Below are 288,358 nucleotides of genomic sequence, written 5' to 3'. Positions count from 1 at the left end.
TGACTTTCTTTTTAAAAAGCTAATTCAATTTAGGCAATGTTTCCACTATAAAGTTAACTTTTATAGAACGAAGTTACATTAATTTTCTTTGAAATCTTTAAGAGTTTGCTTAACTTCTTACAAGTGTACCCTGTATAAAGGGTAGCTATACTTATATTTATATTTATTATTTATATTATGAGAATTGACCCCCTTTGTCATTTATTTATCTTTGAGAATCGACCTCCTTTGGTCAAGCCTGGGAATTACCCCCTTTAAGATCTTGGAAAGGGCCACCAAGTTAGGTTATAAATCAAATTTGTTCATCTAGCCACTAGAGTTGTAAATTATGATTACTGGAGAAAGGCGATGCATCTCTATAAGTTGGACATTTATATCATACCAGCAAAATTCTCAGTGAAAAAATATTAATAAACTTTTTATACATTTAGACACATGTAATTTTAAAAAAAAATCAATATATAAAAAAACTGGCAAAAAGTGACTGACTTACGTATAAACTGACCATAAACAAGATTATTTTTTAATTTTCAAAATATTCATTGGTATTGTTTTTCATTTTGACAAAATATTTTCGGGTTAGTGAATCTAATCTATTAGAATTTTTACTTGAAAATCTATTAGAACACTTGTATGAAAATTAATTTTATCTTTTAGTTTCTTGACTTTGGGTGGCATTGAAAAAACAAGGATGACAACAACCATAAAAGCGGTGACCAACAAATCAAACAAACGAACGTTAGCAAAAATTAAAATAGATAATTTTCAAAATTAAGAAAAGTTGAATAAAATTCTTACTATTGGGCGCAATTTTAATTATCAGGTGATGATTATAGATTAATTTGACTTTTAGGAATATTTCTTATTGTTATGGGAATTATCATGCAAGATTTTAAGTCAATAAGATGATTCTAATTTGCATAGATTTACAATTACGGAAGGACATACGGACCTCTAAACAAACCCCAGAAATAGAAAAGTTTTGCTAAAAAAATGAAAATTTAAGGGGAATGAGCCGACATTGTAAATCATTACCTTTCTTATCTTTTAAATTAATTAATTGTTCAGGATTAAAATTAAAGAAAATTAGCCACTAATAAACTTTAATTCGCGTTTATTCCCATTTTGCCGCTTCTTCATTTCTATATCAGAGACTAGCTGCCGCACATTTGTAAATGCGGCCTGGCACTGGCTGCGGATTGTGCGGATTTGTTATCAGTTAAGAATCGTATGGCTTTTCTGCAGATAAATAATTTATTTGCGGCTGCAGTTGATGCTTTACCTATATTTAACGAAAGATAATTATGCAGTTGCCAAGCCCTGGTTCAAATTAAGGATTAGAAAAAAGTGTGGAAAATTTTTGACAATATCAAAATATTTGTTAATGAATGAAATGTACTTTGGTTACCGATAATCTAAAATTTAGAAAAATTAAGATCATGGAAAGAAAACGAAGTTGCGGGTTTCGTCGTATTTTCACAGTAGCTTTTCTCCTATTTCTAGCCCCTGCGGGGCAATCATTAACATTTACTTAACCTAACCTAAAATAACCTTTCAAAAGCTACTGTGAAAATACGATGAAACCCGCAACTTCGTTTTCTTTCCATGACTCAAAATTTATTCTAAAACTCCAACGACGCACTACAAAGCTTCTCTGAAAAAATGTAATATATTACTTCATTAAATTACATTGTTCATTTAAACATTAAACTTTAATCCAATACATGTTGAACTACTAGAAGATGATTAAAGTTCCTCAGCAGATTATGACGTCATACGATAGAATAGCCAATGAAAGGCCAGTATGCACTGTAATTGACCATTGGTAAAATTTATGCTGGCCTCTCATTGGTTATTTTATCGTATGACGTCATAATCTGTTGAGGGACTTTAATCATTTTCAAACTACTATTACTAATTTAAAAGAATGTATGTAAGCCTTTTTGTTCATTAAGATATATATTACCATCGTCCAATTTTACAAAAGGACTATTTTTTTGTATTTATATAGGGGTAGAATATGTCAAATTCCCAAATTGTATCTGAAAAAATCCTTCTTTCGGTCCAAAATTCGTTTTAATTTTTTCCATAAAAATGGATTGGATATAAAAATCTGGTGCAACATCCAAGTAATAGCATATCGATTTTAATAAAACTAAAATATAATGTGATATGTTATCGGTCCTCAATTCCCTGTTTTAGAGTCCTGGGGGCTAGGGGCACAGCCGCTAGTACAAAGTAAGACAGTGTAACATTGTATACAAATATATTAATATTATCAAAGATTTTAGGACAGATAAGAATAAGGTGTCAATGACATAAAGGCTTACACACACACATACACACACACACACATCCACACACCCACACACACTTACACTAATACACACACACGCACCTACACTAATGCACACACACACACATACACACACACACACACACACACACACACACAGGAACTAATAATATTACATTTTATTTATTTACATAACAAGAACGACAGCAGAGCTACAAAAGCGAAGCTCTACAAATCAGACCGCGCTTTTGCAATTAAAGAACCACAGTCTTCTAAAGATGCAATTGTTATAGAAATAACTGGTAGTGTCAAGGGGCTGCGGTTTGGAAGGAAATTAGCTCAGTTAATTAATGCCTAAATTAATATACCTATTCTATATATATATATACTAGCGGCTACGCCCCTAGAAGCCTTTAGTGGCACTTTAAATGTTTGGTTTTTTGTTGCGTTCAAGTTTCTACGATATGTTGCGTAATAGTCTCTTTATACGATACCTCGCAATGTTACGTAGGAGTCTCTTAAATAAAAATTTCGATTTATTATTATTTCTCTTGGGACGGTGGTGGTACCCTCCTACAACATAGTCATAAATCTTCCCGGGACCTATGAGAAGCTACCCTGTTAAGGAGAACCCGATCGGTGCAGCGGTTAGCGAGATCCTTCGGTACAAACAAACACACAAACATCCTGTTACTTTAGTATAGGGATATATATTGCATACGTAGATCATTTACTTATAAATTGATACTCTGTTCTAATATATCTATTCTATAAACATAAATATATTTATTATATGTGTAGTTTGTGGTGTGCATTATTTTCTGCTCATGTATCTTTTACCATATCATAAGAGCCGCATATTATTACAACAGCACTAATTCCTTCTCTTATGATTTACTTTAATCATTAGATACCCCCATTTATTTATGTACTAATAGCGGCTGCACCACCCAGAGGCCTATAGGAGCACATTAGGTAGAGGGTTAATTTAACCTATAGCCTTAAAATGATTATTAACCTTCGGTACAGACAGTTACACAGACAGATAAACTCATGGACATCCATTTACTTTTATATAAGGATTGTAATTTTTTTGCGAATATGCAATAGTATAGATATGCGAATATGTTGCAGTGAACGCCCACTATGGATTGTTTATAAAGGGTGTAAATACCTTTATCACTTATGAATTTTGTCGCTATCTTTATTATTGCTTCATGAATGATATTATTACTTGCAAAGCGTCTCTACAAGTCAATTCTGTAAAAACGTTTGCTTGTCCGTAACGCAACAATTTCCCATTTTCAACCATTTAAAAAAGTACACGATTTTAAGATATATTTCGACCTTAGCAATCATTTTCAATTTATTTTGTCTCTTGTAGAAGTGAATCAAGCAATATTAGCTTGGTCGTTTTCGTAAAAAGTAAACAATTGAACTTGTTTAGTTTATCTTTGCCGGATTTTCAAACTGTTTATTTAAATTAATTGAAAATAAGGAGGGTTTTTTTTCAATGACCATCCACTGGCCCTGTTTGGCCATACCAAATGTGCCAAAATCCATCGGGAATTCCAGTTTCCAATATGACCTAACTTAACCTAACCTAAAGTGATAAACACAACAATAAAAACTACACCTTCCTTTATTTTCAATTCATAAAAAGATTAAGAACTGGGGGCTAATTTGTGCTTTACAGGCATTTGAAGGGAAAGCAATTCTTATCGCAAAATAAAGTATGACTATAGTCTTATGTTGGAGTTGCACATGTGCTCCCAAGAAAGGCACATCTTATTTTGAAGTGTGTAATTAGATCTATGTCAAAGTATATAATGATCTAATAGCTCCTAACATAGTATATTTTCAATATTGCATAACCCTCATCTAACTAAGTGATACAAATAAAAATAGTGCAACCAAGCATTTGACCATCAATGCATAGATAAAAGACAATTTTCTATATTTTTTCATCATATTCTATAATATTATTAAAAATTATCCTCAGCAAGAATGTTTAATAAGATCACAAGAAATATTCTTGAAAAAAATAATATGTCTAATGATGTTGACATAGAGTCACTAACTACAGAGTCTAAAGATACCAAAACTGCCCCTAAAAATGACTCTATTAAATCAGTAAGAGCAAGTCTCCAAGAAGCTCTGAAGGTAATATCTTTACTCCAAGACAGAATTACTGCCCTAGAAAAGGTCAACAACAACACATCTACAGATAAGTGTTCTACTTGTCACTCAGACATAAAAAGAATAAAAGATATCCTAGGTATCAACGACGCCCCCAAACCCAACTGCACACTCAACTCTCACAATTCTGAACCAGAACTTGCTAAGATCCACAAAGCCAGACACATTGTGAACATAGGTGACCTCATTCATGTCGACAAAATCACGTGGAAATATGGAGGAAGCCACAGTGAACAGATTATGGCATTGTTTGGTAATAGCCAGGCTATAGTGAAAATATATCAATTAAAGCCTAAAGTTGTGAATGGGAAATCCCTTTATCCAGTGAATATATACTTCAGTTCTGAAGTTGCAAGTGATAAAGCTATCTCAATACTGAAATCTGTTTGTGACAAGGCTGGTAAGAGAATGCCAACTGTTCAATACGCCCTAACAGGCTTCCCAACACTACAGAAACGTGTCAGAGATGTTTCTTCTATTCTCAGCTTGGCAAAACAGAACAAAGAAATTACTGCCTATTCTATTATGAATTTCTCTATGGCTAAAGACAAATCCATAATCCCACTATATTCTGTTAAAGTTACTGAGAATGGACCATGGAGCAAGTATATAGAGAGTCGAACTATCAACCCAGACAGCGCAAGCAACGGACATATATTTCAGGAAAGCACTAACACAGAGGAAGCGCAGATCCACATTCAAACATTGACTGGAAAGATTATGGAACACATTCAGTCATTAGACCGCACAAACACTTCTATCAACCCTAAAAGGAACATCCAACAGAAAACTAACAAACACAACACTCCCTCAGATTCTGTGGACGGCATCAACAATTATCAAAACTCTAACCCTTTTATCAACAGTACTCATCAAAGTAAACGCGGACGCTCTTCCTCTTCTAGCCCATTTCTCCATGCCACAAAAAAACAGTTTTACAATATTCCCTCCAACGATCATCACAATACCTCCCCCTTTCTATACTCTCCACCACAGCAAACACACATCTCCACATCCCCCCCTCCCCTCCAACAATTATATCCTATCACAAGCGTTCCTACAGTAACACAGCACCCCAGTCTAGCACCAGTCCACCTACACACTGGCATAGCCCCGCAGGGATACAACCACAGCAACTTCCAGACACACCAACAAACCTACAACCAACAGCAAAATCCAGGCCTAACTTATAATAGCTACAATGTGTAATATGATGATTTAAAATGTAGAATATGTTTTTACATAAGTTGCATTTTTAGGAGAATCTTTCATTGATTTGCCTTTAAATTTTTGGCTGTTGTCCAAAGCCAATTCTCATATTTAAATTTGGACTAAGAATTTCAAAAGTTTGGCTTTTGATTCCCTTTTTTATAGGAACACTCATTGTTTGTTTCTTCCCCCCCCCCCCCCTTCTTCTTATTATTATATAGTTATATTATTAGTTTTAAGTTAAGATTAGAATGCAATTTGACTCCTCTTTTAACATAAGATTTGTTAACTGTCGTGGTCTAGGGCTCCTCTCAAGTAACAGCAAAAGGCATAGACTAAATAGGATTTCACACAAAATCAAAGAACTGGAATACTCCAATAATGGCATACCTTCCTTATATGCTCTCTTAGAAACAAAATTAAAACCTAGCAAAAATACCCCAAATCTCCCAAATAATTGTAGTTACATCGGGGAAACGTCAGGAGGAAAAGGAGGGATACTATTATATTCTCATAATAGCTTGGAAACTGAAAATTTTAAAGTAATTTCATCAAAACATGCATGTTACATTAGACTGAAGATAAAAGAAAAATATATTGAGAACATTATAGTGTATCTCCCATGCGACATATTGGAGTGTTTTACTGTTCTTTCTGAAATCGAAAAATTCATTGTAAACAATAATATAAGCAATTTTTGCATATATGGTGATTTCAATATATCATTTGATTCACCTCACCATTCTTGTAAAGCTAAGCGGTTACAAAAATTTCTAAGCAAATTTAACTTGTTTGATCTAGCAGACAAATTAGGCAGTAATCATGCATATACTTGGTCCACTATTCGAAATAAAAAATTACATACTAGCAATATAGATCATTTTTTTGTCAATTTCGATGGTTTTACTTCCATAAGATTTGAGCACAATAGCTTTAGTGACCACATGCATGCGACAGTTAGCTTTAAAAAACCATACGTATATACATCTCCTAAATGGAAAAATTATTTATTTCGAAATAAGGACTTTACCTCTATGCTAGAAAAAAAAGCTACTGAATTTTTGTTCGATTACGCAGATCCCGGCATTTTATTAAAGTCTAAAGAATTTTATGTTGAAAACCCAACTTGCTTAGATAATGAAATGTCATTTAATAGCCTCGAGTATAAAGATACAACTGCTTTTTTTAAACTTCTGAAGCATCTTAAAAATGAACATGATCGTTTTTTCTCTAAATATAAACTGAAAAATTTTCATAAAACACAAGAATTTAACAAGCAAGTTAACATGTTGTATGAAAATTTAAGTAGATTTAATTCCAGAGATACATTAAATCAAATCCAAAATCTAGTAAAAACCCAACAAGATTATTTCAAAGGTCTAGTTTTTACACAAGCGGAATTTAAATATATGCAAAGATTAAAAGTTGATGGGGCAAACAATAGCTATACATTTAAACATATTCCAAATCTTAAGAAGCAGAATTACAAATTAAAAATTGATGGTAATACAGTAACATGTCCCCATAAACTAGCAAATATATTTGCAGAAAATCATGCCAAAATTGTGTCCCCTGAAAACATCCCCCCCTCTGAATTAAAGGGTTTACTAGAGGACTATGATTTGACATTAGATGAAATATTTCCGCAAATTAAAAGTCTTACTTCTCCTTATTCTACATCTATTGAGTTTAAGAATATAATTAAGTCTATGAAAAACTGTTCTGCCCCAGGAATTACTTCAGAAACAAAAATTCTATTTGAGTTCTTAATTAATATTTTTCCAAATTTTATAACAAGAGCTTTGAATAACTTATACAATATCGACATTGATCAAAGCCCCTTTAAATTCATAAAAGATAGAAATATAATTTTCATTGCCAAGAAAAATAGTGACCTTTTGTCACCTGACGACTATCGTGGCATAGCGTTATTGGAAACTGTGTATAAAATTCTGTCTAAGGCACTGAATAAAAAACTTAATGTCCATCTTCATAAAATTATTCATAGTCAACAATTTGGCTTTGTTCCTAACAGAACAATGTCCAATGCATCAATTAACATTACAGCCGCCATAAACCACATTGTTAAAAAGAAGGACAATGCTCAAATCATTGCACTTGATTGGTCACGTGCCTTTGACACAATTTTACCCTCAGTTATTGACTCAATCTTATTGCATATATTTCCCAATGGTAGTTTTGCAAAAACGTTTAATCAACTTACAAATAACGGTAGATTTAGAGTAGCTATAAAAGGAACATTCTCCAAATTCTACAAGTTAAAAAGGGGGTCAGCTCAAGGTGACCCACCCAGTGGAAGTAAATTTATAATTACAAACCATATATTTATAAGATGCTTAATCAGCGAAAAATTAAAGCATATTTTCTATAAGATTGGAAAGAAACATACCAAACCTAAAAGTTTTGCTGATGATTCTATTTTAATTTCTCAATTGAAGACAAATAAGGATGTTAATGATTTAAAACAGTTATTGCACAAACTTGAGAAAGGTATCGGGCTTCATATAAACTTTAGTAAGACAAAAATTTTAACCCATGGCACCTTCCCCCCCGATCTTGCTTCTATAGGGAAAATTGTCGACAAACTTAAACATCTTGGAATTTACCTCTCCTTTAATCAAAATTTAGCAAGAATTCATACTTATGATGAATTATGTAGTAAACTTGAAAAAAAAGCAAAGTCAATTCCTCTAAAAAGCAGTTATAATTTGATTAAAAGACGCAATCTTTGTAGCCATTTATTATCAGCCTGTGCTTACCATGTATACAGAATTTATCCCCCTGACGAGAAATATTGTAAATCAATTTGGAAAATTATTTCAAAGTTTTTATGGTCTAGTAGAAATCCTGATGGAAAAATATCATACAGATATAAAATTTCACAAAATCGTATAGAACAAGATTTCACTCAGGGTGGTTTGAACTTTCTAAAACCTGACACCCAAGCATTTTCAATATGGTTAAATAGTTTTATGAATTGTCTAAGATTTTCTTCCCAACATAATGATACTACCATTAGCTTAATTTTAGAACATAAACATCTAAACATTCAAGCAATGTTACCTACATTTAGTTATAAAACAATAATTGAGCATCAAAATTTCTTTAAGAGTCTTTATCCATGTGCAGGTGGTAATTATTTTCATAAGCTAAGTGAGTTTTTTTATGATTTAGAACATGAACCATCCACGTTTTTCCAATCCCCCATTATTTCATCCAATTTTGCTAATATTTCAACACCTTTTAATAAACACGATGAAAATATATTACTTAAAACTAAGAAGCTAACCATCGCTTCCATATTTGAAACAAGAAAAATTGATGAAAAAGTATTGTTTTTGCCATGCATAAAATCTGATCTATCGAATATAATTAGAGATGTTTCTTTAATAAATAAATTGAGTAAACTAGTAGAGTCAACAAAAACAGCTTTTCCTAGAGATTGTGTGTTTAGCATGAAGAGAGCAAAGCAACTTTTGATTCCAATTGGAACAGTTTTTTTAAAGAACAAATCTGTATTTTCTCTCCATTTTAAACTAATTCATAGAAATAAAAACTCATGTGAGCTACCTGCACTAAAAACTAGAGTGAGTGATAAGTTATATATTCCAGACAAAGAAATGCTTTCTATGTCGTTAAAAAAAATATTTAGCATGCCAATTATTTTATATTATAAAAATTTTATCCTTGAACAAATGAACAGAACATTAAATAGTAAAAATAAACTATATAAATTTAAATTAACTGATTCAAATTTATGTTCAAAATGTAATATAATAAGTTCAACAGAACATGCCCTCTATTTCTGTGTGTTTCCTACCTATTTTATACATAAACTTGCATTATTTCTAGATTATGTTCTAAATGATAGTAAGCCAGAATTCATCTTTTTAAAAGAAAACTTTTACTTATACAATATGTTTTATGAAGGCTTTTCAAACGATTTCTATCTACAATTATCCCATTTAATTTTAGTTGCAAAAGATAGATCTTTAAAAATAAGCATAGAGGACGATTTCATTAAGTGGGATGACAACAATTTCTATGCACACTCTATTCTTTTATCTCAATTTACTTGTAAACTCCTTCATAATGCTGGCTTGAATAACAATATAATATATGATTTTATTAATTTCATATCAAACTAAGCCTAACATACACATTGTTTCTTTTATTCGTTCTATGTGGATCGATTTATGTCTTAATTTTATCTTTTTATTATTATTATGTTTTAACTATGTTTGTATATTATTTCGTATTGGAATAAATATTTAAATTCGAAAAAATAGTCTTATGTTGATATAATTGCAGCACATAATTGTTATCGTCCCTGTTGATTTGGGTGGGCCCTTATTACATACAATAGCTGGCTTCTTTTGTTAATTCGACACCTTCTTCCTATCTGCTTCATATCAACACGTGCTCTTTGATTGTTAACAACATAGGTGCAGGTTACAGGGAGAAGAAAATGGAAGATAAACTAATTTCAACCTCCAATTTAGCTTGGATTTGCAGACAAAATTTTATGATTGCTGTGCAGTACATTTGGGGAAAGAAGGCATTTGACTGAAAAACAAGTTGTTACACAAAGTTCTATGAAGACGTTCTCTAACTCGATTGCTTAAAAACTGTTGGTACTTTTTAAAATCTTGATCGTTTGGTATGAAACTTATAATTCTTTTTAAACAGAGCTGGATCTTTAAATCATTTCAATAGTGCGCCAAATCGGGGTGCGCCGAATTTTAGCCAATCACAGCGCGGCATTTCGTAAAATGATGTGCTCTCATTGGTAAAAAGATGGCTCACCCCGATTTGGCGCACCATTGAAATGATTTAAAGATCCAGCTTAGAAGGAATTATTTTGTCTATCATGATTCGTAATTATATCAATTTATTGTTCTTTGTCTTATCCCTTAGGATCACTGAGTTGGTTGTTATTACTTTGCTTATTATCGACGATATGAGTATTGTTTATTATTTCTTACAAATGATTTTTATATAAATAATCAAAAAACAAGGATGACAACATCCATAAAAGCGAAGCACTGAAACGGTAGAACAAACAAACACTTGTATAGTGTGTGAACTGAAAAATCAGAATATAAAAGTATAAGAGTCGAAGCAAAATTGTAAGTAAATTTGTTGAAAAACTGCTGAATATAGGATAATGTTTATGGACATAAAAACATTTTTAGGACTGGATTATAGAGTTGCTTCGCTTATAATATTGTTCTTTGTTGTCCCAGGAATCAATATACCAAAAATCAGATCAAACGGATAATTATATCACATAAAAATTTGTTGTGAAAAAAGTAGAAAAATCAACATGTTTAAAATGGACGTACGGACATTCTGGTAATGATTATAAGTTGCTACGCTTACTAAATCGTACCCAACTACTACAGGAATCATCATGCAAAGTTTGAAATCGATAGGACAATTTTAACATGCCAAAATTAACGAAACGAGCTATCTCTCTGTGACGGACGGACGGACATACGGACGGACGGACCGACCCTAATTATAGAAAAGCTTCGCTTTTAAAAATATATGGAAAGCTCTTTATAGTGACTATAAAAAGGGGTTAAAGTAAAAACTTTTTTTCTGTAGTATTCCGAATAACGTCAATTTAAAGAGTCCATTATTCTAATGTGACGTCATTAGGGATTTTTCGGCCAAAAGTTTTTTCTCCCCCTTTTAATATGCACTATAAGAATAAAGAGATTCGAGATATGCCCCATGAAAAAAAAACGGATTTCATACTTTATTCTTTGACTGCACCGTTCTTCCAAAAATGTTTGACAACCCTAAAAATCAAAAAGTGGGTGCGAGCATTAAGCACGCACCTAGATAACTTTTTAAAATATGTCCAAGATCTTTTTTGCATACCCCCAAAATATGTGTACCCAACCATTCCCACACTTGTGAGAACATGTCTAATCCTTTTGAACGTCTGTCCGTCAGTAAGTCCGTCCTATTGTCTCAAATTTTCTCAGACTTTTCAACAAATACATTCAACCATTCTGTACCAACAAGGATAATTATGTTCATAGGTATTATCAAGATAAGAACATTATTTTTAAAAAAAGAATAAAATCTAACAATAGTTCCTACTGCTGCTATGTCAGGTGCGCGACATGAATAGTTAGAGTAGTGGGAATGTCTTGGTCCATAAACAGGCGCAACTCATTACCATGCGTGTTTCGGAACTCTCAGAAAAGGTTGTGAAATCAAAGAGTTGGTTGTCTGTTTGACGTTACTTAACTTAATATCCTTGGGTAAGTATCGCATCCCATTACAAGCGGATGATCCTCTGAATTCTCTTGATAATCACTAAAAAATCAAAGAAGAATCCATCACTTACGAGGTAAGTATCTATGATTTATTTTGTCAATAAATCACTTATGATAATATTTTAGTTAAAAAGCCTTTTTTATTTCATCGATTAAAATTCTTCATATTCATAGATAGCAGTTATCATCATTTCTTAAGGTTAGTTCAGACAGATAAACGTACGGACATGCCCTAGTCACAGAATAGCTTGCTACGCTGCGCAACCAAAAATAATCCTCTAAACGTGTCATATATTCAAAACCTTTTCTTTACCTAAGTAAAAAATTGAATGGGTCAAAGGCGCCGCGCCAAAACATCTAAATCAAGTTTAGAAACAAAGGTGGGTTGACAGGACGAGAGGACAAATATCTTTTACGCAGCGCATCTACTATACATTTAGGATGTATCTGTTCGGCTGTTAAAGAAATTTGTTTATTAAATTATCATATCCAGTACAAACCTTCATTATAGTTACTATAACGATAAGGCATGATCTTCACAAGAAAATCAAGTCATTCATAACTAAGCTAATACTAAAACTGATGATGATAACAGGGATAATTAGACATAAGCTTGGAATTTCTGTAATCATATTACCCCATAGATATTATCCTTATACTAAAGTAACAGGATGTTTGTTTGTCTGTGTGTGTATCTGCGTAGAAGCTTGAATTTAAGAGCTGATAACATAGACAAATTTTTTCTCAAATTAGATATTTAAAATAAATTAAAAACATTTAAATGCCACTAGAGGCCTCTAGGGGCGTAGCCCCTAGTACAATATAAAGTAGTAAGGTTTTTTTTCTGAAGCTAAAGATCTCAAAAATTGCAGATCCGAAGAGGTTGTAATTTTCAGGAAGCTTTATATATGTACAGGGGTGGTTTTAGGCTATTTTCTGATCTCCACCACATTCCCAAAGAGGCTATAGTCAAAGCAAGCAGTAAGTATATATTTTACTAACTAACTTATTGAGCTTCGATTTTATGGATGTTGTCATCCTTGTTTTTGTGTATGACCTTAGCCAATGTCGATCATATGTTTGTGTTTAAGTTTGAGGAAAAAATTTGGAGCAAGGATCTAAAAGTCTCCTAATTTTGCCCATTTTTCTAAATTCGACAGTTGACTTTTTTTAATAGTCAATATAACCAAAGGATCTATTCCTTTTTATAATGTGATCAGATCATGATCTTTTTTTATGGCAACATTAAACAAAATTATTTTTTTACTTTTAGGTGATTAAATTTACTCAAATGCCTTCTACTGTATCATTCTTTTTAACAAAAAAATAACTTTTTATGCACCTAGAAAATTCGTATTTTGCAAAGGTTTAAAGAAAGAGTCCACAGAAACGTAGATAAAAAGTCAAATGTGTTGACATAGGATTCCTTAAATTTTTGCACCAATCGGACCATTTAGGAGATCTAATGGTCAGACACATACAAACATAGTAAAGAAAATCAAAATTAGGAAACTTTTGAAAAAGGCCAAAAATGTAAAACTACTAATTTAAAAGTGCGCAAAGCTCGTGGAAGTCAAACAAGAACGATAACGTCCAATAGTAGCGAAGCTGTTTGAAATTTTTACAAAATTTACGGCCAAACATAGAGAAAGTAAAAAGAAAAAAAGACATATTAAAAGAAAAAAAGACATATTGACAGAAAAAAGACTGAATTATAGAAAGACTGAAGAATAGACAGACTTAAGGATAGACAGACTGAAAGATAGATAGACATACGAATTGACAGACAGAAGGATAAACAGACAGATTGACAGAAGAAAGATTTATAGACGGAAGGACACTCAGACAGATAAAAGAACAGCAGATAGACAGATGTTCATACGGATAGACAGAAGGACAGACAGTTAGACAAAAGAGCAGACATACAGACAGAATAAAAGACAGATAAACAAAGGGACAAATAGACAGACAGAAGAAAAAACAGACAGACAGAAGGACAAACAGACAGAAGGACAGACAGACAGAAGGGCAGACAGACAGAAGGACAGATAGACAGAAGGACAGACAGACAGAAGGACAGATAGACAGAAGGACAGACAGACAGAAGGACAGACAGACAGAAGGACAAACAGACAAATGGGTAGACAGACTGAATTATAGACAAACTAAAGGTTAGACAGACTGAAAGATAGACAGACATACGAATTGACAGACAGAAGGATAAACAGACAAACGAATTGACAGACAGAAGAATAAACAGACAGATTGACAGAAGAAAGATTTATAGACGGAAGGACACTCAGATAGACAGAAGGACAGAAAAGAATACTTATATAATAGCTTCGCTACTAAAAATGGCGGGTACTTAAAAAGACAAATATTTTAGAATTATCTTTTTCAGGAATCCTTTTTCGGCCTTTTTACTTGTATATTTTTTTAAAAAGCGCATCTATTCTGTACCTAGCATATGAATTACGTCCGTACGTCACTTCTTCGAGATTTTTTTGGAAATTCGCTCCATCTTCCTTGTTTATTGATTAGTTTAGATAAATTTAAAAAAAATTCTGTGTTTGTATTTTAAGATCTCGCTAACCGCTAGACCGACATGGCTCTCCTTTTCAGTGAAGCTTTGTTTAGTTCCAGGAGAGGTATGTAAGTATTTTAGATGAAGGTTTATCCACACCCTCCTAAGAGAAATCACTATTGAAAAATCACCCCTTTAAATCTTGTTTTTACTTTTTTTTAAACTAAAATGTATTGTGGAATGTCCACTAAGAGATATAAGTTTTCCGGAATTTTAATGTAGGGAGTAGATTTGAAATCTGCATCAAATTTTAAGGATTTTTTATAAAATTCGTTTTTTGTATAATTCTTTATCTAAAAGCGGAAATACAAATTAAGTTAAATAATTTTGGCATCTGTGATTGGTGGATTTAAAAAATCTGCGCTCTGATTGGATGTCGTACATCATTCAACCAATTAGAGCGCAGGTAGTTTAAAATCCACCTATCCTATTGGTCAAAATTAATTAACTTAAAATGTATTTTCGCTTTTAGATAAAGAATTTTACAAAAAACGAATTTTATAAAAAAATCCTTAAAATTTGATGCAGATTTTAAATCTACTCCCTACATTAAAATTCCGGAAAACTTATATCTCTTAATGTCCACTCCCTCCTCTTCTCTTAAGTGCCCTAAGAGGCCTCTAGGGGCGTAGCTGCTAGTATGTCTACATAACGTACTTGTTGTTTTTGCTGCGCTATTGCTGGACATAATTGTCCTTGTTTGTTTATGTATGTATTTTTAATGTGTGTATTGAAAGGTTTTTAAGCAGAGACAAAATATTCAAAAACCCCGCGAAAAAGAGAATAAAAAATATGAAAGTCTAATTATTATATTATATTTGTTTTCTTTTTTTAGTAAACTTCTTTCAGTAATAATAGCCAATTCAAAATTTGAAAACCTACTTCCCACTTTAAACAGAAACTGAGACATCCTTGCCCTTCCATCTCAAATTCTTTTTATCAACAAAATACCAATTGAACTTATTTTGTGTTTATTATATCCAAAATAGTAACTATTTTTTGTCTGAAGCTTAGGTATGGGATGCATTTTTAACGGAAGCTTTACAAATGACATGAGATGGTTTTAGGATATTTTTCTGAACTCCCATGACCTCCTCTAGAGGCTAGAAGCGAGGAAACTAGTTTAGCAAAAGGAGGGTATGGGCACAACTACCAAACCCCCTTAAAATTATTTTAAATATTTTTAAAAGTTAAAAAATTTCCAATCTATAAAACTATTTGTACTAATTGTAAGTTATGTATATTTAAACATTTGTGTTACTCTTGTTGTTAATGTCTCTTTTTGTCGCACTCCGCAATTTTAAAAACATTTCTCAATTTTTCAACAACTAGGCGGGTGGTTGGGAGTTCAGGGACACAGTGGCATTTTTATGTAAACTTAAGTTTCTCATTTTTTCAATGTATCAAACAAAATTAAATTTAAGCAAAATAAAGGCATATATTTAATTAAAAAAGGATAAAAATTATCTAAAATCAAATGTAATTGATTCATAGATGATGTTTTTTTTTACGATACCTGACAAACATGTATGACTCTAAAACGTCTTTTTATGGTTATATTTGGCTAAAACCATTCCTTTTTTCCAGTAGTTTTAATTATTAAATACACTGGAAATTTTGACTTTTTAGAAGTATCATAATCTATGAATATCTGTGTATTTGATGGAATGGCTAATAAATTTTAAAACTTGTTATAATACTGATGTTTTTTTTTAGCTTAACAAGCATAGCAACTCAGTATTCATTCTACCATATCACTTGATAAAGAGATGTATCAAGATTTTTGAACATTTAATAACTCCCTTTTTCCTACTGTGGAGTCAGAACATTTTGGGAGATAAAAAAGTAAGAGGTAAATTTTTGTTGAAAAATGGTGGCTTTTTTTTACACCACGTGTTAACTGGCCATATTTGTCAACCTTTTGGCTCTCAACATTCCAGGGCAGGGAAAGAACCTTTGAAAATAAATTTTAAAAGGAACATATCACGAAATATACGCATACCATTATAATATTGAAAACAGTATTTGAAAATAGCAAAAAAAGAAACATATTTGCAGGGTTTTTCTATAATGAATTTGTAAATTAATTTCTGTTAAATATTTGTTCTAAAGGCTTTGATATAGCTTTAATTATTTTCGTCTAAACATAACATTAGCTAAATTTTGAAAATTTTATTACAGTGCGGAATGGAGTATATGCTTTTAAGGGAAAGAAAACTTTAAAAAGTCTTTCTTTCAGATTGTACTCAATAGATACTACTTACTCCACATAGAGTTACAGACGTACGGATATTATGAATTATTATGTAGTTTCGCTACTTAAAGAAAACTGTATAATATGGCTAGGATCTAAAGGAATAAGGCAATGGCTAATAAATCAATGTATATCCCCAATTATGATAAAAAAAATTGCCACTTCTATAGATCACAATTAGTGGTTAAAACTAGAGTTGGGCCGGATATCTGGCCAACGTTCTATATCCGGCAAATTACCGGATATCCGGCCGGATATCCTGTAACCGAATAATTTTAATATCCAGTATTTAGTCGGATATTGAAAATGGCCGGATATCCGGCCCAACCCTAGTTAAAACGTTTGGACACTCAACTTAAAGAACCAATCAATCAAAATTGAATAGAGTCCCCAAAGTTGTAAAGCCATACAACTTTAGGGACTATTGTAATGAACACCCCAATGTCCTCTGCCTCCGTGATAATATATTGAAGCTAGTTATATTTTGATTTGGGTGTATCTGTCTCAAGGGACCAATTGTATTCCCATTCACAACTATATTTATTCTGTGCAGTCATAAGAAAGGGAATAGTAATCTTGCAGCAGAAGAATTTCAGGTTCGAGTCTTGACCATATCCTTACAATGAAGTAACAGGATGTCTGTTTGTTTGTTTGTCTGTCTATTTTGGGGGAGGGTACCACCACCGTCCCAAGAGAAATCGCTCCTAGAAAAAATTACTCCCCCCCAAAAAAAAAAATCTATTTAAAAAAATAGGGTTTGGAATTCAACTCCCCTTTCAAGTGCCCCCTAGAGATTTAGGGGCGTAGCCGCAAGTAATCCATATATAGAAGTAACAGGATGTCAATCTGCGAATCAGTGTGTAGCGAAGGATCTCGCTATCATCTAAACCGATATGGTTCTCCTTTACAATCAAGCTTGTCATAAGTCTAGGTAAATATTATCACTATTTTGGGGTTGGTTATCACCACCCTCACAAGAGAAATCGCCCCTAGATAGATATTAACCCCCAAAGTTGAAAATGAGCAGGAGTCGACTCGACATAAGTGCCCCTAGAGGCGTCAAGCGGAGTAACTACTTGCCAAGTTACTACCTTCAAAATTCATAAAATTATCATTTTTGAAATTAGAATGATAACAATTTCCTTTTTCCCTGATAATCACTACATATTTATATTCTTTGCATTGCATTGGGAGAACAAAATATACACAGGGTGAGAAGTGACATTAAATTACACTGGTACCCAAAGTTTTATAACCATGTCAGATAGTAAACTTTGGGTACTTTATTGAATTTTGATTTGGTGGTTCAAAAAAAGATGTGTCTAAACTTTTAAGATTAAATCTTAATCTCCAGATAGGGTAATTTTGTTTATAATCATTTTGGAAGTTTATAAACTTATTTTCTTATCCCTTAAAATCCCTGACAAATACATGTTGACAAGGACAATCAATATTCAGAAAACAAGGATGACAACATCCATAAAAACAAAGCTCAAAACTAGAAAACTCAAAGAATAACGTTAGGGATATAATCTTATAGCAGAGTAGATTTTAGATATTGTGACAAAAAATGGAAAATAATAGTTATTTCTCGCATCGTATTATAAACAGCTTTCCGCGGATAAAGAATGTACAATCATAAGATTAAAACCATTTTTAGCCCCGAGGTGCCGAAGGCACCGGCTAAAAAAACTGGTTTTAATCTTATGATTGTACATTTTTATATTCGTAGAAAGCTGTATATAATACGATGCTATACATAGTTTTTTCGTATGGATGAGAACCGCTTTCTATCCACCGGATTCGAATTAATACGAGAAATATATTTTTGAATGCCCTGAGAGGCCGAAGACTTTTACTTTTTTCCATAGAACCATATTGGAACCAGTTTTTATCCAGCTGAAATTAGATTTAGAGCCGCAATTTAAAATATTTTTTACTCCAACTTAAAAAGTATCAATGTGGTTAAATACAAGAATTTTTTTTTCTAACGTTGGAAATATAAAATCAAAACTATATAAAAGAAAATTTAAGATATGATTATCTTTGTTGCTAAAAATCGTAAAGTTACCCAAGTTAGCTTGGGTAGAGTTTTACATCAATGACCACTAACTAATGTCCTTGATCTCAAAGCAAAGGACATTAGAGGTGCCAGAACTTTTCACTTCACTTCATTACAATTTTTATAAATTTCAGAATTGGTTTGAACAAGCATTTTAAAATATTCTTGCTGTTGTTGTATAAGCCGATTGATTTCCTTACTAGCCTGGCCACAATTTATATTTGAATCAATCATATCATAAAGCACATTAATTTGTTTGTCAAATTCTTTAGTCTTGTTATAAGATTTGAACTTTAATTTAGAAAAAAATCTATCATGCGCTTTTTTGAGATGATTTATTAAATCAAATTAAATTGTGCTATTTTGATGTTCTGAGCTTACATATGTAAAATTGAGAGCCCTCTTACTAGATGGTTTACCAAACAACTTTACTTATAAAAATTTTAGAAACTCAAAAAAACAATGTTCAAACTTGCTGGTTGATAATGAATTGATTGATTGTCCAAAGAAAATAGCCAACATTTTTGGTGATTTGCATGCACAACTAGTGTGCCCAAATGTTATGCCAAATTCGAATTTAGATGAATTACTTAATTTTTTTGATTTAAAGCTTTATAATATGTATCCTAAAATTAAGCATTTAACGAATCCATATTCAACAACAGGTGAATTTAGAAAAGTAATCAAGAGCATGAAGTCAAATAGCATGCCTGGTCCAACTTCACAACCAACACAATTATTTGCTTTCTTGCTTGATAATTTACCTAAATTCACCACTAAAGCTTTTAACAACATGTATGATATTGATTTGGATAATTCTAGTTTATCATTTGTTAAGGAAAGAAATATTACATATATTCCCAAACCAGGACTTGATCCAACAATACCTGGAAACCGCCGCCCTATTGCACAAATGGAAAATGTTTTGAAAATTCTTGATAAAGCAATTAATAAAAAAGTTACTCCTTTACTTTCTAAAATTTGTCATTCTGACCAATATGGATTTATACCTAAGCGTCATATGGCCAATGCCACTATTTCTATTGTAAGCATAATAAATCATATAAAAGCGCACAACTACAATAGCCAACTTATATTTTTTGATCTACAACGTGCATATGATAAGGCATTACATTGTGTATCAAATACTATAATTAACATATTTTTCCAGAAGGCAATTTTGCCAAATCTTGGATCTCTCTTACAAATGGCGGAAGCTTTAAAATTGTTGTAAAAGGAAACTCATTTAAGAAATATAAAAATAAAATTGGTTTCTCTCAAGGGGCACCTTCAAGTGGAAGTTTATTTGATATTTACAACCACATATTTTATTGTTGTTTAACAAGTCCTAAAATTAAAAACCTAACTTTGAAGTTGGATGGAAAACCATTTGATCCAATTTTTTTTGCTGACGATGGCTTTAATGCCTTTCAATTAAAATCAAATGAAGACATTGGTTTCCAACTCACTTCAAAAATTAGAGTCAACAGTAAACATCAAAATCAACTTTCAAAAAACTAAAATTCTTACAAATGGGGAGTGTCCTCTTAACATATCAATTCTAGAGACTAAATGTGATATAGTAAAACATTTAGGGGTATATTTATCTTTTAATTTGACTCAAGCAGCAGATTAAACATATGAACAGTTATTTGAAAAACTTAACACAAAATCTAAAAAATTTGCATTTTTTTGCAGTGATAATGTTTTTAAACGTAGAAATATTACTTTCTCCTTAATGAACACCATGGCTTTTCATATTTTTAGAATTTATGCTCCTAATCAAAAGCAAATAAAAAAAGTTTGGAAAATAACAGCAAAATTTCTTTGGTCTTCAAAAAGCAATGAAGGCAACAATTCTTATAGATACAAGGTTGCAAAAAATAGAATAGAGATGGATTTTTCTCACGGTGGGCTAAATATGTTGCTGCCATCTCAACAATCATTTATTATTTGGTTTAATGCTTTTTTAAATTTAATCAAGCACGCCCATCTTTTTCCAAACTCAAATATTGCAAGACTTTTGTCTCACAAACATGTACCAATAAGTAGTATTTTTGATAACCTTGGATCTGAAATCTTTCATAATTATATTAAAAATTTTAGAACCTTTTATCCATTAGAAAGTGGACTAATGTTTAGAAAAGCCAAAGGATATTTAGTACTTTTAGAAAAGCATAGAGAAACCTTTCTTCATTCAAATATTACTTCATCTGTTTGGGCAAACAATGTCAAATTTAACAATGTTGATATAATGGAACTAAACGAGCATGGACTAAACACCATTGCATCAATTCTTGATTTCATCAAAATACAGCACAAAGTTTTATATCGGCCATTGTTAAATTCTGCCATTAAAGAAAATCTTACTGAGAAACCAGTTTTATTAAAACTACAAAAAGTGGTGGAAAATATGTGTAGTGGTTTTGAATTTAATAACTTAATCTGTTTAACTGAATCAAAACAAAAGTTTGTTTTGAAGCCTATCATAAAGCTTTTTGAAAACTCTCCCAGAATATATACCTTTTATTTTAAAAAAACAAACAAAGAATTATTGCAAGATCAATTTGTCCCCCCTTCATTTAAAACTAGAAAAATGGATAAAAAATACAATCCAGAATTTGAGGTTTTCAAAAATAGCTTTAATAAAATTCTGTCGCTTCCTATTGTTTTATACTATAAAAGTTTTCTGTTTGAACAATTTAACCGTACTCTTATAAGTAGAAGCAAATTGTATGAAATGAAATTATTGGATAATAATCTTTGCTTGAAATGTAACGTAAAAGCAGACACTGATCATTCAATTATGGAATGCTACTTCCCTAGTTATTTTACGCATTGTCTCGCATTATTTCTTGATAATTACTACAATGATGGTAAACCAGATTTTATTTTTTTGAAAGAAAACTTTTATCTGTTCAATATACATTTTCCTGTATATCAAAATGATGAATATATTCAAATTAGTATTTTAACACTTATAGCAAAAGACAGATCATTAAAAATAAGCAAGGATGAACAAATATTGAAATTCAGCGATTTTAATTGTTTTGCTCAGACAATGTTTATTGCTCAATTTGCTTCTAAAATTCTCAATAACACTGGAATTAATAGTAACTTAATTGATAAATTTATTGATTATTTGATGCTCAGTAAAAATAATGTCCACTTATTTCGCATTAGTTAGATATTATAATTTACAATATTGTATTAACATGATAATAACATGATAATTATACCAAATATTAAATGTGTTTAATTTGTTTCATTGAAATAAATTTTAAAACAACAACAACAACAATTTCTATAAATGTATTTGGTAAAAAAATTTGGCCAAATAGAATGATTCTGAACAATATTTCATAAAAAATATCGGATCATGGAAAAAATACGAAGTAGCGGGTTTAGTCGTGTTTTCACTGTAGCTTTTCTCCTATTCCTAGCCCCATACGGGAAGCTCTAACCCTGCGGGGCCATCATTAACATTACCTAACCTAAACTAAAATGACCTATTAAAAGCTACTGTGAAAATATGAGGGAACCCGCTACTTCGTTTTCTTTCTATGATCTAAATTATATATTTTGGTCTCCAACAAAAGAGAATTTGATAATAGCCGAAAACCTTAAAAGACCAATTTAAAGCTTCCGTAAAAATAATAACCTTACAGTGTAGTCATCTTGAGTATTTTAATAAACACCAACACAAATATAAAAAAAAATACAGGTATTCAACCATCTCAAATATTTTTTAATACACATAAATTACGGATGGAAAATGTGTGTGTGACACCCTAGCTGTAAAGATTCCTTACCTCTCCTGCTATGTAATAAAAGTAGAAACATTAATGTGATGACTTTATTGGGATACGAATTAAACTGTGACAAACATACAGAGATAGGCAGGAATCGAAAGGGATAATAATATGACCTATAAATTGATGTCGATTAGCCATATCTTCATATTCGTTTTGGTTTATTTGACATTGTTCTTATTTCACTTGCTTCGCTTATTTCTGAATGTTATAATCCTTGTTAATTTTTATAAACAAGTCAAATGTTATCTTAATTAGTTATAATCCAGTTAAACCATCATACTATAGAACCCAGAGAGGGAGGTGACATTGGGCTGTTTATTACACTAGTCCCCAAAGTTTCATATTAAAGTTTTCGGGAATAGTCCATTTCGTGGCAACCCCCCATAAGGGGCGATTTTTCGTATTTTAAAATGGCTTTTTATAGGTTATTTTAGGTTATTGGGTTAGGTGATTGCCCCACAACAGGGTTAGAGCCCCCCGCAGAGGCTAGAAATAGGAGAAAAAGATACTGTGAAAAATACGAAGAATCGCCACTCTAAGGTGCGTTGCCACGAAATTTTGGGACTTTTATTGAATTTTGATTGAATGGTTTATTAAGTTAATTGTCCAAACGTTTCAAACACTAATTGTAATCTACAATAGGGTTAACTTTGTGTATCATCATTTGGGATGTACATGAATTAACGGTCATTGTCTTATACCTTTTGATCCTTGTTTAAAACAAGTGATATGATATTTTTACCAACTTGGACATGGATGATGATAAAACCTTAAAGTTAGAAATTCTGCCTTAAGAAGTCTAAAAACGTAGACTGCATAAGAAAGAGGAACACCCATTTGACAATCAAACCTTTGATATTAAGCCCTAACTTTGAATATTTATGAGTTATGATTGCTTATGATCCACTAATACATTCCCCTAACCAAGACATCTGACATGAAAGCGGTAGATATAATTGAAGTATCTCCAGTTTGTCAAGGATCAAACTCATATCCTTCCTGACTTACAACTCATGGACGTTTTTTAAAAAAGATTTCTATCCACTTTCCTTGAAAAAAAACACTAATTGATGTAAATGATAAAAACACCTTATCCTAAATTATCTGTGGGAAAACAAAATATCTATTTATAGTATAGATTTTTTGTATAGCTATATCCTTTAGGATTTAGTTAGATTCTATGATATAACTAATTATGAACTACCTGTTACATTGCAACAAAGTTAGGAATAAGGTATAGCCAATAAGCGAAATAAATCTATAAAATATCGTCTTTACTACGATGTTTGCCCCTAGAAAATAGAAAAAATCAATGATACAATAACCTTCTTAAATTGATGATTTGTAAATTAATGTTAAGAATATATGAAGACTTTTGTATTACATAGATTTGAATTTTGAATTTTAAATATGAATAATTTTAAAGGCTGCCTACGACTAGTATATATTACAATTCTGTAGATTGTAAATTATATATTTAATTTTATGTGGAATTGAAACGGCTTGGTGCCAAAACTTTAACGTTTTAAGGCTTTTTTTTCTAAAAGATTTTATATTAGAAGAAATCAAAATGTTCAATGAGTTTGACTGCGGCCTTGAAAAAATTTAACAGGCAGCTACGGAAATATAATAGGTTTCGTAAGTAATGTAATAGTAAAAAATTATTGTTTATGCAAGGCAAAATAAAAACAACATTTATTTCATACTAAATGAAATGTTTCTAAAAAGGAAAAAAACAATTCGAAAACTCGTTTTAAAATAAGTGAAAACTGTGAAATCTAATAGAATACTTATAACATTGTACCTTGTTGTAATAGGAATCAATTCAGTATTCCATAAATCAAATGAATAGGACAATTATATTTCATAAAAAATAGTTGTTTTAAATGGGCATACGGACTTTCTGGTAACGATTATAGAAATGTTATGCTTCCTAAATCGTACCTGATTGTTATAGTAATTAGCATTCAAAATTAAAATCAATAGGACTATTCTAACATGTTAAAATTAACAAAAAGAGCTAACCGTTACGGACGGACGGACCTAAAGACGGACGACCCGACCCTAATTTTGGAAAAGCTTCATATTAATAAATGTTTTGCCAAACATTAATATATACCATATAGGGAAATATAATAGAATGAAAGAGTGTCCCTTGAGCTGATGCCATCTATGTAACAAATCTGTACACAGATAGATTTCAAATCAAAATCACTTTTATGGCCTTGTTTTTTAATCTTCTCAAATTTTTTCTCTTGCAGCAGGGTTTAAGTTGGAAGAAACTGGAGGTTTGGGGGGATAGAAAAGTGAAAGTTTCCACAAAAATGCACAGAACAAAAAATAGCAAAAACAGGATGAAATATACAGAGATCTAAAGGGATAAGACAATGACCGATACATTTATGTACAATGATTATACATAAAATTACCTCTTATTACAATTAGCGGGTGAATCGTTTGTACTCTCGACTTAATGAACCAATTAAAATTCAAGACAAGTCATTAAACTGACACCGAATAAGAAAACGTTTTTATAAAACGTTGGGGACTATTGTAATAAACAGCCCAATGTCCACTCCCTCCCTATTAGATATACCTTACTGAATAAAGACTCTTTTGCAATAGCATGTTTTGTCTGCAGATTATTTTAACCAATTTTGTATGTGAAAAGTGCATTAGGAATAATCTGTACAAACAGATAATTTAACATAATACCATAATAATGTAGAAAATCTTCGCTGCAAGTATATTTTATGCTACATATTGTGTAGAAAGAGACCAGTCCCTCGAAAAGAATTATCATAAAATAGCTACGACATTGAGCAGTTTTTTATCTTTATTGTAAAAACTCTATCAAAGTTGGTTGAATTTTTGTTAAAAGAATAAGTTGGGGGGGGGGGGGAGCATTAAGATAAAGATTTAAAAAAGATAAATGGTAGAGGAGCTTTGTAATCCTACTTGTAAACTTATTAGCACTTTAAAGTCACAATTTAGCCAAGCACAGGGAAAAAGGTATTTATTTTTAAAATTTTGAAAACCTGTCAAATTTTAGTATGCTTGGAGCAAAAATGTCCAAAAAAATTTTCAGACCTTTAAAAACCCTCATTACACCGTAATTATAGCCGTCAATCTTGCAGCTAAGAAAGAATTGTTAATAGTTATTTCTCGCATCGTGTTATAAACGGCTTTCCGCGGATATAGAATGTACAATTATATTCGTAGAAAGCTGGATATAATACGATACTAGACATAGTTTTTTCATATGGATGAGAACCGGTTCCTATCCACCGGATTCGAATGAATACGAGAAAGTTATTTACAGCAGTTAATGCTATGTTGCATATTTTCTGAGGATTTTGGGCTAAATGTTCATTAAAGCTTAGCTTTTTTTACATCTTTAAACTAAAATATTATTAACTATTCAGTATCAATTGCATCTCTTGTAGAAGTGAATCAAGCAAAGCAATATTAACTTGGTCGTTATATAATTTGCATTGTAAAGATTTATTTTCAAAATTTCTGTTCCTGTCAATGCTGTGAACAAGTTTCAAGTCATTTGCACTTTTCACAAATCCAAAGATTAAGCAAAAACAATAAAACAGTTTTTTGGTCTAGGTTATAGACAAGGATGCCAACTTACATAAAAACAAAGTTACGTTTTACTTTGCTTTATAAATGGTTAATTTTTGAATTTTACATTTTCTTAAATAGCGATTGGTTTATAATAATCAAATTTACATTCTCCTACTTTAAATATCTTTTTCCTATCATTAGGGCCAGTCCTCTGTCCGTCCGTCACGTTAGCTTTTTCTGTTAGAACTGTCCTATCGATTTCAAACTTAGCATGATGATTCCTGTATTGGGCATTTTGGTGCCATTTTACGCGGAACTTTAATGTATTTTTAAATATTGATTTGTTTAAATTTGTTTTTATGGATGTTGTCATCCTTGTTCCACACAAAAAAATAAATTGAGATGTTTTGAAACTGAGATCACATATTAGATGCAAATTTTGTTTAGTCTTGTTAATTTTATGATAGTCTTAATTTTACAGCTTAAATATTTACAAAAACAACAAGTAAACAAATCAGAAAGTTTACAAAAGCGAAGCTTTTCTAGAATTTGGGTCTGTTCGTCAATTAGTCATGCAATTACATGGCTCGTCAATCGTTACACGCGGATGATGCTCTAGATTCTCTATTTAAACTCATAAAATCAAAGGAGAATCCTGCACTCAATCTTTGTCTATAACGATATGCCATAATTGATAATTTATTGACAAAAAATATATTTTGTTAAACTTCTTAGTTTATCTTTTGGTCTATTTTTTTTGTTTTACGGCATGATAATATGCTAGTTGTTTTTCTTTGCTGTGCTACTTAAGAACATAATTATCCTTTACACTATATTGAAGCCTTATTTTATTTTAAAAAGGTTAATCAATGAATTTTAAGATATTTTATGACCGAAACAACTTTTTATCCTAAGCCTGTGTAAGTAAAAGCCAAGATGTTACAGGGACATGGGATAATCAATAAATAATTTCTTTCTCTATCTATCTATTTATCTATCTATCTATCTATCTATCTATCTATCTATCTATCTATCTATCTATCTATCTATCTATCTATCTATCTATCTATCTATCTATCTATCTATCTATCTATCTATCTATCTATCTATCTATCTATCTATCTATCTATCTATCTATCTATCTATCTATCTATCTATCTATCTATCTATCTATCTATCTATCTATCTATCTATCTATCTCTCTATCTATCAGGTGAACCAACAGAGGCTTTTCTTGTCCATTGTCTTTTCATCTTCTGCTTCCAAAAGCAGAAGTTTACACATTTGAATCAAAGAGATGGATTAAATCATCTTTCATTGTAATGTTTTTTAACTCTGGTAGAATGTCCAAGTGGGAGGGGGGGGGGATACAAATTTTACTCCCAAAAAAAACTTTAACTCCTGTGCCAGCCCCCCCCCCCCCCCATAAAATATAATGAAGGCTTGGACGTCCTTTTAACGCTTTATAAATCAGCATTTTAGACAAGCAACGTTGACACAAAATAGTTTTACTTGAGGTGACATATCCCTTATATCCATGAGATGGATGGATTTGTGTGAAAAACAGTTATTTAGCTAGATTCCAAAAGTTGGTGCAAAAAGTACCTGGATTAAATTGCGCACATTTTAGCGACATTGCTGCTATTCATGTTGGCATTTACTTTATGTATTAAAATCTAGTTACTCCACCCCTAACCTCTCGGAGATGGTGGGGAAGATCAGGAAAAAAGCCAAAAACAATCCTAAAAAATTATAGATCTTCCCTAAAAAGTAGATATCAGTCGTATAAGAAATTTACAATATCTTTAGCTATAGACAACAAACCTTACTACTTTATATTGTACTATTCTGCGCCCCTAGCATCTGGGGACTCTGTAATTTGAAGGGAAAAACAGAAAAAAAATATCCTAAAACCATCACAAGAATTAGATTTTAAAAATAAAACAGTCTATAACCATCACGAGACCTATATGAAGCTTTCCTTTAATGGAGGACTCAATCGGTTCAGTAGTTATCAAAATCTTAAGCTACAGACAAAAATACCTTATTACTTTATTTATTAGGATTAAATTAGGTCTATAAACACAACTTATTTTTTTCTTCAAAAATAACATCATGATTCATGTTACTCTCTCGGTCAGTCCTTCCAATCTAAAGGCACTTCCAAGCTGGACTCATTGTAATGAACTACACTTTTAGTTTTTCAACAATTTCTTAAATTACTATTTCTGCGTAGCCTATAATAGAGCTGTAACCCCGCAGGGCTCCATTAAATCCTAAATAACCTGACCATACCTAACAACCAAACTACTTTCTCCAATTACTTTGTATGTTTGTGAGAATGTATCACCTAGCCTATATTTTATACATAGCTTATACCCAGGAATAATATTGATATGCCATTTTTGAAAAATTTTACGTCGACTATATGTCTTTAAAAAGTGGTTATAGCTGAAATGCTGTAGACATATCAATAATCTAATGAAATCATAATTGCATACATATGTTGGCATAATAATGACACAAATAATATAAGTTAATGTAAAGAATAAATTATCAAATTTTTATTAAGAATTGTCAATAAATCCCCGAATAAGACAGCATGCCTTTATCCCTGTGTTCTAAAGAGCTTTCCAGAGAAAAAAGATGGCGCCCTTTGCCAAATCTTTGATTTCAACCATTTAAAGCGTAAGAGGTTATATACCTTTAAATTTCGTTGCTCCCATGTTTAATTTTTCTCTCTCCCTCTCTTTCTCTCTCTTCTTTTCCCTATCTTTCTCTCTCTCTCTCTCTCTCTCTCTCTCTATCCCACTCTTTCGTTCTTTCTCTTTATCGGTTTGAAATCGAAGCATTTATATTAATGGGATATGTCCGTTCGTCCGATAAGAAACATTTTTCTATCTCAGCTCTCTCTTTTTCTGTATTTCTTTCTTTCTCCCCCCTTCTCTTTCTCTCTCTCTCTCTCTCTCTCCCGCTTTTTTTCTTTCTTTCTCTCTCTCTCTCTCTCACTCACTCTCACCATCTCTCTCTTTCTCTCTCTCTCTCACTCACTCACTCACTCACCATCTCTCTCTTTCTCTCTCTTTTTATTATGAAAAAAATGGTTATTTTTATCTTGTTACTAGCGCCTGTGCTCCTAGCAAATTGGGGTTTTATATTGGGATATGGAAGGACAGAAAAATAGCCTAAACCCGTACCAAGAATTATTTTAAAAATAAAGTAGCCTAAAATCATCTGAGAACCTATAAGAAGCTTCACTGTAAAGAAGAACCATATCGGTTCAGCGATTAGCGAGATCCTTTGCTACACACATAAAAGCTAACTACTTTGTATAATAGGATTGCTCCACTACTTATGGACATAATTGTCCTTGTTTTATCTTTTTAGCTTCATCTTATCACCTTTCCTCTGCCCTAATAAAACCGTCACTAGGTTCAGGTGCGGTTATTCTGAAACCAAGTTTGTAGAGCAGCTACTCTATAAATAAATGGTCTGTATGTTTGTATATAATCCATTTCATCCACTTATTTTCCTTCTTAATTGATGGATTCAAAGAAAAAATTATTATTACCTATAGAATTTTTTTTTAATTATTCAGATTTAGGCTTAAAAAACATCTTATACTTTATTTTTACATTTTCTATAAAATGTATTAAGAACTGTTTAATGCTAATTTCATCCCATAATTGGGGGGAAATAATTTAAAGTCCAATGTACTATACCTGTATATCCATGTAAGTCTTTGCTCTCATTCTGATTTCACACATCTTGTTGAATGACTTTACAACCATGAGGCTTTACAATTTAACAAGAATAACATCATCCATAGAAGAAAAGCAGTCAGCTGAACCAATCAACATTAACACTGAGAATGGTGACAGTGTCACTTTAAATATTAAAGAAACTGAGCATTGTTAGAACCAATAATTAATTTCAATATTTTGTAAAATTGCTTTAAGATTAGGTTCTTGCATGAGGTTAAAGTTACATTTTCAAAGGTAATTGGAAGGATGCTACATTAACGCTTCCTTTTCTTCTTAGAATTCTCCTTTTTAAAATGCGAGCCAATCATGTCGTAAAAAAATCGGATGTAAATGAAATAAAAAATTAACATATATGAAATTAAAATAAGAACTTTCGAGCAAAAATTAAAGATTTGCTACGCTAAATTGATTTGATATATAATCATGCATGGTTTAAATTGATAGGACATGCTAATGAATAGAGCTGTCCTTAACGAATAAACGTACCAATCCAAATTTTATAAAAGATTCGCTTTTAAAAATTGAGGCCAAATTTTGGGAAAGATCATCCCATGAAGTTTTCTTTAGCAAGATTGGTGGACAATTTCCTACCCATTTGAAATGGAATTTTTTAGTTTTGAGATTCCTATAATATTAGGTATAATACAGGAAGTGCAATAGCAGAGAGTCTCTTTTCAAATTATTTTGAATGTATTTGGGATGAAAGAATCATCTTATTAGAGTCAAACAGGAAAGTTGTTATATGCATATATCAGGCATAAAGTTTCATATAAAATATATACAGCTATTTTGACCACACTTCAAGATATTCAACACTTCAATAGCGTAGGTGGTGGGGATTCAATGGGTATACAACAATTATGTTGGAAAATGTTTAAAATTTATTATGGAACATATCTTCTTCGTTTTGAATTCCTTTTCCACGAAATTTTTAATTTCATGCTTTCTTAGAGTATTCTAGTTTTTGACACTTTTTAATTACTAAATTAGGTCAGTTCGAAGAATATTTATGAAAAGAAAAGCCTTTTCATTCATTATTTCTATTCTTTACTTTCTAATTTTAACTAGCTACTGAGTCCTTAGCATCTAGAGGCTCTGCATTTAAAGGCGTAAGAAATTATGCAGAAAATTAGCCTAAAACCGTCCCGGGATTTATGTAAAGCTTCCATAAAAAGGAAAATTTATTCATTTTAGTAGTTATCTAAATATTCAGCTTTAGACAAAAAAAAAAACCTTTACTATTTTATGTAATAACTTTCGGTAGAGTTGTTATTCTTTTAAAGAATTGACGTCCCTCTGACTGAGTCACTTACGCTTGTTCTTGCAAATTATAACCAACAAATTTCGCATTAATATCTCAGTTTACTGCTAAATTTTCACAAGAGGCATCTATAGAAACTTGAAAGAGGGGAGAATGGTATATCGACCCTCCACTTTCCACTCAAGACATAAGATTTAAAGAAATAATACAGGATTGGTATTTTTACCAGGATCGATTTCTCTTGGTAGATGGAGGTATCCTCCCCAAAAATATAAACCATCCTTATAAAAGGAAATCAGTTAGCGAGATCTTAAGCTACAGACAAACAAAGAGACATCCTATTACTTTTTTTCAAATATAAGTTTTAAAAAAATGTCGATTTAGCCGACTAAGTGTTGGAGAACCGATTACAGAAAAATGATTTTCTTTTTTTTATATTTTAAAGATATTCTTAGCTAGAAAAGTAAACATAATTGTCCATGTTACTTTATTTGTTTTGTATGACACGTCATAACAATTAATATTATAATATCATACACGGAAAATAATATGTTCAACTAGCTTTGATAACAATTATTTGAGGAGCGTAGCAACTTTTTAACTTTATGTAAATGTCATGAGGAGTTGAATAAAAAATTTATTATCTAAAAATATAATTGCTTAAGAAAATCAGGAATTATTTTGTCAATGAAAAGTTTTACAGAAAATAACTAGGAAAATTTGCTTTTATTACACAAAATTTTATTGGCTGATATTCAAAAACCCAATTGAAAGTCAGCACAGGATCGGAGCTACTTGTGGACATAATTTTTCTTGTTGAGTATTCACTTACTCGTTTCTTCCAGGGACAAGGGACCAGGATTCTGATAAAAACTTCCTTCTTTTCCCTCCTTCTTACCCACTTCCCTTAAAGTTAAAGAACAATAAAGATTGGATCATGGAAAGAATAACGAAGTTGCGGGTTTCACAGTAGCTATTCTCCTATATCTAGACTCTGCGGGAGGCTCTAGCTCCTTCGGGGCCAATTTCCTATCCCTGCGGGGCAATCACATCAATCACATTTACCTAACCTTAATTAACCTATAAAAAACTACTGTGAAAATACGATTAAATCCGCTACGTGCATAATTATTTTTTGAATGATATGTCCTTAATCTTTTTATCAATATTCAATTTTATTGTTTGTATATGAATATTTGATACCTGTATTATAATACGTTATTATTTCCATTTGTTATGTGTGTCATAAAATAAAAATCCCCTAGAAAAAAAATAATTTAAAAAGCTTTGACGTCCTTGCCAATGTCCTATCCCTGTATCCCTGAGTGTTTGTGCTCTGATTAACACCTATCACAAACACTCCCACACAAATACACACACACACACACACACACATACACACACACACATACACAAACACACACACACATCGACCCACAAAACAAAACATATAAAATTAGGAAAAATATTATGTCCAGGGATCTTAAGGGATAAGATTAGTAGATAAAAAGTAAACCACCAGATACTAATAAATATTATTTCTCCTCCTGCAGAATAAAACCATTGGTAGAAAAGTTTGTACTCTGTTAGTTAGTAAAACCTACTCAAGATATAACAAAATCCCTGAAAGTTTTTAATCCAACGAATGAGAGAAGATGTTAAAGAAAATTTAATGAACCAATATCTCTCTCTGATTAAGTAGCTCAGTAATATGAAATACTTCAGGAAAGAATAGAACAGCAAAGTATAATACAATATATGAATAGTAATTCTACAAAATATTGTTAATAAATCACTAAATATGTATTATTTGACTATTTTAATATAACCAACCTATCTTTCTTTATAAGATTGATAATATAAAGAAAAGCTTTTCGTAATGTTTTAGCGGCTAAAAATGAATAATATAATAAATAGACCTTGATTAATTCAATATGTGAAAAATAAACAAAATATTCAAGGTTTTATTTGTAAATTACTGTTTTTTACTATTCATTTTTTAATTCAAGATAAGAATTATTTATTTTTTGTTTAAACTTTTAATTTTATATAATGAAAGTTTCTAAGATAAATAAGACACTTATTTTGACATGTATTGATTCTTTATTTTTATCATTGATTTTCGATGTTAGCTTCTATGGATGTTGTCATAATTGTTTGTTTGAATACTGGAACTAATTTTTAATTTTAAGTTTAGCAGCTAATATATCTAAATTAATTTAGTTATGAAATTATTTCTATTGGTGCTTGCACCCAAACCTAATCTTTGACCACACATTATGTTTACTAGGTATTGCCCATGCGGGCTATTTTAATCTTTACTGAACCTAACCCAACAAGCAATAAGTAACAAAAATTCTTTTCTCTCTAAAAAGGTGGGGTATAGTCCCTTTCGTGGCAACGTCTCTTAAGAGGCGTTTCGTCGTATTTTCACATTAGCTTTCGATTATTATTTTAGGTAAGGTTAGATTAAGTTACGTTAGGTGATTGTCCCGCAGGGAAATGCAATTGGCCCCGCAGGTTAGAGCCTCGCGCAAGAGCTAGAAATAGGAGAAAAGCTACTGTGAAAATACGACGAAACGCCCCTTGAGAGGCGTGGTCACGAAAGAAACTATACCTAAAAGTTGTAGTCCAAAAGTGACACGATTGAAATCGCCGTTTTACCTATCTTGCTTAAAGAGAAAATATCGAATCATGGAAAGAAAACTAAGTAGCGGGTTTCTCCGTTTTTTTTATGTTATTTTATATTAGGTTAGGCAAATGTTAATGATTCTTGCAGGGTTAGGAAATAGTAGAAAGGCTTGTGTGAAAATACGACGAAACCCGCTACTTCGTTTCCTTGCCATGATCCAAAATATCTATAATTTGCTGCCGCGCTAATTTGCAAAATTTCTTGTTCCTGATACGTATTTTAATCCCAAGCTTGAGATGGCCAAACATTCAACATGTTTCAATGATTAAAGCCTGAAATTGTTAATTAAAGCGTACACTGTCCCAACCTTTTAACCTTTCTGAGCATCTATTAAAATTGTCAAAGCTATTTTTCACGAAAAAATGGATTAGGAATTTTATTTTAAGAAAGGAAATTCTTATATTCCACAAAGGGGGGTTTGTGGTGGGATAGAAATACTATTTTCTTTTATTATTAAGGGTTAAACTGTTTTTTTTTGGTTATATTACTCAAAAATTGATAAAGCTATTTGAGGACTTTAATAAATGAGCCTCAATGTATAGACATTTTAGTACTCACAGACAGAAAGACAGACAGACAAATATACATCCACTTACTTTTATATAGGGATAATTATTTATCAAATTCAATGAAAATATACCTACCACTTTCTCCCTTGATATCTTGGTTTTTTTTGGGGAGAAGAGAGAAGTGATAAATATAGAAATGGATGTAGAATACGTGGATATTGTGTGAGATTCACCCAAACCAGTTAATAAAATTTTTCTCCCAGCTGGCCAATATAACGATCCCCCTATCCCCCCCTTGTCACTTTATCCCATCACTTCCGCTTACCATGGAGGAACGTATTGACCTACAATTTAGGACTTTATAGCAACCTAAATTGAAGACAAAGATTTCCCTGTCACAATATCCACATATTATATAATCAATGATATACAGAAAGATGGGGAGAAAAAAGTGTTCCATCACACACACACACACAAAGTTTTAAAAATAAAGTCAGGGATCTGAATGGATAAGACAATCGACGACAAATATATATACATCCCCATTGATTTGAGACAAATCTACCCCTTCTGTAGATCAAATCATTGAAAGAAAAGTTTTTAAAATTGCTGGTTTGAGCTAATCGATCAAGAATTAAAAGAAGCATCAAAAAAATTTAAGCCAACGAGTGAGAGGAAGTGTTTAAAAAACTTTGGGTACCAGTATAATTTACAGTTAAGTTCAAAAAGAGGATTTTTTAGCTTTAGAGAGAAAAATGCAATTAATATACCCAATAATTTACCATTTTTACGGATATAATAGAACACCATGATTATAGAGGGGGGATTGAGAGGGTGCATAGTATGAAATTTAATTGCTCCGTGGGGCTGTAAAAATTGTCTATCAGCTGAAAATTTCAACTTTTCACACATTGATGCCGTAGGGCGATAACAGCGCATTTTTGGCATACACATATTTAAACCTCATACGCCTATTTGGTTTTTATAAGCAAAAAGCCTTGATTTTAGGTAGCGTTGCTGCTCTACAAGTAATACAGTGTACCTGTCTGTCTGTCCCTTTTTTTCTTATAATGATGTTAATCCCAGCTTTACCAAAAATTTTATTAATGCGGGAGAGTGGGAGGAGAGTTATTTGTTTATTCTTGTTTAACTTAAGGCTAGGTTAGGTTAGGTTGGGGTATATCGGGTACAGGATAGTCCCGCAGGGTTAGGGCACCACAGGTGTAGGCACCATAGGGGACAGTTTAAAGAAAAAAACACCACCCTTATTTCCAATTTATTTCAAAAATAAGGAGGGATATATCAATGTGGGAAGCACAAACCTGTGTGTCTATTAATAATGAATACATATGAATCTACACAGTCTCATTGCAGTTTCTCTTGGATCAATCAGGCCATAATATCATTAATTTACAAAAGGTGCAATTTTTTGTTACTTGACTACATTTACTGAATATATCATAATATTAAGATAGTTTCTGTATCAGAAATAAATAATCTTTCATAATATGTCTCTGGGGTACTATCTAATTTAATAATATTATCATCTTGATTTACTGTGCCACTTATATATATTTTTACATCCAATATTGTTGACAGTTAGGGACCTAAGGCCAGGGCCAACAAAACGCGGATTAATTTTATGATTTTAATTTGATATTCATGGAAAATTGATGCTATACATGATTTTACAGTATGGCTCAGAACCGATTTTAATCTAGCACGTTTTAAGCCATACAGGAAACAATATTTCCCATTCTCTAAAATGACATTCAATTTTAGAAAATTATCGTCTTTTTATTGCTACGCTACTTATAGTCATTATATTACTTGTAATAAAACATTGTGGGTTTATTTATATACTAGCTGCTACGCTCCTAGTTACCTTTAGGGGCACTTAGGGTGGTGGAGGTTTTGAATTTGCCCCCCATTTTTTATTTCAGTTTCAAAAAGAAAAAGTAAAATCATCTTTCTCTATTTTTTTGGATTACTCTCCCCCCCCCCCCACCCTCAGATAGTTATAAGAAGCTACATTGTAAAAGAGAACCATATCGGTTCAGCGGTTAGCTAGATCCTTTGGTACATTCAGATACAAAGACAGACAAAAATCATGTTACTTTCAAATGTAGATAATCTTTCCCAAAGAATATTATGAGTTGCGCTGCTTTTGAAAATAAATTTCCTTGTTTTCCTCCAACACAATGACAAAAAAACTGTGAATACATGAGAAGAATCTTTGTCCATTCCCTAGGGTGTCGTCCAATTTAACCTCAATTTAGCCAGCACAACTGCAGAATAGCATTGTTTTCCAAAAAAATATCTCAACATTCTAGTTATTTTTATGTATTAGTAGAAGCGGAGCTACTCTATTCTATCTTGGAAAGACGTCAGATTTTTGTGTGTAGAATTCATAATAATCCTATCATATAAAGCAGTAAGGTTTTTTTGTCTGAAGCTTAAGATCTCAATTATTACTGGACTGGTTGAGCTCCTTTTAAGAGTAGCGTTACTTTAGATTTGATTCTTGGGATGGTTTTAGGCTATTGTTCTGCCCATGTTATACCCCTTATCCCCCAGATAATAGGGGCGAATCCGCTAGTTTGGTCATAAAACAACAGGGTCGGTCAGCCTTCTAAATAAATTCTTAATATAACATTATTCATAAGTAGCGAAGCTCAAAAACTATTTAATTCCTGAAAATTTCAGCCGTCTATCTTAAATTGGAGTCGTGAAAATCACGAAAACTTGAAATTCTAGGAATCGATCTAGCACCCCAATTAATTATTAAATCTTAATAAAACTTGGTGGAAATATGTATTATGTGAACTTAATTAATCCATGTCTATCTTTCATAGGAGCTGAGAAAATGAAGTATCCCCCATAGCGTTACGGACTGACTGATGAACGGTCATACAGTCAAAGTAAATCATAGAGTAGTTTCGCTTCTAAAAATTTAATCCATTAGTAGGACAAGCTTAAGCAACAGTCTATACAAAAACAGAACAGTAAAGTTATTATTATTATTACGTATTTTATTGGTTTTTAATCAGTTTATAAACATAAAATCACAAAAATATTACTAAAAATATAAAATTGAAATTATTTACAATTACTATATAAAAATAAATTTGGTTTCTTTCATGTGTTCCGTCTTCTTTGAAGATGTGTTGAGTGCTGGTAATTTCTCGTCTAGTCAAAGTGAGGGCAATGGCATCTTTTTCATTAACACAAGGATTTTTGGTTATCCTGATTATCTGTTTACCCTGAGCCGTCAGCTTAAGAAACTGAAAAAAAAAGAATGAAAGTTTAAGTTAGAAAAAATTCATAGTTGAAAGAAATATTGACAGATATTAAGAAAGAGATACAAAAACTAACAAACAGATTTTCTTAATGGCCCTGTAATAACACTAACCCTTTTATCCTCTTATCCACTTATTATACGCATTCTGATATTTAGGAAAACGCATAAATATTGCTCTAAAATTCTTTAAAAACTCTTTTAACATTGACAATACAGGTTTAATTTTCTTATTTCTACATTCAAAAAGAAACCAAGCTGAAATAATAATTTCTGTATTGATTATTATAGCTTTATAGAATGGTATATTAGACGGTGCTCCCAAGAGAACATAATTGGCAACCCATGTTATATTAGATTGGTAAAGAAAAGTGTTAAAATATTCTAAAAGTAATTCTGTATTTGATGAACAATAAAGATAAAAATGACAAGAAGTTTCTCTAGGGGTGGGAAGATTTAAAGCTATTGTACATTGTGTACATGCTGGACTAGTGTCACTAAATTTTGATAAATTTGCATTAAATTGAAGAAGATTGTTACATAATTTAAAAGCAAAGTCTCTTATGTTCATGGGAAGATAGGATAATCGCCACATGCACATAAACCTTGATTCTCTATTTATATCTATTTCATTACTGAGCCACGTATTTCTAGTTTTAACGGGTTGACAATTAGTTAACATAGATTTGGATATATCTAAGAAGTATCTAAAATCTTTTGCTCTCAAATTGGGCTTTGAAATAAAGACCAATATTGAAACAGATTTTTGAGAAAATTTTGTTTTACACCTATTTAAAAATACTCTTAGATTATGTTTCATTCTTATAAATTCATTTGGGGTTACATAACAGGAAGATTTCCTGCAAAATTCATCATAATTTAAAACATTGCCAAAGTTTGAGATAAAATTACTTAAGGTAAGATTTTTTAGTTCATTACCATACCTTAACCATGAGTTTATTGTGAAGAAGTTGTTATTGATCATATTTCCTTGATTATCCGTGAATAAATGATTATTAACAACTTGGGCAGCGAGAATGTTTCCACTAAATTTCCAATAATAATCACAAAAACGTAAAAAAGCTTTAACTAGATTGTACAAAATTGGGTTAGATTCTGGAATAATTTTATCAATTTGTATAGATAAAGGGTTTTCGGGATCTGCAAGATATTGTCTCAATTCTTTACCCCATGAATCATTTGCCTTAAAACCTTTTAAAAAAATGCTAACTTTAAGACTAGAGGGAAATTCTTTTGGGTTAGGCAGGCCAAGCCCACCCTTGCTACAGTCAAGAAAAATTCTATCCTTTGCAATCCTTCCCCCTTGTTTTAGAAAGCCTACAACACACTTTTCAAAGTCTGCTAAAAATTGGTCTGTTGGTTCGAAAATTGAACCTAGATATGATAATTGTGAATAAAAATATGTTTTTATAATAGAAACCCTTCCAGGAATACTAAGATTGAATAAATTCCAAAAATTGCGCAATTTTACAACTTTTGCCAATATTTTGTCCCAAATTAAATTAGTGTCATTTAAAGATTTGTGCAAGCTTAGACCTAAAATTGTGAAATTATCTGAAATTTCAAAATTCAGTTCCTCAACTTTTCTTATAAAATCTAAAGAAGGTAACCCACCAGTTATAATAATTTGAGTCTTAGAGTTGTTAACTTTAAGGTTTGATAATTTTCCAAAGCTGGTCAAAATATCATAACATTTTTGGAGAGATTCTGACTTTACTTCCATGAAGTTTTGCATATCGTCTGCAAAACCACTTGCTACATTTACTTTATTTTCATCTCTGTTAAAATTGTAAGGAATTGAATTTGGAATTTTAAGAGTATTTGTTAGACATAATTTTATAACGAGTGGGTTTATTGCAATTTTAAATAAATTTGGAGATGGAAGGTCTCCTTGAATAATACCTATTTTATTTTCAAAATTTTGTGTTAAACCGCAATCAGTCAAGATACAAGATTTTCGGTTTTTAAAAGTAGAAGATACCATTAAAATAAATTTTGGACCAAAATTAGAGAACTGCAGTACAGATTGTAAGTAGGTATTTCCTATTGTATCAAATGCCCTCGAAAAATCAATTATTAGACTTGCTAAAGGAGAATTTGTGGAGTTTGATTTTGAAAGCAGTTCATATACATTTATTAAACATTCTTGTATAAAATACTGATCGGAATAAGCTTTCTGAGCATTGTGTATTATGGAATCTACAACAGTTTTTAATCTTAAATTTATAACTCCACTATATAGTTTATAAGGAGATGTAAGTATACCAATGCTACGCCAATTTTTAATATGAGAAAGATCTTTATCTCCACCCTTTGGAATCAAATTGCTTCTACTTATATTCATCATACCTCTTAACTCCCCTTTATTAGCCATATAGTTAAAACCATGTAACATTGTATCTTTAATTAAATCCCAAAAATGTTTAATTGACGCCATAGGTATGCCATCTAAACCAACAGCAGCATTTAAATTAGCATTTTTAAGCACGGTTTCCAGTTCAGACATTTGAATAGGTGACTCAAGATTTAATTTATCTTCTTGCGATAATTTAAAAGGGTAAAAAATTGGATCATTTTCATTTCTTTCAAAAAATTCTTCAAAAGAAATTTCTGGCTCAACAGACGTGCTAAAAAGTTGTTTAAAGTGATTAACAATAAAATTTTGTCTCTCATCATCATTTTGAATAATATTCCCTGAGTAGTCTTTAATCAAAGATACAGATTCATGAGAGTTCTTATTTTTCAAAAGTTCAGAAAAGCTTCTAGTGCTTTTCTCATGGTTTAATAAGTTAAAATAATTTGTGTTTTCCAAAAGTCTTAGATTTTCCCTGTGTTCAATTTCCAAAAGTTTTGCCTCAGTTTCTTTAATATTAACAGAATTAAAATCACCAATACTTCTTAAATATGATAATTGATCAGACAAATTATTTTTTTCCTCCTTTGTTGTTTTAACATAAAATGACTGAAATGATATACATGTATTTTTTATTTCATTTAATAAACATTCTAACATTAAGTCCGGTTCCAACTTAGTGTTATAAGATAAAAAAGTTTCAATACTAGGAAAAAGTGAACAGTTTTCTTCAATTTCATTACTATAAACTTTAATTAAATGCTTACAAAATTTGTCATTGGGTAGCTTTAAGATCGTTTTTTCAAGCCCCTGAATATACAAAGATAAAATGTTAATCCTATTAATTAGTAGAGTTAATTCATTTTTATTTGGAGGTTCTGTATTATCAACCATAAAGCTGTACACAGAAAATTTTACTGTAGAATATAAATGTTCAATATTAAGTAGGGAGCTATCAATAACTTTTGGTCTAGTAATATTCTTACTTTTTCCAAAGAAAGTGACAGGTTTATGGTCAAAATATTTTGATAGCCTATTTGGATATTCAACTTTTTTGATTAATGGACTAAATTGTGGGCTTGCCAAACAATGGTCAATCCTTGACCTATTTATAGCTTGTTCACTAAAAGGAATATAACTATAAGTTTTTAAATTTGGATACAAAAGTCTAAATTTGTCTACAATAAATCCATCCCTTATCCATGAAACTAAAGTTTTTGTGTGAATTAAGTTAGGTATTGCGCTCATGTTAAGAATTTCATAATTATTCAAAACTACGTTAGAATTTATAGGCAAATCACAAGTTAAACAGTTCAGATCTCCCAAAATAACAAACTTAGAAATTCCAATACTTTCAATTTTTTGTTTTAAGAGTGAATAAAAATCTTTATTTTGAGATTGAGTTGGACCATAACAATTAATGATAAGCATTCGTTCATTATTTATATGCAAATCAACGATAATGATATTTTCACACCTAGATTTAAATATTCTATAAACTTTATGACAAAAATTTCTCCTTATCATTGTGATTACACCACGATCCCCTTTTGTGCTATGTATAAAAAGTTAATTTTTTTCTATTTCTTTATATTTTCAAATTTTAAGCTGAATGTTGATATAAATATTTCTGATCCACTAACAAATATAGAATAATATGTTTGCCCTATTCGGACGAAGCGACGTACACACGTATAGTACGACCATATTTATTGAATATCTACGTTATTTAGAATAACTGTGACGTCTTTGCAAGAAATCTTTATTTCAGAAAATCCACGAAAAAATAAGGAAAGTGAACTTTGTTTATACTTTTTTTTTATCATGATACCTATTAATCATTGTTTTTGCCAGGGTATCATATTTATTTCTGTACTCCTTAGTCGTTATATGATGAGGAACATTTTCAAACAATGATGGCAACATTCATAAAAAGTAATGCACAGAAATTGATTATTTTTTGTGTGACTATTTTGTATCTTTTTTTCCGTCCATATACAGTGTGTTTTAAAACAAAGGATGACAACATCCATAAAAGCGAAGCACTGAAACGGTAGGACAAACGGACATTAACACTTGTATAATGTCAGAACTGAATAATCAGAATATAAATGTATAAGAGTCGAAGTAAAATTGTAAGTAAATTTGTTGAATAACTGCTTGATGCAGGATAATGTTTATGGACATACTTACATTTTTAGGACTTAATTACAAAGTTGCTTCGATTATAAAATTATACTTTGTTGTCCCAGGAATCAATATACCAATCAGATGAATAGATCACATAAAAATTGTTGTTAAAAAAGTAAAAAAAATCAACATGTTTCAAATGGACATACGGACATTTTTATAATGATCATAGAGTTGCTTCGCCTTCTTAATCGTACCTAACTACTACAGGAAATACCATGCAAAGTTTGAAATCAATATGACATCTCTAACATGCCTAATTTAACGAAGCTATCTCTCTGTGACGGACGGACGGACGTACGGACAGACGGGCGGACGGACCGACATTAATTACAGAAAAGCGTCGCTTTTAAAAATATGGCTAATTAAACTCACTTATCCCGGTCAGAAATTATTCATCAATATCTTATTTTCTTCATTAACGTGGGTATTTTATATAAGAAAAACAATATTTTATCGTTTTCAACAAATTATGCCCTAAAATCCGGTATTTCCAAAACTTTCGAGGAAATTTATTTTAACAAAATATATTAAATTTTCCTAAATTAAATCTTTTTTGTGTGTAGCGATTTCTCTTGCCTGTAAACATCTTCTAAATAACTCTCATTTGGGTTATAGTCCCTTTCGTGACAACGCCTCCTAAGGGGTATTTCGTCGTTTTTCAGAGTAGCTTTTGATAAGTTAGGTTAAGTCAGGTTAGGTGATTGCCCCGCAGTGTAAGGCAACTGGCCCCGCAGAGTTAGAGCCCCTCGTAAGGGCTAGAAATAGGAGAAAAGCTATTATGAAAATACAACAAAACACGCCCCTTAAGAGGCGTTGCTACGAAAGGGACTATACCCAACATTTGTGCTCCGCTACTTCTATGATTTCAACCTTGTTTGTCTATGTAAATAAACTCACAACAAATCTAGTGACAAGTAACTAATTATTAATTAAATAAAAGGAAGTACATGTAAATAAAAAAGGGACACTACTACACATACAATTGTATAACTATTTTTAAATGGAAGTCAACAATTATTGAATCAGAACTATGGCTTCAGGGCGCTCCCTGAAAAAGCAATAAGGAGTAAAATCAGAAAAAAAACTATAAAATTTGGCCAATTCTAAAAGACCTAAAAATAGTGGTTATTGAATTATTTCTAAGGCTTGGAACAAGATATTTTAAAGTTCCTGATTCTACCCAGCAAGGCCTTTTCTGCTAGGACCATGTAGCTATAGTTCTGATTCAATGAATGTTTTTACTCCCATTCAAAAATAGCTATTCAATTGTATGTTTGGTAGCCAATGGTTTTGAGACTTTAGATAAATTTTAAATCATCCAGAGGTGTATATGCTTATAAAAATTATGTGGAAGTTCCCGCTTTGGTCTCAGATAAAATGTCCAAAATCGACCCACCCTAGTAAGGAGTGTCTCAATAATGTGTGAGATGTGCTAATACAAGATGGAGTATTATCTATAGTAAGGAGTGTCTCTGTGTTGGATAAGATAATACAAGGTGGATTAATAAATCTATAGTAAAGAGTGTCTCTTTTCTGTGTAAGATAAGATAATACATGGTGGATTAATAAATCTTTAGTAAGGAGTGTCTCTTTACTGTGTAAGATAAGATAATACATGGTGGATCATAAATCTATAGTAAGAAGTGTCTATTTCCTGTGTAAGATAAGATAATACAAAGTGGATTTATAAGTCTGTAGTAAGAAGTGTCTCTTTACTATGTAAGATAAGATTATACAAGGTGGATTAATAAATCTATAGTAAGGAGTGTCTTTTTACTGTGTAAGATAAGATAATACAAAGTGGATTTATAAATCTATAGTAATAAGTGTCTCTTTACTGTGTAAGATAAGATTATACAAGGTGGATTAATAAATCTATAGTAAGGAGTGTTTCTTACTGTGTAAGATAAGATAATACAAGGTGGATTAATAAATCTATAGTAAGGAGTGTATCTTTACTGTGTAAGATAAGATGATACAAGGTGGATTAATAAATCTATGGTAAGGAGTGTCTCTTTACTGTGTTAGATAAGATTATACAAGGTGGATTAATAAATCTATGGTAAGGAGTGTCTCTTTACTGTGTTAGATAAGATGATACAAGGTGGATTAATAAATCTATATTAAGGAGTGTCTCTTTACTATGTAAGATAAGACAATACAAGGTGGATTAATAAATATGTAGTAAAGAGTGTCTCTTTATTGTGTAAGATAAGATAATACAATTTGGATTAATAAATCTATAGTAAGGAGTTTCTCTTTACTGTTTAAGATAAGATTATACAAGGTGGAATAATAAATCTATAGTAAGGAGTGTCTCTTTACTGTGTAAGATAAGATAATACAAGGTGGATTAATAAATCTATAGTAAGGAGTGTCTCTTTACTGTGTAAGATAAGACAATACAAGGTGGATTAATAAATCTATAGTAAGGAGTGTCTCTTTTCTGTGTAAGATAAGATAATACAAGGTGGATCAATAAATCAACTTTCTGAAAACTTAATTTGATAACTAGTACTGAATAAATACAAAATAAACATTATGCTACAAACATTTGAATTTTATTAGATATTTATATTAAATTTTTTTTTTCATTAAAGTAACAGGATTTCTTGAGTTTTAGAACGTATGTTCATCTATGTCCAGAGAAAGTCTAAAACTGTTTTTGGGAGGGTACCTCCAACCCTCTAGAAGAAAGAAAATAAAGAAAGAAGGAGCGTTGCTACTCTATGATTGGTAATTTATGTATGTTTAATTTGTTGATTTTCACGTTTATGGATGTTGAATGTTGGCAATGGATTTATTATTACTTGAATCAAAAACCAGAATAACATGAATTTTGATAAAGTGAAACACTGGCTAAAATTAAGTCTCTCCATCCACCCCCCCTCACCTTGTCTCCTACTGGATGAACGAAATGACCATTAAGTGATGTTCTTCACCTGTCTTAATATCGACGTATATTTTATATCCATTATGATGACGTATTATAAACCTTTGTCCACTACTTTAAAAATAAACACATTAAATTTATAAAATATTTTTTTATGAATAACTACTGTAATAAATTCAGCATTTAATACATCATGAATTTAATAAATTAAAATTGGACAATAAATATATTTGTAAATAACAATTTACGAGGTAAATTTTCCGTATCAAATATGTATAGTATATGTTCTAGTGACTACTAAAAGCCTGGATGGAAAACTTCATATGTGGCAACTTTCTGATGCTAGTGGCGAAGGGGCTAGTTAAGGATATAATCAAATTTTTAGAACTTGATTATAGAGATACTTCGCTTATTACATTGTGCCTTGTTGTTATAGGGATCAGTATTAAAATAGTCAGATGAATAGGATAATTATATCATATAAAAATTTATTGTTAAAAAAGTAAAAAATCAACATGTTTAAAATGGACATACGGACATTCTGGTAACGATTATAGGATGGCTACGCTTTCTAAATTGTACCTAACTACTACATAAAAGCGGATCTCTGAAACTGGAAGACAAAAGAACATTAACACTTGTAGAGTGTCAGAATTGAATAACCAGTTCAAAAATGTATAAATATAAAAGTCGAAATAAAATTGTGAGTAATTTTTTTTTAGAAAACTGATTAAATACAGGATACTGTTCAAGGACATACTTACATTTTTATTGCTTAATTATAGAGATGCTTCGTATATATTACTTTGTAGTCCTAGGAATCAATTTTCTAAAAGTCAGATTTATAGGATGATTATATCACTTAAAAATTTGTTGTCAAAAAAGTTAAAAAATCAGGGTGTTTTAAAGGATGTACTTACTTTCTGTTAACGATTATAGAGATGCTTCGCTTTCTAAAGTGTAGCTAACTGTTATATAAATCATCATGCAAAGTTTGAAATCGATACCGTTCGGGACGGACGGACCGACCCTAATTATAGAAAAGCTTCGCTTTTTAAAATAAATAAATTGCTCTTGATCCTACTACAGACAAATGATAAATTAATTTTAAAATTAACAACAATTAAAAAGGGAATTGTACATTTAGTTTAATGTACTTTTCAAGCGCAGTTCAACAGGGAGTAAGGGAGGGGACAATGGGCAATTAATTCAATATAAGAGTTATCAAAGAAAGGGCATGAAATCCAGTTTAATCCAATAAATTTGTAGGAAATTAGAAAGGGATTGTTAATTGAATAATAGATTTCCATAGCATCATGTAAAGTGAAATCACAACTTGTTTTTGATGAAATATATTGAGGTTTTATGGTGTGATTACAAGATTATTGGACCCGGCCAGCTGCTAGCAAGAATATGACTGCTTCTTTTTATTCTGTTTATTTACCTTGCCCCTTGCCCCCACCTCCCTTCTCCCTTCTCCCCATCTGCTACATTCCAAACTAACACAATGAGTAGTTATTTCCCTTGCCCCCACTTCCCTTATCCCTTCTCCCCGTCTGCAATATTCAAAACATACACAACGAGTAGCGGCATTTCATGCGCAAGTACCCAAACTCAGTCAGAAACTGCTAAATTCTTGCACATTCCCTTTAAGCCAGTACCCAAAGTCTGAGACTCCTAAAAATTGAATATTCGATCCATTGTCCCCTCCCTTACTCCCTGGCTGTTCAATCTTTGTTACTTTCTTTTGTGTGTCCGGCGGTCTAATCGAGAAATTTAGTAAAAATGTTCAGTGTTTGATTGGTTTAATTTTATCAAAATGTTTTGAGCTTTAATGATTGTTGCTAAGTTATGGACAAGTTTTTTTTAGGTGAGTTGTATATGTTTTTTTAAGATCTCTCAGTATACGATATATGTATATCAAATCATTGAGTACATTTACCAAAAAATACAAAAATTTAACAATGCTATTATCTACCTAACTTTTATGATACCGTCTTAACTAATTTTTCCTGTTTGTCAAATCTGCTTATACATCAAAACAGGGATTATTAAACTTTTAAAAAATTTTCCCTATAAAATGGCAGCTGATTTTTTAATAATTATAAAAAAATAGAGTGTAAATAAGAACTATTAGACATATTAGGAATAGAGTATCTATTATCCCTGTACAAATTTGCATTGTTTCAATTGACCACCCGTAACCCCATCTGCGTTCAAAGTTTTCATTTAAAAGTTGTCTATTTTGTTGTATGAAAAACTCAAACTCAGCTAAAAAATTTGAGATCAGTTGCAATTAGGTTTTTTCAGCGTAACATTTTCTTGCCTAGACTTTATTTAGACTTTTGCGGTTTCATTCGAAGTGCCTAGTCGAGCACAGGAACCGCCTCTCCATTAATTTAAAATAAATTGAAATAAAATGCCAGGGTTAGTTTTTTGTAATTTTTAGTTTTATTTTAGATCAGATTCTGTTAGATTATATTAGCGCAGGGTTAGGGCACCGCAAGTTTAAGTCCCGCATGGGTTAGGCATAACCCTCACCTCATTTTCAAATATTTATTAAAAAAAATTTTGGCTTTGTGCTTTGAGAATAAGCCCCGACTTTGTTTTAGCAACCTTTGTCCACATGTATTGTTGAGAATACATTCACAAGTGATAAAATCATTTAATCCCTTTGATAAGATAACAACAAAGTGGAAATCAACACAGCAAATTTCAAAATTGGTGCCCTCACAATAATACAAATTTCTCTAGATAACTAAATAGCTATTTTCGTGTTTTATTAGTACAGCTACTCTATAACTGAGCTAAATTTAAACTCTATTTATACAATCAAAATTGTTTAATAGTTATTTCTCGCATCGTATTATAAACAGCTTTCCGCGGATATAGAATGTACAATTATAAGATTAAAACCAGTTTTTTTAGCCCCGAGATGCTAAAGGCACCGGCTAGAAAAACTGGTTTTAATCTTATGATTGTACATTTCTATATTCGTAGAAAACTGGATGTAATACGATGCTAGACAAAGTTTTTTCGTATGGATGAGAACATGATCCTATCTATCGGATTCGAATGAATACGAGAAAAAGAATTAAGTTTTTGTAGAAAATTTTTTTGTTTTCAAATTTAACATAACAAATTTATTTTCTAGATCTTTTTCTCTTTCTCTTTTCAATGAGGTTAAAAAAAACATGGTTTATATAGGATTTGGCTTTGCAAAGTATGAACCTCAAGGAGAGAATTATTTTTTGGTACTTAAAAACTTTTAAAATCTTTTTATATAATATATTTTATACTTTTTGTATGAGCACTAATTGAAATAGAGAGGGGGATAAGTGAGCAGGGGGGTATAACCCCCCTTTTCAAAGTAGGTAGATGCCAGGGATTTCGGGACAGGACATTGACTTTTTCACTAATTCTTGTTTGCTAAATTCTGTTTTATGAAGGTTGCAAATTTTGGGATTAGAAAGGAATACATAATTTTTTGACCATCATTGACCTATCCTATCCTGGTAGATGGATAGATAGGACTATGAAGGGGTTGATGGGGGGGGGGGGGGTAGAGTACAGCTGACCTAATCCCCCCGGCTTAGATTGTTTGATTGTTACAAGAATATTATTGCCTTCATTTGGTAGCTAACAATTTTATCGGGTTTTGTACAGCATTATCATTAAAGTTTTTTTTTCTTATAGAAATATCAGTTCTTCACTATACCTTTTTTTTTTGGGGGGGGGTGGGGGGAGGGTTAGTATTTTTTTAGAATGCCGATTGCTCTTAATAGGGTGGCGGTACCATCACTCAAAATCGAATTAAACCTTCCTGGACCTAAAAAGGAAGAATCAGTACAGCAGTTAGCTACATCTATTGCTACAGACACAGACAGACATCTGGTTACTTTAAATTCATGATTATACATAGATGTACAAGGTATAAATTTTATTTTATTGTAAGTACACCTATTTTAATAAAAGTACACCTTGAACAGTTGACAAGTTTTGTAAATAAATGTTGTTAATCCTTGCTTAACAATTCCATATGTCACAACATAACAAGAATGGTTACCATACAAAGTTGGATAACAGTGGTTCAATACAAAGAGAGAGAGAGAGGGAACAATGGGCTGTTTATTGCACAAGTACCAAAAGTTTTATAATAACGCTTTCTCATTTGTTGACTTAACAATTTTGGGGACTTTAGTGATTTTTGATTGGTTAGTTCATTATGTAGAGTGTTCAAATGTTTCAACCACTATTTTAATCTTCAGATCCTTGGGTAAAATCATAAAAATTAAAGTAATTTCAGTATTAGAAATATCCTCATAAGAATCTGATTAGCTCAAATTGTGTTTTTCTTGTTATACAATACTTCAAAACACAAATCCACTTGCGGCAGAGAATGATTTTATATATAGCAATGGATATTATTACTTGGATCTTATTATTACACCAGATATTTAATTATCTATAATACAAAGTAGAATGATGTCTGTCCGTCTGTCTGTCTGTCCGTCTTTCCGTCCCTTAAGATCTCAGTAACCACTGAACCGATCAGATTCTACTCTTCAGGGAATATACTTACTGGTCCTGTGGTGGTTTTAGGCTATTTTCTTGGGGGGTGGGACATCCCCAACCCCCTAAAAACAAAAAATCCCCCCCATTTTTTTTTGCTGAAGATTTCCTTGGTTCTCTCTTTTTTTTCAAATTTTTGCTGAAGATTTCCTTGGTCCTTTTATGAATTTTGCCAAAATTTTTTTTTGATCACCTCTTGGGGCAAAGCCCCTAGAGGCTAGGGTCGAAGCCGCTAGTCTCTAATAAAGTGAAACTTACAGCAGGCTGAAATATCAATTCACCCCATTCGACCCCACATACTCAATAATAATTAAGAAAATAGCCCCTTCTGTATGATGATACTAATTTTGAACCAACCAATCTAAATTTAACAAAAATACCCATAGTTATTGAACCAACGAATAAGAATATAAAAAATTTTGGGTACCAACCAATGCAATTTACAGTCCAATGTCCCTTTCCCTTTCTCTGTTTTTCCCTCTTTTTGCAAAAAACACCACCATACCATAGTCTTCTCTGTTCCAATAAACTAAATTTATCATTCTATATTATTTTGTAATAATAATTTTTCATCCAGAAACTGTTTATATTGTTGTGCTACTTATGAAAATAATACTCCTTGTTAGGGTACAGTTGCACAGAAGGCAGGCAGCAATGGGTCAACAATTGACGAAAACAAAATGTGACAAATTGTCGTCGCTGAGAGGAAAGGGGGTGAGGTCAAACAATAAAAGGGGGCTTTAGATCTTTAAGTCTCTCAGGCGTAAAAGGAAATGTAAATGTAAAAAATTGAAACATTAATTGACTTCATTTCAAAAGGTAAATAATGTTTAAAAGTAGCGCAGAAATAAGAAGCCAACTTCAGACATATCTTTATTGAAGTAAAGGATGACTGTGTGTCTGTCTGTCTGATGGTTCTCCATTTACACTGGAGCTTCTTATAGGTCCATATAAGGTTTATGAGTATAAATACTCCCCCCCCCTTTCCCAATTGTTTTACTTCTTCTATAAAAATCTAAAAGTAAAAGTGGAGGGACGACTTACCCCCTCCTTCCCTTAAACAAATGCCACTAGAGGCCTCTAAGGGCGTTGTCGCTCGTTAACTAAATAGTCAAGTATTATCAAATTTAAGTGTTTTTCTACACCAAGCGTGTTTATATATAAAAATTCATCAAATGTAATAATAGTTATTTCTCGCATCGTATTATAAACAGCTTTCCGCAGATATAGAATGTACAATTATAAAATCAAAAGTTAAAACTAGTTTTGTTTAGCCCCCGAGGTGCTTTCGAACATTTTTATATTCGAAGAAAGCTGGATATAATACGATGCTAGACATAGTTTTTTCGTATGGATGAGAACCGGTTCCTATCCACTGGATTCGAATGAATTCGAGAAATAGTTTTATTTTATTTTTCAGCTTCTCGTTTAAATATCTTAAATACAAATATGTGAAGATATAAAAATCATCTTTAGTTTATCTTAGTTTACTGTTATAAAGTTTTTTGCAACGATATGATTTAAGATTTTTAGGTTATTTTTGTATACCCTTTTTTCCTGAAATAAACAAATTAGGGGGGGGGGGAGCTACATAGAAGGGTCCCATGGATTAATTAGATAAAGAAAGTTTTGAAGGAAAGGATTAACTTATCTATTATACATCAACTTTACCATAGAGTAAATTTACATAGAATTGCCATATTATAACTTTACCATAAAATAACTTATATAAACTTAATTATAGCAAATAAATATTTGTATACCAAGGAAGGGAGAGGAGTGATTAAAGTTTTATAACAATGTTATCTTATTCGTTGATTAAAATTTTTGGCTACTGTTGCATAATTTTAATTGGTTGGTTTTAAACTAATAATGTTCAAATTTTTCAACCAATAATTTTAATCTTAAGAAGGCGTAATTTAATTTATCATCAGAGATCATCTTGATTAGGAAAACATCAAGTTGATCGTCCATTGTATTATACCTTAGGATCCCTGTAGTGCCCTGAAGCCCTAGTCTGTACCAAACCATGTGCCAAATGCAACAAATAGAGGAATTAAGTGATACCAACATCTACCAGGGATAAGGATATAGGACAACGGGATGAGAAGAATTTGCTATTCTAACAACAGCATGCTCTAATTACAGTCATCTAAAGGGATAAACATTTGTTCACTTAACCTAATGAACCAACTAATCAAAATTCATTTAAAGGTCCCCAAAGTTGTTGAGTCAAGTAATAAGATAACTTGGTTACAAAAATTTGGGGATTAGTGTAAAAAACAACCCAATGTCCCTTCTTCCCTGTTTTAATTATCATCAATCAGAAAAAAAACACTGTACAAATATAAATGTCATATTTGATTGACAAAAAAAGTAGAGGTGAAAAGTTTATCTTTATTAAAGTAATGATTAGTACAGTTTTTTGTGCCAATTATCCTATCAATTACCAAACCCTTTATCCCTGACAAAAACTGAAAAAGATAAATGATTTTTGTATGAAATATACAAATGGTTGATTAATGTAGATAGATAGTAGCTGGCGAGCAGCGACAACTTATAATGGTTACAAAACAAGGATGACAACATCCAAAAAATATAAGTCAAGCAAAGCATTTAATACAAATTTTATTATAAAATTATTCAAATGAAAATGCTTTCAAAGGACGTCTACCCATAGAAAAGCTATGTTTTAAAAAGGTTTAAATCGGAAGGATGATTCAATCATTTTAAAAATACTTTTAATGGCTTGCTTATAACAGATCTTCCTACAATAACTATAAAATAATTGCACTATATATTTATTATACTTCTGTCATAATCATTGCATGCAAGGTTTCATACCAGTAGGACGATTTTACATGCTTTTAATAGGGACGAGTGAAAAGACATTACCTAAATGTAGAGAAGCTTCGCTAAAAAATGAGGGGTAGGATTAGTAAGGAAGAAAGACTTATTCTTTCAAAACAAAACTTAGACAAATTTGAAAAATTAACTTTTAAATAAATTAACTTAAGCTTTTGTTGTTTTTAAAATTTGTTTTTGTTCCCATGTGCTATTCAAGCTTCTGGCGTATTAAAAATAGAATGAATTTATCTGAAGGCGGGTGATGTCATTATTTTAAAATAAAGTTGGGTAATAGTCGAAGCTTTACAAAGTGTCTCAAAAAAGCAGTTGTGTGTCGTCATATAATAAGGGATGAGAGGAGAAGGGAAATTGATAATCTCTCATTTTTGTGACGTCACATGGCTGATTTTTTAGACACTTTGTCCAGTTACATTTTAAACCGAATTGGAGCAGAAAATACGAAAATCACAGTTTAGAAAAAAAAATTATTTTGAAGGGGAGAGGGGGGTGTAGTAATTTATTATGGATGGTGACCAGTCCCTCTCAAAAGTATATATGAAACCGACCATGATAAATATGAAACTTCCCTTATTAAGAACAACCCAATCGTTCCCAGAATTAAAATAAAGAAATCTTAAAGGACTAATATACATCCCACATTTTTATGTTAAGATACGAGATAGGACAATGGGCGATAAATTGATGTACATCAACAAAGATTCAACAAAAAACTATCCCTTCTGTAGATTATGATTAGTAGTTGAAAGGTTTGAACACTCAACTTGATAAACAAACCAATCCAAATTGAATAAAAGTCCCAACAGTTGTTGAGCCAACGAAAAGGAAAACGTGAATAAAGGACTTTGGGGACCAGTTTAAAAAACAGAACATTGTACATTTTCTCTCTTGTTCAGATAGAATATTTGTGGATATTATGAAGGGGAAAATTATCGTTAATAAAAATTGTTACCTCCCCTGTCATTTCTTGGACAATTCGTTTATCCACTGAGATGGGAGGGGATGGGGTAATAATAAATCCATTCAAGCATTGCATTGTCCAAAGTTACCAGCTTCAATAAATATTGCATGACAACAGGCGATAAAAATTCCCCTAAAATTTTCTTTCCATGTTCTCTACAAAATATTTTTCTCTCTCTCTCTCTTTCTTTCTCTCTCTCTCTCTCTCTCTCTCTCTCTCTCTCTCTCTTTTCCCCTCTCTCTCTCTCTCTCTCTCTCTCTCTCTCGCCTTTCCCTTCCTTTTCCCTCTTTATTCAGTTATTTAGTTTGATCTATTTTTTTTTATTTTGCTTGCCTAAGGTTCAAAGTTTTTAAAACAACAGAATAATCTTTTAAAACTACCTTCTCTTTTGATATAGATTTACTGGATAATATCTTACTGTTATTTTTTCGCAAAAAGAATTCACTGGCATTTTGTTATTGCGCTTATGATGTCTAATCAGATAGACGACTGATTTTTTTTTGTGAAGATTCACTGTACCAATAAGCATCCAATAATTTACTTTGTCCGTAGGTCTGTCGGTAAAGCTCTGTCGTTCATTAGAGTTAAGAAAGGAAAGGTTTAAAGAAAGCCACTAAATATCTATACTTTTCAATTATGTAATTATCATTTTTTCCTTTCGTTTCCTGTTCTTCTTGCCTTTAAATTTAAGTGTTACGCTACTTATGGGTGTTATCATCCTTGTTTATGAAATATTATAAATATCTACTTTAGATATGTATTCTTTTGTATAACCTAAATTCAAAGGATACGAAAAAGGTTCATGCAGTGGCGTGCAATAGGGGGGTGTAGAGGGTGTCCACACCCCAATTTAAAATGAAAAGGCATACCCTATGGTTTAACACCTCCCTGAAGTGCATGCCACTGGTTTCATGACACTTTTTTTTAATAGAGTTTTTCTTCTAAAAAATCATTAGAGTAAAACACTAGAGGGGGGAGGGGTTGAATAACTGTGTGTGCCCTTCCCAAGGACCCTGTGTCGGCTTTCAATTGGGTCTTTGAAAATCAACGAATAGTGTTTGGAATATTAACACAGCCAAGTCGCTATAAAAGGGCAGAAAGAAATTTGCTAGCAGACGGAAAAGGTCCTTAACAAGAGGATGTAGGTAGTTGTGTGGTTATGCATCTATACTATATATCTATTTTCAAAACACACAAAAGCTTTATCTTTGACTATTGATTCAATAACCCCTTAAATTAAAATTGCCATGATCCTTGTTTGATATTTCAGCCATGCTAATTTCTGTCAAATGTGCCTGTTTGTCTGTAATGGCTATATGTCTTTACTGGAGATCTACAGAGATAAGACATTGACCCAATAATTGATGAACATCCCCAATGATAATACACAACATTAACCCATCTATAGATTACAATTAGAGATTGAAACGTTCGGACTTTTAAATTAATGAATAAACCATTAATATTCAATAGAAATCTCCAAAGTTTGTAGGACAACGAATAAGAAACTTTAATGAGGTCTGTTGTATGAATATGCGAGTGAAATGTACTATTTTTCTTTAAGATTTTCAGACTGACAGACGCACACAAGGGCTAACTTAACTAGAGTAGCTGCGCTACTTTTAAGGATGACATAAAATACTTATAGGGATAGCAACCTGGTTAAGATGTAATAAATTAAAAGAGATTAAGAAATACTAAACGTCTGGTTCTCATAAAAAAAAATTAACAAGGACAACTATTTTCATATCTAAATTTCAAAGGGGTTGAAGAAAATTATACTTAACTTATAACTAGTTTATGTTTTCTTCCCGATACTTGTCCAAAAAATAATTGTATCTTTAATCGGAGACAACTGACGATAAATTAATGCACATCTCCAATGATGATAAACAAATTTACCCCTTTTGAAAAATGTAATTATTGGTTGAAACTAGTTTAGAACTTAACATCCCAATTTAATAAAGGTACCCAAAGTTTTAGAGCTAACATGTCACTGTATTTTAAAACTTTGGGTTCCAGTGTATTTTACAGTCCAATGTCCCCTCCCTCCCATGTCCTTCATGTTTTATTAGCGTATTTAAGAATCTTTAAATTTGCCAAAAATCTAGTTTAAAACAAATATTTTTTCAGCTAACCTAAAGATCGAAGGACATATTTTTTAAATCTTTAATTATAATCAATAATTTGAACTCTCTATTTATTATTATTGAACTTAAAATAAAAATATCGGGGCTTAGCTATCATAATCTATGAATAATCTCTAAATTAAACCATCATGAGAAAATTTTAATTATTTATAAAATATCAGCCATTTTGACTTTACTCCTCCCATTTTCTCAGGCTACGGTCTTTTTATTACACAACCTGGCCGGTCAGTTTACATAATATGTATGGCCTTTTTTAACCTAACTTAATCCGGACACACCCACCATTTTAATAACTCCGCCCCTTTCTCACGGTATATTTCAGGTTGAGAAATGGATAAACATTCTTAAATATGAAACTTTTTTGTTTGTTTTTTTTGGCTCAACTTACTTTTTATCTTCCCAAAATTGCGACGAAAGACTTAAAGACCTATTGCTGCTATGTAAGAAGCGTGACAATAATCTTGATATTATGACAAGCGCAACACGATACATTGATGTCCTTTTACGGCTTACTAGACAAAGGTTCTTCTATTAAAGAGTTGATTGTTTGTTCAAAAACCTCAAAAAAAATACAATAAACTTAAAAGAAAACAAAAGCTACAATTTTCTTATATAAATCTTTTTCTTTAAATGATTTTCCATGTCCGTAGATTTTATACTAATTTTGATTATGTGAAATAAGCATTATTAAATAAGTCGGTTCATAAGAATTATATTTTTTTATCGAGTGACCTTAATTCCCATGAAATTATAATTAGCGGAGCTACTTTATACTTTGGAAATGTCTAAATATACAAGTGTCAAAATAGCTGCGACGTAAGTGAAAGTTAAGTAAGTTAAAACTATCTTATTGTATTATAAATATATTGCTATTAATTAATTATATTATTTATTAATTATAAAATATTACTGAACATAGATTTAATTGTCCTTTTTTACAAAAAAAAAATGGATTATGGAAAGAAAACGAAGTATGTGGTTTCGTCGTATTTTTACAGTAGAAAGTAGCTTTTGATAGGTTATTTTAGGTTAGGTTAGGTAAAGAAATAGATCCCGCAGGGTTAGAGCCTCCCGCAGTGGCTAGAAATAGGAAAAAGGCTACTGTGAAAATATGACGAAACCCGCTACTTCGTTTTCATTCCATGATCAAACAAAATATATAATTAGGTTGTTATTGATGCGCCACTTAAGAATAGAATTGTCCTTTTAATTTAAGTTATCTTGTGAAAGGTAAAAAGTCTTATTTGAATAATGTAACATAAATTATATGAGAACTAAAGCCGTCTCTGAGGTCTTAATTGTCACATTGCCCTTAAATCTATTTTGTGTATTGCCTGGCCTTCTGATTTGTTAAACTTCGCTTTTATGGATGCTGTCATTCTTGTCTTTTTATTTTCCGATTTGTGGGAAACGAATTTTCTTTATATTAAAGTCTGTTTACCTATCCAACCATCCGTTGTGAGATCTTAACTAACACCCGGACAAATAGACATAACAACAGTCAGCTTACTTTTGTGTAAAAAATATTCCTGTATGCCGCCAAAAAAAAATAAACAAATGTCGGAGCGCCAATTAAAACTCCATTAATCTGTCAATCAAAAAATTAATTTATTCCAAAAAATTACTGTTTAATTTTATTAATATCACAAATCTTAAACATTTAAATATTTAGAAAATATTTTTTTTTACCTTTACTGAATTAATTGTTGTTGTTTTAAAATTTATTTCAATGAAACAAATTAAACACATTTAATATTTGGTATAATTATCATGTTATGATAATACAATATTGTAAATTATAATATCTAACTACTGCGAAATAAGTGGACATTATTTTTACTGAGCATCAAATAATCAATAAATTTATCAATTAAGTTACTATTAATTCCAGTGTTATTGAGAATTTTAGAAGCAAATTGAGCAATAAACATTGTCTGAGCAAAACAATTAAAATCGCTGAATTTCAATATTTGTTCATCCTTGCTTATTTTTAATGATCTGTCTTTTGCTATAAGTGTTAAAATACTAATTTGAATATATTCATCATTTTGATATACAGGAAAATGTATATTGAACAGATAAAAGTTTTCTTTCAAAAAAATAAAATCTGGTTTACCATCATTGTAGTAATTATCAAGAAATAATGCGAGACAATGCGTAAAATAACTAGGGAAGTAGCATTCCATAATTGAATGATCAGTGTCTGCTTTTACGTTACATTTCAAGCAAAGATTATTATCCAATAATTTCATTTCATACAATTTGCTTCTACTTATAAGAGTACGGTTAAATTGTTCAAACAGAAAACTTTTATAGTATAAAACAATAGGAAGCGACAGAATTTTATTAAAGCTATTTTTGAAAACCTCAAATTCTGGATTGTATTTTTTATCCATTTTTCTAGTTTTAAATGAAGGGGGGACAAATTGATCTTGCAATAATTCTTTGTTTGTTTTTTTAAAATAAAAGGTATATATTCTGGGAGAGTTTTCAAAAAGCTTTATGATAGGCTTCAAAACAAACTTTTGTTTTGATTCAGTTAAACAGATTAAGTTATTAAATTCAAAACCACTACACATATTTTCCACCACTTTTTGTAGTTTTAATAAAACTGGTTTCTCAGTAAGATTTTCTTTAATGGCAGAATTTAACAATGGCCGATATAAAACTTTGTGCTGTACTTTGATGAAATCAAGAATTGATGCAATGGTGTTTAGTCCATGCTCGTTTAGTTCCATTATATCAACATTGTTAAATTTGACATTTTTTGCCCAAACAGATGAAGTAATATTTGAATGAAGAAAGGTTTCTCTATGCTTTTCTAAAAGTACTAAAAATCCTTTGGCTTTTCTAAACATTAGTCCACTTTCTAATGGATAAAAGGTTCTAAAATTTTTAATATAATTATGAAAGATTTCAGATCCAAGGTTATCAAAAATACTACTTATTGGTACATGTTTGTGAGACAAAAGTCTTGCAATATTTGAGTTTGGAAAAAGATGGGCGTGCTTGATTAAATTTAAAAAAGCATTAAACCAAATAATAAATGATTGTTGAGATGGTAGCAACATATTTAGCCCACCGTGAGAAAAATCCATCTCTATTCTATTTTTTGCAACCTTGTATCTATAAGAATTGTTGCCTTCATTGCTTTTTGAAGACCAAAGAAATTTTGCTGTTATTTTCCAAAGTTTTTTTATTTGCTTTTGATTAGGAGCATAAATTCTAAAAATATGAAAAGCCATGGTGTTCATTAAGGAGAAAGTAATATTTCTACGTTTGAAAACATTATCACTGCAAAAAAATGCAAATTTTTTAGATTTTGTGTTAAGTTTTTCAAATAACTGTTCATATGTATAATCTGCTGCTTGAGTCAAATTAAAAGATAAATATACCCCTAAATGTTTTACTATATCACATTTAGTCCCTAGAATTGATATGTTAAGAGGACACTCCCCATTTGTAAGAATTTTAGTTTTTTGAAAGTTGATTTTGATGTTTACTGTTGACTCTAATTTTTGAAGTGAGTTGGAAACCAATTGTATGTCTTCATTTGATTTTAATTGAAAGGCATTAAAGCCATCGTCAGCAAAAAAAATTGGATCAAATGGTTTTCCATCCAACTTCAAAGTTAGGTTTTTAATTTTAGGACTTGTTAAACAACAATAAAATATGTGGTTGTAAATATCAAATAAACTTCCACTTGAAGGTGCCCCTTGAGAGAAACCAATTTTATTTTTATATTTCTTAGATGAGTTTCCTTTTACAACAATTTTAAAGCTTCCGCCATTTGTAAGAGAGATCCAAGATTTTGCAAAATTGCCTTCTGGAAAAATATGTTTAATTATAGTATTTGATACACAATGTAATGCCTTATCATATGCACGTTGTAGATCAAAAAATATAAGTTGGCTATTGTAGTTGTGCGCTTTTATATGATTTATTATGCTTACAATAGAAATAGTGGCATTGGCCATATGACGCTTAGGTATAAATCCATATTGGTCAGAATGACAAATTTTAGAAAGTAAAGGAGTAACTTTTTTATTAATTGCTTTATCAAGAATTTTCAAAACATTTTCCATTTGTGCAATAGGGCGGCGGTTTCCAGGTATTGTTGGATCAAGTCCTGGTTTGGGAATATATGTAATATTTCTTTCCTTAACAAATGATAAACTAGAATTATCCAAATCAATATCATACATGTTGTTAAAAGCTTTAGTGGTGAATTTAGGTAAATTATCAAGCAAGAAAGCAAATAATTGTGTTGGTTGTGAAGTTGGACCAGGCATGCTATTTGACTTCATGCTCTTGATTACTTTTCTAAATTCACCTGTTGTTGAATATGGATTCGTTAAATGCTTAATTTTAGGATACATATTATCAAGCTTTAAATCAAAAAAATTAAGTAATTCATCTAAATTCGAATTAGGCATAACATTTGGGCACACTAGTTGTGCATGCAAATCACCAAAAATGTTGGCTATTTTCTTTGGACAATCAATCAATTCATTATCAACCAGCAAGTTTGAACATTGTTTTTTTGAGTTTCTAAAGTTTTTATAAGTAAAGTTGTTTGGTAAACCATCTAGTAAGAGGGCTCTCATTTGAAAAGTTTCAGAATTGGTTTGAACAAGCATTTTAAAATATTCTTGCTGTTGTTGTATAAGCCGATTGATTTCCTTACTAGCCTGGCCACAATTTATATTTGAATCAATCATATCATAAAGCAAATTAATTTGTTTGTCAAATTCTTTAGTCTTGTTATAAGATTTGAACTTTAATTTAGAAAAAAATCTATCATGCGCTTTTTTGAGATGATTTATTAAATCAAATAAAACTGTGCTATTTTGATGTTCTGAGCTTACATATGTAAAATCATTATCTATTAACCCAAAATTATTACTATAATTGTGACTGCTAATTTTAAAAGAAATAGGATCTGCATTTTCAATTAGAAATTTAGATGTTTCTTCTTTCATTAAATTAATAAAATCCTTATTATTAAATAGATACCCTTGCCATTTTGGTGCTGAATATTTAAATTTTTTCTTGTTTCCAATTCTCATTGATTTATGATCAGAGAAAGAATTGTAAGAAAATTCAATAAAGTTAAAAAAATCCATATTTGTATAAAAATGATCAATATATGAATAAGAATTAATTCTTTGCTTCGTACCCCTCCAGGTATAGCCTGGTTCAATATTTAGTTTATTTGCTAAATCATGCATATTATATTTTTCAAGAAAGGATTGAATAAGGATGTTCCTGTTATTATGTCGTTTTTGATTAAAATCACAATTGGTATCACCAAACATACTAAAATTTGTTATGTTGTTTCTGTCTAAAAATGAGCTAACTTTTTTTAATATTTTGTTGCACTCCTCCCTATTTGAGGGCAAGTAGACAGGGACTAGATTCAAATATTCATTCCCAATTTTTACCCTTACAAACATAGCATGTTTAGAGACAATAACTTTTACATCTCTTTTTCTGTCCTCAATTGAATAACAATTATCCATGAATCCAAAAATGCCTCCTTGCCCCGAATCACATGAAGTCTCCCCAATATATTTCATCCCCTTGGGTAATCGAATCCTTCTGTGAAAAGATTTAAGTTTAGTTTCAAGGCAAAAATAAATAGTTGGAATATGTCTGCAAGAAGAAACCATTTCCTTAATTTTATACGGGACACCATTTAATCTATATCTATTTTTCTTAAACTGTCCCAAACCTCTGACGTTTGTACATAGTATATTTACAGGGCTTTTAGGTAAACTATTCATTCCCTAAAAGTATTACACTATTGCTGTTGGTTAGCAAACCAATACAATCTAAGGTCTATTTATCAAATAAACCCCTTAAACCAATGTTCAAAATTGATGGGTTGGTTTTTTCCCTTGTAGAGTAATTATCAAAAGAAGCAGAAGAACTATTAATATCTTAAAATATAGAGGACTTTCCTAAATAAATTTTTTGAAACAGAATTATAATCTAGAAGTATTTTACCAGTCTAGTGTGTATGTGTGAAAATTTTTATTTTTGTATCTAAACTTTCCTCCCCCCCCCCTCCCCCATCCCCCTCCATCTATCCATTAAATTTCTTCCCCCCATCTCCTTATAGTAGACCCCCGCAGCTAGGAATAACATAAGTATTTTTCCCACGTATAAGTAAAGGGTTAACTTACCCCCCCCTCCCCCCCTCCTACAAAACTCCTTATATATTCATGTGAACTGTAAGAAATATATACTTATTATTGTAACGCAGCTACTCTATAATTATTTGTTATTGCATGCAATTTAGATAAAATAATACAGTTCAATTATAAAGGTTAATATAGGTACACTAATACTATTTAAATTATTCTATTGGCTATTATGAAATCCAATTAGCATATTAGCAAATGCATCAATGCTAGAATTTTGTTCTTGTTGATCCTGAAGTGAACTATTTTGGCTTACTGTTTGTGGTGGCATTGAATATATTTGAGTAGCTGGTGGGCTTGTATAAATTGGACAATTGTTAAATATACTTGGGCCAATTGCTTGATATGCAACGCTATAGTGTTTTTGCTGCAAATATGGACCTTGCTTAAAAGTGGTTGTATATATGTTTTGATATTTTGGCTGTTGCGATAGCCTTAGGTCTGCCATAATTGCACTCATTGGTAGGTTGGGTTGTTGCATTGTTGCATGATTGGTTGATTGCTGAATAGGAGATAGCATTATATTCCTTGGGGAAATGCTATTCTTTTTTTCACTGTTAAGTGGCGTGCTATTGCATACTATTTCCCCAAAATATGAGGACTTAACATTCTCACTCATTTTAACTTTTTTACGCCCTTGATTATTAGACAATGGACTACTTTTAGCCCCACGCTTTCCTTGGCTATTTAGCCTGTCACTATTGCTGGCGGATGTTTGTTGCTTTGTTTTTCTAGCTGGTGTTTTAACCATGTCAACATATGATGGTTTGGTTGCTGCAGTCTTACCCTCCACATTCTGAGGTGTGGTGTTGCTCTGAGAGCGTGTGTTTCCAGGGGCTACAGGGATAGTGCCACCAATTTGTGTGCTCAATGATTTTTTCCCCTCCACATGTTTTCTAATAGCGTGCATGAGCATGTTGAACTCGTCAGATTCAAAGCTTTTGTCATCTAATGGAATAAAAACTCCATTGTGAAACATCTCATTTGTAGCACAGTCGCTGTAGCTTGTAGGTTCCTTCATCCCTGGTGTTCTGAAAACATACATTGGGGCCACTTTCTCCATTCCATTAATCGCCATAAGGTTGTTGGTAGCAAACCAAGTGATCTCCCCTTCTTTTTGTAGCTGTTTTAGAACAGAAGTGACAGCTCTCATATTGTGTTTTAACAGAGGAAATTTATTAACACAATAGTGCACAGGAAATATTTCCCCTTTCTCCTTACCCAACTTAGTCAAGGACTCTACTGCCATGTCCCTGGCAATCCTGCTGCTAAACTCAATGTTGATGGGATACCGTTTGACAGAGCCTACAGCAGGAAGTTGTCTAAACTCTTTCACATGGTCAATCCCTGCAGGCCCAACGCCTAACAAATCAGCAAATGCATGAAAATGTGAATACTGCTTACCCCATAAATGATAATTGACCTTCATGATACGCCTAGCATCAGGGATGTGAAGGGATTGCTGTAGATAGCTTAACTCAGGAGGTAAAATATCACTATGCAAAGTGACTAAATTGTCAGGGCTGCCATAATCAAGCCCAAGCCTAGTTTTTAGAGATGAAAGTTCTCCTCTTATGTCATTTACTAGATCATACAGAGCAAGCATATGATTCGCATGCTCCTTATCTGTTTTGGATAAAGCTCCCAGCTCGCTCTCTATCTTTGATATTCTGCCATTAAAGTTTGACAGAGCTTTTCGTTTGTCAACATTCACTTTACTTTTTGCACCCGTCATGTTTATTGCAATATGTTAGAAAATCAGCACAGTGTGCTCACGATGATAAAAAGTTGGATGCTATGGTTTAGATATTAACTGGTTTAAAATGTTAGTATTTCAATGATATTTTAACTTTAAGTTTATTTAAATAGATAAGTCACTCTTAAAATATTAAGACACCATTAGTATAACATAAACAAACATTGTGCTATATATAGACAAGCACACATGTTAATGTTATCACACTAGCGGTCAGATAACTACTGTTGCTTTACTGAATTAATAATGCATCTTTTTTTATTCAAGTTAAAACAACTACTGTAGCTTATATAAAAGTAATAAAAAATGCAATTTGATTAAAGGCAAATACAATTAACATTGAAATTAATGGCGTTTCCATGCAAACGAAACATTGAATTAAAAAGAAAATTTATTTCCTCTGTGTAATTAAAGCTTACGGCTGTATAAAACACAAGTGGCTTCGCCTACAGCCTATAGGATTCAACGGCAATTATTTAGTTTAGAAATAAACTAAATCAAAGGCGATGATGACTTACCCCCATCCTTCAAATAGCCTAAAACCTGGTTTGGACCAATATTAAACCTCCCTGAAAATTATGGAACAATCGGACAGAAAGACAGATATACATCCTGTTACATTTGTATTTTCAAGTAAATAACAGTTGGTGGACAGGGAGATATAAAGTAGTAAGCTTTTTTTGGTTAAAGCTTAAAATTTCAAAAACTACTGAACCGATTGAGATATTTATTCTATGGAAGCTTTATATACGTCCAAGGATGGTTTAAGGCTATTTATTTTTATTTTATTTAATCTTTGGATGTTTGTAGGCAATTATAACTCTAGAAGCAGCCCCTCCCCATTTTATGTTAGGTCTCCATTTTATTTAAGTTTCACATAGGTCCGGGGATGGTTTTAGGCTATTTTAGAAGCTAGGGGAGCAGTCTTTTATAATTTCTATGAAAAAAGCTATTTTTCCTCAAGTATTTTTCCTAAATTTAAGTTTTATCATAATCAAATAAAATATACACAAAATGTTTGTTCATTTATTAATTCTATTTAATTTTCTAACTATCTATCCAAATCCCAAAGTTGCGTGTATAATAAAAAATTAAAAATGCATCCATTTTTAGTTTTTTTTTAATTTTCTTTTTTATTGCTTAGACTTCAGCTTTAGGATATTGGTTAATTTTGTATAATTGTATTCTTTTTAGGAGGGCAGCTACTCTTTAAATATGTTAGAACAGACTACAATCAACGTAAAGGGTTCGTGATTATTTCATTCAGATAAGAGATTAGATTTTGAATTACTTCTTTTCTTTTAAAAGTTGGATAAAATATAAAAGGTTACTTAGTCGAATCATAAAGAAAATTTATTTTAGCAAGATTTTTAAAAAATGCATAAACAGAAAAAAAACACTTTTAAAACAATTTTGTGTAGAAAGTCTATATCTATATATCTTTTTATAAATCTTTATTAGTAATTGTCTATCTATCTTTCTATCGTAGTATATAATTCATCTATCTATCTATTTTGCTTAGTATCTTTCCATTTTGTAAGTATCTATATGTCTTTCTTAGTATTTATCTATCTATCTTTCTTAATATCTATCTATCTTTCTTAATATCTATCTGTAGAAAGCCGTATCTAATCAACATTTTAGACCCCCTTTCACCAAATCTACCTTTAACACCCCCCCCCCCCCCCGTTTACATTAGGCATGTTATTAAGATATCCCCCCCCCCCCCCTACCTATTTAATTCCCTATCTCCCAGAGAATTTTTGGTAGGGGTGGGTGCATTGTCTTCCCCCTCCCCTAACACCACTCGGCCTAAAACCAGGTCTTGAGTGATATTTGAAGGCAATAAAGTAATAAAAGGGGAAGAACGTAGCTAAAGCTCGAAGCTAAAAAGCAGTTATGCAGTACGATCAATTTATTCGAAAATAGTTTTAATTGTCTTATTATATGAGAATCTTTTCTAAAAAAAACTAAATAAAAATATAACCATTCACTGTGTAGCAAAACTTCAATATTTTGATTTAAAGATTTTAACATAAGATATATTAGAATTAAAAGTAAGGATTTCTTTCGTATGAATGTATTATCAAATAGCTAGGTCTCTCTCTCTCTCTCTCTCTCTCTCTCTCTCTCTCTCTTATATCTATCTATCTCTCTTTATATCTCTTTTTCTATCTATCTCTTGTCTACACATACATATCAACGATTAAAGCCCAAAACTTTTTATAGTAATACTAGTATTTCTTTAAAAGCAAAGATTTCTGAAGTTACATTATGTTTAGTTGAAATACTTGTTTAAAAGTGAGTTGTAGTCTAAATGAAGTAAACTTTGTTGGAAGAAAATTTTTTTCTGCTTTTTCTATGTTTTAGACTATACAATTAGAGTATTGGCCAAAACTCATAATATATGACTCCAAAATAATCTATCTCTCCCCTTCACCGTAAAATACAGTGTATTGGTTTTTTGTTCACCGAATCACAGGTATATGCTTCGCCCCAAGACCCAAGGGTTGAAAACTCGAGTACATTTACAAAATTATCCCAAGTTTTGGTCTGATGACAGACAACAGTTTTTATTATATCAAACATGGTGCGTGTTCATTTCAACGCAAATCATTTCTTTCGCATGTTGATTCATATTTGCAAAAAGACAAAATCAAAGAAAACAAGAAGCCTTGACAAAAATCCGTGTAAATTTGTCCCAAATTTACTTAGATACAAGATATTTTTCACGGAAATACTTGTATTTGATGACTTGATTATATCATTACTTCAAAAATCAAACTAAAAGAACAATTTCATCTTGAAAATATTGTGGTGAAAAAGGCCCTCGGGACCAACAAAACTGGTTTTAATCTGATTATTTTTCTTTTAGTATCCGCGGAAAGCTGTCTCTAACACGATGCGATTATCAATATACGGTTCAGATAATTTGCTAATGTGTTACATGAGCGGAAATGTATGCCAACCATCAAACAAACCTTGCAGGAAACAGAGATATAACATAGGAGTCAAAATTAGATCTAATAACATATGGATAAAACATTGGATTACAAAAATACTTATGTCCATAAGTTGCACAGCAGGAGGAGGTTTTATATTTACGTTCGGGCAAAAGAATCTTTAAAATCAATTTTAACTCCTAATTTTGACATAAGATAATTATATTTTTATCTGATTTTTAAAAGTTGACTACTATGATGATTAGGCATGTTGCAATTCAAGCAATTTAAGATTAATATCAAATTTTTGTACAGAATATTCTTTTCATTCAACATTCAAAGGGCTGTTATTCTGTATTGACATATAATTGATTTGCCTTTATTGATATTGGCTTACTTGTTATTAAATATTTGGTGATTTGAAAAGACTGCATCCACCTATTTATTAGACTATGTAGGAAAACTAAATGGCCCCCCTCTATATTTACAATCCAACATACCATGTTGTAATAACCTGTAATAAATAAATTAATGGATAAGTCAATTTAATAGAAAAATTAGCTGCTGTCTATGTAGCGAAGAATGCTCTATAACTAAGGAATGACAGACTGTTTGTCCATCATGTTTCCGTAGAATCTAAGCTGATGATGTTTCATTTCATATTTCTATTTAGAACAAACCTTAGCGAGAATACATCGTTATTGTATATCACACAGGGTTTTTAAAAAAAATATGCTCAAAGACAAATCGTCATTGTTTGAATGTAGAAACTTAGCAAACCTATGGTAATCCTATTTTAGTACATAATGTAGAACATTGCCTGTGTGTCCGTCAGGCCTTTGAGTCTACTTGAGAACCACTATTCCCGTCGTCAAAACTTCAAGTACTGTCAACAAGGCAATTTCAATGGTTTACGTCGACATTGGCTGTTATTTGTCGATTACATCTTCTGCAAATAAAATTATTGGTTTTAATGTTTGGACACTATAATTTGGAAACAAACCAATCAGAGTTCAATAAGATAACGCAATTATATAATACTAGGTACCAGTGTTATTTACAGTCCAATGTCCCCTTCCCTCCCTGAAACAACATAAGGTTTTTTTCAAATTGAGAAATTTTCTATGCAACATATACATTCCTTTATCCCTGGCGTTCCTTATATCTCCATCTGTCTCTCGAGCTAGGGCTAGATGTGATATCTTTATACGAGTGTAAGTTCACTTCCGCATATTATCACTTTTGCATAATCTTTTATAATCACAAAAACACATATCATTTATCGCTTCGATACCGATTTATATCCGTTGGATTAGAACTGGTTCTCAGCAATACTGAAAAAAATATGGTTAGCATCGTATTATATCCAGTTTTCTACAAATATAAAATGTACAATAAAAATTAAAACCAGGTTTTCCAGCCCGTGCCTCAGGGCTAAATAAACTTGTTTTAATTTTGCAACTGTACATTTTTATATCCTCGGAAAGCTGTTTATAATATAACGATGCGAGAAATAAGTAATGATTCATATCATTCGACAATTTAACACATGCGCGAAAAAGAGTGCACACCTCTTTATACAACCCCATACCAGTCAAAACATAAGGAGGAAAATAACAAGCAAATAAATTTATAAAACTTTGAGTATAGAGACATTATGCATTGTAAATAATTGCATTTAGATGCCTAAACATCCTTTAAAAACATTGGTAAAAATGAAGATTTTCTACAATTACGGCTTGTCTTTCCGTTTTCCAGTCTGACGTTCATTTTATATATTCAATAATTATGATTTCTTAAATGGCAATTCCTTGAATGAATAGGCCAGGTATTACAATGTAAGCATTAAGGAAAAGCAGAAAAATAGCTGAAAACAATTCCAAAAAAAAAATAAAAAATTAGATAGTTTAAACCATTTGAAGCTTCCCTAATATAGAGCACTCAATCACTTCAGTAGTTATTAAAGTATTAAGCTTCATATGAAGTAAACCTTACTACTTAAACTGTCGTAATAATTAATGTTTGTTGGTTTGATATTATCCCATCAAATGGATGTTTATATTCTTGTTATTTACGTAAAAGCAAATGGGCAATTAATTTGTTAAAAACAAACCAATAAAAAGGATTTGCTTAAAGATGGCATTTTTGATCTGAAGAAAACATTGACAGCAAATTGAAACAAAACTTATGTTTTAATTTCAGAAGTCTAGATTTTAGATTTTTGCGGATAATAAATCGTAAAAACTTATTTCAATCCAAACAAATTGCTGATATACAAAAACTATTCATTTTACTAAGGAAAATCATGTATCAGCTTATCGAACGACTTACTTGCAATACCAGCTTTAACTAAAAATTTGTAGCTTTGCAATGAATTACAAATTTATTTTGAACATCAATCGACCAAAACGTCTCTCTTCTTACAACTAACAATACTTTATTGTTCTTTTCACTCAGTTGTGAATAATTGCTCTGCTACTTATGGATATAATTTTCCTTTCTTGTATTTCTGTGACAATTTATATATGACCTAATGCTTAAAATATGCACTTTTTAGGGGTGTACATTAAATTCTGCACGTAAATAACAGTATCAAATAATAATTTTAAAATAAATTGGAATAAAGAGGGAGTTTCGGTATTCGTTTGTTTGTTGTTTTCATTAGGACAGGTTAGGTTAGGTTATACTGGGTACTGGGTAGCCCACAAGGGTTATGTAAGACATAACATATAAACATTCCCTTATTTCTAATTCATTAAAAAATATAGATTGTTATTCAGTGCTCGATGGGAACTTTGTGGAAAAGCATCCCACCATTAATCGCTCGTCTAAATATTTTGCGAATATGATAACTATGCGGATGTTATGATATGCGGAAGTGAAAGCCCACCTTATTAAAGATAAGATTTTCTATTTTTGCAAGTCTAAATTTAGTCATTATCACTTGAAAACGTCAGCAATAAATCAAAAATTTCATAAATCAAACAAGGCCGCATGCGGCTGTAACACAAAATAACGCCTACACACACAATAAAGATTTGGATATTAAGAGAAAGCAGGGATCTTAGGGGATAGGACAATGGACAATAAATTCGTGTACATCCCTAATGATACCACTTTTGTTGTTAAAATTATTGGCTGAAAAAAAACCAATAAAATTTCGATAAAAGTTTCTGAGCCAACAAATAACAACGTTGCGATACAACATTGGGTACCGGTGTAATTCATAGTTCAATATCCCCTCCCTCTCTCCCTGAGAGGAAGCAAAAAAGTACATAGAAAAGTTTGAGCCTCTAACTAACAAGTTGAAATTTTGATGTTTAATTGTGACTACTTTTTAATCGTTATTTACTTGGATGTTGCACCAGATTTTCATGTACTTTAATAAAGTACTTTAAGCTGGCTAAAGTAACGATACCCCCTTTACCCCATCCCCTTCCCTACTAGTGGATTAACGAATTGATCAATAAATGAGGTGTATCATACGTATTCTATATCCTTTATTATATAATAGGCCGATGTTCATCTATGCGAATATTGATAAATTTGTTTTATTTATTATTATTAGCTTAATTTATTTCAGTACAATTACAAATAACATGAAATAAACTATAATTTTTTTTGGATTTTTTTATAATATATTATTATTATTATTTGATTCTTTATTTGTCTTAACTATATACATAAAAAGTTAACATATGAATTATAAGAGTTATTATAACAATATTAAATAAGGACTAATCCAAGATATTCTCTTATAAAAAGTGTAAGTTCATTGTAAAGCAGAAGTAAGCAATACAAAGAAAGAAATTTTGCCGTTTAACATAAAAAGTGTACATTTAAATTAGGTCAATACTAATTCAACATAATATCTTCTCAAAATATGTCCAATTTATACAAAAAAAAAATAAAACTTAAGTAAGTTCCAGAAAGAAAAATAATCGTCATCGAGAAGTAAAATATAATATTCATGATAAAAATATTAGGTCACTAGGTACTAATCCTTAATATAAAAATGTGTATAATGGATACACAGCTGAACTTAAAATTGTTAAGGAGGGATAAATAAGTGTGGCCTGTTAAATGAAAACTGCAGAATGCTTTAATGGGCAGATCACCAAAAGCTCCACCTCAAGATTATTGTTAAGGTTATATACTGACCCTCTATTGGATGAGGTAATTTTTCTTGAAGGTCTAAACGTCACCATATGAAAAACAGGCTTAAATTCATATGGTTAAAGTTAAGAATCACAAGAAATAATTATCCTCGGGATCATTCTTTTTTACTACACTTTATTTATCAATACCCACCTGTAGATTTTACAGGTGAGATGAAGTTGAGGTGAAATACTTAAGTGTGTCTAAAGATTTGGTGTGTTTGTTGTAAGTGTAGAGTATAGTATATATATATTACATACGAATCTAAATAAACAAACACTTTTTAAAAATGCCCTCATTTGCAGGTAGTTTTCTTTCTATACTATAATATAAATACAATAAAATATTTCACATTAATAAAAAATAATATGTATAATATTTTGTTTTGTTTTCAATAGTTTAAAAAGAAATATTTGCTAAGGATAAATTTGTTTTAAATTCATTTTTTTTGGAGATATTCTTTTTGTTTTTACCTCCTAATTTTCAGTCCTAACTTTTCCTTATGTATTATGTACTAATAATAGAAATAGAAGAATAGAAGCATATTCTGAACCCTTGTTTCGTCAAATCTAAGAAGGAACATTTCTAGCAGACAAAAGTATTGTTTACTTTCGACTCAAGCTGATGTGGATTCTTAAGAAATTATAGACTCGCTACTCGATAGTGAGGCAATATTATATTTGTGAAAAATCATCCAAAAGCACATTAAAAATCTATAAAAATTAAACAAAATCATATGTTAATAACCCTTTTAAGATTTTATTTAATTTTTGTAAATTTTTTTTTCGATTTTGGAGGATTTTCCACAAAAATAATTTTGCCTCACCAGCGAGTAGCCAGCCTAACTTTTTTTTTAAGAATCCACCTCGTTACTAAGCTTTCAAATTTAAACGAAATTTTTGGGCAATTAATTCTGATTCCGCAAAGCTTTCTACTAAGAAAATATACTGCTTACAGCTGACTTTTATCTATGTATGAAATGAAAAAAAACATGCATTCGTGACAAGATGTGTACAAAATTTCAACCAATGACATTAAATGTATGTACCGATGCGATTCTCCTATTGGCTCAATCAGACATTCCCTCTCTTTCTTAGTACCTTTCTTGTACTAATCAAGATGTATATAAATTGGAGCAAAAATATTGTTTTTTCTTTATGTTTTTAATATATTATTTGGATCTACTGCAGTTCACGGTAAAATATTGCTGGTAACGAATATTGCTAAAAATCTATGAATTTTAAAGGCTGCTAGCTGCCAAACGGCTGAACGTACAGATCATTGCCCGCACACTGTTTTAAGCGGCATAAGAAGGCCTACAAATAATCTGAAATAGCCATAAATCAATAATGCAGAATTATCTCGCAGTGCAGAGAAATGCGCGAAAAAGGACTATTTTACGTGTTTTTTCTTCAGTGAATATTTCCCTGTGCATCATTGGATCTTGGCTATTCTAGATTATTTGTAGGCCTTCTTATACTGCTTAAAATGGTGTGCGGGTATGATCTGTACGTTCAGCCGTTTGGCATCTAGCAGCCTTTAAAATTCATAGATTTTTAGCAATATTCGTTACGAGCAATATTTTACCGTGAACTGCAGTAGATCCTATTATTTTTATGGATTTCCTTAATTTTATTTTCATATCATCATATATGTATTTCAATTAAAAACTTTCTATATGCATCTTCCGGATCAATAAAACAATTTTGCTTTTCGGGAGCGAAGCGTTTCTACTGCTTGGATGTTTCCTGCCGTTTGTCCGTCTGACCTTAAAATTTAGGCATGTTCAAATCTGTCTCATTAAAACCTTGCAACTCGACAATAATCATTAAAAATTATTCTATATTTTGATAATTTTTTATACTAAAAATAATAAAATGGTATAATAACCTTACACTTTTATTTATGATATGAGAATCCCTAAACGATTAGACAGGATAGCTTCTCTTTAATGAAGTTCTTTAGGTAAGAAACGTCTATATTTAAGCATGTTGCACTTAAATTTCACTTATAAATGTTATCAAAAGCGCAATAAATCTATGATCATCAATGCCTGTTCGTTCCTCTGTATAAATTGTTCAGCTCTTAAAGACGTTGTCATCCTTGTTTATGTTTGTTATGCACCAGTAATGAAAATGAACTTTTTTGTTGCAATTAATTTACAGTTATATTGTACAAATAATATAAAAGAGAAACAATAAAAGTTGTCCCACAACAGCTTTACTAAAAATTGCGACATTTTTACATCTTTTATACAGTGGATACTGTCAATTTGATGGGTTTTATTGATGTTTTGGACTTTGGCATAATAATCAAGCATTTAATCTAGACTTGAAATGTAGAATCAGAAGAAATGTCATGGCACTTAAAAGGGCTCATTCATTTAAAATTATGTGCAATCAAATGGTTGGCTGTCGTCAATTGCATATAAAGGGTAACATACATAAGTAGAATATTGAATTTATTGTGCTTTTCTCAAAGTTCATAGCGAACATAGAACCCCATCCTCTTTTTTCAAAATATGTTGGAAATTAGAGAGGGGGAACCATAAGCGGGGTTTAACCCAAACTAAAATAAAACAGGGGGCGGGGTTTTCTTTGCTCTAATAGACATTTGAGGAAATTCGCCGAATTTACCGATAATAAAAATACCGGAAAATTAGGTAAACTTGTCTTTAAATCTCTAAGTCTTTTTTTAATACATATCATAGAGATTGGTATGCCTTCATTCTTACAGAAGATGATTTAATATTTCAGTAAACTTTCAGTTTGATAAGATAGAAAGATATGTCTGTCCGCCCCTCTATTTATTGGTATATTACTCTTTAGTGAAAGTTTTAGCTAGACTCTGCTAGTATTGTAGTAGTAGTAGTACTAGAGTAGTATATAGCAGCAGTATAGTTTTATATTATTATATTAGGGGGGGTTCCCTCTATATTGCCCTCCAATATTGCTCACTTTATAATACTCTATGGTCCCATATATAACTTTATAAGCAGTGCACACACCAACAGTTTTCAGGGTCACATTTAATTCATTGTCTTTTATGCTACTTTTATTCTTCAAGGTTTTATAACTTTAATGCTGGTGTGTGTGTGTGTGTGATCACTATGTGCTAAAAATTAGAAAAAGTTTAATGACAGATTTTGAGTGTACATATTATATCTAGATGGTCCATCCGACCCCAAAATTCGTAAGAACTTCTAGCAGGTAAACACCTTGATTTTTGTTTATTTTAAACAACTAATAATAAATTTTTCCAGGATGTAATTACCCAAAAGATTTTTTTTGGTAAAGGAGTAAGTGAGATGTTTTTTTAATCGCTTTAAGTTTGACTATAATAGGTTGACGTTTTTATCAAATACAAGCCAATTTCTAGGGGAAAAAATGTTCTTAAACTTATTTTTAGAGTTATAAAATGTAATTTTGGAGAAAAGCTTACAAGAAAAATATTGATAGAATGATTTTTATGTGAAATAAACAATGAAGATTTAAATTTCACATATAGGATACTTATTACACTAAAAAATCTATGCGACAGTGTCCTTCTTTTGGTGCTAATCTAACTTGAACTTATTTTAGTCTGTAGCACAGAGTGTGATGAAGCTGCATTTATTCATTTATGATTTTGGTATAACACACACTAAAATAATAAAATTGACTATATAAACTAATTTATTTAAAGCTGTTAAAAGACATCGAAAGTTGATTTTAAGTGAAATTTTTATAATGCAAAGCTTTTCTCTTATAGTTGTCTGTATATCACAACAAACACGATAAAAAGTTAGCATTTGAATGCATAGAAAATATCCAGGGAGGAAGGGGACATTGAGCTCTTTATTACCATAGTCTCCGAAGTTTTATAATAACGTTTTCATTTTCGTTGTTTTACCAACTTTAAGGACTTTTATTAAATTTTGATTGGTTGGTTTATTAAGTTGATTGTCCAAACGTTTCAACCAATAATTGTAAGCTAAAGAAGGGGTAATATTGAATATCATCATTGGGGATATAAATAAATTCATCTGCTATTGTCTCATCCCTTCAGATCACTAGAAAATATCTTTTCTTTCTCTCCTAATTGAATCAATATATGAAATAATAAAAGGTAATTTTGTAAATCAAATCTTTGTAGAACACAGTATGCGTGTAGCTAAATAACCACATATCCTATTATATAAAGTCTGAAGCTAAAGATCTCGGAAATCCTGGTCCGAATTGGTTGTACTTTTCAAGAAAGCTTTATAAATGTCTTGGTTTGGTTTTGAGCAATTTTTATGATTTCCTCACTCTCCCCTTGAGGCTAGAGGCGAAGCAATTATTTTTTAAATATTCAATTCAACTCATAGAAAAGTATTTTCTCGCATTGTATTAAAAACAGTTTTCCGCAGATATAAAATTGTACAAAGGCACGGGCTATAAAAACTGGTTTTAATCTTATGGTTGTACATTTTTATATAGTAGAAAACTGGATATAATACGATGCTAGCTAGACATAATTTTTTCGTGAGAAACGGTTCTAATCCAACGGATATAATAAATACAAAAAAACTACTAAAATACTTATGATCAGGGTTGTTTACAAACAATATATCCTTATCATTAGTTCTGGTAATAAACAAACAAACTAAGTGAAAAAAAGGTGCTCTTGTTTATTTGTTTGCCTGGATTCGAACCCAAGGCCACCTATTCTATTTGAACCTATAAAATGTTAAACTGTTTTGTTCTGTACTTTAATGTAAAATGCAGAGTAAACTATAAAAAGTAAATTTCAAGATGTTATGGTTTTGAATCTCAAGGTGGAAACATCTCCAAAGTTGAAGTGAATTAAACCTGTCTATTATATGAGTTTATAATGGATCTATAAGGTTTAATATTCCCTATACAAATTTACCCCCAACTTATTAAATTTATTTTTAAAGAGAAAGTTATTTGTTTCCTTTTTTTCCAAGCTTGTATTTTTTTCCTCATTTATCTTTTTTTTTATATATAAAATTTTGTTCTAGCTATACACCCCTGCTAATTATTTCACATACCCCTTCCCCACCTCCTCTTTTAAAAAAACCATCCCCCTACCAACATAGACAAATAATATCAAAATGGATTGTGATAGTGAAAAGACAAACCCAACGGTGATTACTCTCCAAGCTGAAATAAAATCTCTATCCAGTGAAGTGAAAAAACTATCTAAATCATTACAAGAAACCCAAAATTTAGTTAAAACATTACTAGAAAACGGTAAGGTTAGTGATATTTCAGCTGAAGTTAAAAACATTAAGCAATTACTTGACATTGACAAAAAGCCAACACCAAATCTAAACCTAAACAGTCACAACCCATCCCCTGATCTTGCTAAAATTGGACGCTCTGTTCATATTGGCAACATAGGTTCTGTCATTAATGTCAACTCCAACACATGGATGTACAAAGACAGCCACTGGGACCAAATTGCAGCTCTATTTGGTAATAATGCTGGAATTGTCAAAATCCAACAGCTGCGCCACAAGCAGTACAATGGAAAGCTTGTCTTTCCAGTCAATGTGTTCTATGCATCTGAAGGACACAGAAAAAGCGCTCTGACAGCTCTGAAATCCCATTGTGAAGCCAATGGAGTTTCCATGCCATCCTGTCAGTTTGCCCTGGCCTCCTATCCAGAACTGCAACACAAGGTTAGGCTTGTGACACAAACATTGAACGAAGCTAAACACCATGGTTTGGTCCAATCCTACTCCATCACAAACTTCACCACAATCAAAGGCGGCACTCTCATTCCCCTTTACCAATTCAAATCACATGGAATCTGGTCAAAAACCAAAGATGCTGCATCTGTGGCAGTGTTCAGTGCTGAGAATGCTCCTGGCATGGCTGATACATTGAAAACAGAAAGAGGCCTTTACCTGAAAGAAGCAATATTCCAACATATCGATGACACTATCCCACAATACCTCCCCCCTCCTCCACCCCCAAAACCAACGCTTAAGGACATGCTGCCAGAATCTATCAAATCTCCTCAATCTAAATCTCCATCTAAACGCTCTATGAATCAGGATTCTCAGGATTTTATTTCAAATAAAATTATGAGAAAAGACTCACAGGTATCCATCAACACACCCACATCCTCCCATCAAAATCAGGATTCTCAGGATTTTATTTCAAATAAAATCATGAGAAAAGACCCACAGGTATACATCAACACACACACATCCTCCCATCAAAACCACACTCCCCTACCCCCTGCACACGGAGATTACAGCCTGCCCCATATAAGTAATACCTCAGAATTCCCCCCCTTCCCCCCTCCAAACTTTCCAACCCCTCTCCTAAATCCCTCATATTGTTTTGATCAAGGAAGTAATTTAAATACGATGGTCTAAACTAAACCCCCAGGATGAATATATACAATGCAACTACAAAACATAAACTCTCTACAAGTGTCTTATCCCTGATTGAACTAATGTCTTTTATTGTAGCCTTCTAGTTTCTATGATCAATAAAAACGAAGATTTTCTACAATTAGGCCAACATGTCCGTACATACGTCTGCAATCCTGGCCGTCCGACCGCAAGCAATGGATTACATTTGAAATGTGCTGAACTTAATCTTTTTTTTTACATCAATTCTACTTATACAATCGTTCTTGAATTTTCAATATATTATTCTAAGAAAAACAAAGAAGTTAATTATCAATTTTTTTAAACAAAGTATTTTGAATAAGTTACTGCAACTTGCAACAAAGTAAGTACTATAACGCTCAGATCTATGAATTTCTTCTAGTTAGGACTCCGCCTTTAAGAATGTTGTCATCCTTGTGTAATAGTTTTTTTTAAATAGGGGAAACACAAGCTTTTTAATACAATAAATGCGAAGCAGTGACAAGCTAAAAACTTTGTTCATTAACATTTCTCGTTTAACAATTATTAACATAGTAATCTTATTTAATATATGTAAGGGACCAGAACTATTTAAAGGAAACTTCGCACCTAAAAACAGTTGTATCATTACAAAATTATAAGATAAGGAAAGCAGTGGGAGTGTCGAACTATGACGTCGGGGGAAGGTGACAATTGACCAATGAGAGGCCGCTACATATTTTACCACAGTGAAAACTGGCTTCTTATTGGTTAGTTGTTGATTTTTTCTGGCGTCATGGTTGGACACTTTTACTGTTTTCTAAGTTAAACCACGGAAAGGGATCATAAGCACAATTAAACAAAATCTTTAATCTATAAGCACCAACTATTTCTTAATCAAAAGTTAATTTTATTAGTAACAATGCGGAAAAATACAAATATTAATGCACAAAGCCAATATTTATTTTATATTTCAGGGATAAGACACCAGAGTTGCTTTTGTTTTAACATTTCAACATAATTGTAATAAGCTGCTCTCTCTTTAATTGAATGATTAATTCTCAACAGTAAGTTGTTATAGGGAAAAATCTTTCATTTGTTTTTACCTATTTTTGGCCAGAGCCCAAAGCCAAACTTCTATTAGAAATTTGGGCAAATACTTTTCAGAGGTTTTTTTCCTCTGAAACCCCAGTCCCCCATCTCTGTGTTATCAAGCACAACCCCCCCCGTGCCCCCCCCCCCATTCTCTGTTTTATATTAAGCTCTGTAAAAACTTGTATAGTAGTTTAGTGTAAATATTTTTTTATGTCTCTTAAAGAAAATTTTAATATCATTTTTAGCAATGTACGCGGGTTAGGATCTCTATGCACAAACCAAATAGGACATCGAACAAATAGAATCTCCCATAAGATACAAGAACTTGACTTTTCAAGCCAAGGCATTCCCTCCTTATATTGCTTACTTGAAACAAAACTACCGGCAGATAAAAACATACCAAAATTACCAAGGCATTTAAAATTTGTAGGGCAAACTGCAAACAAAAAAGGTGGCATTCTTATTTACATCCATAATAGTCTTGAGTTTGATAATTTTAAAGTTATTTATTCAAAATATGCTGTGTACGTAAAAATTAAGATTGGAACTACATTCATTGAAAATATCATTGTATACCTTCCCTGTGAATTAAAGGAATGTTTAGCAGTGTTACATCAAATAGAATTGTTTATTCAGGAAAATTCTATAGAAAACTTTTGTTTCTATGGTGATTTTAATATCTCCGACACTTCACCACACCATCTGACAAAGGCCAAACGATTAAATAGAATATTAAATAGATTCAACTTGTTTGATTTATCTGAAAAACTAAACTACAACCATGATTATACATGGTGCGCAATCAGAAACGGTAAATTTCATTCTAGCAAAATCGATCATTTTTACTGCAATATTAATATGTTTAATTCAATAAAATTCCAACACAATAGTTTCAGCGATCATAAGCATTGTACTGTGTCTTTTAGAAAGTCCTTTGTTTATTGTCCTCCTTCATGGAAAAGTCATCTTTTCAAAAAAACAGACTTTGTTGAGCATTTAAAAAAAGAAACTATTTCATTTTTGTATGATTTGTCTGAAATACAACACCTAAAAAATACTAAAGAGGTCTATGTTACAAATCCAAACTTATTTGATAATGAAGTTTCATTTGATCATTTAGAATACAAAGAAACCTCAGCATTTTTTGACCTTTTAACACATTTAAAAAAAGCTCATGACAAATTTTTTTCAAAAGACAAGGCAAAAAACTCTATAAAGCTTAAATCGTTTGATGATGAAATTTCTAAACTGTACAAAAGTATGAAAAATCAACCCAACATTGACACAGTTGAACAAATACAGAAACTTGTATCAAGTCAACAGGAATATTTTAAGTCTCTTGTGTATTCACAAGCAGAGTTTAAATATTTTCGGAGGCTGCAATATGATGGAGGATACAACAACATGACTTTTAGGCACATACCAAACTTTAAAAAAACGTCGTATAAAATAAATACAAATGGAGAAACAGTAACATCTCCCCAAAAGTTGGCTAATTTGTTTGCTAACCAACATGCTAAAATTATAAGCCCTGAGTGTGTTCCAAAGTCTACATTGAATAACTTGCTCAATGATTATGATCTTAACATGGAAAAAATTTTTCCTAGAATTAAAAATCTCACTAGTCCATATTCAACTACAAAACAATTCAGGGAGATTATTAATTCTATGAAAAACACAAGCGCGCCAGGAATTTCATCACAACCAAAAGCACTTTTTCTTTTTCTCCTAGAATTATTGCCAACTTTCTTTACTAAAGCATTAAACAAATTATATGATATAGACATTGACAACAGTCCCTTTAGATGGATAAAAGACAGAAATGTCATTTTCATTCCCAAAAAAAACTTTGATCTGACTTTAATTGAACACTTTCGCGCAATAGTACTGTTAGAGATTGTTTACAAAATATTATCTAAAGCCTTAAATAGAAAACTTACGTCATATTTGGACAGAATCGTCCACAGTGGTCAATTTGCCTATGTACCCACAAGATTAATGTCTAATGCAAGTATTAATTTGACTGCCGAAATCAATCACATGGAAAAAGCCCAATCTAATTGCCAAATAATATCATTTGATTTTTCTAAAGCCTTCGACATGGTTTTGGAAGAGGTTTTTAATGTCATTTTATCCTTCATATTCCCTGAAGGCAATTTTGCTCATTGTTTTATTAATTTTACTAATAGGGGTAGATTCAGAGTTGCTGTTAATGGATATTTCTCTAAATGGTTTAAAATTAAAAGGGGCTCGTCGCAAGGAGACTCGCCTTCTGGTTCAAAGTTCATTATTGTCAACCATATTTTTATTGCATGCTTAGAAAGTACTAAGATTAAACATATTTATTATAAAATAGGACCCACCCCTGTTAGACCAAAAAGTTTTGCTGATGACACTATTATAAGCACCATTTTAAAAGAAAACAAGGACGTGTTGGAACTTATAAACCTTCTGTCCAAATTAGAAAATAGTATAGGACTGCAAATAAATTTTGACAAAACAAAAATCTTAGTTCAAGGTTCATATCCAAGTGAATTATCAAAATTAGGCCAAATCGTGGAATACTTTAAACATTTAGGGATATATATTTCCTTTAATCAAACACTAGCTAAAGAAATGACATATAATGAACTTTGTTATAAATTAGAAAAGAAAGCTAAAAGGTTTCCCCTTAAGCCAGGATACAATCTGCTAAAAAGAAGAAATCTATGCTCTGCCCTACTTTCTTCTTCAGCCTATCACATCTACCGAGTTTACAACCCTGACGAGAAAACCCTGCAAAGATTGCAAAAAATTGTGCTGCAATTCCTATGGTCTCAAAGAAAAGAAGATGGTACCATTACTTCAAGAACAAAAATCGCTCGTCCAAGGATTGAATTAGATCTTAGAAGGGGTGGATTAAATTTATTATTACCAAAAAGCCAATCTTTCTCAATATGGATTAATAGTTTTATGAGTTGTCTTAAGTATGCATCTGACCACCCTGACACAAGTATTGGCTTAATTTTCACACACAAACACATGCCTATTAAGTCATTATTAAAGACTTTTAGTTTTCTTACTCTTACTAAATATCAAAAAACTTTCAAAGAACTTTATCCTTGCAAGGGCGGCGATTATTTCGAAAAAGCTTTAGAATTTTTCTATAACCTTGAACATGATAAATCAACATGTCTTTTTTCACCCATTCTGACATCCAATTTTGCAAATATTACTACACCCTTTACTAAAAATGACAAACACATTCTTTCTAATGCAAAAAAATTCACGATAGCTTCAATTTTAGAATGCAAAAAAATTGGTGCCAAAGCTCTATATCTACCAATTCTTGATCTCAATATACATGAATCAATTCATGATCTAATTCTAATTAACAAGTTACAAAAAGTGGTTGATGCGTTCAAGCCCTGCTTCTCTGCTACTAGTTTCAGCCTGCAAAAATCCAAGCTGTTCCTGAACCCACTTAGTTCATTGTTGGTAAAGAACAAGAAACTCTTTTCTTTTCATTTCAAACAAATGTATAAATCTAAAATTGACATAGAATTACCTTCTATAATGACAAGAAAAAGAGACAAACTGTTCTTTCCTGACAAGGAACTTTTTGAACTTACTATTAAGAAACTTTTTAATTTACCAATTATATTACATTTCAAAAACTTTTATCTAGAACAATTGAATCGCACACTACCAAGCAAAAATAAACTATTTAAATTCAAATTAGTCGATTCAAATATTTGCAACAAATGTAATACAGAAAGCAATACAGATCATGCATTATTCTTGTGTTTATTTCCTTCTTATTTTATTCATAAACTAGCTGTCTTTTTAGATATTAAGTATAATAATGGACAACCTCAATTTATTTTTCTAAAAGAAAGCTTTTACCTATTTAATATGTATTATGATGATTTCTCGTTAAATGTATATACTCAACTATCCAATCTTATTTTAGCTGCAAAAGACAAATCACTCAAATTAAGCAAAGAAGACTGTATTTCAAATTGGAATAAAAACAACCTGCATGCCCATACAATTCTCCTAACCCAATTTTCCTTCAAACTGTTACAAAATGCAGGGCAAGAAACTAATTTTATCTCTGATTTTCTTGAGTTTTTAATAACACAGTGATTCCTGTTTTTTTTTCTGATTAATTTCCAGCTACTAAGCTATGTTGATGTAAATAAAAGTCTCGTACTATAATATGTAATTCTGTATGTATATGTCTTTTCTTTATGAAATACATATCTTTAAAACAAAACAAGATGTTATGGTTTAATATATCCATGGATAGAGCGATAAATAAATAAACTTTTTTTCATATAAAACATGAATTAGACCAAAAAGAAGTATTATATTTTTTAATGAAAAGGAATTTTAATTTTAGTTGAGTATATTCGCGATATGGATTTTTAGGTGTTGTCATTCTTGATAATGTAGTTACTTTGTTTGACTTAATATTTTTTTAAAATTTTCTATGGACGTATTAATAAAAGTATCTAAAACAATCTATCCTATTCAATATGATTTTTTGTCTGCCTATTTAGATCTCGCTAACCCCTGAAACGAGTTAAAAGTAGCTCCCAACTCGAAGACAGAGCCCCTTGTGGCGAAGCCACTAGTTTGGATTAATGTACTTCTTCCTTTTTCCTGACAATGTTCCATTTTCTTGGCTAATCTGTTGCCATCAAACCGTATCAGGATTCCCTTAACTTGGCTTCAAAGCAAGGGTGGGACAGCCGCCCGTGATGGCGGTTGGCTTAGTTGCGGCTTTGTATTGTAGACTGCGGCTGTAGATTGTTGAAAAATTCAATACATTTTCGGCCGTTGATGTACAAAAGTTTAAGATTAAACTTTCATCTTTTAGATTGTACCTTAAGCAGCTTTTTGGGGTAAATCTTAGACTATACAGAAATCTATTAAACTACCACAGGCTGCTGATTGTTAATGCGACTTGCAGCCAAAAAAACAACTAAATGCGGCTAAGATACCCTGATTCAAAGTGTTTCATCTCTGCGACAAAATGACCGTTTATATTTTATATTTTACATGTTAAAGATATCTTTACCTTTTAAGGCTTTATGCATATATTTGACAAAACATTGACCCAATCTCATATTTTATTTTTATTCATCTAGTTCAAAAAAAACTTTTTGTGATGTCAGGATGTCTGTCTGTCGGTGTGTCCGTATGTAGCAAAGGATCTCATTAACCTCTGGACCAATATGATTCTCCTTTGTGAAAAAGTGGGACCGTAGCCTCTACTTTCAAAACCCAACAAGAAACACAACATCCATAAATAGTAAAGCAAAGAAATATAAAACAGTGCATAGGTATAGAGAATATTTATAAGATATTTCAGGAGCCAATAAGTTCTTTTAATTGTTATATTAAATTAAACATTTAGTCTCGTCTATAATATAAAGATTTTGGAAAGAAAAACATAATTTAAAAGTACAATGTAGTATTTAGAGCAAAAATGTTCATATTTGTTTATTAAAAAGTAAAAACTTGGATAAATAATTATAAATTACAAGAGTACTTCTTAATATTAATATGCTTATTTACATACACATAGATGAACCCAACCATAATAGATAGGTATAAATATCTTTTATGTTATTCTTCTTTTAGTGTCTGACATTACAGACTGACACCTTTCTAAACTATTTATTGGGATAATTTTAACTTAAAGAGACCCCCGTTTTTTTTCTAACATGTTTTTGTTTTCTATAGATCTTAGCTTTTTTGCTCGTTCTGCAGTTTATTTATCAATATAATTAGAAATGGAAGAAGCTTATAGTGCCTATAAGTCGGCCAGTATATATTTTACCATCGGTCCATTAAAGTAGCGGGACAAAGTGTCTCAAAAATCAGCTATGTGACGTCATAAAAATGAAGGATTATCCAGCTTTTTTTAGGGGTTTTCTTTTTCACTTCTCCTCTCATCTCCCTCATTTTTATGACGTCTTATGGCTGATTTTTAGGACACTTTGTCCCGCTACTCAATCATTTAAAATGTATACTGGCCTATCATTGGTCATTTATATCGTATTATGTCATGTGAAGTGTAATTTTCCGAATTATGGAGGCTTTCTTTCTTGTTTTATACGATCCTCGGTATGACAGCCCTCCCCCCAACTGGGGTTAACAAAACCCCAAAGTGATTGGGACCCCCCATGACCTTGGAACCTTCAAAGTATTTTAGAGAGCACTTTTTCCCCCCAGGACAGGGGCTGGTCATAATATGAAATGTTGAATTATCTGTATCAATTAAAAAAAATTTAAAAAGTACAACATAGAGATGGTATACCAATCTCCATAATATGTAAATCTATCTATTAGACACTTAGAGTGGTGAAATTTCTAGCCAAACGCCTTGATTCATCAAAGTAGCAACATGTAGTTTTGATCTTTGTCTTGAAGTCCTAAATGTGTACATGCTTGTGGCTTTTTATGGGCAAAGACATTCCCCCAGAACCCTCTTTGATGCATTAGCAAAAACTAACATTTTAACATCTTTAGTATTTTTTTATAGGATACTTATACCTGTCTTTGCAGAGAGCTTTTTTGCTGTTTAAAATTTGTCCTTACTGGCTTTATTGGGCACTATAAAAGCATTATTTTGTGAGAGATGGGACAGGTTTATTTAAATATTCTAAACTTAAAACATCCTCCGCCCTTAATAGTCCACTATGGTCTGTAATGAAGACAAAATATCTAAAATTCATTCTTAAAAGATTAAGATAAAGTTTCATACTATTATCATTGCTAGCGACTACGCCCACTAGATGGGATTGAACAGAAGTCGAACCCTCCCCCCCCCCCCCCTACACTTTTAATTTTAGGTTTATAATGGAAAAGTAAAAAAAATCGGGATTTATTTTCTTTCAGGGGCGATTTCACTTGGGAGGTTGGAGATACCCTACATCAAAATAGTTATAAACCTTTCCTGGACCTATAAGAAGCTCCACTTATATCAGTTAAAGAGATCCTTTGCTACAGACAAAAAAAACTTACTTCTTTATGTAATAGGATTAGTACCTAAAATGCTCTAAAATTCCAATTGTTAAACTGTCGTTTTTGGGAAAATTATTTATACTCAGCTGATATTCAAGATAATCTGCTGTTTTTAGCAGGGAGGAAGAGGACATTGGGATGTTTAATACACAAGTCCCAAAGTCTTATAATAACGTATTCTTATTTGTTAGCTTAACAACATTGGGGACTTTAATTGAATTTTGATTGGTTGGTTTATTTAGTTGAGTGTTTGTTTAACTATTTTTAGGGAGGTTAACTCCACCCTTTGAAGAGAAATTGTCCCAGGAAACAAATTATACCCCCTTAAATTTTTTTTTTTAAATTGAGAGTTAATGATTGTCTTCCCCTCCTTCTCATATTTCCTTAATTGCCCCTACTCTATGCCTCTTGTGGTGTAGCCGCTAGTTTTTCATAATTTATTTACAAAAATAGGATTGTTGTTATATTTTACGACACAAAATTTATCTATGACCATTTTGACTCAACTGTGTTTTAAGTTTTATGCTTTAAAAAATTTTCAAGATGAATTTGAATGATAGTGGAGTAGAAACATTGTATATTACAATTTTACATGTTTTTACCACCAAAAATTACTTACAGTTTAGAAAATAAACTTATGGTTTAAAAAAACACACTATTGTATTAGATTAGAATTTTTAACAAAAATTTAATTAAAATTATAAAAAGAAAACATTGACAATTATGTACATATGTAGCGTTGCAGATAAAACTAAGAACAGTAACAATAAAAACAAACAACAGAAGGACAGAAAAATGAATCAGTTTTCTATCTATGGATGACCCTAGTTATAGAGTAGCTATTTTATCAAAAAATAGCACGATTTTTGAACTAATGTAATTTTCATACTTAAAGCTTAAAATTTTAGCTTATCCGTTTTTTCCATAAAAGAACTTTGTTGTGGAGAGATCTTTTTTTATAAGTTGTTAATGGGCGATTTTTAGCAATATTTAAAAAATATTACATAGATTCTGCTATTGTAATACTAAAAGTAGTAGAGTATGCAAAGACCCCTAAATAGGCGTAAATCATTACTATGCAAAGTTACGACTCTAAGAGAACGATTTTGCAATCAAAAGGTAGGTTTTCATTTTCATTTTTTTTTTGTGGGGGGGGGGGGTTAGTCGTCGAAAAACACCATTTTTTTACCTTTCGCTAAACAATTTACCTTATTTTATAAAAATCAAGTTATTTCAAGGGTTTAAAGGGGGGGGGGCATTTAACGAGATCTTTAGCTTAAGACAAAAAAAACCTTAATACTTGATATCAAAATAGGATATGGTATAAATCCGCCCATCCCAACAAGTAACCCGAACCTTTCGATCTTTTCAATGATGAAAAGGCACCTTGCGCTGGCTTTAAACAAAAAATAACAAGGATGAAATAATAATGAAGTAGCGAAATTTTAAAAAATCTAGGAATCCATAAATCTCAAGATGGGATCAGCGGAAAGTTTCATGTGTGACGCCATAAAAATACGTCTAAAAAGGAAGGATGAGAGGAGAAGAGGAAAAGGAAACCCCTAAAAAAGAGATGGATAAATGAGGTATTTTAATGACGTCATACATGACACTTTCCGCTGTACCCTCAAGATGTTTACAATTAAATAATAAATTTGATCAGAAACTGCAAATAAATTTGACGGATTTGTCTAAAAAACGATTATCAATCAGATTTTTCAGCTTAAGAAAAAAATAGCAACATTTGCTATCCATTGGCTGGTGTTAGCCTAAACAATTTTGTGGTGTTTTTGGATGCAAAGACCGACTTGGAAACAAATGGATAGAATAGCTAGCTGCGATACTTTTTAAAAATCAACGATTATTTCCCGCCAAGAATTTGGCCGTCTTAAACATTTTTTCAAATCTGGCGCGAAATTCAGAAAAATGGACAAATTTTTATGAGGCATATATTTTTGTTTTTGTGACCCTTGCCACTAGCCAGCCAGAAGGGAGATAATTGGTGTGTTTTACCATTAATTCGACCTTTGAAACTTTTTTTAGATTATACCAGTGGATACGTCTCTAGAAGCACTAAAGGCAGAAGTGGAAGTTTACTTTTAGTTTTTAAGAAAAAAGTAAATAAAAAATGGTGGTGAGAGGGGAAAGATAAACCCCCCCCCCCAAAAAAAAAATTGTAAACCTGTTTCCTGGACCTATAAAAAGCTTCTCTGTTTAAGAGATCCATATCGGTTTAGCGGTTAGCGAGTTCCTTTGCTACAGACAGGCAGACAAATATCTTGATACTATTATATAAGGAATAGGTATTCAATTAATATCAACTGGAGCCATGTTGAAATATCATGTATACCATCGTATCATAGACAGTTAGTTTTCCAATATTAAAATAAAAATATCTGCGAAAAACTGTCTATAATACGATGCGTTAAATAACTATTATATTCTTGGTTATATATAACTTTTTTCTAACTTTTAATTATAAAGGTTATGTGAATGATTTTACTAATAAAATCTAAAGTCCAACACACTTACTCCCTGGTACTACCAGTCTTTTCTAAAGATCTGTAAAAATGTATAGATAGCCTTTATAGCAGTTTTGTATCGTAGCTTTCCTATAGCTAGTTTGTCTGTATATTAATCTAACACATTAACGTGAAATGTGCATTAATTCCGAACATTCATCTAGCCTAAATTTCTAGTATTCATTTTATCCTTAAATGTTACTTATATAAACCTATTTTTTCATCATGAATATTATATTTTTTTTTGTATTCGTGTATTATTTCCTTAAATCCTATTAATAAAGTAGTATGGTTTCTTCATTTTTCCGTTAATATATCGATAACCACTGAATCGATCGTGTTATCCAATTTTCTTTTTATAGTATTTTTAATTTCTTGGAAGGTTCAATGCCATTTTACAAGATACAAACCTACCTTTTTCTCTTTAATAATTAAAAGTTACCAAAGGCTGAATTTAAAATACAAATGGAATAATCTATTTCAATACATTAATTCCTTATTGATAAATTTTAAAAAAGTTTACACAAAAAAAACAATTATGTAGTTTACACGACACTATTTTCACTATTTTAATGATGTTCTAATGAAATTATAAAACTTGTCAGCCATTTAAATGGTTTATAAATTAACAAGGTGGTAAAAATAAATGATTTTATAGGTTTTTAGTATGCTATATATATACATTTTACATAGTCAATAGTACACAGTGATAAATTTGGTAGCACTTTAAATCAGGGCTCGGCAGCCGATGATTTTTAGAAAATGCAGCTGGGCTTTGGCTGCTTATTAAAGATAAATGCTGGAATAAATGCTGGAATAAATGCTGGATAAATGCTCTGTAATAGATTTATGACTTTCTGGTAGGTGTTGCTTAGTAAAGTGAGAAAAAGCAGCGATCAGATGAAGTAACTAGACAAAGCGTCTCAAAAATTAGCCAATTGACGTCATAAAAATGAGGGAGATGAGAGGAGAAGCGCGAAAGAAAACCCGTAAAAAAGAGATGGATAATCCCTCATTTTTATGACGTCACATGGCTAATTTTTTGAGACAATTTGTCCAGTTACTCAGATGACGTTATTGGCAACGGCAGCTGCAGATTGTCAAGTTGCCGCTAAGGTCCTATTTAAAAAAAAGTTAAAAATTGCTTTCAGCTACGGCATGCAAGACCAACTGCATATCTACGCGTTTAGCGGCTGCCAAGCCTTTAGTTTAAATTAACCATAGACTCTCTCTCCTTCTTTCTCCTTAAGAATTGATTTGGGGGTAATATATTATTTTATTTATTTATTGAGGGGTTCCCTCTTAACTGCATCCATCAACCAATTCCAGTACTTTTCAAACTTTAATTGCCGTAATTTCTGCTCTCTATAACACCACAAGTAGTATATATACATATACTAGCGGCTGCGCCCCTAGAGGCCTCTGGTAGCTCTGCGAATTAATTAGACCCTTCCCATTTTAATTTTGGACTAAAAAGAAAAACCTTTTGAAGATTTTGGGAGAGGTAATTTTTTTTATAGGGGCGATTTCTCTTGGAAGGGTGGTGGTACTCTCCCCAAAATATAAATGAACCTTCCTGGACGTTTGAGAAGCTACACACATACGTCACATAGACAGACTGACACATAGAGATCCTGTTACTTTATTACAAGGATTAATTAATTCATTAAAATAATACTTTGATTTCATGCAATTAAAAATATCATTTACGTCCCAAAAAGCCTCTAGAACCCTAAACTTTTAGTTTTAGTTTAATGGTTCGGGATAAGACAATGGACGATAAATTGATGTACATTCCCAATGATGATTCTCAAAATTAACCCCTGTAGCATAAAATTAGTTGTTGAAACGTTTGAAAACTGAACTTAATGAATCATCCAATCAAATTTTACTAAATTAATCAAAGTTGTCAACCCAAGGAATAAGACAAACGTTATTATAAAACTTTGGGGACTAGTGTACAAAACAGCCTATTGTCCCTTCTCTCTCTGATTATTATGTATAAACATATAAATATCTCCATGTAAATCCAATGTGTATGTATTATTGTATATACCGCATATGTCCTAGGGGACACATTGAAAAAAATTACAACAATTCTCTCAACCACTTATACATACATACAGTCATACACTTTTGATCAGGACCGCTTCGTGCTCTCATAGTTCTATAATTTATTTACAAATTATCACCACAATAAAGTTTTTATTTATATAATTCAAATTAGGTAAATCACAGGAGGGGTGGAAATAATTTTAAAATCAATAATTTCAAAAACCAACCTCACTTTTTCATTTTTAATGTTTTTGTTTCATTTTCCACAGCTCCCCCAAATTTTTACCACAAAGAAAATTTTTATAAATTAAGTTTATTCCAACTCAAGAGTGTCACGCAGGGTTTATGCATAAACTATCAGTGGCTATCTTTCTTTAAGTTTAAAAAAAAACAAAGGATGAATACTACAGAAATGATTCTGTGAAGTATAACAACATATTGTTATAAGAGATTTATTTGTCAAAAAAATTATTAATCTGTTTGAAGGATTAATTATGTGAAATTATGCGCTTTTAGCATCTAGGGGAGGGAAGACAGAGAAATAACCAAAAACATCCCAGGATAAACATTTAAAAATAAAATAGCCTGCAACTCTACAAACACCTATATGAAGCTTTCCTGAAATGGAGAACTCCATTGGTTTATAGGTTAGCGAAAACTGAAAAAAAATACAACTTTATATATTATATATTTATCAAGCTAGTACCCAGTATTTATTGGCTCTGTCTTTATAGGGTGGAGGGCATAAGTACATAACTACACCATCCCAATAAATCAAATTTTCATATGAAATATCCTAAAACCATCCCGGGACCTATTTCATGGTTTCCTAAAATGTAGAACTCAATCGATTCAGTAGTTATTGAAATCTTCAGCTTCAAACAAAAAAGAACTACTTTGTCTAATATTAAAATGTAAAACAAATTGTGAACTCTAGTATAAAGATTAAATAAATGTGTATATCTGAGTTTTATTCATTGACATTGTGGTGTTTCACCACTTCCGCATACTGTCATAACTGCAATGTCTTTCATAATCGCAAAAATGCAAGAAAAGTTACTTTTTTTATTGAAGTTAGCAAAAGTCTTTGTGCTGTAGTAATAATATGCGGCTCTGATGATTTGATATATGTAGTGTTATTAATAGCGGGAGTGATGGGACACCTGACATAGTTTGTATTCAAATAAGACATCAGAGGAGAAAAATTGTCCACATTTGCTCAGCTTATTGCATTACAAATTGCAAATTATCTTCTTCACCGAGTACAATTCTACCCATAAACAGCGCAAAAATAACATTGAAATGCTATGCAGTTATTTTTGGTAGATTTGATTTAACATGGACAATCAGGTTCATAAGTAGCTCAACTATAAAAATGACAAATATTTAAGCAAAAATAACATTAAAAAGACAGTAATTTTTAATTTACCGAAATTAACAAGTATAATTATGCCTAATTGTACTTATTTAAAAACAACATTAAAATGTCATACAGTTATACAGAATTTTTAGCTTATCAAAATTTACAAGCGCAATTTAAATTAAAGGACAATTATGCTCATTAGTAGCGCAGCTGTAAAAATATCCAAGATCTATGCAAAAACAGCAAAAATTTGTGCAAATCAAAACATTAAAGTTTAATACAGTAATACAGAAATTTTCAGCAGATTTAAATTGAGGACAATCATGCTCATAAGTAGCGCAGCTGTAAGATTAACAAAGATTTGTGTAAAAATATGTGCAAGAATAACATTAAAACTACATATATTGAATCATAAATTTTTAATTAATCAAAATTAACAAGGAAAATTATGCTCATAAGTAGAGCAGCTATAAAAAATACGTTTGTGCAAAAATAACATTACAATGATAAACAGTAATGCAGAAAATTTCTGAAAATTTAAAATAACAAGAATAACACACGCACAAAGGGCGCAACAAAAACAATTTAAATAGTTTTTATGCAGTAAAAATAATAAATTGTTAAGCTTCTGTATTTTGCATTAATATTGTAAATAACATAATTAATGTTTGGTACATGATTTCCTCAAATATAATTTAACTTTTGGACGATTTATATCTTTTAAAAATCCATCAATAAACAATAGAGAAAGAATTATGAAATATGATAAAAGATATTTAAATTTTAGTTAAATCATTATATGTAATTTGATAAACTGACTTTTAAGCTTTGCCCTTAGCATCTAGTGCCTCTGTATTCGAAAATGGAGGAAGGGGTAGAAAAAACGATTACAACCATTCCTGGTGCTATTTGAAGCTTCCCTAAAATGTAGAACTCAATCATATCGGTGATTAGCGAGATATAAATGGACAAAAAAATACTACGTTATGTACAAAGATTATTATTATCTAACCCTTTACCAGGTTTCGTGAATAAACTGAAATTTGAATATACAATATATTTCATTATTAGTTTTCCGCAGACACGTAAAAATTGATGTATCTTTAGTTTTGCAGTCCCTGCCAGTCCCACCCGTACCCTTAAACTAATTTTGCTATAGATTTTGACTTGGGCATTTAAAGCCACTAACTGTTATGAAGTCTACCTAAAACTGTCAACCTTTTTTTAAGTTGGTTTAGCAAAAGAAAAGCTCGAAATGGTAAGATACATAAGAACCTTGCCCATTACAGAGTAGCAATACATGTATTTTACAATAAATCTTTAAAAACTAAAATTTAAACATTTTAATTATTTTAAAACACAATGCAAGATAATCAATTTGAATTAGAACATATACCAAGCAATAAAACGTAAAAATCCTTAAGAGGCCTAATTGTACAACTCGAAAAGATACCATAAAAATATCTACAGTACATAATCGGACCCTGAAATAGCATGCCATCCTTTCTACCTAATGTTATATCTTAACCCTTTGAAAACAAAACTTATACTTTGCTAAAACTGGAATTGTACTCCATTTTTGACTGATAGGTGTATGTATTTTTACACTTCAAATGTTACGTTTTATGTATATTACAATCGGTTGTGCACATAGCATCTAGGGGCTTTGTATTAAAAGGAGTAGGGAATGGCAAAAAATAGCTTAAAACCACTTAAAGCCCTATGTAAAGCTTCTCTCAAATGAATAACTCAAACGGATCGTCGGTTATCAAAATCTTAAGCTGAACAGACAGAAAAACCTTACAACTTTACATAATATGATTTTGAGAATATTCCTGCCATGAAGGGTAAATCCAGAATGATACTAAATTATGGTCAACTGAATTTTAGTTGCCGATTGTGTACATAGTTTCCTCATGCTATCTCAATTTACTACTAGCTAAAAAAGCTTCAAACTTTCAAAAAAAAGGAGTTCTCCTCTTAGAAATATTTTTTTCAATTTTGAAAATGTTCATACCACCCCCCCCCCCCTTCCCCCTCCGACAGAACAACTATTTTAGATTAGGTTAGGTTTTAGGCTAGGGAGCCGAGCGCTGCGGATAGGCAGGCAAGGGTACCGAGCGCCACGGCCAGAGTTCAAATTTATGTCGGGAGGGGGGGGTATAAAAATTTTCAAAATTGAAATGATATTTCTAAGAGGATATTACATTTGAAGTTTTTTTAACTAATAGTAAATATTGAGGTAGCAGGAAGAAACTATGTACACAATCGGCAACTAGAATTCAGTTGACCTAAATTCTTGTATCTCTGTTGTATTCTCCATATTTTGATATTGCCCCGGGGCCGTACAACCTGGCCAGAGCCATATAACATTTAGACAAACTAGTACTCGATTCTATATAATGAATTTTTAAAAAGTATTACATTAAGTGCATTATTTTTTAACAAAAGAGTTGTATCAAAACTCATTGATTTTATTTGTTTCGCTACTACTCTATAAACCGTACTTACATCACTAGGAAAAGGAACAGTTCTACTCAATCTATGGTCTCTAGAACGTATCCAGAAGTTTTCTAACAATTACAAGAAAAAACACCATTTAAAACTATTCCGTTTTTTAAAGATCATATATAATATGTCAAAATTTAAAGTTCTGTAAAAAGACATATTTTTAATTGATTCTACGTGATAGTTAGATAGAAGCGTGACGGTTAGAGACAGAACAAGGACAATATTGTTCACAAGTAGCAGAAACTCAACAAAAATCAGGTAAAAAACTTTTTATCATATATAAAAACACCCAATCAAAATACTTATTTGAATTATTACCCTTTTTAGTAGCGAAGCTACTCTATAATTCACAATGTCCGTCCGTCTGTCCGTCCGTCCGTCTGTCCGTCCGTAATTAATGAATTGGGGGAAACGTGATTTTCTCGGCTCCTATAAAAGGTAGAACGCTGAAACTTTTTGACAACATTCTCATCAATAAGGAGCACAATTAACTATAAACCATCAATGGCGGTCGGACTGCTTTTTAGCAGGTTTTAGGCTATTTTTATATTTTGCAAATTTTCCCCATATCTTTGGTGTTTGTGGTCCGATTTTCAAAATTTTTTCAGTTAAAGATATCAAAATTAAATTTCCCGTCGTTTGAAGAAAACAACGATGACTTTCAGTCTGCGTTTTTGCAGGTTTTTGGCTATTTTTATATTTTTTACATTTTTCTCCATATCTTTGGTGTTTATGGTCCGATTTTCGAAAATTTTTCAGTTAAAGATATCAAAATTAAATTTCCTGTCGTTTGAAGAAAACATCAATGGCGGTCAGACTGCCTTTAACAGGTTTTTGGCTATTTTTATATGTTTGACATATTTCCCCATATCTTTGGTATTTTTAGTCTAATTTTAAAACTTTTTTGCATTCAGTTTCCAAATAATTTTTCCCATTGTTATGTGCATCTAGAATGTAATTTACTTTAACCGTCTTCATCATACAAAATAAAACAAGGTTTCGTGTTTATTTTCTCCAATAAATCTATTCTTGATTTAATAAATACACTTTAAATCTACTTGTACGTATTCCCATTCACAATTTGTGCTTCGCTACTAATGGATGTTGTCATCCTTGTTATAAATATTATGACTTGGATCTTACACCAGATTTTTATGTTCTCTTCTAAAATGAAACTTGCAGCGGGCTCAAATAAAAAAATTCCCCCTCCACCTGCTTTACCCAATCCCTTCCACTCCTGCTGGATGAACGAACTGACCAATAAACGAGTTCAATGTTATCAGGCTATATCCTAGTATACTCTGCAATAACATCTATTACCAGCGGCATAAATACAAAAATTTGATAAATTATGGCGGATTAAAATTATTTAAGGAGCAAATCCTGTATTATGTTTAAATATTACTCCTAATAACTTCCTATTACTCCATTTTTGTGACGATCGTACACACCATAATGAAAAAGTAGCTGCGCTACTAAAAACTTTTTAAAAATCTGTATACAAACTCGGAGTATAAGAAAGAGAGGCTCTGAGGCAAATTTCAAGTTGTTCAAGACACCATATGCACTATAGACTAGCCCCCGCCCCCCTCAACCCACTAGGAAGGACTGCCCTCCAAACATGGAAGGGTAGACCCCCTAAAACCAAACCCCCTTTACCTCTGGCAACCACCTTCTAAAAAGCCCCGAGTATTTGATGGAAAAAGGTCCATCTACATTTTGTAAAACTACATTTTTCCGAAATTTATTTATGTTATCAGAAAAAAATTGCCTTACACCTGACAAGGACCAATAACAAGTTTCGCATAAAAGTGTTTTACAATATGTACAGCCGTTAACGAGATCTTACATGACATACATGTAAAAAGGTTTAAAAATTGTATGGGAATTTGTAAATGAGAATTAATATAATTGTATCTAGCGTATGTGTGCCTGCTATGGCCCCTGGCTGCATTGTCAGGCCCAACCAACCAACCAAGGCGTGCACTCAATTCCGCAAAAATCATACAAAAAATCTCAAGAGTTCTAAATAGCAAATACATTGCAATTGTTGAGTTTCCTGCCTAATGATAAAGTAAAGCTATAAATGTGTAGATTCTGCTGTTTTAATTATATTTTCTTCTGATGATTTAATAATTTGTTTTAAGCTATTTGCGGAAGGGAATGGACACCTAACTAACCAACCAACCAACCGGTGCTGTGGCATGACTGGGTGCGTGATGCCAGAAATTTAGAGGATTTTTATCATCAAATTTTTATATCTTATACTAAATACAAAAAATACAAATCTTGTATGTCAAGTATGGTAAGAATACGGAAACCTTTTGATCAATAGATATATAATATTATATTGAGTACCTTGGAGTGTCTGGATTTAGGCGATTTTTAGAAGAGGAGGTTAACCTTCCCAAAGGATACTACACGAACCTAGCACGGCGGCTCGCTCACTTATAAAAATGGGAAACTTATAAAAGTTTTACTCAACACACGAAATCGTAACAATTTTCATGAGAAATACGCATTTTATAAGGCATACAAAATGCTCTAATTTTCGTTCTATTTAACGTAATTTTATCATTTTTTTAGCTGTTTATTCTATTTTACATATACATACTTTTATCATTTTATCAAAAAAAATTTATCTTTTTTCATCATTTTTTGGAGAAATTTATGCTTAAACTAAGGGTATCTTTAGACGCAAAATTGACGCACTTAGAATAAAAAATGCGTATTGAGTACAAAGGGGGGATAATTTCAAGTCATGAATGTTCTAAAGATATCTTTTTTTCCATAAAATTTTAATGTTTAGTCCACCCCACGTCACCCCGAAAATTATATATCAATTTAGGAAGATAATTTTTGTAGAATAATTACAGAATTTACAACGTTATGGACTCTGAAAGTATAGTTAAGATCAAAGGCGTGCAAAAGGTTGGTATAGGGGTTGTTTACACCACCCTTGTAAAATTAAGGGGGATGGATACACCTCCCTAGGTTTTCACCCATGTCCACCCTCTTGACAAGAGCCTACACCCTCAGATACACCCCTCTATAAATTCCAAGGGGGTGTAAAGGAAATAAATTTACACCCCTTAAAATAAAGTGGGGTTGGGGGTGTTTAAGGAGGGTGTATATAAGCAAGTCACAGATTCAGATAATTATATGCTATCTATTTTTAGATAAATTAATTACCAGACTTTACTAAAATAATCTTGCAATATTCTGTACAACTGTACTGTACAACTTTTAATTAGTAAATTGGGACATGAGGAAGCTCTCATACATATGTAGGGGGGGGGGGGGAGTTAATGCAACCATCCCATAATCAATTAATCCAAATTTTGTTATGAAAATTGGCATGTGTAATCCTTGGTAGGTCTGTTTTTCAAAATTTAACAAAAAGTTAAGCTTAAGGGGGGGGGGGGTTAAGGCAACCATCACGTAATCAATGCACAAATGGCACTGTTTGCTCAGCTGTTTAGCCGTTTTTGGGCTATTTTCAGGGCAAATCCATCAATAATCATGTAGGAATCATCCATTAGGGATAGGTTTTAATGGGTGCTGAGCTGAAAAATACTACCAAAAATAGTGGAAGCTGGGTAATGGCTTATAAGGATATAAAAAAATTGAATATTTCCATGGAATTAAACTTTTCTTAATTAACATTATAACTTTATGTCATGGACATATTACTAAAAGAACTTTTTTTAATTTCTAGATTTTGCTGTCATAACAGCTAAAAACTGCCAAAAATGGCTGAGAACAGCTGTCAACAGCCAAAAGTATATATTGTAGATTAAATCATTTCGCCCTGGAAAAATTTTGATAAAAGTTTTGCCCCCAGTAAAAATTGGTTGATTTAAGCAAAAAAATGACCCATGCTAAATATTTTTCAGTGATGCAATAATTGTGACCTCATGAGCACTGCAAAGTTTTTGAAATCTGCAAAAAAAAATTTTTTTTTTAGTTCTTTTGTGTGATCTCAATTTTAAAGATTTTTACAAAATTTCAATTCTAGTATGTCAATATAAACCTGAAATTTACCAAAAAAATGGAGCAGTCTCAATTATAACATATGAAGGTGTAGCAAGTAATCTGCAAAGTCAAATTCCATTTTTGCAGAGTTTTTCTTACATAACTTAAAAATAAAAATTTTAATTTGGTTTTCATTTAGATGCAGTAACTACTGTAACCAGGCAGTTTCAAAATTTTAGCTCAATATTCAATCAATTTTGCTCACCTTCCAACACTAAACCCCCTTTATTGATAAGAAGACCATTAATTTTATTTGGGGTTTCCCTCAAAGTTTTTACACAGATAGTGTTAGTATTTATAGTAAATTGTGACCTCAAAAATTGTATTATATATATTTATGCAATTTTGACTTTGGAAGATGTGACATGTCTAGTAAGAGATATAAGTTTTCCGGAATTGTAATGTAGGGAGTAGATTTGAAATCTGCATCAAATTTTAAGGATTTTTTATAAAATTCGTTTTTTGTATAATTCTTTATCTAAAAGCGGAAATACAAATTAAGTTAATTAATTTTGCATCTGTGATTGGTGGATTTAAAAAATCTGCGCTCTGATTGGATGTCGTACATCATTCAACCAATTAGAGCGCAGGTAGTTTAAAATCCACCTATCCTATTGGTCAAAATTAATTAACTAAAAATGTATTTTCGCTTTTAGATAAAGAATTTTACAAAAAACGAATTTTATAAAAAATCCTTAAAATTTGATGCAGATTTCAAATCTACTCCCTACATTAAAATTCCGGAAAATTTATATCTCTTAATGTCTAGGGTAGGTTTTTTTTTTTTAAACATACTTTTGCTTTAATGTATGTTAAATTATACCAATAACCATATTTTAATTTTCAGTACCACCCACTTAACAGCTAGAACTGGCTGGAAACAGCTGGGAGTGGTCAAGAGTATGATGAGTAGATAGGGCTTTTGATGTGTCTAAGGGTAGGTTTTTATGGGTGCTGAGCTCAAAAATACCACACAACATCCATATGGCAGCTTGCTAACAGCCGCAGCTCAGCTGGGAGTGGCCAAGAGTAGAATGAGTAGATAGGGCTTGTGACATGTCTCTAGGTAGGTTTTTAACAGTCTGTGTAACAGCCCCAGCTGCCAAATGGATGGACCCCCACTATTTATAGTAGTATTTTTGAGCTTGGTACCAATAAAAACCTACCCCTAGACATGTCACAAGCCCTATCTACTCTTCATACTCTTAGCCGCTCCCAGCCATTTTCAGCCAGTTCTAGCCAATTATCAGCTGGTACAAGAAATTTTAAAAATGGATATTTAAAGCAAAAATATGTTTTAAAAAGTTGATTCCTATGTAATTAATGATAGTTTTGCCCTGAATATAGCCCAAAAACGGTTAAACGACTAAGCCGCCAGCTGTTAGCCATCACTTTTCCAACTTTTTGTTTCATTTTGGGAAAATAGATATACCAAGGATTACTCATGCCAAGTTTTGTAACGAAATTCGAATTCTAAGTGCAATTTGCGCATTGATTACGAGATGGTTGCATTAACCCCCCCCCCTTAAACTTGAATTAATTCCTTTAATGATCTTGATAGATATATGTTTATAACTTTTAATATATTTTACAATAGTGCTCAAAGTTAATGTTGGGAGGGAGATATATCCCAATCCTCTTTTTATAAAAAATGTTTGAAATGTAATAAATTTCTTATGTAAAGTAGTTTTGATAAAATCTTAATAAAATAACCCTTGATTTTAGTTTAAGGGGGCTGTTAAAAGTCATAAGTGGGGTGTCAAAAAATTTAGTTGTTAATAAATTAATGGAATATAACCTGATATTATAAATTTGAAACATATTTTTGATGTACAAAGAGATTTAAGGAACATGTATTACACTTTTTTTCATAGAAGAAATTGAATAATTTTTTATTTGTTTTTTTTCAACACAAGGTTATTTGTGTATCTCTTGGTGCAAGATACCACCATATTATTAGTTAAATCTAATTTTTTATAAATTAAGTGAATCAGTCTGTTAGACCAAGGGTAGAAACTCAGCAGATAGACAGACAGACAGGCAAGAAGAATTATCAAAGTTTGACTATAATAGACAATTAATTACATAAAATCCAATAGAGAACCTGTGAATGATCAGACAGACGGAGGGATAGACAGACGGACAGACAGAGGGACAGGTAAATAGTAATAGACAGTCTTTGAGGCATTAACAAATTACAATTAGGCTATGCTAGATGATTCATTGAAATCCAAAAGAGAGGCAGTTAGACAGATAGACAGACAAGTGGTGGGACAGACAGACAAAAGGACAGACAGACAGAGGGACAGACAGACAGACAGACAAATGGGTATTGCCTAAAAACAGTTTGGCTGCTATATGAATCATTAAAACCCACAATAGAAAAGAAATTTACAATAGTTTCTTTTTTCGATACTCAAGGCCCCCCCCCTCCCCCACTCAAAGGGGTTTATTATTTCTGAAAATCAATGAGTGACTTCTCAGCATAATAAAATTGAATATACTTTTAATTTCATCAATTTATCTTAAATAGAACGAAAGTTATAATCATTTTATTGTCTACAAGAATTATGCTTTGAGTAAAAATCAACCTAATTGTCAGTAAAAACGTTATATTTATGCATATTTACACAGTAAATAAATTTTAAAATTGTATTTTATTGTAATGAATAACTTAAGGGGGTTGTATGAATTCTCAAAAACCTAAAAAAAAACTAATTTAATTAAATTAGTCCAAGTAATGATTGATTTAGTACAGCACATATGAATATGTTGTCAATTTCCTATCAGAGTCGCAGTGCTAGTAATAGTTTCTAACTTTTTATCTTTGTGACGTAACAAAAATCAAAGGATGAGAAGGGAGGTGGGAAAGGAAACCCCGAAAAAAGATATGGATTTTGGTTACGTCACAAAGATAAAAGGTTAGACACTATTACTAGGTTTTACTACACTAATAAAATTAGCCATTTAATAAATACCCCCCCCCCCCCACCCCCTCCTATTTGAAAGTTCTTATTGATATTAGATAGAGTTATAAAAACACTTAGGTATACCTATCTACCTAGTTGGGCTATCAAAGTTCAACAAAAAATAAGTAATGTAAGTTGCATTATCTCTTAACTTCCTGGCTAAAGGTGCACAAACCAACATCCAGTGCCAGCCAATAAAATAAAAGGAAAAAAATGAAATATTTTTAACTAGGAATTTTTTAACGGAGGAGCATAAATTAAAAGCTGATATATTTAGGATATATAAGTTGGAAGAAATTTTAATGTTAGAGGGAGATTTGAAATCTGCATAAAATTTTAAGGATTTTTTATAAAATTAGTTTTTTGTATAATTCTTTATCTATAAGCGGAAATACAATTTAAGTTAATTAATTTTGACCAATAGGATAGGTGGATTAGAAACTACCTGCGCTCTAATTGGGTGAATAATGTACGACACTTAAGCTTTTCCAATCAGAGCGCAGATAGTTTTTAATCCACCAATCACAGATGTCAAAATTAATTAACTTAAATTGTATTTCCGCTTTTAGATAAAGAATTATACAAAAAACGAATTTTATAAAAAATTCTTAAAATTTGATGCAGATTTCAAATCTCCCTCTAACATTAAAATTCCTTCCAACTTATATATCCTAATATGTAATCCTTTAGAATTAAAGTAGTTAAATGTATATAAGTCTGTCTATGTGTGTATGTTTTGTAAGATCTTGTAAACGGCTGGGCTGGTTTATTTACAGGGTTATGAAATTCAAGCATTGAAAATGTTATAGATTATAATTTTAACTTTGAAATAAAGAAACAAAAAGCTTATGTTTCATGCTGTTATTGTCATTACTGTAGTGGCTTTGGGTAAATATAGGTTTCTTTTAGCTTTGCTCAATATTTTTTTGTCAAATTAGCTCTTACAACATCTTATGAATTCCATTATTGTCGACATAAACTATTGAAATATTATTGTCAATACAATGCTTGTAGATTAACAGGGATGTTAACACGCATGGTTGATGGTTTTCAAATAAAATTTTGGCCACACTTGCCTAACTTCTCCCAGGGATACAGGGATAGAACAATGAATGATAAATTAATCATATTCATGGCTTTTATGTGTATCATTCTAAATAAGCTAGAATGGTCATGGGGAGAGGCTGATACACATGCCAAGGACGGGACATCATAGAGGATACAAATCCAGGCGAATAAAAAAGGAAATAAATAAAAAAATTGCCAAAGTATCCCGAATGACATCATATTAGAATAGTCCATTATTCTTTTATGACGTAATTCGGGATTTTTCGGCCACAAGTTTTTTAATTAATCTCCTTTTGTATAGGCACTATAAAGAGCTTCAATTGCGGCATTCTCTGGAATGATGTGTATAATTTTGTCTTTGGTAGGTTGTAATTTATGAGTATTAGGGGTGATGAAAGGGCTGTAGATTATTATTAACTTCCTTTCACCCAGATTGTTATACAGACAATGCAATGTTACTAGCAGGAATAAAGGAATGTATGAATACAAACCCATTGCAAATGAATTTTAATAAGAACAGTTCATATATTCAGTTCAATTTATGGATGCTGTGAGTATTGGTTTAAAAAATATGACGTAACAAAAAAAATTAGCCAATGAGAGGCCGTTATTGACCAATGGCGGCATGCGTAGTGGACTCTCATTGGCTAATTTTTTTTGTTACGTCATATTTTTTAAACCAATACTCACAGCATCCAATTTATGGAGTCAGATACTCTTTATTTAGATTAATTTTTCGCAAGATTTTTGTAATATTTATTCAAGTTTGTTCTAAATATTATCAATGGCTAGCGGTTAATGTCAATCTTGAATTTGATATTTTGACCAGAAAAATAGACAATGATAACAATATAAACCAAAAAAGATCTTTTTTCAAAACAACGCCTAATATGTTTGAATATTATTAAACTATAATGATTCGTAGATTATGCCAAATCAACACAGAAATCTTTATTATATGTTTTTAAGATGAACTTTCTTAAAGCAGAACTAACATTTTAGAGAACAATATAAATGCCTTTAAACAATATTCTTTGATTTAATGCACATACTTTTGACAGGCAGAAAAAAATCCTAACATTTTTGGCTGCAAAATGTTTTGGTCATAAATTAAAGTTGGTCGCAAAACTGCAATGCATGGTTCTTACAGGATAATAACCAAAGATAAATTGGTTATTCTCAATTCAAAAGAACTTTAGTTCTCTGTAATCTTTAAGAATACCAAAATTTGTTAAAATTTCTCCACAAGGGCCTGAAAAACAACCATCGCCTTCCATTTCTTGGATTAAAGTGTTTCCATTACCCCTTAGTGTATATATTGCGCCACCCACTTTAGATAGGAATTGACATAGTTTATTAATTCTAGTTGTTATGTTTGTTAAACCCTGGTTCTATAACTACGGAAGACCAGGGAGGGAGGGGACATTGCGATGTTTACACTAGACCCCAAAGTTTTTTTTTAAATTTCTTTTTTGTTGGTTTAACAAATTTGGGAGCTTTTATTTAATTTTGATTGGTTGGTTTAGCATAAATATTTCAATTTCGAATTGTAATCTACAGAAGCAGTAATTTTGTGTATCATTCTTGGGGATGTACATATATTTATCCGCTAATGTCTTATATAGGGTAAACAAGGATAACAACAATAAAAGTAGCAAAGCACACTTTCAGTGATTACAAAAAGAGAGAGAGAGAGAAAAAAAGAGACAAAGATAAGAAATATTGGGAATAGTCCCTTCCTTAACATCGCCCCATAATGGGCGATTCGTCGTATTTTAAAAATGGCTTTTTATAGGTTATTTTAGGTAAGGTTAGGTTATATTTGGTTAGGTGATTGCCCCACAGGGTTAGGTAATTGGCCCCGCAGGGTTAGAGCCCCCCACAGGGGCTAGAAATAGGAAAAAAGCAACTGTGAAAAATACGAAGAATCGTCCCATAAGGTGCAATGTTATGAAAGGGACTATACCCGAAATATTTTTTGAAATGACACCTTTACAAATGATTATATTTACATAATTGTCATATGTAGCATGAACAACAGACAGACGGACCAAGTAATTTAAATATTGTATGCTTATATCTTAAATAGCTGATGAGAAAATTATAACTCCCCCTTAGTGTTATGGACAGACAGACAGAAAATCAAAGTTAATGTATCTGCACTTGCAATACAAATGGAAAAAATTGTCGGAATTCTACAAAATGAAAGTTTACTTTTATATTTATATTATCTTAATAATTTTTATGATTAAGGAAATGTCCAATCTCTTTTTTTACCAAAAAACAACCAAACTTGTATTGCTAAACTATGGTTGCTATCTTGCATAAAGAATTTTGCATCCACATGCTTTAAAGACAATTCGACATAATTTCCCTTTAATCCTTTGTGGAGCATCTATACCCCCTCCTCTAAAAACACACATTTAATGCAACTAATTAAATGTGACATGAACGACACGTACTTCCATTCCAAACTCCTTTATCCCGCGACCATTGCTCAACACGTAGCGCATCAACTCACTGTCGGTGAGGTGATAGGTTCGAATCTCGGCTAACACCGTGTCATAACTATAGACGTTAAAAATTGTTCCTACTGTTGCTATGTCAGGTGCACGACATTAATAGGGGGAATGCCTTGTCCCAAAACATTACTTTCTGACATAGGTCGTGGTATCAAAGAGTTGGTTGTCTGATGGGTGTCACTTTATCTAATATCCCGAGTGTTGGGACAGAAAAAGAGAGATCTGGATCCCATTAGTTACTCAGGATTGTTGGACCTTACATGGACAGCATCCTTGCCCGTTTGAGATAATTGATAGATGATATCTAACACTCTTTGAGTAAGTTAACTAAAATGACAAATTTTAAATCAATCACTTAAACCTCGAATAAATACTGTAAAGTGATTCATTTACAATACCTGCGTAAAATTATATATCCAGCAGTTACATTTGATCTTTTTTATCGAATATTTTAGCTTTTTGTTGCTGCGTAACTCATGGAAATAATTTGTTTTAGTAAAAATCAACCAAAACGATTTCTTGGGTAATGTCAGATGTCAATACTACAGTGTCTACTAAAGATAGAGCACCATGCATGAGTGCTCTTAAAATACAAAAAAGGGTTTACTGTTGGGAGAGGTAGGTTATGTGCGGTGGATTAGTGGGATAATGCCGTCAAATCTCTGGAGAGAACCTTTTTCAGGCGGTTTTGCAACAATACAAGTGCACATATATATAATCTCAATGTTTTTGCAATATTGCAAAAATTAATTCTTCTAAAATTTGCTAATAAATAAGTTAAAATTAAGATGAATTCAACAGTTTTCTAAAATATCATGGATCGAAATAAGTGTAGTGTATTTTTGTCTGATCCACGATTTTCAGGGAGGTTTTAAAAAGCCTTGAACAAACCTAATTTAAGGGGGGATGTCAACCAGGAATGTCTGAGTTGTGGGTAAAGGGATGACCCCCCCCCCCCAAAAAAAAAAAAAAAATCACATAGAACTGCTATTTTCATTGTAAAATTAATATCATATGAACTCCATATAATATATATGCTCTTCAGAGCCTATACAATATGTTTATATTGCCTTATGCATTTAATTTTAAACGCAATAGACTGGTAGATATTTAAATTTATATTGCTGAATATTCTTCATTTTTTAATTAAAAATCGGATAAATGCGTATTTCTATGCACTTTTCATCCTTCTTATTTGCAGACAACAACCCCTTTGATTTAACGTTCTTTACCTTAATGTTCTATACTTATGCATGGTAAAATGATACACCGTTTTTATGCCAAGGATTTATACAAAAGATATTGTGCATCCTACATAAATAAATTGTTTACCCTTCTTAGCAGTATTTACTGCCTGGATTCGAACCCATAACCTTACCAACAACAATATGAAGAGCAACGTTAAAGACTAAAAACATGATTCAATAGAAGATCCGAACCGCGAATTGAAATATGTTGCGCTTTTTTTGAGCCAGCGCATTACCCCCTACTTTTACAAATAATGTCGCGCATTAAGATTTCAGCAATTTTTAACGTCTTTGGTCATTTAGTAGACGTTTTATGCTGACAACGAACGGGTGCGCTACGTTTTACGCTACACAGTCGCGCGGGTCTTGCTAGTTTATGATAGAAAAGTATAAATATCTTACAGTCTAGGAGAACAATAAATCTTTATTGAGCTAGGATGAAATTTCATTTATTTGCAACAAATTCTGCAACTCTAAAACCTAGAGATTTGCAAGATTTCTAAAATTTTTCATCTTTTTAACATTTTCTCTTTTCTATCTGTTTATTCTTTTTAGAGCGAAGCTTATATATATACAATTAGAGTCTATACGTCAGAACATCATAGACAATCGGATATGATTGTAAACGAATTGTCTGGTCGTTTTGAAACCTTTTTTGATGCTGTCTAAAATGGTGCAAAAAATGGGGACAAATTTCAAATTGATTTGACGTGGCTGTTTATTTACGTCACAAGTGAGGGGGAAGAAAAGGGAAGGAGGAAAGAAACCCCCTAGAAAAGAGATGGGGGTATGACGTCACACGCCAAAACAATTTGAAATTTGTCCCCATTTTTTGCACCATTTTAGACTGCATCCCTTTTTTAAAATACATATTTTATATTTAATTAGTGCATGGTAAAATTGTAACATACATTTTGTCTTTTGCTTTTTGTTGTTGAAATTTCTAACTTACTCGAGCGGCAAGTTTAGTAGCACAGCTGCTCTATAATTAGTGTATTTGTATGGCTGAAAAAGTTCAATTTTTTATTTGTTTTTGTCAATTTTATAATTATGTGTTTAATGTGCAATTATATTTCCTTGCCAAATTCACAGTTTTCAAGATTAAAAATAAAATGTAGGGAGACTTATTTTCCCAGGAACAACACCTCTTTGAAGATTGGTACCCTCCGCGAAAATACATAAAAAAAAAGTTCCCTGGACCTATGAGAATCGTCAGTATAAAGAACAGCCATACAGGTTCAGCGGTTAGCGAGATCCTTCGTTATAGACACTCATAAAAAAAGACTAAGACATATGTAATTGCCGATAAATTGATGTATATCCCCAATGATGATACACAAAATTGCCCTTTCTGTATATCAAAATTAGTGGTTGAAACGTTTGGACACTTAATGCACCAACCAATCAAGGTTGTTAAGCTACCGAATAAGAAAACGGTATAATAAGACTTTGGGGACGAGTATATAAATAGCCCAAAGTCCCCTCCCTTCCAGGAATGTATGTATATATATGTTCTCACAAGATGTCAAAATGGTTTCAACCCCTTTTTTTCACCCCGTTAATCTTTCTTCAACTTATTTGTCTGTTAATCTATTTTCTATTGCCAAAAACCCCCTTTTCAATGTCTGTTAAGCCTTTTTACGGTTTATACCCAGGGAGCTAAAGGGATTAGATTTATATACATCCCAAATGATGATACACAAAATTACCCCTTGTGCAGAGAAAAATTAGTAGTTGAAACGTTTATACACTCAACTTAATTAACCAACTAATCGATATTCAATAAAAAAAACAAATAATAAAAGCTAATTAAAAAGAAAAAGTTATTATAAAACTTACGGAACTAGTGTTATAAACAACCCAATGTCCCCTCCCACCCTGTTTTTTTTTGCCATATACTAAACTATCGGCTCCGCCCCTAGCGTCTATGGGGTTGTAAAAGACGTGATGAATAGGGCCGAACATTATAGCCTTAAACCATCCAAAGACTTAATTTTTAAAAATTGCCTAAAGCCATCCAAGAATCTATGTAAAGCTTTAAACATTGATATCCTATTATATAAAGTAGTAAGCTTGTTTGTCTGTAGCTTAAGATTTCGATAACTACTGTACCTATTGAGTTCTCTGTTTTATGGAAGCTTCTTATAGGTTCCTGGATAGTTTTAGGCTATTTAGTTTTTATATCTAAGTTAGGTTTTAGGCTATTTTACTAATTTCCTTACTACTTTAAATACAGAGCTCCTAGATGCTTGGAGCGCAGCTGCTAGTTTGAAATATTCTATTGATTAGAGTTGAATTGGAATTGCAATTTTCAGATAATATACTTATTACCCTTACACCCCTGCATACACACACACACACACACACATACACACAAATATAACCATTTGTCTTTTTTTGACTGTAGAAATGGTCACAATAGTAGTTAACACACGGCTAAGACAAAAAAGGCGGGTTCTATATACTTTTCAACAGAATAAAAGAAAAGAGGGGGATGGACCTTTTTTTTCAGAGATCTAAAGTGATAAGGCAATTGTCGATAAATTGTCAATGATGTGAAACAATATTACTTCTTGATCAGATTATTGGTTGAAAAATTAAGACACTACTAGTTTGTTAATATCCAAGTAAAGTTGAAGTACCCAAAGTTTTTTAACCAATGCAATGTAAAAGATTACGTGGTTATAAGATACCTTTAAAATATGGCCCAGAGTGTGATTTACAGTCCAATGTCCCCTTCCTCCCTGAACATTTTTGGACAATTGGTTTTTATGTTCAACTTTTTTGTTTAGGGTACAATATGGGTTTATTATTAGGGGTAATGTTTTAAGAATGTTTTTTTGTATTCTTTTGAGTTATGTCATGAGACACTTTTTCTTGACATGTGAAATATTCACACACAAGCAGAAAAAGTTCAAAAGAGTTTCGTTTATCTTTTTACTAAATCCTAACTTTGTTTTAAGATCTTATAATTTTAGTTTTGAGTCAAAGAAAAACTTGAATTACTACAAATTTGATCTATTGATCTTAAACGATCAAATGCTATAAAGCATCTTTTTTGATTTTCTATTAAAAGAAAAAAGAAAATTGGTCTGTTTATTACAATAGTCACAAAATTTTATAATAAGGTTTCTTATTCTTTTGCTCCACAACTTTAGGGTTGGTTCATTAAGTTGAGTCTCCACACGTTTCAAGAACTAATTATAGTTTTTAAAAAATAGCATAGAATTTGCACTGTACAATAGGAAGCTTCTCTGTAAACGATGGTTTATTCAAATCAGCCGTTTTCTGGATCTTAAGAAACATACATTGTATATTTAGAATCAGAAACAATTTGGGGAAAATGATAAAATCAGTGTTTTCTCATAAAAACAAGTATAACAACACCCATAGAAGCGAAGCTCAAAAAACAGACGGTAGGAAAAACGTACAGACGCTTTTGATAATTATTATATTGTAGAAAAGCAGTTAAAAAGTTTACATCCACAGATATTCATTCATTTTGTGAAATGAATTGATAACAAATAGTAATTACATTTCTCTTAACACATTTGCGACAATTTGTGTCAACTTAGGAATTAATATGTTACAGGATATTCAACTATTTGTTTTTAGGGTATTATTAAACATGCATGCCAGAGAGAGATAGGGGACAATAGACTGTTTATTACACTAGTCCCTTAAGTTATATAATAATGTTTTCTTATTCGTTGACATAACAATTTTGGGGACTTTAGTGAATTTTGATTGGTTGATTCATAAAGTTGAGTGTTCAAACGTTTCAAAATGTCTTATCTTTTGAAATCCATCCCCGCATTGTTTGACTATTTAAATTGTAGTAGCGAAGCTACAATGCAAGTAAACTTGTCTGTCTGTAACGTACACTGTGATTAAGTCTAATCTAAGTATAAGGATTTGTGGAACAATGATGATAGCATTGGAATGTGATGCAGTTGCATTTTTTGTATATTATAGTCGTATTATGAGAGGTAAGCATGTTTAAAGAAATTATATAACATATTGATTATTTAGCTATTTAGATTCCTGTGACAATTAGACACAATGTTATAAGCTAAGCATAAAGTCTATTTCAAAAAAGTATTAAAATTTAATAATGTTAAAACATGGAGGTTTATCTTTACTAAAAATTTGTGTTATCAGTATTAAAAGGAGCGGACAACATAATACCTTTCTATACTAATATACATACATTTCAGTTGGCAGATTGAAAACAATTCTCTTCTAATAAAAATTATCTCATATTTTTCCACTATTCTCAAATTTGCTTGTGATATGCCAGGGTTTGGGAGGGGGGTAAGGGGTGTTAGGCAACCCCAAACCTTTAGAAAAGTTTTATTATAGTTTTCCACTTATCAAACCCCCCCCCCCCTTAGGTGATGCTGAATTTTTTTTAAATATTTTATTTACCAGAAAAATCTACCCCTCCCCCTTTTGTGGATATTTAGAATAGTTGCCAATGTACTAACGACCCATTGATTGCACGACGTTTGTCTGTAACTCTCAACTGTGCATTGCAATGAGCGTCGCCAAGGTATTCCCCCCCCTCCCCCCAAATCTGACTATAAATGTCGTACATCTGAAAAAGCAGCAGTAGGTTCAACTTTCAGCGTCTTTAGTTATCACGAAGTCTAGGTCGAGATTCATACCCAACCTACACCTACCCAACGACGAGCATATGGGCTACGTATTACGAGTTTTTTTTTAAAGAAAGTAAAATATTGTATCCCTCCCAACTGTGTGTATGTATGTATAAGTGTGTGCTTAATGCTTGTACGTATGCTTATGTCGGCTCTATTTACGGTCACTTACGGCAGTATTAACTTGTCAAATGGGAGGGGGGGGGGGGGGAGGGGCACAGCGTTGATAGATTTACGACATTCCAGAGTAATTTTTACAGGGACTATAGATAAGGATACAAAAAAAGAATCATACTTAAACTGACGATGGTAGCATTTAAAAGTGTATAAACTTATGTTTAAGTAATCTTATGAAGCTCTAATTTTTCTACCTTATAAAAAAAAGTTTTTAAGCCGTGGGGAAAATCTATGTCTCACACAAGCTTACAATACAAATAAACTTAAATATATTATGAAAAGTAGTAGATACTAGCGGCTGCGCCCCTAGCATCCAGTTGCTCTATAATCAAAGGGATATGAAAGGGCATACAAAAATACTAAAACCATATCAGGATTATTATATAAAAAAAATAAAATAGCCTAAAACCATCTTAGGACCTATAAGAAACCTCTCTGAATATGTAAGCCATATTGGTTCAGTGGTTAACGATATTCTTCGATCCAGACATGAAAAGCTTACTAACATAATGGGATAAATTAATAAGTAGATCTTACTACTTATTAAATATTATATTAAAATGAAAAAATTCTCAAGGTATTAATAATTATAATATCCTTTCCTATGTGTCATACACACTATCCCTGAACTTAGAGAGAGGAGAGCATGATATAAATATTTGTTCTACAGATATTGGAAATATATTCTAAAAGAAAATTGTATTACATTTACTAAAATAGCTGCATTAGTTTAAAACTCGAAACCTATGGCTAGACTTTGTAAAAAGAACTTTTGTATTTATTTTGTTTGGTCAGGTTTTGTACTATTTAGAAGGAATCTCCCCTAGTTTTTAAAATTATTTTAAAAGTCGCAGATAATATAAAAATATTAATAGAAAATTTGGATCAAGTCAAACTGAGTATGCCAATAGCCTGATTTGGCACACGCTACTTGAATTGGGGGAATATTGGCATACTCTACTTGACTAGGGGGAATATTGGCACACTCTGCTTTACTTGGCGTAATATTGGCATACTCTGCTTTACTTGTCAAGATATGCTTTTTCTAAAATTTTGAAATAATTTAAGTATATTTACTAGCGGCTCCACCCCCACCCCCCCCCCCTCGATGTCTCTAGGTGCATTTGAGGGAAGGAGAGAGCTGAAAAAACTTAAAAAGAATAACTATTGTAACAAAATCATTGAAAGAAGAACCATAACAGTCCATTGATTAGTGAGATCTTTTATTTAGAAATTTTAATGGTTTTAGGCTAATTTTCGTAACTTTTCTACTACTTGGAATAGAGAGCGTCTAGATGCTAGGGACGCCACTGCTAGTTCATATATTTTACGTACTTAAAGCAGTAAATTTGTAAGTTGAATTATTATAATATAAATCAGAAAATATGTTAAATTCATCTTTTTTTTATTTTTTTTGTCATGCTGCTTTGTTTGATAAACTATTGGCATACTATGCTTTACTTGATGAAATATTGGCATACTATGTTTTACTTGGGGGAATATTGGCATACTTTACTTGCCTAGGGGGAATATTGGCACGCTCTGTTTTACTTGTTGCCATTGGCACACTCAGCTTGACTTGATCCGAAAATTTAACTTTTTCCATGTTGTTTTCAGGGTATAAACTGGTTCTAAGTCACGAGGAAAACAATGGCTTACTCAAGCCTATAATACAAACTAAACAAAAATCTATGCTTTTTTTGTGCAGCTATCTTGCATTTGATATCTAATTCTACATTTAGAAGAATCTTGTTGTTTTACAATATTACTGATTTTTATCTATCGTTTAATATTATTTTTTCTATTTTTTTGTCTTAATTATATGGCCTGTATGAAATCAATGTGTGAATACACATATCTGCATACTTCCTACCTTTTAGGAAACTGATATTTGGGGTGAAAATTTTCATATAAATCAACCATATCAATAAAATTTGACTGTATATATAGATGAATATAATATTCATTTGAATCCGGGGGATAGGAAACGGTTCTCATCCATACAAAAAAAACTATGTCTAGCATCGTATTATATCCAGCTTTCTACGAATACAAAAATGTACAATCATAAGATTAAAACCAGTTTTTTTAACCTTTTCGTTCGAACCCTCGTTGCTAAAAAATCTGGTTTTAATCTTAAAATTGTACATTTTTATATCCGCGGAAAGCTGTTTATAATACGATGCGAGAAATAACTATTAATTACTTGAAATTTCAAAATGGTCATTTCTATTTTCTACCAATATGCTTATCCCTTATCCAAGTGCATGCGTCGGTATCTCTGTGTATGTGTGTGTGTGTGTGTGATGACTAAAGTGTCGTATTGTCAACAAAAGATTATGTCACCAAAGTCAAACTTGAAAAGAATCTTTTTTTGCATATAGCTGCTCTATTTTAGGGAGGGAGGGGACATTGGACTGCATATTACACTTGTACCCAAAGTTTGATAACCACGTCATTTTCATTGGCTTAAAACTTTAGGAACTTTTTGAAATTCTGATTGGTTTGTGCCAAACAAGTAGTGTCAAAACTTTTCAACCTATAATTCTATTCTGTAGAAGGGATTTTATTTAGCTCTTACTTATTGGGGATGTTTATCAATGAATGAGTCCATTGTCTTATCCCTAAGATCCCTAGCTCCAGTAAAATTTTGCGCTGAATTTAGGGAGAAAATTAAATTTGAACTATTCATTAAAAAGGCTTTAAACATTTTGGAATTAATTTTCAATTTTTTATCAAATGTTAAAATGTAATAGAAGAACTACAAAAATCATTATGCTCAAAATGGACAAACCGACTTCTATGTAATGATTATAGAGTGGCTATCTTTCTAACCTTTAACTTACTGTTACATTACAGGCTTCATCGAGTCAAGTTTATGATCTATAGGATGATTCTAACATTCCTAAATTAAAGATAAGAGCTATCCTTTACAGACGGACGAACAAATCCTAATGTAAAAAAGCTTCGTCTTTAAAAATGCTATAGTTCGGACCTATAGTGTCTCATATGAAAAGTAGATGAATGTGTTCATATCAGGGAGGGAGGGGACATTGGGCTAATTATTACACTAGTCCCAAAAGTCTTATAATAAGATTTTTTTATTCATTGGCTTCACAAGTTCACAACCTTGGTGACTTTTATTGAATTTTGATTGGTTGGTTCATTAAGTTGAGTGTCCAAACAAATCAACCACTAATTTTAATCTTCAGAAGGGGTACTTTTTGCATCATCATTGGGGATGTACATCAATTTATCGGTCAACGACTTTTTCCTTTAGATCTCTGGATCTTATGGATTAATACGCAACTTTGCAGTTCTTACTCATAAAGGCTCAATGCTAAGGCGCTAAAGGATCAGGATCTTAGGGATATTACACTGAACGATTAAATGATATTCCCTCCGATTCTTATGTATGAAATTATATAATATGGGGGGGAGGCCCTAGCCTCTACGGGCTTCGCCCTATGAAGTAATGGGAAGTCATCCCTCCTAAATAGAAATATTCAAAAAAGTTATTCTTTGTTTAATTACTCACACATAACCTGCCAAGGAGCAGCTGCAGAGTTTCTCTACAAAAAAACGTGTGTGATGTAGTCGATAATTTGGCCACTAGGTGTCTCATTTTTTTCAATAGAAGACCTCCAACCGGAGGTTACATCAACAAAGTATGTCACCAGCTATTTGAAAAAGTATAGAGATAGCATTTCTGAGGCGACACAGCAACTGAATCAAGGTGTGTGTGGAGGTCTGGTCTGGTCAGCAACCTGTCTTTCGTCTTTTTAACATACCTCCCAAAAAGGTCAGTGTAAAGTAAGATTATACTTCACAGAATCATTTCTGTAGTATATAACCTTTGTTTCTTTTCGAAACTTAAAGATAGCTAAGCCATGATGATGAGTTGAATGTCATGTCCTGAGCGTGAGAAGGCGTTGATGGTTGACTCCATCAACATATCGATGATCGCTTGGAAGTCACTCTGTGATCTCATAGATGGACCATGTCATCGGCTGAGTGGTTAAATTAATATCTCTGTTGTATGCTAGTCATATGCTAAACAATTTTAAATACTGGCATACAAAATCTATAAAATATCATTTTTTAAAATAAATTATTTTAAGTTTTATTTAAAAGAAATTAATATTATTATTTTTAAATCCACCGCTTTTTATGTTTTGGGTAGTTGTTTTAGAGAAACCATTTCTTTTGGGGAGGTAAAACAGTTTAAACCCTGTATAGGACAACTGTCCAATCAAAATCATTGTTATTTTAAGTTCATTACATTTATTTCAAACATTTGAAATGGTGATTTATATAACGATTGGGAAAGTTGTTTTAAAAGCGTTGTCAATTTTTAAAACTTGTTGAACAAACAGGAAATGATTGTTCGTTTATTAATAAATTCTTAATGCAATGTAATTATTTATAAATGTTGATTATTAAATGTATGTGTTGTTTTGTCCCAATAAATTTTTGAATTTGAGACATTGCAAGTAATGTTTATTAAATGCTAATTTATGACAATTACTATTTTTTAGTATTTTTATGATTGTTGTCATCCTTGTCTTATCTGTATATCATGTAAGATATCTGATATTTGGAAACTATTTCTAGCCTCAGACCTTACATGGTAGCGTGTGCTAGTTCTTAAAAACAAGGACGAGGAATTTCAAGAAGCAAATCAATTGATAAGGGTAAGTAATAGGTTTCAGAGAATGAGGAGTTTTATTACAGTTTATTATAGTCCGGTCCCCAAAGTTTTTTAATAACGTTTTTTTATTCGTTGTTCAAATTTTTGGGACTTTAAATGAATTTTGATTGGTTGAATCTTAAGTTGATTGTCCAAACGTTTCAACCAATAATTGTAATCTAAAGACGAGGGAATTTTCATGTTTTACCATTGGAGATTTACATCTATTTATCGGCCATTGTCTTATCCCTTTGGGTCCCTGATTTGGTTTAGTGTATGTCTGTGTTAATAAATTTATAGATAGGCTCTACTTTTCAGGGAAGTCTTATATTTTAAAAGTGTAAGACATGCATTAATACAAAACTTTGTAGCCTTTAACTTTTCTGCTAGCTATATCTGACAATTTCTTCTAAATATTGTTGGTAATCTCACTATGTTATCAGTTATGTTAAATCAGGAAAAGGGAAGTACAAACTTACAGGCAGACAGTCTTTTGGAAATAGTTGCTTTGCTCCAAGAATCTGGGGGCGCAGTAGTCTAAGTGTTTGGTAAGTCGAAAACGGACAAAACGATATCCTAAAACCATCCTAAAACTTATATCTTAAAATCAAATAGCATAAAACTATCCTAGGTACTGTGTAAAGATTCTTTATTATGAAGGGCTCAATAAGTTTTTTTTTAACGGGATCTTAACTAACAAACAATAAAATCCTTTCTACCTTATTTAATAGGATAGTTGCTAAGCTACATACTAAGCATATTTGCGAAAAAATTTTAATTCAAAAAGGTTTTATCGAGCAGCTTTGTCTACATTTTTCACATATCCAAAAATTCACATATGGCCATTTCACACTCACACAAACATACATAACTTATATGAGTAAAGAGATTTTATCTTTAGGAACTTTGTAACGTTTTCAGTAGCGCAGCTACTCTATGATTAGGACCTGTACGTTCATACTTCACACTTTTTGGAATAAGATAAGATTAACTCTATCTACATTGTCGGATTGGAAAAAAGGGTATTGATTACAATAATTGAATTACCTAACGAATATATTAAGTTATTTCATTTATTTACATTTACAATGCCTACCAAAAATTTAAAGTTTTCACTTGTGTTCATGAAAGTTAAAGGTGGAAAAGTTTGACCACTTTAGTTTGCGCACCCTCAACAAAAATTTAATAATAAGCCCACAACAAATAGCAGGTCGATTCTGTACACTTTGGGGGTTCAGTAGGCAGTAAAATTTACAGACCTATGTCTCTTCCCTCCCCAATCTTAACATCTTCCTAAAAATTGTGTACTAAAACTGTTCTTTCAGCCATCAAAACTGTTTTGTTTTTCTTGTTCTTGCTGTCCTCCTTGTAGACATATTCATTCTTGTTTTTTTTTGTTTTCATGTTTAGTAAATTGTTTACATCTTTATGTTTATATTTATATTACTTTAGGGGACACTAACATTTTTTAGGAGCGAGGCATTGCTACTTTTGGGGTTGTCTGTACGTCCATACTCCATACCGTGTACGTCTATGATCTTTTTTGGGTTTAAAACCTTGTATGTATATTCCTGCAGCTATAAAGTTTTTTTGGGTATATTCCCTTTTCATGGCGACGCCTCTTAAGTGGCGTTTCTTCGTATTTTCACAGTATATTTTTTCCTATTTCTAGCCCCTGCGGGGGGTTAGAACCCTCCGGGGCAATACCTAGCCCAATATAACCTAACCTAAAATAACCTATCAAAAGCCATTTTGAAAATACGATGAATCGCCCCTCAAGAGGCTTTGCCAAGAAAAGGACTATACCCGTTATAAGTAATACGGTTGTTTCGTTTGTCCGTTAAGATCTGTATAACCACCAAATCTACTGAGTTCTCCATTTCAAAGACTCTATATATAGATTTAGGCTATATTTGTATAAAAAATATCCTAAATCTTATGAATATAAAGGTTTTTTTCTGCCACCTTCCTCTCACTTCATTCAAATACAGAGCCCCTAAATGCTAAGGGTGCAGCTGCTAGTATCTAGTGATAAGGCTCATTACTCCCATATAGTGTTAAAGATAAACTAGGTTTCTATCTTGAATAGCAATCAAGAAAATTGTGTCTCTTTTACATACAGACTGAATAACATATCCTTGTAATAAGTTAACAGGATGTTTTCTGTCTGTTTGTGCCAAAGGATTTTGTTACCGCTAAACAGATAGGTCCTATCTAACTCCCCCCTCCCAAAAAGCCTCTAGGGGCATAGCCGCTGTGAATTAATAAAGCATCTTCGCTACTATTGTTTTGCTATCAATGTATGACAATCTTATTATTTATTTATTTAAATCTATTATTTACATAAAACAATATGTTTAACAATTTTTAAATTTGATTGCAAAGAGGTGACTTGCAAAAATATAATTACCAACATGTATTAGGGGGTATCAAAATTCGAAGCTTTCCCATCAAGTGCATATTGAGCACTACCCCCCCCCCCTCCCTTTTTCCGATAAAAATTATAAAAAATGGGGTTAATATTTCTATAACCCATAATAGCCATATTATAACCCATTTAAGAAACTCGCATAACGTAAATTGAAAGAAAAAAATTTAAATTAATTAAATTAAATGGGTAAGACATATTTCTGTCTGTATTAAAAGATCTCTGTAACCACTGGACCATTATGGTATTTCTTAACAGTAAAGCTTTTTATATATCTTCGCCCTGACAAGGGAAAACGCCCCATTCGCACATTCTCTCCCCCCCCCCTTCCCCAATTTTTAAAATATTTTATTTAAAAACAAAAGTTTAGGGTTTGCTGAAAGGTTTAAAAAGAAAATAAAAACTAAAAGAAGCGAAGTATTTCAAAAATGATGGTTTTGAAACACTCTTATCTATACATGTAATTTATTTGCATGGATTATTTTTGCAACTATAAAAGTTATAAAAATCGGCAAAATGCCTTTGTGAAAATCCCCTAAAATCTTCCTTGCTGAAATATGACATACATAGTTTTTGAACCATGGAAAAATAACTAAAAACACAATTCTTTTAAAAAATTTAACTCTATTATTTTTATTTTAATTTCATTAATTAATGAAAATTTCTTTCAACCATACAATAATAACATCATAATAGTTTTAAAAACTCCAAACACTTTCCAAAAAATGATATTGGAGGTTTTTCCTTATGATTTTTATCCTATAAATGAAGCGTATATATCTTATCCAAATATAGGCCTAGACGAACATATACTTAAAGCCACAATAAAATATACATTATCAGAAGAAATGCAGCTATTCTATAACTAGGACATGTCCTGACGTCAATACATCGTCTCTGTGAGTTTGCATAAAATTATCAGACCTATTCAACAAATATGCATTAGATTAACAAAATTTTTGGGTATAGTCTTTTGTGACATCGCCTCTCAAGGGGCGTTTCGTCGTATTTTCACAGTAGCGTTTGATAGGTTATTTCAGGTTAGGTGATTGCCCCGCAGGGTTAGAACCACCCCGCCGTGGCTAGAAATAGGAGAAAAGCTACACTGAAAATACGACGAAAATACACAAAAAAAATTTCTGTTTGAATACAGATTTCGTCTATTTTTTATCATTTAAAGTTTGTAATTCCTGCGCTACTTATGAACCTAAATATACTAGTTGTATAATTCTAAAAATATATTACCATGCATTTAAATTTTCACACAAACCTTTGTGTCTGAAGCTATATATGTATTTATATATGCAATATATTCATGTATAATATTCTATTTTTTTTCATAAAAATCCTCTAATGCAGCTAGGCATTGGCCTGAAATCAGCGGCAATAAAGCATTCTTCAATTTTAATAGCCAATCAGTGCCGGCTATTGGCTACAGCTCTCGACCAATGAGAGTGGCGGATTTTCAGGCAGTGTTTGTATTATACACTGCCTGAACTGTGTGTGTGTGTGCCTAGTTGTGAAGTGTAATATGCAAGCTAGAGAGACTGGAAGATGGAATGTCATGCCATTTGGCTTGGAGGAGGGGGGGGGGTCATTTAACTATTTTATATGGAAAGAAGATGGGGGGGGGGGATTAGAGATAGAATTAAACATAAGGTGAATATACAATACAAGGGGGGGGGGGATTTAGATTGGTTTGAAATGAGGGACGGGGGGGGGAGGGCTCCCCTAGCTGTAGGGCTTGTGAGAATGGTTCTTAAAGCCATAAAATAACCAACTGACTTTTATACCAAGTTGATACAAACCCGCGCAATCAGTCAGAGGGGCTTTAATATAGGCATACATTGCAGTAATTAATCAATACACCAATGCATAGAACTAATATTAATCAATGTTAATATTAATTAATTAAAAGTTAATTACAAAGATAACTAATAATGAGTGATTAAATTAAAATTGTGAAGATAAAACAAACATGGATAAATAAATTTTTGTGAGAAATTGAAACAAAGAATTGTAAAAGTAATCAATAACTTGCAGGGGAAAGTCAACAATAAAAAAGGTTAGTTTTCAATTCCTCTTTCCTTCTACTTACATTTATACAATTGATAAAAATAACACTTTAATTGAATTTTGTTATTTGACGCTGAAAAAAGTTTAGATTAGTTCAACCTGAATGCATGGAGCTGTTTATTGCGCGAGTCCCCAAAGTTTTATAACAACGTTTTCTAATACAACAACTTTGGACACTTTTATCCAATTTTGATTGGTTGGTTCATTAAGCTGTGTATCCAAATGATTCAACCACGAAAATTGTAATCTAGAGAAGGGATAATTTTGTGTATCATCATTGGGGATGTTTATCAATTTATAGGTCATTGTGTTATCCCTGACCTAGATGCCATTTGATTATGAAAACAAAATAAAAGTAAAAATAAAAATTTGTTTGGATATTAAACAAGATCAAAAGGGATAAGACAATGGCAAAATAAATTAATGTACTTCAACAAAGATAATAAATAAAATTACCTCTACTCTAAAATACAATTAATGGTTGAAATATTTGGACACTTAACTTAATGATCCAACCAATCATAATTCACTAAAAGTCCTCAAAGTTGTTTAGCTAACGAATAAGGAAACACTATTATAAAACTTTGGGGACTAGTGTAATAAACGACCCATTGTCCCATCTCTCTTTCAACAAGAAAGCAAAATTAAAATGCAATTGCAATTGCATTACATAAAATTATATTGAATGAAAGGGTAGATATTTTGTTTAAATCTACTAAAATCAACAAAAATGTATGACAGAGGTATCGCAAATATTCTTATTCATATGTTTACAGATACATATATAGTAAAGGAGAAAGTTTCAAAGAAAACGCTTGGCTTAACGATTGATATCTTAAATAGAACAATTATCTCCATAAATAGCGTAAAAATAAAATGTTAACAGTATTTGTTGATGAACGAAGAACAGTTATGTGCTTTACGATATTTAGCATTCAGTGCTGTAAGTAGATGGTATATTTACAAGTGACTACTATGACAGACAGGCATATCGACGAATTTATACTGATGATGATTTGTCATTGCGACAAATTAATTTTACCATATATTAATCGGTTTTGAGCAATGCGGAAAAATTATTTATCGTAGTGTTTAATATTTTTTAGAAGAATAAAAAATTGTATGATTAAACCTTGTTTTGTTGGATAGTAATTTTTCAGTTTTCATTTTATTTACCACAGAAAACTGTTCAAAACACTATCCGACAAATAACTATTTCATATTTGTAGAATGTTCGCCGGGCATTCTCCGCGGCGTGGTGTACCTAGTGGTCCCGGGAGTGCAGGATACACCACTCCATCTTACCTACCTTATCAGAACCCCCCGCAGGGTTATGATCTCCATTCAAGGTAATCTTTTTATTTTTTTTTGTCGGGTTAATTTCATTTCGTTCCTTAGAAAAAAAATTTTCTTGTATGTGAAGCTATAAAAATCACTTATACAAAAAGACCCTTCAATTTCACGACCTTTCATATTCATTCACCCACTATTTTAGCTTTCAAATCAAACTTATGACAAAGCAACAGTATTGACAATCTTTTAACTTTAACTGAAGATTTAAGCAGGGATTTGATACCTAAATATAAGATCATTATTTTTTTATATGTTTTAGTTACAGTTCCATGTATGGAGTAGGGAGTGGGGATCAACAGTGGCCACACACACATCCTTATATTCCGTCTCATCTGTATAATAGGTAAATTCTCTAGTCTGTCTGTACTTTTATTTACTAAGTATATTTGCAATAACTTTTATTTAATGAAATCTTCCAATTTTTAACCTGTACAAAACGGCCTGCTTAATTGCTTCAAGATCCATGTCAGATCTATATAGGAAATAAATGTCTATAAACGAGCTCAAGTTTTCCAAGGACTATTCGTTGAAAACTCATAGTGCTCCAATAATCCATAATAAACTCTCATTGCCCAGAACGATAAGACCCATTATTTTACTTTATTAAAAACAAATTCATTTTTTTTGATTTTATGTTGCTATTTACATTATAATGAAGTATTTAATTTCTAATCATAAAAAAAGAAAATTTAAATTTATGATATAATAAATTTAAGAAAACTCTGTTTTAAAAGAATTTGATTGTGGCGACACTTTGTGTGTTCAAATATTGAACTAAAATTGTAATCATATAATAAACCCTTTGGTGATGGTAATGTAAAGAAAAAAATATAATTTAAAAGAACTTTTTAGGATCATTTAAATTATTAAATATTTACTTCCGTTTAAATAGTAATGCAGGGTGAGGAAAATAGATTTATTGAGAAATATATATGCATATAGAAAACTAGCCAATAGGGAGATAGTTATATCGAGCAAACTCTAGTCTGTAATACTGCTTTCAAGTCGGTTCTCTCTTGTGAATATGAATGAAAGAAACAGAATAGAACATTTACAATTCTTATTAAGGCTTACTTTTAATGTACAAAAACATTACAGCTAATAGCCTTACACTTACAATAGTTCTAGGAATCACCATTTCAAAAATTGGCATATATTTCAGGTCGTATGATGAATGGGGACTACCCTCCGCTCCCTCGTCAGGCTTTCAGCCCCCATCACCCTCCGGTGGAGGGGGATGTGGCCCCAATTCTGAAAATGAAGAAAATTCTCCGTCCCCCGGGTTTAACCCACAGATCAGGTTTTTTATTTTAAAGATTTGGCCGCAGATTCACATTAAGAAATGAAATTAAGTATATTATCAACCATATTAATTAATTATCAACTTTATTTTGGTTTGATGCCATTTTCTTCCCAAAATATGTCAACTGTCACCTCATAAGAACTGTTTTTTTAGTGGAGATTTCAAGCCACCAATTTACACACGGATACAACCTGATGAACCTCAATCTGACCAGGTACAACAAACACTAGTTGTAGAGTAGCTGCGCTCCTAAAAACTTTTAAGAAGGGCAGCACTAATTTACTAACACGTACATATTGATAAACATTAGTCTACGGTAAAACAAGAATTCCATTAGAAGCGGAGCAAAGATTAGCTACGTATGAAAAATAATAATATACATTAACAATGAAAGAAAACTTGTATGAAAAATTACTTTTGTACTTAGATAATTATAATCATAGAGAAAAAAATCCTTTATGAGTGGATAATAGACCCTTGGGATTTCCAAGGGGGGGAGGGGGTATAGGGGAGGTTACCCCTAACCTCCAAAATAAAAATAAAAGATTTTAATTTTCTACTTTTTAACCACCACAAATGAAAAAAAATATTGTTCTGCCTCCCCCCCCCCCTCTAAGAGTGAATAATAGACCCTCGGGATTTCCGAGGGGGGTGGGGTATAGGGGAGATTACCCCCAACCCCCAAAATAAAAAAATACTTTAATTTTCAATTTTTTAACCACCACAAATAAAAAACGATTTACGTCCTGCCCCCCTCCCCTTTCTAAGCATTATTACTAGATCTAACCCTTCAGTTCTCATAAAACACTATCTAAACCTAACCTAACCTAAAATTATCAAATGTACGTTTTTTTTTCTTAAATGAGTTTACTAGTGTAGGGAAATTGGCCAAGAACACCTTCAAAACAAGGATGACAACATCCATAAAAGCGAAGCTCTGAAACTGTAGGACAAACTAACATTAACACTTTAAGTGTTTCAACTTAATAATCAGATTATTAATGTAAAAAAGTCAAAGCATAATTGTAAGATAATTTGCTGAAAAACTGCATAAATTTAGGATAATGTTTAATGACATACTTACATTTTTACGACTTGATTATAGAGATGCTTTGCGCATAAAATTTGCTGTTAAAAATCAACATGATAAAATGGACGTACGGACATTCTGGTAACGATTATAGAGTTGCTACGCTTTCTTAATCGTACCTAACTACTAAATGAATCACTATGCAAAGTTGGAAATCGAAAGGACAGCTCAAACATGCCCAAATTAACGAAAATAGCTAGCCGTTACGGACTGACAGACCCTTATTGTAAAAAAGCTTCGCTTTTAAAAAGAAGGAAAATTCAAAGACTATTTCTTTACAAATATACAATTTCTTTAACTTTATATTGAAAAGGTTAAAAAGAAACTTTTTTGAATGTTTTTTATAATTGAATTGAAATATACATTTTAATGTCTTTTTTTTAGCCCTAGCCCAGTGAGGGAGGGGACATTAGGCTGTTTATTACACTTGTCCCCAAAGTCTTATAATAACGTTTTCTTATTCGTTGGCTTAGCAACCTTGGGGACTTTTAATGCATTTTATTTGGTTGGTTCATTTAGTTCAGTGTCCAAACGTTTTAACCTCTAATTGTTATCTACAGGAGGGGTGAATTTGTTATCATCATTCGTAATGTACACCAATTCATCGACTATCGTCTAAGCCCTTTAGATCCCTGCCCATAGCCGATAACCCCTCCATCAAACATATCTTTTTTTTGGGGGGGGGGGGGATGAAATCGATAGATCAATTCTAACATGTCTGAATTAACGTACAAATGAAAGTGTCCTTTTAATATTGCCACACTTGTTAATAAAAATTACTTTGTCTACACCACAAAAAAAAGATTTAAGTTATTATATGCATTGCAAAATATGATATGAAGCAATTCTTCCTTGTAGATTATGTCTGTCTGACTATCTTCATTTTTCTGTAATCTGTTTTCTTTCCCGCAATGTAAAAACTCTTCTTTAGTTACTCTATTGTTTAACTTCCTTATACCCGCTACTTTAATATTTGGACTAAGAAAGGTTTGGTGATTTTTAATGAGAATGCTTTGTTATTTTGACTTTGGCAGGGCGTTTGTTTATGAAAGTAAGAAAAGTTTTAAAATAGAAGATTTGTTTAATCTTAATCAATAATCCGTCAAACTTAAAAAGGGATTTCAAGCTAACAAACTTTTTTGTCCAATATATTCATAGCTGACTTATTATATTTATGTTATTTATGCTTTACATTACTCAAGCGAAGAAATTCGACTATTTATAAATAACTTATTTTGTGAGTGAAATAACTTTTGAACCAAAATCTGTACACTTTCTATCCAAAAATATGGCCAGATTGTTCATTAGTTTTCCTATTGGCTGATCAAAGGAGCATGTTTCTATTTCTTGCAGATTTTAGTTATATTTGATTAATGGATTTAGAATCTACGTGGATATTATGACAGAAGAAAAATCGCCAAGTTAGGTTGCTTTATCCCCTCGAATTTATTGGTCGGGCTGTTTATTCAGTAGGAGGGAAGGGGATTATCGTCATTTTTGCCCGCTACAGAGTTCATTTTACCATAGAACATGAAAATCTGGTGCAAGATCCAAGTAATAATAAATCCATTATTTGATTTTATTTAGGATGGTGTACGGATAGGAGGCCTTCCTGGACCAACACATCATTCTCCAGATTCAGGTAACATTCAGTCCATAGACGTCCATTGTGTATAGATGTGTTCACCTCCCACACCCCTCAAACTTCGAAACCCAGAGAGACAGAGAGTGAGTGAGTGTGTGAGAGAGAGAGAGAGTGAGAGATAAAATAATAAATTGAGAGGAATTAACATTGAATTTATAAACGAAATAAGAGTGCAATACAGAAGAAAGGACAGGCAGACAGACAAAGTCTATTAAACAGCATGACTTTTTAAAACCTAACACCTTATTCTACACATATCATTATAACGCAACGTTATTGATAAAAAACTAAATTGTATTTAAATGTGTAACTCAGCCGTTATTAAGATTTACAGGAAAAAACTAAATGGCCTTAGGAATACTGTACATCTTATTGCGTTGAAATACTGTTTTTTAACAAAATTTAATGCTTCAAACAAATTTAAAAATCCTTTATCTTAATAATTTGTTTTATTTGCAATTCTAAAATTAATGCAATTTCAAAATAAACAGTTGGAAAGAAACATCTGTATGTTGTAAAATAAATTTTATTAAATTTTAAATTATTAACCTAATTTCAATTACGGAAAATATTATTTTATTTGATTTTATTAAAAATGCCTTACAATTGTCCGTAAACAAGATATATTCACCCAACCTCAAAAAGTAAAATAAATATTTATACACTTTCTAGAGCTAGGGGGGGGGGGGGGAAGGAGGGACTAAATGATTTCCGATTTTATATTTTCCCTGTCAAAAATAAGTTATGAACTACTAGTAACTACATATGTTTCAAATATGTTTTGCTTCAATTTCATAAATGACTTATATTTTTATCGACTAAAAAAAGCATTAATGAATTATGACGATATTCTAATGACTATACGTCGACATAATTATGGCGATTTTACAACAAAACAAAAGTTTATAGAGATGCAGATTGTTTTATCGCCCGAAATGAGTCAGGACCCTACACGAAACTCTGAAAATTGAACCTAGTAATAGTGTCTAACTTTTTATCTTTGTGACGTAACAAAAATCGAAGGATGAGAGTGGAGGTGGGAAAGGAAACCCCTAAAAAGGGATGGATTTTTATTAAGTCACAAAGATAAAAAGTAAGACACTATTACTAGGTTCCTGAAAATTGTACACTACCATAGATCCATCCGTGGAGTAGGCTACGTTTTGGGAGGGCAAAATCATTCGACTTGGAAAATTATTAGAAATATCTTTCAATTATTTTGCAGATTACTTGAGCATTTATTGTGATTGTCCTGTTTAGGTTTGGCTGTATCAGAAGTGTCTGGGCCAGGGACCCCGCCGCCCCAAACATCTGGGGGGCTACACTCCCAACCACCCATGTCACCACCCCGTCATCTAGATATGCAATCTCAAGGTAGAATTAATTTTTAAAATAATTTTTCGTTTATTAAAACTTAGCCATGAACCCCTTTATACCCAAGGAGGGAGAGGACATTGACTGTAAATTATACTGGTACTCAAAGTTTTCTTATTAGTTGGCTCAAATGCTTTGGATACTGTTATTCGTTTGTTACAAATTTGAAGTGTCCAAACATTTTCACCAATTATTTTAATCTACAGAAGTGGTAATTTTATTTTTTATCAATAATTGAATTGTTTAAAGAAAGCTACTTTAGAGCATTTGTTAGTTTGACTTAATCAAAATATTTGATGAATCCAGGTATCTCCAGCGTGGAAAACCTGTCAGGTGGTGGCGGAGTGTTGGATCCGCTGCCTGCCAGACCGCAGCCCGCCAGGTCGCCGTATGAGTGGATGAAACGGCCGGGCTCAGCCTCGCGGCCAAGTAAAGAAGGTAGTCCTGATGGTAAATATATTATATACAATACTAACATTTTTAATAACAATGGATATAGAATACATGGATATTGTGACTGCGGTATTTTTGTCGACAATTTAGGTTGCTGATATAGTCCTCATGTATTGGTCAATATGATTACTCATGGTTAGGAGAGGGGATGAGAAATTATAAGAGGGTGTGTGGAAATTGGTATCCTTCAATTAGCCAGCCGGGAGAAACATTTTATCAGGGTATGCGAGAATTTCTCAAAATATCCATTAGTATTCTATATCCATCTTCATAACATTATTAAAATTAGGTTTAAGATACTTTTAAAAGGCAGACAAAGCAATTAGAAATAAATATTTAAATAAAACTTTGGGATATCTTAAACTATAGAAATTATAAATAAAAAATATTCCTTCACTCATACTTAAAAGTAAAAAAAATTTCAAAAAGAAAGGATGGAGGCAAAAAGTTTTTTTAAAATTGTTATATCCCTGTAACTAACTTCTTTAATAGTACTAACATGCATGGCTTTTTCAACTTATTAAAATAAAAAATATAAGATTCAAATTGTCATAAAAATCTCATTTATCGTCCTTTTTACAGGACGTACCCGTACAAAAGACAAGTACAGAGTTGTGTACAGTGATCATCAGAGGTTGGAACTAGAAAAAGAGTTTCATTACAGTAGGTGGGTATTAGTAGTAGCGTAGCTACTCTTATAAAGAAGGTGATATAATGTCTGTATGTCATTGTCCATGCGTCTAAAAATAATTGTAAGCCAATTAATTATGCCTCATTTGAGATAATATAAATTGTTGTTTAATAATTATAAATATTTAAAATATACCCCTAGAGTGGAGTGGGGGGGAGTCGATTTTAATTTTAGTTTTTTGAAAAGTATTTTTTTTGGGGGGTCTTTCCAGGACCTATGAGAAGCTAAACTGTATAGGAGAATCATATTGGTTCAATCAGACAAACAAACTCATAAACATCCTATTACTACTTTATAAGTATATCATTTAAACTTCATATTTGTTTACAATGGCCGTTTGTTGAATTTTATTTGATAATCATTTAGGTATATAACAATTAGAAGAAAATCTGAGCTGGCTCAAACCTTGAATCTTTCTGAGAGACAGGTCAAAATATGGTTTCAGAATAGAAGAGCAAAGGAAAGGAAGCAGGTCAATATATTCTTTTGAAATTCAAATATTCAGATAAGTACTAACTTCCTAAAGTGTTCTCATTTCTCATTGACAGACTGACTGAATATTTGACAATATTAACTCAATCCCTCAGATAATTTTGTAGATAATTTGAATTTAGTTTTCCTTCAGGTAGGGGGAAAAGGTGATTTAAAAATCAGCCATGTGACGTCATAGAAATTAGTAATTATCCATTTCTTTTATAGGTGTTTTCTTTCCCACTTCTCCTCTCATCTCCCTCATTTTTATGACGTCACACTGCTGATTTTTGAGTCACTTTGTCCTCTTTCTTCTTAAAGCTTCTCAATTGTTTTTACTCTTATTTTAAGATATATTTATTAGGTCGGTCTTATAGACTTTCCCTAATTTTGAACTTTGATTAAAAAACATAATTAATCATTCTTTGTTTATAAAGGAATAAATTCCGTAAAATTGTGAGCAAGCTTCCAGTCAAATGCGCTTACTAAGTCTATATGTTCTTAATATTTACCAAATGCATAGTAAAATTCAACGCAGGTTGACCTAATAAGCACATTTGACTGGAATCTTCTCACAATTTAACAGAATTTTGCAAAGGTTTCTATTCCCTTTTTAATCATAAAATATTAGTCAGATGAAAAATAATATTTGTAAATACTTTGTTAGGTTGTTAAAGTGAAGGAACAAAACCCCCCACTGATCCCCCCTCCTCATAGCTTCCACCCTCTCTATCAATGGTTCCCCACGCTATAAATGGACTTTTTCAGGCTAGATTTTCACATTATTAATAATTCTAATTTGGATTTTGAAATGCTAAAAGAAACAGGAGAATAAAATAGAAAAATGGATCATGGAAAGAAAATGAAGTAGCGGGTTTTGTCTTATTTTGACAGTAATTTTGATAGGTTATTTGCCGCGCATGGTTAGGAAATTGACCCCGCAAGTTTAGAGCCCCACGCAGGAGCTAGAAGTAGGAGGAAAGGTAATGTGAAAATACGGAAATCCGCTACTCCGTTTTTATTTCATGATCCAAAAATATTAATAAATTAAAATATCAAACTAATTAAACTTTTCTATTTCAGGTAAAAAAGAGGGATGAACTGATCCAGAAGGAAAAGCTGGATCCCATAGCTGTGCACTCCAGCCAGATGGCGGCCATGGCACAGTTTGGTATGGGGCCCATGGGACACATGCTTCACCCTCACCATCACTCTCTGCCACATTTGTAATAAGACAATTTAGTTCAAACTCTGACCGCTAGATGTCTAACAAGCATAATTTATGACTTTTACTTGATATGTTAAGAATTCTTTTTCAAGCCACAAGTTGGTAATTCAGTTAATGCAAATCTGAAAAATTGTGATAAAAATGTAAATAAACCAATTTATAATTAATAAGCATAAATTTTAAAGTAAAAGTTAATCTGTGAATCTAAAAAATGTTAAATATACAGACTTTTAAATAATCTATTTTTCTTAAGATACTGAAAAAAAACATTTAGTGACATAAAAATAATAAATATTTCTGAACTGTAAATTTTAATATTGTATTAATAGATAAAAAAGACTTTTTATGTTCTATTTCAAATCAAATTACAAATATTATTATTATTTGTAAATAAATACTTTAATTTACACTAGCGGATACGCCCCTAGAGGCGATTTTTCTTGTAAGGGTGGTTGTACTCTCCCCCCCAAATAGTTTAAAACCTTCCCAGGCTACCCTGTAAAGATGAACCATATAGGTTCAGCAGTTATGGAGATCCATCAGTACAAACAAACAAACATACAGACATCCTTTTACTTTATTTTAAGGATAAAGATTTGCCTATCAGAGTTCAATATTCAACCTAAATTGTTGTATAAGTAGTAAAATGTATGTGTTTGTATGTTCCATGAGGTTTTAGGCTATTTTACAAGTGTATTAAAATTAAATGTAGGTATATACTTCCTCCTTCATTGCCGGGGCAAAGTACTTAAAAGTTATGGTCGAAGCCATTAATACGCAATAATATTAGTATTTACCGTATTGCTTCGAAACCGATTAACATCCGGCGGATTAGAACCGGTTCGTAGCCATACTGAAAAATTATGTCTAGCATTGTATTATATCCAGTTTTCTACGAATATAAAAATGTACAGTCATAAGATTACAAACAGGTTTTTTAGCCAGTGCCTTCGGCATCTCGGGGCTTGAAAAAACTTATAATCTTATAATGTATATTTCATATCCGTCAAAAGATGTTTATAATATGATGCGAGAAATAACTATTAGTAATCTTGCCAGTGTTCCAAAACTACCTAACATTAATAATTATGTTAGTGAGAATAATATGCAAAATTGTGATTTGTTTTACATTTTGTAATAAATAATATATAATGTATTTGTTCTTTATTATCACAGCAAGTAATTCATAACTCAATTTGTTCGTCCAACTGTCAGAGAATAAGTTAATTATCGGCTACTCTAAAAATTTAGAGGAGTTCTTTTTAGAAGCGAAGCTAATTTATAATTCACTATGTATATCCATCAGTCAGTCAGCCAATACCGCTATGGGGGGAGGGGAGGGGTTCGTGTGGTTTCCATTCATTTTATTTTCTCTAACAAGACCTTAAATCTCTTAATTTACTTAAAGGGACTGTGAACGTAAATTTTTCTCATCTTAATATCATATCTTAACATTATCTCATTCATAATATCTCACAGATAGAGCAAAACGCGCTTTTGTTTGCTTAAAAAACGGCTTTTTCCGACGATTTTTATAAGGTAAAGGGAAAGGAAGAAATTTTCCGTATTATATAAAATGTGCATTAAATTGCTTTTTTCTCCCATTATAGCTAAAATTAAACTTTTTCACATAGTTCTGGATTTTTCCTAACGGTTAAGCTGACTTTTAACATAATCCTTGCTTTAAACCAATGTATAGTTACTTATGTGAAATAGACAGACTTACATAAGTTAATGATAGAGTAGACTTAATATTCAATTCAAAATGCAAACAGATTTTTAAGTATTTATTATATTGGATTAAATGCAGTTTTTGAGTAAATAAGATTATATATTGATACTATATTTAGAAATGATTAAATATGTTAATAAGTCAAAACTACTGATTATTCAAAGCTGGAAAGTTCTGAAGTAGCAGGATGTCTGTCTGTATATCAGGACACCAAGCAACAGGATGACTGTCTGTTTAATTAATACAAGGTATTAATTAACTATGCACTTTGAAGGGGTAGAATATCTGCCTATGCAAACTATCTAAAGTAGTAGGATGTCTGTGAATAGCTGTATTGGTCTTAATAAAGACTCGAACCCAAACCAGATAATGTTCTGTGTTAGGACTCTCAATATCAACTGACTTAAATATATTTTCTCTTTATTCTTTCTGAGAGCAATTAAAGAGTAATTAAGAGTAACAACTAAAATATGTCTGCAAACTTAAATATATGACGTCACAACATAAATATATGACATTTACCCCCTTCTGAAACCATCCAGCTAAGCATGGTTTCACCATCCATCAGGCTGATCCAATAAACTGGGATCAATGTCTTCACTGGGTGAACCTACATCGAAATTGACCCCGGCCTCAAGTCCTTCCTCTCCTTCACCCACTGGAGGAGGAGTGTTCAGCGCCCCTCCACCAACCTCAGCCGAGACACCCACTGTTGCCGCCATGACAGCATTACTCGCTGCAGCAGTTACGGGCCCTCCTACAGCAACCATCACAGCATCATTTACCGCTGAGGCGGTATCATTCACAACAGCCACCTCTGCAGCCACCGCTGGCCCATCTGCCGGCATTGCCACCTCCATCTCAACACCACCAGTGACCTGAACACCTCCCGAAACCATCATCACCCCGTTGTTAGCCTCAGCACCGCCAGAAGTCCCAGCCTGTTGCAACTGCCAATATGCCGCCGCCGGTAAGTCATTGTTTATTCTGCGCCGGATCTCGGACAGCTCGCTAAAAATATTAGACAGGTGCCTTTGCACTTCAGCCTCTTTTTGCGCCATCTCAGAAATAGCCTCTTGAACCTTAGTTCCCTGCCCTGCCAAAACACTTTCCACCTGTTGGCCCACCTGCTGTCCCAACTTGGTTGAACTACTTTCCCAATTATCAGTCATTGCTGTCTGTACCCGCTGTACCAGATAAGAAGCCTTTTGCTGTGCAGTAGTAGCCACCATTTGCTGCACCTCCGTATCTACCTTCCTTATACATTCCATTAGATCCTTCTTATGCGTGGCCAACATATCCTTAATCCGTTTATGACCGTCAGTCTGCCAAAGTTTCTGTGCAGTATTCAAACTTTTGACCGATTCTTTTACAGCCTCACGAATTTTTTCCTCAACCATAGGCTTTAGAGTCACAGCAACAGAATTACTGATTCTACCTATATCTTCATCACTGAGCGGCGCCAAACCACGTCTGTCATTCTTACGCTCAGCCTTATTTCTCTCGACCTCAGCACGTAAATCTGGTAACTCCCTCTTCTGTTTAGGCCCAAGAGAATCTGCCCCAGCAGGCCGCTTGACCACGCCCCTTCTGGAAGTACCTTCCCCAGCATCATCATAAGCCTTGCTGGCTCCCTTAGTCCTGACCGACCCAGCAGCCTGATTTGGCACAAACTTACCAAACCTGCGCCGTCCCTCACCAGAACTAGTATCTGCCACCTTTTGTTCAGGCTTGTCCGTTGGAGGCTCAGTCCAACTGTCTAGCTCCGAACCACTCTGTTCACTAGGCAGACGATCCCTGGAATCAAGCTCAACCTCAAGGCTCACGTTGCCAACATCGTCTTCATCATCATACCCAGGCTCATACCTGAGCGATTCTACATCATACTGCCTCCTATCATCTCTTCTATACACAACATGCCGCCGATTAGCTCTACCAGCATCCAGCATCTCAACAGACGGTTCACGCTCCTCCCGCCGACCAGACGCCCGCTGATACCGCCTCTCGTTTCCATCTCCATTTCCTGATAATAATCAATAATTAAATATTAACATTTTAATATTTTAATATTTTAACATTTTTCATATATAAGACGACATTTAAAACGAAATACTTTACACAAATTATATTTATCAGGGATGCCAAATTTTAATTACTGTCTTCCCGAAGGATAACGCGAAAATTTAACGCAGTTACACAGTTTGCACACACAACCAACACACAGCAATCCAACAACCACCCCCGCAGCACCCATCACAGCCATAACAAAATGCTGCCAACTATTAGTCAACCAATCAATCGAGGTATTATACAAATGTACAAACCAATCTTCTGTAACCTCTACAACAAAAGCATGTGAATTAGCAGCCAATTCCGAAAGTTTAGCCTCTTCCACAGACTCCAACACCTGTCCTTTCTCTCCCTTATCCAACAGATGCTCAAAATTCAACGGTACCTTCAACCAACTATCCTCCAGCCGTTTAGTCTGAACCAGCTGCATTCCTGCCCCCTTGTTGCCTAGATATAATCCAGGTTTAACTCTCACAAATACTGGATTTTTCCTGCACTCGACAACCATCAACAAGGAAACATTTTTAACTAATCTTGTGAACGGTTCTACAGCAACAATTCTACCATCCATGAACAAAGACAAATGACCAAGATAACACGGCAAATTCGCTCCTAAAGTCACATTCAACCATCTTTTTTTACACACAGACACAAGTTCCATCTCCCCTAGATGTTGTACCAACAAATTTCCGACTTGTTTGATGTTGGAATGAAACAAATTATTCTCCCAACACCCCTGTTCTGCCTGCAAAATCCTTTCCACCTGATGGTATGAAGAAGTTAGCTGTAGTAATAAAGCACCATCCTCCTCCTTTCTTCGCATCCAAGGAAAAAAATTCTTTTTAGCTGTTGTAATCCACAAAAATACATCCGGAACGTTGGTATGAAAATAATGCAAATCAGTCAGAAAATCAGAAAACTCCACTTTTTTCCCCAGTTTCAATCCCAACGAAAACTGTGGAGAAATCGCCAACCAACTTTGGCCACCCTGATTATTAGCATCATCCGCCATATTAGAAAATGTAAACAAAGTTAAATTTACAATGTCAACAGTCCGAAAATAACTAAAATGACGTCTATCTTCCTGTGATTTATTGTGAACTATCACTCGATCAAGCCCAAGCCGCAGATCAGACTCCAGACAATGTGCACCAATGAACTGATCCTCAAGAAAACAACTGTTATCAGGTAACATTGAAATTTGTATATTTTTCAAATAACTTGTAATTTGAACTTCTTGAAAAGTATTAGGCACAAAGGTATTATTTAAATAAATACCATCCCCTCTGCACTGAGGGTCAATTCCATACGTCATCATATCCTCATACAGAATTGTACCATTTATGAAATAAGTCATTGACCGGTCATAAAACGCTACAGGCAACCGTCGTCCATCTATGTCTAACACTCTCTGTTCCTCCATCCTTTTACAATCTTCACTAGAAATTAACTCATCACTACTAACCACAGCTGGTGCCCCTAAATGTAAGTGGCTATATTTGCCACAATACCAGGTGTGAACCGTTCTGTCGACGTGACATTGTACCGCGGGCAAAAATCTCACTCCTACTTTTTTTAACAGATGACCACTGATTGTTCCATTAAACTCATGCTGTCCAAACACTGTACATTCTGAAGCCCTCAATTCAGGACCGTCGCCAACACACTCCTTTACTAGCACAGGTATCACATCAGCCCCACAGGATATTAAACACAATCCCCAAATTAAAAAATATTTACCTGATTTGAATTTATTATTATGACCAGACATTATTAGCTGATAACTGTTCACCAATTCACCCGCAAATATCAACTGATTTAGCCTTTCATTGTAGAACAACTCTCCACCTACTAGCTTTGTCAGCACATATTTGTTATTAAAATAATCAAATAACAATTCATGAACTCTTATTATAATATATTTTTATAATATTTATATATATTTATATAATATTTTCTTTTCAAAAATAATTATTATCAGCTCCTTTCCCTACTTTCTCCGTCCTCGAGTTCCTATCTGAACATGTACCACAGGACCCCCTACCTGAGATCTTAACCTCCTCCCAGTGTCCCATAAATATTTCGCCACCCGTGATCCACTTTTCTTAATTGTTACTAATCTTTCAGGTGAAGATTGCGGCGGCGCCGTAGTCAAAAACGACTGTTCCGATGGAAGCTCAACCTCGTCAAAATTACCCTCAACTACAGGAGCAGGCACCACAGATTCATCTGTCACTCCCACCTCTACTCCTTCCCTTACAGGTATAATTTCTCTATTAACGTTCCACTCATTTCCATCCCCTGAAACTCTGTCATTATCAACCTCAACCTCACTCTCCTTCTCCTGGATCTCGTCACTCTGTCTTTCCTCTGCCAATTCAAAACCATCATTTTCAGATGACAAATACACAACATTTTCACTCTCTCTCTCCTCTACAGTTTCCCTCTCTACAGGCATATTATCAACCTCCAAAAATATCTCATCGGACGGACAAATTTCAGGTAAAGGAAAAACGTTAAAATTAACCTCCTCTCCTAAAACTTCCGTTCGAGCATGAATTTTTCGAATTTTATCTCTAGCCACAACCTGATTTTTCTTGATGGGATTATTCCCAAAAGGTGCCAACTCATACAATGCATCCGAAAATTTCTTAACTACAATAAAAGGCCCTCCATAAAAAGACTGTAATTTCTTGGACACGTCAGTCTTCACAATATTAAAGAAAGCATAACAAACATCTGTCACCCTCAATGCTTCCTTCTGTACTCTGTGTTTATTTTGAACCTCTAAATATAACTTGGATTTTGTAGAAATTCTCTTAATTACATCCTCCATATTTTTCAGAAATTCCAAATACGACCGCGAGGATGAAGATTCAACAGACGGGACTGGTGATAGAAAATCGAGGGGAATACGTGGCTGCCGACCGAAAACCAGAAAAAATGGAGAATAGCCAGTTCTAGAACTCTTGGAGCAGTTAATCACTAACGTAGCCAAAGGTAATTTTTTAGCCCAGTCCTTTGTTCCATGATTTTCATCTACTTTCAAAGCAGCATACAAACTCTGATTTTGCCTCTCTACAGGATTCGAATTTGGATTCCTGGGGGGAATTAGGACAGTATCCACCCCCAATCCTTTCATCACACCTTTAAACACACTGCTTGTAAAATTTGTACCTCTATCCGATCTCAAAGCCCTAAATAAACCATAGGTAGGTACAAAATTTTCCAATATAGCCTTTACAGTTGTTTCAGTTTTAGCATCAACCAACGGACATGTAAAAACATATCTAGAAAATAAGCAAACCATGATTAAGACAAATTTAACCGTCTGTCCCTGATGATAACATGGAGTCCAAGGACCAACTAGATCCACTGACATATTAGCAAAAACTTCACTACTTTGAACAGAATGAGTTATAGGTGAAACATGTTTAGGATTACTTCCAGCCTTTTTCAAACATGTAATACAACTTCGCATTCTCGATTCCACAAACTTGTTCACGCCAGGCATAAAAAATCTCTCATTTATTTTACGTATTGTCTCCTGCACACCTCTATGTCCAGAACCATATCCACCATGAGCTGAATCAAATATATCATTGTATAAAGAAAGAGGCACTACAGGCCTCTCAACAAAACCCCCTTCGGCCAAAGGCTGTCTGAAAATTACAACCCCCTCTAGCACATACATATGGCCAATAAGATTGTACAATAGTTCTTTTCTGCCCGATAACTCCGCCCTCTCATAAGACGACAACTGTCTCCTTTCCAATATCCATAACCTTATTTTATTTAGGATCTCGTCCTGCTGAAGACTACTTTGCCAGACAAACTCAACATCCACCTCATCCTCTGCAGAATGTACCTGCATAATGGAATAGATTTGATCCAGAAATGGTGAATCATCCAGGTAAGGATCCAAAATTTTATTATCTGTCTCTCTACACTCCTGACAATCCTTCAGTCGATGTTCCTTACAATCTAACTCAGTTCTCGACAAATAATCTACATTCACATGCTTAGTCCCCTGTCGATGGATAACTGTAAAGTCAAAACTTTGCAAGAAAGTTATCCATCGATAGGTGACACCGTTTATTGATCCTTTAGCCCAACGTTTATAATGCACTAATGAAATACTGTCTGTCCGAACCACAAATTCACGAAACCTACAAAAGTGTAAAAAATTCTTTAATGCATATACTAATGCACCTAATTCTCCTTTATAGGAAGGATAATTTTGTTCCGCAGCATTACACTTTTTACTACAGACACCAAACACTCTCTCTACACCATCCTGTTCTTGTGAAATAATCCCTGCAAAATACTGAGAACTATAATCTACATCCACGATAAAAAGATTAGGATTATCCCATTGAGGATAGCCTTTACACATCTCAGTCTTGAACATTTCCATAAATTCAGTCCATACTCTATTCAATTCTTCTGTCCACTTTATTATAGTGTCATTCCTGTGACTATCCAACATGCACGACCTCTTAGCATAATCAGCAAAATATCCTCTGTAATAATTGGTAAATCCCAAAAACTTCTGTAACTCCTTCCCTGTTCTAGGCTTGCCCCAATCCTTAATCCGTTCCAAATATGCAGGATTCATTTTCAATCCATCGGCACTAATAATATGCCCCAAATAATGGCATTCTCTAGTCAATAAATCACACTTATCTAAATTCAATTTCAGGTTGACCTGCCTAAGAACTTGAAACAGTGCCTGCAGATGCTCTACATGTTCCTCTGGACTTGATGAAAACACGATCAGATCGTCCAAGTAACTGATACAGAATCCATACATACCTGGCAGGATAGACAGCACCTTATCCATCAGAGCACAGAACAGGCTGGGTGCATTACACAACCCAAATGGCAACCTGTTAAACAAATACATCCTGTTTGCTGCACTAAAAGCTGTCAACGGTTTAGAGTCCTCATCCATAGTCATCGAATGGTAGGCAGCTGTCAAATCAAGAGTACTGAACACCTTGCCAGAACCCAGCTTCGTCAGATTATCAGAAATCAGTGGCAGCGGCCACGCCACCTGCTTAGTCACGTTGTTCAAATTGCGGAAATCGATGACAAACCTCAACTTAGCCTCTGCTCCAGGTACAGCCTTCTTTTTCACAGCAAAAATAGGACTAGACCAATCCGAGAAACCCTCCTCAATAATGCCGGCGTCCAGCCATTTGGTTAACTGTTCTTTCAACTTAGCATCGTACTCTGGATTCAATGGAATATTTCTGGCCTTCACAGGTTTAGCTCCAGGTAACAATTCTATGTTATATGTCATTAATCGACAATCACCAATATCTGAATCATTCATTGAAAAGATATCAAAATTTTCCAAACAAATTTTAATAATCCTAGGTTTCAATTCTGGATTTTCCTTAATCATCTGGTTTTCATCTAACTTCAATTTTTGAATAATAAACTGTACCCGTTCATGCATTTTTTGCCCCGACAACTTTTCTGGCTTATCCAACTCATTAATTGTTTTATTACAGGTGACACCTTGATTATCCATGACGAAACAATGCCCCATCTTCACATTTCTCAGCAAGGTAATAGGTTTTATTGACGCATTAACTACATTAACCACGCAGGACCCATCTTTCCGTGGCTGATACACTCCCTCAATAATCATAATCCCATTGCCACTTGTCATCTTAGAAGAATTAGGAGACACGTACCAAACCCCATCATTCTTTAATCCAGCCACATGCACAACAGCTGTAGATCCTCCAGGATAAAAAATAGTTTTGTCCAGCAACTTCACATTATACTTCGTTGAATATAACTCTCCAAACCCACCCCCCTCTTTTATCCCTGGCAAGGTAGGTTTAGATGGAATTTCAGAATTCATTCGTCCGGACAAAATAGGAATTTTCTGTACCTCCGCCACCACCTGTTTCTGTAAACAGGAATTAATAGAAACAGATTCCCCACAAAATTCAAACTTATCCTCATCCAAACAAATGTTAATTTTATTCTTTTTCAGGAAATCAGATCCAAGATTCACCAACCTACTCGTCACCTCAGGTACATAAAATATCTCCGTAAATACAGCTTGAGTTCCAGCAAATCTAAATTTCAACTCGACATATCCAATAATATTAACTTTCTTTAAATCTACTGAATACGCTGATAATTTAGCAGGACAAAACTCAATTCCATGTTTATCAAGAATTTCTCTAGATATTAAAGAATTAAAATTATTCCCTGTATCAATAATTCCTAACTTCTTCACCGTAATATCAGCCCCTGGCACAAAGAAATCTAAATCCGCACAAATAGGCATTTTAGTTATCTTCAAAAACTTCACAATCTCTTGAAAACACTAGTCATTTCTATCCATATATCTTCGAATTAAAATCTCCATGCAGGATTACAAATAATTAATATATCCATGTCAATTAATTTCAAATTTTAGATATACATCATTCCACTACACAGCAGTCAGCCCTCCATCCGTTACCAGCCGCCAACATACTGTTCGATTTATGAAATCCTGTACACCTTCCAGACTACCAGCAACACACAGCTACACACCAAGCCTTTTGCCATACAAGTAAGTACCTCTCAAAGTTTTTAACATTTACTTCAACTTTGCATAGGTACCTATCAAAATATAATATATAGAATATATATATATATATATATATAAATATATATAGATATATTGTTTTCATTAACACGATCACACCTTGACTGAAGAATAAGCAAGACAGTAATACTTTATAAAGTTGAGAGCAATTATCTGAATACAATACAGCAAAATTAACTAATTACACATAGCAGTACTATAGCCTATATAATGAATACGAATAAAAGAACGATCTATAAATTTCATTCATTTCAAATGAAATTTATATATCGAATCAATCATATCCATTACATAGGATATTGCTGAAAATTGTTCCTAGCTATGTCAGCAATCATAGCCTCATACTGTTTCTCATCTCTGCTCTTTTCAGAATCCACAACAGGCCCCACCTGATTGACCGTCTTCTTCAGAAACTGCTCAGGTATTACCCTATTATTAGGCACTCCAGAACCTTCTTTCTTTTCGCTACCCGCTGAAAAAAACCTAGCTTTGGTCTTTCCTATGCGAGAATCAGGAGCTGGCGGCTTACCGTCTCTCTTCTGCCAGCAACTAGCCACTACATGACCTTTTTTCCCACAATACCAACAAATCATAGTTTTAGCCTTCGAATTCAGAGCCCCAATCACGTTCTCAACCTGATCCCAAGGAATATCATCATCCCCTTCAATCCACGCATTATTATCGCCAATCTCAGTCCTGCCCTCCATATCAGATACATGCACTTCACTGATTACAGGCCTAGCTTTTACCTCCCTAGAATCCTCTAGCTTCAACCCTTCCATAGCCTGAGAATAACAGGATGTTACATTTTCAGGTGAGACGTGTCCAGAACGGGCCCAGCTTATGTAATGCTGACCTCTGCGAATCAAATAAGTCAAGAAAGCACTATAATCTTCCAGGTAATGCATAGATTCAATGAAATTAGCCATATCTCTAGCTAAATCAGAAAACAGCAAATTCTTAGCCACATTATTGTAGAAATCACGCCAAGATTGTCTAGAAATTTGACCAGGATGCATAAGCCTAAACAGCCGTAACTTAGCATTGAAAAACACATCCACATTCTGACCACTCTTTTGTTTCAGGGCGTAGAAGAATTCAGTAGCTGACTCTGTATCCGCAAAGGGTATCACCAACCTTCTTATCAACAGGTAATAACCTAAAGCACTTAGGGAAGCATTAGCCTCCGGCGTAATAAGCCTCCCCATCTTCTTCCCTTTGCACTCAAAAATCCTATTGTACAGGACGTCCTTGAAAAGCATAGGATCCTCCAACTTTGCGAACCGAGCAACTCTCCATAAGGATAAGAAATAATCCTCAAAATCAATGTTTCCATCCCAAAATGGAGCATCCCGCACAAAATCACTATCCCACTTGACTCCTCTTACAAGACAAAACTCCTTAAACTGCTCCTCTACAGTCTGTTGGCTTACACTACCGCCGGCCACCTTTTTATAGGCCTTAAGCACTTCAGCCCTTTCCTCAATTAAAGGAAATATATCCAATAATTGATTCTCATATTCGGTCAGACAACTCTCACGAACATTCATCCAATTTCCATTCCCAACCGGACCCAAAAACTCAATCTGCGAAAACTTCAAATGTCCAGGAGCACTTTTCACCCTTTTAGCCTCAAAATTTGTAGAATCCAATTTAGCCTCCACACTCAAACGACTAATGAAAGATGTATTAAACGAATCATCTCCCATCGATTTGGCTGCAGATACACTAGCCCCCATACTTGTCTCATACAAAAAACCGCTAATATCCCCATCCGCTGGCAATTGCGCCACCTTTTTCTTAATAGTAGCCAAATCAACATCATAACCTAACTTCTTATGCTCATCAGAATTCTTGAACTCCTTCACCTTATTCTCCAGCCGTTTATTCGCCGCCGTTAGCTTATCCACCTGACCTTTAACAGTCGTATGCTCCTTTAACATTGCCCTAACATATTTTTTTATGCTTTCAGGCACAACGTCATTCTCCACCTCACCCAACGCCGACTCTACATTCGCATTGGCACCTGCACCAACATCCTCATCCACAGCATCATCCTCCTCCCAATTTTCGGGAGTTCCATCATCATCCTGACTGTCAGTCTCCCGAGGACGCTTAGGCGGCCGTCCACGCTTGCCCTCATTTTTACCCCGCTCTCCTTTTTCTCCATCAGCCATATCCGAGCACTAGAACTAGATTCGCCGTGAAATTTAGATCAGAAGAGTTAAAAAGTGAAATTCCACAGAAACCTAAAATATAAATCAAGTTAGAAATATAAAAAATAAAACAAAACTGTGAAAAATCCGAGATAAAAAAATCTCAAAAAGTGATTGAATTCAAATTAAACACCACTTCCCCCACCCTTAACTCAGTAGCAGGTCTAAATAACACGTAGCACAATAAGACTGCGCCAAATGTGAAATAGACAGACTTACATAAGTTAATGATAGAGTAGACTTAATATTCAATTCAAAATGCAAACAGATTTTTAAGTATTTATTATATTGGATTAAATGCAGTTTTTGAGTAAATAAGATTATATATTGATACTATATTTAGAAATGATTAAATATGTTAATAAGTCAAAACTACTGATTATTCAAAGCTGGAAAGTTCTGAAGTAGCAGGATGTCTGTCTGTATATCAGGACACCAAGCAACAGGATGACTGTCTGTTTAATTAATACAAGGTATTAATTAACTATGCACTTTGAAGGGGTAGAATATCTGCCTATGCAAACTATCTAAAGTAGTAGGATGTCTGTGAATAGCTGTATTGGTCTTAATAAAGACTCGAACCCAAACCAGATAATGTTCTGTGTTAGGACTCTCAATATCAACTGACTTAAATATATTTTCTCTTTATTCTTTCTGAGAGCAATTAAAGAGTAATTAAGAGTAACAACTAAAATATGTCTGCAAACTTAAATATATGACGTCACAACATAAATATATGACACTTAGAAATTGATAAAATAAGCAATATTTTTTATTGAAAACCAAATACAATAACAAAGCTAGAAACAGGTTATTTTATTAGTATCCAATTAACTTTAGATGGCCCATCTCTCGCCCACCTTTAATTACAAATTTGTAAATAATAAAGATGCAATATTTCTTTATAAACAGTCTGATAAAAGTGTAAACTAATTCTCGAAAGTGGGTTATTTATTGTCCAACACAATAAAAAGGGATATTCTTATTTTAAATAACCTATGAGATTCAACCCTTTGTAGAGAGTGAGGTATTTTTTTGTCAATAATACGAATTTAAAATAGGTCTTTATTACCTAATTACTACGTTATAAAAAATCTAATTGGCAATTTTACATCATAAAATAAATCCTTAACAGTAAGTAAATTGTTTCAACTATATATGACAAGTTAAATATTCCTACAAACATTATAAGAAACAAATACGTTCAGATTTTCCCTGTTTTTTCCTTTTTCCCTTCCAAAATACCATAAAATCAAGGCTTTATTTCTGGATATTTTTGTTAATAGGACGTTTTTGGTTGATCAGTGTAGTGAAATGTGCTTAGAAAATGTTAAGATTTGATAATCAGATGAGAAATATTTACGTTCACACTCCCTTTAATAGACAGCCAACAATTGTTTAAGAATTGTTTAATTTTATAACTTTTGATGAAAACAGAATTAATCGTATTTTGTAAATATTATACCTCCAAGAAATGGCTATACTTCCCAATCATATGTTGTGTGGGATTTAATTATTTAAGGAAGTATTATGATGTAATGTTATTAAAAAATCGTTGAAAAAATGATGAAACACAAAATTTCTGTAGATTACAGTAAGTGGTTTAAACGTTTAGACACTCAACTTAAAGAACCAGTCAATCAAAATTCATTACAAGCCACAAAATTTGCTTACCCTAAGCCATCGAATAAGAAAACGTTATTATATGTATAACTTTGTGGACTAGTGTAAAGAACAGCTCAATGTCCCCTCCTCTAGAATAACACACTTATCAAACATTATGTACAAGTCAAATTAACACAAATTAATGTGTAAGTTGACGAGATATTACTGTACATACATATATAATTGAGTAGGATGAAGATAATTCAAAATGGTTAATAGTATGTTATATATACCAATATTTATAAAAAAATTTAAAATTATTACACATAGGACGACATTTGAAATCTTGATAACAGGTTTTCTGTTTTTTTTATAAAATACCTTAAAATCAAGTCTTACTGTTCTTTTTAAACATAACACCTGGACTACTAATTTAGTTGGACAATAAAAAAAGCAACTTAAAATCAATGCAAAAGTGGATATTTAGAAGATTTAATTTTTAAAAATCTTTAGAAAAATTAAGTGTTTTATCTTCATATTTTTTGAAACTCATAATAATTGTATTATAGTTAATAGAAATATGAGTTGAAGCTCGAGGGAATATAATAAAAAAAAGGTGTAATACAGAGTCAAATAGTGAGGGAAGAGAACATTTACGATAAGCAATACATCAAATGGTTGAAAAAAACAATAATTTACCAACGAATAAGATATTAATTCTGTTCATGAACACGACATAGTATCTGAAAAAAGTTTTTATTACATACCTATTTATGACATGCGAATGAATTTACCCCCCCAAAAAGTGAAAAATACCCCCCCCCCCAAAAAAAAAAAAATATATTTTTTTTTACTTTTTCTTTTTAAATCTAAAATACAAAAAATTAGGTTGATCAAACCTCTTGGGGCAAAGCCCCTAGAGGCTAGGGGCGAAGCCGCTAGTACCTTATATAGTTCAAACTATTGTCTATTTAACATAACTAATCCTATAATATAAAGAAATAAGATTTTTTTGTTTGTAGCGAACCGATATGGTTCTTATTTACAGTGAAGCCTCTTATAGGGTCTGAGATGGTTTTAGGCTATTTATCTTTTTTAAAAATAAGTCTGGGTGTGGTTTTAGGCTATTTTTCTGCCCTTCAAATATAGAGCCCCTAGATGCTAGGGGCGCAGCCGCTAGTATTCATATAAAAAATTATGTGAAATGGGAGTGGAATCTCCACTAATAATTTTAGTTTGAAAAAGCAATTTTTTTGGGGGGGAGGGGGGGTGGGGCGAGGTTACATGGTAAAATTATACAACTATTGATCATCCTAATATAGAAGTAACAGGACTCTGTCTGTCTGTACCGAAGGATCTTGTAAACCGCTGAAACGCTATGGTTCTCCTTTACAGGGTAGCTTCTCAGGGTCCTGTGAAGGTGTGTAACTTTTTTGGATAAAATGGATTATCGAAATCAACCCAACCCCCCTACGGTGAACCCTAGAGGCCTCTAGGGGGCGTAGCCGCTAGTCAAAGTAATAAAGAAGCAAGATCTGAAAATGTTTCATGATATATTAGGACATTTTATTATAATAGCACATTACTTTACGAGACAGTAAACAGTTATTGACGTACACAATTTTCAAAATAATTTTATCACAAAATGTAACAAGGACGAAAATGTCCTTAACCCTTAATTCATAAAGGGATAATTCGTGGAGGAGAGGCAGTCAGTTTGGGATACTTAATAATATCTAGATACCCAAGAGCTTTTATGTGGTGGCGGGGGGAGTTTTGAAAAGTCCTTTTCAGAGACAAACAGGATTAATCTACCCACAAGCATAAAAAAAAGCTTTAAAAATTGAAGACCTTCAAAAAAGAAGTATTAATATGTATATTTAAGTGAACAGTTTCGACTAGATTAAAAGTAGATATTCCAAACAATAACCCCTCATTCATGAATAATCCCCTTTCAAATCTAAATAAAAAGCAAAATGTAATTATTTTTACAGAATATTCTTAATAAAGAATTGTCAAAAAAATAAATAACATTAATTACCTCTGCTACATGTTGACACATTCAATTTTAATCATGGCATAAAATATTATGTTCATTCAAGATTTATGCAGTTTAATTCGCAAATTTTTCCGCTCATCTTATATCTTCTAAGAGCCGCAATTTGAATGCTAAATAATGAATGAAAATTGAAAACTATGTCTCAATTTTTTTTTTAAATGTAAGATTTATAAAAATCAAAAGCACATGAATGCCTAAATAATAAAAAGTTTTTTTTTTCAAATCCTTGTTTTTGACTGGCAGAAAAAATTGCGAAAAAAAGTTTTTACTCCAAATTTGAAGGTATATGTAAAATATAAAAGAAACATATAAATGTACTTATGTAAAATAATTTTAAAAACATAAATTAATCATATTTAATATCATAAGGTTTTTTATCTGTAGGTATAGGTTATAATAATAATAATATCATTTTAGACTAACAATCAAATAAATATAAAATATTTTTACAAATACAATAAGAATATATTTACATTAGGTATATAAGCAGTAAAAGTATAAGTTGATCATATGGTTTTATATTTTAGTGTTTTTAATATAGGCCTATAACCACAAGAAAAGTAAACAATAATCATTAAAATTTTATTGATTGGAGAAAAAGTATGATATTACAGTTAGGGAGTTGAATCCATTTTTATAGAAGCAGAAATATAATCTATGATTATGGTTTGGACCCTCTAAAACTCTAATCTACCCTTCCACTTTCCCCTCTCTTGGTAAAGATATCTTCAATGCCGATACGATTTTTGAAATATAAGATTTCACTTTTGTCTCTCTTGTTGAAGATATCTTCACCAAGAGAGGCAAAAGTGGAATCTTAAATTTCAAAAATCGTATTGGCGTTGAAGATATCTTCACCAAGAGAGGGGAAAGTGGAATCTTACATTTTAACAATCATATCGGCGTTGAAGATATCTTCACCAAGAGAAGGGAAAGTAGAATCTTACATTTCAAAAATCGTATCGGCGTTGAAGATATCTTCACCAAGAGAGGGGAAAGTGGAAAGGTAGATTACAGTTTTAGAGGGTCCAAACCATAATCATAGATTATATTTCTGCTTCTATAAAAATGGATTCAACTCCCTAACTGTATTACATTTTTAAAAAAGGCTTAGTCAATACAGACCGAAAAAAAAACAACCAACTTTGCTTTTAATCAAAAAATATAAAAACATATTATCAGCTCTATCAAAAAATGGTACAAAAATTTATTAGTTCGGGGTAAAAATTTCAAAATTACAAAAAAGCTTATAACACACAAAAAGGCCAGTTTAGATTTCAAAATTTTATAAATGTTGTACTTTACAGTTATTAACATTTAATTATTAGATTCAATTTATTTAAAGTTACTTTATAAAAATATCTACATACAAATAAATGTAAAACAAGATGCCCTTAATTCAATTATAAAATTGATATGAAATAAGTTATTTAGAATAATACAAAATTCCAATTTATTTTTGATTATATTTAAAGAAACAATATATTGTTTACATATCACTTTATTAACACAATTAATTGTTCCTTACAACTGTTCGTGATGTTCAGATAAAGTTAACATCACTAGATTTCAAAGAATATTTAACTGATTTTTCTTTAAATATTAAAAAAAAAGATTTGATAATTTAATAAACAATTAGCATCACGTTTTCATATTAGTTTGCGGGGCAGGGTCGTTGTAGATTGGGGCAGTGTAAAGTTCTTCTTCATGTGTTGTTTTACCATTACCCAGGAGTCCTTTCTCCTGATCACAGCCAGTCTTTGCGTCCATTACTGTACAGTATAGAGTAGGATCGTTCAATCTGAAACAAAACGAAAATATTTTATAAAGTTGTTCCATTGCAACCCTATCCCACTATCCTATATTGGAGAGGTTGCGTGTTTGTTTATGTTAGGTTAGGTTGGTTAATAACCTGACCTAACCTAAACAAGCTTAACTTTCACACACGCGCACATGCCGCGTAACTTCTCTAATAGGTAAGTAAAGGGAATAGGACTCCAATGAAACAAAGCCATGACAGAGGAGTAAACGAAAATGATCTTAAGGGATAAGACAATGGGCGATAAATTGATAAACATATCCAAAGATATTGGACTCTACTAGTCTGGAAGCAACAAATCAAAGTTTAATAAAAGTACTCTAAGTTTTTAAACCAACAAATAAGATAATAATACAACTTTAGTTAACAGTGTAATTTACGGTCCAATGTCTCCTACCTCCGTGGTTAAAGGGGTATTTCCAGGAGAAGTAACCAACAAATTACATTGTTAAGATTTTATTAGAATAGGTACCTAATGAAAAAAAAATATAGATTTGTTTATACAGTGTCGTATATTACAAGTATTTAAACTTTTTACCAATATTTTCTGGAAACTAGGTACAGAAAAATAGATAGAAAATTATTCTACGTTTGAATATTGTTTTTAAGGATTAAATCGTTTAGAATTAATTGCGTCATTCATATTTCGATAATAAAGCTCCTACTTTTAACTACAGCTAAAGCGCGGCTACTCTGCAATGCATACTTACTTGTCTCTCAGCGCCATCATAATTTCATCAGTAAGTGAAGTTTCTGACATGGACACCCTCATAGAACTATCCGCCCCGACTCCCCCGCCTGGCCGCAGCTTGAACCCATTGTCCCCGTTGCCCTTTCTCATTGGCGTAGATTGGGCCAATGGCGTGCCTCCAATTGTCCCGCTATAACCGTTGTTATATCTTGACATAGGTAACAGTCTTTCTGTTTCACTAGATATAGGCAACGTGTTCATGCCAGCGGCATAATTGGACAGCAACGCCGACGTTTGCAGCGGCAACGTGGCAATATTGCTCTTGTTGCCATTTAAAGTTCCACCTTCATCGCTTTTTGGCAAAGTTGTCATCATTGTCGAGGCTTCAATGTCATCCGACGATTTATTTGAATCTCGCGGCGAGGCGGGAGCAACCCGCGAATCGTGCGGATGGTGGACCTCCGCAATTTCCGCGTATTGCGGCTCATCCTCGTCACAGCCGGAAGAGGTGTGGTTGGAGCCGTACCGCAGAATTTCCGCCTTTTCTCCAGCCTGGGAGTTGAACTGGAAGGATCCAGATAGTTTGTTGCTTTTCATCAGCTTGGCTCGCTTGTATAATCTGAAATAACAGAACATTTTCATCATAAGTTAAATACAATGTTTCAATGTATGAGGATAAAATGCATAAAGTACCCTAAGAGCAATAATAAAACACCCCTTTGATTTAAATTGAAAATAAGGTGGAAAGGGTAGTTTTTAACTTTAGATCAGGTTGGGGATGGTTAAGGGCCATCCGAGATTAGGCATTGAAAAAAAACTCCCCCCCCCCCCTTTTTTTAACTTAGTGTGAAAGAGGTAGATATTTAAATTTAATGTAGAGACAAATGATGCCATTCTATCTCTAAATTAATACCTACCTACTTAAAATATTGAAATAATAAAAAGTGACTGAATCATTCTTTCTAATCGCTTAATAGTTGCAGCTTAGGAATAGCACATTGGAAGATAAAATTACGCCTTATGTAGATTGAATTTTTGGTGGAAAAGTTTGGACACTCACATTTCCAATCAAGTTTTACACCCCCCTATATCTTCGACCGTGGCACAACACGTAGCGCATCCTCTTCTTGACGGGGAGGTGATAGGTTCGAATCTTGGCCCGACACTGCGTCCATGGTTCCTATTGCTGCTATGACAGATTGGGGGAATGCCATGGTCCAAAACAGGAGCAACTCACTACAATGCACAGTTAGGGCTTCTCAGACAAAGATCGTGCAGTTAAAGATATTTTCTGATGGGAGTTACTTCACCTAAAACCCTTGGTTGTTTGGACGGAAAAGTAAATATTTGGCTCTACGAGTACAAAAGACAAAATTAGTTCAGCAACTATCTATCTATTTTCTAAGTATAATGTCTATCTATCTATTTACATACCTATGAATATAGATAGTCCCGACACAAATGCTGATAACACAAACACAGCAAAGAACACAGAATAATAGAAACAACAGAATTCCTTTCGTTGTTTTCACCTAAAAAGTATAATAACAAATTAAGTTTAAATTTTTGAAGTTTTTGAATCGAAAGGGAGATATATATTAATGAATTAAATCAAAAAAGGTAAGTCGATCAGTTTATTATGCTTGGAATCTACATTCGACATATTTTGGGTGGTTTTTGCCTATTTTTCAACCACCAAAAGAAAAGAAAAAACCTAATAGTCTATTATAAGAATTAAATACAAATAGTAATGATTTTTTTGCCTGTAGGAAAAATGACCTTTAAATAGTTCAACCAAATAGATTTTAAATGTAATGTTAAATTGTTGTTTGAATTAAGCTATTCAAATTATAAGTAAAACATAAAACAGGTAAGAATTGTAGACCAGCTATGCTATCATAAATAAATCCAAACCTGAAAAAGCAGAAGAAAATCATCATAAAACTGATTCAAAGTATAAACAGCCACTCCTCCGGCACCCCCAACTCCATTGCCAACTGTGTTTCCATCCCCACCAACATCAAGCTCCTCTACATTGGTCAGTATACAGTCAGGAGGTCTGGAGTTTACATCTCTGCACAATTTGGACATAATTAATAGTTTTTTTTCGCAACAAACTATAGACAGCTTTCCACGGATATTAAAATAAAATATTTAAAGATTGAAACCAGTTTTGTTAGCCCAGAGAAGCCGATGGCTCGAGCTAACAAAACTAGGACTTGGAAAGATTTTTGTTATGTTTCTGAAAGATATCAAGGTAGATTTTGGGTGATATTGTAAAGCAGGAAAGTGGGGGGAAAATATAAATTCCATTTTCAGCTTAAATAAACATTCTAGGGGTTCACAGGGATCTAAAAGGATAAGAGAATGTCTCATAAAATGATGTACATCCCCACCCCAATAATGATAATCAAAATTGCTCCTTCTGTAGGTTACAATTAATTGTTGAAACGTTTAGACACTTAGCTTAATAAACAAACCAATCCAAATTCAATAAAGGACCCCAAAGTTGTTAAGCCACCGAACAATAAAATATTATTCTAAAACTTTGGGGACTTAACAGTAATAAACAACCAAATGTCCCCTCACTCCCTGAGGTAATCAACAATGAAATTATGTTCATTCCTATTGCACATGAGTAGCTGATATTCTTGTATGGGAGTGAAGTGAGCCTCAGAGTTGCTATCTGATGCTGGGAAACAGTTTCTCTGGTTGGCAGGAACACCACACAGGCTGCTGTTCAACAAATGTCCACTGAGATCCTGAAACAGCAATTTTAAGTTATATATTAAACTAGCGGCTACGCCCCTAGAAGCCTCTAGGGGCACTTAAGGTAGGAGGGGGGGAAAGTCGACCTCATCCCAAATTATTTTTTAGTTTCAAAAGAGTAAAAAAATATTTTTTTTTTGGGGGGGGGGAGGAGGGCGAAGACACCCTCCCAAAAAATATTTTAAAACCTTCTCAGGACCTATAAGAAGCTTCACTGTAAAGGAGACCAATATCGGTTCAGTGGTTAGCGAGATCCTTCGGGACAGACAAAAAACGTTTACTACTTTATATAATAGGATGATAGATAAAAAAAAATATGTTTACAAAATCCCTATGATTACATTAAGTATGTATAACAGAACTATTTTTATACAAAACAAGGATGACAACATCCATAAGTAGCGAAGCAGAAAAGTGTGAACAATATAAAAATAGCCTAAAACCTGCTAAAAAGGCAGTCTGGCTGTCATGGTTGTTTTCTTTAAAAGACGGGAAGTTTAATTTTGATATCTATAATTGAAAAAATTTGAAAATCGGACCATAAACACTGAAGATATGGAGAAAATATGAAAAATATAAAAATAGCCTAAAACCTGCTTAAAAGACAGTCTGGCTTACATGGTTGTTTTCTTTAAACGACGGGAAATTAAATTTTGATATCTATAACTGAAAAAATTTTGAAAATCGGTCCTTAAACACTGAAGATATGGAGAACAATGTGAAAAATATAAAAATAGCCTAAAACCTGCTAAAAAGACAGTCAGGCCTTCATGGTTGTTTTCTTTAAACGACGGGAAATTTAATTTTGATATCTATAACTGAAAAATTTTTGAAAATCGGTCGATAAACACTGAAGATATGGAGAAAAATGTGAAAATATAAAAATAGCCTAAAACCTGCTAAAAAGCGGTCTGACCGCCAATGATGTTTTATAGTTAATTGTGCTCCTTAATGAAAGGAATGTTGACAGAAAAATTCAGCATTCTATCTTTTATAGGAGCTGAGTAAATCCCATTTCCCCCATAGCGTTACGGACTGACGGACGGACGGACAAAGTGAATTATAGAGTAGCTTCGCTACTAAAAATTGCCAGGATTTACAAAAAGTTTTACCTAAGTAAATTTGGGAATAAATATAAATATTAAAAGGGGAATTTAAAAATCTATTTTATACAAATGTGTAATATTGTATAACCCCTTTAAAAATCGTTTGAAAATGTTTAGTCTGGAAGAAGTCAATCAGCCGATTTCTTATGTAAACAAACAGGAATAAAAGGATTTTGATTTGATTTGATTATTATAATTGCATGCGGACCAAGAGGTCCATTAAAGGAATATCATATTGTCTGGATAAATAAACCTTAAAACTTGCAGGTTTTTACAGAGATAACGTAAATAAAAACTAAAATGAATCAAGAACAGATAGGTGTTAAGCGATCAATTTAAAAAAAATGTAACAGCCCAAACCCAAATTTTACTAATAAAAATATTGGATCATGTAAAGGAAACGAAGTTGCAGGTTTCGTCATTTTTTCACAGTAGCTTTTCTCCTATTTCTAGCCAATGCAATGTGGGGCCCATTTTCTAACCCTTCTGATCAATAACATTTATCTAACCTAAAATAACAATTAAAAAGCTACTGTGAAAATACGATGAAACCCGCAACTTCGTTTTCTTTACATTTCCCAAAAATTTTAATATCATAAGCTTAGCCATCTTTCTTTAATGATACTAACTTAAGATATGAATATATGTCAATCAAGGAGCCGCTAGAGATAATGAAAAAAAAACTTACTGAACCGTTTATTCCTTAAACAATTTTATCTAATCTTGTCTAAAACGTTTGTGATTATAAAGAAATTGACGTTAAGGTCTAACATGAAGTTATTTTATTTATCTTAATTTTAGTGCATATTTTGTTTTTAAGGGTTATAAAATCCTAATAATTTAAAAAACCATCTACCACATCTGTATATGTTGTGCAAATGGTCATTTATACCTGCAAGCTGCCGCGCAAAACCGAGGCCCGCAGTAATGCGGGCGATTAAACATTACATTACAATTGGAAAATATAATAACTAAAGGCAAGTAATAAAAAAAAAGACTCCCAACAAGCTCCCTATCTGTTCTGAGATAGTTTCATCCAGTTGCAACACCCACCTCCTCCCCCTTAGGATAGAAGCCGTTCAGTTTTATTATATTGATACCTGGAATGAAGAAGAAAGTCCAGAAAAACCTGTCAAAGATTGAATATACTTCTCCTAAAATAAAAAATAAATTTCATATGTTGAATGTTAGTTTTTATTCTAAATAACTGTAAATATCAGTATTATAACTTATAATAAAAAACATATTTTTTAAAAGATAATAAAAATTCTCTGAAGTATTTTTTTACTGCTTACTATTAGCACCATTTTAAAGCCCATTTTAATAAAAGATTATGCTTTGATTACTAATGAGTTCAGCGTTAGAGAATGATTGAATTCAATGCAAAGGCGTTCATGAGAAATTGTGTAGAACTGCCTTCCCCTTTCACAACCCCAAGGTTGAATCTCTGTGCACGCCAAGGATTCTATGTATTCTATGAAAAGAAGTTTGGCTTTGGAAATTTAAATAATAGTTTACCTGTTTAGTTTGACAGTCGCAGTGGTGTGAAAACCTGTTCTCTGCCACTACCAACCTCGCAGATGGCGGCAGCCGGGTCACCAGCGAGTGGCGGTTAGCATTCTGTACCTCGTTGCGCGTAAACTCAAACAGCACATCTGCCTCTATCACCTCCCCAACCCCTTTTGGTGTGGTGGAGGTGACAGTTGGGGGGATGGGGTTGATAATGGCATTCAGCGCACCCTCCTCGATAAACTGGATAGTGTTGTCGGTTATGATGACAGAGTTCCAAGATTCTACACTCAATGATTCTTGTCCCAAAGTTCTAAAATATTTTAGGTAATTTTAGACTAAATAGGAAATTTTGAGAAATATCTAACCATTTATACATACTTTTGACAGCAAAAATAGACAGCAATAGAAACCATAAATGTAAAGTAGCTCCACTACCAAAAACATTATTACCTATTGTCGGCAAAACTATTTAAAGAATTTTAAACAACCCTCAAATTTAAATCAGTTGCATTTTTGGCACAATCTTAAAACACTTTGTATTAAAAAAGACAAAAAATAATAAAGATAATACCCTTTTATTCAGGACCTTCAAGGACAATACAATCGCAGGTAATTTAATTGCATTGTACATCCCAAATTATAATTCACAAAATTACTCCTTCTGTATATTAAAATTATTGATGGAAAAGTTGGACAATGAATTTTTTTTAGCCAACGAATTAGGAAAGGTGTTTTTTTAATTTCTCAGTGTGTTTTAGTCATAACCATAATATTATTGTTTAACAAACAGCAATGCTTATAAAAAAAACTCTAACCTGAAGGTATTATTAACAACCCTAACACTTGCAACGGTTGCGTTTATGGCACCAAATTTTGAGATACTTTGTATAAAACTATTCTCCAACATAAGACTACTGATTCCCGCCACTATGCTTTTCTGAAACAAAAAAAAGAGTTTTAAAATATTTAAAATACTTAGAAACATCTTTATATGAGTATTTACAGGGCATTTTAAATCAGTTTACTATTTATTATTCATAAAATGAAATAATTTATAAGAAAATTCAGAAGTTGTGTCTTCTTATCATACACGATTCTATTGTATTTTGTTATTTCACTCTAATTGTAATTTTAAGTCATATATTTTTAAATTCATTTAACGGTTTAACTACGTTACCTTCGAATAATCTTTTTTTGACTGGCGAAGCATTTAAAGCTATTTAATCTTAGTATTTTATGTAACAAAATTGAAAGCAAGTAATACCTTTGCTATAGAACTGATTTTGCATTGGTTGAACTGTAATATCTCAATGACGCTCTGATCACTGAAGGCTCCGCGTTCAATCCTGTTAATATCAACATCCTCCAGTTCTATGTGGGACATCAGGAAACCAGAAAACGCATTGGTCTCAATCCTGATGTATAGATATTGCAAATAAAAAGGAACAAATTGTATTTTACTAGTAGCTGTGCTCCTAGCATCTAGAGGCTCTGTATTCAAAGGTAAATAGGCGAAGCAGAAAAATAGCCGAAAACCATTGCAAGGCTTAAAGCTAAAAATGAAATAGCTTAAAACAATCCTAGGACCTATGTAAAAAAAAGAGAACTCTGTTAGTTTAGTAGATATTGAGATCTTCAGACAAAGAAAAGCTTACTAGTTTTTATTAAAGGATTATTGAACAGTAAGTTGGAGAAAAAAAACTTACTTTATCTTAAAAATGCTATAATATACCCAAGACTGGTAGAGACAATTACCAATTAGCTAATATGTGTTGATTGGGGACTCCAAAAAGACAATTACAAAGACGTGGTTTTGGAGATTTTTTTTCAAGTGTGCATATTACTTCTGAAGTTAAAAGAAATATTTAGTAAGTTATAACTAATAGCTGTTTAAATAGAAATAAGTATTTAAAGTCAGATAAAAATTTCTTCATTTCTTTAACTAATGAAGACCCAAAACAACATCTGAAATCACGAAACCTCAGAATTATTTCTAAAAATTTTATTCAGTTATTGTTTCATTTAGATAAATTTTCATAACTTCCTTTCTAAAATTGAATACCTAAAAATTACCGAATTTGAAAGTTTATCATTACACAATATTTAAAATAATACATTTGCCTGCAAGCCACTTAAAAATGAACCAAAAGTCAACCTGTCAATTGTGCTGTTCTTAACAAGGATCTGCTTGAATGAGGAAGCGAAAGCGCTGGATGACAAAGACTTGATGTTGACTTGAGTCATATTGATTACAATTGTAGGCTCCAGTGTTGGCACCTAAATTAAAATTAATTTAAAGAAAAAACTTGGATCTACTGCAGTTCACGGTAAAATATTGGTGGTAAGCAATATTTCTAAAAATCTATGAGTTTAAAAGGCTGCTAGCTGCTAAACGGCTGAACGTACAGATCATGCCCGCACACTGTTTTAAGCGGCATAAGAAGGCCTACAAATAATCTGGAATAGCCATAAATCAATAATGCATAATTATCTCACAGTGCAGAGAAATGCGCGAAAACGACCTATTTTACGAGTTTTTCTTCAATGAAGCTTTCCCTGTGCATCATTGGATCTTTGCTATTCCAGATTATTTGTAGACCTTCTTATTCCGCTTAAAATGGTGTGCTGGTATGATCTGTACGTTTAGCCGTTTGGCAGCTAGCAGCCTTTAACATTCATAGATTTTTGTAAATATTGCTGGTAAGCAATATTTTACCGTGAACTGCAGTAGATCCAAAAACTTATATACAAAAATGTATATATTTGAAATTTTATAAATCTACGATAATTCCATGAATGACTTAATTTTCCGTCGGATAGATGCCTTTTTGACTATCCTCTTTTTAGCATGAAAAAATGGGTACCTATAGAATACTTGAATATGGTGGAATATTTGTCGTCAATTTAGGTTGCTAATACAGTCCTCCTTGGTCAAGGGAGGGAATGGGATAAAGTAAAGGGGGCGGGGGGTTGTCATTATATTAGCCAGCTGACAGAAACATTTTATCAGGAATCCAGGATATGCAAGAATCTCTTACAAAATCTACGTATTCTATATCCATCGATATAAAATGTCCAATAAGGACAACATAATAACGGAGTAGCAAAAAGGCCTTAACTATGGAGTAGCTGCAATTTTCTAATAAATACCTTACCTTTAATTTAAGAGCCGAAGGTTCTAAATGTAGATTATTTATATTGTGAAAAGTTAAGCTCTTTATGCTGGCAAAAGCCTACAACAGTTGAAATTATGTTTAACAAGTTTAGATAAACCTTTTAATGGTAAAATATGGTTGGCTCTTAAACAAAGACAACTCTTAGTGAATTTTGATTGGTTACTTTATAACTATCAGTTTCCAAACTTTTTAATTAATAATATAATCTTCATAAATGCGGGAAAGGACCTACTTTACGCTTGTTTTCTATAGCCTAGCGCTATATGTGCATCTACGATCTTTGCCATTTCTATAAGCTTTTTTTATTCCGGCTGTATTCAGCGAAAAAATCTTTAATTCACTCTATCTGTCCGTCCATGGCAGTCAAACTGCTTTCTGGCAGGTTTTTGGCCATTTTTATATTTCCACTTTTAAATCTCCTTTTCTGTATTATTATAGATGGGTTTTTGTGCTTCGCTACTTATGGATGTTGTCACCCTTGTATTTTACATTTTTAATATGCATCTATAGCTTACAGTACCTATAGCTTATTTATCAAAACTTTTGATACATTCTTGCATTGCAAAACTGACTCTTATGTAAACAGAAGAGAATTTTGTTTAAGTTTTGCCAGGGGTGTATATTCTGCAAAATTTGACCTTGCTAAAGGGGGGGGGGGGGATGTAAAAAAAATTAAAAATATGTGGTTGGGGGTAAAAAATGAAAATGTTGAGAGAACTGAAAGCATTATTTTCTATTTTTCTCCCCTCTTTGGTGAAAAAAAAAACTAAAAGAATATGTAGGAGGGGGGATAATATAAATAAAATAAAGAGTTCTAAAAATACTTTTTAATTTTATTCCCTTCCTTGATAGAAAAACTGGGGGGGGGGGGACTTTGAAAGAGAAAAAAAGAGGATATTACCGAATCTTGTGCAGAATATACACCCCTGATTTTTGCCTGAAGAAGGCTATTTAGGAATGGTATCTTTTGACTTTTATTTTTAAAAAATACTCAAAGTTTTGAGGCTTTATTTTTATATGATTATGATCTTTGCCATTTTCTTAATTTTAGTAGCGAAGCTACTCTATAAGTGACTGTTTGTTCTTCTTAATGTTAGGGTAGTCCGATTTGTATTAAATACAAATAAAAGCAGTACTTATTTTAATAAAATCAAATTTTCTCAAAATCACACTTGTAAATCGCTTCATTTCGTAAAGGGCAAATATCTGCGTATTTTCAAACATGTTCAGTTTATGTTATATTAGCTGCATTTATTACATAATATAAATAACATTTCATTCATTTTTACAGAAGGATTTAAACAAATTAAAGATAAATCTCTCAAAGTCAAGATCACCAAAATTGATTGATGAAAGATTATTTTTTTTTATCGAATCGTATTATAGACAGCTATCCGCGGATATAAAAAGAAAATATTAGATTAAAACCAGTTTTGTTATCCCGGACTTATTGTAGCCAGATACAGAGATTACTTTATCATAGAACATGAAAATCTGGTGTAAGATCCGAGTAATAATAAATCCATTGCAAAAAATCTTAATTGTTAAACAATCCTTTGAATTGATAAGAAGACTGTTGACTGCCTCCACATGAACAGAAACTGTCGGACTGTCATCATTGTAGGACTGGAAGGCCTGCAGGGGTCAAATTACGGTCAACATATGTGTAAGAAAAGTTGTAACATTTATTTTATTGTAATTCTTATCAGAATATAAGGTGAAATACTCTAATTACTACCAAATGTGCAAGTTTTTTTTAATCCGAAATTTTTTTTTGTGCAACTTACAGTGCGAGGACACGATATTGGCTTAAGAGACTGGAGGTAGGTAAAACGAGTCCAAAATTTGAACACAATTACCCAACTAAATTATTTTTATGATTTCTGTGGAGGGTCAGAATTTGTTCTATATCCCCTCGTTTTTTTTACCATTGAATTTAAATAGAAAATGTTGCAAGAACTAAATTGAGAATCTTACAAAGCCCTCCATAAATAATTCAGTTTCAATGTTCAAATGCATTCTAGAGATGAGAACAAGATTACTGAAAACAATAGGTGGGGTTATATATTACTAAAATGGATCCGCCCAAAAAGGCCTCTTGATGCAATTGAGGTGGGGGATGTCGAATCTACCACACTTTCAATTTTAATTTTAAAAAGAATAGTTAAATAAAAAATAATTTGACACTCGATTTCTCTTGATAGGGTGGTGGTCCCCCCCCCCCAAAAAAAAAGTTAAAAAACCTATGAGAAGCTACACTGTAAAGGAGAACCAAATCAGTTTAGTGGTTACTTTTAAGCAAACTCCCCAATAAACTCCCCAATTGCAACTAAATGCTTGGATGTCCATAGATAAATCAAATATTAGTGCCTTGGTTTCTACTATAAACATCTTGTTACCATTCACAGGGGTATTTATCAAGAATAGGTACTAAGTAACTAAACTTATAAATGTCCCACATGGAAAAGTCTTTTTCTTCAGAATATTTATTCCTGTCCCTGAACCTAGCGAACAGAAGAGATTATTTGCACCTTCAACTTGAGGAGAAAACTAGGTACTTTTACTAAATGCTTAAGGGACAAGGAATAATTTTCTGAGAAAGTAATATGATCATTCAGACAGGTATAGATCTGGAAATATTCATTTAAATTTTCAAAGAGGCAAACCTGTTCGTTGGTCAAGGAATTCACCCATTTTTTGTTGCTTGGTCAAATTAAAAAAACATCTGTAATTTTAGTTCCCAAAAAATATACAAAATAAACGGGTAAAGTCCCTCCCGTTTCGTCGTATTTTCACAGCTGCTTTTGATAGGTTATTTTGGGTTAGGTTAGGTAATTGCCCCGCAGGGTTAGATCCCCCCACAGGGGCTGGAAATAGGAGAAATGCTACTGTGAAAATACGACAAAACGCCCCTTAAGAGGCGTTGTCACGAAAGGGACTATACCCAAAAGATATATTTTACATAACTAAAATTGATTCAAATAGTTTGTTTGACTATTCCCCATATTCCTACAAACATTTGCAGTGTAAACTACCTAATTTGTGCAAAATATGTCAGGAAAGGGTCAGACATTGAATTATCATTATTGCTTTGCTTCTCTAAATATTAATTGTTTATAACTAACTTTCTGCAATACCTCCCTAATTATACTATTTGATAGTACTAGTGGCTTCGCCCCTAGCCTCTAGGGGCTTTGCCCCAAGAGGTATAATTACATCTTCTATTACTTACCCAGCAGAACGGATCACAAATTTTCGCACCTACCCAGCAGGAAAACATTTTGCGATTAAATTCGCAAAATTCGTAAAATTCGTAAAACCACCGCAGGACCAATAGGTATATACCCTGAAGAGTAGAATCCAATCGGTTCAGTGGTTACCGAGATCTTAAGGGACAGACAGACGGACAGACGGACAGACATCAAGCTACTTTGTATTATAGATATGACGTTTTTTTTGGGATTAAAATATTGGGTAAAGTCCCTTTCGTGGCAACGCACATTAAGGGGCGATTCTTCGTATTTTTCAAAGTAGCTTTCTCCTATTTCTAGCCCCTGCGGGGCCAATTGCCTAACCCTGTGGGCAATCACCTAACCCAATATAACCTAACCTAAAATAATCTATAAATAGCCATTTAAAAATACGACGAATTACCCCTTAACGGGCGTTGCCACGAAAGGTACTATAACCAAAAGATATATTTTACATAACTAAAATTGATTCAAATAGATGAATATCTGCCCCTGTGGGTGACTTTTTTTGCACGCATCTTCTTTGAGCATACACCGACTACTTATGTAAAGTAGATGGTTAGTGTCCTTGGGCAAACTAGATGGAAAACAGGGATGTGCAAATAGACCTTTAGGGGCGGAGGGGGGAGGTGGAGGAGTGTTCCTAAACCACAAAAAATTGCAATAAACCAGGGCTTTTGTGATTGGTGTCAAGTAAAGATCTCAGAAAAGGATGTTACGACTAATTTAATAAGCAATATTGTGGTTTCCTTTTCAGTGAAGCTTCCCATAGGCCCCGGAATGGTTTTAGTCTATTTCTTTTTTAAAGTCTGGGTAGGGTTTTAGGCTATTTTTCTACCCTTCCATATTCCTTAGAATATTGAGCTCCTAGATGCTAGGGGCGCAGCCGCTAGTAATACAGAAAGGCTTATGAATTGAGATTGGCGAACTCTGTAAAACGAGCACGCTACAAATCTCTGGGAGGAATGAATATTATTGAAAACAACAACACAAACTAAAATTTAAATGCTCTGCCCAAAACTAAAGTCATGTACGGTCAGGGCAGATTTCAGGCTTTCGTGGTGGTATTATTTATAATACACTAGGTTTTACTTTCCCTTTAATCTTGGGGTAGACCCACCCATGCTATCATGGATCCATGCCACTTATCACATAAAATTGTAGAATGCTTTTCCATAAACTGCAAGACTTAATAGTTATATAGTTAATTAATTGTACATTTTTATATTCGTAGAAAGCTGGATATAATACGATGCTAGACATAGTTTTTTTGTATGGGTGAGAACCGGTTCCTATCCACCGGATTCGAATGAATACGAGAAATATTTGTTTTCCAAACACATCTAGCCTCTAGGGCCTTTGCTTTGTTTCTAGGTAACCCACCGCAATTATCTCCCTTTCTTATAGCCTAAAACATACCCTGGACCAATGGAAGCCTCCCTGAAAATTGTTGAACGAAATCATTACCATAAATACAACAGACAGACAGATATCCTATTAGTTTAGTACACAGAATTGTCCCTCCCCGACGAAACATCTGTAATCCGTTTAGGCAATTTGACACCAGTCACACTCGCACAGTTTTTGGTAGCGCAGCTACTATTAAATTCAATTTGTCTGTAGGTAAGTTCGTTCTTATGAAAGAAGATACATTGCTAAAAGTTAACTTGAATAATACTACCAAAATATAAAACGTTATTATAAAACTTTGGGCACTAGTGTAATAAACAGCCCATTGTTCCATCTCTTTCTGCATATAACGCCTTTCTAATGAGTCTTCAAAAAAACATCGGAAAAAGATTTAAATCTACACTCTGGTTTTAAATTATATAAATGTAAGAAAATGCATCTAGCAGTCTAAAATTTTTCTCTTAGAACTAAAAATATTGTTCTCGTTCACTCTTATGATACATGAAATTTAAACTGAGCATTCATCGTCCCATACTCCCCCTTTTCGGTCCCCACTATATTAATACTCAGGATATATAATACAAGGATTGTGGAAAAATTCTGCGTACTTTAGTAGATAAAGGTTTAAGTAAATTTTTTTGTTAAATATATTTCTACCTTCTCTTGGGTATTTTCTTTCTTTTTATTTTTAATTTCAATCAGAATGGAAATATATTACACTCAATACTGTCGAGATCTTGTCATGAAAATGGGTTAAAAATGAGAAATATAAACAAATATGTCATGATTAAAATAGTTTAAAATCCTCCTTTTCTCAACAGGGATTTAGGTATAAGACAATGGACGACAAATTAGCATTCTACAAAATTATGCCTTATGTTGTTTTAATTTAAAAAACCGAAAAATCTATGTAAAAGTGAAAAAGCGGAAATGTGAAAAAAGAAGATTTAGAGTAATGTGATGTTCGACTATTGGCTTTAAGAAATAATACTTTTATAGACAATTTTAATAAATTAACAAAAGATAAAAAGATGTGGAAAGAATAACTTTATTTTAAACCTTTTTAATGCAAAATTCAATATCAAAATATTACAAGTGGCATAAATTTTAATATCTAAATTTAAGATAACCCTTCTTTGGGCACCAAAGTAAACTGTTAATAAAGAAATTAGCTCAAAATAGGCAGTTGAAAATCTTTGAACATTTAACTTTTGGTTATTGTGCTCGGTATTTATTCGTCGGCAATCGTTAGATCACCAGACCTAGTGTAATTAAGATTTTATTTAAATTATCATAAGAGGTTTTCCTTACTACAAATCACATTGAATGGTTCTCACTAACTGCCTGTTTATGGTCCATGGTTTCATAGTATTAGCGAGTGTTTCTTACATTCAACAAATTACAATTTTACACATAAAAATACATAATTATTAATTTTATACAAAAATATTACAAATATATATATCATAGTAGAATATGTATAATAAATGATGTTGTGATGAATGTTCTTTGTTTAATTTTGATAATTTCATGTAAATCATTGGTCTCATGGTATGGTTCGTTCTTGTTGGAGCTGTTTATAAGGTGGTGGCTGAAACATAAGAGACATATAGAAAACTCAAAAGGATGATTAAGTGTATGTAATAACACTTTAATACAAATATATCTCTCGTTGATTATTTGCTACATTGTGTAAAGGACCTAAGTATTCAAGTTTGAGTCTACTCTATAATTTGGGGTGTAACAGTCAACCCGGTTTTTTCAAAGTTTTCATTCGACTCATGCCTCTAAACACATATTAGCAATTAATCAAGTTTTCATTTTCCTTTTAAGCCTTCCTGTTTTCCTACGTGCCTAGCCGCGACACGCGCATTTTTACTTATTCTTAATTATTAAAAATTAAAAACATTTAAAAATATTTCAGTATTCTTACTTTTCAGACTTTTAATAGAAGACAAGTAAATTGTAGAGTAGCTCCGCCGTGAGGATCTTTATAAAATATGGTGTAACTTATTGAACTCAGAGCGACCAGAGGGGGAGTAAAAATGGGGTGGGGAAAAATCATACGGACAATGTTCGCCTCTGACGGAGAATAAGGGTGCAGGATAAAAGTGCGATCTTTTCTCTTTACCTCCGTCAGACGAGTTCAAGAAAAAGGGAAGTTTTTTAGGGGGAGGGGTAAGCTTCTCTTTTCCCCTACCTGGTTGAAACCAGCGAACGACGTTATTTCTCAGTTCTTTTTTTACGAGTTTGCAGTGAAGAGACAATTCTGTCGATCAAAAATGAAAGTTGTATTTGTTTTGGTGGTAAGCCTTTTTTTGTAAAATAAAATAAAAAGAGAAATTGAATTTTTTTTATGGTTGATTTCCTTATTTGTACCAAAAGATGTTACCTGTAACAAAAGTTGTAGTGTTGGTTTGAAGATTTAATTTTATGATGAATTTTGTAGCATAGCAGCCAAATGATCCATTGTTGGTTAGCAGTACAGGTTTAAACCTTTACAAAGAGAAATTTTGTATTGTTAACAAATAAAAGAATTAGAAAAAAATCGTAGCAGCATCTCTTGGCAATATAACCTAAAATAATGTTAGTAACGTTCTCTCTACCTAAATATGTTTTCTCGACCAATGTTGTGTAACCTAAATAAAATTTTATAATTATATTATGATGATTTTTCGTCGGAACCTGTTTAAATATATGTTATACATGTATATATAAATCTAAGAAAATATAAAAATTTGTTTAGAAAAATATCGGAGACGTGGTGTGTTTATCTGTATATCTAAAAATAAAAAATAAAAAATATTTGGTTGATTAAGACAGGGTCGTAGGCGTACAGAGAGAAGTTTTCAACCTAGATTGAACAATTATCTAAATATAAAGTATATGAATAGTTTTCTTCTCCGAGCGCCGTAAAAGATTCTCTAAAATGAAATGATTATTATTATTTAGGGCGGGGAGAATTCAATTCCGACGTTTTTCTAATCTAAAATTAAGAAAAGAATGTGCTTTTTTTTGGAAATTGGGCAATTATTCCTCAAATTTTATATTATTTTTGACAACCATTTGCGGCATGGGGTATCTACAGTTATTTAATTCTTATTAATTGGTTATGAATTATATTTTTGGGAAGCAAAGTTAAAATTATATTTACATGGCTTTTTACAAAATAAGGGTTTTCTACTTATTACAGACATATGGACTATAATCGTGGGGGTATATATTATCTCAAGTTTTATGTACATTAAAATCAAAACATTTTTGTCTTAATAGATCTTTTAGTTATAGAGTAGCTCCGCAAGCAGTAAGGTTAACGTTAATGTATGTATAGTTAGTGTTAACTATAAAAAGTTTATGAAATATGACAACTCATTCTGTTAAACAAGAGAGGGGGGGGGGTTTAGATGGATTAAAAACGAGGGTGACAACGTTCATAAGTAGCGAAGCTCAAAAACTATGAGTGTTGATCGATTGTGTATTTACTACTATAAAAGTGTTATGGAATAGAAAATAAGTCCAATAAAATATAGAAATCATATAACATTTAAAATCACGAGAGTGTAAAATTTGGGAATCGATTCAATTTTTGTATCTTGTTTAGAATAAAAGAAAAATTTTATTTATTGTAAGGCAGTCTTTCGACCACCTTAAATTTAAATCTATACTACAAAATCTAAATAATTTTTAAAAGCAGTTAAATTATTTGTCTAAAAGTCTTTAGTTTTGACACATTGTCGGGTTGGGAGTATGCTATATGTGAAGTAATCTTGATTACATTTGAGCCGCGATTCTCCTAACAATTGTTAGATTTTGCCTTAAAGTGATTGTGAATCAAAAACAAAAAAATCTTAAACAAAAAAAAATAAAAAAATTGTAAGGTTAAATATTTCAAGTATGCTAACGATTCCTTTTTTATGATAATACACCATATAATGAATTGGCAAAAAGACAAGATAAATACTGAAGGTTTGTTACTGCAGCTAATGTATTTAAAGTGATCATGAACAAAAAAAATAAAAAAAATAAAAAATGAAAAAAACAGAATTGATGACAGCATTGATTTGAGGTAATAAAACAGACAATGTGAATAATAGAGAAGCTGTTTTAAATTTGAATTCAAGAAACTTTTATATCACCTTCTTTCTTTTGGATTCTCTATGGAAGAAAGATGAAATTTCCAGTTGTGATCGGATACTATCAGGTGCGATGATTTTGGTGGCAGAGTGTAGTATGTATTTGAGAATTGGGTGTCTTTGAAGTTCGGTGAGGTCCCCAATTAACGTGAGATTATCCTGACACCTGCTCACGACAACGTTAGCACGTTTCTTTGAGAGGTGCCAAGGATTCTGGATGTGGGGTAGAACAGTTGTTAGGATAATATTCTTGCTCTCTTGTCCCTGCACATCTTCGATGGTCGTGGAGAAGATGTTACGGCAACCTTTGGCTTCAGCTTCCGCCAATACTGTTATCTTCTGGCCTCTGTAGTAGGACAAGACACAATAAGGTTCGTTTCCAGGTTGATTTTTTACATATCTGACAACAGTGGCTGCTTCAGGGGTGCTGAATTTACTTTTGGTAGTGAGTGATTTTTGTGAAGTTTCACAATGTATCACTATTACCTCACCGTCCTTCTCACTTTTACAAACCAATTCTCCATTGTAGCTGATCTTGTTTAGGATATCCACAATTTGGTGGCTGCTGCGATAATTGTTGATGAGAAAGTGATAATTACTTTCATGCTTTGACAGAAATTTGGCACATCTAGTCATAATATCCTCTTGCTGTGTAACTATGACACTGTTAGGGCTCTGTGTAAGTTGGAGGGGATCACCAGATAATATCAAGCGGAACTTCTTTTGTCCTCCTGTGATGTTTCTGATGATGGGAACTAGAACAGTAGATTCGGGGCAAAAGGCCGCCTCATCTATTATGACATTATCAAATGTCTTAGACCATCCTTTTGCATTGGTATCAGTAGTGGGTTCGCAGGGGCTAAGATTGTTAAGACGGTGAGAAGTTAACAATGTGCAGACAATGACGTCAGCGTCATATACTTGCTTTGGGTGTGGAAGTTTGTGTCTCATGTCGCCATCTGTCAGTAAGGGACAGTAGGTTTCACAGGTTTTCTCCACCCGTGCTGTTGGGTTGGAGATTTTTAGGATTTTTCTATCTTTGAATGTTTCGGACTTCTTCAGTTTTCCAAAGATATCCACTATAGCTGAGTTAGTAGGACACACCAGAAGAACTGTCTCTTTTAACAAAAGCCTTTGATGTATGAACTCTAATAGTGTTCGGGACTTACCAGTGCCCGGGGGTCCCATCAGTATGAAGGTGTCCCCTGGAGCTAAGTGGTTCATCTTTGTAACTGCTTCCAATTGACAGTTATCCAAACCCTTGTCAGCAGGTTCAATTTGGGTAGGTTTACCATGAGTGATGATTCTGTTGGGTAAGAAATAATTCTTAGTTGCTAGGCTGATGTCTAAACTTTCAGCATCTTCTAAAACTCTGAAACCAATGGCAAATGGTGCTGTCCTAAGTGTAGGAGCAATTTGGATTTGTGTGTTCAAAGGGACATTTGGGAGATACTCTACTTTGATAGTAGTTTGTTTGATCTCGGTTACAGATATTTGAGCGGGTAAGACTTCGTCCTCTACCTTTAAGAGAACTTGATCATTAGCCTTGAGATTCAAGGAGCTAAGGGTATTCATGTCTAGATCTAAGATTAACTCGGATGTTAGTCCCAGTTTGTTTATTTTCAAGACCTTGGTTGGACAGGTTTTTAACATGAAAGTAAGATAGTGCACAAACTCACTTTTTAAAAAATGAGCTATCTTTTTCTTCCAATTATCTCTGTTAGTAGGGGTGCTCAATATTTCATAAATCTCAAAAACTTCTTTTGGTACATTCAATGACTTTGCAGTCACAGGTAAGTGAGGGGGGTGATTTATTAATTGATGTTGTAACAGCTGGTATGGGGTTAAGGTTTGAAACAAGGTTTTTGGAGGGGTGTGGCAGATTTTGGTGTTGAGATAGTCCTGCGATTCGTCTCTGTCGCGTTTTTCACAAACCCAGTGTCTGTGATTTCTAGGTTCTAGTATTTCTTCTTCTCCAGGAGGAAGGTAGTTGTTGAAGATTGTGAGTAACAGGTCATAAAGATTTTCCTCATTGGTTTGTTCGTTTATTGTTTTAACCTTCAAGGTCATATCTTTTGAGACAGGAAATTGACCTGGTACACTTATTTCAACAGTTTTCTGTGACAGAGTGTTCGGCTGTAACTCTTCACCAAATGGATAAATTCTCAGATTACCCATTTGTGTTCCAGCTGACCAGGCTATAAAGCCATTTTGGGAGTTATCAGCTACACATTTTGTTATTTTTATGTTGTTGTTGGATTTGTTTCTAATTTTGAGGTAGATGATTCGGGTGTTTTCACTTTCGGTATGGATGATGTATCTTTTATCTTGATTGTAGTGGGCATATTCTGTTAGTCCAGTTTGGTGAACAATTTCAAATTCTAAGACGGAGTTTGTATTTTTTGGGGATGAAGAAATAATAGACATGTTTTCTATTATTCTCTTATGTTGACTATCGTTGTGCGATTTGAAGTTGTAGTAGAATGTACTACAACTTCTGCACACTTTAAGGGTTTGAGATATAACTTCTAATTTATTTTTACTGTAGATCTCTAACAGGATTGAAGTTTTTATGATTGGGATGTCTTTATAGTAAAGAAATCCATCTTCACTAAGACTGTAAGAGGGGTTTAGTGTTGTGACTTTCACTTTGTTTTCTTGAACTTTGAAGTACACCTCGTTGTTTTTTGAGTGTTCTAATTCCTCCAACGCATTGATGTATTTGATGAAAATGGTGGGGGGTGGTTCTGGTTCCTCCATTGTCTAAACAAAAAAATAATTATTAATTGTTAGATAAAGTAAAAGTGTTAATATATCTAAGGACTACATTATGAGATAACTAGGTATTCTAGAGCAATCGTTAGATCACTCTAAAGTGTTAGTGTAATTACTAAGTTTATATGTTTTAGAGCAGTCGTTAGACCACCCTACGGTGTTAGATTTAACTACATTCTAAACTACAATATAAAAAGTTAGTTTTACCTCAGCAGTGACTTGAAACTGTTTTGTATACTTGGCTGGTTTTAATTTTTATTTTAATATGTTGATTGAACTTTTAAATTTTTATCTGAAAAATAAAAAAATGAAGTCTATTAAAATTGTTTGTTAGCTGTTCAGTTTAACATATAGGGCCTAGATGAAGTGGTTAATTTTTTATGTTATATTTTTTACGAAAGATGATAATTTAACATTTGAACTATATATATATTATGTAAAAAGTTTTAGTTAGAATCAGAGGATGAGATATATGTTAAAGGTTTTAGTCGGAGTCAGAGGATGAGTGGTAGCTGATTTCCTCCATTTGTTTAGTTTTCTTTAAACATGGTTTTAGTTGTATCTCTTCATTTCTTTGTATCCCTGGTTGTTGGTTTGATTGGTCTTGGTTGCAACAACAGCACCACCAGGAGTTTGTTGTTACGTTTTCCTTTTGACTTGGTTCTCTAATTGCATAGCGTTGTGGAGTTCTGTTTTTCCTTTTGCAGCATATGATAATGCTGATTATTAACATGAGGCCACTAAATACACTTGCAAGTGTTGACGCGTAGGGGAGTATTTTGTGGATAGTTAGGGTTTCTGAGGGCGAATAAAATTCAGTGGAGTTGTATTCGCTGGGATCCACCCCCTGAAATTTTGAGAAGTTTGCTGTTATTGGGTATGTCAGGAACGGAAGATCAGAGTTTATGGAGCATTTGTTGTTTGTAAGATCCAAATGTCCCATGTAAGTTAATGTATTAGTTCCACACGAGTCATTAATCCATGTCTTAGTTCCTGAGAATACAACATTTGTTGTATTGAGTGAATAGAAGCTAGGAAATATGTTTTCTGGAGTGCAGGTGTGTGTGGTCTTGTTGAATATGTTTGAACAACAAGGGTTGAATGAGTATTGACTAATATGACAAGGTTCGTTTTGGCAAGATTTATCTACTTCATAACACAAGTTTTGGTAGAATGTTACGTTTTTGTGTAGGTTATTCTTGGTGCCATAGATTGGGTATAATGTTATTGTTTTGTGGTTTGAACACTTTGTAAGAGTTCGATATTTTATAACAAGGGTAGAATCGTTATGTTGAGTGGTGGATTGGATTATGGAGTAAGGTTCCTTTTCAAGGTTGTTTGATTTTTGGAGATTTGTTGTGGTCGTTTCAAGTGTTGTTGTTGTTATAGGTGTTGTTGTTGTTGTTGTGGTTGTAGAACTTAGAGTGTCAGTTGTTGATATGGTTGTTGTTGTTGTTGGTGCCGGAACAGTAGCGAAAATAAGGTTCATCTCTCTTGATTCGATAAAGGAGATGTAGGAAGTAATGGAATTTATCTTGTTCTTGATGTACTCTGAAAGGGTGTCTACCGCACTTTTGAATGTGGCAGTTTTTAAGCTGTTGAATCCTTCCAAAATTTCAATATTTTCCTGTTTGATGAAGTTCCTTTGAGTTGTTGGTATTTCGCTTGCAGAGGGTAGTTGTTTTAAGGTATAAAGTAATTTTTCACTAGTATATTTGTATTGGAATTGTAGAGAAAGGAAATTTTCCTTTTGTAGTACAATTTTGGCAATATCACTTGGTTGTAACCTTGATTGGCATAGGTATTGTTTCTGTGCAGTACAAACATCCGTTTCAAATGTCAACAAATCTATGTTTAGATATGCGCATTGCGATTCCTGATTTAGATTATTGAAATTTATTGTTGTTGGTTGATTACATATTTCAGTTGGAATCTTTGTGTTATCCTCGTAAATTGGGATTTTATAAGGTTTGGCAGGTAACCAGATATTTTTATTGTTTGGTGTTAAGGTAGTTATCATTGTTTTAACAGTTTTGTAATTTTCATTCGTTACTTTCATAAGCACAGAATCATCAGACTCACAATCAAGTACTGCTGCTTTATATCCTTGTGTAGTTGTTCCTATTCTTAAACGTATTCCTCCCAATGTTGAGAATTTTTTTCTTTCCGTAAAAGTTTTGGTTGTTGTGTCTGCGAAAGTTGTTATCTTGTCTGTGGTTTTTTCTATTTTATCTGCGAGAGCATCCAGTTCTTTTTTTATTTCTACTTTCGTTAGGGTAACACTTTGTGTTTCACAGATAACAGTTGGGTTATTCTCCTTAATGAAGTGGTTGCCATCGGGTGCTTGGTCGCTAAGTCTTATCCATGACTTTGTATTGGTGATAAGTTGTAATATAAATATTACAACTATCATTTTATATGAATCTGAAAGCAAATAGAGTCAATAGTAAAATTGTTAGCATTCTTGGTATTATAATTACAAATATATTTTTTTTATTATGTGAACTGGACTTATTCGGCAAGGTTTTACTTTAGCACCCGGCCAAACATTTATTAAATAAAATCAGATATGTTATACAACAATATATATATATATACATGATCAAAAGAAGTACTATAAAATAATTACAAGATTAAGTATACACATTTAAATGATTTATTTACAAGTTTAGCTTTGAGGGAGCTTTAATTAAACGCTTAGGTCTCTCTTGAGTTTCAGGGATTTCAAACCTGACTCGGCGATTACCGACATTCATTTCTTCAGAATTTTGTTCTTGCGTAGGTTGTTCAAGATCTGGTTCGTCTTCAGTAGAGCTACCAGTGGGGTTAACAACTTGCTCGTTATTTTCAACAAGTTCTTCAGGTGCTTCTAAAGTTGGTTGGAATTCGTCAATGACGCCTGGGTTTTCTACACCATATTCTGTATTTCCGGTATTTCTTAACTTTATTAGTTCCATTAGATTGTTTTCTTTGTGTAGATCTTCCCAATGTTGCCAATCTACTCCTCCTCCAAAGATCTTTTTAGCATAAAGGGGCATGTCTCTATATCTGGCAAGACTTTTTTCAGGAATTAGTCGTATAAAGTTCTTGTGTATGTACGTTGTTTTTCCATTTAGAACAGATTCGGCCAGAACAACGCTTTCAAGATTTGTGCGTACGATGAATGGACCATAGTACTTCGGTCGCAACTTTATCTTTTCATTAACCGCTGGTGTTTTGTTCAATGCCAAAATGAAACTTCCTTCAGTGAACTCTGCTGTACGACCTCCCTTTTTTCTCATTTCTTCTTTATACTTTTTGTCATTGGCGAGGGCTCTGTCATGTATAGCTTTTAATTTCTTACGATGGTTGGAGGAGAAAGCATTTAGGTTGGTCTCTTTTATTCTGAATAGAATATCTTTGTCCACAGGGTCCCACATACGATTTCTGTAACCAAATCTGATCTCGTATGGGGAAAACCCTGTGGCTAGATGTGGTGTACTGTTATAAATGGCTACAGCCAGAGGTAAATTGTGTGACCAGTTTGTTTCAAATGAGTCTGACAGTGATCGAACAAGATTTAGTATTGACGAGTGTGCCCTTTCGCACATACCTAAGCTTCTTGAACTGTATGGCGATCTTATTTTTATTTGAGTCTGATAAAGGTTGCATAGTTCTTGCATTTTTACGCTTTTTCCTAGATTCATTGCTCCATCTGTTACGATGATTCGGGGGGGACCAAATAATGAGAAGACATATGTCTCTAGTTTGTTGACTATTTCCTCTGATTTATCATTCCGTAAGGGAAAAGCAATCACAAATCTTGAAAAAGTATCTATACAGGTAGCAAAGTAGCTACCTTTTTCCGTACGTTTTAGACCTGATACCACATCTATCTGCATAACTTCGCCAAGTTGCCCCGTCACCGGGTAACCCAGTTTGTATTGTTGACCTCTAGGTGGTCGGATCCACAAGCAGGATAGACAAGTTTTACAAAAATCTTTAATATCCTTCTTCATTCCTGGCCAGAAATCAGTTGTTTGTATGATTTTGATTAACTTTCTGCTAGACAGGTGACCCAACAAGTGAGTTCTTGAAATGATGGCATTTCTGAGGGATGGGGGAGTAAGTCTTCGGAAAGTATTCCCGAATTTTATCATTACTATTCCATCTATCAATTTCTTGTCTGCTCTTTCGTTTGTTGTTAATTCCTGATACGTTTCCTTTAGTTCTTCTTGTTGAGCAGCAATATATTTGTCTCTAGTCAATGAATTTTTTATTTCTTTTAGTATTTCTCCTTTGATGGAGTTTATCACTTCTATTTTGTTTATGGCTGTTTCACAACAATCTTCTGTTTGAATGAATTTACTTATAAGGTCAGATGAAGTTGGTATTACTATTGGGTCTTCACTATTGCTTATGGCCTCAATAATATCCTCTGGTCCTATGATGTCTCCAAATTGGAAAGGAGTCTTCACTAGAATCCCCTGATTGTGTGGTATCTTGTTCTCGTCTCTTTCCGGATCTAGTGTATAAACTCTGGATAAGTTGTCAGCCAAGCATAGTTTTTCACCAGCTTTGTGTTTGACCATGATCTTGAATGGAAACTGGCTTAGTCTTGATAGGTATCTAGCCATGAGACTATTGCTCTTAGCTTGATGAAAAAGATAAGTGACTGCCGCGCAGTCGCTCAATATTATGGCTTCCTTACCTATTGAAAGGTAATCTGCCCTTTTTTCACATATATCAAGGATAGCAAAGAGTTCTTTCATAAGTGAGCTCCATCCACGCATTTGGGTTTCACTGAATTTCTTGCTTGTAAAAAAGATCGTTCTTGGAACGAAGATGACATTTTTTCTCTTCAAGGGTTTGATTTCTGTGTTTGCATACGGGAACACGTCATCTTGAAAAAGTTCTTCTTCCGTTTGTGTGGAGCCAGAAGGTTTGAGGTCTACATCATAATCAATTATTTCATCTTTGCTTATGTAGTCATTGATAATCTTGCGTAAGGAATCAGTGAGTTCTGTTGGTTTCTTAGACATTATTTCGGCTTGTGCAACTTTTAGTTTCGGTATGTCTTCTGGTGAATAAGAATCAACTTGGTATGCCACTGCTCCATATGCTGAGCCACTGGCATCTACTTCTAAGAAGATGGGTTTGGTACTGTCAACAAAGTTTAACATGGTAGGTTTGCTTATCATTTGCTTGAGTTTGTTGAAAGCATGTCTTTCCTCCTTGTTTAAGGTAATTCTTTCATTTGGAGAAGAGGTTAATTTGTACAGTGGAGCTGATATTTGGCTGTAATTTGGTATAAAGTCACTGCAGAAGTTGCAACATCCTAAGAATCGCATTACTTGTTGTTTAGTTGTAGGTTCAGGAAACTCGACAATGCCTTCGACCTTGGATGGATCGCATTGGATGCCATCCTGACTGATGATCATGCCTAGAAGTTTTAATTCTGGTTGAAACATCTTGAGTTTTGGTAGGCTAATTCTAAATCCGGCTGAGTCTAATCGTTTTATAACTTCTTGGAAAGCATTGAATGCTTCCTCATAAGATTTGCCAAAGATGATAATATCATCCATATAGTTGGCTGCGTTGGATAGACCAACGATTACTCTAGAGATTTGTCTACTAAACCAACTAGGGGCATTCTTGAACCCATAGCCCATACGGCATGGTTGATATTGACCGAAGGAGGTCAATATACTTGCTTTAAACCTATCGGATTCCTTGATCCTTATGGACTGGTAGGAATCCTTTAGGTCAAGCAAGATAAAATATTGCTGACCACTCAATTTTTGTAAGAGCATTTTCATACTCGGTAAAGGGAAGAGATCTGCTTTTGTGACACTGTTTAGTTGTCTATAGTCTGTTATGACTCTGACTCGGACATTGCCTGTATTAGTGGCATCTGGTCTAGGGCGTATAAATATGCCGGAAGAGTATGGGCTTGATTCAGGGATAAGTAGTTTGTTTTGTATCATCTCTTCTATTGTTTCTTGGATTTGTTGTTCAAATATGTGATGCAACTTGTATGGTTTGCTCGTAACATTGGGGTTTGATGAGGTGAGTTCTATTTGAAACTCGCTGTTGGGCAGGGTGCAGTCCCCAAAATCGGTATTACTTTTGCTTACTACGTTCGGAAAATCTTTTGTCAGGAGTTTGAAGACTTTACCTTTGAGGTGAGGCGGTACATTTTTTAGTACCTCTTCCCAAATTTCTGGGCCAACTTTGATTTTCATGGGTTGTGTCGCTTCTTCGATGATATCACTAATGTCTCCAGCTTCTGACTTGTCTCCAGGTTCAGAAAGTTTTATTTTGTTAACGTTCGGGTTTCTGAGATTTTCTTGTTCTAGTTTTCTTTCGGTTTTGTTAACCTTGGGTTTCTTGCAAGTTTGATGTTTGAGTTTTTCTTCTAAAATTTTAGCGCTGTTGCTAATGTTGGGTTCTATTTTAGATTCAGAGTTGACTGTCTCCATTATTTTCAGTGTGGGGTTGTATATTTTGGAGTTTTTTGGTAACAACTCAAAAGTTCCTATTTTTTCACCTTTGAAAATAGTTTTACTGCCAAATTCGTGATTTTGGATTGGGATCTGTAGTGTGCCATCCCCCTCTAAAGAGCAAAGACCTGTGATTTCTTGAGGGAAGAAGTTATGTTTGAGTGTGGTGAAGCCAATTGTGTTTTCGATCTCCTTGGTGTTGATGAAATTTATATTCGCTTCCAGCAGTTTGGCGGATAATGTTGTCGTTTCACCTCCTGGTAGTTGTATAGTATCTTGGGCGAAAACTGGAAACAGCTTATTCTCTTGTACAGGTAACTTCTGTAGGACGGTTTTGGTCTCCCAATTTTTGAACACTAGAAAAACCTTGCAGTCACCGTCTATTTCCCAATTTATTCGTTTCGAGCGCAGACAGTCAGCACCTATCAAATTAGTGCTGTTAGGAAAACAGGAAACAAGGAAAGTTTGTTTTACTGAACATTTGTCAAAAACAATATTGAGAAGGACTTCTGCAAGGAAAGGTATCTCGTTTCCTGAGAAGTCTCTAGCAGTTTTAGTAGGTTGTCTAACTTCTAGGATATTTTTAGGTTCTATTTGATCAAAAGTTTCTTTATTGATGATAGAGTGGCCACTGCCAGTGTCTATCTCAAAAGATATGTTCAGGTTGCCGCATTTTCCCGTGATAGAGAATTTAGATGTTAAGGGAATATCAGAGGGTAGATCTGGCATTACGTGGATCTCTTCTTCTTCATCTGTGTCACTGTTTTCCGTTACCCAGCAGTGGCTCCCCGACTTTTCGCGGAATCGCAATAACTTTTGTTTTTGACTTTTAACTTTGGTTATTTTCATAGCAGCTCCTTTTCTTCTTTTTTGGACTGGCAAATCCCTTTGTTACACTTATCATAAGCTGGTTTCTCCTGAAACAAAATATTTGGTTTATAGTTTTTTTTTGTTTTTTTTATTACAAAGGTTTGTGCAGTGATTACATTTTAAATTTTTTTTTTCCTTATATACTCGATATATATTTTTATGTGAACTAGACATATTTCATTCTTTTTGCAAAGCTATTCTACATTTCATTATGTCACTTGGTTTATCTCAGTAATATTTAACATGTAGCTTTTATTACTTTTGTGTTCATTGCTTAATTTGTTTTCTAGATGCGCCGCTCCTATGGTTGTTACCGTCAATTCTTGAGATTTTTTTTTGCAGCAGTTCTTTATCTCATATCTCTATTTAAGCTATACTTATAAGTTAAAGTATTTTTACCTTACAGTTCCAACTGTTTCTTCCTCGCATTATAGCCATAGCAGCCCTCCATTCTAAAATATTACATTTTTTTTGTTAACAGCTTTCATTTTTTTTATGCAATTTTACTGACACTTCCATTGTAACGAATGTATACCCATTTACATCGCAAATTTTGAATTACAATACATCGCCTCATTAACCTTTTGGTAGTAAAAAAATTCCGCATTTTGTCCCTCCTTGGACCATTGTGCTTCATAACATGAAGACTTTCCCAATGTTTTTATTTTATTTCTTGTACTTTCTTTTCTTTTTCGACTTTACCAAGTTTTATTTCTCATACCCTAAGTTAAAGTTGTATACTTTCATTCATTGTTTACCCCTTATCCCTATGCACCGTGCATTCATACCCAATACAATGATTATCTGAAAAGGTCGAACCAAAATTTACTGCCCATTCGCGGAGTGGGCCCACTTTCCTTCAAAGACAAACAAAAAATATTGTTCAGCAAAGCGCAGCTTTTCTGTGTTTGGTTGTCTGTCTATCTTGTTTGTTGGTCTGTCAATCTTGTCGAACCGTTTATTTCATGCGTCTTTGATAATTACAACATGAATTTTTTTCCTTTCTTCCCTTAAGCTGTGGCCACTCTTAAAACAAATCATCTCTTACATATTTTTCTCTCATACCTTCCCCCCCAGCCGCAGCCTCTAGGGGCATATTAACGAACATCTCCTTACGCCCCTTCATACCGACCTGTTAAGTAGACCAATACAACAGCGACTATCACCAGTCCGGCTTCCCAACCTTCTGGCTGAACCGACATCTCCTAAAAAATTTTAACTTTTTATGTTTTATTCAACTTCATAAATTACGTTATTCATGTTCATTGAAAATTATTCTCAAACTTAGTTTTTACATAGGCTTAATGGAAAGTAAAGCTAATCTAGTTTTTGTTTTCTACTTCACAACAAAATCAGTAAATAATCTACGCCTGAACAAAATAGCCTTGACAACAAAAGAATCCATAATTATTCTTTTCTTTCTTCTAAATCAAATTCCAAAAGCCATAAAAGGCCTTTTGCGTTGTATATAATTGGAAATGCCAAAATTTGACGTATTTTCAAATCCCTAACAGGGATTTCATGGTATGTTGCCTAATATTTTACTTTTTACTCTTATCTTTTATCTAAAACTATTCTTGGCTTCGAAAATGACTTTGGAAATAGCTTTGGCTTCAAAAATATCGATTAGTTTCAAATGGTTTTTCTTACACCTCAGGGATATTAGAGAATTGGAATTATTTTTTTTTAACAAACAAGTTAGAAATTGACGTTGACTTAAACATTCATTCAGTAAGCAAAACAAAATATTTACATTTGCTTTAGTGGTCCATTTTATCCCTGGCCACTTGCTATCTGTATATTAATCTAGGTAAATCCATTATATCACCCCTCCCACCCTAACCCCCCCCATTGGGAAACATAATACCATATTTCGAACACGTAGTTCCCCCTCCCAACCACCTTGTAGGAATTTCCCCCCAAAATCCCCTCCCACTCCCACCTTACCTTATACCTGCCTTATTTATCAATTTGGGCCCTAATCCCCCCCCGCCCCAATTTTTCACAATACCCAAGGCCATTCAATTTTTCATTCTGTATATATTAAACTTTATATTTGAACATGATAGAAGGCTTCACCTTAACATATGGAAATTGGTAGATATTACAGTTTTAAACTAAATGTATGTCATATTTTCAACGAATGAACCCCAACGTACTTAAATACAATAAAACAATTGCATTTAAAACGAATAGTTTCATATCCTTACTGTAAATTTGCCTCTTACAAATAACTATTACTTATTTCTTAAGATATATACAAATATTGATTTCTGAACAAAACTATACCCCATGGTCCTATCCCTCCAAATCTTAAATAAGCATATCTTGACGGATAATCTATGGGCCGAGATTAAATTTGTGTATTTTTTAGGAATATCATTAAAACCAATCTCTTGCCAAAATTTAAAAAAAATTTAAAATTGAGTATGCTTCACATAGGTCGCGTATCGTTTTTATAATGATACAAATATTCGAAACGAAGTTCGCTTGATTTTGATTGTTAGACATACCATTTTACATCAAAATTTATAGTTTTTTTTGCAAAGAAATGACAAGGCTTTTCTGTATTTCAAGTCGGTTCGTCCGCAACAATACCTGTCTTTGTTCCTCCAAGCCCGGAAAATTTGTTCCATCGTTTTCTACCTTCCCCTGTAAATATTTAAATACAAGTCAGAAAAGATTTAACAACATTAGTCACCGGACCGTCCGTATATCCATTTTCAAAAATTGTGGTTTACCATCCCTATTCATCCCTGTTAATGGTCTATAAGACCCCTCCTGTATTTATAATGGTTTAGGTTTTCAAAAAATTCCAGGCCCATGGCTGTCATTTAAACCAACCAAAACATTTTGCAATTTTTTTAGTCTGAACAATGCCGCCAACTAATACTATTTTTTTTTTTTTTTTTTCTTAAAATTACAGATTCATATAAGCATTTATTATACGTTTTTATTTTTTTTTATTCTGCGTTTATTCCAAAATTCATACACCCAAATGACACATGAATTTTTGTTGTTACAACACCCAAACACCTTTTTCCAATCTTGTCAATTCACCTACCCACCCCCGCCCCCTCATATGATCGATAAGAACCAATCCCGTAGCAAGGCACTCATGAAATTAGTTTGTCTGTCGGTACGTTTTATTTCTTATTTTCGGCTTTCATGCCTTTTCCCTCCTACTTTAAGGAAAATTAGCTCATAATTTTTTTTGCATACAATAATAATTCGCTCAATTTTCTTTCCCCACTAAACAAAACTTGATTTTCTTTTTGATTTTTCTTACCTCCACGACAAATTCTGTTAACTTCTTGCCTGGAATATCTTTCTCGTTGCTCCCCTAAAATTGTACATATTATACCGTTTATATACATAATGTTATAGGCGAAGCGACTCTATAATCACGTCTTTCCGATGTAAATATGTCCATAAAAATTACCCTATATAACACAGTTCTTCAACACATTCATTTACAATTTTGCTTCGACTCTTATACATTTATATTTTGATTATTCAGTTTTGACAATATATAAATGTTAATGTCTGTTTGTCATACTGTTTCAGTGCTTCACTTTTATGGATGCTGTCATCCTTGTTTAAATAACCTTAGAATCGTACTACGCAACTAACTTCGTCCGATCAATTTTTAACAAAATAAACTTTCTCAACATTATAATTTTTTTATTTAATTATTTTTCTTGCTTTTGCCTTATTAGTTACCTTTCTGGAACTTTCCCCGAAAATAGAACTACCTCCCTCCAGCCCCGCCTGATTTTTCTCGCTTTCGGGGGGGGGGGGGGGAGACTCATGCAAATAAAGATATTGAGAGGTTTCGTGATTTTATTCCTTAGCAAAATAAAAATGTCATATAAACAGAAATTTTTCAAATATTTTAATTCAAATTCCCCAAATAAATCAAGTAATTAAACAAATTAATTGTATGATTTGCCAACTCAACTTCTACAGAATAACTTTACATTTTTTTATTTTTACTTTTATAAGCGTAATGACGTTTTTGCAGAAATTTTTCATATTCAAATAAATAGACAATCCAACAAAAAATAAGGTTTTAGTTCAATCATTACACAAAAAGTAACTTCTTACTATCAAATAATTGAACAATTTCGTGACTTTATGATTTTTATTAAATCCAAAAACAAATTTTTGATTTCCAAGAAGAATCTTTAGAACAAAGCGACTCTATACCTAATTAATTGTCTGTCCGTCTGTCACGGCAATCACGTCAACGACAGATAAACATTTGCATAAATACCATATTACCCATTTTTTTAAATTTACAATAATCACACAGATTTTTTTCACGATCAAATTAGTTTCAAAATTTTGCAAACTTAAATTACCACGAACACTAAACCCTTAATTCCTAACCTGATTTAGATTTGCAAAATACTTTATTTTTTTACATTGACCCATCCATAAACCCTGTTTTTGTCCATAACAAATTTTTAACAATATACGCTTCAAAACAAAAGATATATGCTTATCTAACAGAAATCATTTCCAACGAAAAATATTATTAGTTTGTAAACAAAAACGACGAAAACTTTTCTATAATAAGAGTAAACCGTGCGTCCATCTGAAGAAATCTAGTAAGCGTAGCAACTCTATACCAGAATATACGTATGCCCATCTCAAACATACCGATTTTTAAGTCTTTCTAACAAAAATTCCATTCATGAGAAAAAATTGGATCATTCTGAATTTTTAAAAAAAAAATATTGATCCCCAGAACAACAGCGCATAACGCTATAAGCAAAGCATTTATATAATCGAACTCAAAAAATGTAAGTAGGTCCTTAAATATTATATTGTAAATAAGCGATTTTACCAAAAATAACAATTTCCATGACGTCACGCAAAAGTCGATACCCATATTTTTCAATCATATCTTTCTAAAGCTTCGCTTTATGGATTTTGTCACTCTTGATCAAACCTAAAACCAAATTTATTAATTTTTAAAATCATAAAACAAATAGACTCATTGATGCTCATTAAAAACTTTGCTTTAAAACATAGCTAGTTTTGCAAATAAATCAAGATATCACTCTCGCTAAGGGCGAAGCATCAAATATGTCGTAAAATGAACCCAAATTCCAAGGATACACCTATATAAAACTTTACAACATTATATTGTTTTAAAAATATCCCTACAACAATTTTACAATAAGCGAATCTTTCATATGCTTAAGGTTAGCCTGTCCTTACGTCCATTTAATGTATATTGGTTTTTCGATTCCAACTAAACATTTTTTATCATGATAAATAGTCAATTCATATGTTTTTATTTTAATGATGTTTGAGACAAATAAATAAAATATTCTAATGGAAATAAATTCGTAATTAAACATTTAAATCAAAGTAAATTTTTCTGATTGCAAATATGCATAAAAAAAGAATATGTAAAGCAATTGTACGTACGATTTTGTTTAACCTAGTAAATAAATAAAAAAAAAACTTTAGTTTTAATCTATTGCGCAATACAAAAAATTATTGATGTCCTATTATCTTTTTCAAAACAATCTTTAAGCTATAATTTCCTTTCAATGGATATTAACAATATTCGGTTTTTCCAAATATTCCTACACTTTTGGAAGCATACTTTTAATAATAAATGCAAAATTGAATGACAACATACAAATTTACATAGTTAACGAACCACTTTTCCCTTTTTACTCCATTAAACGTGAAAAATGCTTAGCATACTAGAAAAATTTTCCTTTTTTTTTAACAACAGGTTATACCCAAGCCCCAAAACGAATTTATTTTTAGAATATCTATCCCTAATATTACAACAACCCCAACCCCCTATTCTTGTAATATATTTTAATAAAACATTTGACATGTCTAGGGGTAGGTTTTTATGGGTGCTGAGCTCAAAAATGCTATCAAAAATAGTGGCAGCTCATCCATATGGCAGCTGGGTAACGGCCGCTGCTCAGCTGGGAGCAGCCAAGAGTAGAATGAGTAGATAGAGCTTTTGACGTGTCTAGGGGTAGGTTTTTAGGGGTGCTGAGCTCATAAATACTATTAAAAATAGTGGCGGCCCATCCACATGGCAGCTGGGTAAAAGCTACAGCTCAGCTGGAAGCGGCCAAGAGTAGAATGAGTACATAACGCCTGTGAGGTGTCTAGGGATAGGTTTTATTGGGTGCTGAGCTCAAAAATACTACCAAAAATAGTGGCGGCCCATCCACATGGCAGCTGGGTAACAGCTACAGCTCAGCTAGGAGGGGCCAAGAGTAGAATGGGTAGATAAGGTTTGTGACATGTCTAGGGGAAGGTTTTTATGGGTGCTGAGCTCAAAAATGCTACCAAAAATAGTGGCAGCCCATCAATATGGCAGCTGGGTTATCCTTCATTAGTCCCAAAAAGTGCTTACAGCTGAGTCTTAAACAACGGATTACTGCACAGCTGCAGCTGTTACCCAGCAACCATATGGATGGGCCACCACTATTTTTGGTAGTTTTTTTGAGCTTAGCACCCATTAAAACCTACCCCTTGACACGTCACAAGCCCTATGTACTCATTTTACTCTTGGCTGCTCCCAGCTGAGCTGCAGCTGTTACCAAGCTGCAATATGGATGGGCTGCCACTATTTTTGGTAGCATTTTTAAGCTCAGACCTACCCCTGTTACCCAGCAACCATATGGATGGACCATCACTCTTTTTGGTAGTAATTTTGAGCTCAGCATTAATAAAATCTACCCCTAGACACATCAGAAGCTCTATCTTCTCATTCTACCCTTGGCCACAACCAGCTGAGCTGCAGCTGTTACCCGGCTGCCATATGGATGGGCTGCCACTATTTTTGGTATTTTTTTTGAGCTTAGCCCCCATAAAAACCTACCCCTAGACACGTCACAATCCCTATCTACTTATTCTACTCTTGGCTGCCCCCAGTTGAGCTGCAGCTGTTACCCAGCTGCCATATGAATGGGCTGCCACTATTTTTGGTAGCATTTTTAAGCTCAGACCTACCCCTGTTACCCAGCTGCCATATGAATGGGCCGCCACTATTTTTGGTAGCATTTTTGAGCTCAGCACCCATGAAAACCTACCCCTAAACACGTCACAAGCCCTATGAACTCATTCTACTCTTGGCCGCTCCCAGCTGAGCTGTAGCTTTTACCCAGCTGCCATGTGAATGGGCTGCCACTATTTTTGATTGCATTTTTGAGCTCAGCACCCATAAAAACCTACCCCTAGACATGTCACAAGCCCTATCTACCCATTCTACTCTTGGCCGCTACCAGCTGAGCTGCAGCTGTTACCCAGCTGCCATATTGATAGGCGGCCACTATTTTTGGTAGTATTTTTGAGCTCAGCACCCAATAAAACCTATCCCTAGACACCTCACAGGCGTTATGTACTCATTCTACTCTTGGCCGCTTCCAGCTGAGCTGTAGCTTTTACCCAGCTGCCATGTGGATGGGCCGCCACTATTTTTAATAGTATTTATGAGCTCAGCACCCCTAAAAACCTACCCCTAGACACGTCAAAAGCTCTATCTACTCATTCTACTCTTGGCTGCTCCCAGCTGAGCAGCGGCCGTTACCCAGCTGCCATATGGATGAGCTGCCACTATTTTTGATAGCATTTTTGAGCTCAGCACCCATAAAAACCTACCCCTAGACATGTCAAAAGCCCTATCTACCCATTCTACTCTTGGCCGCTACCAGCTGAGCTGCAGCTGTTACCCAGCTGCCATATTGATGGGCTGCCACTATTTTTGGTAGCATTTTTAAGCTCAGCAACCATAAAAACCTACCCCTAGACATATCACAAGCCCTATCTACACATTCAACTCTTGGCAGCTCCCAGCTCAGCAGCGGCCGTTACCCAGCTGCCATATGATTGAGCTTCCACTATTTTTGGTAGTATTTTTGAGCTCAGCAACCATAAAAACCTACCCCTAGACATGTCACATGCCCTATCAACTATTCATACTCTTGGCAGCTCCCAGCCGTTTTCAGCCGGTTCTAGCCGTTTAGCAGATGGTACAAGAAATTTTAAAAATGGTTATTGCTATCATTTAACATGAATTAAACCAAAAATATGTTTTAAAAAGTTGATTCCTACGTAATTAATGATGAATTTGCCCTGAAAATAGGCAAAAAACGGCTAAACGGCTGAGCCGCCAGCTGCCAGCCGTTACTTTTCCAACTTTTTGTTCGATTTAGGGAAAATAGACCTACCAAGGATTACTCATGCAAAATTTGAGGTCAAAATTCGAATTCTAAGTGCCATTTATACATTGATTACGAGATGGTTGCATTAAAAAACCCCCCCTTATTGCATATTAAACAAGGATGACAACATCCATAAAAGCGAAGCACTGAAACGGTAGGACAAACGGACACTAACACTTGTATAGTGTCAGAACTGAATAATCAGAATATAAATATATAAATGTCGAAGCAAAATTGTAAGTAAAATTGTTGAAAAACTGCTTGATACAGAATAATGTTTATGGACATACTTATATTTTTAGGACTTCATTATAGAGTTGCTTCGCTTATAATATTGTACTTTGTTGTCCCAGAAATCAGTATACCAAAAATCAGATTAATCGGATTATTAGATCACATAAAAATTTGTTGTTAAAAAAGTAAAAAAATCAACATGTTTAAAATGGACGTACGGACATTATGGTAATGATTATAGAGTTGCTACGCTTTCTAAATCGTACCTAACTACTACAGGAATCACCATGCAAAGTTTGAAATCAATAGGACAATTCTAACATGCCTAAATTGGCGAAAAAAACAATCCGTTACGGACGGACGTACGGACGGACGGACCGAATTATAGAAAAGGTGCGCTTTTAAAAAATGTTTTAAGGTCGTAAAGAATAGTTTTAAGAAAAGGGAAAGTTAGTCTCAACAAGGATGACTAAGCCAATAAAAGCACAAGTATATTACATGCTAATTGGTTTGTTGGTCTTTGTTAAGATGACTATAACTCATAGAGAAGCTTGATTCTGCACTTTAAAGCGAATAAATCCCTCAAATTTTTAATTCAATATTAAGAGCAGTTGAAAGAGGGGGGAGGGGGGGTTACTACAGGGTAAAAGCTTCTATTTTCTAGAGAAATGGGGGATTTTTAGCTTTTTTTTTTTTAACTACGTGAAATTATTTTGAATTGGACGATAAAGCTTATTCTAAATGTTGTATTTTGACTTCTAAACGGCTTATTTTATTTTGTTTTGAACAGCACAAAATGATTATCACATAAAGTCTCCTTGAAACAAAATTAAAATCAATTTTAAATTAAAAATTCAATGAATCTTAAGTGTGTAAATATTACAGCTAAAACGGAGATATTCATAAAAGATCCAATGGATGTTTGCCTGTCTGTTTGTCAACTAATTTGTCCAGGACCAATTGAATTTTGAAGGAAATCTTCATATAGGTTCTGGTTTTATCTCTTTTATGGTATGGTAGATTAACCCTTCATGCCCCCCCCCCCCAAAAAAAAAAAAAATATACTTTAATTGGTAGTGTTGACATGGCTCTTTCCCAATCTTGATTAGATTACTCTAGAAAAGTAGCCGGTAAAATGTAAATAATAATAGCAATTACAAATGGTTATAATGTATGCACACCAAATTAAGAGCAGAACAAGTTTCCTAACCTAATTGCACTATTCTATATCTATATAAATATCTATATATTCTGTATAGAAAGATGCATGCATCAATATTGATTGATTAAAAATGAGTGAGGATAGAGTAAGGTAGGGGAGGGGGGAAGTTTATCCATATTTTTTCTTTAAATATGTGAATAAACATTTAAAAAGATGCATATTTTGTTTCAAATGTGTCAAAACTCCCCCCCCCCCCCTTAGTTATCATTTTTTTCTTTTTGTCAAAATAAAGTTTAAATTTTTTTCCATTTTTAGGTATATCTAAGAGCAATAAGTACATTGGAATAATATCTTTATAATACAAAAATATAAGTTATCTATTTTAAAAATCTATTCTCTTGTTTAAGTGTGACAATTTAAGTTATCCGAATAAAAGTTTCAAGGCGAACATTCCTCTAAAAGTAAGTGTTAGAGCGTGGAAATATTTTTATGGCAAAATTGCTTCTTATTTGACAAGAGTGCTTTGCCTCTAGCCTCTAGTAAAGAAGCCTATGGCTTAATATGTTTATAAGACTAATCTAAAGCTGTTCTAAAAAGCAAACATAAAAATTAAGAGTCTTTTAAATAAAAGTAAAAAATGTGCTTGACCACTTATCATTGGTAAAGGATAATAGTTATTCAGTGCTTCGTATTCGCTTTTCCGCGGATAAAAAAATTAAAATTATATTATTTCCAGTTTAGCTTTGTTTAGCTTTGTTTCAGTATGGCTCAGAATCAGGCTAATCAAGCAGATATTAATCGGTTTCGATGTCATTCTAGAAATGTCTTTATCGGATAAGAATCCCCCCCCACCCCTTCCTCCTCACCAACACAATTTTCAGGATTAATATAAAACTTCCCAGGGAATGGTAGACCTAACGGTCAAGCAGCTCAGGTTGAGATATTTTAATAAACACGCAACCTTCTACAATTTTTGTCAAAACTTTGAAACTAACTGAAAATTATAGGCAACAATAGATTAGCTGTTTGAGAGATCTTATGCAAGAGTATTAAACGGCAGGAATAAGGAATAACCAACACGCGAAATAAGCGAAATAAAACTAAAGTAATATTTGGGGGGTAGATGTAAAGGTCGTCAATTCTACTGTGTGTGTTGACCCTCAACAACAGCTGAAAAACACGTAAAGGTTTCGTGATTTTTTTCCAAATTAATTTCGTTGCTGTTATAAGCTGATCCAATTTGATTGTAAATTTCCCTTTCTAAATATTTTGTTATAAACAATTGGGCAGTGAATAAGTCTTTGTCTTCAACTAGGGTTCCTGTAAACTATAAGTAATATAAATAACAGTCTAGATAAGGCTTCAAATCTTATGTGTTAGTATTCTTTAAAATGTATTTAAAATATAAGGATAATTCCATTGAAAATTTTATTCTATTTGGGAAAAGTCCCTTTAGTGGCAACGCACCTTATGGGCGATTCGTCGTATTTTTCAAATGGCTTTTTATAAGTTATTTTAGGTTATGTTAGGTTATATTGGGTTAGGTGATTGACCCACAGAGTTAGGCAATTGGCTCCGCAGGGAAAAGCTACTGTGAAAAATACGATGAATCGCCCATTAAAGTGCGTTGCCACTAAAGGGACTATACCCTTCTTTTAAACATAGTAATGTGTTCAGCTCTCCAATAAAAAGTCGCTTCCAACATTTCTTAGGTTAGGTACAAACCGGTTTTATCCTAATTTCTACTTAATTTAAATTCTTACCAAAATTCCTTTTATGGAAAGATCCCTTTGCTAATTATAGTATAGGACTCATTTATCTAAATAAAGATATTGATTACCAATGACTATGACTAACTAAGACTAAGAGAGAAAGAGGTGGGGAGATAAATAGATAATATTAAGGAATTAACAAAGGGGAAAAATAATATTTATTTATGTTTATTTTATCTATTAATATATCAATATACTAGCGGTTTCGCCCCTAGCCTCTAGGAGCTTTGCCCCAAGAGGATCAAACTAATTTTTCGTGTTTTAAAAAAAAATTCTTTTTAAAGGAGGGGTATTTTTCATTTTTTTTGGGGGGGGGTTAGGGGTGTCCCACCCCCCAAGAAAATAGTTATAACCTTCCCGGGACCTATGAGAAGCTACCCTGTAAAGGAGAACCCGATCAGTTCAGCGGTTAGCGAGATCCTTCGCTACAAACGAACAGACAGTCAGACAGACTTCTACTTTGTATTATAGATATGTATACCAAGATAATTACATTTCCTAAAGTAGTACGTTGACTGTCATTGTTCGTGCTTGGCTGGTTTAAGGCTATTTATGTTAGGGGAATAGGGATATGTTATATAAAAAAAAATAACCTAACCCCTTAGAAAAAAAATAAATGAATTGTAGGTATTAGGATAAACCTGGAAAAATAAAAACATTACCTACTCAAATCGATTTCTATTTCGTTGAACTTTTTAAAAAGTAGAAAAAAGTTTAATATTTTACTCAAAGCTTTGAAAATACTTTTCATGGCATATAAAAGTAAGTTTTACAGACATAAAGCACTTATTTTTATTCTTCATAATTTAGATAAGTTTGACATAATAACGGGAATTTTACTCCCTGTTTCTAACTGTAAAATACCCAATGTTTATAAATAGGATTTAAACTATCAAAACTTTATCAAAATATTGAAATTATTTGATTTTAAGAAACATTTTCAAACACCTAGATGTGAACTCAAATAAAAATAAAAATGTATTAGGAAAGGGGTAATACTGGTAACCTATTGGGTCATAATACGGCTAATATACAATCTACTGACGAAAAATTTAACTTAATTGTGCTCACTTTTTATAGTTACTAACAACACCTTATGACGTATTTATCTGAATTATTTTAAAGTTACACAAGTGCCACCTAGTGAAAAATAAGTGAACTAAATTGTGTTGACGTATTTCCTGTTGTTGGAAGACTACAGACTGAACACTTGATATGTTGAGAAGAGTGAGGCGAGACACAGACAAACTTTCCGTCTTAAACTCAACCTGAAAACAAAAATAGATCAGAAATAATGAATTATTTTTGTAAGAGAAAAAAGTTGAGAAAAGGATTCTTTATCTGTCATGGTCCTTTCTCTCTCTTTTCTTTTAATTTTACAAATTTATCATAGATAAATGAAGATTACTATAGGCAACCCTCCCCCCACCACTTCCCATTAATCCTGCTTAAGGACAAGAAAAATGATTCAAAGGGGGGGGGGGGGGGAGCGGTTGTGACACTTTTTGAAACCAAAATTAAAAGTCAAAGGAACTCAACTAAAAAAAGAGTTACAGCACTGAAATTTGGTGTGGCAGTTGCTTTAAAGAGGTACAATGTGGAACTGTGAAGAAACGGAGGCGAAAACGTCGCTATCGCCGAATTGTTTTTTGGCGGAAAACGGCGGTAGCGGCTGTTTCATTAATTTTTCTTCATAGTTCCAAATTGTACCTCTTTAAAGCGACTGTCATTCCAAATTTCAGTGCTGTAACTCTTTTTTTAGTTAAATTCCTATAGTTTTGGTTTCAAAAAGTGTCACAACCGCCCCCTCCCTTTTGAATAGTTATCCCTTTTCAAAGATTTCTAAAAATCAAAATTTTAACTAAATTCAAGATCACCTACTCAAAAATTATTATGCCAAAAACCAATTTCACAAAATCACCATTTATGTGTTTATCTTATGAAAAATCATGACCCAATTTCTGAAACACCATAAAATTAAAATCAAAGTGTTAAATGAGGGCTAAGATCAAAAATATTTCAAAAATTTCCTAGTTTATCTCAAGAAATAATTTAAGTTGAAAATGTCTCAATAAATGATTTTGCTTAGCATTTGAATATTTAAGAAATTATTCATGTCTTTGGATTACTAATGAACTATCAATCCTAAGGGATAAGACAATGAACGATAAATTAATTAACACCTCAAATTATAATAAACAGAAATACCTCTTCTATATATACAAATTACAAACGTATTTCATAAACTTTGGTTGCTAGTATAATTTTCAGTCCAATGTGTACTCCCTCCCTGACAAACTACGGAATATTTTAAAAATTGATAAAAATTCTGAATTATCCAGTTGTAAGATTACATAAAATTTATGGGAAGCATTCTTGTTTTTATGTAATTATAGAGAAGATTTACCTAAACATCTTAATTAATCGTTTTAGGAATCAGTATTTCAAAGTTAAACTGATTTTCCTTATACTAAAGTAATAGGATGTTTATCTGTGTGTCTGTGTATCTGTGTGTCTGCGTGTCTGTGTGTCTGTACCGAAGGATCTCGCTAACCGCTGAACCGATTTGGTTCTCCTTAACAGGGTAGATTTTTAACTATTTTGGGGGAGGGTACCACCACCCTCCCAAGAGAAATCACAATAAAATCGAAAAAAATTTAAATATTTCCGCCGCATAGTGTCGCTAGCGTAGTCACGCTGCGTAGAAGCGTGAATTTAACAGCTCATAACATAGACAAATTATTTCTCAAATTAGGTATTTAAAATATAAAAAAAATATTTAAATGCCACTAGAGGCCTCTAGGGGCGTAGCTGCTAGAGTAATTTATAAAAAGCTAAACTAGTTTAAAGAGTGTAAAATTAAAATTAAAAAAAACCTGACAAACCACATCCATTTGTAAAAACTGAAGATAAATAAAGACAAGATTCGCTTTGAAAAAATGCAAATAATTTTTGAAAATCAGATGTTTTAAAAATGTGAATTGAAATACTAGACTGGCATAGAGGGCAGACAAGTCTGGGATTTCAAGGATATGCAGAAAGAAAATAAAGTATTAGATTTACTGGCAATGTCTTGTTCCTCAATTCAAATAAATGTGCTCATAATATCATAAAAGGAAATACCTAGTTGATATCTTAAATGGTAAAGTGAAAGGGGAAAATTGTCTTAAGATGCACTATCCCTGATAACCCCGTAGAAAGTGCCATGCCCAGATTTTAGCATTGAAAATACAATAGAGTTAAAAATATAAAGATTAGAAGTCTATCAATAAATAAAACAGGAATAGGACAATTTTTACATCTTTTTCTGTCTCTTGCAGGTTATACATATTTTTTTATTATCTGCGGATTAATTTACAATGATTTTCAAGCCAAAATGTAAAAACATTATTGAAATATAAAGCAGAATAGGATTAATAAATTTTCTCGTATTCATTCGAATCCGGCGGATAGGAACCGGTTCTCATCCATACGAAAAAACTATGTCTAGCATCGTATTATATCCAGCTTTCTACGAATATAGAAATGTACTATTAAAAGATTAAAACTAGTTTTTTTAGCCCCGAGTTTTAATCTTATAATTGTACATTCTATATCCGCGGAAAGCCGTTTATAATACGATGCGAGAAATAACTATTCCAACACGGATCCAATCCGATTCAATTCGCTAGATTTTGAACTTTGATGGCAAAACATGTATATTATGTTTCTAACAAATAATAACAAGGATGACAACATCCATAAGTAGCAAAGCACAAAAAAACGTGGATGGTAATGTGTACAAGTAGATTTAAAGTGAATTAAAAAAAATCAAGAATAGATTTATTGGAAAGCACAAAAAAATAGGTCAAAGTAAATATTGAAAAAAAACAATGACTATTATTTCAATAAGAAGTGCAGCAATAACAAGCTGCCAAAATAGCAGCAGGGAAAATAAAATGGTGTTAAGCCGTCCTAACTATCACTATCGTCTCTAATAAGATATATATAAACTAGCGGCTTCGCCCCTAGCCTCTAGGGGCTTTGCCCCAAGAGGTGATACAAAAAATTATGGCGAAAATCGTAAAGGACCATGGAAATCTTCTTCAAAAAAAAAAAAAAAAAAAAAAAAAATGGGGGGGGGATTTTTTTGTTTTTTGGGGGGTTGGGGGTGTCCCACCCCCCAAGAAAATAGCTTAAAACCACCACAGGACCAATAGGTAGATACCCTGAAGAGTAGAATCCGATCGGTTCAGTGATTACCGAGATCTTAAGGGACAGACAGACAGACGGACAGACAGACAGACGGACAGACAGACATCGTTCTACTTTGTATTATAGATAGCATCTACGCCCCTGGACACCTCTAGGAGCAATTATGGGGGGGGGGGCGCTTATTTTCAAGAGGATATTCCTCTTGAGAGGTTGGTGGTACCCTCCCCTTAAATTGTTACAAACCTTACCTTACCTTATGAAAAGATTTATTGTAAAGGAGGTCCATAGCGGATAAACTAAAAGACATGCACATAGACATCTTGTTACTTTTATGTAAGGATTGTGTACTAAAAAGAATTTTAATGTTGTTTACCTGTTTAGAATTGACTATGTTGATACTCTTCAGATTTGTACCCGCGGATATGCTCTGAAATATAAAATAAAAGTTGATAGGTACCTAGTATAACAAGAACAATAAGATAGAGAGAGAGAGAGAGAGAATGGACAATGGGCTTTTTATTACACTAGTCCTTAGTTGGCTTAACAATTTTGATTTTGGTTGGTTGGTATTATCAGTTAGGTGTCAAAACGTTTCAACCACTAATTGTAATCTACAGAAGGGGTAATTTAGTGTATTAACGTTGGGGATGTACATCAATTTATCATCCATTGTCTTATCCCTTTAGATCCCTGAGAACTATAAATTCAGTGCATTGTGATAAATTTAGGATAAAAACATATTTAAATTTTCAAGCAAAATAAGTTTAAGATCCTCCAATAAAATCATACTTTTTCAACCTAGAGGCTAGAGGGAGCAGCCACTAAGTAGTGAATTTCATTAAAATTTCTGTGTTTTATGTAGTATAAATAAATTAAAAACTCTGTTGCGTCCGTTTTATGTTTAATTAATTCTTGATTAAAATCTACATAAGAAAGTCAGAGTTAAGCAACACATCAACGTCAAGATTACAATATTTTTAGATGAAAAAGAACAATAAACTGTAACACAACAATAATATAAAATCATGTGCAAAGGGTCGGTGGGTGAGTGAGTATTTAAAATGGATTTGTTATTTCTTAGATCTTACACTAGATTATCTTGTACTCTAACAAAGTGAAACTTATAACTGGCTAAAATAACGATCCCACTCATCAACCCCATCCCCTTCCCTCCTACTAAATTAACGCACTAGTAAATAAATGATGTCCATGTTAGCAACCTAAATTGACGAAATTTTATCCACTGTAATAAAACCCCCGTATATCATAAATCAATTGTGTGTAGACAGATAATCTGCGTAGAGGGAAGCTATTTAGATACAGTATACTACATAGAAACTGTATTCTTAACATTCATTGAATGACTAACATTTTCAAGTAAATCAGTTATAATAAGCTACGTATAATATGGTAAGCGTCAAGGACGTCCAAGCTTTTTTTTATTAGGGGGGATCAAAAATAAAAAAAATCACTTGGACGTCCCTGGTAAGCGTAGCTACTCTTTAAGAATTATCCTGAATTCCTTTTAATATGTTAAACAATTTTAAACAATGATTTCATCATATAACCAATTTTTTAGCCTTCTCTATATCGCCTTGGTTGTTTAAAGTTCACAGAAATTTCATTTTAAAATTGTTTATGTTCGTTGGTTTGATTTGTTTTGATTTTTTCTTCTAGAAGTTATCATCCTTGTTAATCTAAAGATTATGTAAAATCTTTGTTTTTGCAAGAAAAAGTGTGAGTCTCATGCTAATTTATAAATTCATTGCATGAGGCCCTAAGCACATATCTAATAGAGTTAATATTATATTAGACTTCCTAGCGGTTGCTCCCCTGGCATCTGGGGGCCCTATATTTTAATGGGATGGGTTGCTATACGTGTGTAATAAAATAGCCTGAAACCATCCCTGAACCTATGTACAAAAAAGTACGGAAACTCAATTGGTTCAGTAGTTATAGTGAGATATTAATATTCATAGACAAACAAAGAAACCTTACTACTTTGTATAATACTAGCGGCTTCGCCCCTAGCCTCTAGGGGCTTTGCCCAAGAGGTGATAAAAAAAAATTATTGCGAGAGACCATAAAGGACCATGGAAACTCCTTCAAAAAAAAAAAAAAAAAAAAAAAAAAAAAAAATGGGGGGGGATTTTGATATTAATATTCATAGACAAACAAAAAAACCTTACTACTTTGTATAATACTAGCGGCTTCCCTCTAGGGGCTTTGCCCCAAGAGGTAATTTAAAAAAAATGTAGTACATGTGGTGGATCTTCATCATATTATAATTATACATCTTAAAAAAAAATTTAGGTTCCTCATCTTCTTTATACTATCTATAATACAAAGTAGAACGATGTCTGTCTGTCTGTCTGTCCGTCTGTCCGTCTGACCGTCTGTCCGTCTGTCTGTCTGTCCCTTAAGATCTCGGTAACCACTGAACCGATCGGATTCTACTCTTCAGGGTATCTACCTATTGGTCCTGTGGTGGTTTTAAGCTATTTTCTCGGGGGGTGGGACACCCCCAACCCCCCCAAAAACCAAAAAATCCCCCCCATTTTTTTTTTTTTTTTTTTTTTTTTTTTTTTTTTGAAGGAGATATCTATGGTCCTTTACGATTTTCGCAATAATTTTTTTTATCACCTCTAGGGGCAAAGCCCCTAGAGGCTAGGGGCGAAGCCGCTAGTATAATCATACTTCATCAAAAAAAGAAAAAAAAAGAAAATGAGGGGGAAATTTTCATTTTTAGGGGGGGGGGGTTGGGGGTGTCCCAACCCCCAAGAAAATAGCTTAAAACCACCACAGGACCAATAGGTATATACCCTGAAGAGTAGAATCCGATCGGTTCAGTGGTTATCGTGATCTTAGGCTTCAGACGGACGGACGAAAGACAGACATCAAGCTACTTTGTATTATAGAAAGATAAAAAGAGTAGAGGGAGTGGGGGGTCAATACGCTAAACTTAACAAATTTATTTAGTTTTACTTTACTTAAATTTGCCACATAGGCAAGATTTAATGTAAATTGTATTTACAATAAAATAAAAATATGACATGTTAAAATCTATCTTTATATTAAGTCTATTGTCAAGACCTAAATAGAAAGCAAAGCGTATAATCAAGTTTTGCCTCGGGTAGCGTTTGCTAGTAGATTTAATAAGGTATGGATAAAAAAAATTGAAAATGTTTAAAAAATTTAAAAGAAATAAAATGGTTAGGTAATAGGTAGGCATAAAGTAAATAACAGGAAAAATTATAGTCTATTATTTGGATACTAGAATATAACTGTTTTTAACTCGGAATAAAGGAAAATCAATTCACCAAGGGGATAAATTGAATTAAAGTTTGATATACCTTTCTCTATCATTTTAGAATACAAGATAAAAATCATTACATCCATTAGTTATTAAGTCCACTATCAGGCCACAAGATTAGCAATTCATGCAAAATATTAACACTTTTATCCGATACTCTCTTTTTATTCAAATTCACCTAGTTTTAGTTTTCATATTTATACAGTATGTACATTTTAATAAATGGCAGATATCTAAAGGGATTAGGCTATGGCCTATCAATTGATGTATATCCTCAACGATGAAACACAAATTAACCCTTATGTAGATTACAAAGAGTGGTTGAAACGTTGGGACACGCAACTTAATAAAAAAATCAAAATTCGTTAAAAGTCCCCAAAGTTGTTGAGCCAAAGAATAAGAAAACGTTATTATAATACTTTGGGCACTAGTGTAAAAACAACCCAATGGCCCCTCCTCTCTGAATTTGTTAGTAACGCTTTATGATTAAGATATGTCTGTCTGTCCATTCGTCACATTAACGTAGTTCAAAAAGGAGATAATCTACGCCGCAAACCTTAACCTATAGAGTAAGTAAAATCTGTACATAAGAAGTAAAAAAGTGTTGGTGATTGTTTGAATTGAAACCCATAGGAAGATTTTCTATCATTATTCTTCAAATCCGTAGCTTCTCTATAACCAATACAACTTAGTCTGTCAGTATAGATAACGTTGAGTAAGCATCGTAATTGAATTTAAACGGCCATTTTTTTCTTTAATTGACATAAATGTTTATTCTATATATTGCTAATTTTTGTTATTTTCTTATTAAAAGCGAAGCTTTTCTATAATTAGGGTCGGTCCGTACGTCCGTCCGTCCGAGATAGATAGCTTTTATTCGTTAATTTAGGCATGTTAGAATTGTCATATCGATTTCAAACTTTGCATGATGATTCCTGTAGTAGTTAGGTACGATTTAGAAAGCGTAGCAACTCTATAATCATTACCAGAATGTCCGTACGTCCATTTTAAACATGTTGATTTTTCTACTTTTTTAAAAGCAAATTTTTATGTGAATTAATTATCCGTTTGATCTGATTTTTGGTATATTAATTCCTGTGACAACAAAGAACAATATTATAAGCGAAGCAACTCTATAATCAAGTCCTAAAAATGTAAGTATGTCCATAAACATTATCCTGTATCAAGCAGTTTTTCAACAAATTTACATACAGTTTTGCGTCGACTCTTATACTTTTATATTCTGATTATTCAGTTCAGACACTATACAGGTGTTAATGTCCGTTTGTCCTACCGTTTCAGTGCTTCGCTTTTATGGATGTTGTCATCCTTGTTTAATAAAAGATATATTTTTTTTGTAATTGAAATACTATAGAGCCTTTCAAATACATTTACAGAATGATATTGAATTGAAGATAGGTTTTTTAATGTGCTAGCTATATCTCTCTCCAATTTTAATTGTAACACGAAATGGTATAATTACAAATGGATGTAGAATACATGGATATTGTTAAAATATTTCTCCCCGCTTGCTAATACCCCATTCTCCCCCCTGACCACAAAGAAACGTACTGACCAATATTTGAGGACTATATTAGCAACCTGAATTAGGGACAAGATTCCCCAGTCCCAATATGCACGTATTCTATATCATTAAATTACATTAGCATCACATAACTAGTTTCAAATAAACCATATTTTGAAAATTATAATTTGCGTGATTTTAAATTGCAGTAGTTTTTTTTTGCTACAGGCCATCTATTTGCATCTAAAAGGAAAGATACAATTTGTAGCGTAGCTGTGCTACAAGTCAGAATTTGTAGCGTAGCTATGCTACAAGTCATAATTTGTAGCGTAGCTGTGCTACAAGTCATAATTTGTAGCGTAGCTGTGCTACAAGTCATAAGGGGGGGGGGCGAAAGTGACACTTTTTGAAACCAAAACTAAAAGTCAAAGGAACTCAACTAAAAAAAGAGTTACAGGTCTGACATTTTGCATGGCAGTTGCTTTATAGGGGTACAATATGGAACTGTGAAGAAACGGCGGCGCAACCGCCGAAAACCGCCGAGAAAAGGCTACAAAAATTACGGCGGGAAACGGCAGTTTTCGGCGGTTGCGCCGCCGTTTCTTCACAGTTCCATATTGTACCCCTATAAAGCAACTGCCATGCAAAATCTCAGACCTGTAACCCTTTTTTTAGTTGAGTTCCTTTGTTGACTCTTAGTTTTGGTTTCAAAAAGTGTCACTTTCGCCCCCCCCCTTTGTAGCGTAGCTGTGCTACAAGTCATAATTTGTAGCGTAGCTGTGCTACAAGTCATAATTTGTAGCGTAGCTGTGCTACAAGTCAGAATTTGTAGCGTAGCTATGCTACAAGTCATAATTTGTAGCGTAGCTGTGCTACAAGTCATAATTTGTAGCGTAGCTGTGCTACAAGTCATAATTTGTAGCGTAGCTATGCTACAAGTCATAATTTGTAGCGTAGCTGTGCTACAAGTCATAATTTGTAGCGTAGCTGTGCTACAAGTCATAGTTATTGAATATTTAGTAGGTATTTCTCTTGCCTTTAAAAAAAAATACTTTAATTTATCGTATTTTCTGCTTACTTGATTGGTTAATTGATTGATTAGCCATAGTCTCTTAGGGTTTGGACCTAAGTCGTCATGGAGTAGGCTGGCTAAGACACTTTTGTATAGCCACTAGGGCTATCAAGCTCCATGTTCAAGCACATTATGACTTGACCCGCTATCTCATGAGAGCTACTCATTATTACCTCACCCTCGCCGAGTATGGCAGGTGTCCCAAATTAAGTCACCGTAATGAATGACGCTCTCCGCAGAGGAGCTTGGGATAAGGGTTGTACTGATATTATGTACGTGATTATTAAGTATCCAAACTTACTCAATAATCCCTTTCTGCTTATTTGAAGAATACTGTAAAACTGATAAGGTTCTTCTTGTAAAGAGAAGCTTTATACAGGTCTCATGGTGGTTTTATTATTTTAATTGATTAAAAAATTACATATCTATAGAAATACTGAGGAGTGGGAGGAGTTCTAACCTTCAAGACATACCCCCATGATGCTAGGAGTGCAGCGGATAGCAAATTATATACAAGTAATTAAACTTTTTAGACAAAATCAGACATAAATATACTTATACATTAACATAATTAAAGGGGGAAAAATAGGGGAAAACAAAAAATTAGGAAAGTGTTTATGTATTTCAACAATTTTTGTGGACTTAAATAATTTTTTTATAATACAAGAATTACTCACTATTAGTGTATGATTCAAATCTAATACAATCGGAGATATATCTATAAAACAATGTAGCTTGATGTCTGTCTGTCTGTCCATGTGTCGGTCTGTCTGAAGCATAATATCTCGATAAGCGCTGAACCGATCGGGCTCTACTCTTCAGGTAATATACCTAGTGATCCTGTTATGTTTTTAAACTGTTTTCTTTTTTAAGTAAGTAATTTTTTTTGTAAACAATGTGTTCACACAAACAATCATTACCCCTTGGGTGAAAGCCCTAAGAGGTAAGGGGCGAAGACACTAGTGTGATATAAAGCGTAAATGTATGCACACCAGGACGAACGAACACACCTGCTTGTCAAAAAGTTTGGACGGAAATATTTGACGGAAGAATATGTCAATCAGATATCAACACGGTTACAAGGAAATATAAGTTTTTAAGCATTTTTTGCCTTTCAATATTTTTGCTTTTGTCTTTTTAACACTAGCAGCTATTTCTTATTGGGAGATTGGAGATACCCTCCCCCAAAATAGCTTTAATGAAGTATGTATTAGAATTAAGAACAATTATATTAATGGAATAGTGCAACTATAAAGAAACTGCAATATGAACTTACTTGCGGATTCGCCCCTAAAATAAACATTAGGTACGTGCCTAAAAAAATGATGTGAGTATGGGAATCATTACATCTTTTATTACCTATCCAGCTGAAAAAATTGCGAATGGGTCGCAAATTTTCGCGAATAAATGGCGAATTCGCAAAATATATGTAAAAAAAATTCTTTAAAAAAATTGGGGAGGATTTTTAAAATTTTTTGGGGGCCCTCCCCTAAAAAAAATAGCCTAAAACCAACACAGGACCAGTATGTATATTCTCTGAAGAGTAGAATCAAATCGGTTTAGTGGTTACCGAGACGGACAGACGGACGGATAGACGAACAGACATCATTCTACTTTGCATTATAGATAAGTTACTAAGAATGACGGACAGGCTGGTCTTTAAATTTACTTTTTAATCTCTTTATCCAAGGATAACATAAACTTAATTTACCAACTTTTTAATGTATTATCCATAGTTGTGGAAATGTTTTATTTATTACATGTGTTTATTATACTTGCTAAGCTTCTCTATAATTTGCAGGAATCTTAACAAATTACCCCATCTGTAGATTAATTCATTGGTTGAAAAGTTTAGACACAACTTGTTTGGAATAAATCAAAATTCAATAAAAAGTACCTAATTTTTTTTTAAACCAACGAAATAGTTAACGTAGTAAATAATTTGCATATTTACCTCAATAAAAATATATGAGCAAAACGGTTTTGATATTCATTTCCTATTTGATTTAATAAAGTTTTATTTTCGTTTCTGTGGACAGTTTTAACAAAACCATGCAAAGTATGACTTTTCTTAATAGTTTCCAACCGGGCCGGTTCAATTTCACGGAAAATGAATTTGAATATTCATTATGACCCAGATTTGACATGATAAGTTTAATTTAGACAGGGACATTGGATTATTTCTAATACCTATACCTAAGCATGTAGGGGCGAGATCATCTCTGGATTTTCAACCACCTTAGGGCATCGTCCATTTAAATTAATTCCCAATAATCACTTTTATTTCACAATCTTTTGTATGAGAGTCCTAACTTGATAACATGACAATGAGTTGTGCCTGTTAACGGGCTAAAACATTACTACTTATTATTCGGGCCAAGCACCATAAATAGCAGCAATAGATACCATCTTAATATGACTCGAACCCAACACCTACCCAAAAGCTTAATAGATATTAAAAAGCAATTTTACAAAATACTAAATGAGAAATCTTTTGTCAGTTTCGATTATTGGTAAATGAGTATTCTTTATTGAAATGTTCATTTATAAAAATTGTTATTGCTGCGCTTTTTATGAACATTATCGTCTTTTTCATCAAATCATTATCCCTAGTTCTTAAATTTGTATTGAACACTTTGTTGAATTGGTGTTTAGAGGCCAAAATAAACACATAATTCCCCTAAGTTTTAAAATTATATTTAACCTGCAAAACAGCAAGAATTTAAGTTATTACTCCAAAAATAATTTTTTTGGTATAGTCCCTTTCGTTACATCGCCTCTTAAGCGGCGTTTCGTTACATTTTCACAGTAGCCCCTAAAAACTATCAAAAGCTACTGTGAAAATACGACGAAACGCCCCTTAAGAGTTGATGTGACGAAAGGAATTATACCCGAATTCTTTTTAGAAGGTTGGAGTTACTCTCTCCGAAAATAAACAAAATGAATCTTCTCTGGACCTATAAGAGGATTCACTGTAAAGAATAACCATATCGGTTCCGTTGTTAGCATCTTAAAAATATCAAAACAACCCGACAGCTGTTTAAAAAAAAATTTATGATTATTTCTTTCTTGTTTTTACATTCCTGAAGTAGCTTAGCTACCATCAACAAAAGATTTTTGCTAAAATGTAAGAACACTTTTAAAAAGGAAAACAGATTCTTGGAATTGTATTTGAAACTACAACTAAAATTTTAGATTAACACCTCACTTTTAATGTCACCCGAATAAAAAAGCAACACCTGTTTAATTAACATTAAACTTTGCCTGTCCATCCATTGCCCTAACTCTTAATTATGTCGAGTCATTACTATATTTTCTATATTCTAACACCAGATAGAATTATGTACACTACCAAAATTACACCTTCTGTACATTAAATTAAAGGAAGCCTGCAAGAAATACCACGCTTTAACTGCTGAAAGACTGCCACAATTAGACCAAATACCCCAAATTTGAAGCCTTCAGCTTCTATAACAAAAAAGTTCTAGGCATTTTAAAATGACATTTTATGTACAATGAAAATTTTGAAAGAATTGCAATGCTCATGTTGAAAACTTTTAAATTAAACTACGTGGCCTAGAAACAAAATTATAAGCTTATTTTTGTCATAAATTTAGGTTTCCAGTAACTAATTATATTTTTACAATAAAAATACCCATTTTTATAGTCAAAATCATTAAAAAAATTAAGTTTTACTTGCGTTGTACCGAGTGTAGCCAATCAGAAGGCTGAATCAGCTTAACAACCAATCACAGCTGAGCTTGTATTAGTTTCCCCCTTTGTTTCCGCTATGATTTTCGTTTAAAAATGCAATTTAAATCGAATTTTTTTCATAGATTTTGACTATGAAATGTGGTGTTTTTATTGTAAAAATGTAATCAGTTACCGGCAATCTAAGTTTCTGACAAAGATAAGGTTATAATTTTGTGTCTAGGCGACGTAATTTAATATTGTTTTTTTCTTTTATGAGCATTGGAAATCTTTCAAAAAATTCATTGTACATAAAATGCTATTTTGTAATGCCTAGAACTTTTTTGTTATTGAAGCTGAAGGCTTTAAATTTGGGGTATTGGGTCTACTTGTGACAGTCTTTCAGCAGTTAAACCGTGGTATTTCTTGCAGGCGTCCTTTAACTGATGGAAAAGTTTGTATACTACAAAAAGTACCCAAAGTTTTAAATTGAACAAATGAAATACCAAGATTTTGAATTTTGGGTTCAAGTATATTTTACAGTCCCATATCAACTCTTTCCATGTAGTTATTTCAATTTAAAAATACATATCTTTTATTTCAAAAAGATGTAAAAATGTTTATAAGGCCTTTGAACTAGATGGATATATTTAATTGATTTGCTATTTCATTACCATTTATCCATCAACGCAATTTGATAAGATATTGGATAAATTTTATATCTTTAAATTCTAAATTATTCAATTAGAAATACATTTTCAGTATGGCTTCGAAACCGATTAATATCCGCTGAATTTAGCCATACTAAAAAATCATCTATAGCATCGTTTTACACGGACAATTTTCTATGAATTTTGGGGGCCTAGGGGGCAAAACCAAAACTGGTTTTAATCTTATAAATTTTATTGTAATATCCGCGGAAAGCTATCTATAATACGATGCAATAATAATAACTATTATAAATTTTAGTTTAGGTTTTTAAACTCAGATACATTCACTTGTATGAATCATAAATAGGTAGGGTCTTAACAATAAATCTTCAAAACATAAAAAAAATTAGAAAGGAAGTCGGATAGCTAAATCTGCATATAAAAAAGCCACATAGTTTGTGTTACAAATTTAACACTTTTGGCGGCTGCAGCTTCTGCCAAAAAATGCACTTTGGCACCAACAAAAACGGCTTATTGAAAACACTGCCACTGCAGTTAGTATTCTATGGTAGTTGCAAATGCAAGTAGGATCATGTTTTACTCCCGGAAATACCTGTACATGGGTGTTCAATTTTTGTAGCAAAAACAGACTTGATTAAAAAATATAAAGTTACTTATTGTGTCAAACGATTTTATAACCATTGAATTTTATTGTAACGTACATGCAATTATGCCAAAATATTTCCAAATAAATGGTTGAACACTTGCTTTTGTTTTAGCAAATTATGAAAAGTTTTTAAACCCAAGCTCATGGACTTCCAAGTGGGGGGTAATTGGGTAAATACCACAATCCCTCCTTCCCAAATGAATTTGGGGATGCCATACACCTCCATAATCCCCCCCCCCACAAATTTGTTTTAAAAAAAAACTTTCACGTCCTTGTCAATATGATATAAAGATTACACCCCGCCCCATGAATTTCAAAATTCTTACTTTTTTAGTATTTAGTATTTTACCCCCACAAATGAAAAAGCTTGGACGTCCTTGCTCAAGCCAAAACGTCTTAAATTTTGTTTTGTGTACCCTAAAATCTTTCATTTAGTAAAACTACAAAAAAAAATAATAAACTAAGGCGAAGACAAAAAATAACTTCACCATAATAATCCAACTAGCTTTGAATCTAAGCAAAACTATTACAATTTATTCGCTATTTTAGCATTTTTGTGTAAACATAAATTGATGAAAAATTCATACATATTTACATATCTCATGTTTTCTTTGAAATATACCTACTTTGTCAAACTTTTTAATGGAAAACATATGCGCTTTTAGAATATTAGAAAATCAAGAAGAGTCTCAAGGAGAAAGTAAAAGGGTCGAAATGTCTCTGTCTATGTCATATTATTTGTTATTTTAAAGGACAAGACAAAGGACGTTAAATTGATATTTATCCCCAATTATGTTAATCAAAATTACCCCTTATACAATTACTGATTGGACATTGATAACAAATCAAGATTTATTCAAATTACCCGTTATCAAGCCAATACATGAAAAGCCATATTAAAAAAACGTGGTTTAAAATTCATCTTCTATAAAATTTATTAGAGACTTTTAGAAAGGTATCTAAGTTAAAGATTTTAAACCTTCTATTCATTTATCTCTATAGTAACAAGGGGATACTAAAAAAGCATTAAAAAAAGCCCTTGCATATGCTATAAGCTGATTCTAAAAGCAGCAGCATTATTTTTAATCAAAACATCAAATGTTACATCTTACTTGTGTTCTTAAACAGTACGGGTAAAGATTCAGGTTGACTTTATATGAGAAAAACCTTAGTAGTCTTTAAATATTGAATAAAAAGTAGGATTAATTTATCTTCAATTACTCTATCCTTGTATGCAAAAATTATGGAGTCGGAATTTGAGCGTTCAGCCGCACGCTTGCAGCTTAGGGTGGCTGCTGATGATTTACTAAATTTTGGGTGGAGAATCAGTTCAAGCTAATGTCTTACTCTCAGCAAATAAGGAACTTCATCAATAACATTTATTAGCATATTATTATCTTAAAAACTCTAAAAAAAGTTATCTTATGCACTTTTGTCTAATTTAAAACCAATTAATACCTAAGACTTTATATCCCTAAAGAATTTCATAATAGTTGCTCGCTTTATAAAATTGCACTTAAATAAAAGATTACAATAATTAGAATGGTTAAATCTTCCTATCTCAAAATAAATTAGCATGCCAATTAGGTATAAGGAGTTATAATTCAAAAACATGTTACTTTTTAACCTGTATAACATATTTTGGGATCAGTCCTTATCGTAACATCGCCCAATAAGGGGCGATTTGTCGTATTTTTAAAATGGCTTTTTATAGGTTATTTTAGGTTATATTGGGTTAGGTGATTGCTCCACAGGGTTAGGTAATTGGCCCCGCAGGGTTAGAGCCCCCCGCAGCTACTGTGAAAAATACGATGTTACGAAAGGGACTATACCCCATATTTTTTTATGTCATATGATTATCTTAATCATCTGATTTTTGCAATACTGATTCCTATTACAACAAGGTACAATTTTATAAGTGAAGAATCTCTATGTTGTCATCCTAGTGTATACACGAATATGCATCAAGCCGCTAGGAAAACATTACACACCAATTTCTTCATCAGTCGAAGCCGGACCGAATAATATTTGACAGAAACAGTCGCGAATGCTTCGTACTGATTTTAGTACACTGAGAACATCACATATTTAGAGCTTCTTTAAACAAGAATCATCATTTTAAGCGAAGAATCTATTTTCAAATACTTGAATGTTTTAATTTGCAAATAAATCGAGCTTATCTAATTCTTTACAACTTGACTGTCAGAATTTATACTTAAATCAATTTAAATGCACTATTCTTTAATACATTATTATTGTATTATAGAAAGTTGTCCTCAGATAAAAAAATGTAAAACGTATAGGAGTAACTCCAGTTTTATTGACCCATAGGCAGAAGGCAGTTCGTGCTAATAAAAATATTTCAATAAGAAAATTCACATTGTTCACTTTTTGCACTATTTTTGCAACAATCTTTATTATCTTGTTGTTTAAAATATAATAAAATGAATCATTGTATACATAAAGAAATTTCATAAAACAAGGATGATAATATCATCAGTAAAAAGGGGCAAATTATTAGAAAAGATTACCTATTCAGTAACAAAACAGGGAGGGAGGGGAAATGGAAATGCAGATTTTACTGGTACCCAAAATTTTATAAATATGCTCTCTAATGAGTTGGCTGAAAAAACTTTGGTTACTTTTATTAAGCCAGGATTGGTTGATTCAAACTAGCAGTGTCTTAGATTTCTAACCAATAATTTAAATCTACAGAAGTGATAATTTTGTTTTTCATATTTGTGGGTGTACTTTCATTTTCTTATCCTTTAGTTCCCTGGGAACTAATACAGTTATTTAAACCAGGTACCTAACATTTTTCCATTTTACTTGGTAAAAAAAAGATCAACCAACACATAAGGTAATACTGGTTTAATAAGACACCTTAAAGTGTAGCTGTGATACTTAAATTAAAGAATAACAAGCAAAATGTTTGTGAAATGAGTAATTGATTTAACAAAATTCAAAACATTAACACTTTTCCCGGAAATTGCGTTCCTTACAAAACAACTAAATTAGTTTTAGCAACTCCACCCGTCCATAATTTCAGTTTGGAATAATTCAGCAAGAACCTAAAGATTCTTTTTGATTGTTAAAAATAAACTTGGAGATTTTTTTGCCCTCTTAATAATATTTAAGATTCCTTAAACATTCAATTACTATTGTCTGCTAATTCAAATAGATTTACAGCATTTTTTGAACATTAAACGAAAATAAAATAATAAAAATGCCCCCCTACCATTACTTTTTATAACTGTCTGAAATAATCATTTTAAAATATTATGATAAAAAAAAATATAGCTAATGATTATTCTAAGAAATAGATATTGCAATAAACGAGGATAAAAATACCACACATAAAATTATGACTTATCAATAAAAAATGCCCATTCTTAAATTGCTCTGTCTGTCTTAGTTCAGTAAATACTATACAAAATCTTGACAGTCCTGTTGTACTAATTATTCTTCATAATAATTGTCCCTGGTAACTAGAAAGGGTGTTTTCTCCCCCCTCCCCCCACAAAACCAAGATTTGTTTCCATATATTAACTAATCTTACACCAAACTTATTCTTAGAAAAACGAATAGTTAAATAAGCAATAGAAAATGGTAGAAACAACAAAAATTTGAATGAGAAAATTATATTCCACCCCCCACCACCCCCACCCCTCCAATTGCAAATATTTTCAGGCAACACAAATTATATTCTGATTATTCAGTTCTGACACTCTGCAAGTGTTAATGTTCGTCTGTCATACCGTTTCAAAGCTTTGCTTTTATGGATGTTGTCATCCTTGTTACCACAGAAACATAACTTACCGGCCAACAGCCAAAAGTTCAAATGTAGCTGCATGAAATTTTGGGCTGCAGCCAAAGCAGCTAGTAAGGCAAAAAGCCCAAAAGCAGCCCCATAGCCTATGATATAAAGTAGTTATGTCTTTTTTTGTCTGAAGCTTAAGATTTCAAAAATTACTATTTTTAGTAAAGCTTCTCATAAGTCATGGGATGGTTTTAATTTATTTTCTGCCCCTATTGAAAATTGGATGCTAGTGGCTCAGCTGCTATTAAAAAATACTACAAAAAAGTAATTTTATTCTATCAATTTTCCTGTCTCTCTATCCCACGAACATAAGACCAAACCCAACCCTCTTTCTAAATCACGAAACACCTATTACATACATACATACAAATATTGATATAGATGGGCTACTCTATAGTTCTATATGATGTACTTACAATTCAAAGTTATAAGGCGATATTATTCAATTTGCAATAAAAGCATCATTCATAAAATAAATATTTAAAAATATCAGCTAAATTAGTATTCAACAAAAATCTTTATTCAATTTTTAATCTGCTATAGTAATAAATGTTGTCATCCTTGTTTACATTGCCAATATATAAAAACTAATATGTGAACAATATAGAAAAAGTAAATAATATATTACATCACGACTCTGAATCCGCTGGTCTTAAATCTAAGTGTTCATAAAAGATTATTTAGTAAGATTTTAAATTTTAGTTCTTTTTTATGTTTTATGATTGTAAAAAACAAGTAGCGAAAGTGATCACCCCTAAGTTAGTATTACAATAGGACAACTTCCCCCTCCCCTAAGCCTTACTTCTTATTTTTGCTATTATTTTTTTGCGGATTTGAAACAATAGCAGCAGATGTGATATTATGCGGCATTGGATGCCCACCGTGGGATTATGGGGTGTAACCTATTTATTACAAATCACACAATATTGTGTTTATACGATACAGCCGGGACATTATTGACTTTAATATCAGGGATCTAAAGGGATAGGACAATGGCCGATCAATTGTTGTACATCCCCCAATGATAATAAACAAGATAAACCCTTATGTAGATTAAAGTTAGTGGTTGAAACGTTTCAACACTCAACTTAATGTAACTATCAATTAAAATTCCTTTAAATCTCCAATGTTGTTAAGTCAATGATTAAGAAACCGTTATTATAAAACTTTAGGGACTAGTGTAATTAACAGCCCATTGTCCCCTCTCTTTCTGATCCAGCAGCACAATGAATGAGAACAATTATGTCCAGAAGTAGCACAGCAATAGAATACATTATTTTTTCGATAAACAACAGCAGAGGATTATACAGTTTCAGTCGTGATAATTATAGAAAGATTATAAAGGGATGAGTAACTAAGAAGGGACATACTGACAAACCGAACATAGAGTGTCTGTGCTAATAAAGTAACAGGTATAACAAGTTTTGGCTACATGTATAAAACACCCATATAACACTCATAAGAAGTATAAGTATGTACAAATAAAAGTCAATTCTTACACATATCAAGATTAAATAATCAGAAATCAATGAAATAGTAGGTCATGTGCTTTATTGAATCATTACGCAAATATAATTTTAAGAAAAAAGACTTATTTTTGTGCATCTAATATGACGGGGGAAAGGTAATCTATCTTTCCAGGAGTTTCATAAATAAAATTGGGATAGGCCAGGACTTTAAATTGAATAAAAATGTTACTTATTCATGAATACAAACAAAACTACCCTTCCATATCCATATATATGTATATATTCCATACTATTTTCCTATTCCTTTTTCTACAATTGAAATAAATATAAAATATTTGTTATGGGATTAACCACTAGAATTAATGTTTCATAATCATATAACACATTTTATTCCAGGTCCTTTTAAGGTCATAGCAATCTAAATTTTTATAGGTACCTTGTACAATTTATTAAAAGATATTGTGTATAAAATCAAAACTTTGGACTGCAAATTGGACAGGTACCCAAATGAACACATTTTCTAACTCGTGGAAATCCGCAAAGATACAAGAATCCGCAATCCACGGATTAATTCGCAAATTTTTTGGGGGCGAATTTTTTAAGAATCCGACTCCGACCCAAAAAATGGGCGGATTGCCATCCCTAATTTATACAAAATACAAACTTGAATTACTTTGCTAAAACATGTTCTTGTTTCTTTTTTTCAAAACATTCATTCCCATCAAACGTTTAATAAATTGCTTTTAAACAAATAAACTAAAAGGGGGGAGGATGGGGTGCGTTTTTATGCTTTTATTAGCCACACATTTGACAAAATTAACAAGGATGATAACATCCATAAAAATTCATTAAATTATCGATATGCTAGCAATGAACACAACTTTTATTTGATGCCGTTTATTTGACATATTTGATATATCCTATCCTATTATATGTATAAAGTAGTAAGGTTTTTTGTCTGAAGCTTTATATCTCATGAAATATTGAATTGATTGGACTCTCAATTTTTAGTAAGCTTCCCATGGTGGTTGTAGGCTACTTCATATTTTCAGATGAAAGTCTTAGGATGTTTTTAAGATAATTTTTAGCCCCTGGATGCTAGAGGCGCAGCAACTAGTATCATTTAAATGATTGCCATGCCATCCACGAAAACTTTTATTTAATGCTACAGAGTCGTTATACAGAATGCCAATCGAACAATAGCCATGAATAATCAAATCGTAGTGAATAATATGTCAGCAATGTCCACTTTAATCAATGTTATTCAGTAGACATAAACCTGTAACATAAAAGTTCAACAGAATGACAATTTTCGACGATTAGTTCATTTAGTTTTCACTTTTACTGTATGTACGTAGTACAATTATTAGTAATAATTTCCCCCACTTGGAGAAGACAGACATACTGACCCAAAGTTAGGAAAAGAATTTATCTGTAAACAGTGATATTATATGACTCAATAGCAGCTTAATGACCTTTTATACATAGATTATAAATAGTTATAATATCCAGGATATAGGGACAATATTCAGGTAATTTTAATCATGTTTTGTTTGTGTGAGGTTTATCTTAAATTACAAGGACAGCAATATCCATAAGCCACAAAGCAATGCAACAACATTTTTGTTTTTAAAAAAAGCAGTGTACCACATTTCTTATGAATCAAATTTTTATGTTCTCATTCTTTAAATCCTTCATTTTAGAAACTCGAATTGACAGAAAAGAATCATTTATAAAGTAGCTTAGTTACTTAGTTACTTAAGAACCACCCCCCCCCCCCACCCCGGCCCCCCCTCACACAAAAATAATAGCCGGTAGAAATAGAAAAAAAATAAGAAACAAAATAGAATTACACCAAAATATCAAATGACTCAAATCGCCTAATACCCTTCCGTGCACTTCAGCATTGATAGATTATCCCAAAACTTAATTAAACAAGGATGACAACATCCGTACAAATGAAATTCTAAAATCCAAAAACAAATGTTATAAATGCTATATAGAGTTTCTAAATTCGTTTTATTATTCAAATCGCACTAAAAAAGAAATTTTAAATTCATTGGATAAATCCATCAGTTTGAACAGTAAGTAAGTTCGTAATGCTAAACGAAAGTACCGATATTATAGAAAAGCTCTGCTTCTCATAATTGAGTGCCTTTTTCCCGTATTATTCCGTGTATTACAAGTAAAAACGGATCGATATTTTTTATGTATTTCCCGAAATAATTGTATATAGACTATTTATAGGAATTATGTAGATCTATAGTTGGGTAGAATAACAACAGGTTCTAAGCCTAATTAAGCGACAATACTGTAACAATAATCTATTTTATTACTTTAGGAACCCGCCCACATAGACTTGTAATATTGAAATATTCCCCTCCTCACTTAGAGCCCCTTCAAGCATAGGACAAAAATATGAGGTATAAAATCATAGAAAAAACCTCCATCTGAATCATGTATGCTACCTAATTAAAAGAGACATACAAAAACAAGGATGACAACATCCATAAGTAGCGAAGCACAAAAGTTCGTGGAGGGGACTAACCGTCATTGGTGTTTTCTTCAAACGACCGGAAATTTAATTTTGATATCTATAACAGAAAAAAAATTTGGAAATCGGACCAGAAACACTAAAGATATGGGGGAAAATGTAAAAAATATAAAAATAGCCAAAAACCTTCAAAAAGGCAATCTGACCGTCATTGTTGGTTTCTTCAAACGACGGGAAATTTAATTTTGATATCTTTAATTGAAAAAATTTTGAAAATCGGACCAAAAACACCAAAGATATGGGGGAAAATCTAAAAAATATAAAAATAGCCAAAAACCTGCAAAAAGACAGTCTGACAGTCATTGTTGTTTTTTCAAACGACGGGAAATTTAATTTTGATATCTTTAACTGAAGAAAGTTTGAAAATCGGATCATAAACGCCAAAGATATGGGATAAAATGTGGAAAATATAAAAATAGCCTAAAACCTGCTAAAAAGCTGTCCGACTGCAACTGATGTTTCATAGTTAATTGTGTTCCTTAATGATGGGAATGTTGTCAAAAAATTCCAGCATTCTATCTTTTATAGGAGCTGAGTAAATCCCATTTCCCCCATAGCGTTACGGACTGACGGACGGACGGACAAAGTGAATTATAGAGTAGCTTCGCTACTAAAAAATCAAATATATCTATTAGTCGCGCAGCTTTAACAAGCAAGGACTATCCTTAGTAAGCTCTTTTTTAGTCTGATACTTATGATCTTAGTAACTACTGAACCGATTGGATTCTCAGTTTTAGGAAATTTTCCAATAGGTATTGTGTTTTCAGATTTAAGTATTGGGGTGATTTTAAGATATTTTTTAGCCACTGGCTGCCCCTTTAAATATTATAGATACCCTAGATGCTAGGGACGTAGTTGGTAGTACAATATAAGGCAGTAAGAATAGAAAAATATTTTTAAAAATATGCTTGAAATTTTTCAAATTAATTTGTAAAAACTAATGATCAAAATTATTTAAATTTTTGACAGGTGATTTTCTAAATATCCTTGAATATTCGTGATAAAAAATTGTTTATATCTTGATCATTCATTCTATGTCAAGTTTATCAGAATATTAGAGTGCATTAAAAAACTATTTTTTTTATGCACTTATCTTTATTTAATGCTCTTCAAATTGAAGTTAGTAGCAAAACTACTACTAAAATATCAGTCACTTCAGGGATCTAAAGGGATAAGACAATGGTCTATAAATTAATGTACATCACCAATAATGATACACAGTATTAAATCTCTGTAGATTACAATTAGTGGTTGAAACGTTTGGACACTCAACTTAATGAGCCAACAAATCAAAATTCAATTAAAGTCACCAAAGTTGGTGTGCCAACGAATAATAAAACGGTATAATAAACACTTGGGATCTAATCTAATAAACATCTCAATGTCCCTTCCCTCCATGACAGCACTCTATGTTTATTAATTCTGTTTTATAATCAATTTTGCGTTAATTTTGGATGCATATGTTAATGAAAGGCGTAGTCTCATATTGACCTAAAAATTATAACATATTAATGTTATAAAATAAAATAACGTTAGAAAATACACTAAAACAACAAACAACTATTTTCTACAAATTAGACTCAAATATAGAATAAAATCAATTATAAAAATAAAGTTATTTTATATTTTATTTCACCCTTTAAAAAGTAAAAACATTCAATTTTTATTCCCTAATGGATATAAGAAAAGAAAAGATTATTTGAAAATAAGATAAAAGTTATATGAATATTTTTAGTAGTCAGACAGATCTTGGACGGATTTTCAGCCGCTATAAACTTATGTTGTGTTGTATTATGGATGGACAGTTATCTACTTGTTTTTAAACATTATGCATTTTTAGAAAGAATAGACTTATTACATTAAAATTAATTCAACGTTAATACATTAAAATGTTTTCTTTAGCTTTTCCTATTCTCTTAAAATGCAAATGTCAAAATATTAAAGGGACATTTATTACCAAAAAACAAAGCAAAAATGAGATGTATATTTTTATAAATCTAACTTAATTCAATTGAATTAATTAGCCCATTGAAGTTGCTGCAAAAATTATGGAAATTTCCAGCTTATACCAATAACGAAATTAATTCGGGAAAAAATCACGAAACCTATACGTGTTTTTCAGCAGTCGTTGGGGGGCAACACATCGTAAAATTGACGACCTCTCCATTTGCCCCCCAAACATTATTTTAGATTTACTTCGCTTATTGGTTATACCTTATTCCTGGGAAATTTCTAACCTTATGATAAAATTCCAAAGATCCACATTTTTTCCAGAAAACTTACACCTATCAATGCTTTTGAAAAGACTAAAAGCTTGTGTTTAAACTTAAAAGGAAAACTTAAAACATTCAAAAACACAAAAGAAAATGCCAAAATTAGAATAAATCTAAATATTTTAAACATTTTAAAATTGCATTAGAATTGTGGTCAATTTATTTGTCTGTTGTGTTCTACTATAGAAAGTTTATTTTGTATGTTCAATTAAACAATTGAAGGAACAAAAATTAAATAAAATCATTTTGTATTTAATTATAAAGAAAATAAGAATTCAAACAAGTTATGTTTAAATTGTGTCTTAAAAGGCTGGCTATTCTACAGATAGACAGACTAATTATTATTCTACAGAAGTTGCGCTTTATAAATAACCTTTTATGAGTAGACGAATAACATTTACATGAGATAGCCATTAGTATTATACTTTCCTAGTTTTATAAATAATAAATATACAAGAATTTTATATATTTACAAAGTTAAGTCTCCTTTTTATCAACTATCAGCTGCGCCCCAAGTCACAAGGGGCTCTACGATAATAATGAAAATAGCCAAAACTAACCTAAAATATAAGTAAGGTAAGTTAATCGCACAAGCCATATCCAAATGAAAAACCTTACTACTTTTTAAAATAGTCAAGGTTAATTACAAACAAATGTAGAGCAGCAACAAAAGCCATCAATATAAAACAGTGAACTGTAATACAGTAAAATAAAACCTTACCTGGGGTGGAAAAACAATTTTGTCACAATTTTTTAGGATAAGCTCTTGAAGATTTCTTCTGTCATCTCGGAATTGTAAATATTCCTGAAAAATTTTTTTAAAATTATCATGTCTTTTTATAAACCAACTGATGATTTATAAGCTTAAACTGTGTATTGGGCTTATCAAATAAAAATAACATATTCAAATAAACTGTGTTTATCACTCTATGTTAATGTTGCTTTTCATCAAAGAAAGGAAATCAACTACTATCGACTCGATCTACCATAAGTTAGCAGGAAATTCTCGGCAGCAAGAAGGGGGAGGGGTATTGGACAAGGAAAGCATAGTTATTTATTTCTCGCATCGTATTATAAACAGCTTTCCGCGGATATAGAATGTACAGTTAAAAGATTAAAACCAGTTTTTTAGCCCCGAGATGCCGAAGGCACGGGCCAAAAAAACTAGTTTTAATCTTATGATTGTACATTTTTATATTCGTAGAAAGCTGGATTTAATGCGATGCTAGACATATTTTTTTCGTATGGATGGATGAGAACCGGTTCTTATCCACCGGATTCGAATGAATACGAGAATAAAAATTAACATTATCAGGGGTTTTCCTCTTAAAATCTTCTACAAAATATTTTTGTTGGCCATCATTGGTTTATTTTATATCCATTGCTATCTGCCTGCCGTGTATAGGCCCTTATGGGGCGATTCTTCGTATTTTTCACAGTAGCTTTTCTCCTATTTCTAGCCTCTTCGGGGGGCTCTAACCCTGCGGGGCCAATTACCTAACCCTGTGGGGCAATCACCTAACCCAATATAACCTAACCTAACCTAAAATAACCTAAAAAAAAGCCATTTTAAAAATACGACGAATGGCCCCTTATGGGGCGATGTTACGAAAGGGACTATTCCCTGCCTGCCTCTTATAAGAATTGGAAAGCTTAAAATATTAATTGCAGAGAACCCAACAAGGACAAGTAAGTCTAATGTCAATAAGTTGCATAGCAAATGTTAAAGAAAATAAGCACATTACAATATGCTACAGAAGTAACATGGAATAAAAAGTTCTAATTGTAGAAAAGTTGAAAATTCAGTCCAAATATAGATCCTATACGTTTCAACTTTCCTCAGTCAAAATTGTAGGAAAAATATTTTTAACCAAAAAATATGAATATTTTTCTTAGAAAACCTGTAATTTGAACTGTAAATATTGCAAACAAATATTTAAACAAGAAAAAAATACTTACAAATTATATTTTCGTTTTACTAACAGATCTATAGTATAGATGTACATTGTACATATATACAGATAACTACCTCCCCCCCTTTTTCAATGACCTTTTTCGTCTACTAGAAAATTGTTATCTGCTATTTGGCTGTATTCCCGTTATCACTGGCTGATTATCAAAGACCCAATTGAGAGTCGGCACAAGGTCATTGCAACAGGGAAATACAGTTAATTAACCCTTTACCCTCTAGTGTTTTACTCTAATGCTTGCTTAAAGAAAAAAAATTCATGTTTTTTGTCTGTCAGTCTGTCTTGAACTATTTTCTAAATCAAAGGTTTAAGTTAAATTAAGGGGCGACATGGTGTACGTAAGTTTTACTAAAATGTTAAATTACCAAATAAATAGCAGATCAATATTCCCTCCCCAAGTGCGTTGCGGATAAGTTAAGATTTGTAAAACTTTGCAACACAGTCTTATGGGACATTCTATCTGGTGTTCCATCGCTTCCACCTTTATTTTATATAATTAAAATAATAGCGGCTTCGCACCTAGCATCTAAGTGCTCCGTATTTTAAGGTTAGAAAGGGGGTTGAAACAATAGCTTAAAACCATCCCAAGAATTAGATATGAAAATAAAATAGTTTAAATTCAACACAGGACCTATGTGAAAATTACCTACAATAAAGAACCCAATCGGTTTAGCAGTTATTGAGATCTTAAGCTCATACTACTTTATATTTATAATAAGATACTTCTAGCTAGAATTAAGGTAGCAGTTGATTACCTACTTTGTTAAATTGTTAGCCAAATAAATATTTCTATTAGAATCTTTAAAAATCTTAAAATATAAGTATCAGATGCGAAATATTCACTGACCCCCAAATCCCCTTTTTAAATAATTGAAAATGTGTAGGATAGTGGTAATTTTTCCTCTCTCCTATGCCTATAATAAAAAATGGAAATCTCCCACCAACTCTTATCTTTAATTTATTTCAAAATTAAAAAGATGGTTGGATCTGTGATTTTGCAATTCTGAATTTGGCATAAAAAATGCTTGATATTATTAGTCCATGCTATTCTGATTTTCTTCGTGGAAGTAAAGTCCCATATTATCTTATGAATGCGTTTGACGTAGTTTTTTTTAGAAAACTTTGGGAAAAAAGTCTGTTTTTCTAAGTTGATAATTTTAACCCTACTTTTTTGGTAAAGATAAAGAAGAGTGTGTTTTTGAGAAATATTGATGCTTAACTCAGCATTTGAAAGGATTATTTACAAAAGCCGTGCTTTAGCTTCATTTTTGCGATAAGCTATTATTAATATACATCTTCTATTAAGTTAGTTTTTATAATATTCTAAAAAATTCTACAATCGGTTAATAATATGACTATATAAAAACGATTAAGCTGGATCAGCTGTGCCCGAGAAAACTATATGATAATCAGGGATCTAAAGGGATAAGACAATGACCGATAAAATGATGTAAATCCCCAAAGATAATACTCAAAATTACCCTTTTGTAGATTACAAATGGTGGATGGAACGTTTGGACACTCAACCTAACGAACCAACTAAACAAAAAGTTGTTAAGCCAACAAATAAGAAAACGTTATTATAAAACTTTGGATACTAGTGTAATAAACAGCCCAGTGTCTCCTCCCTCTCTGATGGTAATGCTTTACAAAAATATACACTGAAAATAAGGTTATCGAAAGTTTTAAATGCCATATAAAAAATATTAAAGTTTAAGTATTAATTACATGTAGGGATAATAAAATTTCATTTTTTTCTGAATAATTCTTCCTTTCCATGCACACCGCATGTGTCTTTAAACTTAAGCATAAATACATACATGTGTTTTTATTTGTGTTTGTAAGTGTGTGTATGTGTGTGTGTGTGTGTCTACAGATTTTCTAACAACTCTTTAAACATACACTATTTTAAAGTTTATTTTAAAATTAGGATCATTGCTCAATATATTTTCAAAAGTTCCTGTTTTGCAGATTTAATTGTCCTATAGTTTTGAAACATATTAGGCTCGTGGCAATTTTGCAGGTAAACCCCTCCCAAGAGATATAGCACTTATAAAAACTACTCTACTCTATGGAAAACCCTCCTAGGGCTTCGCCCATAGAGACTAGGAGCGAAGCATTAAACAATAAACATTGCCGTTTTTCATCAAGCATGTTAATTTTTCTTTAATTTGCTTATCAAGTACTTGTAAAAAGTGTTTATATATTTTTTAGGCGTTAACATTAAACATAACACTTTACAAGGACAATTCTGTTCAAAGGAAGTTCAGCAAGAAAATAAACTAGCAAATTTGAGATAATTCCATTATGACAAAGCTTCTTTAATCGTTAGTGTATGTGTTAATGTCTGTACATGTGTGTGTGTGTGTGTGTGTGTGTGTGTGCGGTCAAGAATTGCTATAGAATGCTTAAAATATGTTGTAATATGCAAACCATCGAAAGTTAGTAGACGTTTGTGACATCGTCAGACAGACCGACGTACAGACCTACCCTTATTATAGAATACCTTCGCTTCAGTAAATAAACAATTTTTTCGGCGACTTTTGATTATTAGACATGTCATCATATTTAAATATCTGTAGGGCATAATAACTTTGGAAAATGAATTTCTGCGGATTTTTAATACAAGAAATACAAGTAAAATAGACTTTAAAACGATAATATAACGATAAAGTTAAATAGTAGTTGGTTTAATGGGGTACAATTTGAAACTGTGAATTGAATACACGGAACCGCTGCCACTGCAGAAAAACGATCTACCTCCCCCATCGATTTTTGTGTGAATAATTTGAAGCAAACTTATTATTTTCTCAAAAAAAGTTCAAATTATATTTGCTCTTAGCTAATGTAATTTTTGTTTTTAATATCTTAAACAGTTTCTATCCACCCCAACCCCTAAAAAAAAATAAGTTTGTCTCAAATCATAAAAATTGTCTATTTTATCGAAAAATAGCAAACAAAAATCTATTTGCCAACTATTTATTTTAAACACTTAATTAATACCCAATAAATCTATCAAAAGCTAGAACAGAAGCAGATAAAAATGCACAAAATCCTCCAATATTAAATCAATTTATATTTGACATTTTGATACTAACTTAAAAGTGATGGAAAAATGACGAATTTTAAAATTTCTTCTTTTCCCCCCAAATATTCATAAATAAACAAGGATAAAAATATCAAAGGAGAAAATGCCAGGGAGGGAGAGAACATGGAAATGTAATTTATACTGGCACCCAAAAATCCATTATTGCGTTATCTCGATCGTTGGCTTTAAATTTTGGTTACTATAATTGGTTGGTTCAAACTAACTGTGTCCAATCTTTTCAACAAATTCTATAAATGTAAATGGGGTAAGTTTGTTTATCATCATTGGAAATATAAAAAATGCAAACGTTGTCTTATCCTTAAGATTCATGGCAAAAACTCCAAACTTGAAATGACTGGATAAGCAAAGCAAAGTTTTTAAAAAGCTTTTAATAGGTTATTTTAGGTTAGGTTAAATTAATGTTAATGATTGCTCCGCAGGGTTAGAGCCCCCCCCCCCCCCCCGCAGGGGCTAGAAATCGGAGAAAAGCTACAGTGAAGATACGACGAAACACGCAACGTTTTCTTTCCCTGATCCAAAGACTATAATACCGAACGGACAAACGGACAGCCTGAAAATTGGAGTAGCTGCACTACTAAATGGCGGCAGGTTAAATTAACAATGAAAAACTAAAAAGAGTTTAATTGGATAATGAAACCTTATACGACAAAAACAAAATTAAAATCATTTGTATTTTATTCGGACCAAAAAGTAACCACCATTTGCCATCTTAATATTTTTTTAAAAATCAAAGTGAAGCAATACAATAATTTTCTTTGTCTGTTCATATAACGCCATGTTATATTTTTTTTCACTTTTATTTCCTGACTAATGAAAGTATAATACAAAATTCACTTTTATTTTCTTCTATCCATAAAGATGTATACTGTAATAAGCTTTAAAACTTCTATTTATTAAGTCACAAAGGTTATTCAACTGTTTCATTACTGATTAATGTCATTCTTTCTGAAGTCGGTCTAACTTTTGGTTAAAATAAAATAAAATGGATATTAAAACAAGGGGGCTAATTGATTTCTACAATATCTAGATTATGTTTATTTCTTTGCTAGTTCTAAGGTTATATTAAAACATAAAATCACTGTACAATTACTCCCTTTTCTAGCCTTGTAACCTTTATGTTAAAATACTATTATTATACCACCCTAGAAACCACTTTAAATTTTGTTAGCACTTTTGATTCTTTGAGTAAAAAAATTTACGATACAGATAACAAAATAGCAAAACAATATAGACATGGTAGGTGGTAATATTAAATAACAAAATCTGAGTGTTTAGAAAGATCTCGAAAATGGCTAACCAAGTTAAAGAATCGTACAATTTGCCAAGGTTGGATTACACCCATAAAACGATGGAATTGTATTAGGTGAAGTCAACCTCTTGGGAGCCATTACTTAAAACGAACCTAATATGTCCATAGTTATTAGTTACATTCAACATTCAACATTCGTACTTCATTTAGCAAAATGATAACTATTTTGCTATTGTTGAAAATCCTAGCCGTTTTGAGTGAACCTCCTCAGGGGGTCAAAACAATATAATGTCTTTATTTGTAGAAAGAATAGCTCGTAGGTGGACGTCTGTAATCAAACCTTCAAAATAACAGGACATGAAGATTTTGTATACACTTCTGTGTGTTCTATAATACTTAAATTCACTAACTTTTAACTGCCATTGATCATCTCCAATTTTTTAATTCCATAAACAAACAATAAATGTAAACTTGTTTTTCATGAGTCTGTAATGTCAAGTCTTTTGTCGAGAAAGAGAGAAAGAATGGACTATAAAAAACCTACATATCAAAAGTTTTAACTTCCTTAGGCAGTTTTTCACTCTTAAATGGAAGAGTCCTGTAGAAAATATATGAAAACTTGTTTGTGATTAAGTTTCTACCTTACAGCATTTTTATAGTTTTCAATATTTATCTTCTATGAAGAAATACTTTCTTGTCTAATTTGATATTAGGGACAGGCAGTTTTCACTAGAATTCTTATTTTTGCAGCGTAACGCAAAACCTTCTTTTATTTTCAATTTTACCCCCACGCTATGTGTCAAACAAGAGTAACAGGCAAATCCTCAAAGTATACTTTTGATCATCACCGCCCCTCCCTCCCCCTTCTTCAACTTTTATATTTATATATTTCATCTTTATTGCTTATTGTGTGAGGCTTTACTATAACTTCTACACTTTAACTAAATCTTATTGAATTCAAGTCTTTTTTTCATATGTAATTATGTGGTTGGTGGTGGGGGGGGGGGGGATTTAATTCGAGGTTTGGGGGATATTACCGATATCATTCTACAAAAAGGTTTACACCAAAATCAAAGAAACGTCATTTGACAGTTTTTTGGTTAGATATAAAAAAGAAATCTTACTATTTTTGATGAGATTTTCAACTTAAAACGTCTGGTTTAAAATAAATAGTAGCTGCAATTTAAAGATTATTTTAAAAAATTATTAAATAAAATAAAACATATGTTTAAAAGTCAATGAATTAAAAAAAATAAAAAGGAAAATATGTGCTATATTTTTGAAAAAATTGCAAAAATAAACTTATTGATGACAGCTGAAATTAACTATCTCGTTTTACTACTCATTAAGTCAAAATAAATTAAGTGTCCTAAAAACAAAAATTCATTTAGTTTTAATTATTTCAAACTATTTCAGTTTAAAAAATAGAAAATGAGGGAGTGGATTGCAAATGAATAAAATTCTATAAATATTGCAAAATACTTTGCTGCTGTTAACAGCATTATTCTTGTTCTTTATTTCTTGTTTATTTATTTGTACATAAATCAAATATTATTGGGTTGAATTCCATAACAGTTGTATTAGCCTAATAAGCATTTATTTGTGTGATTTATTATATTTTTGGCCTAATATTGTTCTTCTTTTTATTGTGAAAATAATTCAAAACAAAATTAAATGAACAAGGATAGAATTGACCAAACCTAAAAGTAAAACACAATGGAACACGATCAAAAACTGTTACGGCGCTTTAAAGAAACAGCGGTGTATCTCCACTTCCGCCTAAGACCGCCATCTGACGACGATTTTTATGGTATTTTTCGACATCTTAAAAAAAAAAATTGTGACATTGCGACAGCGAACGATGAACTCTGGCCGCAGCGCTCGGCTCCCTAGCCTGCCTAGCCGCAGCGCTCGGCCCCCTTGCCTGCCTAGCCGCAGTTCTCGGCCCCCTTGCCTGCCTAGCCGCAGCGCTCGGCTCCCTAGCCTAAAAGTTAAAACCTAACTTAAAATAGTTGTTCGTCGTTGTCGGGGGGGGGACTCAAATTTTCAAAATTGAAAAAAAAAATTTCTAAGAGGATAACGCCCCAATTTTTATACTTAGAGAAATGGCTAAAAAAAATAAAAACGGCAGTTCCACATTTTCCACCATATAATCAACTAATACGTATTGCATTAACTCTTTTGGTCGAACTATAGGTTTTAAAAAAATACATCCGACTCCTTTCATTTTTTAATACAGAATCTACACAATAAATTCAAATGTTTGAAAAATAAATTATTCTAAGAGCGAATCTACTAGATATATATTTACCTGAAAGGTAGATTTGTTGTTACACACGCATTCAACTACGATTGATTTACAGTCACACTCACTAAAAAGAAAAAGAAATATTGAAAAAGAAAATTTTGTGTTTATTTTAAGTACCAAATCTTCTACTTCATAAATATTAAACTATAGTCATTTTAATTTTAATTTTAATCCTAATGTATTAGACAATTGATGAATAACAAATTAATACTTAAACAGATTTAATTATTAAATTTGAAAGTTTTGACAATGATAGTTTGAATCAACCAATCATGCATTAACAAAATGAATGAGAAAATGTGTTTATAGAACTTTGGGTACCATTATGTTGCATGTACGTACAGTACAGTTCTAGTTTTCTTTCTTAACCGGATTTTTTAGATACCCAAACACATTATCAATAAACTAGCAGATATGCCCCAAGCAAAAAATGGTAGGAAGGGGCTAGAAAAATAGCTTAGAACCATTTTAAGACTTAAATCTGCAAATAAAATAACATCAAACCATCACAGGACCTATGTGAAGCCTACCCAAAATGGAGAACCAAATCAGTACAGCAGCTATTGAGATCAAAAGCTTCACACAATAACTTTTATTACTTTAAGTACTAAAATAATTCTAAAAGTCTTATTGGAAAGATATGTCGAACTTCGATTCTTAGACAAAAAAGGGAAGACCAGCGGTACTTCAGTTAATCTACAGCCATAACTTCCCCCAATTAATGTTTCCAAAGCGGAAATAAAGTAACGTAATTTTTTCTCTTACATCTACGTATCAAGGTTTACTTTTACTTTTTTATACAAACACTATTGCTATACGAAACAACTATTTAAAAGAAAAGTTGTATTAAACTAAGATAGGTAAAGAGGGGTGTAACAAGTTTTCAACTATTTTCTAGGATAAAATATAATTCTAAAATATGGACAATTACGTCCATAGATAATTAGATATTCTAATCCTTATAATAAAGTAACAGTATTGTCTGTCTGTTTGTTGGTTGATCACGCTAACCGCTGAACCGCCATGGTTCTCCTTTTCAATGTCAAAAATAAAGTATAATTCCTTATTCTATGCTTTCAAACTCCTTTGTTTAATATTAAATTCTCCTCTGTTATGTTCTAATACTTGTTTCAAGAATCCTTTTTTAACCCAAGAATTTTTCTTTACCATACTTGAAACTATTTCAACTAAATTTTACCAACCAACAAAAAGGAAATAGCATTGTGAAAAGTAAAGGAGAGGATAAAATAGTTTATTATATACCCGTTAAGGGGGGTGGGGATAATTTTAATTTAAAAGGGTAACACCCCTTTAACACTAGTAATAATAGTAAGTGCCCAGTATACAGGCAAACGCAATGCAGAGGCAAGAGTGTAGCCTAAAACCATACTAAGATCACTGTGAAACATTAAAAAAATTTAAACCTCACTACTTTATATAATTAAAAATTGTGTTAAGTTTAATTTTTAAAACTAGTCTTATTTTCTTTCTCCAACCCCTTTCCTCAAAAATCGTACATGGATATTGTTTCTCTCAGAAATAAAGTTGGCCATCTTAGTCTATTTAAACAGTGTAATTTAATGTGTTTAAAATATTTATTTAATTTTTCATTAGGTACTAGGTACTGTTTTAAATTCATTACAAAAGTAAGAGATTTAAAAAACAAAAACTGTTAGGTACAACAAAATAAAAATAGGGATAGATATATGGATTGATAAATCTTGGAAATTTGAGCTGTATGTATATATAAAGACAAAAATAATTTTTCTTTTATAAACCTATCCCCTAACTCCCTGGTTTAAACTTGTAAAAGACAAGAATATATTTTGTATTACAATAGGTTTCTAATTAAATAGAGATAAAAGATTTCCCCCTCTTTACTTAGAGCAAAGCTCTTCTATAATTTAGGCGAGTTTGTCACCTTTTTTAGTGTTGCTTTCCCTCAAAATGACTAACGGGAAGAGAATCCCCTTATTCAAAAAAAAAAGTAAGAGGGGGGGGGGGATGAGTTTTATATCCCTAACATCGTAACACCTACGTAGCTCAATACCCTGCGGGGCAACATGTACTTATTTTAACCTAACCTAAAGTAGAACAATAACACAAGAAAACTAACCACGTTCTCTTATTGTTATATTTTTCTTTAAAATTATGGAGGGAGTTAGTTCTGTGCTCGACTAAGCACTTTGAGGGAAACGGCATTCTTATTTACTATAAAATAATTGTTTAAATTTAATTTTTTTGTGATATTACCAATAACCAAACTATGATATAACAAGTTGTGTAATTCAAGTTAGAAACGTAATAAGAAATAGCTTTGCTTTTAGTGTTGTTGCCATCCTTGTCTAAATTACAAATCTCAAGTAGTTTAAACTCTTAATAGTAGCGTAGCAACTCTATAAGTATGTTATATTCGAACTTCCATCCATCTGTTCGTAGGCCTATACAAAATAAGTGATTATACATATTTTCTAAGGCTCATTACTGTGTAAAAGTTCACTGTTATCATAATAACTAACTAATACTAATACTGCAAACTGCGCTATTAATGGGTATAATAGTCCTTGGTTAAGTTAGACATCTTTTTCCAAGTCTGTCTTTTCATTCTAAGTATTGGATAATTGACATTTTATCTGTCATCTATCTGTCTTTCTGTCTCTCTATATTTTATTATTTTGTTTTGAATGGAGGGGGGAGGCGGGGCATATCTTTCTCTACAACTATAAACTAAGAAAAGGCTTCTCTAAAAAGTAGAATCAATGTAAATAATCGTAAATTTTTTTCATTTCTTTTTTTAAAATCTATTATCTATCTTTCTATCTATGTATCTATAGATAGATATCCTAATATAAATATTTACTATCCACCTATCTATCTAATATAACCTGAGAGAGCAGATATTTTGAGTTCCAGAGTAAATACTTCCCATCAGCCAAGGAATCTTCAAACTGTACCAACAAAATTAACAATCATTTTAATAAAACTATATTATCCTTATAATAAAGTAACAGGATGTTTGTCTGTATGTCTGTTTGTTTGTCTGTCTGTTTGTACTGAAGGATCTCGATAACCGCTGAACTGATTAGGTTCTCCTTTACAGGGTAGCTTCTTATTATTCCTGGGAAGGTTTAAATATATTTTGGGGAAGGGTACCACCATCCTCCCAAGAGAAATCCTCCCTAGAAAAAAAATAACGCCAATCCATCCAAAAAAAAAATTTTTTCTTTTTAAATCTAAAATAAAAAAAATGGGTTATTGAATTTGACTCTTTCCTCCTCAAGTGCCCATAGAGGCCTCTAGGAGGCGTAGCCGCTAGTATTAGAATAAAATAGGAAAACTTCCCTAAAATAAGGTCAAAAACATACACACAACTAATTTAGAAAACTATTTTCTTTTTCAACTTTTTATCAAAGTTTGTGTTTTTCAGTCAGGGAAATAAGTACAAATAAAATATAAGAAAATAACAAGATATCCGTGTGGCTGTCTGTACCAAAGGATCTTGCAAACTTTACAATGTAGCTCATAGGTTAAGGGAAGGTTTATAGCTATTTTTAGGGAGGGTACCACAATTTTCCTAAGAGAAATCGATCCTAAAAAATGACCTCCCCTAAAAAATTTACCTACTGTTTTTTTTCAAACGAAAATTATAAATGGTGTAAGGTGTGGAATCCCCTCCACCCTCTACTTCGTTCACTAGAGGCTGCTAGGAAAAGATGTAATAACATAAAATAAGATACACATCTTACTAACTAAATCTATTTTTACTTATCCATGAATTTCTAGTTTGTGTGTGTGTGTGTATTTTGTTTATTGATCCTAGTTTTTTTTGTACGAAAATAATTTGGAATGACCAGGCAAGTTGGAATAGGTAGATTGACTAAATAAAGTTTTATTAAGCTTTCTAAAAACGGTTGATTTAATGTATGTTTTAGCTTTCAGATTGGAACATTTAATTTAAAGGGCATTCTTCAGGTAGTGAGATTACAATAGCAGGTAGAAACATTTCACTCAAAGATTTACATACCCTACAAAGCAGAAATTAAAACATTAATAAAATTGTTAGTTAAATAATGTGTTAATTTCAAATTATTTGATTGTCCCTACAGTTGTGAAAGCTAACTGATAGAAACCTAGCTTAATACTAAATACTGTCTGACTTTTATATTTTATTCCTTATCTTAACTGTGAAAGCTTTTTGGCATATTTTATCAAAATTAGTTTCTAAAAAGAAGCCGAATATTAAAATATCAATGTTTGATTTTAAGAATTTAAATATCAACAATATCAAGCTTATCGAATTTAAACAAACAAAATATTTTTTTAAAGTCCCTAAAATAGCCTAACACCAACCCTGGACCAAAACTGAACTTCTCTCTGAACAAATGGTACAGCTGTTTGCAAGATCTTATAGGACTTTAATATTTACACACACTTATTTACTTATTTATAATTATAGGATTATAATAAAATTTTCTTATTTGTAAAAAGTAATATTTGCGTTGTCTAAGGATTTTCCAGTCAAATGAATTCCATTTACAATTTTCATTTCTTTTTGCTTCCTTATTGGAAATTTATAATAGAAATATATTAGAACTAGCGGTTACGCCCCTAGTTGCCTCTAGAGGCACATAAGGGATTGGGAGGAGGTCGAATCTCCACTTAAATTTTAGTTTTAAAAAGTGGGGGCGAGAATTTTGTTTCATGAGTGATTTCTGTTAACTGGGTAAAGTTACCCGGGTATAACCTACCCTAAAATAAATAGTTATAAACCTTCAATGACCTATGAGAAGCTTCACTGTAAAGGAGAGCCACTTGATCCAGCGCGGCATTTAACGAGATCTTTTATTGCAGACAAGTACACACAAACATACAGACAACCTGTAACTTTTATATAAAGGATAATTTGAAACAAATATAAATCATGAAAATAAAAGTTAAAAATTAAAGCAAGCTAACATTTTGAAGAAAAAATTTGTTTTATTTTAAACGTTAGACAAGGGGGGGGGGGAGTATAATTTTTATTCATTTGTGTTTTTATTTTTCTATCTAAAGTTAAAATTATGGTACATCTAAAATGAATGTTATGTCTAATATTTTCCCTGTTCCCACAAGACCTATTCCTTGCTGGGTCTGTAAATATGAAATTCATTATTATCACCGCAAGATTTCATCCATTTTATCTCAGAGATAGATAATGAGATATTTTAAATCCTACAAAATTCGTAAAAACAAAACTTTGAATAAGAAAACTTGTTACTACCGAGCTACATACTGACACAAATGTCCTTGTTATTCTAGTGTAAATTCAGAACCATAGAATTAATCTCATTCATTTGTTTTATAATCATCAATATCAAACTTTTCATAAACTTTAATTTTCAAAATTAGAGGATTTTTAGACTAACATAAACATATCTACATATGTATAATGTAAGTATATTATTTCTTTATAATAAGCTATGAATTTAAATAGAGAAACTAAAATTATGATAAGTATGCAAAATAAAAAGAAGTATTATAGCTAACACTGAAAACAAGGAAATGATGAATCTATTTTATTTGTCTAAATTTCTCTCCCTATTAGCAAAGTTTTCAAAACATTGCATATCTATTCAATTTATATAAAGTGTATGTGTTATACAATCTATCTTGATGGGAATTTGTACGAACGAGAGCAAGTGATTTTAAGCATTTTTCAGTTGTTAATTATAGTACTGGGGAGAGAGAGTAGTCGAACACCCCCCAAATCTTGAAATTTTAGTTTTTTAAGAATAATTTTTTTTGGGGGGTGGAGAATTTTTTTCTAGGGGCGATTTCTCTTGGGAGGAGGGTTGTACCTTCCCCAAAAATAGTAATAAACCTTTCCAGGACCTCTGAGAAGCTACCCTGTAAAGAAGAACCATATCGGTTTAGCGGTTCGCGAGATCCTTTGGTACAAACAAACAGAAGAACTGTTACTTTATTATAAGGATTTTAAAATTCCCTAGGTATATAATAATGTAATTATCCCTGTTTATTAATGGAATTTATCAGGCATTTTTGGCAAATGAAGTATACCTAGGCAAAATTTCTTTTTAAATACCTTCATTAACATCTCAACTGGGACGCCTAAGTGCATATAAAAAAATACAATAAAAACTAAGAAAAAAGATAGAGAATGATTATAGTAGACAGTTGGGAAAAGAAAATAGAGAACAAAAAATCTACAAAAAATACAAATTAGAACAATGTTAGGTCGTCCGTCCGTCTGTGCTTAAGATCTCGGCAAGGTTGTGCTCAAGGCATATAGATACTGGTCCTGCAGTGGTTTCAAGCTATTTTGTTGGGGGTGGAATACCCCCAACCTTTAGTATATGATAAAGGGAATAGTAGCTGTTACAATATTCCGTAAAATTATGAAAAAGCTTCCAGTCAAATGCGCTTCTTAAGTCTAACTTTACGGAATTTTACGAAAGCAACTATTCCCTTAGTGAAACTAAGCATTTTATAACACAAAAGCAAGCTAAAAATATTAACAATGTTAATGAGCCAATCTCAGTAATTTAAATATTTGTTTTAAATTCTTCCCCAAAAAAGCAATAATTAAAACTCTCTTTCATTTTCCAACAAGTTTGTTTATTTTTTCACTTCCGAAGGAAAACAATTTTCATTTAGAGTTTTCAAATAATATTGAAAAACGTTTATCTATCTATTTCTAGAGCGAAGTTTTTCTTTAACTAGAGTCTAAACGTCCATCACACACAACATTCCATTATGGTTAAAATATCATGTAAGTTCTAATACATTTTTGTCAAAAAAAATATTCTCTAGGTATTAAGTGCTCAGTACGTTTTCTCAATACAAATATTGCTGTATTGTTAATGCTGTGCTACTTATGATCATAATTGACCTTGTTGCCTTGCCTTATGATTTAATAATCTTATCTTTTATCCCCTAACTCTCTCTCTCTCTCATTAGCAGGGAGTAATAGGTTAAGTATCTTTCCAGCTAAGAAAAGTTTCTGAAACATGTAATACCTAATTTCCTATAATATAAAGTAGAACCATTTTTTGTCTGAAGTGAATTGATTGTACGTTTTAGGAAGCTTTATGATTATTTAAAGGTGGTTTAAACTGTTTTTATTTTTATTTTCGCCGCCCACCCTTAGATGCTAAGGGCGAAGCAACTAGTGAAAAGCACATCATTTATTTTACATTACAACTGGCCAAAACAATGCTGAAATAATGATAAGAAAATGTGAAATATTTATCATTTTAATTTAATTTCTTTTACTCATCAAACCGCCCCCCCCCCCATCTTTCCACAGCAAAGTTACTCTATAATTTTTAATGTCCCCGTCTGTTCGTCAACTTTTATATTTTTTAATAGGCGTTCAACACTATTTAAAATCAAACAAATATATTAAAAAATAATCATCTAATGCATTCACTTACTTTTACTTTCTCCCTGACTTTTTTCTTAAAGTTAATCACCCTTTAATGAATATATCCTTAATAATTCAATTTTCATAGATGAAAATTTAGCTAATTACCTTGAAATCAATTGAGCATGTTATTCATTTTTTTGTCAAACTTTTTGTGACCTTTTACATAATTTAAACATCTTTAAAAATCTACAGATTTTTTTACCCATATAATTCTTTGAAAGCTTTCAAAAACATGATTTTACACATAAGCTTTGGAGTTAGATTAATTTATCATTAACTGGTCAAAAAATCTTCCAATTTTAAAAGAAATAAAAGAAGCCTTTTAACTAAAGATAATTTATGATGTTTATTAAGTATAATCTTTAAGATTAAGATTATATTTCATACATACATAAATAAAGGGGAAAGTGGGGATTTTTAATAGTGCCTGTCAAAATCAATTTTTTAATTCCATTTTTATTTAATGGTTTAAACTCTATTATCTTTTTCCTCTCTCTTTCGACCTAGGTTAAAAATAACAAAAAATTGGCATAAAAAGTGTAAATTGCCCACCTACTTTCCTCTGTAATGATAATTAAATATTCACCCCTTTTGACATACTATTTATAAAAAAATTTTATCAACAAAAAAGCAGCAATAAGCTTTCAATAATATTCAAGTTTGTGAAAAAGTTTAAATTACCTAGGTAACGAAAATATTTCATAATATTGTCTTATCCCTGCATTGACAAGCCTAGAATCACCAGTAAGGGTTGAGAAATTGGATTTTGATTTGGAGAAGTGATGGTTTTGTTAACCATCATATTTTTAAAACCTATTGTCTTATCCCCTAAGATCCCTGAGAATTACACAAAAACACTGTAAAATGATTATTGATTATTGTTCAATGCATTGCATAGATATAAGAATAGGTTAATGGAAAATAAATCCAGTTTTTTCCGATTTTGTTCCATGCCACATTCAAAAGATACATAATATTTTCATCTATACATTTTTTTATCTTTGGGGGGGGGGGGGGGGGCGGAGAAAATCTTATTTATCTTCCATTTAACTATCCATATTTTACAGTGTTTGAGGTCAAACTTTTTGTAGATATCAAAATTTTACATTGATTACTGTAAACAGCTAATAAATAGATCCTTATTGAAAGAATATATAAACTTATTTGAGACTGTTATAATAATTTACAACTGGATCAATAATTTTGTGTGTATTATAAACAATAATAGGTAATTGTTTTCAAGAAAGCGAAGTATTTGTCCCAGAAGGTTTTAAGCTACTTTGCACGATTAGGTATATAATTTTGATTCAAGGGGTAGTTTAACAAAATGCATTTGAACTTAATTTAGTGAATCGCATATTTTTTCCTGGTTAATTCGTTAAACTGCATTTATATGGCATATAAGGGGGGGGGTTTTTAATGCAACCATCTCGTAATCAGTGAGCAAATGGCACTTAGAATTCGAATTTCGATCTGAAATTTTGCATGAGTAATCCTTGATAGGTCTATTTTCCCTAAATCGAACAAAAAGTTGGAAAAGTAACGGCTGGCGGCTGGCAGCTCAGCCGTTTAGCCGTTTTTGGCCTATTTTTAGGGCAAATTCATCATTAATTACGTAGGAATCAACTTTTTAAAACATATTTCTGGTTTAATTCATGTTAAATAATAACAATAACCATTTTTTAAAATTTTTAGTACCAGCTGCTAAACGGCTAGAACCGGCTGAAAACGGCTGGGAGCCGCCAAGAGTATAAAGGGTAGATAGGGCTTGTGACATGTCTAGGGGTAGGTTTCTATGGGTGCTGAGCTCAAAAATGCTACTAAAAATAGTGACGGCCAATCCATATGGCAGCTGGGTAACAGCTGCAGCTCAGCTGCGAGCGGCCAAGAGTAGAATGAGTAGATAGGGCTTGTGACATGTCTAGAGGTAGGTTTTTATAGGTGCTGAGCTAAAAAATGCTAACAAAAATAGTGGAGGCCCAACCACATGGCAGCTGGGTAATGGACGCAGCTCAGCTGGGTAAGGGCCGCAGCTCAGACGAGATAGGCCAAGAGTAGAATGAGTACATGAGGCATGTGACGTGTCCAGGATTAGGTTTTTATGGGTGCTGAACTCAAAAATGCTTTTCAAAATATTTTCGACCAATCCCTATGGCAGTTAAGTAATAGCTGCTGCTTAGCTGCGAGTGGCTAAGAGTAGAATGATTAGATATGGCTTGTGACTTGTCTAGAGGTAGGTTTTTATGGGTGCTGAGCTCAAAAATGGTACCACAAATAAAGGCAGCCCATCCATATGGCAGCTGGGTAACGGCTGCAGCCCAGCTGCGAGTGGCTAAGAGTAGAATGAGTAGATAAGGCTTGTGATGTGTCTAGGGGTAGGTTTTCATGGGTGCTGAGCTCAAAAATGGTACCAAAAATAGTGGCGACCCATCCACATTGCAGCTGGGTAACAGCTGCAGCTCAGCTGCGCGCCACCAAGAGTATAATGAGTAGATAGAGCTTGTGACGTGTCTTGGGGTAGGTTTTTATGGGTGTTGAGCTCAAATATGCTACTAAAAATAGTGGCGACCAATCCATATATGGCAGCTGAGTAACAGCAACAGCTCAGCTAGGAGCGGCCAAGAGTAGAATGAGTAGATAGAGCTTGTGATGTGTCTTAGGGTAGGTTTTTATGAGAGCTGAGCTCAAAATGTTACCAAAAATATTGGTGACCCATCCTTGTGGCAGCTGGGTTACGGCGGCAGCTCAGCTGGGAGCGGCCGAAAGTAGAATAAGTACATAGGGCTTGTGACGTGTCCAGGGGTAGGTATTTATGAGTGCTGAGCTCAAAAATTCGACCAATAATAGTGGTGGCTCATCCATATGGCAGCTGGGTAACAGCTACAGCCCACAAGCCCTATCTGCTCATTCTACTCTTAGCCTCCCCCAGCTGAGCTGCAGCCCTTACCCAGCTGCCATATGGATGGGTCGCCACTATTTTTGGGAGCATTTTTGAGCTCAGTACCCATAAAAACTTACCCCAAGACACGTCACAAGCCCTATGTACTCATTTTACTCTTGGCCGTTCCTATCTGAGCAGCAGCTGTTACCCAGCTGCCATATGTATTGGCCGCCACTATTTTTGGTACCATTTTTGAGCTCGGCACCCATAAAAACCTACCCCTAGACATGTCACAAGCCCTATCTACTCATTCTACTCTTGGCCGCTCGCAGCTGAGCAGCAGCTATAACTCAACTGCCACATGGATTGGCCATCACTATTTTTGGTAGTATTTTTGAGCTCAGCACCCATAAAAACCTAACCCTGGACATGTCCCATGCCTTATGTACTCATTCTACTCTTGGCCTCTCCCAGCTGAGCTGCCGCCGTTACACAGCTGCCACATGGATGGGCCGCCACTATTTTTGGTAGCATTTTTGAGCTCAGCACCCATAAAAACCTACCCCTAGACACGTCACAAGCCCTATCTGCTCATTCTACTCTGTGCCGCTCGCAGCTGAGCTGCAGCTGTTACCCAGCTGCCATATGGATTGGCCTTCACTATTTTTAGTAGTATTTTTGAGCTCAGCACCCATAAAAACCTACCCCTAGACATGTCACAAGCCCTATCTACTCTTCATACTCTTGGCCGCTCCCAGCCGTTTTCAGCCGGTTCTAGCCGTTTAGCAGCTGGTACTAGAAATTTAAAAAATGGTTATTGCTATCATTTAATATGAATTAAACCAAAACTATGTTTTAAAAAGTTGATTCCTACGTAAATAATGATGAATTTGCCCTAAAAATAGGCCAAAAACGGCTAAACGGCTGAGCTGCAGCCGCCAGCCGTTACTTTTCCAACTTTTTGTTCGATTTAGGGAAAATAGACCTACCAAGGATTACCCATGCAAAATTTCAGCTCGAAATTCGAATTCTAAGTGCCATTTGCTCACTGATTACGAGATGGTTGCATTAAAAACCCCCCCCTTCAAAGAATTTCAATATTCTACCACGTAGTTTTAAAATATCAAGACTTGAAAATCGTCCTTTTAAATTGCATATATCACAAAAAGACGATTTTTAAGTCTTGATACTTTCAGAAATACGTGGTAGAAAATTGAAATGCCATATAAATATAGTTTAACCCATTAACTAGCAAAAAATATGAGGTTCACTAAATTAAGTTCAAATGCATTTCGTGAAACTACCCCTTTATTGAATTTAAGTAAATGTGGGGGATGGATTTAAACCCTTCACCCTATTGAAAAACAATAGCTACCATTATCCATCATTTATCACTAAGTATACAATCAACTTTTTGTGGATATTAGCATCCCATCATTAAATATTTTCTAACTTTAATTTTATCAAAAATTTTGCGGGAAAAAGCTGCAATCCTACAATTTTGTCAGGGGCAATGATTCCCTTTCTAAAAAAAAATAATTTTCCTATGTGACAATTTTCTACATTAGTGTGTATGCGTCCGACTGTAACGGATAGCTCTAGTAGTAATTTAGGCATATGGATATGCATGCTATAATTTTCCATTGATTTTGAAACATAACAAAGGGACTTATAATTTAAAATTATAGCTGTTTCAAACTTCAAGGAGTTATTTGTTAAGTATCATTGGAAATGTACATCGATTTATAGCCCATTATTAAATCAATTAAAATTACTAAAAAAATGTAACACTCGCTGCATTTTATAATGTTACCTACTATATCATTAAATTGTCAAAATTGACAAAAGACCAATTATCTAAAGCAAGAAAACACCATGTTTAAAGAGTGAGGAAGAAATCTTTTCAAAAACACACAACAAAAGAAATATCTTAAATAGTGGAGCTACTCTAAGACTGGAACATGTCCGGTCGTTTGTCTGCCTTATTATGTACCACCACAGACCTAACAAAACAGCATAAGCTAAATATTTTAAAAATCATTTCAGCTATTGGCCCCTATTAGGAGCTATATTTGATGATTTGTTTCTTTAAAAAAATGTCTCAATCCAAATTTTTTTAAAGCAATTTTAAAATAATCTTTTTCTAATAATGCATAAAACAATATTTTAAAATAAAGAAAAACAATTTTAGTGTTAAATTGCCATTAAGAAAATAGGATTATGTTTTCTAAAAAGTAAAAAGCAATAGGTACATTTTTTTATATATATTTGCTATTATCATGTATAATTGAAATACAAATAATCTTTTTAAATCATAACGATTTAATAATTTTAGTCATATATTACCTATGCATGGAAAAAAATATGCAAAAGTAGCAGAAGTTTTTTATTTAGTATCTACCTTTTCAGGAATAAGGTATAACCAACAAGCGAAATAAATCTAAAATAATAATTAGGGGGGGGGGGAAGGACAGATCGTCAATTTTACGATCTGTTGCCCCCCAACGACAGCTGAAAATAACGTATAGGTTTCGTGATTTTGTCCCCCCAATGAATTTCGTTATTGGTGTATACTTACATTGCATACTTACATTGCAATACTTACATTGCATATAAAAGAGTAGCTTCGCTACTTATATACATTACGGCTATTATAATTCCTATTATTTAATAATCATATTCATATATCTTTTGTATAAGAAATGAGGGATTAAGATATAGGACAATTTTAATTACTTGAAATAACCTTGCCTCAATTTTCCCAAAACATGATTATTTCCCAAAACAAACTATGAACTTTAAACGCTGCTAGCTCCCAAACGTCTAAACGTAATTGTTATGCCTGTGCATAAACGGCCTATAAATAATCTGGAATAGCCAAGATCTTATGATGCAAAGTGAGAGCTTGACTAAAGAAAATACGAAAAAAAATCGCACATTTATACTAGATATTACAGATTATTATTTGAATAAAATAAATAGCATGGCTTTAAGTGATTGTAATAATCTAGCAATTATATACATACATTACTTATAAACCCTTTTGTTATATTATACATATATTATATATGGATTATTTAGGATTATAAAGTCGATATGTATTATGATCCAATAGAGGAAAGTTGACTTACAGTAGCGAAACTTCTCTATAATTAACAGCTTTCATGAATAATTAAAAAGGGTAAAACCATGAAATATTAAAGTAGAAAATTGATGTTTGATGCTTAAAAGAACATCAACTTTTACTAAATAGTTTTATAAAGTAAGAAAACAGTTTGTTAGAATAACCCTTTAAAACACAAGATTATAATATAGTTTCTTAAAAGTAATAAAGAACAGTGATCTAAAGGGATAAAACAATGGACGACAAAATTTATATACAATCCCAAATGATGACACACAAAATTACCCCCATCTTTAGTTGAACCGTTAGGATCCTCAACTTTTTAACTCAACCAATGAAAATTCAATAAATGTCTTCATGCTGTTAAGCAAAGAAATAAGAAAACGTTACTATAAAACTTTAGGGACTTGTGTAATAAAAAGTCCAACGTTACCTCCCTCCATGAATAAAGTACCTATATGCTAATTGACCCTTTCTTTGCTTCGCTTAATGCTTACATAATATCCTTGTTTAATATATGTACATTTTATTGTGCTAATATGATTTATTAGATAGTAGTTAGTAAGGACCCACATATTTTGAGTTGGTCTTCAAATTTTTTCAATAAGTTACCAAAGCTAAGATTTTTAAGTGAGCCAACAACAAAAGAATGATTGTTGTGCTGTAGTAATAACTCGCGATTCTCACAAGGAGGGGGGGGGGGATATAAGACAGTAAATTACACTGGTACCCAAAGTTTTATCAACAAATATCTTATTCGTTACCCCAAAAACTTTGAGTTTTGTTGAATTTTAATTGAGTGGTTTATAACTAGAAGTGCCCAAACTTTTTAACCAATAATTTATTGTCGATTGTCTTATCCCTTTAGATCTATGAGTTTTAAAGATTTGATAATGAAAATACACTGGGCGGAAATGAAAGCACAGTATTTATAAAACAAAATATTTCGGGAATAGTCCCTTTCGTACATCGCCCCATATGCATGGGGCGATTCGTCGTGTTTTTAAAGTGTTTTTTTTTGTTATTTTAGGTTAGGTTAGGTTATATTGGGTTAGTTAATTGGCCCTGCAGGGTTAGAGTCCCCCGCAGAAATGGAGAAAAGCTACTGTGAAAAATACGAAGAATCTCCCCATAAGGTGCGATGTTACGAAAGGGACTATACCCAATATTTCTACTATATATTTTTACAATAACCTACTGTAGATAAAGGGTTTAGTGCCATGAGCAAAATGGATAAATTAAAAAAAAAACATTTAAAATATTCTATCGGCCACATCTCTCTTTCTTTTCGCTAATATATACTAGCTACCAAAGACAGAATATATATAATAAGAATAGAGAAAAAGAATAATTTTTAACATCTCTACATATATTTTTATATTTTGAAAATCAATTTTTCCAGCTAATAAAAATGAATTCAAATGTGTAACTGAATGCTTTAAGTAGGTAGATATCGAATTTTAAAAGCAAATCTAATCTGGAATAGTTGTGTGTCTGTATGTAACATCATGTAAAGCACAGGACAAATATCTATATGATTGATTAAAGACTTTAATGCATTCTAATATTGATCTTTTTATAGCTGGCGGAAATCTTTAAAGCTTTACTGCTATTGAACGTAGATGTCCTTGTTATCTGTAAAAAAAAACAGCTCTAAATTTTGTATAGACGAGAGCATTTGAGTGCTAGGAAAGATATTTTAAATAAAAGTTCTGTTTGGGTATTTCTACAATGTAGTTAGGTTATATTTTTATCAAAACTTTAGCAGTCTATACCAGTAGTGTTTATGTGTCCACTAGATATCAGGGTTTTAGTTTAGGCTTAAGTCAGGTCATAGCCAAATAAATTTCCCTACCGAAGCCTACCGTTAGACGTTTGGAGATGCATTGGCTCATTAACAGGCACAACTCATTACCATCTTCTGTTGTACAAAGACGTCTTACAGACAAAGGTCATACAATCAAAAGTTAGTTTTCTCAAAAACATAATACATTTGGCAAAAATGACCTTAAAAACAGGATAAATAATTTTTAGCTGTTTTTTTTGGTCTATTTTTTATTATTATAAAAACCCATATTATTTTCAGTTGAATAGACGATATATAAAATATTTGCTAAAGCCAGGCTATTGTTAAATCTTTACTAGCAAAGCTTATCTGTATAACTGTTTGTCCGTTAGTCTGAAAAACTACCTAGTTCTTGATTGTTTTTGGAGCAAAACTATTCTACAAATAAACTTGGCCATTTATCGAATCTCTTTATTAGTTAAAGAATATTCAGAATTTTTACCTATGAAAAAAATATGGTAAATCACAATAGTGTAAGCATTATATAATGTAAAACTTAATACCTTACTTTGAATATTATGGTCTTTGTCATTCATTTTGCGAATCAATAGAATTAGTTAGTTATTTTACGTTAATAATAGACGGACATAAGTACAAAAATATATATAAATTAAAGAGAGCCTGCGCTATAAAAAAGCACCAAAAACAATAAACCTGTTTTATTTTAAACAAAATTGCTCTTGTTACAAAAATCATGAAAATTTTGTAAGGATTTTGTGATGATAAGAATAAAAAGAGGTTTATCTTTCATCAAAATACAGGGGCATATATACAACTAAGGATCATGGAAAGAAACCAAGTACCTAGTGTGTTTAGTCTTATTTTCACAGTAACTTTTGATATGTTATTTTAAGTTAGGTTAATGTTAAAGATTGCATCGCAGGGTTACATCCCCCAGAGGGGTAAGAAATAGGAGAAAAGCTACTGTGAAAATATGACGATACCCGCTACTTCGTTTTCTTTCCATGATCCAAAACTTATTATTAAAACAAGACCAATAATTACAAAAGTATAACAGCAGTTACCATATAATATTAAGTTAGAGCTTAGTATATCATGATTATAAAATAGAAGACCAAATGACGTACAAATTTAAAAATTAATTAAGAAGTAGCTTCGCTAGGTATCTATATTACAAACTGGTAAGGTCAGTTTAATGAAATGGAAAAAATTCGAAAAATGTATGTTCTAATAGATAGAAGCTTTATATGTTTAGTGGTGGTTTTAGGTTTTAGGCTCTCTTATGTCTTGACCCCTAAAGGCTAGAAGCGAAGCCACTAAGTGAAATATGGGGTATATTAATCCCTTTAAAACATGAAGAATGATGAAAATATGATTATGTATATATTTTGTGTAGATTCACTACCGCATATTATTACATCTACATTTTTTTTAGCAAACTTTATGAATTTATTGGATTATCTAAAAAACGAAGTTTCGTCGCAGTTTCACAGTAGCTTTCTCCTATTTCTAGCCTCTGTGGAGGGCTCGAATACTGCGGGGCTAATTTTCTAATCATTAACATTTACCTAACCTTAGCCTAAAATAACCTACCAAAAGCTACGAAACCCGCTACTTCGTTTCTTTCCATGATCCAAATTATTAAAAGGGTATGTTTGAGGGTGAGAGTAAATCAAAGGGTAATAGGGAAATTTCGCTTTTGTAATAATATGAAATTCAGATTTTTGAAAATGTGATACATTTGGGGAAGTGAATACACACCTATGTATTAATTTCAGGGATCTCAATGGATAAGACAATGGCCGAAAAATTCAGTACATCCCCATTGATGATGTTCAAAATTACCCTTTCTTTAGATCACATATACTGGTTAAAACATTTGGACACTCAACTTAATGAACCAACCAATCTAAATCCAATGAAGACCCCAAAGTTGTTAAGGCAGATAATAAGAAAACGTAATCATAAAACTTTGGGGACAAGAGTATCAAACAGCCCATTGTTCCCTCCCTTCCTGGTATTTATATCTCATGATGATAAAACGATTATCACCCACACAACATTTGGAAGAGATATTGCATCTGAGAAATTATTCGGCTTTAATCTTTTCCCTAAGTCAAAAGTGATACCTACTTTGTCTAAAATATGGCAGCTATTTAACAAAAGCAAATCATTTTGTCTTTAAAATGATCTTGCATAGGTATATCAAATTCTAAATTTTTCAAGTGAAGTATCCACCCTCTTGTTTTATTCGAGTCGTTTTCGAGATTTTGCAGGACAAACAAAGCAAATGAATATAATTTAGCTACTCCATAATATTAGATATTTATAAGTTGTCGATTTATGAATTTTTTACTTAATAAATATATCTAAAATTCATTATCTATCAAAATTATTTTCCATCAAAATTCCTCTGAATATATCAAGAAATATCGTAAATCTTAAATCTACCTTAAATATTTAAGTTTTACATACTAAGAAAAGTTTTCATAAGACTACACAGTGCAAAATAGTATAGGTTATTGCACCTCCTTCCAAATAAAGAAAAGTTGAAAGAAAATCTTAGAAAAAGTTTTTGGGTATTATTTCAAAAGTTTTCAGAAGAAAGAAAAGAGATCTTTAGGTAATCAAAGTTTGAAATAAACAAAAATATCACAATGAACGTTTAATCAATTTTCTCGTATTCATTCGAATCCGGTGGATAGGAACCGGTTCTCATCCATACGAAAAAACTATGTCTAGCTTCGTATTATATCCAGCTTTCTACGAATATAAAAATGTACAATCATAAGATTAAAACCAGTTTTTTAGCCCGTGCCTACTGCACCTAGGGGCTAAAAAACTGGTTTTAATCTTATAATTGTACATTCTATATCCGCGGAAAGCCGTTTATAATACGATGCGAGAAATAACTATTCTACCTACTTTCAAAGCGAGTTAATAGTCCACAATGTTCTATTATCAATCTATTTCAATAATAATCCTTCCTTTTGAAGCGGTGTGCAATGATATCCACAAAAATAACTTTTTCAGACCAAATAATTCATGAAAATTACAACTTTCATCCTAAACTATCAACTTAATTTATCGCACAAAATAAAATGAAATCAGTTTGTAAGGATGGAGCTTAAGATCTCGTTAACCGCTGCACCAATTAGGCCCATAATAATATGCACTTCTGAAGATTTGATAATAAGACACATTTGTGGAAATTGATGCACACTTGAGGTGTGTTGCTAGGTAGATTCTATTTCTGGAAATCAATACCTATTATATGCATGTACTAAAGTATGTATACTAAAGTAACAGGTTTCCTATATGTCTGTCTGTTTCGATGACAATTAAGATCTCGGAAACGGTTCGAAGGATTATTGCAACATTTACAGGAAAGTTTAGTTTTAGCCCAGTGTAAATTTTAGGCTATTTGACGAGAGGATGGATACATCAACCCCTAAAAAATATAATCATTATGGAGACAAAATGTTTTTTTTTATGTACCTTAATGTTATCAACAAAGAAAAATTATTTCTACACAAAAAGTTGGAGGCCAAATAGTTTCCCTTCGAAAGTTGCAAATATGTAAATATATTGAATAACATGGAATGCCAAGGGCCAGACTTAAGGATGTGCATTCACACCCGCATAGTGTTTTTTATCAGCTTATACCAATAACCAAATTAATTCGGAAAAAAATCACGAAACCTATACATGTTTTGCAGCTGTCGTTGGGGGGCAACACATCGTAAAATTGACGACCTCTCCATTTGCCCCCCAAATATTAATTAAGATTTATTTCACTTGTTGGTTATACCTTATTCCTGGTTTTATATTCGCAAATATACTAAATAAATAAGAAGACGTAACAACATGCAATTATGATCATTTTATAAAGTTATACATATGTGGAAGTGAATATACCAGCCAGACTTAATAAACAACAGGGTACTAAAGGGTTAAGACCATTGACGACAAATTGGTATACATCCAAAATAATGATAAAATAAATTAATCCTTTTTGTAGATTAGAAATATAGGTTGCAAAGTTGACGCAATATTACTTGGCAATCGACCAATAAAAATTCATAAAAGTACCCAAAGTTTTAAGCCATAGAATAAGAACTTTGGGTACCAGTTTGTAATTTACAGTCATTTCCTCCATTTTATTAACAATGAGATGTTATGTACTTCAAAGAAAAATACAAAACTTTGCCAATTTAATAATACTTTTACCAACAATGAAACAAAAGATATTTATCTAATAGTGAATGTACATTTAACCCGTAGCCTCTAGAGACAACGCTACAAGAGGGAGTGAGATCCACTCCGTCGCATTTAAGATATTAAGTAATGAAGCTTCCTTATAAAGGAGATCTCAATTGGTTTTGATAAACAACAAGAAAAATAGTTTCTTCAATGTCTAATCTTAGCTGTGCTTAATTCTATTTATTTTTTAGATTATCTCCTGCCGCCCTTGGATATTTAGACAATTTAGAAAGCAAATAATAATCAAACAAACAAAATTCCTTTTTCTTTTTGAGTTTCTATTACAGTTATAATAGGTTCTTCGCCTCTAACCTTTAGAGGATGGCGGGGGAGAGGTAAGGAAAAGAAACCATATAACAACCCAATACATTTATAAAACTTCCATTCAAAGTAGAACCAATTCATAATATCATTTTTGAGATATTTAGCTCACAACAAAAACAAGGATGACAACATTCATAAAAGCAAAGCACTGAAACGGTAGGACAAACGGACATTAACACTTGTATAGTGTCTGAACTAAATAATCAGAATATAAAAGTATAAGAGTCGACGCAAAATTGTAAGTAAATTTGTTCAAAAACTGCTTGATACAGGATAATGTTTATGGACATACTTACATTTTTAGGACTTGATTATAGAGTTGCTTCGCTTAAATATTGTTCTTTGTTGTCCCAGGAATCAATATACCAAAAATCAGATCAAACGGATAGTTAGATCACATAAAAATTTGTTGTTAAAAAAGTAGAAAAATCAACATGTTTAAAATGGACGTACGGACATTCTGGTAATGATTATCGAGTTGCTACGCTTTCTAAATCGTACCTAACTAATACAGGAATCATCATGCAAAGTTTGAAATCGATAGGACAATTCTAACATGCGGACGGACGTACGGACGGACGTATGGACGGACGGACCAAATCTAATTATAGAAAAGCTTTGCTTTTTAAAAAATCACTACTTTATATAAAAGTACTTTTTGTTACCTGCATTTTTTTTAGATTTTAACCCTTTTTATTTGTTGAACGAAGCTACTCTAAAAATAAGGCAATTCCTTTCTTCTCTCTGTAATAAATAATTCTAGCAGCGCTAATCATGGAAATCCTTGTCCTTATATTGTTTCAGTTCATAAGCGTATAAAATCGTTCAAGAAGGCAAATTGCCTAGTATATGCCAAAAATCAAGATCCATATACCTACTATCAAAAAGAATGATGACTAATATCATAAAAAAAGGACAGTGCTTGCACTTAAAACTATTTTAAATCACCACAAACTGATTTTAAGAATAAAAAATATTTCTAGTTTCTAACGCTTTCTTAACCTTACCTATCATCACTAAGAATGAAAATCATGTTTTTTCATCTTCAAAAAATTTATTTGTATGTACTTACATCGCCATTAAACAAAGATTAATGTAAAAAAGCTTTATTTGAATAAAATGATTTTGTCCTTGATGACATGATTCCAATCTATGAAGTACTATATTAATTTCTTCAGAATAAATTTCCCTGCCCTCTCTCTATTTCTCAAAAGCTTTTGTTTAGTTACCCTTTCTTGGCCAATAGGTTATGCTCTTCCAAAACCACATAAAAGAATTTGTTAATAGCAGTCGTTCTGATTCTTTAGTAGCGAAGCTAGTCAATAAGTAATAACGTATGTCCAAACGTCCGGCTAATGGTCCATCAATAAAATATGGATAAACAAATTTATTGTATTTCATCTATTTTTCAACTAGTGATTTATCAATGTACTTTATTCTGCGGAATTGCCGGCACACCGTGGAAATCAATTGAGAAATCTGTATCTGTGTAACCCATACACACAAACACACACACACACACACACACTCACAAACTCCAATACACACACCCTGACACACATAGACACACACACCCACACACTTTTCCATTATTATTTTCTGATTCAATTAACCCCATGTACAGATTCGTATCATCATATGAAACTTGAATAATTATGATTATAAAGTAGCGCAACAATAGCAAGCCACTATATTTTAATTATCAAGGATGACAAACATAGACGCACAAAAAAAAATGGATGTGAATACGAAAAACGAGATTTAAAGAGTATTTGTAAAAACAAATAAAATAGCATATTTAAATAAACTGCGTTGATCACTCTTTGGATATAAATATATGGAAGAAAAAATTACGAAACATTTCTCACGTATTTTTATATTTTTTATTCATATTTTGCAGCATGACTTACAGACCGACGTGCAAAGTAAATTGCATGCTGAATCCTTATTGGTATAGGCAATCTTCACAAAATAAATTCAGCCGTGTATCTTGAATAGCAACGGAGAAAATCACATCTCCACCACACTGACTGACGGACGGACGGACAAAAGTAAATTACAGAGTAGCTTCACTACTAGAAATAGATAATTAAACTCTAAAGAAACATATTGTATAGGTACAATAAGAGCTGATTCTAGTATTTAAATGTTTTGCTTTCATTGGATTTCGTAATCCGTCAAAAATTTGAAAAAAAGTCTTTTACATTGAGGCTACGGAAGCAGCCTATAGAATATTAACCATTTTCAGAAATCCTTGAATTACTAAAATAGATTTCATATATTATTAAATATTTCATAATAATAGCTAAATAGATTTAATTTAGTTAGGTTGGGTTTAATGATGCATATACAAGGTCTATTAGTAGCGCAGCTACTCTATAAAAAGTGCTGTTACGTTAATATTTAGTCACTAAACACATCTTTTCATGTATATTGTTTCTTTTATTGATTGATTTTTTTCAGATGGCATGTTTCTTTAATAGCCTTAAACTAAAATGTTTTAACGATAATATAATAGGTAGTGAACAAACATACATACATCCAACTACTTTAGTATATGGAAATTTCTCCAAACTGACTCGAATGAAAGAGTTGTAAAGCTAGTTAACAATCTATAGTTGAAATTGCAATTTATAAAGACACATTTGATATAGATTTATGCCTATATTTATGTATAATGTATGTGTATGCATTATAAAGGATTGAATTGGGGTGTGAAGTGATAAGGATTGGTGAATATCTATCTATACCCAGGAATAATGGGATAGTAATATCCTAGGAACCTAAAGGGATAAATTAATGGCCGATAAATTAATGTAAATCCCGAATGACCAAACACAAAATTATCCCTTCTGTAAATTAAAATTAGTGGTTGAAACGTGTAAACACTAAACTTAATTAAACAACCAATCAAACTTAACTGAAATCCCCAAATTGTTAAGCCAACGAATAAGAAAACGTTAATATAAACTTTATAGACAAGTATATATGCAGCTCATTGTCCCCTCTCTCTCTCTGGTAATATCCTATTTATAGTTACAGGATGTCTTTCTGTATGTTTGTACCGCTATGATTCTCCTTTACAGCGAAGCTTCTTATAGATCCAGGAAAGGTTTAAAAATATTTGGGGTGAGGTATCTTAATGAGTGTCAACCCCCTCCCCTAATTTTCCTTAAAGTGCCTCTAGAGGCTTCTAGGGGGCGGTGCGTAGTGACTAGAAGTAATGCATCATATGTTAATTTAATATGATTCAACGAAATATATCTCCTGAAATAGCTTTTTCAGTATACCTAGTGAATTGAATTTAACTTTTTATTGACTTATTTAACTATTCCTATATAACCTATCTTACTATCTCTTCCCAATACCACATTAATATAGTTCAATCAGGGATAGGACAATCTACGAGAATTTTATTAATTCCGTATTATGCCAAACAAAATTACCCCCCAGTAGATTAAAAAAGTTTTAATGTGCATCTAAAGCTTTAGCCAACAAATTAAGAAACATGTTAATTAAACTTTGGATGCCAGTACAATTTACTATATAATGTCCCCTCCATTTATTATTACAACAGCTGAATAGGGGGGGGCGAAAGTGACACTTTTTGAAACCAAAACTAAAAGTCAAAGGAACTCAACTAAAAAAAGAGTTACAGGTCTGAGATTTTGCATGGCAGTTGCTATATAGGGGTACAATATGGAACTGTGAAGAAACGGCGTCGCAACCGATAAAGATAAGCATATCAATGATTTATATCAATATTTCAGAGAGTATGCTCTAAAATTAAAGACTGGATATAAGTCAGTTCGTCTGTCTGTAATGCAAGATCTCCATAACTACTGAAACCATACACCTAGATATTTTTTTTCAAGGAAGCTTTATATTTTTTTTAGGGAAGATTTGTTAGTGTTTATAATTATGCAAGTTTTTTGTCTGAAGCTTAAGATTTTATAATTTCAATAACTTCTGAACTTTTTAGGTAAGAGATGTACACTTAAGTAAATAATAGAAAAGCTTTGCTTTTAAAAAGTGGAATAAAAAGAGATTGAGAAAGAAAGAATAAGAAAATATCATTTTGTAGAGGGACAGGAAATGGAATATTTATTATTATGAATTGTGTCTAAGAACTTTTTTTTATAGATTTGTCATAAACTTTTAAGCTAGCTAGTCTTAAAGGAATAGCTCCACCAAGAGCATGAAATGCTTTCAGCTACATATTGAAATATTATAAGGATCTTAAGGGACAACAAATTGATGTACACACCGTTTCATGATAGATTAAATTATTGGTTGAAAAGTTTGAACACTACTAAATTGAATCAACCAAGATTTAATAAATGTATCCCATATTTTTAGGCCAATAAATGAGAAAATGTGTTTTTAAATCTTTGGGTTCTAATAGTCCAATATTCTCTACCACGTTGGATGCATAATTACTTTTTATTATTAGCAGTATTTCTTTAAAAATATTATATTAACAATAAAAGTTTTTTCTTTCTATTATTTTTTAGAATAACTTTTCTGTTCAAAAATTATTTTTTCTGTATTGATCTATGTTACTATGTATTATCTTTACCAAAAGTCCTGATCTTAATAATATGAATTACAGAATAGCTTTTTAATAACTAGTTTTGTTTTGACTTTTGGTTACAAATCTACAAATTTTAAATCTTCCCAATGGAGTTATATCAATAGAGTAATAATTGAAGAAAATACAGCTTTGTAATATTCCATTAGCCCTATTTTTTCTTTCCATTTTTCTATTCATAAAGGATTTATAGTACCTAATCTATTATCTAAAATTTTATTGTACAAAAAATGATTTTATAATATTTATATCTAATGTACTTTTTTGTACTAAAGGAAGAAATTAAAGTAATCAGTATTAAGTCTTTTCCTGATACATTTCCTATTGTAGAAACCACAGAATTGGCTCTTCTTAATTTTGGGTCTAACAATAGAAATAGAAACCTTTTATAAACGCGAAGCTTTTCTATTATCAGGGTTGGTCCGTAGGTCCGTAACGGATGTACATTTATATTCTGTTCATTCAGTTCAGAACTCTACAAGAGTTAATGTTTGTTTGTTTGTTTTTTTTGAAGAAAAAAAAACTGAAAAACATATGGACAGAAATTTTTGTCCTTAAATTAAAATGCTTAAAAATTTATGCTTTAAATGGTTCTGGTTAGACTTTTATTTTCTAACTTAAATACAAACAATAAAATGAACCCAAGCAGAGGAAACCCTTTAAACTCATGTGGTTTTATGGACATAAAAGGATAATTCTTTGAAAATATTTTTAGCATGGCTTCGAAACCGATTAATATATCCACTGGACTATAACCGGCTCTCAGCCATTCTGACAAATCATGTATGACATGATATTACAGACAATTTTACACGAATATTAAAATTTAAAATAAAAATAATAAATCAGTATAGTTAGCCAGGGCCATCGGCAACCTCGGGGCTCACAAAACTGGTTTTAAAGTCAAGAAGCTAAGGTTATCCATTCCTAGTTTGCCTGTACTTAAAAATTATAACTATGATGTTTCTCATTAATGGATTTTTCTACCATTTACCTACCCCTTGAGTTAAGCAATGTCCTAGAAACTTTAAAAGTTAAACAAATTCAACAAATTTTTCTCTGTGTATTGGCTTAAAGTGGATATACAAACAGAAAATCTTTTGTCGGTTTTAAACCTCTATTTGTTTAGTGTTTATTTCACTTTTTTATACTATTCCAGTAACTAAAGTTATTATTAAACTTGAAAGTCCCTAATAATGTCTGAAGCAAAAGAACTCTTAATCTGATTTGATACTGCTTTCCAGGGAAGACTTTTTAATTAAACATCATCGTAAAGATATTATCTTCATTTTTATTTAATGAAATTATTAAGAATTCCATTAAAATTGATTTCTAATAGCTATTTGTTTTCTATCGCACTTCAGGCCTTCTTCACAAATGATCGTATAAAATCTAAAAATTCATTAAATAGTTATGAAGATCTAAATAAAGGAGGGGGAGGGGTTAGTAGAGATATATCAACAAAGAATTTTAGGACTTATTAAACTATAACTAAATAAATGTTGAACTTCAACACAACTTTTACACTAGTGCCCAATGTTTTCTTATTTGTTGATTTAAAGACTTTGGGTACTTTTATTAAACCATGATTAGTTTAGTGTCCAAACGTTTAGTGTCTAAACGTTTCAACCACTAACTGTAATCTACAGAAGAGGTAATTTTGTGTTTCATCAATGGGCATGTTTATCAATCCCTTTAGATCTCTGACTTTAACAGCTGTTTAATGAATACGGTCTTATTTACAGCCTAGCTTAGCAGAACAAATTATTTTGATAAGTATAGATAAAGTTCAAATCAATTTCATTGTTAAGTATTAATATTATGAAAAATGAATACGATAGGGAAAATCTGTAAAGAAAAACTCTTTTATGTTCAAGTGTCTGACGGACAAAGTAAGCTAAGGAGAAGCTAATGTCTTAGGAAAGAGAGTTATTAACAAAACAATAACAGGAAACAGAAAAAAAAAGAAATTCGTTTTAGAACTGAAATGGTGCATTTTTAAACAATTGATGAAATAATAACCTAAGGTGACGTTGGGGAGGTTTGAATCTATTAAAATCGTTGAACATTTATAAAATTCTCATATTAAGTAGGTAGGTAAGACATATACAGAAAAAAATATAAATTCTTATACATATTTTTATGATATTCTATAAAGTAATATTTATCGATCCGTCTGATCGCTTTAGAGATAAAGAAATAAGAGAGTAGATAGAAAACAATCTGTCAATATGCATCTATAATTCAAAACTAAACATAAATATAATAACTTTTATATCAAAATAAATAATTTGACTACCTGCAAAGCTGGAGGCAAAATATTTTTCCCCGGGTTTCAAATCCTTTGAGTTTTGTTTAATTTTCCGGTTTATTTACATTCCCCTTTATTCCTACTAAAAAGAATCCACCCTTATATATATTAAACATAACAGCTCAAACCAGCTGAAAATAATTTGATGGATCGGTTTTTGAGTTAAGCCTTACAAAAATGTTTTCTTAAAAGGGTTGTTTATCTTTCTATATCATAATGCTTAGTAAAAGAATGTTTGTATGTCTAAGGTTTGTCGCTTAAAGGCTTAAATTATTTATGGTAGGTTTTAAGCTATTTTGCGTGAAGGAAAAATAGCCCTAATTACATCTTTACATTACCCCAAAAAACGAAAATTTTCTCCATATTTAATTTTTCTTTTTACAAAAAAGGAAATTATTTAGAATTCTCCTAACACTTCACAATCAAATCAAAACATCAAGAATTCCCTCACAAAATGTCATAAATATATTTGGAATTGGAAATTTTTCTGAAAAACAAAATAAAACTAGGTAAGATTTCAGTCTATAGGTATTAATCATCATAGTTATCCTATTAATTAAAGTAGTAAGGTTTTTTTTTATTTAAAGCTAAAGATTTCTCTGAGTGCTATTTCCAATGGTTTGTTCTTTTTCGTAAAGGTTTATAAATGTCTTAAGGTGGTTTTAGGCTATTTTTCTTACCTATCCAACCCAAAACTAGAGGCAGAGAAACTATTAAATATAGGTAATATTTACTAGAATAATATTTTAGAGAAAAATATTTATGCCTCTCTTAACATGAAAAGGAAAGAAGAGAATTCAGTCCATAAGTAGCGCAGCAATAAATTTTTTCTCTTAACATTTCAGTAAAATACAGTACGATTAATTTTCTATTTTTCTTTAAATCATTTAACAATCAAGAAAGTAAAGTTTCTAAACGATTATTTGCTAAACGTTAGTCGGACAAACACACATGTTTAAAAGAAGAGCAACTACGCTACAAAAACAGAAAATAACATTTGCAGAAAGTGAAGCTAAAGTGCTTGTATATTATTAGGTGCTTATAATAACAATTAGAATAACATTCCAATAACATAAGTTGCTTGGGTGGGGGGAATAACCTTACAAGTAAAGAAAAGAGAATAAAAGTTATATTAACAGATCTTTAGGGATAATAAGACAATGGACGACGAATTGATGTAGTACATCCAAAAGGAAGATAAACAAAATTACCCCTTCTGTAAGATAAAGTTATTTGTTGAAAAGTTTGGACACTGCTAGTTTGAATCAACCAACATATAGTACCCAAGGTTTAAAGACTTTAGGGACTACCAATACATTTTACAATTTGTGAATATAAAAGAAATAAATATAGATAAAGTGTAAAGAGAGCGAAAAGAATAAGATGATAGAGTTTAATTTAAAGTCAAGAAAATAAAACATTATGATAACCGGTTCTATCCCATCCCTTTTTATCTTCCCCAATTTCAGGTTGGAAGAGTGACGCAGATCCCAGATTTCGCGATTTGAATAAAAATTATCTTTATATTATATCGAATTAAATAATCTTGCAAGCATCGCTTTTATCTTATGAAGAAAAATAGTAAATCAAACGGCGAAAACGTAGATCTGAAATTCGCGTCACCCTTACAATATGACGCATGACCGCTAAGACCGCGAGACGTGGCATTTTTTAACCACTATCGAATAAGATAAGATAATAAAAAGAAAGACAGAAAGTGAGAGAGAGAGGGGGGGGGACAGTTATGCGGAAAAGAAAATAGAGAAATCAAGCGAAAAAAAGGGGAAAAGAGAAAAAAATGATAATGACATAAAAAGGGAGATAAAAAAGAGAGTTATATAGATAGTAATACATCCTAGGAAATAAACATATTGCATTTATAAGAAAATGTCAAGCAATAGAATTGAACTAAAGGAAAAATTATCATTACTCAAAAAATAGATAGGGCAAAATATTCAATCTAATTCAATTTTACAATCAAATAGTTTTGCTTAGGTGAAGTTACACAATTATCAAACAACAAGCCATTTAATTGAAAGACCTTTGTCTGAAAGTTACCAAAGAGCATATTCAAAGTTAACCTGTTAATACGCCAAAGAATTCCCCTTAAACTACTAATACATTTTTTGTCTAGGGATGGATTCATATTTCTCTGATTAAATATACAAAGGATTACCGCTGAAAATATGACAGATCAGATATCCCTCTTTCCTCCCTATATCAGGGAGGATGGGATACATAAATGGAGAATAAATCAATAATCTCTTATCATAATTTTCCAAACCTCTTCCGCCCTATCTTAGAGGCTATGGGCGAAGCAACAAGCACAGATTTTAAAACTATACATTTGCTTTTCATAATACCCATTCCTTTATGCTTACTACTTACAAAAATATAACAAGAAAAACTATATTATTAAGAAGTGTAGCAATAACATTATATAAAGAACAATTAACTGTAATACAACAGAAAAAGAAGAAATTATGAATTGTTTAACAGACAACTAGATTGAGAAACATTAACTGCTAACGTGTTTTTAGGCATATTTTTTGTAAAAAAAAGAGCAATGTGAAAGAGTAGTTTTAAGAATTTCTGTGTGACATACCGAGGATGTGAAATAAATCGTCAAGAATTTTTGTCATTAATAATATTAATGTCTACAAATTCTTTCCTTTTAGACTTCTAAGTTTTAATATTTTAAGCATGAGTTATTCTATAGGTGGGATAATGGAGGTGGGGAAACATGACGATTTACCGCAATCTATGAACTAAACCTAGAATGATAGAACTAATCAACAACCCACTCTTTCCCCATATTTCCTATCCACATAAAGCTTAGGAAAAATATACATATTGACGTCCATTGCCTTATTCCTTCGCTAATACATTTGTTTAGATTTTACAAAAATAGATTTAACGCTGCTTAGTGGTTACGGTAAGTTAGAAAATGCCCCTCCCCAGTTATGGATTTTCTTATAAATATTCATTTATAACAAAATCATACATTTCATAAAAATTCTTAGTGTCATTAAATCATGTTAAAGTTCAAAGCTTAAATCATTAAGCATAAAATAATTAGGGATAGGAATTCATTTCCATTATTTATTGTTTAAAAGTTTTGTCTTTATCTTAATATTCTATATCTTATTTGAAATTATTTGCTTCTATTTTTAGTAGCGCAGCTACTTTATAGCAAAGGAATGCTTGTGTCAACAGTTTCAACAAAAATACTGGCTTCCTTATATATTACTTAAATGTAAAAACATAAAAAGAAATTTTTTAAAGCACAGAAAAAATATTTTAGTGATTCATTACCAAGGTTACAATATTATACAGCATGACCCTCAAAAAAGTATTTTTAAGCATCTGCAGCCCTTATTTCTCAATGAATTATTAAAAAATGCATATGTCCTTGTTCTCCATAGTATTCCACGTAAGTAGATATAAAAATATTTTTTTTACCTCCATTAACACCGGAGATTTTTAGTGCTAAAGTTTTGAAAAAGTGACTGAGGAAAAAGTAACTTTTAACATGAAACGACTTTTTTAGCAAAATTAAGCTAGAAATCCTTTTATTTTTGTTACTAGCAGAAACTTTATACAAAAATGAAATAAAAAATTTAGTTTTTGAGTAAAAAGCATTTTTTTACACATATTTTTTGAGTCTTTTTAGTTTAATGATATTTTGAAAAACTTACTTATTAGGCAAAATTGTTTAAGATTAAAAAACCAAATAAATCTCTATGAATATAGCAGGAAAATTGTTTTTGTTTCACAATCCTAACTTTAAAAACAAAAAAGTTATAAAGAAAATAAAAATAAACATAATGATTTTTTAGTCTAAAAAGCTTAATTTACCCCCTATTAAATAATTGAGATGTCAGAAAAGTGGGCGGAGCAACTGTCATAATTAATCCTTTTCTATAAATAAGGATTAATAAATAACCTAAAATTTGCAAATAATCAATTCATTCAGTAGTATTTTTTGCCATTAAAAAGGGGGGAGGCGGATGTGCCACTTTTTGAAACCAAAACTAAAAGTCAAAGGAACTCAACTAAAAAAAGAGTTACATGTCTGAGATTTTGCATGGCAGTTGCTTTATAGGGTTACAATATGGAACAGTGAAGAAACGGCGGCACATCCGCCGAAAACCGCCGAGAAATTGCAAAAAAAAATTCGGCAAGAAATGGCGGTTTTCGGCGGTTGCGCCGCCGTTTCTTCACAGTTCCATATTGTACCTCTATAAAGCAACTGCCATGCAAAATCTCAGACCTGTAACTCTTTTTTTAGTTGAGTTCCTTTGTTGACTTTTAGTTTTGGTTTCAAAAAGTGGCACATCCGCCTCCCCCCTTTATATTTTTTGGGGGAATAAAAAAGAAATATTTAGTTAACTTGTTTTTCTTTGAATCTCATTATTCAGTTGCCAGAAAAACATAATATAACCATCCAAAAAATAAGAGAAACAAAAAAAAATTCTTTTTCTCAGTCACTTTTTCAAAACTTTAGCTCTAAAAATCTCCGGTGTTAATGGAGGTAAAAAAAATATTTTTATATCTACTTACGTGGAATACTATGGAGAACAAGGACATATGCATTTTTTAATAATTCATTGAGAAATAAGGGCTGCAGATGCTTAAAAATACTTTTTTGAGGGTCATGCTGTAGTAAATTGAAGAAAAAAAAAGGATAAAATTATAAAATCTTGCAAAATTAAAGTTTTGAACTGTTTTAACTTGTACCTCAGTTTAACCAAATCAAAAACAAAAATTAAAAATCGAATAACTAGCCATCATTAGGAAATACCATTCGAGGTGTATTTTTCATGTCCATATAAAATATGGACATTTTGGTGCTTTGACCCCAAAAAAGCTTATTATTTACAAAAACATGCTTTTTAGTAGAAAGGCTGGGTAAAGTCCCTTTCGTAACATTGCACCTTATGAGGCGATTCTTCGTATTTTTAACAGTAACAACGACAACAACAACCTAACCCTGTGGGGCAATCACCTAACCCAATATAACCAAACCTAACCTAAAATAACCTATAAAAAGCCATTTTATAAATACGACGAATCGCCCCTTATGGGGCGATGTTACGAAAGGGACTATTCCCGAAAGGCTTCTCTATAAGCTGTGTGCATCAGACTGTAGTATACTTAAAATAAATTATTTACTATAAAATTGTCCTTAATTTGTTAAAATTTTTAAACATTTGAAATATGAGTATAAATTATGAGTCTAAAAGCTTTCATATGTATTTGACCTTTTTTGAAGTAAAAACATAAAATACATACTTATAAAACCTATAAAAACTTTGTACAGCATATATATGAAATCGCCATATAAGGAAGAAACTACTTTGTCTGACCAATAGATGACTATAGACGAATAATCAGGTAGCTTACATATAATAATTCAATTCAAAGTTAACTAGATAAAATAATAGTTATTTCTCGCACCGTATTATAAGCAGCTTTCCGCGGATATAGAATGTACAATCATAGGATTAAAACCGGTTTTTTTAGCCCCGAGGTGCCGAAGGCGAGGACTAAAAAACTGGTTTTAATCTTATGATTGTACATTTTTATATTCGTAGAAAGCTGGATATAATACGATGCTAGACATAGTTTTTTCGTATGGATGAGAACCGGTTCCTATCCACCGGATTCGAATGAATACGAGAAAAAAATAATATTTAATATTTGGAAGCCCAGCAAATCTATAATTAATGGTAAGTTTAGCTCTTCTTCACTTAAAGATTGTTAAGAATACAGTTAAATAGATGTACATTCCCAATTATGATACATAAAATTACTCCTTTTAGTAGATTAAAATTTGTTGTTGAAACGTTTGAACACTAGGTATACTTAATGAATCAAACAATCAAAATTCAGTAAAGTCCCAAATTTGCTAACCAACGAAAAAGAGCACGTTATTAAAAAAAACTTTGGGGACTAGCGTAATAAATTGTCCCCTCTCTCTTGAAGTTGAATACAGTTTCTCTTTTGTATGATACTTTACTGTTTTTAAAACTAAGATTAAAAAGGGAGATCTTAAAGAATGTGAACAAGAGTAGATGAAATAAGCTAGAAAATGGAACTTAAATTTTTTTAAAAATTAGATAGATTAGTTTACATAAAGGTAAAGTTAATGGTAGCAAAATTATTGGACAAATTATAATCTTTTTGTAAAACAAAGATATATATATATAGCTTATGGATCCTTCTAATGGTTATAGTACTTAAACCATATAGTCTGTTAACTTCTTATTTCATTTTTACATGTCTCCTTTTCCCCTGCAACTTTATATGATGGTGGTTAAGTTGGTCAAAACTGTGTCTGATCACTATCTTAAAATAGGAGTGGAGTGTTCAATCATTTCCCCAACATGTATCAAATCACAGAGAGAGAGAGCTATTTATTACGCTAGTCCCCAAAGTTTTATAATAACGTATTTTTGTTCATTAGCTAAACAACTTTGGGGGTTGTGTATCATTATTGGGGATGTACATCAATTTATCGACCATAGTTCTATCCCTTTAGATCCATGATCAAATCATGAAACCAAATATTTTTTAAAGAGCACAAAACGCGCTATTATCTATCGCTTAGCTCATCATAAAATGTCCCGTTTTAATTATTTACTATTTTGTCTATTTTTGCGAATATTTAACACTATGAGTTTATAATAACAGCGGAAGTGAAGGCATACATAGAATATATTATATACAGGGGATGCTTTAGTTGTTAAGGTATATAATTTAGGACAATGAATTGTGTTTGTGTATTTTTTGACAATGTCTAAAGAAGCTTTTAGTCTATTCAGACATGTGAAAATTGTCCTCTCGATCTCAAACTTTGCTTGTTGATTTTTATAAAAATGAGGAGTTTTAATATAATCTTAAAAGACGCACCCCTCTATGACTTAGACATTACAAATTGAATGTACTAGAAACTTAAGTCTGTACGTCCATTATGATTTTTTTTATATCTTTTTCATACCAAGACTGTATTTTAATATACGGTGCATTATTTGCCAAATGTACCACTTTTCTGCACTACCTCTCCGATTTTGTTAATACTCTATATTTTGGTCCGTTGGGTCATTCAAGGATGCTGGATGGCCAAAAAAAAGTTTCAGAGTCCCTGGATGCCTAGATATCTAGCTATCTATGAAGGTAGGTAACAAAAATTTAAAAAACACCCATTTTTTCACAATTTTAAAAATTAATTTTTTCATCAATCTTACATCCAACCTATACATTTTATACACCAAAATGATCGTTTATTCATGTAGAAAGCGCACATAATGCTATTTTGGGCAAAACTCTAATTTTACAGGGTGTCCAACAAAAAGTGTATTTTGGATATCTAGCGTAATACCCAAAATACCTGTCCGAAAAAAATCATTTTTTTTGGCTTAAATCCTGTATTTCATCTGTGGGCATATGTGGTATATAACGTTTCGGACCACCCGGGACTATAAGGTTGTCAAATTTCACTTTGGGACACCCTGTAAATGTGATTTTTGCGTCTGTAGTGCTAAAACTTGGTCCAAATTGGCTATTTTTTTCAAATTTCTCTAATATGTGTCTTAGTATGTTTGGCCATAGTGTTTTCTGACCATATCAATATTTTCCTATTTTTTGGACACCCTGTATTTTCAAAAAAAGAGAAAAATTTTTTTTGTTTTTTTTTAAATTTTTTTTCTTTTTTTAAGTTACTTAAAACTGTCATATAGATACAGATTTGGACTAATAACAAAAATATTTGCCTAGTTTACAAATTTATACACTTTTGGGACACCCTGTGCATGTTTTTAAAAAATGATGGTTTTTGCCCATTTTCGGGAGGAAGGAAACGTTTTAGGGCCATAGACTATTTCTTCATTTTTGTAGAACTTTTCAAGACACATCATTTGTTATTTATGTAAAAACCGCAAAAAAACGAACCGTTTTGCCGTTATTTACCGCCAAAGGCTGAATTTTTTACGTTTTTTGCCGTTCCCGAGGACTTAATGCGCATTTTTGGTAAGAAGACGTTGATTTATCAAGATAACTGTGAAGTACTTTTATTTAGGAAATTTAATTTACAAAATTTCATGTGAAGTAAATTTTTTTGTATATCCAACCGATTTTTGTTAAAAGGAATTTCAAATGCACATGGTTTATGTTTCTTTTATTACTTATGTTATAGCAATTATTTATGTTATATTCACTTAATTTTCTTGTTTTAACAATTGAAATCCATCTCGACGAAAAACGGTTAGCTGCACAAAAAATTTTACTTTACATGAAATTTATTAAATTAAAATGTCTAAATAAAAGTATTTCAGAGTAATCTTGAAAAATCAACGTCTTCCTACCTAAAATGCGCATTAAATCCTCGGGAATGGCAAAAAACGTAAAAAATTACGCCTTTGGCAGTGAAAAACGGCAAAACGGTTCGTTTTTTGCGCTTTTTGCATAAATAACAAATGATGTATCTTGAAAAGTTCTACAAAAATGAAGAAATAGTCTATGGCCTTAAAACGACTCCTTCCTCCCGAAAATGGGCAAAAACCATCATTTTTTAAAAACATGCACAGGGTGTCCCAAAAGTGTAAAAATTTGTAAAAAAGGCAAATATTTTTGTTATTAGTCCAAATCTGTATCTATATGACAGTTTTAAGTAACTTAAAAATAGAAAAAAAAATTTTAAAAAAACAAAAAATTTTTTTTTCTTTTTTTGAAAATACAGGGTGTCCAAAAAATAGGAAAATATTGATCTGGTCAGAAAACACTATGGCCAAACATACTAAGACACATATTAGAGTAATTTGAAAAAAAAGCCAATTTGGACCAAGTTTTAGCACTACAGACGCAAAAATCACATTTACAGGGTGTCCCAAAGTGAAATTTGACAACCTTATAGTCCCGGGTGGTCCGAACCGTTATATACCACATATGCCCACAGATGAAATACAGGATTTAAGCCAAAAAAAATGATTTTTTTCGGACAGGTATTTTGGGTATTACGCTAGATATCCAAAATACACTTTTTGTTGGACACCATGTAAAATTAGAGTTTTGCCCAAAATAGCATTATGTGCGCTTTCTACATGAATAAACGATCATTTTGGTGTATAAAATGTATAGGTTGGATGTAAGATTGATGAAAAAATTAATTTTTAAAATTGTGAAAAAATGGGTGTTTTTTAAATTTTTGTTACCTACCTTCATAGATAGCTAGATATCTAGACATCCAGGGACTCTGAAACTTTTTTTTGGCCATCCAGCATCCTTGAATGACCCAACGGACCAAAATATAGAGTATTAACAAAATCGGAGAGGTAGTGCAGAAAAGTGGTACATTTGGCAAATAATGCACCATTATACATATTTGTCTAGGTATTTTACAATAATTTTTAACCGCCTTTAAAGGGTAGGAAACAGAACAATAACATAAGGAATAATTGAAGATTAAATTAAGCATCATTATACCCTCCATGGCTTTCCTAAAGTATCTACACTGAAATTCATTTAAGTTTATGGTATAAAAGAGATGAAATGATAAAAACTTTATGAACATAATGTTATGTTAACATACAACATAGAATTGGAAGAATTAATTTAGTTCTTCTTTTAGTTACCTACAGTCTAAACCCCCCAAAAAAGAAAAAAAAATTATTAAACTATCTAAAACTTCATGTTGAGGGATCAAACTTTATGATAAATAAATATTAGGTTCATAACAAAGAAAATTATAACATACTGTTGTTTTGTCCAGCGTTAATTCATTTATAACTCAATATATAATACCCATCTATTTATATATGTTAGTTATGGGTTTAATTACTAAATTAACAATGACAACAATGTCCACGAATAGCAAAGTAATAAAAAATGCTAAGAGTACATTGAATGTAAATATTTTTCAGATAACATCTCCACCTAAATGCTTACATCTGATATTATCTTAGATTTTAGACCACTTAAGTTATCAAATTGTTATCTCATAAAATTGTATAATATAAAATCTTCCAAAATATAAGCCAAATTTTTATTTGGAACTTTTTATTTGAAATGATTGTTTTCACAAAGGGGGGGGGGGGGGTAATGCAACCATCTCGTAATCAATGCACAAATGGCACTTAAAATCCGAATTTCGCTATGAAACTTGGCATGAGTAATTCTTAGGTAGTAGGTTTCCTTTTCCTAAATCGAACAAAAAGTACCTAACTGCTAACGGCTCAGCCGTTTAGACGTTTTTTTGGCTATTTATAGGGCAAATCTATCATTAATTACATAGGAATCAACTTTTCGAAAGATATTTTTGCTTTAACTCATGTGAAAAAATACAAAATATTTTTTTAGATTCCTGGTACCAGCGGCTACTGGCTAAAACCGGATGAAAACGTCTGGGACTGGCCAAGAGTATGATGTGAAGATAGGGCTTGTGACGGATTTGCCCTGAAAATAGCCGAAAATGGCTAAACGGCTGAGCCAACAGTCGTTACTTTACCAACTTTTTGTTCAATTTAGATAAAATAGACTTAACAAGGATTACTCATGTTTCATAACGAAATTCGGTTGCCAAGTGCTATTTGAGCACTGATTACGAGATGGTTGAATTACCCCTCCCCCCTCCTTTATTGGAGCTACTAAATAGAACATTTGGATTGTAGTTAACAAAGATACAAAAATATTAATTTAAAAGTTAATTTCATGAACATTATTTCTTAGTCTGCCCTATTGAAATGTAATAAAAAGATTAAAATAAGAAAATTCTCATTTATCTTTAGTACAATATATCTTGTGTATAGTATAAAACATATGAACTAGGGGGACAAAAACAAATTAGTTTAAACAAGGATGACACTATCCAATCCATCAAAGCAAAGCTCAAAATCGAAATAAAAAAAACCCAGATATTAGAAGCAAAGTTGCATGTTTATTTAGCTTCTAATATCATTAAAATCAGACATAAAATATATACATCCTCGCCTACTACTTTTAACTAAAAAATAAACAAAAGACAGAATATTCTAAATAATGACAGAAAAGTTTTTCTGTTGACAAAAGAGTGAATTAATGCATCATTCATTTTGTCACTTTTTAAATGAGCATACTTGAATTTTACATAGATTTTTTGAGAGGGGAATATTATGTCTGAGTTTAAAGTATTATCATAGAAATTAATAAATAAAAACTAAAAATAGAACATCAAAGATATTGATGCAGGGAGGAAGGGGACATACCTAGTCTGTTTATTACACTAGTCCTCAAAGTTTTATCATATCGTTTTATTATTTATTGGCTCAACAACTTTGTGAACTATTATTAAATTTTGATTGTTTGGTTCATTTAGTTGAGTGTTCAAACGTTTCAACCTTTAATTGTAATCTACAAAAGGGTAACTTTGTGTATCATCATTTTGAACGTACATCGATTTATCGGCCATTTTCATATCCCTTTGGATCTCTGCAAAGATGTCATGTAATTTAATATCAAAACTTAATAAGGAGTTTTTTGAGTTGACCCAATAAAGAAAGGGAAGAAAAGGGGGTTTTGAGTGTGATAACCATCCTTCTTGTTTTTTCAATAAAAAGTGATAACTTACTAAGTGTCTAAAATCAAAAGTCTATGCTAGTAACCGTCAATTTTGAGGCATTTATTGATTAAATTTTGTAATTTATTTCCTGTGCAATAACTGCTCGCCTCGTTTTATTGCACTGCAGCATTACAGGCCTAAATGACCATTAGCATCACGTTAACAAAATATGGCCCTACTTATATTAGAAATAGTGTACATATTTAATAGTAATAATTTTAATAATAAACTTAGCCTTATTAATCACAATATTCTAAGTTAGGGGCACTTGCACTTTGTTGATGCTGGTACAAAGTGTTTGCAATATTCAAAATGATTTATTATTATGATATTTGCATATAATATATAGATAATTGTCGGTTAGGCTTACTGCTGCGTTGAACAGGTTGCTGTGTCCATTTTAAAATTGTAAGACAATAAGCTTTGTAAAAAAGTTTTGTCTAAATAATATGTACGTATTTTTGCCTAAATAATGTACATATAATAATAAAACTAAGATTAATATTACCCCTAGTTATAGTTATTCAATATAATATACATTATATAACAAATACATATCATCTGTGATTGTTATTATAAGCAGAAAGATTGGCAGATAACCAATATAACTTTGGAACCCTACAGAGACATTATAGGTAGCCAAGCTGCTCTATAATTAATTTATGTCCGTCTGTTCGCCATTCCGTACTTATAGCCAGGTATTCCCTTTTATACTTTCCATGCAGCGATAAAACAATGACAAGATAAGACAATGGCTTATAAATTGAAGTGCATTCTCAATGATGTTACACAAAATTACCCCTTCTGTGGATTTAAATTTCTGATTGAAATGTTTGAACACTCAACTTAATGAAACAACCAATCATATTTAACTGAAGTCCCCAAAGTTCTTACGCCAACGAATAAGAGAACATTAATATAAACTTTGGGGACTAATGAAATAAACGGCCTATTGTCCCCTCTCTATTTTATGTAAGTTCAAATGTATAACTCAAACATTACATTTACTGAATGTAATACATTTTTTTCCTTTTTACTGTATAATAGTTTATTATCCTTTGACAGATGTTGCAGATGTTTCGCTCCTGATGGACAAAATTACTCTTACATTACAGTGGACCTTTATTTTCTCGAAATAATGATAAAAGAGTAACAAAATGAGAACAAGAATGACAACTTCCACTATGAATATCAAAAAGATTAAAGGCTACATTGTTTTGTACTTATATCATGCTTTTTGTTCTGGAAAATCATCACACAAGAAATTCCTTAGCATAGAGCACTATTTAAAAGAAATGTATACATACGGTCATGCCCTAGATATTTATTAGCACATAAAATATACCAATTGATATAAACCAGAAAGGGTTAAAGGGGAAATATGATACAGAAAAAGGGAATTGTAGAAACCGATTGGGGATTTGGGGATTACCTTGTTCTACCATTAGAAGGGGATATTTACTCTCAAAATAAGAATGTGAAGATTCTTCTGACCCCAGTGATATTTTCTCGGGTGCTAAATTATATAGTTTCTCATAATTACTTCAGATTATTAAGCATAGGTATGCTGTAAAGCTCACTTTGTTAAGGTCTGTATGTCTGTACATAGGAAAATTGGGGTTTAATTAAAAAATATGTTTTATTCTAGGGATCTAAAAGAAAAAGACAATTGCCGATAAATTGATGTACATCCCAAATGTAGATACACAAATTACCCCTTAAGTAGATTACAATTAGTGGTTGGAACGTTTTTACACTCAATTAAATGAACCAACCTATCAAAATTCAATAATAGTCCACAAGATTGTTAAGTCAACCAATAAAAAACGTCATTTTAAGACTTTGGGGACTAGTGTAATAAACAGCCCAACGTCCCCTCCCTTCCTGGATTTACTCATATTCCATATTACAGAAGGTATTGAATTCTAATGAACAATTAAAAAACAAACATTATCAAAATATCTGTCCCTGGCTATGTCTTTTATGATTGATAAAAAATTGTTACAACTACATACATCCAATATACATGTAGTTTATTTGTGAGTTGTTATGGAAACTTCCTATTCATCTAAAACATTATTATCTCGTTTTTATGTAGATAATATAGATAATAAAAGAACAAACGTCGGATAAATAATATTTTCTTTTTCCAGGATAACTTTAAAATCATATGCTACATGTTTAATTAGAATGGCACAGAACCGGTTTTAATCGAAGCCATACTGAAAATACAACTACATTTATAACCGTTTAGGTATTCTTAGTATTTATATGCAATTTATTTACATATATTCTATAACAAATAGATTTTCTATATACCTAGCTTATAATAAAAAGAAATGAGACAAGGGGGGAATTTTGAGTTCATGTAAAATATAGATGTACAATATCATACATTGCTGTTAGGATTTAAGAATATGTAGAAAGAACAACAAGAATGACAATATCCAATTGTAAAAATGTAAAACAATTAGGTACACAAGAACCCTTTTCTGTAAATGAAAAAAAAATACGATTTAAAAAAAAAATACAAAGATGGTGAAGGGTAAATGAACATGAAATGTCTACAAAAAGAAATATTATATGATTAAAATAATAAAATTCAGCTGTCGTTAGAGTTCTAAATCTATTTGGGCTAACTCAATACAAAATAAAATTGATTAAGTTCAAGCTGTGAGCAGAAAGAGAGACAGATATATAAATAAATAAGTGTGTACTTTACATTTTAATGCAAGATCATTTAACCCCCTAAGGGTCAGCAAAACAGGAATTATCCTTTTTTTTATTATTTTTCTATCTGTGGACAACTAGTATGATAAATATTAAGTTTATTTCAACAAAAATGTACTATCGCTTAAATTGACTAGATTAATGAGTTAAACATCAAAGGAGGGTTGAACTCCCCAAAAAAGTTTAGTGAAGGTCTCCAATCCCCTTTTTAACCCACCACCCCCCCCCCCCCCCCCCAACCCTAGGGCTTCTACAAATCCCAGTACACGCGCCTATCCGAATATATGTCCATTTCTCTGTGAAAGTGAGCAAGAGAGAAAGAGAGAGAATGAGATAGAAACTAGTTTTCAATGATTCACATAAAGTATAATACATGAAATCAAAATTACTGCATCAGAAAATTAAGCAAAACTAGACGCAGAAATTAAACAAGGACACCTAACATTCTTCAGAATGGCGAAGAAGAAATATAGGTACCTAATCAAAACAACTAGCATAACTGTAAAAATAATTTTCAAAAGTACAATAAATCAAGTCTACCTACGGAGTGGCGTGCAACTGCACAGCGTTTTAGCTGGAAAGAACTTTAAAAACTAAAGAAAAAAACGGAAGACAGTCCTCTCTAATTTCTATATTTTAGTGGAGGTGTTATAAACCCCCATCCGCACGCCCATGAGTCAAAGATAAGTTGAAAAATACATAGGTATTAAATTCTTAATACGCATGTATTTAATGTAAATTAAACTTTAAAACATATGAATATATTTGTAATTGTTTGTATAAAGGGTTTAGAGTTTCATAGTCTGCAGAATTTAGTCTACAAGTGTGTGTGTGTCCGTCTGTAAGAATGCACATATTCAATAGGGTGGGTCGATTTTGGACATTTTTTTTCTGAGGCCAAAGCGGGGATCTGCACTCAATTTATATAGATATAATACACCTCTGGGTGATTTAAAATTTATCCTAAGTCTTAAAACCGCTGACGACCAGACATTCAATTGTATAGCTATTTGTAAATTGGAGTCAAAAATTTATTGAATCAGAACTATGGCTTCATGGTGCTCCCTGTAAATGCCTTGAGGAGCTGAGTCAGGAACTTTTGTCCGTTTCAAAAAATCTCGTTCCTAGCCTGAGAAAATCTAAAAAACCTCTACAAATTGGACAATTCTCAATAAACCTTAAAATTTTTTGTTTTTTTAGTGATTTCTAAGGCTAGGAACGAGATATTTTGAAACAGACAAAAGTTCCTGATTCAGCTCCTCAAGGCCTTTCCAGGGAGCACCATGAAGCCATAGTTCTGATTCAAAATTTTTTTGAATGTCGTCTTTGCATACTAGTAAGTAATGAATTATACTTTTAAGTGGTCGTGTTCTAAAACTCAATTTTTTAAAATTCTTTTTCGGTCAGAAATGTTTTTAAGGTTAATTTTATCTGTTGCATATCCCCGCTTTGTCTAATTCCGATATGAACCCACCCTAATATTCAAGTATGTGTTTGTTTTTAATTGTTTTAGGTATTAAATCCACACATACCCTTTGTTTTAATCATTGTTTTCTCAGTTTGTGTCTACTTAATTCAAGCTTATAAGGAGCGAAGCAACTCTTTAAGCATTTGTGACATCGTGAGTCATAAAACGAGTGTAAGATTAATTCAAAATAAGTTCATAACTTTTTATTAGGCATTAGCAAAATAAAATAACAATATTAGCTAAAAACGATAAAGTGGTAAAGTAGATAAACTTTTGATTATCATTAAAAATAAATTGTAATATAGGACAGTTTTTTGTATTGATAACTTAAACTCTTCTACGGTGACCCTTTCTAAATATTGACATCCTTGTATGTATGTGACTAGTTGAGTTAAATATGTAAATTTTGTGTCTCTATTTCTTGAATAACTTTAAATACAAATGTGCTTAAAGAAAACACAAGAAATAGAAACTTAATCTAGCTGTAATCTCTGAATTTTAAACATTTGGTATGCTTGTTTTAATGAATCTGCGTCTAAGTTTGTTTGTAGTCCATTTTTGGCTTATTTTTGAGCATTAGAATTGTCCTTTGACATATTTTTATTTTATTCTCAAAGACCTTTTATATTAATGAGAAAAACTGTATTTTATTTATAATAAAAGTAGACAATTTGATTTTGATGTCTCTTATTCTATGAGATACTTTCCCCCCTTAAACATAATTCCTTTTTGAATATGTGTATTTGGTCGAAAAATCTCACAACTTTAGAGATAATGAAATCAATAAAACTGAGATTTATCTTGCATTGAAACTTCATTGAACAAAAGACTTTTTAATTTTTGGCAACTATTATCAATGAATCGTAGGAATACAACTTCTCATAATTGTTTAGAATTTAATGCTACATATAAATAAAATACCAACAAATAAGTTGCAAAACGTTTGACATAAATACTAAGAAGGACTGTAAAGTGCTTTCATTACTCTAAAAACCTTTTAAATATCAATTTCCCCCAATTTATTGTTCTCTTAATCCCTGGTCTCTGCATCTCACCATATAAGGGTGCTGAGTGCTCTAACACTCACAAAACTGGCCCGGAGACAAAATATCATCAACCAGAGGAAATTATTTCAATCTAAAAATGTGAAACTTTTTTTTGAGTTTTCAAGACAATTTCGTCTTCAAAGGGGAAGCGGTGCCATTAAAATATTATTTCCGAAATGATAGGATTCTAGTAAAATTTAAAGTGGGGAAATTTTACTTCGGACGGTAGAGGTACCCTCCTAAATAATAGTTTTAAACCAATGTAGAAGCTTTACTTTGATGTAGAACAACATCATGCAGTACAACAGTTAACGATTTCCTTCGATACAGACACAGATAGACATTATGCTACTTATAATTTTTTCTTTTAACAATTTAACAAAGAATTCTACTACTTCCAATTTCTTATGACAATTTAACTAGCGTAGTGTCACGCATCTGACATATAAATTAGCCTAAAGAGTTTCAATGTTTTTATTCAAAACTAATACATTTTATGAAGGGTTCTCAATAGCTTACCGGCCCATTACCCGCGACAATTTAGATTTTTTATGAATTGTTAATTCCCTGAAAAGTAGAAGGACAAAGATTTTATCCATTTTCTGCTGATTTGTCACTTTTTCTTCTTTTTATATCTCACTTCATGTAGACATCACTTTTAAACTTTTTGTATTTTTTCTTAATTTTTAACATAGATTTTTTAAAATTTATAATTTGTCACTTTTGATGTTGTATATCAACTTTTTCACAATTCTATTTAAATTTTTGGAAATCACATACTTTATTTTGTATAAATGTATCACAATTAAACAGATTAAATAATATAATTATTATTTTTATTTATTTTGAATGCAACATACTTCTGCTAGGAAGCTCAAACAAAAACTAAACTAAAAACAGGGTTGCCACATTTGTATACGAATATTATCGCCATTTATTTTATTTAAAGTTTTTTTTCACTAAATAGATATCCATTTTGCAATTTAAAACAATAATAATCATAATATGATATTTATTTTCAAAATTAATCGAATTATCAATAAAAATCAACAAAATATAACCTATGAATAAGATTAAAAGGGTTGAAATGGCGATAGAATTGTTACTTGGTACTCCTGTGTTTAATTTTTGGTGCCGTGTCAGTCCGAAAATAGGGACGGGATAGAAACCCCTCAAAGGGAAAGGAGTAACGGAGAAGAAAGGCTTGCCGGCTATCATAGACAAATAATTTGTAAATTCCCCAAACAAAAAAAATTTCTAAAGTTTATAAAAATATTCGTAGATTTTTCTTTAGATTTTAAATAATTCAAGAAATTCGTTAATTTATTTGTCTATGAAAATCATCTGTTATTTACCTCCCCTATTGCTTTAAATTTTCAGTGCACCGTTGTTTACCCCAACCTTCAAAGGATATTTGTGATAAGGTCCTCCCTTTTGTCATATGTGCCCTTTAGGAATTCCCTCCTCTCAATTACTCTCATTTTCACTCCATCTCTCATCTCATCTGAGCCCGGTTTTTAGATCATACTAAAATAACATAACAATCATGGGTAGAAAGAATATAATGTAATGTGATTCAAGCAAATAATTTATTATAGAATCTGCCTTTTATTTTGATCTCCGTCGAGTTTTGTGAAAAGAAAATTGCGGGTACATAAATGTGGGAGGAGGGGAATGTTGAGTCGGGGCAAATCTTGGCGGATTATTTGGGCGGGGTTAAGAGTTAAGCTACTCTCAAACTAACTTGATATGAATAAATATAAACTACCAATAGAATTTCCTCATTTTTATCTACTAATGTAACTATTTTGGGGGTAAGGACAATTTCTATCTAAAGAAATTATAAGGATGTCATCTTTTTATCTATCCAAAAAGATCTCGAAAACAGCTGAACTGTGTTGGCTAGCTGTCCAAAATTTAGAGAAGCCTAATTATTAATGGCAAATATGAAAATAACACCAAATTATGCTGAGCTGGATCTTTAAAGGGAGGGGGGGTGGATCTAAGGGCGGATTCCTTTGATTAGTATTCTCCAGCTTCTACCAATAACGAAATTAATTCGGGAAAAAATCACGAAACCTATATATGTTTTTCAGCTGCCGTTGGGGGGCAACACATCGTAAAATTGACGACCTCTCCATTTGCCCCCCAAATATTATTTTAGATTTATTTTGCTTGTTGGTTATACCTTATTCCTGAGTGTTCTCTGCTTACTATGATTTTATTGGTGGGTAGATCAACACAAGGAATTTGGCCCATTGAATATATAATATCGCTTAATTGACAGATAGACGGACAGAGTTAATCATAGATTCAATTCGTCACAGGAATTTGGGTCTCAAAATTCATAAATTTATCTTCAATAAAATGAACTCATTCAACAGAAAAACGTGCACAAAAAAATCCACAGAAAACAAGTTTAAATGGATAGAATTCACAGTAATTTTTACAGTAAGCTTCACAGAAGGTCTACCTTAAAAAGTATTTCAGAATTTTCATTTTATCAAAAGCTTTAAGACTGACGGACAGACACAGAAAGTTAAAGAGTAGCTTGGGTAGGTATTAAACATTGGAATTATTATAAAATGGATAAAATACAATTTATTATTTGAATATAAAAAATGGCACTTTATGAGGTAGACGGATTACAAAAATCATAATTATAATTTAGTACATTGACTTGTATTTACATGATGACATATATTAAACTAGTGGCTACGTCCCTAGAAGCCTCTAGGGTAAGTTTGGTGGGGGGAGTCCAAATCCCATTTTTAATATAAGATTCAAAAAGAAAAATTTAGAAAAGATTTTTTTTTTGGGGGGGGGGGGGGGGTGGAGATACTCTCTCCCAAAATAGTTAAAAACCTTCCCTTGACCTACAAATAGCTTCACTGTAAAGGAGAAACATATTGGTTCAGCGGTTAGCGATATCATTCGCCACAGACGAAAACATCTTGATACTAATCGCCTAATGGTAAGAAAAGTTTTAACAACAAAATTTTTCATGTATATCTTAATTAGCACGCGAGAAAATCATGTTTTCCCAAAAACCTTTTGTAAATACGGAAATTTTGAATAAAAGAGTACCTTCACAACTAAGAAAGGTACTTATTAAAAACTTAGTCTTATTAGCTAAAGAATTTGATTGCTTCTTCTACAGAAATCCCAACTAAATTATTTGAGGTTTCGTCGTTATCATCTTCTAAGACTATAAATTCTTCTTTAATTTCATTAACTGGATGATTTTTGCTATCTTTGTCTTTATTAAAATCATCTTTCACAACTAAAATTTCTTCATCTAATGCATTATCTGGTTGGTTTTTAATTTGATCATTTTTTATGTTATTATCACAGATTTGATTTGTTATCTCATTATCTTTCAAATTTTCTTGGGCAATATCATATTCAAGTATTATGATATTTTCATCTTTTGCATTGCAGACTTGTGGATGTTGTTTCTTCATATCCAATTCAGGTTGTTTATTTTTTGTAATGACAAGTTTATTATCACAGTTCATTTTGGATTTCAAATTATATTTTAGCTTATTTTGATCAATATTGTATGAGGCACCATTATTCCCAGAATCAGACTGAATATGCATATTAGGCCTTAGATCTTCAAATGTGTAAGGGTCATCCCCAATGTTTGATTTCATATCAATTTTATCTTCATGGATATCAATGGATGAGTCGTAAAATTCTTCTTGCACATCTTTGAAGTCTGGTTTAGAGTTATCTGTTAAAGTATTGATGTACTGTTTCATTTAGAAAATATTTTTTATAAAAGGAGGAGTAGGTTGCGCTAAAAATCTGTAAAGGTGTGAGTTTTAAGGCTTAAAAATAGTAGGTAGTAGAACGGTAATGTTTACTAATTATGTGTATTTATTAGTGATGAGAATCCGGATCCGGAATCCGCCCAATTTTCGGCCAATTTTGTAATCTGAATCCGTATCCGGAATCTGTTTTTTATAGCAAATTCCGGATTCTAAATTGGTAGGCTAAAATTACCTACCGTCTTGAGTTTTTTCTTACAACTCCCTCTTTTTGAAGGGAAAGATCACCCCCCCCCCCCCAACACACCACCTTCCCCCCCCCCCATTTCTTCCCACATAAACCACGAAGTTGATATACCAGCTGATAAATCAGAGCTCTCATTGTCAGGCCAGCGATCACGTGATGAGCTATTAAATTTCTACATAACAAATTTTTATAATTACTAATGTGATGTAAATGTTTTAGTTATGCTGGAAGTCAACACTTTAAACAAATCAAGGCTTCAACCAAGTAACATAGTGATAAATTAACGAAAAAAGCTATCCCTCTGTGACGGACGGCCTTTTATAATACTGCTAGAATCCGGAATCCGAATCCGGAATCCGCCAAAAATAAGAATCCGGAATCCGCAAGAATCTGTCAATTTTTTTGACGGATTCCTTCAGAATCCGGAATCCGAATCCGGCCCAAAAATTCGATGGATTCCCATCCCTAGTATTTATTATAGAAAAGAACTAGGTATAGACAATTTTTTTTTAAAGTTCACATAAATTTGTATTGTTCTACTACTGTTTTTAACTTAAAACTCACAACCTGTACGGACTTTCAGCGCAACCAACTTCCTCCCTTAATTGTGAATTAGACATAAGGAAACATAATAACAAAGGGGGAGGTCATTTTCTAGTAAATTCCGTAAAGGTGTGTGTGTTATAAGGCCTAAAAATAGTAGTAGAACGATAAGGTGCTCTATATATTTGTATTCCCTATTGAATAGAACAATAGGGAGCACCTTATCGTTCTACTACTATTTTTAGGCCTTATAACACACACACCTTTACACACCTTTACGGAATTTACTAGAAAATGACTTCCCCCTTTTTAGCCAAAGGTACCTCGGTAAAAAGAAGAAAAACACCGAAGGAAAAATCAAATTATATTCTTGGTGCTCATTGGTAAAGAGAATATTCACCAAAAATTTCAGCTGCCAATCTTAAATAGCAGCCGAAAAAATCGCAAATCCCTCAAAGCGTTACGGACGGACAAACAAAAGAAATTGAAGAGTAGCTTTGTTTTACTTTCTTAATAATATAATTTCTTAAGTAATTTAAATACCTTTGTCAATTTAAATCTTAATCAACAAAAAAAAAGAGTACATTCCTGTTCCTTTATTTTTGACAATGATTCCTCTGCTATAATTTTCCTTATTCTTGTTGGGATCAACCTGTTTTGTTTCAAGATTAACTCCAACAGTTTCAGCACTGTAGTTTGAGGTAGATGGTTCTTTTTCACATAGACGATCGTTTGTATGGAAGAAGAACTCTAATTCATCTAAATCATTTTTAATAACAGTGTTGTCATCAGGCCTACTTCTAGACGATTTTATTATGTCAGATTCTCCAATGTTTTCTGTGCTGGTTTCGTGGATCTTAATATGATCCAAATATTCATTACTGTAAGCAAATAATACTTCTTCCCCATTATTAAATGTATTTTGAATGTGGTCAAATTTGGGTTCCAGTAATTGATATTTAAAACTGATTTGTTTATTACAAATTTCACATCTATAAATTGACTTGGAATGAGATATAATGTGATCATTGAAATCAGAAATGGATTTAAATTTTGTACAACAAACTTTACATGAATAATGTTTTCTCCTTGTATGTTTTATACTATGCATTTGAAAGCTATCTTTGCAATGAAAGATTTTATTACATGGGACACAACTATAGTTTTTCATATGCCCTAGTAAGCCTTGCTTGGTTATAAACCATTTTTTGCACATTTGACATGAAAACGATTTGGTCCCTGTATGTAGCAACTCATGCTGATTCAAATTTGAGCTTTGAGAAAACCTTTTTCCGTTTTTAACGGATTTTTTCTTCTTTTCATCTATGTGTTGTAATTCATGTTGACGAAGTGCATCCGCTGAAGAAAGTTTTCTGTTACATATAAAACAAGAAAAAGGCTTATCACCTGTATGAATTGCCTTGTGCCTAATTAAATGCTGTTTACGTCTAAATGATTTATTACATACATCACATGCAAAAGGCTTCACTTCTGTGTGGATTTCTAAATGAACAGTTGCAGTATATTTTGATGATAATACTTTGCCGCATACGTCGCAAGAAAACACTTTGATGTTGTCACCAATCTCGAGTTCATTTATCCTGCTTGAGGTGCCACCATTTTCTGAAACATCAAAACAAGAAGATTAAAGGGGTAGCTGCATGAAATGCATTTAGACTTGAATTATTTCCTGTTCAATGGTTTGAACTTCATTTATGAAGCATATATTTGATTTGAGAGAATTTCAATTTTCTAAAACGTAGTTTTAAAAACATCAAGACTTCAAAATCATACAATTAAACAAGGATAACTTCATCCATAAGTAGCTAAGCACAAAAAAATAATTGATGGATAATCAGAGTTAGAGTTATAGAACAGATGTTCAGTGGTCATTACAGATCTTTCACATAGGTATAGTTTCTATGTTTTAAAATTCATATTTTTGTAGCATGACTGACAGACCGACAGATCATGTAAATTTGATAAATACTCATTATTTCAAGGAATCTTCAGACAAGAAACTTGAATAACAGCCAAGATAATCATATCTACCACATTGCGTTACTGACTGACATACTGACACGCGTCGGACGGACAGACAAAGTGAACTATAACGTAGCTCCATTACTTACCTAAACTTCTGGCACTATCCATTTTAAAACATTCCATTCATTCTTATCTGAAAAAACACTTAAGTATAATTTATTTTTCTCCCCTTCGATTACAAAGTCTCTATATGCTAGGGGCGCAGTCCCTATTCCTATTATAGAAACACTGTGTCTATGGATATTATATTAAGTAGTAAGCTTTTTTTGTCTGTAGCGAATGATCTTGCTAATGTAATTATGTAAAAAGAAACAAACTTTTCAGCAAATACAACGCTAGGTAGACTAACTAATAGGGTTAATATTGAGACTAATCCTATTGTTTTATTTTATTCTATTCAATTCTATAACATTTTTTTCACATTAATGTTTATTTCGTACGTATAATTATATGTTCAAAATTGTAGCAATTTAAAGATTACAAGAAAATATAATAACTTAAAATCGTAAAATTAATGAAGCTCAAATGAAAATTATTAATTAAATGTAGTTATCAAAAACAAACTTGTTCAAAAATTTTCACAGATAGAAGGACAAACCTTGTTTATGAAAATTTGTGACGCCATGCACTTATTAAAACAAATAAATTTTACAGAAAACTTCCTTGTATTAATTTTCTTTGCTATTCGAACTAAATTCACAATAAACTACGCAAAACATAACTAAACACACTACTACCAAATAAAGAAAAACCTGTTCTTAAACCATAACAACCCCCCACCCCTCAACACACAACCCTTGGTGAATAAGCGTACAGAGCTCGCGCGCGCGCAAACAACACTCACAACCATAATACTTGCGCATAATCTAGGCCTACGCTGCTCTCGGTGAATAGAAATACCTTTGTAAAGGACCCCCTACTGTCTTTATAAGCCAAGCTTTCAACTTCGTTCCAAGCCTCCTGATCCAGCCTTTTTTTATATCTCAGATAAACAAGGATGACAACACGCTTAAAGGCGAGGCTCTTAAATCAGACGGTAGAACAAACGAACATAACCACTAGTAGAGTATCAGAACTTACTGTGCAGAATATTCATTGATAATTCTTAACAAAATTGTTAATTACAGGAGACTTATTAAGGACAGACTTACATTTTAAAGAAAACAAGGATGACAACATCAATAAAAGCGAAGCTCTGAAACGATATTACAGACGAACATTAACTCTTGTAGAGTGTCAGAACTGAATATACAAAATTTGAATATATAAGTTTTGACAAAATTATACGTAAATTTGTTGCAAAACTTCTTAAATACAGAATTCTGTTTAAGTACATACTCACATCTTTAAGACTTGATTATAGAGATGCTTTGCTTATAATATTGTACCTTATTATAATGGGAATCAGAACTACTAAAATCAGACCAATTGGATGATTACATAAAAAAATGTTGTTAAAGTTTAAAAATCAACATGATTTAAAAGGACTTACGGACATTCTGGTAACGATTATAGAGTTGCTACGCTTTCTAAGTCGTACCTAACCACTACAGGAATCATCATGCAAAGTTTGAAATCTATAGGACAATTATAACATGCCTAAATAAACGAAAAAAGCTATCCGTTACATACGGACCGACCCTAATTTTAGAAAAGCTTCGCTTTTAAAAATTTAAAATAACAGCATGTTTTAAATTGATATGCGGACTTTCTGGTAACGATTATAGAGTTGCAACAGGAATTATCATTTAAAGTTTTAAATCGATAGGACAATTCTAACATACTTAAGTTAACGGACTTGTGAACTAAGCCAAATTATAGAATGGCTTCGCCCTTAAAAATGAACTGTCAACTACGTAGCTGAAGTACCAAAGTTTTATTTACCAGGGATCTTAAGGGATAAGACAAGTTGACAACACAGGATAAATTGACGTATATTCCTCAATAATGATTAACAATTTACCCCTTTTGTACTTAAAGGTAGAAAGGTTTGGGGAAAATTGCTGTAATAAGTTGGGGTTAGTTGATTTCTCTACATCGCCCATACCTAACTCTGCGGTGCTAACCTATATCCAATATAACCTAACCTAAAGTTAAAAACACACACATGAGATATCCTTTTCAAGCTGGTTGTTGCAGTAATGTTGTGTGTACCAAAGCTTTGAATAACAATCAATTAAACAAGAAAAGTTTTCATAAAAATTTATGCATTTTTAAAATTAAATAATGTCCTTTTGTGTAAAGACTTACAAACCAATTATATTGCCCTCTAAAATCACCTCAATCTTAATAGAAACTATTCAAAAAAAGAACCCTATAATAGCAAAAAAAAATTTTTGCAAACTTTCTTAGACGAACGGACATACAAATGACAATGTGGATGCTGTAGTGTTCTAGATTGATTGGGCTCAGGTAGACGGATAAGCAATCATACGAATTACAGAATGTAGATGCTGTAGTGTCCTATATTGTAAAGGCTATATTATACCACTAGCGGCTTCGCCCCTAGCCTCTAGGGGCTTCGCCCTATATAGTTTTGGGAAGTCAACCCTCTTTAATAGAAATATTTAAAAATTATTCTTTGTTTAATTACTCTGTGGTAAAATTAAACTCAGGTTGTGCGCTTTATGCACAAAAATTTTAATTTGTACAAATTAATCCCAGGTTGTTTGCAGTATACATAAAAATTTCAATTCGTAAAAATTAGACCTAGGTTGTTCGCATACACAAAAATTAAAATTTAAAAAAAAAAATTTTGATTTTTTTTTGGGGGGGGGAATTCATATGGGCTTCGCCCCATGTTGCAGTGGGGTTCCCCCACCCCAATTACTGGTTTTTGTTTAAAAAAATAAAAAAAATTGGGAAGTGGGGATTTTTTTTTTTTTGGGGGGGGGGGTTGGGGTGTCCCACCCCCCAAGAAAATAGCTTAAAACAACCAGAGGACCAGTAGATATATTCCCAGAAGGGTAGAGCCCAATTTGATCAGCAGTTACTGAGATTTTACAAAAAAATGTAAAAAAAAAAATTTGGGGGGTTGGATTTTTTTATTTTTGGGGGGGTTGGGGGTGTCCCACCCCCCAAGAAAATAGCCTAAAACCACCACAGGACCAGTAGGTATATTCCCTGAAGAGTAGAATCCGATCGGTTCAGTGGTTACCAAGATCTTAAGGGACAGACAGACAGACAGACAGACAGACGGACAGACGGACAGACGGACAGACATCAAGCTACTTTGTATTATAGATAGACGTCCAAAGGGGGGGGGGGTAATGGGGCGATTACCCCCCCCCCCATTTAAAATTTACCCCTACCCTGGAGGTGCCGTAGGCACCCCCAACCATTTAGGAGGGGGTATTTACCCCCCCAAACAATTTTGGGAGGGGTAAATAAAAATAAATAAAAAATCTCTGATAAAAAATTTTGGCGCGCGCATTTTTAATACTAAATATTTAATCAAATTTAAATTACCCCCCCTAAAAATTTTACCCCGGGGGTAAATTTTGGGGGGGGGTAAACAAAATTTACCCCTGCAAACAGATTTTAGGGGAGGTAATTACCCCCCCCCCCCAAGCAAATTTTACCCCCGGGGTAAAATTTTTTTTTTTTTGGAGGGGGTTAAAAAATTTGCGGCACGCTTCGCGCGCCATTTTACCCCCCCTTAAAAAAAAAATTACCCCCCCCCCAAAATAAAAAGCTTGGACGTCTATGTATTATACGATTTTAAAACTAAAAGAGCCATTCTTCTACTATTTGTATTCTTTTCGGGACATCGTGTGTATATTCTTGAGCGTTACGAACAAACGGACAAAAACAAATGGACAGACAAACTTTTTGGGGACCATTGTATTAGATGTCTCAAGAGCCATACAAATGACAAGAAAGCATTGAAATATTTTTTTTAATTGGTGGGATAGTTACTAAAAGAAATAAAATTTTCAAGGGGTTTTGTAATAACATTTAGTTTATTAGAGGTATATTTTAAATACAAATTATCACATTTTAAACTAGAACAGGTAGAACAGGGGGGTAGCCAGTCTAACAATCAATTCTACAAAAAATCACGAAACCTTTTAAAGTTTCCGAGTGTATATTTTTGTTTTTTTATTTAACTGAAGAGGGGTGGGTAAGAAGGGGAGGAAAAGGGGAAGGGGGTTGTGGGGAAATTTTCCTTCAGAATTGTTTGTCAGAATATCATTCCCTTGTCCCTGGGTATTTGATATCATACAAATATTTTACATACAATATTAAAACAAAACAAAAAATATAGTGAATACAAAGATTACGAAAAATTGCAGAAATAAATTAAAACAAACTTTCAAAAGGCATATAAAAAATCAACTAAAATGATTCATTAAAAAAGATACATAACAAGGATGACAACATCCATAAACGCGAAGCTCTGAAACGATATGACACACGAACATTAACTTTTGTTGAGTGTCAGAACTGAATATACAAAATATGAAAATATAAGGTTTGACAAAATTATACGTAAATTTGTTGCAAAACTTCTTAAATACAGAATTCTGTTTAAGGACATACTGACATTTTTAATACTTGATTATAGAGATGCTTCGCTCATAATATTGTACCTTATAGTAATAGGAATCAGTAATCAAAAAATCAGATCAATCAGATGATTTTATCACATAAAAAATTGTTATTAAAAAAGTAAAAAAAATCAACATGTTTAAAATGGACGTACGGACATTCTGGTAACGATTATAGAGTTGCTACGATTTTAAATCGTACCTAACTACTACAGGAATCACCATGCAAAGTTTGAAATCGATAGGACAATTCTAACATGCCTAAATTAACGAATAAAGCTAACTATCTCGGACGGACGTACGGACGGACCGACCCTAATTATAGAAAAGCTTCGCTTTTAAAAAGATAACCTAGTGTAAAGAGTAGGCAGGTAACGCACATGTTTTTAAAAACAAGGATGACAACATCCATAAAAGCGAAGCTCTGAAACGGTAGGACAAACAAACAATAATACTGTAGAGTGTCAGAAGTGTAAAGCAGAATACATAATTTACAAGTCTGAACAAAATTGTAAGTAAATTTATTGCAAAAGTACTTACATAGGTACAGAATATTGTTTATGGATATATTTTCAAGACTTAATTATAGAGATAATTCGCTTTGTATCTAGTAGTAATAGGAATAAGTGTTCCAAAAATGAAATAAACAGTATAATTATATCACATGAAAAATGTACTTGGCAGTATATCAATTGATAAGTCTAAACAAAATTGAATATAAATTTGTTGCTTAAATACCTACCTACATAGTACTGTTAAATAAAAAAGCATTGAAATAATTAGCATATAAAATTTTGGTGAGTCATCTTTAAACAAACAAACATAAATCTTACATAGTCAACGCTCCAATAAAAACACATTATGCTGAAAAAAATTTCAAAGCTTCTTCGACAGATACATTGCTGAGAGAAACGTTTTGTGCTTCAGGCACGTTTGGCTGCTGAGCAATTTGTTCTTGAACACCATCTTTAGTGTCAATTTGTTCATCCTGGCCATTAAAATCCTCGTGCATATCATTATCTTCTTCATCAGACACAGCAATGTTGTCGTGGATATTTTCTTCCTTGATAGAGTCCAAACTGGGTTCAATAATATCAGATTCTAGGGCAGAATTATCTCGTTTGTCGACAAATTCTTCTGAAAAGTTGAAAAATATTATAGAACAAGCGGGATTATGTTCGAATGTAGAAAGTTTGTATATCAGAATAATATAAAAAGAGAGAGAAAGAATAGTATATATTAAGAAATAAAAATAATAATAGTTAACATTTAAAACAGATACACGAATAAAAACGAAAACGATACACGAAAAAAAAGTTTCCCAATTTTAGAGTAATATTCTGCCTTTGGTGACCGGAAAATATAGATGGTTTTAATTTATTTTTAATTTTGTGTATTCTCTCTCTTATTTGCATATTGAAACAATCAAGAAAGAATTGGGCTCGAACATTAGCCCACTTAACAGCACTACTTTCAACGTTAAAAGTTGTACCCACTGCTAATATTTCAGAAGCGAGATATTAATGACAAGAATAACCAGAAATGCCTTGGTCCAAAACAGGCACAACCATTCCCTTCCCAAAGGTTATGAATGAGGCAAAAACACAAAACAATGAGAAAGAACGAGACACAAAATAAAATATTATAAAAAAAGTAGGATCTAGTACTGTTCACGTTATAATGTTCCTGGTAACGATTATCTAAACAAAATCGATGAACTTTAAGGGCTGCTAGCTGCGAAACAGCTGAACGTACATGTCCTTTCCAGCCCGCACATCGTTATAAAAAGCACAAGAAGGCCTATAAATAATTTGAAATAGTCAATATCCAAGGATTCACAGGGAAAACTTCACTGAAGTAAAATAAGTATTTTTTTGAGCATTCACCTGTTCTGCAAGAAAACTGTGCATTATTGAGTAATCCCTGTTTTGGATTATTTGAAGGCCTTCTTTTGTCGATTAAAATGTTGTGCAAGCAAAATCTATACGTTTAACCATTAGACTTTAAAGTTCATGGGTTTTTGGAGATAATCGTTACCAGGAACATTTCACCATGAACTTCTCTAAATCCAAATAAAGAATGTGCCATGGTCTACCCTGTTGTACAAACCTGGAATGGAGGAGGAGCCTACATCAGGTGGTGACTCATCACTCTCATCATCAAGCACTACATCATCCCAATCTATGTCAGATTCATAATCTTCACCATCAGAATCTCCGTCGTCGTCGACCTTGAGAAAATTATACTTAGTGATTTACCACAGAAATAGGTTTAACCAACAAGAACTATAATAGAAAAAAAAATATGACGTGATATCAGTATATTTGGGGTTTGCCTTACCAAATACAGATGGGGCTGTTGTCCAAAACAATTTAACAAAGGTCCAACAAACAAGGATAACTAAGGGGAGCCAAAAAAAAAAATTTTTGGGGGGGGGGTATTTTTTCATTTTTTGGGGGGGGTTGGGGGTGTCCCACCCCCCATTAAAATAGTTATAAACCTTCCCGGGACCTATGAGAAGCTACCCTGTTAAAGAAAACCCGATCGGTTCAGCAAGAGGGGTGGAAGTTTTGACACATTTGCGTAAACAGTGAGTATAGGCTTTATCTTTGGAATGAGAGGATAGGTTATGAAAAAAAAAATCATTCTTATATGATGAATTTTCCCAAGTTTTAAGGTTTTTTGGTTAGTCCCGTGGCAATTAAAATGTAAATAGCATTTAAAAATGTGCATATTTTGTAATATAAAATGACCTCTATCTCTTCAACAAAAAATCTTTTTGATTTTGGTTTTTAACTGTCCAGAGACCACCTGGAGGCCAGCAGCTCCTGAACCTGGAGGCCTATCCAAAAATAATAACCTATCCTCACAGTCCAAAGATAAAGCCTATACTCACTGTTTACGCAAAGGTGTCAAACTTCCCCCCCCTCTTAGCGAGATCCTTTGGTACAGACACATAGACAGACACACAGACAGACACACAGACAAACACACATCCTGTTACTTTATTTTAAGGATATCACCCAAAAAAAAGGCCCGCCTCCCCCTCTTTTTTACCCCCTCCCCTTTTTTACCCCCCCCCCAAAGCGGGGGGTGCCCAAATCTGCCCAAAAGGACCCGATAAAGGGCGGCCCAAAACCGCCCGCCCAAAATTATCTATTAATAAATATCAATGTTAAGGATTTAGACATCGAATTGGTATGTTCATTCTCTTTACAATATGTGCCATGTACTTTCTATGCTAAGTATTTAGACATAGAATAATATTATCAATAGAATATGTGCTATGTCCTGTATCTATCTATAACTTTCTATGTTAAGGATTTAGACATAGAATGATATTATCAACAGAATATGTGCTATGCACTGTATATATCTATAACTATCGATGTTAAGGATTTTGACATAGAATAATACTATCAAAAGAATATGTGGTATGTATACACTGTATCTATTTATAAGTTTCTATGTTAAGGATTTAGACATAGAATAATATTATCAATAGAATATATGCTATGCACTGTATCTATCTATTACTTTCTATGTTTAGGATTTAGACATAGAATAATTTTATCAATAGAATATATGCTATGTACTGTATCTATCTATTACTTTCTATGTTAAGGATTTACAATAGAATCAATATATCCGTAGAATATGTGCTATGTACTTGAATCTGTATTTCTTTAACTTTTTATGTTGAGGAATTAAACATAGAATCAGTATATCCCTACTAGAACATGTGCTATGTACTTGCTGTGTCCCCAGCTTAAACCATTGATAGACACAGAGAAAATGCAGGATCTCACGGTCATACGTAATATGAGCAGGATGACTCAATTTTCAGATAGCAATTTTTAGATTTTATGACATTTATCCAACTTCATATAAAATTCAGGGAAGGGTCCTACTCTCCCCTTTAAAATTCAGTCTCACGCTGCCTTATAATGCAAAAATTGTGTTTTTTGAATATAGTCACCCGTCTCCTATTGAGTATGAACACAAGATTCGCATTTTCTCTGCTACCATCTAAATCGTTCTGTGCTTACTTATGAAAATCCTACCTGTGAGTTTGAATGACAACTTTTCCAGTGAAGCCTGATTTGCTGTAGCACGTCGGTCATACTCAACATACTCTTACATATTTCAGGACATAGCACACATTCTCCAATATATGGATACACTGATTCTATGTCTAAATCCTTAACATGGAAAATTATAAATAGATAGATTATAATATGAAATATATGAAATAAAACAGAGCAAGTACATAGCACATGTTCTAGGGTTACACTGATTCTATGTATAATTCCTCAACATAAAAGTTAAAGAAATACAGATACAAGTACATAGCACATATTCTATGGATAAAGTGATTCTAGGGTAAATCCTAAACACAATAAGTTAGATAGATTCAGTACATAGCACATATTCTATTGATAATATTATTCTATGTCTAAATACTTGACATAGAAAGTACATGGCACATATAAAGAATAAAGAGAATAGATATACTAAATCTATGTCTAAATCTTTAACATTGATAATTATAAATAGATAGATGCAGGTACATAGCACATATTCTATTGATAAAATGATTCTATGTCTAAATCCTTAACATAGAAAGTTAAAGATATATATATAGTACATCGCACATATTCTATTGATAATATTATTCTATGTCTAAATCCTTAACATAGAAAGTTATAGATAGATACAGTGCATAGCACATATTCTGTTGATAATATCATTCTATGTCTAAATACTTAACATAGAAAGTACATGGCACATATTGTAAAGAGAATGAACATACTAATTCTATGTCTAGAAAGTTATCTATAATACAAAGTAGCTTGATGTCTGTCCGTCCGTCAGTCCATCTGTCTGTCCGTCCCTTAAGATCTTGGTAACCACTGAACCAATCACAGAGAAATTTAAAATATTTTTTTTTACAAATATTAATTGTTGTGTATGCGAACAACCTAGGTTAAATTTTTACGAATTGAAATTTTTGTGTATACGGCAAACAACCTGGGTTTAATTTTTAAGAATTGAAATTTTTGTATATACAGCGCACAACCTGGGTTTAATTTTACCACAGAGTAATTAAACAAAGAATAACTTTTTTAAATATTTCTATTTAAGAGGGTTGACTTCCCATTACTATATAGGGCGAAGCCCCTAGAGGCTAGAGGCATAGCCGCTAGTATACTGTACATAGCACATATTCTATTGATAAAATGATTCTATTTCTAAATCCTTAATATAGAAAGTTATCCTTAGCATACAGCGCACAACCTGGGTTTAATTTTACCACAGAGTAATTAAACAAAGAATAACTTTTTGAATATTTCTATTTAAGAGGGTTGACTTCCTATTACTATATAGGGCGAAGCACCTAGAGGCTAGGGGCGAAGCCGCTAGTATACAGTACATATTCTATTGATAAAATGATTCTATTTCTAAATCCTTAACATAGAAAGTTATCCTTATAATAAAGTAACAGGATGTTTGTCTGTGTGTCTGTGCTAACCGCTGAACTGATCGGGTTCTCCTTAACAGGGTAGATTCTCATACGTCCTGGGAAGGTTTATAACTATTATGGGGAAGGGTACCATCGGTCCACCACCCTCCCAAGAGAAATCACAATAAAAACGAAAAAAATGAACTATTCCCGCCGCATAGTGTCGCTAGCGTAGTGGCGCTGCGTAGAAACATGAATTTAACAGCTGATTGACCATAGACAAATCATTTCTCAAATTAGATATTTAAAATAAGAGGCCACTAGGCCACTAGAGGCCTTTAGGGGCGTAGCCGCTAGTAGATAGATATAGTACATAGCACATATTCTATTGATAATATTATTCTATGTCTAAATCCTTGACATAGAAAGTTATAGATTGATACAGTAAATAGTACATATTCTATTAATAATATTATTCTATGTCAAAATCCTTAACATAGAAAGTTATAGGTAGATAGATACCAGTACATAACACATATTCTATTCATTAGGGTTGGCAATTCATCTTATTTTTAGACTGAATTCGGATTCTTACAAGAATCCGTCCAAAAATAAAACGGATTCTCCGCGGATTCCGGATTCTTATTTTTTTGACGGATTCCGGATTCTAGCAATATTTTAACGGGTACTGGAAAGAATCTAAAGCTGCGTTTTTTCATATTTTCACAGTAGCTTTTCTCCTATTTCTTGGTGGTGTAGGCATTCACCCTACTCTGTCTATTAATGTCGCGCATCTGAATAGCAGCAGTAGAACATAGTAGTAGCTTTAGACATGACGCGGTGTTGATCCCAGATTCAAAATCATCATATCCCCGACTACGAGCGGATGAGCTAAATATTTAGCCACGGACCGGACGCGGGGTATCATTTATCATTAGCATAAAATAAAATACTAATGTAGCTGATAGTGAGTATTTGTACAAAGCTAAGTAAGTGGTGCCAGATTTTCATGTTCTAAGTTTCGTTAAGTAATCCTTGTATAATATAAACAGGACATCTGTCCGTCTGTCTGTGTGACCGGACGTTTTCCTTTACAATGGAGCTTCTCATAGTTACTGGGGAGGGTACTTCAACCCCCCCCCCCACACACACACAAGAAAACCTCAAGAAATAAATGCATCGCATCATCATTTTTTTTGCTCTTTCTTTTAAAAACTAAAATTTAAAATAAGGGGAGCAGGGGTCAAGTTGCCGTCCCCCCCACCTCCCCCCTCAAGTGCCATTGGAGGTCTCTAGGGGCGTAGCAACTAGTGTTAAATAAACCATGAAAGAAATACCTCCATCTGATTATGTTGATTTGAATCTTCAGGTACATGCATCACACTACTGATCACAGGCTCCATATTGGAACTACTCTCAAAGCTATCCTCACTTTGATTATCATTTAAAGCATCATCAAACATCACTTCATGGTGAAGTTCTTTCTTGATATTTACATTGATTTCTTTGGATGTTTCTAGAGATTGGTTGAGTTGTATGTTATGTATAGGTATAAGTGTTACTTATTACTATTGGGTTCAGTTCATTTCAATAGATTAGTCTTCTTAACAAAGGGTGAGATGAGGTAATAAAACAAGCATGACAAGTTGACAACATACATCAAATAAAATCTCTGAAATGGTAGGACAAACGAACTTCAGCACTTCTAGATTGCAAGAACTGAAAAAAGATAATATAGATATATAAGTTTTTAAAAAAATATTTGTTGCAAAACTGCTTAAATACAGGATACTGTTTAAGGTCATACTTCCATTTTTAGGACTTGATTACAGAGAAACTTCACTAATAGCATTGTACTTTGTTGTCCTAGGAATCATTATTTTAAATATTCAATGAATAGGTAAATATACACGGTGTTTCAAAAAAAACTGAGTTTTCCGGATTTGAGAAACAACCAGAAGGAATATGAACAAGGATGACAACATCCATAAGTAGTGAAGCAGAAAAGTGTGAACAATATAAAAATAGCCTAAAACCTGCTAAAAGGCAGTCTGGCTGTCATGGTTGTTTTCTTTAAAAGACGGGAAGTTTAATTTTGATATCTATAATAGGGCGGGTCGATTTTGGAATTTCACATTAGTAGACATTGGCAAGGGTTACTGGGCCTATATAAAACCCTGTGCAACTTGAAAGAATTTTTTTGATCCAAAAACAACGGGCGCGCGGAAGGTATAAAATGTGCCCGCACCCTTATAAAAACAAAAATTGAAATTCCTTCAAACACAGGCATGTTGCATATCAAAATGACCGCATTGAAATGCTGATTACAGATCTGAAAACCGTTTTGAAAAATATTGATTCAGTCTGAAATAATTTTCAAATAACCTACCAAAATTAACAATTTTGAGTAAATCAGCTGTTTTTAGGTACTTAATGAGATATTATTCGAACTAGGAGCAATATTTTTCAAAACGAATTTCAGATTCGTAATCAGCATTTCAATGCGGTCATTTTGATATGCAACATGCCTGTGTTTGAAGGAATGTAAATTTTTGGTTTTATATGGGGGTGGGCACTTTTAATACCCCCCCCGCGCCGGCAGCCATAAGAGCCAAGTCACTTTTGAAACTTGAATGGGGCTTACCATACATATATATGACTTCCACAACTTATGATAACAGTAAAATCTAAAAAAAGGGTGAAATGGGCCCACCCTAATCTATAATTGAAAAAAATTTGAAAATCGGACCATAAACACTGAAGATATGGAGAAAATGTGAAAAATATAAAATTAGCCTAAAACCTGCTACAAAAGACAGTCAGGCCTTCATGGTTGTTATCTTTAAACGACGGGAAATTAAATTTTAATATCTATAACTGAAAAAATTTTGAAAATCGGTCCATAAACACTGAAGATATGGAGAAAAATGTGAAAAATATAAAAATAGCCTAAAACCTGCTAAAAAGCGCTCTGACCGCCAATGATGTTTTATAGTTAATTGTGCTCCTTAATGATAGGAATGTTGTAAAAAAAATTCAGCATTCTATCGTTTATAGGAGCTGAGTAAATCCCATTTCCCCCATAGCGTTACGGACTGACGGACGGACAAAGTGAATTATAGAGTAGCTTCGCTACTAAAAAAAGGATTATAGGTCCATATTCTATGTTAAAATGTACATCTGATTTATTTAAGGTGTTTTTTTAATATCTCTAAAAATGCGGCTGTACTGATTGGTACATGTAGGGGAAAAATGCTTGATGTTGAATATGAGATATCAATTAGATTGAAATAACTTGTATATTTTGCAACATATTGTTTCAAAAATACAATATCAAAGTAGTAAAAGGTTGAATCAATGTCCCTCTATGAAATCTTTTACATATTTTCATTTTTGGCTCCATGCAAAGACCTTTTTAGGTTCTTCAGAATTTAGTTTTTTCTATTTCTCTATAGCAAAGTCATTTTTAGAAAAAAAGTCTTTATTAATACTGTGTGCATTGACAAATAAAAGAAGTCACTTTTTATTTCATTTCAATATCTTTAAAAATAAGCAAGTTATCATGGTTTGAAAAAGTCGGTAAAAAATGCGTTTTCTTAAATTACTCATGTTTTATGAGATGATCTCTTATAATCTGTCAATCAAAATTAAGAGATTAAGAGATTAAAGGGGGAGGGGCGAGGAACGATTATGAAGAATTTTAATATTAAGAACTAAAATCCAAGCAAAAAGGCATTTTAAATTAGATTTTAAATGTAATTATTAGAATATTTCATTGAGCATGATATAATGTCATTTTCATGTAAAAAGAATAATTTAATTGAACGTTATAGCCCTAAATTCTACATAAATAAAGCAACACACATACATTTTAAATTCTTTAAGCTCTAAAAAGCGCAATTGTTTTAAGAGATATTAAAAAACACCTTTTATAAAATTGATCCATATTTTTATAGAGAATAAGAATATATAATTATTTTTTTCATACTCCTACTGGTTGTTTCCCAAAACCGGAAAACGAAGTTTATTTTGAAACACTCTGTATTGTATAAAATTTTTGTCAAAAGGTAAAAATTAGCTTGTTTAAAATGGACGTACGCTTTCTAAATTGTACCTATCTGTTATAGGAATCATTCTACAAAGCTTGAAATCGATAGGACAATTTTAACATGTCTAGATTAACGAAAAGAGCTACCCGTTGCGAACGGACGGACCCTAATTATAGAAAGCTTCGCTTTTAAAAAGCGCGGTTAAGAATCTGATTTTAATCAATTATCTGATAATAAGGTTCTTGAAACAATTTTTTTTTCTTTTTCTTTACTAACTAGGCTTTTATCTAAACCTTACACAATACTATGAAAACGATGTCTTGAAATAAAACTTAGGTATTTAATTTAAAACAGGGTTGTGTATTTCCCAGACTAGTTGATTTTTTCTATCCAAACCTTTTCTAATTTTTACCCAAATTTATATTGTAAAATACGGGACTTTTCATTATTTTGAATTTCTTAATTTCCTAACCACCCCCCCCCCCCCCGCCCCCCCCCCCCCACGAGTGACATTTTTAAATTATGCGACACTGTTGAAAAATGACAGATTAAAGCCAAAATGATGAGATCAAATCATTACTCATTACTTTACTATAAGGACAAGTAAAAAACATTTCTCAAACATTTGAACAGGTAAAAGAATTAGTAAAAAATTTCAAAGAGTAACTAAACAAAACATAAAACTTTCCTTGGTAAGATATAGAAGAACTGTTTAATGAAATAGTTTCTTGAGTTTGATCATTCTTTCTATGACAAGTCTTAAAATGCTCTTGCAGGTCGCCAATGCTATCATATTTCTTATCACATGAATGACACTTGATCTCTCCAATGTTGTGACTCTTTTCATGCAGCTTAAATTCCTGAGGAAATCTAAAAAGTTTTCTGCACAATTGACATTCATACCTAGATTTGCCATGCTTGTTCATATGTTTTATCAAATCTAAAACTGTGGAATGGCAAATCTTACAAGTCTTTTTTTCTTTCTTGTTTTCCAAAATTATTGAAGTCATTGGTTGGTCTGTTTTATATTTGTCTTCGAGTTTTTTGACACTAACCCATACTTCTTGTCTGATCTTATCCTGTTGGATTTGTTTGGGTTCACTCCCTTTGTGTAATCTTAAATGACTTTTTAGTACATTACCATTTTGAAATAACTTAAAGCATACTTGACATTCAAACTTGGAGTTTCCATGCTTTTTCTCGTGTTTGGCAATCAAATTTGATGACATATGTTTATGACAGATTTTACACTTTTCTTTACCTGGTTTTGGGTGATCTAAATTATTGGCTTGTTCTTCTGATTGATCTTTCATATCAAAATTCAAATTTCCAGATTTATTTCCATGTACTTTTGAATGAAATTGGAAATGTCTTAGATTTCGACAAATCATTCTACAAACTTTACACTCTAAAACTGATTTCCCATGTCTTTTCTTATGTTTTTGTAAGTGTAAGACAGCAACATTACAGATGTCACATATTTCTTTATTGTCGTCAACTTTGTGTCGAGCTTCATGATTTTTAAGTTCATGTGATGATTTGAAAAGTTTTCTACAAAACTGACATTCATTAGAGTTTTCCATACCATGCTTTTTCCTATGTCTTAACACATAACTCAGAAATGGAAATGATTTTTGACATATGTTACAGGAGTATTTTCGAAGGGGTTTATTCTTAATCTTTTTGTTAACGGTGTTTTTGGATGAAAATGATTGACTGTCACAAGACATTTTAGAACTTTCTATATTTGGAGCATGATTGGAACTTCCAACAACATTAGCATGTCTTGACCTGATATGATCTTTTAAAACTAACATTGTGTTAAAATTGTCCTCGCAAAATCTGCACACAATTTCTTCAATTCTGTGACCTGTTTCATGATTTTCAAGTTGAAATTTTTTATTAAAAATTTTTCTGCAAACCTGACATTCATGAGTTTTTTCGAGTCCATGCTTTTTCTTGTGCAAATATACATTAGTACTATGATTGAATGATTTCTGGCAAATATCACATTGGTAAATTCCTTCTTTAACCTTTTGTATATTTTTCTTTGCTAATCCTGTGGGATTAACTACTTTTCTGGTAATATTTTTTTGTGATGTATTATCATGACCCTTTCTACGGCGATTCTCAATTTCTTTCTTCAATTTTTCAAGATCAAATGTTTTTCCAATATGTATAATAACATGTCTGTTTAAGTCTGAGGCAGCAGACACATAGTAGTAGCAGAGGCGGCATTTTTTGGGACCGCCTCCAGTGGAGTGGGTTTTATTATGTTCTTTCAAAGTCAACAGATTATCAAATTTTTGAAAACAAATGCCACATATGGCAGTTTGAATCCTTACTCCATCCCTTTGTATTTTTTTAGCATTCCATTCCTTCCAGCTGGATTCTATCTGCTCAATATCACTTAGCGTGAGGTCTTTTGCATTTTTATTCAATTTTTTAGCCCGATCATGATGACTTTTGACTTTTGAGGACTTGGCTACTATACCTAAGGATTTGTTACATAAATTAATTTGTGAATTAGTTTGATTTGTTTCTTTATATTTGGACATGGTTGATAAAAAAGAAGGATTATCAAAACTTTCAGAACAAGCATCTTTAGAGTCTTGGCAAATATTCTTTTTGTGTATATCCAAATTAATGGAATCAGAAAAGGATTGACTACATTTATCACAAGAAAATATTAATTCTGACTGCGAATCCTCTGAAAAAGTCCTGGTCACCTTTTTACCCTTTACACATTGGTCCTTAGAAGTCATGTTTGAGACCTTAGGATCTCGTATAATGACCATATCTGTGTCTTCATTTGTAAAAAGGGGATTTTCTACTAGTCTTGACATTTTTACCATGTATTTATGCTAAATTCTAAAAAAAAACATTGAAACTAGTTGTTACATTTGAAATATATGCATATATCTAAAAAAATATTTTAAACAACAAAATCTTTAAACTTATTTGTTAATATTAATATCCTTCAAAGGGACAGTTTCATAAATTAAGTGCATTTCAGTAAAATAATTTGAAGCAAAAGTTACATGTATTCTATCTAATATATATAATTTTGTTATACAATAATTAACAATCAATTACACACCACTAAAATAATAATCATGCTGTTTTTGTGAAAACAGGACAGCCATTTATGTTGCATTTTTTAAAAAATATGATTTTCAAGTCTTGTTATTTTTAAAACTACATGGTATAAAAATTGAAATTCTTTCAAATATTATTGATGTAGTTTGAACTATTGAACAGAAAAATAAATGCAGTTTACTAAATTCAACTTT

At 32.3% G+C, this 288,358-nt stretch overlaps 5 protein-coding genes, 1 non-coding gene and 1 pseudogene across 12 annotated transcripts in view; 2 read left to right on the top strand and 5 right to left on the bottom strand.

The window, feature by feature from the left end:
• TH1 (negative elongation factor complex member TH1) overlaps positions 1-3,702 on the bottom strand; it is a 47,846-nt gene extending 44,144 nt beyond the window's left edge. For all 3 annotated transcript variants that reach the window (XM_080161826.1, XM_080161828.1, XM_080161827.1), the window contains exon 1: positions 3,674-3,702. The gene's annotated coding sequence lies outside the window, so the exon portion shown is untranslated. The remainder of the gene's footprint in view (positions 1-3,673) is intronic.
• Positions 3,703-90,291: 86,589 nt separating this feature from the next.
• On the bottom strand, positions 90,292-90,373 carry LOC145320458 (small nucleolar RNA U3; annotated as a pseudogene).
• Positions 90,374-114,303: 23,930 nt separating this feature from the next.
• On the top strand, positions 114,304-114,507 carry LOC145320455 (small nucleolar RNA U3). The gene has a single exon (XR_013880239.1). It is a non-coding gene; the product is annotated as a small nucleolar RNA U3 (small nucleolar RNA).
• Positions 114,508-119,419: 4,912 nt separating this feature from the next.
• LOC145319596 (uncharacterized) lies at positions 119,420-130,446 on the top strand. Of its 5 annotated transcripts, XM_080161816.1 has the most exons (12): positions 119,420-119,671; positions 120,912-121,031; positions 121,295-121,378; positions 122,198-122,335; positions 122,492-122,552; positions 125,016-125,070; positions 126,334-126,447; positions 126,754-126,897; positions 127,483-127,567; positions 127,958-128,063; positions 128,730-128,830; positions 129,146-129,276. In XM_080161816.1, the coding sequence occupies exons 2-11, from the start codon at positions 120,913-120,915 to the stop codon at positions 128,814-128,816; spliced, it is 993 nt and encodes a 330-aa protein (XP_080017942.1). In that variant the 5' UTR covers positions 119,420-119,671; position 120,912; the 3' UTR covers positions 128,817-128,830; positions 129,146-129,276. The 5 variants fall into 5 exon arrangements, with proteins under 5 accessions (XP_080017942.1, XP_080017940.1, XP_080017941.1 ...); XM_080161814.1 differs by lacking the exon at positions 128,730-128,830 and having other exon boundaries at positions 126,754-126,885; positions 129,146-130,446; XM_080161815.1 differs by lacking the exon at positions 128,730-128,830 and having other exon boundaries at positions 127,501-127,567; positions 129,146-130,446.
• A 14,626-nt stretch (positions 130,447-145,072) lies between these two features.
• Positions 145,073-265,488, bottom strand: LOC145319595 (uncharacterized). Its single transcript, XM_080161812.1, has 18 exons — positions 264,964-265,488; positions 223,715-223,780; positions 220,833-220,893; positions 212,915-212,998; positions 191,534-191,587; positions 188,151-188,234; positions 158,221-158,302; positions 156,644-156,723; positions 155,644-155,765; positions 154,753-154,903; positions 154,304-154,425; positions 153,495-153,798; positions 153,077-153,130; positions 150,729-150,863; positions 150,016-150,177; positions 149,536-149,633; positions 148,121-148,720; positions 145,073-147,392 (listed from the first exon to the last, which is right to left on the bottom strand). Exons 1-18 carry the CDS (start codon positions 264,990-264,992, stop codon positions 147,233-147,235), a joined length of 2,448 nt encoding a protein of 815 aa, XP_080017938.1. The 5' UTR covers positions 264,993-265,488; the 3' UTR covers positions 145,073-147,232.
• On the bottom strand, positions 174,562-179,873 carry LOC145319866 (uncharacterized). Its single transcript, XM_080162270.1, has 6 exons — positions 179,862-179,873; positions 178,875-178,928; positions 178,184-178,237; positions 176,718-176,790; positions 175,985-176,037; positions 174,562-175,632 (listed from the first exon to the last, which is right to left on the bottom strand). Exons 1-6 carry the CDS (start codon positions 179,871-179,873, stop codon positions 175,561-175,563), a joined length of 318 nt encoding a protein of 105 aa, XP_080018396.1. The 3' UTR covers positions 174,562-175,560.
• Positions 265,489-274,934: 9,446 nt separating the features above from the next.
• On the bottom strand, positions 274,935-282,566 carry LOC145319594 (uncharacterized). Its single transcript, XM_080161811.1, has 4 exons — positions 282,354-282,566; positions 279,617-279,754; positions 277,662-277,782; positions 274,935-276,689 (listed from the first exon to the last, which is right to left on the bottom strand). Exons 1-4 carry the CDS (start codon positions 282,477-282,479, stop codon positions 276,412-276,414), a joined length of 663 nt encoding a protein of 220 aa, XP_080017937.1. The 5' UTR covers positions 282,480-282,566; the 3' UTR covers positions 274,935-276,411.
• Between the last annotated feature and the right edge of the window lie 5,792 nt (positions 282,567-288,358).

The sequence above is a fragment of the Acartia tonsa genome, chromosome 5, assembly GCF_053477335.1.
Source record: "Acartia tonsa isolate MP-2025a chromosome 5, ASM5347733v1, whole genome shotgun sequence".
Classification (NCBI taxonomy): Eukaryota; Metazoa; Arthropoda; class Copepoda; order Calanoida; family Acartiidae; genus Acartia; species Acartia tonsa.
This window is presented reverse-complemented; position numbering and strand designations above follow the sequence as displayed.

Coding starts and splice junctions, on each gene's coding strand:
- LOC145319596 (XM_080161813.1), top strand. CDS start 120,913: ATGTTCGCCGGGCATTCTCCGCGGCGTGGTGTACCTAGTGGTCCCGGG. Junction 122,336..122,491: donor GGGTTTAACCCACAGATCAG/GTTTTTTATTTT, acceptor CTGTTTTTTTAG/TGGAGATTTCAAGCCACCAA. Junction 122,553..125,015: donor ATGAACCTCAATCTGACCAG/GTACAACAAACA, acceptor GATTTTATTTAG/GATGGTGTACGGATAGGAGG.
- LOC145319866 (XM_080162270.1), bottom strand. Junction 176,791..178,183: donor GCTTGGAGGAACAAAGACAG/GTATTGTTGCGG, acceptor AAAATTTTTTAG/GAGATGTCGGTTCAGCCAGA. Junction 176,038..176,717: donor TGTATTGGTCTACTTAACAG/GTCGGTATGAAG, acceptor GTAATATTTTAG/AATGGAGGGCTGCTATGGCT.
- LOC145319595 (XM_080161812.1), bottom strand. CDS start 264,992: ATGGATAAAATCTTTGTCCTTCTACTTTT. Junction 212,999..220,832: donor ACAACAAATCTACCTTTCAG/GTAAATATATAT, acceptor AAAATTTTTCAG/GAATATTTACAATTCCGAGA. Junction 148,721..149,535: donor GGGACTATCTATATTCATAG/GTATGTAAATAG, acceptor CTGTTATTTCAG/ATTATACAAGCGAGCCAAGC.
- LOC145319594 (XM_080161811.1), bottom strand. CDS start 282,479: ATGTTTGATGATGCTTTAAATGATAATCAAAGTGAGGATAGCTTTGAG. Junction 277,783..279,616: donor GTTGTCATTCAAACTCACAG/GTAGGATTTTCA, acceptor AATTTTCTCAAG/GTCGACGACGACGGAGATTC. Junction 276,690..277,661: donor AGGCTCCTCCTCCATTCCAG/GTTTGTACAACA, acceptor TCAACTTTTCAG/AAGAATTTGTCGACAAACGA.